Below are 278,727 nucleotides of genomic sequence, written 5' to 3'. Positions count from 1 at the left end.
CTCGAGCTAGCCCAGCTTTCGGGCACCCTGTCTCCCTGAGGACTGGGCTCCTGGGCTATCTTGCACTGCTTGATAATAAGGCCAGAATAGAGGCTTTATTATAGGTGAGTGTCAGCCTCCTCTCTCAGGTAACAAGAATCAGGGTGAGAGGAAACAGCTTTAAGTTGTGCCATGGAAGGTTTAGGGTGGATATTAGCAAAAATTTCTTCATGGAAAGTGTTGTCAAGAATTGACACATGTTACCCAGGGAAGTGATGGAGTCACCATCCCTAGGGGTATTTAAAAGATGTGTGGATTTGGGACATGGCTTAGTGGCTGACATAGCAGTGCCAAGCTGATGTTTGGACTTGATGTTGTCTTGACTTGACTTTTCCAACCTAAAAGACTCCAGGATTCCAGTAAGAGTTGAGTCTCTGAAGGGAGGCATTGTTGTGGTGGGCAGCCCCCTTCTGAAGCTTTAGACTGTAGGGAGTTACTGCTCTCTGATGGATCTGTGTAGGCCTGCCAGAGGCCATACACCATATCTGCTTATTTTTTTAACTCCTTCTCACCTTCTAAATCCCCTTAGGTACATACAGATGGTCTATAACATTATTCTTTCTGCATCAAGACCTCAGCTGGTTATTCACACAGCAAAGGGGTCTCATCTATGTAAATAAACCTTTTTCTTTCTGTGATATTCACTGAAATAGCGTCAGAGATGTTCACTTCCCATGTTTCACCTTACTCCTAAAGGTATAGCCCTACGGAGAGAGACCGTTGTAGCTACATGAACACAAAGGTACCATTTACTTCTTAGCCCTAACAGTGGATGTCAAGCTGTCTCATCAGTTACAATGAATACAGCTGGACCACTTGTTCGTCCAAGGGAGACTGGTGACAATGAGGAGAAAAGCTGGAAGAAACTGAAGTTTGTGTCTGCACTAAGTATTTATTCCTGATTTTGAAAAATTTTAGTTTTACCTAAATCAACAATATGAAATGCTACAGGGTACCTTCAGGTCAGTATAATGCTCTTCAAACCCACTTGTAATCTTTGATTGCTAAATCTTTTCAGTTGAAGCCCAAAGTATTCCATAGGTATCTTGACTAAAATCAAGAGTTAGAATTCAGGCCTCACTGTTTAAATCAACAATCCATGTTCCCCTTCATATAGGTACATGAAATTTACAGATACAGACAAGCTTAAGTTTTAGCATTTGAGTCATGCTGCTCATCTTCTTAAAATTAGGCATGTATGGAGGTGTTTTCAGGATCGGGGCTACATCATCAAGTGATTAGAAAACAGTCCCCTCTGGGTCTCAATTAAACATGGCTCCAGCAGCACAAATCAATGCACTGGGATAGTGATTTGAAGCTGAGATCATGTCTACAGCACAAGGCATGGCTGACATCAGCGTGCTAATCTGGGGTGTGAGCATTCTGTGCTCTCTGAATCCCTCTGCTTACCTGCAGTTACAACAGTGCAACTGTTCTCTTGCCAGTACAACATATTTCTGCTGGGAGGGGGGCAGGGCAGACAGGCAGAGAGGAGTGAGTGCACCAAGGCTTGATGCCGTTATGATATGGATGGTGATCATAGATGTGGAGCTGCTGTCAGGACTTATACCCAGGAGGATGCACTGCTCTGGATGGCTTTGATAAGGGATAAACACTGCAGCTCTTCAGCATTGCCTGAGATAAGCCTTAACAGTACAATCTAGGCTGCTGTAGGCTGCCACAGATGACAAACTTTTCTTTCTAGAGCAGTGTGTATTTATAAGCTGCATTCTAGTTTAGACATGGCTATAGTTAATTCATGTTTATGAAGCACTGAAATTGAAAGGTGTATGCAAATGCAAAATATTCTTCAGATGCAAAGCCTCTTTTTATTTTTTAGAAAGGGTGCTTTCTTTATTTGTCAGTGATGTTTTTGCTTATGTTGTAAATGATTGGTTGCCTGTGTTTGCTGTTGTAACATGTATTCTTATTACCACTTTGTTTGTCTTTATTGGGATGTCTGCTTCTCAATCTCCAAGGAATTTCTTAAATACTATGCATGCAAATTTCAGTTCACAGATGTGCAAATCACATAAACGCTTTCCATCCCTCTTAGGTAAAAAAGCTGGAAGTTGCAGAAGTGGTATATACTTGGTATGTGCGTGCTGGCACAGTCCTGAAACCACAGTTCTTTGAATCCATATTTTGTTTCTGACTATCACTCCTAAATCCAGAACAATTAGGTTTAACGATTTCTAAATTATTTACTCATAAATGGTCAAGCAAAAAACTTTGTATATTAAGAATTAATTTAAAACTGGTGCTTTGGCCCTGCTTAATGAAATTTTCTGAAGAAGAAAATTACCTAACAAACTGAAAAAGGAAAAAACACTTCTAAGTGATTCTTTGTAGTTTCTTATGTTGCAGTGGAAGAACTGTGGAAGGATGTCCATGACTCTTTGAGGCTACCTTTATTAAAAAAAAAAAAGAAGAAAAAGAATAAAAAAGAGAATAAAAAGGAAAAGCTACTGGTTGTTAGGAAATCTCTTAAGGACTCCTGGGGAAGAGCTCTTATCTGATCAAGTTGAAGGTCTCCCCATATTCTCAGTGATTTACAGTACTAATCATATATTGCCTCTTTACTGTGCACAGAGGAAATATTCCTCAGTATTTTTAATTCAAAATCTCTTAATGGCTGTGTGATTTTAAATAAACACTTAAAGTAAATTCTCTTTTGGGTACAAGGGAAAAGCACAATTCCTCGAGAAATTTGTATAGGAGGCAGGAGAGATGATTTCAAAAGTTTCAGAGTGTGGAGTCCAATTCCTATTTATATGGCATAATTGAACCAGTGTAATATAACAGTGCATATTTATGTCTTTGGTTACATGTTCCACAGAATGCTGAAGAATAATTGCTGACAAAAACTGAATATCATGGGACAAAGAGAGTCAACCCTCTGAAATCAATTTAATTTTACTCCTTCAGGAATTGTCAGTAGTCATTGTTATCAGAACAACAGTAACGGTATTAAGACAATAATTTTGCAACTTTTAACTATTTCATCAATTTAACACAAAATTTCAAAGCATGTTTAGTCTGATGAACAGTGGATTACATGAATATTCAATACTCAACAAAGTTATATCAGGCTTTTCACCCATGTCTCTGTATATATTATACCCTGGAACCTAAATTAAAATATTCATAGCTCACTGGAGAGAAATTAAAAATTTATTAACTTAGGTATTTGGGGAAAATGTGTAATCAGAGAAATGAGAAAGATTCAGCCTAACCTGGGAATGAATTGCTGAGAAGTGAGAGTAAGGAGGAGGTGCCCGAAGCATAACTCCCATGACACACTGTGGTGGCACTACTAACTGCACTGTTTGCTTTCTCATATAAAAGGATTTTAGTAAAAGGGGAAACAAATAAAAGGAAATGGAAATTTGGAGTAGGAGTTAAGATTGTTTTCTCATGGCCTATTTTCTATTAAACAATTTCCAAATAGTTATAGATATGTGTGTTTGTGTCCTAAAATTTTGTATTTTCAGTTGTTTTAACTGTTGGTGTGTTGATGCATACATGTTGTGTTTACTTTATAGTAATGTAAATATAGAATCTATTTTTTTCATGAGAAGAGTTAAGAGAATTCCGAAGTTCTGGAAATATAACGGTGGTTCTTTAATGGGAAAAAAAAAATAAAAAAGAGAAATGATACTTCAGATTATTCTGTTAAAATGCTACTTTTAAGCTTCCTGTGATTTGAGGATCATGATTCCCCAGGGTACTGAGATGGTGTTGCTGTTTTGAACTCCAAAGCATCAAAAAATAAATCTCTGCCATACATGTATACCTCATATGGAGAAGATGCACAGAATGACACTTTCACAGTTTTAGACCCCAGAACTTTAAAGCACAAAGGGTGAGCTCATTGGACATCCAGGAAGTTTCAACAGATTTCTGGCTCCTTAAAATGTGTCAGAAATTTGTTGCATATCAAGAAATTCTTCTGATTCAGCCAATAATGTAGTTGCTGCTGTGTTTGGGTTTCTTTCTGTATCAGTAAGCTCTTTGGTACTACTCGGTCAACTTCTCAAGGATTCCTTAAAGTGCACAACCTCACAAATCTAAAAAATTGAGTCCTTGAATGACTAAAGGAGATTAGCTTTGAAGTAGAGAGGATGCTCAAAATGATCTAATGGGTAAAGCACCATCTGCCTTTTATTTTTGAATTCTTTTCTGATATCCTTTGCAGCAGAGGTGGTCTCCAGGACTTTCAACAGTTGAATACACCATCAAGTTTTGAGCATCACTGTGCTGACCAAACACAATAAACCCCCTTGACTTATTTTTAATCTCAGGAAAAGAGATGCTGAGAATTCACAATGCCTGGGAAATTCTGCTGCAGTGTCTGACTACATTCTTGATTTAAATGTGCTTTGAATTCCCTTGCCTGTCTGTCCTTCTGCTTTGCTTGAGCTTGTCCCTTTATCTGACATGATAGAAATTGAGTTATCAGTTTTCTGCCCAGCATGTTAACCTAAACTGCTGATGGCCAAACTGTTGTAGGGGTAAAGCAGGTTAACCACCATATCTAAAATCAAATTTAAGATTTTGAGTATCTTTAGCCAGTTTGCTATATGAAACATTTTCTGGATGACCACCTCCAGAATTATTCCTCTTGGAGTTTTCATCCTTGTATAACTACTGCTAGGTTTAGCTAAAAAAAAAATTAAAAAAACATAAAAAAATTCTGAGACATAAATATATTTAATGGCAAGATTGAGCATCTTGAATTTTCTTAAATTCATTTTGTGTTTATTTCTATTCCAAAGACATAAGACTGATAACTGTAATACTGAGAGTTCCTTATTGTACTCCCCAGTACCTTGTACTGCAGGAACATTAGCAGAATTGTTCTCTCCTTCTGTTTGGTGATTACAGCTTTTGTGTTCGGTGTTATCCATATGCTATGATGGTAGTTTTATGACAAAGTAAATAGAGGTTTATGTATCTGTTCTTCCATGAATCTGCCATTTACCTGATTGTTTTGTTATCTCCAGTGCCTCACAGTTGTGAATGACCTGATTTATAGGCCCGGACAGGCCATCTAAATCACATGCTGAGAGCAAGTAAAGATAAACTGAGCTTCTGAAATTGACTTGCACTAATGAATAGTTATAAATATTTTCTTTAGCTAAGAATGTTTAAAAATAAAAGGGAGAGAGACAGATCTGCAAAGAGGTTGGCTTTTCTCCTTATAGCAGCTTCTCTTCTGCATTGGGGGAAATGTGATATGAAGATGACTTGAAGTTGAGGTGATTTAGGAAATTAACTGTTGAAAGGGTTAAAATTCCTATTATACAATTCTTTGTGAAGAAGTACAAGGTACAGATGTAGGAAAGAGGTAGAAAAAGTAAGTAAAGGAGTATCTGAGAAACAGATGACAGCTGAGTTCTACTGAAAAAAAATATAATTATCCAAGCTCAGTTGAGCCTGATCCAGGGAACTTGAAGATAATACATCAGGAACATAAAACATGGTAAGAAAGCAAAGAAGATTTTCAACACTGAAGTTTCTGCCTTGTCAGTTCCCAAGAAAAAGAAAATGGAAACAGACAAATGGCAAAAAAATATGGTTCAAAACATACCATATATTTGTCCCTTTCATATTACCTCTGGGAAAAAAAAAAAAAAAAAGAAAACAAAAAAGGCAGCAATTAGGTGATCGCAGATTTTAATGGCAGGAAAAATGGCAATTAGTCTCTTCCTGAGGAAAAAAATATCAGTCCTTTAAATTCCAGTTACATAAGAATATGGGTAATTAGACTACTGAAGAACTCTGTGACAGAAAGTGGGCACTAGAAAATATCTATGAAATATGATTCTCATTCATAGAGCTTTCTGAACTATTGAACACCCACAGAGCAAAATTAGCTGCAGACTGGGTTTTCTATATCATGGAAATAATAGAAAATAGGACTAGAGGGAAGTGCAAGTGTCTACCTCATGTAACCTGGGTTCTCAGGCATATGAATGAGAGCTGAAACTTTCTGGTAGACTAGCACAGCCCATAAAAGTTGATAAACATGTTTGGGGGATTTGGGGGTTTTGTTTATTTTTATTTTCTCTCTCAGTAGTACAGAAGGATGTGTTCCCAACTATATGCAAAAACCCGTGTTCTTAAAACATCTAATACCACCACAGTGCACTCTGTTTCATTTTTGTGGGTATTTATTTCAGCATAAACCAATGCAGCATTTGAATTTAAATTCTGTTGCACAGCAAAAGTTGTTTCAGGGAGGAAAGAATTCAGTTAATTAAACTTTTCTCACCAGGTGTTCGTTATGGCAGGATTTCGAAAATTTTGTTTGTTTCTGCGACACCTATTCAATCACAGAGGGTATGGGAGGAAAACAGCATCCATCTCTGCTCTTTGCATTTTAGAGGAACATTTCCGCGGTGAGGGGAACATCCACGACAGAAGAATCTGCTCGCAGCGTGTGTTCCTGTTAAGTGTGACACGTGGATCTGTCCTTAAATGTATTCAGAGAGACAGAAATGTTCTGCATTGTATCTCTATCTGTATTCAACATATGGAGCATTTGTCTGTATCTGAGTAGAGAAAAACAACAACAAAAAAAAGCCCCTCACAACAAAAGCAGTAGCGCGATGGGGGCTGACGCCAGTCTTCAGCTTTGCGTTTTTATACTCACACGTTGGAGGTTACCCTGCCCTCACCTTCGGGTCATTTTTCTGGGCTTTACGGCTCAGGAGCTGTGAGAGGTGGGAGGCAGAGAGCCCGGAGCAGATGCGGGCTCCCGGGCAGGGCATGCGGGGCAGAGACGGGGACGGGGACCCCGCGCCCCGCCGGGGGCAGAGCGCGCCCGCCCCGCCGCCGCCCGGGGTCCCGGCGTGTCCTGCTCCCTTCCGACCTTGCGGCGCTGGCACGGAGCCTGGTCCGTGCTCGTCGTTGAGGAAGGATACCTAGTGGAAAAATCAACAGGGAAAAGTACATCCCGAGAGATATGTCTCTGAGGAGCGCTCGCTCTCTTGAAACCGCAGCGGGTGGCTGTGGCAAGCGCTCTTCAGAAGTAATAGGGAGTCTCGCCCGGTCGGGTCTCAATTTTTTGCGCATCTATGAAGCACTCTGTCAAGAGGCTTTTCCTGTTATCTTGCTCCATCTCTCACACATTCTGACTTCCCTTTTTGTTTCTTCCCGACTCTTTCTTCTGCTACCCGTGCCCGATGCAACGCTCCTACCCACGGCCAGGGTTATATCCCTGCCGTGCCTCATGTCAGGCATTCCTGCCCATCCCCGGTTTAACATCCCTGCCGTCACCGGTGCGCGGTTCTTTCCCTTGCTGTAGGGAAAGGTTTATACAGATGAAAGAAAAAGGGCGTCAACCGCACGAGGACGGCGGCGCGGTCGCTCCCCACCCCTGGCCCCGCGCCGGGGGACGGAGCACCTGCGGAAACTTTTTTTAGAAATAATAATGGCAATAATAATAAAATGCCAGGATAGTCCCCTTTCGGGAAAAGCCGTGCCGGGCGCGCCCCGCGGCCGTGGGTGCGGGGGTTCGCTGCGCGCCCCGCGGGGCTCCGAGTGCGTCAGGCGGCGAGTGGCGTCAGCGGGCGCGGAGCGGCGGGGAGGGGGCAGCGGGACGGGGGGGGGAAGAGAGAGGGAGGGAGGGAGGGAGGGAGCTTCGTCAGGAGGCGATGGCGGTACCGCCGTGACATCACCCCGCGGCTTATATAGCTGGGGAAGGGTCTGGGTCCCCCGTCTGGTGCCTGCAGCCGCCCGTCAGCACGCGTGCGGAGGGCGAGGAGCGGCGGGGCTCTGTCTGTCTCTGTCTCTCTGTCTCTGTCTCTCTCTCTCTCTCTCTCCGTCTCTCCCTAGGATTTATGGACTTTACTTTCTAGAGGGCGGCGCGGCAAGGATGAGAGTCCAGCTGGTGTGCGTGGTGCTGCTGGCCCTGGCCTCCTGCAGCCTCTGCTCAGGTAAGTGCCCGCTCCGCCCGGCCCCGCGGCCCCTCTGAGCGCTGGGCGCGGAGCCGCTCCCGCAGCCGTGAGCGGGACCTACAGCCGCGGAGTGAAGTCGCTTCGCCTCCTCCTGCTGTCCCCTTTAGGCGCCCGGGAGCCGCCTCTGATAACGGGCTCTGGCCAGCATCACTATTTTTTTATACCGCTCCTCTAACTTTCTCCATTCCTCCTCACAGCATCTATACCACGGCAATTAGTGTAGACTAGTCATTGGAAATACGAATCAGTGCAGACCATCTGCTTGGTTGTCATGTATTTTCATTGTCGTGTATTGTCATTGAATGTCATGTATTTCCAAATTAAGATACAAATTGTAATTTCTGCAACTCATGAATAGCTGCTGTAATCCAAATCAACATGAATATGTATGCCCTTCAGTTGCTTTTTAGAAAGAGAAATACAATTTTATTATCTAGAGAAAAAGTTGAACAACAAATCTGAAATTATTACAAAAAAAACCGCTGAAGCACAGGCAGATCACACAGTAAGAGGCTGATGTAAATGCATCTCTTCTCCAAAGCAACTGCTTTAAAAAGATCAAAAGGAGGACAATATATTAAAATGCATTTCTTGCTTCTTTGAAAAATGACACATCTTAAGCATCTGCCATTTATGTCTAAAGTTTATGACCAAATAGTGAGTTAAAAAGGTGTATGCACATAGATATGCAGCAGAATAGCCTGCAAAATCCAATCTTAATTAACTTGAAAATTGATTTTTAACTCCACTAAATTGCAGGGTAAATTTACAGGTAACTTTATTTTTCAACTTTAGTGTTCGGAGGGACTCAGAATTCCTAATTCTCACTCTAGATGGAAGTTTACAGTTTGTATTCCCCTGCAGAAGAAAAATGTAAACCATCTGATATCTGCATTTTATTACAGTTTAAATATAACTGTTCTGTATATTATAGAGAATGCATGATTCAGTGACAAAGCTTAACATTTTTTTTCTCCCCATATATTTCTAAGCTTTTTAAACAAGTTCCTTACTAGTATTTTCAGTGAAGCAGTTTCAAATTCAACTCGTTATAGAGCCTTAATGAAAGACTACTAAAGTAAAAATAAATTAAGTGGGAACTAAAACAGGTTCATAAAAAATGCCCCAGAAGCCAAAGTGTGTGGGGAACTGACACAATGGTTTATTTGCTTGAAAATTTGAAATTATTTGTAAATGAGAAACGACACAGAAAAGCTTGTGTGATGGGGTTCAAATAATCTGTAACTAATATGGACAGTTATACTATTTAAAAAAATGAATTTTTTTGAAAATTTTTGCCTGCAGATGTAAGTATGTACCTGTAGAATATAATTATTCCTTTAAAATGTGAATATATGAGTAGAAACTTTTTTTCTTGTCAGTGGAGTCAAGAATACATCAAACCGTGTGAATTTCTCTCTGATTTTAACAATAATGTGTAACCAGCCTTTTTATACATTGCTCTCTGAGAGTCTGTTCTTTTTATGCTTTTGCTCCTCATCCATCTCTTTTGACTCTGGAATTACGTGAACATGCTTCCTTCTCTCCCTCCAAGCCTTGCTTTATTCTTCACTCAAGAAATCTTGACTCCTAAATAATGTCCTCTAGATTTCTTTTTTTCCAATCCAAATGCTTCTTAATACCTTCCTTCCCATCTTTTATGCCTGCAGCTATCTTCCAGACTTGATATGTGGAAGCTACCTTCCATCCTTTAGAGAAACAAAGGTGCTAACCAGGCACGAGTGCTTTTATTGTTCTCAGCTGGTGTGATCCAGGAGCCCACAAATCATGATGCTGTCATTGTGTGTGCTCACCTGCTCACAGGAGATGCTATCATTGACAGAAATTCAACTGAGGTGATCTTGTGCTGCTAGCAGAACTTTGGCTAATGGTAAAGCTGGCAAAACTGACTGCTATTCCTGCTCAAGGGGCTAAAAGGCATTAGGTTGGAAATCACTGGTTAGAGACTTGCTGACTGGTCTACAACTAGTCCTATTTAATATGAAAATTTTAAACATTGAATAAGACTGGTCGTAGATCAGCATTACAGCAAGTCACTTAAATGCCATTGCTTTGATGCTAAAAATAATGAATGAATCTATTGTGTTGGTAATGCAAAGGTGAACAGGAGCATCCCTACAGAGGAAGGGGATATTTGTGACACATGGAAGTTTTTGATGACCTAAATAATAGGAATAAGAAGCAGTGCAACAATACAAAATGCAGTGGCTTAGGAAATAATAGAAATTCCTCTTAGAAGATCCTTTTTAAGAAAAGCACAACTGTTGGAAATCTGAGGAATAAAAGACTATCTTGTTATCTAACCTGGTTTTTGGGGTTTTTCAGCCACAAAAGACAAACAAAACCAAAAGACATGTAAGACAGCTGCCCTCTGAAGCTAATGCTAAGCATTAAGGTGATTAAGTATTGAGCTTGCTGGACCAAACTGTGCTATGCTGTTCTCCCTTGAGAACACATCAGGGACAGAAGAGAGCTGCTCTGATGAGTTGGGGAATACAAGGCTTTTGCAAGGAAGGAGAATAGGTGAGAGTCCAATAAATCTGGGAATAGCCTTTCAATGAAGCATTTGTGGGATTTCCAGAGTGATGGTTTTTGACCAAAAGGACTCAGTGATCTTGCACTTGTTTCCTAATCTTGTAAGGACACACAAAAGCACTAAGCTTGGAAGAGCAATGATTCCTCTCAATAAATACATGATGGGTAAATATTGCAAATAGAAAGGTATTATTTATAGTGTAGGAATTTATTGCAAACCATGGATACATTTGTAATTAGAAATAAATTAGACTTGAAATCAGAAGCAAGTGAATAAGCAGTGATATTTAGGAGAGCTTCCTAAAGAAGAAACAAAGTGATAGTAATTGTGATATTCATTGAGATTGAATATGACCGATTTTTAAGAACATTGTAATGAGTGGCTTCTGTGCTGATAGAAACCTGTGGCACATTAGCACATTCTTGTGGTCTCTTACATGTTCTGTGAAAGGTAGTGACACAACATGGTGATGATCCCTGAAATGAAGGCATGGGCCGAATCTATCCCCATATTCAGTGGTAGGGTCTTACATGCCAACAGCATTGATTATTGAAAGTGAGATATTACCTATATAAATATGGAATATATTTTGGTTTATTATGGTTTGAAATGTTAGTGCATTGTTTGGTTTTGGACTGTTGGTATTCCAGGAAAGGTAAAAGCTATGTGGAACTGTATTTCACCTAAAGGCTTTACTGATTCCTTACATTTTTTCTCTTTGAGCTGTGATTGCTGCAACCAAGGCACCAGATCTTCATTGCGATTCTCATCTTCATCTTGTGATGCTGTGTGTAGAAATGTGTCTGTGTTTTTTCTCTTTCCACAGCAATTTTTACCCTATATATCAAATCATAAGTCTTGCAAGTCTACTGAGCTATCAAAGGTCAACTAAATCAGTAAAGAAAATCCATAGGCTTCCAGTCAGAATACTTTCTTTTTGTATATACATTGCCAAGAGCTTGTATCCTAAACTGGTCAAGCTCAGTTCCCTCATATCAGTAAAAATACCATTAATTTAATTAAGTATTCCTAATTAATAATAAAGAATATTGATTATTAGTCAAGTAATCATAACTGCAATTTACATAAATAATTACTGCTTAAATAAATATTATTTGAAAAAATATTCAATTTTTTTTCAAAGTAAGTAAAGGTTACAAATATTTATTATGGAAATAATGAAGAATATTGCAGGTTTTTAATACTGAAGGAATTGTAGGTTAATGAGCCTTTCTGCTATGTAGCTGAGATTAATGAACAGTTCCATTCAGTTCAATAAGCTTGATATGCTTTAAAAATGTGTTGAGTATTTATTTTTATATAATGTTGCTGTTAACTGAAGACTCGCAACAGTCCCTCTAGGTCACTGGTGTTTGTGTTTGTTGTTTATTTTTAAAAACCATTTAAATATCTAAGTTCTGTATACTGAATTGAAATGTCCATGATTTATGATCAAATAATAAACATATGTTTCTGGTTTATTCCCAGATTCAGAAGAGGAAATGAAAGCATTAGAAGCAGATTTATTGACCAATATGTACACATCAAAGGTAATTATTTTTCTTCCTTTACCTGACAGGGAGGGAGCAAATGAATTCTCATTACAAACCCAAAAGTCTTTGCACAAAGTAATAACCTATGGTCTAGACATAAAAGTTCAGTGTTAGGTTTTACTTTGGTGCAAGATTTTCTCCAGTTCAAAGGGAATATAAAGGTGTTGATGTGACACACTAAACATGTTCCTCAGCTGTAACACTGGTACTTTCATTAAACTGTCAAAACTGTGTTATGTACAGAGATGTAAATTTATGTGAGGAAATGTGTTTCCAATAAGATTATGCCCGATGAAAGCTAAATTAACCTTGAGTCAAATCTGTAAGTGCTATTTTTATGCAGAACCCTTCCTATATGCATATAAAATTAAGACAATCATAAAGCAAAACCAGTCAATACATATGCCAATTTTGGTTTAGGATTTTGATCATAGTGCCAGTACAGGAACATGGGGGCATGACTGTGAAAATACTAACTTTGTAAATGGCATTTCCGTGACAGGTTTCCAGACTGTGAATAATGTTTATGTTATTTAATATGAATATATAAAAATTCAGTGAAAACCTCATATCGACAGGGTGAAGCAGATAGTGTTGCACGTATGTATTGGACAGGCTGATAGACACTTTCTCAACACAATTAATTTCCATAAATGATCTAAGAAACATATGTGTCTGATATATCTTCAACAACATACAAAGAACTAACTCTGAAACAAATGCTATGGGTTTAAGGTGAATATTTTAATTTGTTAGTCCAATAAAGTTTAAGTTGTTATTTAATAAAATGGGAAATGAAAAATTTCTCCCCCCAAAAATAAATTTACATAAGCCAATGACTAGTTGAAGGTTAAAGACAAAACCTGCCAGGATGACTTCTGCATATATTGCATTTAAATATATGTGGCCTTTTTCACAGGATTATTTGATAGACTAGAAGAAGTATGAAGCCAGAAAATGCATTTTCTTTAACTGGTCTGGCAGTTCTTAGATCTCATTCTTTACTGGCATGATAAGTTAACCTCAGATTACAAATAAACCCATTGGCCACTCACTTTTCTAAGGTTCAGAAAGATTTAATAACTTCTCCTTTTCTGAAACGTATTCAATGTAAGAGGCTGACAAAAATAGATTTTTTGCTCTGTGGCAAGGTATATGATGCCCTGGAATAAAACCCTGCAGCTATTGGTATTTCTGCTACTGAGTTTAGTGGATCTGTGAACATAATTTCCATCTTTTCCTCCCTCTCACCACAGAACACAAGCTCAGGTAACTCCAAAAGCACAAATATATTGCACCAGTTAATAGTGTCACAATGTTTGCCATAATACGTTTTTTGATGTTATGTAGCTTGCTGTTTAGCTCCCTTAGGGTATTTACCACAGTCAACTGACACTTGAAGTTGACAGAAGCAGTAGATTCATGTTGGAGACATTGCTTTCATTGCTTTAATTCTGCATTATACTGCCTTAAATCACCATCTAAAGTTCATTAGTTGAATTTATGTTGTCTCGACATCAAAGCAAGACATGGTAGAAACACTAAAAATTGTGTATCAAGTCTTCTACAAGAGTAATATCACAATCCCATTAATTACTGAAATTACTTTTTGTCTGTTGTCCACTACCAGATTTTAACCCTCATTACAACAAATTATGGTTCTGGTGTGTTAGACAAATTTGAAGACAGTATGTGTAATACCTGTCTTGTGTTGTGCCTGAGATCTGGTTCCATTTGAGGGCAATTACTGCTAAATTGCACAGACTGTATTTGACACTTACTTGGTAATCAGCAAAGGAAATCCTAACAATTTAAACAGCATTAAGATGGGAAAATAATTACTGTTTATGAAAGCTGAGATCTGAAAGTGCAGCAAAATGGATTATCACTTGTGGGTTTAGTATTTGATAGAACAAAAATCTGCCTAAGTAGGCACTTGTGGACTATAGTATAAAGACTACAACCAGGGCCTAAACACACCTTTTGCAATATTCAGTAGTCTATCCAGTATTATGGGAAGAATTGCCTTATGCCTTTAACTTCACAGACTGCTGTCCAGTGCCTGCTGCCCCTTTTCAAGTTGCTCTTAAAGTCACCTATATGCTAAATCACTCTCAATCCTTAAAGAATTAGTTCATGCTTATTGCAATCTGTCTTCAACACTTAATACAGTTTGTCACCCTTCCCTGCTGTTACATCTGAACCAAGATACAAGGCTCAAACAAGTCCTTAAAATGCTCTGTCTTTTTCCTAAGATAAAATCCAAAAAGCCATTTTGAAGGTCAGGTAAAAGAACAAAACCTCACTTGTCAAAATATGTGGACAGTTATCTCCCATCTCCCTTGTTTTAAATAAAAAAACTCTATTTATAGCAAAGAGATAACTGTTTCTAGCTTCCTAAATGCTTGCCTGAAACCACTAGTTGCACAAAGAATATTTTTTGAACTCAAAAAGATTGACACTATGTTATTTAGAGGGGGAAAAAAAGTAAAATGAAAGTATTCCTTGGAGAATATATCAACCCTAGAATATACTCCACCTTTGGGATCCCACCCAACATCAATTTTCTGAAGCCATGGACCCATGGAGTTTTCATTGTTGTGGGATGCCTATTTATGAGTGCATTTTCCCAGAGAGTTTAGCCTCCTTGTCTGAGGAGCTGTCTAGAAGTAGGAGGAACATCCAGCTATCTAGGAGCTAGTGACTTCCTGACTCAGTCATTGCATAAAAATTAATTAGGTTTACAGGCATTAATATGCACCATGGAAGAAATTCTTCTTTGACAGAATTCACTGGTATGTCTGATTAACTATATTATTTCTATGGTTACAATCTGAACAAAATTCAACTGCTATCACGGAAAAGAACCATAGAGATCCTACACTAACTAGGGATTTTTACTTTGTGATGAATTTGCTTTTTATCTGCTTTTACTAGATAAAGACAAGAATGTAAAAAGCAGATATAATTTTCCCTAATGAAAAATAGCATTTGGGATGTATGGATGGATTGTAACAAAAGAAGTATCTTAGGCAAACTATCAGGGATATCATTCAACCAGATATGGAAATAAAATACCATATAAATTGTAACTTGGAAATCTCTTTTGTCTTGCATAGGACAAGCCTCTTGTCAAAGAAGGAAATACACTTATTTCAGTTTCTTAGATGATCTTAGATTCTCTTTCAAGATCCATGAAGTGGGAGAAATTATATATCTGATTCTTATTTATAAGCATGTTCAATGGTGGAAATACATACATTATATTCACTTCAGTATTCATATACCTTTTTAATTCTAGTTCATACTTCAATCTCCTTTTTCTCTTCAGATTATTCCCAGATATTTTTCAAGTTACTCTTAAAACAATTTGTTCTACCTTGGCAGATAAGGGTTACTTGTTTTATTGTGTAGGTGTTTTCTAAACCATGCGTTGAGCTACTGTACTTGATATTGATTAGATCTGTGCGGAAAATACATATAAATATATCCCACATTATAAATTAATCTGAAAATTAGGATTATCATCATCTTAGACTGTTTTTTTACATATACCTTTAGGATAACTGCCTCAGATATTTTCCATAACCCAGAAAAGCAAAGTGGTTTGATTTTAATGCTTGATGTGATAGCGGAGCAGAAAAATAACATGACTGCCTTGTTTAGTGACTGGACATGACCTGGAAAACTCCACATTCAATTAAAATAACCCAAAATTCACTCTGACTGAATTGTTAATGGTAGCAGTAAGTCAGAAGCAGTATCCAAGTAAAAATACTGTGAGGTGATAGATTCATGGCATTAATAGGAATGAGACTCCCTTAACAAATGAAATATTAATTAGAAGCTTGCAGTCAGCAGTGCAAATTTGTTTTCTCCTCATCTCATAAGTAGGAGCTAAGACAATTTTCACCTAAACAAATCTGCTACTTAAGTACTTTACTAATACACAGAGGAAAGTTCCTTTATACATAGATGTGCAGAATGACGTGAAGCAGTAACTTTAGATCAAAAAGTTTCTATAAATTATGCAAGAAGGCATGAAAAATTACCCTATCCTTTACTCTTCTGTTTCTATCCACTGGAATATTTTTGGTTCTCAACTCAGAAATCTCACTTGCTCACATAGCACTACCTCTAGATTCTATGCTCCATTGCAATTTAGCTGTTGCAGTGCCAGCTCACATTTCTTTTGCATACCCAGGAGAGAGCAGTGCACTGGAGAAGCCTCCTCATTTTTCATGGAAAGCTACATATTTTTATATTTCAAAAATATATTAAAACAGACCAAAGAACATTTTGAAATTGCCTTGGGTATTTGATCTTTTCCCTAGTTTAACTTCTGTTGATAAAATTAGATATTCTGCAAAGAGAATAATTTTATCTTGAAACTGTCACATCTTTTTAAGTAATTTGATAGACTAACTAGGGTACTTCAATGAGAAAACAGATGAGCTCAAAGTAAAGAGTGCAGAACCAATTACAAGCTTCCAAATACGATTTCAGATTTGATTTCTTAGCCTCAAAACAAAATAATCTTTTTTTTTTTTGTTTAACATTGTCAGGAATCTGAGAATGCACAGCAGTTTTATTAAAAGGCTAAATCATTCTTATTTTGAAGGGCACATATTTATCAGATCTATGTTGGAGTAATGATCATGGACAAAAGAAAACTTTTTGTAACTAATGCTAAAAGTGATGCCAAATTTTCTTGTTTCTTCCTCATTTCTCTGAACTTTTTTTTCCCTCAAAAATTAGTCAAGTGTGATGAATATACATAAATCTTGCACGAAAAGCCCCTTTGTTAGGAAGGAGCCCTAAAGAATCAGGTTATGTGATTACCTGGTGTTCAGCCAAGTAAACACTACATCCACACTCAATCAGTGCTTCCAAGTATGTGTGAAAGGCAATGTCTGTGTTAGTGTCATACCTGTATTTAACTTCATGCATACAGGAAAAGAAGCAACTACATTTCAGTTCATAGGTAAGGTCTAATCCTAATGTGCATAGCAAGGAAATTCTTGCAAGGAATACCTAGGAATTTGCTATTTGGCTTTTGGTTGGAGATTGCTATGTCACCAGTTCTAGTTGAAGGAAACTCAATTCTATACTCAGCACTGAAAGGAAAACAGTGCAGAAGAAATAATTAGTAGTGGGAGAATGAAGAAAATGGCAAAAATAATGAAAAGCAGTAGATGAGATAGGAATTAAGTTTTAAACTTACATTTTTGCTATTGATAATCAAAATGGAAGACTGCTGCTGCAACTGCTTGGAAAAAACAATACCAGTAGAAAAGTAAAAATCATGCTTACCAGCATTTCTTTAAAATGGTTTAAGAACTCATTCATAATGCAATATATTGGAAAAAGCAAAATTTGAGACAAACCATGGTGAAATTTCCTTTTTTCTATCTTTCTATAACAGGTTCATGATGGGCCACATAAATACAGTTGGTCTCAGTTTTTCAGTCCAGTTACCAAATCAGGAGTACTTTGTTTTCACAGCTATGTTTTGTCTTTGCTCCATCTCCCTAAGCCTATAGATCTTCAATTAACATCTCCCAGGCTCTTCACTTTCCAGCATCCAAAACTCCTGGGGCTTACAGATTCTGTAACTTCAGACCCAGACTCATCAGATGGCTTGCTCTGAAAAAGGGATTCCTTTTCTCAGAGAATTTTGGGATGACTGGTATTTGTGCTGAACTAGGGAGGAGTGTCTAGTCAACCAAGGCATCCAGCTTGGATTCCTGAGCTGGGAATTTATCCAGTGGGTTTGATTCATTGTCCTTATTTACACCTGTGAATTTATATTATATTAATTTCCATCTGTGTTTTTGTTTGCACCTGTGCAGAATGACTATGAAATGCTGCCATTCTGGTTTGGTAGCAGCTGAGCTTTTTCATCATTTATATCTACCTGGGGGGCAAGGCTGCAAGGAAGCCGACTTGGCGTGTGTAATAAATGAGTTGTCCTAAGTTCTGAGCTCTAATTATTGTCTAAAAGTTGACCAGATGAAAAGCACTTCAGAAACATAAACTTGTTTCTAACAAAACGTTTGAATGTAGCACGTGGATACAAAAAACCCAAAATACATTAAATGGTGGGTGTCTTTATTTTCAGATTAACAGAGCAAAACTTCCTTACTGGAAAGTGACCCTGCTAAATGTCTGCAATCTTGTCAACAACATAAACAACCAAATGGGGGAAACAGTAGAGGTAGATGAGGAGGATCTGGTTCCAGGAAGACAGTTCCCTGCTGCTCTGGATGGCTTCAGCTTGGAAGCAATGCTGACAGTATATCAACTCCAAAAAGTTTGCCACAGCAGAGCTTTTCAGCATTGGGAGGTAACACAAATGATCACAAATGCATATTTCTACTGCTATTAAACTCTCAGACTCTGTTTTTAGTGATGTTGTAAAATCCATATCCGTGTGACCTCTATCACATTGTCTGAGCTTTCCTTCCCTTTTTTATATTCTCTAGTACCTCTAATATGCCTCTTTCAGTATGAGCAGTGAATTAGTGCAGTTTCTGATGACCTGAGTGTATGTTTCTTACAAAAACCCATGGATAAATGAGAACTTTTCTTAACTGCATACTTTCTTCACTCTTTGTAGCCATTTCAGGTAACCAAGCAAACATATGAAAGTCATCACTACGCCACAAAATATAATTAATATCTGCCTAACAGACATGAGGTTATTATAGATCTATTGAAGCATAAATAAATGTACCCAGTGTTTCTGTTTGAAGACCCTAAGGCAAACGGGATTCAAAATGCAGGCATACATGCCCAGGTGTACATACCATTTTACTGGGTATTCTGGTTTTCTTATCATTGCTAGGAAACTGGCAACAAGGTAACTCCTGCTTTGGTTTCCCTATACCTAAAGAGGGCCCTGGAAGTTGACATTGTGATTGTATGAAGATTGCTGCTCTTCAACAGTGATTGTTTATAGTCCATTTCTGATATTTAGTTTAGTACAATGATTACAGTGACTACACAGAAGCACACTAGCCACAATCCACTTGCATTGTTAGATATTACACTTATAGCTGCTTTGTGTAGTGAAAAAGATAACTCAGTGTCACTACCCACTTTCCAGTAAAGCAAATTTCTTCACCTATCTCAGGTTCATGTACAGTCTAGATGAATCCAGATATTTTTGGTAGTTTTTTGGTTTTGTTTGTTTGTTTGTTTTGGGTTTTGTTTGTTTTGTTTTGCTTTGCTGTCATAACTCTTTATATTCCCAATCCTCATGTTAGCTGGGGTGGTCCATGCAAAGGACTGCAACCTCTTTGAGAACCAGAGTTTTCTGAAGATGCTCTTCTTCAGTGCATTTATTGCTGGAAAGGAACTACCCTAGAACCAAATATGCAATAACCCATATGTCTTAATCACAGTTCCCTGCTTTGCAGGAAATTATAGAATAAAATATTTCTCAACAACTGAAACCAGCAAGCAGTGCATGTAGGTGTTTAACCTAAACGTGTGATAACAGAGTGATAGTCATTAGAAAACTTTCAGTCTATTTGAGTTTTGGTCTAAGGAGGATAAACCAGCTTTCATCTCTAGTCAAAACCAGTTATCTAATCTGTTGAAGTGGAATTTAAAAATCACTTCTGTAAGGCTCAGCTCATCTTTAGCCTGATTTTAGTTTTGTGTCTTGAGTTTTATAATTTTTTTTAATTAATGCTGCAGCTACAGATTTTATTGGTGGCAAAAAAAATGTTAATATTTTATTAAAATTTGGAGGAGATTATAATCTTCATTACCAAAAAAAAGTAGATAACAATGTGTCTCTTCTTGCATCCTACAGTTACTACAGCAAGATGGTTTTGATCTGGAGAACTCAAGCCAAGAAAAAGAAATCATGAAGAGAAAAAATCCCTATATTCTGAAACGGCAGCTACATGTGAACAAAGCTAGAAGACCATACATACTCAAGAGAAGTTCATATTACTGATGCAGCAGAAGAAAACAATGTATATTTAGTTCATAGGTAACTGTGCATTATGGTTATCTTATCTAAATCTAAAATCATACTTGTGTGAAAATATACTCTGGAAAATCAAGATGATAACATAGCTGTGTCTTTTTTGCAATTGCTGTTTCTTGATTGTGGATTTTTCCTACTTGAGATAATTGGACTAATACATTTGTGAATAAAATTAGTTTTTAAGCATGATGTATTGTACAAAACTGAGATTTCAACATGCTTTCAAACGATCTTGTAGTCTTTTGCAGTTTTATAAAGCACACCAACAAAACACCAAGTAAATTGATATTGTCCGTAAATCCTACTGAGAATCATACAGCTTCTTAATGCAACACCTCAAACATGTAAATGTTTACAAATTTCTTGAATAATATAGTAGTAAGAAGTGCCACAGTATTTTATGTTTTGACTAGTTTAATTTATTAGGAATAGGTCTAAGGAAGAAAAGGATTAACTATTAAATGGCAATTTCAAAATGAATATTTTAAATAGCTTGCTTGTAAGTGAATTCTGAATTTTTGATTTCTAATCTATGAATGCTCAGGAAAAACAAAAAACAACAAGAAACTTGGTGAAGTGTTTGAAAGATTAATTGAAAGTAGAACATCTTAAAATTACTATTAAAAGGCATTTCCTTTCCCTCCTTCCACAAATTTGTATAAAACAGGAAGTTTCAGAGGTGAAAACAGTCTTGGAAGCTAACAGAGAGGGAGGGTCACAGCATGGGAAAAAATGTTTTCAAGCCATGAGGAATCAACCGTTGCCTGAAAGTTACACATTTTCCAGTTCTGTGTTTTGTGGTCTGTGCATGAGATTTGGGATCTCAATGATTCTGGGTTCCAGTTTGGAGGAAAAGTCTGAATGGGCTGGGGCCCACAACAACCATAAATGTTGAGGGGTAGTCCAAGACCTGTGAAGCCTGGATGCTCAGACCAGAAGGCAAAAGTGGGACAGACATTGTTTTTGAAAACTTACCTGTTTCCTGTTTGATGTATTTCCTCAAAGCAATTCTCCTCCAACAAGTAGCCACACCATCACCCCCCCCAAAAAAAACTGCCCCCAAACAACCAAGAACCCAACAGAAAACCCAAACACTTGGAGAATTTTCAAATCCTCTCACAAGTTTGTTACACTTTGTTTCATGGGGAGGGATGGAGTTTTTAAAGCAAAATGTATTTTAACTACATTAAAGCTAATTATATTTCCTTTTCTCACTGCAAATATTATTAATCAGTTTATTCATTCAATAACCCTTAAATGCATGCACTGACAAGAAATAACTGAGCACAAACTAATTATTACAATAATCATGACTCAAATACAGCAAAGCAATTAAGTACATTCAGTCTCAATGTTTTAAATGCTTAATGTGCTTAAGGGCTTTGCTTAAATAAGTAAACTCACACCCCTTGCTTTTTTTACAAAACACATTGAATTAGACTGTAGACCCAGCATGCTCTCAAGTGATTAAGAAATACCTTCTTTCCAACAAACCTGTAAGATCCCTAGTCCTGTTATGGATATTTGCATTTTAAAATGTCTTTTGCTCTTAAATAACAAAGCAGAGCAGTTTGTTCCAAAATTCGCTGCTTGCAGAACCTGAGGAGAAAAAAAAAGAAACTTCTTCAATTTTTCATGGGAAAACCAGAAAAATAAGAAAAAAAAGTCATTATATTTCTCTTATGTTAAGTTTAACAATACAAAAGCTAAAAAAAAAAGGGTAAGGTAATGTGGTTGTCATCTGATAGAGAACGTAATTTTTCAGAAACCAACACCATTCCATGTCTCATTTTTGAGGTAATTTAGACAGTCATGGTAATGGCATATGACCTCAAATGATGATACTCCCTGTTCCATCCCCATCTAGTGTTCCACACTACCTTGTGACCATGTACTTGTTCTTTGCAGTGCAGAGCTAACAGATTAGTCAGACTGGCTGGAAATGGCATTAAATAACCCATTTCCTTTCAGCAGACGGTGAATCCACACACAGACAGCTACTTTGTGTCACTGGTGGAGACAGTTTAAAGTATGGCTGGAAAGTACTGCTTGTCAGTTGTCCCTAGCCTCTGATGGAGGGGTCAGAGGAATGTCATTCAGTGTGATAGTCTGAACTCGATGAGGAAACAAAAACTGTAATTGCAATATGGTCAGTTAAGTTAAAAAAGCCAGTGCTGGCTTTTCATTTTATTAGTCATTCATGAAAAGCAAGCATAGCAGTATTAAAATACTAGAAAACACAAACCATAGAATTAAGCCAGGTGCTCAGAGCTTTTAAAGGAAATATTGAAGTCTGGGAGACTTCCTTGCTTGAAATCTCTTCTCTCTTCTAACTGTTGGTACCTCCTGATGGCCTCACTGCTGTGGAATGGCAGCCTCTCTTTAGCCTTCATTTTTGGATGACGGCAGAAATCTTATAGGCTTAGGTGTATTTGTCTCTATTTTGCACATTCTTTCAGTGAGAGCCGCAGGGTACCTGCCTCACCCGTAACTGTGCATTGCCTTCAATATCCATGCTGCTATATTTGCAGCAGGAATGAGTGCTGGATGAAGTTCAGGTCAGAGAAAGCTATCACAATATGTGAGCTTACTAATTCAGAAACTTAGACAGTTCCCTTCCCTTCCCTTCCCTTCCCTTCCCTTCCCTTCCCTTCCCTTCCCTTCCCTTCCCTTCCCTTCCCTTCCCTTCCCTTCCCTTCCCTTCCCTTCCCTTCCCTTCCCTTCCCTTCCCTTCCCTTTAAAAATACTATTTTGAAGACCATTAATTTAGACTGCTACCTTTTCCTAAAGAACTCCCTTTCATAGGGGCAATTTTGTTTTATAAAAGCAAATATTGGGAGATGCTCTGTCTCTTTCTATGTCTTCAAAAGGACCACATTTTTCTTATAAATTACATTACTGACTTTCAAATTAAGTTCATAGATTAATAATTACACCAATTATTCAGAAACTTCATACTTAACTATTTCTTAGAATCCTAAAATATTGGATATAGTCATACAGTTATTGCAGAAACCTGTCAGTACTTTCTAATGAAGAATTAAATGGAACTAGATTTACTTTGATTTTATATATTTTTAAGTTATCATCCATAATATTTCAAATGGCCTATACAGAAAAAGTAAAACAAAGATATATGAATAATTTTATCATCTCTGAAGCATATATTTGTTACTTTGTCTTTAAAAGAAACATTATAATATAATAGTTGCTGTTATCAATTAACAGGTTAAAGGCAGTGCTGATAAAATAAGTCTTTAGATCTTAAATCTTGCTTGTGGTATAAGTTTTAATATTTTCTGTATTTTCTATTAGAAATTAAAATTTTGTTTTATGTTTTAGGTAGGAGTTTAATGGATGTGCTGTAAACCACAGGATGAAATGTGAATGAAATGTTGACTTTTCAGATTAAGAGAGATTTAATTTTGAAATGTATGATATTGGCTATGTCTCATACCCAACTATTAGTGAACACAAAACGTAGAAAAAAATGGTCTTGAACTTTATTCTTTTCCCCCAAGATTAGTTATCAATTTGCACTGTAGAGTTTCAAATTGAAGATACAAGCTACCACTACAATAATTTCATGTTGGAGGGCAGAAAGAAGAGCAGGTTTTTATTAAATTGCCTAAGATTCTAGATTGATCATTGATGTCCTCCACATCCAAAATCCTGGTCTGACTGCAAGCAGTGAGAAAACAAGAGTTTCAGATAATCTGCAAAATAAACTGTGCTGACTTCTGTGGTATGACAAGTCAGCACCTGGATCTCACTCCCCATGAAGCAAAAAAAAGTGGAAGAGAGGGGCTGACCTCTGCAAGGAACCTGGAGAATGAGATTTTAATTGCTGCCAAATGCAAGCATTCAGAATTCAAGAGTGAGGCTGCAAAACCCTGAAAATAGATAGATAGATAGATAGATAGATAGATAGATAGATAGATGGATAGATAGAGTAAATATCCCTGGCCTAAATTAAGTAATAAATATATGTCAAATGATTTCAATTTCTTTCCGCTTACCAGATTTCCAGAGAGCATTAGAATCATATATCTAAGCTTTGTAAAAAAGAGGAGCTTAAACATATTTGCTTGTTAATATTAATTTTTACTGACATTCTCATCCAGCCTCTTGAATCCAGCGGGTGTCATATTACAGCACACACGAAAGCACAATACTCATGACCAGATTTCAAAATCATCCAAATCCAGGATACTTGGATGGGTCTGCCAGACCAGTCAATCAGACAGTGGAATAAAAGAACCCTGTGGTACCTCATTAGCAGGCAAGCTTTGTCTGACTGAATGATTCCTCTGAGGTAGCAATATGGGGAAATGACATGGGAGCCACCCAGTAATTTTTGGAGGCTGTCAGCTATTAAGAAGCAAAGCCTTCAGGAACTCTTGGTTGCCCAATGGTCACTTGCTTTTTCCAAGCAGACGAGAGTGTACAGCTCATATCTCAGGAATTGCATCACATTCCATTGTACAGAAGGAAAAGAGGGACTATACAAAACTGGACTTGAATTACCAAGGACTAGCATTTTTCTGTTTGAGCTCCTAATGGGTTAAGTACCAGTCTGTTTTGTCACAGAAGTTACAGTGCACTGTTAGTCTGGAAACATTTTCTATTTTGCTTTTGCAAATCAGTTGTAGGAAGCTTTTGCAGGATATATTTCTCTTATGGATAGATTAAGGGCTACTCAGGTGGCCTATACCTTAATTTTTAAATGACTGGCAGCAACACGAAGACCTCATCCAGGTGAAGTGTCCCAGCTGCTTAATAAAGTGTTAATATTATTAAGAGTGGATTTGTGCACCAGTGAAACTAATAGACTGGAAACATCCTAAATGACAATCTTGAAATCATTATTGTAGCTTTTTTGGATTTAAAAATCCAAGCTGTATAACAGATTTTGTAATGCAGTATTCTAGAATTTAAGATTATTTTATCTCGTATAGGCATTTATCTCAAGGTCTAGAAAATGTGGGAAAGAAAGAAAGAAAGAAAGAAAGAAAGAAAGAAAGAAAGAAAGAAAGAACGAACCTAATATGCGCTATATTGTGCATTATTTTCTTAAAGTTTTTACAAAGCAATATGACCTGGGAATAATTTTATCTGGAATGAATGGCATTGTTCCTCCAATTTTCTTTTTCAAATCTATTGTTTATATGTATTTAAAAACAACTGTTCCTCTAATATAATATTTTTAAAACTTTTATTGGGATGCAAAAAGACAAATTTTTTGAAGGAATAAACTCTATGCTTAAAACACAATCATTCTTGTCCTGGGAAAAAAAAATCCTACTTTTTAACAGATATAGAGATCTTAGAAATAGTTTACTCAATTGCTCTTTCATGAATGAAATCTCTTGATTATTTTTGTGTACTACCAAATCCTTAAAGTAGTTGTATAATCATATACTGTACAAGTTGTTGTGTTTTGGTATCTTATTTAATGATCTTTACAATAAAGAGCTGTTTGGAAAAGACAACTTGCCTTTTGTTCTGCTTAAAAGAAGGGATCAAAAAAATAACACCACATAGAGCAGAGTTACATGAGTATATACCCACAAATGAAGGGTTTATTCAAATAATTCTGAATTTTGCTGCATTTAAAGTATAACTTTGAGGGATATGTAACTGCAGAATATTATAGTACCACGTTATTATAGTATTCTACATCTGCCTCTTCCAAAAATAGACAACAATAACACAAATTTCTAAAGTATTGTTTTTAATATGGAAAGGCACTGAAGTGCTGAAACTGCAGCTGTTTTGAAGATGAAATCCTTGGCAAATACTTCTGTTCTCCTCAAAAGTTCATTTGCTGATGGTAGATTTTTCAAATTTTTTTTTTTGATAGTGAAGTTAAGAGTTACTATTAGAGCGAGGGAGTTGTGAAAGTTAAAATTTGGGGTTTTTTATAAATATCCCATGCCCCTTGGCTTTACCTCTGTGGTTTTAGGTTCCTGTGTTAGTGCTGAACTGAAAGGAGCTGTAAGGGAACAGACAAATGGGAAGCAAAATGAGGATAGGTAAGGGACTTAATGAAAAAAGGTGTAAAGATGTTAACTGGATATTCCTTCTGTCTGGCTCCAACCAAAGATTGCCAGAGCTGGCTGAGGCATGGGTTTATGTATATGTAGGGAGGAAAAAAGTGAGGGAAAAGTCAGGGAGAAAGAGCAAAGGGAATATAATACTGAGTTGTGTTTTGCTTTTGTAGTGTTGGTTAAGAACTAAAGTGTAGGTAGCTTAGTATAAACTAAGATGCAGAATATTCTGAAAAAAGGAGGTGAGTTCCCATCAGTGTATGGGAAGGGCAATCATCTGGCTGGCATTCCCAGCACTTCCCTTGAATCAAGAAAAACAGATTTGAGCTGAGATATTTCAAATTGAAAGTTTTTAGGGAGAAACTGAAACAACTAAAGAAAGCTTATCAGGAAAAGGAGGGAGTGCGTGGCAAGGGTCAAGACATACACAAATCAGAGTCAGTTGGATCATTCAGTAAACCTGGACTGTCAGTACAAGACAGAAATACAGATTGCTGTTCATAGCTTGGGATAATCAACACCAATCTGTACAGGTTTGAGAAACCTTGCTGTTTGAACCCATGTCTCAAGCAAGTTAACACTATTTCATCACACTGGTCTCAGAGTTAGGAGACATCCCATTGTGCACCACCTTTTTAGGGGAGATGAAAAAAGAACCAAGGAAAGCTTAGAGCCAAAGTGAATGCCTTATCATAAAGCAGGAGTTCATTTCAGTCTTGAAAGGTAATAAGAAACCTACATTTGTAGGTAGCTTTTTTAGATTGTTTTCTCAGATAAAAGTTCAGAGATAAACTCCAGAAATTCATATTGTCAGAAAGAAAGTAATCTGGAACTGGTCTTAAAAAAATTAGATTTCCTTCATGTGTCTAGCATAGTTGTGGCAAATCAAACATTCTACTTCTACCTCCACCTGAAATCCAGGTTTCTGTGAAATGGATGGATGTAGATTATAAGTAAGATCTCTTCTGAACATTCAGCAAGGCAGAAGGCATAAGAAGTAATGCTGTGCTAAAAGATTTTTGATGCCTTATTAGCAGCTTTCAGTAGTGTGTGAAGAAACATAATGTACTATTTGCAACACTTTCCAAGGCATATCTTGATGTGAAAGGAACTGACGTGTACTGTGATAAGTCTTTATTTAGATAGAGAGAGTGTTAAAATATCTGTAGCACGGTGCTTAAAAACTTGATTTCTGTTCACTTAAACACTTCAGTGCTTTTCTGCTAGGAGTGCATCTGCCTCTTTGGCAACAGGTGTGTATAAGAAAGGATTGCTCAAATTCACCATTATAGATAGTCCTAGAGATTAATAATATATAAAGCTAAATGCTAGTTAAACAGTCTAGCTTTGTGCAACCAGTTGAAATAGTTTGGGAAAACAGGGAAAAAGTCAAATAAATGGACAGTATTTCTGCTGCTTATATATAGGTACACATGCACACAGGAATAAATTCCTTACTGGGAGGATGGGGAGACACTGGAACAGATGACCCAGAGAAGCCATGTGTGCCCCATCCTTGTAAGGGCTCAAGGCCAGGCTGGTTGGGGCTCTGAGCATTGAGGTCTAATGGAAGGTGTCCCTGTCCATGGCAGGAGTAGTTGCAACTAGATGCTCTTTGCAACTAGGGCCCTTCTAACACAAACCATTTTAAGAATTCATTCTTTTGATACACACAAGCACACATTTGTATATGGAGACACTGCTCTCTTGCTTTATCTCTCTTAGGATGCATCTTATTAAAAGAAGAGTTTTGCAGGGGTGTTACTTGATTTTCATGGCCAGAAAAATGAATTTTTTTGCTTGTTTTGAGTAAACAAATAACTTTAAAAAGTTACTATTTCATAATTCTTGCTTGTGTTATCAGATCTGGCCAAAACAATGATCCATTGCTTATCTTGTCTGGTTTGGGGTGAGCTGCACAACTGTATGCCTGATGGTCACCTTCCAAAATTCAGAAAATTAATTCTGTGTCCTGTACAGTTACACTGGTCCTGAGCTGAACACACACAATTTGAAGTGAGAGAAGAGGAAATGATTTGGTGATGGAGAAGCTTCAGTCTTCTAAGGGAGCAGAAGACATATTATAACCCTCAGATATTGCAAAATGTGATAGGAGGGAACCCTTCTGTAAGCTGGAAATGATGGTTGGGAAAAATAGCATAAGAAACAAATAAATGGTCACTGTTTGGTCACTACTACATGAAGAAAACCAGAACAGAGAGAAAGATGCCATGTTTTCCCCCACATAACATTTGGGCGGGCAGTCACAATATTCCTTCTAATAAGGTTTGTGACTACTACTGATTTTTTGGATCAGATTTTATACAACATCAATAGAAAATTTAGGATTTGATTTAATTCTGGAACTGGGGACTGAAATTTTATAATGTACTGTTTATGAGATGTGTAGTCCTCCTTTAAATCTTTAACATAAAAAAGGGGCCAATGGTGAGGCAGAGAACAGCCTGGAGAGAAGGAGAAGACAAGAAAGAAAGAAAGAAAGTGAAGAGACAGACTGTCAGAGTAGTGCCCTTTTTCTTCTTTTACAGCAACTTTGTAAGCAGCTCTAAGTAAGTCTTAGACCTTATTGTTGCAAGACACAGCTTGACCTGTTGTAAAGTAGGGAATCCATTTTTCTCTAGTTACTGATAGGGCTGCATGTCTGGTTTGTACTTTGTCAATTAAGACTGCCTTTTAGAACATTGTACTTTCTGCATGCTGCTATTTACTCAAACAATTTCAAGTGTTCCAGTTACAAATCAAGGCAGTGCATAAACTGTAAATTCCCACTTGAAAAAATTTCATTTTTTTAAATTAAATTCCCTGCTTTGATAAGGTTTTAGGCCCCATTTCAGATGTAAATAAAGCTATGAGTTAATTAAAAAAAAAATTCTGTGACCCAAGCTGTGAGGAACACTTGATTTTAAAAGAAAAAACTCATGTATTTTCCCTTCATCTTCTTTTTAGGTGGGGTAGATTAGTTTCTACAGTAGACTTGAGGAGAGGAGCGGCAATAGAAGAAGTGTTGTAGGGAATGCTACGAGTTCAGCCATACCACGGCACATTGCAGACAATTTGTAATCCAAAGTAAGGAGACCAAATGAATAGCTGTTGCTCATAATCAGTACTCTTATGGGTTTCTGCATTATTGGTGAGCACATAGATGAGGAGGCAGCAGCCAACACAGCAAAGAATAATTTGGCAGAGTACGGATGACAGACCTGGGAATTTGGGCTGCTTCATGTTTGGTACCACGGGGTAGAATAACTGTTTTAATTACATTTAGCTTCTGAGACTTTGACTTTCACATGAAGAGATGATAATTAGAAAACAGTCCTGCTTCAGGCTTGAAGCCTGTTTTTCAAATCCACACAGCTTAGGGTGGAGTGTCAGGACTTGTGTTGAACATCATATTCCCAGGGGCCCCAAGCTCAGCCTCTGGAACTTAAGGATTAGCAAATTGAACCCTTTTGCTCATGAGTGAATATCAAGGCACTGCCTCGAGAGACACAGTGAATAAAGCACAGACAACAGCATTATATTTTGCCTTTTAAGTTTTCTCTTTGCTAAAACCAGTAACACAGAGCCTCCATTCAGTTCAGATGCTGAAATAACAGTTTCTCAGTGGAAGAAAACATTTCTCTATTCTCAGAAGCAAATAAAAAAATTTTAATGAGGAGACCTTTAGCAATTTTTTTTTTTGCTTGTAAGTGCCTATATGTCTACATATACAGATTTTAATACAATACCACAATACTTGGAGAAGAAGTGTAAGAGTATTAATTACCTAGAATAAATCTTGAAACATCACAGCTCACATCGTTCCCTGCCACAAATATCCATGGCATGTGCATGGCAAAAGCATTCATACCCTGTAAGGACTTCAAAATCCAGTGTTTCTACAGAGTTACTCAGTTGGAGGAGGCAGCAGGAACACTGATGTGGCTTTATGCACACACCTGTCTGTTAGCTGAAGCAGTGGTTTCAGAATCAGTGGGAGTCTTTTGTTGAAGCCAAAGACAATCCTTAAGCCAAAGTTAAGTCTTCCTTGACCTGACGTCAAAGTGTGTGGAGCATTCAAGAGTTGCATCACGATACCTTACTAAGGTTTAAATATTTGCCTTGGAGTGCCCAGGGCCTTGCACTTTACCCTCCAGAAAGGTGCACGGGTATTGCAGGTGAGACAGAGAGCAAAATACAATTAGCAAATTCTTCTAAGAAAAAAATTGATGAAAAGAGTGTGGTGAGGAATCACTGCTGAGGTGGAATGGAAAAACATTACAAGACTTGATTAAAACATAATCACTGTGAATAACTATCTCTCCTACTCCATCTATTGAAAATAAAGCAGTCTAGCAGCTTAAATAATAAACAAGAGACTAGAAGAAAAGTCATATTCCCCCTACCTACAGAAATCTGGATGGGGTCAGGTATAACTTTAAAAAAATTAGAACTTTGTTTCTGTAAAATCTGTATTGTCTCATAGGGATTCGATGTGTTCTTTTTACTTGATGATGACTTTTTCTTTTTAGGCTTTGAAAGGAAAAAGTCTTCAGGAGTTGGGGTTTTTTTGCAATACACCACCATCTGGTGGAAGTAAAGAGAAAGACAAAGATTAGGAAAGGTAACCTGTCTTCATAATTGAGAGGCTTTAGTTTCCTAGTACTAATTGTCTTCAATGGGCTCTTGAGGATTTAGAGCACCAAATCACTTTAAACCATGTAATTTTCACATTTCTCTATTCAATTTATTTGCTTCAATTATTTATTTTTAAGGGCCCCGAGGATATTCTTAAAACTAAATGCACACTTCATTATTTCTTAATATATCTGATCTGTAATTCAAGACAGAATTTTCCATATGGTGACATAAAATGCTTAAAAATATTTTTCTAAATATCAAGCTAGATTTATCATATAAACTATACACTACTGCTGTATATTTTAGGTATTGGTAAAATATAATTTGTTCGCTTTCAAAAAAATTGTTAGCATGATTACCTTCTTTGTTCTATTAGGGCTTTTTTTCCCCACAAATTTTTGATTAAAATCTTAGGGGAAAAGTTCTAATCTTACTGTCTATGTACTTTGGAAGCTAAATTTCATTTTATACTGCAATGAAAATTCACAGGTTAGCAGAGTTTGCAATATATGCTGATAATATCTGTGCTCCCTGTGGTCACCATGTTCTTTCTGTGATGTCACTAATAAATGTTGTTAAATATTGTGGGCACAACAAGATTGGAAGTAAAATACATATCTAGAAAAATATAGACATAAAAAAGCACCAATCAACTATGTTGATAGTTGTTTTACACTACATTAGAATTAAATATTCTGCTCTAGAAATGTTTGCCAGGATCTTTAGTGTCTCCCCTATTTATTTTTTTTTTTTTTGCCACCTTCTAGGCTCACAACCTAAATACTCAGGCATCCCAAATATCCACTGGCCAGTTATTTGGGGAATTGAGGTATGTTACCTGCCACCAGATGTTGGGGAATTTGCAGCAGAAGGACCTAAGCAGACTTAAAGACAGGCATCTTACACAGTCTTGGCCACCAGCAATCAGCAAAAGCTTTCCAGGGAATTAAATCTTGCTGAGCTCAGTGACACGATCACAGCCAAGGGTCAGCCTGTCTGCCAGTTTCTGCTGGAGTTTTGGTAAGATCAGCCAGGAGTGTGCCAGGCCAGACAACTGCCATTTTTTTTAAAATGGGAAAATGTTTTCCTATCACATTTTAACCAGCCCTAATAGCACACTGCGGACGCAGCTGTGTCATTGGCATTGTAACAGCTGCCTTTCATGTACTTGATAGAAGGATTCTCTCTGATCTCTAGAAAGCTAGAGGGAATGCAGCTGGCAGGGGAAGATCTCTGATGGTGCAGAGCTGATGAACCCTTCCAGCATGCCAGGGAGAAGGAGATCTCAACAGTTGTATCAGGAAAATGTTGAGTGTGGCATATGCTGTCAGTGATGGCCACATGGTGGGAGAGGATCTCTTTGTCTTGCCTGCTGTTTCCAGTGAGGTCGTGTCCAGGATGACCCAGTGCTCGCAGGTACCTGGCTGCTGCCCTTTGCATGAGTAGGGGCTACCTGCTAAACATGGTTCAATATCCACAGCTCTTCTCCTACCTGAGACATTCTAGATGGAGTCAGATATAACTTTTAAAAAGTTGGGACTGTGTTTTTGTAAAACCATTATTTTGGATAGATTATAAGTGGGAATTTTTAAGAATTTATTTTTTGTAATTTCAATTTAATTTTGAAGGACACAACTAGAATAATTTAATTGTACTATATCAAACAGATATCCCTTTTGTATTGCAATTAACCATGTGGGACAAGGACTCCAATTTTCTGGGAACAGAAGTTCATGTTTAAGCCATATTGCTGAAGAAAAAATGGGAAATCTAGGTCCAGAGGAAAGTGAAGTTAAAATGACTCAGAAGAACGTACAATTTTAATGCCACAGTTATTTATGAACACAAGATGAGATCGATCATACTTATAGCAATTTTGAATGGCTTTTTTTATGATTGGTATTGCCAGTTTTGTAAGGAGCTGTTCATTCTTTTTCAATCACTAGATGATGAGAGTCACAAATTAATTGTGTCTTGAAACACAAATCCATTCTTGATATTTTTCAGCAGGGTAGATTTAATTTTTGTTTTTAACTTATGTTAGCTTCTAGGGAGTGAGAAACAGCATCATTGTTTAAGTGAGTGTCCTTTTTTACAAATATTCTACATTTTAACAAGTCCTCTTTTCTTTCTAAAACTATCATAACATGGCTGTATTATATTGCTCCACTACCTTACGCTCTGTTATGCCAGAGAAATGCTTTGTTTCTCTAAGAGATTCCTGCGGCCCACAATACTTCTAAAATTATCACCTGGCTTTTTCAGTTCTCTCCAGGTAAGCACCAAACAGCCCTCATTAAGTCCACAGTGAAGTGGGATGGGGGAACAAAAAAAGAACATTAAAACAAAAAAAAACCCCAAAAAAACCAAAAAAACGCCTGGGTGTTTAAACATTAATTAAAAAAAATAATAAACCAAGGACAAATGGAAGAAGAGAGAAAGCAAACAAAACAAGTGATGCAAAGGCAGTCACTCACTGCTTCCCTCAGATAGACCAATGTCAAACCAATTCCTCTTTTCCCTTTTTTTATGGCTGACCATGGTGCTATATGGCATGGACTATCTCTTTGGTTAGTTTGGGTTGTCTTCCTTTCCTTCTTTAACTATTTCACACCTCCAACCTAATCTGACTTGGGGTAGAGTGAGAAGTAGAGGTGGTCTTGGTGCTGTGCAGACACTGTTCATCAATGCCTGTGACATCAGTGTGTCATCAGTATTGTTTTGATCACAAATATAAACTGGAGCACTGATTGGGCTGTTATGAGGAAAGTTAAGTCTATCCTATCAGGCCATTAGTGTTGGATATGACTGATACTCCCCAAAAGTTCTGTACTATGTACAGCATCAAAAGCAGCTTTATACACAGCCTTCACCACAATAAAAATTTATTTGAGAAAAGACATGACACCTTCCATTCTGTTCTTCACCTGAAGGGAGTGCACAATTAGTCTGCAAACTCCTTTGTCACTGCTACAAAGCTGATTTCATTTGTCTTATTTTAAAGCAAAGGTTTAGTTTTCCCCTGCTTAAGGTCACAAAATTAGTAAACATACCTAGCAGTCCATGAGTTTTATTGAAAATACCTAGCAGTCCATGAGTTTTATTGAAAATAAAACCCTACAAACACCAGCACAATGCCCCAGATTCTGGGTGGCTCAGACTAAGGCATGTAAAAGGGAACTTTCAGCAGTTTGGCCTTAGATGTGAGACTGGAAAAGATCAGTGGTTTCTCATCAGTAGTGTGAATGTGCTGAATGAGAAGAGTGACTGCAGAGTTTCTCCTGACCCAGCCTAGATCACCCTGCTCTTGACATGCTCAGGATTTCACCATCTATCTGTGGACCCTTGCTGCTCCTAAATGGAGCTCCACCTCTTTCTCCTCTCTTTTCTGCTTCACACGCTGGCAGGGAATGAAGTCTTCAGAGGCAGAAAATGTGCCTAGTGGGGTCAGACCCCCAGGCTGAAAATCATGAGTAAGAAGATTTTATTACCTCCTTTATCCTTAAAAGAGACAGAGAGATAAGAACATATTTTTTTTACATTTCTTTGTAGGAAAGCATGTGATTCTGGAGACTGTTATGCCTCATACTAAAGAAATGCAGCTGTTCCTTTATATATAACTGTTTGCCTGCATTAATAAAACTATACACTAAAGCAAGAACAGTTGGCCTCCTGCATAAAAATTTTTTGATATTTATTGATATATGTATATAAAACAAAAAGACAATTTGTTTAAATCCACATGGCCAGAATGGTACAAAATGATGGGAAATTAGGTTGTTTTAATCAACAGGGTAGGAATAAGTGCCACTGAGCAGAAGACAAAGATATGTTCAGGTAACTTCACAAAAACCTGATGGCCAGTAGGTGGTACCCTTATTCCAGATAACAAACAGAGCAGGGGGGTGGGGGGGAGAGGATAAAACCAAATAGCTGATATTTTGCTCAGTGCTGTGAATATTTTCCTCCCCTATTAGCCACTTCAGATGCCATCATACACTCTGTAAAGATCACTGGGCAAGCCTAATGAGAGTTTGGGCAAGGTGCCTGTATGTGAACTGTGAAAGGGTCAGATTCTGTCATCAATGGTCTTGTATTGCTGGAATTAGACACTGTAGTTTTCCACACAGAATACTTTAACCACATTGTAATCAAGCTCTTATGCATTTATGAACTTGATAGTCACAATTAGTACATAAACCTCTGACCTGCAGGTTATACCACTGATTAATATAATTAACTCAATAATGCTAAAATATGTCTTAAACTTTTTGTTTAGTTTGTGAGAACATTGCAACTTTTTTTTTTCCTGAAGCAAGTTTGTTTACCAGTTTAAGCAATTCTTAGACCATGGAAGGATGTTATGAACAAACTTATCTTACTAAATAACATAGGAAATATTTCTTTATTTAAAGGTCTGTCAAGCTGGAAGAAGTTTCCCAGGGAAGTACTCAAGTCACCACCTGTGCAGGTATTTAAGATGTGTAGGTGCAGCATTTAGGAACATGCTCTTTTTTTTTTTAAAGTACAGACACAACCATCTTCAGTTTGAAATATCAGGCTGAATACCCTTTGAGGAGGAGGTGTAGGAGGAAATTGAGTGAACAGACAAAGCTGTAGGATACATGTCTCTCCATCAGTGCACTTAGCACTGAAAGTCTTGTCTGAGCATTTTGATCATCCTCTTTCCATTACATCCTCTTGTGACAGGAGTACCCTGAGAGGTACCACCTACCTTTGGCACTTAACCTAGAATGCAATGAGCTGCCCTCTGGAGACCCCCTGTCTCTGCCCTGGCTATAGGTGCACCTACACTGACTACCTTAAACCAGATACCTCTGCCTTTGGTTGCTCCAACACTGATTTCTATTATTGATTTTTATTTTGAGAAATATTTGGCCACCAGTTGTCACTTTGGAAGGCTTTATTACATAAGATCCCTTACTCTATTGATTAATTCTGGATTTCAGATATCTCCAATACCAAATAATGCCTGAAATGGTACTGAACATCAATACACCTGAAGATAGCAATTGCAAACAATTACAACATTTACTGTCTCTTATTCCCAGTTATACAACTACAACCAAGTTGAATTCATTTGAAAATGATGAAATGTTACCTTTTCATTTCTTTTTTCCACTACCTTCTCTTAATTTTCTTAACTTTTAATTTAAACCAGAAGCATTGCAATTATTAGATATTGGGAGTCCAAAAACCTCTGAAATGTTTACACTAATATGAAACAGATATATAAGAAATCTTTATTTAAAAAAGGGACAGTAGGCTCATAACACCCAAAGAGACCAGTTTCAATAGAAAATATCTTCTGGCCCAAACTTAACTTTAGGCCTTTGATGATGCACAAAACTCAGAATTCAGCCTTCACACTGAAAATCTGCAATTAATACTAGTAGAGATTTGGCATCTCCAAATCTAACTTCATTATTTTCTATTATAGCACTAAACCAAACCAAACACCAAAACAGAAAAAAAAAAAAAAAACAAAACAGGAAATATATTTTTTTTCTGAATTGTTGGCTTTTTAAAGTGACAGCTCTGGGAAAATTATTCATATGAGCACAAATTTTATTGGTCCTCATTCTTCATCTCTATTTTCTGTATTTTCACCTGCCCTCCTGTATCTCCCTCCAATATCCATCCAATATTGGTCTATGCTATGATACTCTGACATCTCTGTCTCTTCTCACCTCCCAATGGGCTTGGCTGCACTAGAAGCCTTTTTTCCCACCCTTGTAATTTCTTTTTTAAATGCTTTACTAAAGGTCATAAGTTATGTGTCCAACCCTGTATAAAATGGAAAGGAATTGATATAGTTTTATCCTTTCCAGCCTTAGAATTCCTCTTTCATACTATAACAAAATTTTTCCAATATCATTATTTCAAAAGCTGAAAGCTCCTTCTCATCTTGCAAACAAAAAATAACAAATGGTTTTGTTATTTTACAAAACCATGCAGCTCCAAATGTCCTTTGCAATCTTAAAAAAAAAAAAAACCTAAAAATCAGTGATTGTGGAAATTACATTAGAAAATTATACAATTCAAATAGAATTCTGTTTTCTATCCCTTGGTTTAAAACTATTCTAAAAAAACACTCCTCTTTTTTTATTCCCACAACATTCCTTCCACAGTGCCCTGAATTTGCATGCTCTTGCTGTGAAACTTGTTTACTGGCAATGAAGTCTGCCTCCACAGTTGTCTCCTGATTGAACCCTCTGGTGCCTTGGGTGAAGCAGGAGCCTTCACACAGCAGTGGGAACGGTGAGATATGCTGAAGGTAGACATCTAAACACTGGGATAACTCTGAGGTCCTGCAGTATGGCAGTGCTTGTTCCCCACAACCTCATGCATTTTATTGACATTTATCAATGACATGCCATGCACATTTAATTACATTTATGCTGTTATCATGTATTGAAAATATGCATAAGCTTTGGAATTTTGGAAAAGAATTGACGGACATATCAGCTCTAATTTGGAGACTTTTTTAATACAACCAGAAGATTATTCCTAGGTTTTCTGGTTTTAGCTTTCTTTTAATTTCTTTATTATTCATTATGCTCCTGGCTTATATTCAGTTGCCTTTACCAGTCTGCTAGCAAGAGCATTCACCTCTTTGGCTACGAAGACTCAAAATACATATCTGTTAAACAAATAAGTCTTATTTATGGATTTTAAGCAGAAGTTAAATCAGTATGACTTTACAGTGTTGAAAATCTTTATATATTTTACAATACTTAGCAAAAATGTAAAAGGAATTATTAATTACATTTCAGAGAATTTATTTACAGGAATTGATTTTTAAGTTAGATAATCTAATAGGCAATGATTATATTTAGAGGGCTTGTCTTATGGCCATGAGATTATATTTTACATAAAATTAAGCCAAAGAACTAAAATCAGAACAACAGATTTGCAGCCAAACAATGAGAACACATTGAGGTCTGGGCCCAGCTTGTGGCTCTGAAATAATTTTAATTTATGGTCTTGGTTACTCAGTATTTTTCTCCTTTATTTCATCTTCTTGGATTAATTAATTTTTATTTCTCTCCCTTAATTTGTCCTTTCAAAGTCTTTAGATCTGAGACAATAAGAAGATTATTGTATGTGCTAATACAGACACTAAAGAAAAGGGTTTAGAAATATCTCTGTGTCTGCAAACAGCTGCTCAGTCATTAACTACACAGTGTCTTCTTTCCATCTAACTGAATTGTGTTAGCTCCAGTCCCTCAACTATGCCAGTACAAATGCAAATATGGCCCAATGGTGACTGAACTAACATCACAGTTTTTGTTTCCTTCTTGATTATAATCCGTATTATATTTCTCTATTTGATTCACTATATGATTCACTGGGTACTTGTAACAGCATAGTTCATGGAGTGGGTGGAAAGGCAGGACAGAAGAGGAGCAGCACCACTAAACCCCTATTTTCAGTGCAGGGGATATAATGGTGAATAAATTTTAATTAAATTCTGCAGAACTCTGAACACAATTTCTTTAAAAACTTCAATACCAATAGTGCTTGGTTTTCATGGCAATTGACTCAAAATGCCTTTACTAAGACTAGTTGAATGGTCAGAAATAATTTCTAAATTAGGATGTGATCAAACTTGTTAAAATGAAGATGTGAAATCCTTTTGATTTCAGTGGTCTTTGGATTTTTTGGAATATTTTTGGTTACAGAATATTTTGGGATGGGAACACTAGAAACATCCGAGTCATCCTTTGCTTTGGTACCAGCTTGTCCACTTCTGACATCTGATTCCTTTTCAGTTACTATGGAATTTCTATCTTCAGCCTCAAGAAGTACTTTTAGCTAAGACAATTTCCCTGCTTTTTCTGATTAGATGGTATGCAGGGTGCCACCCTGGACTCTCACTGCCAAAGCATGGTAGGGCATTCCAAAAGAAAGTGTTGCAGAGCTCAGAAATTTAGTCCCACTTCTTGTTGTATCCTTTCTTTTGTAGTAGTAACAAAGAGAGAGAAAAAAAAAAAGCAGCTAAATTTACCTGATGAATTGTTTCTTAAAAATAGTACCCATCCTGTCTAAAAATAAAATTAAAATTAAAAAAAGAAGCTATTAGGATGTCCTCATTTGAATTCCAGTACAGTTGAAAAAGGAAAAAAAAAACCAAACACAAAATATCACCTTGGGTTCATAACGGAAAATGATTGCTTAGACACTAGAGAAAACTAAAAAAAGCAGCTGAATTAGCATTTAGGAATACATATTAGCTCTGTTCTGAGGTGCTATATGGGGAAAAATATCTGTTTTCCAACAAAAGAGATTGAAAAGAAACAATTTTTCTGAAGGCTATAAACATTTTTCTGTTTCTTTGTGTCTCACATTTTTGTCTGAAAACTGCAGTGAACTGAAGAAAACAGTAAGAGCAGCAATAATTCCTGATTTTCAAATTTTATGTCATTAAAGACTGAAACCTGCAAACTGAGTCTGCTAATGCAATTGCATGAAACACTTAAGCTACTGTGAATGCAGTATTTTAGAACAGTGTGGGAACCCACAAGAGTTCTAGTACATGCACACCCCATTTATGAAATTATTAATTTTATCCTTTGGGATTTACACTGTTTTGGAAGAAAGGTACTTTTCTATATCTCATGCTGAGGTAAGGAAAGAGGAAAGAGGCCCTCTGTTCCGAGTTCCTGAGATTCAAAAGTTCAAATTCTTGGGGAATCTGCTGTAGCACTCCCTTTTGTGAGAGAGAAGGAACCTTAAACTGCTGACTTCTTACTCAAAGTTTAATTAAAGATCCTTTTACCCTTAAAAGACTTTTGAGGCTATTTTAATAATCTTGGTCTATTTAATTACTGTATTAAATTGAAGGAGAGAAAATAAAGAAGGAAAAAACCCAACCAAACTTTTGCTTTTTCATTAGTATTGAAAGTGCTTATTCACAGCAGTGTAATTCAGATAAGCATCTGGCTCACAAACTATGCTGGCACAGACAAAGATTTGTTTTCTTTTTTCAGAACTAGGAATTTTTCCAAGATGTCCTGACTACTGGGAGCAGAACGTCTGACCAAAGTATGCTCACCAGATGGTAGATGTTTCCATGTGGGTAAATATTAAAAAAGTTCTAAATCTATGCAAACTGTGAAGCAAGGGTGGGAAAAGTTTGGTCTTGTTTTTCAGTTTTAGCTGCCTCTGCAACTCATAAACACAAGAGGAAAAAAAAAACTTCAAACTGCAAAGCAAAGCTAATTTGAGTGGAAAAAAATGATCGGTATCTTCTAATTTTTACTGTATATGAGCTATCTTTAATGAATAATTTCAGAAACTTTAGGGTTGACATCTTTCTTTTAATTTTTTTTCTTTTATTTCCTTAACTTCTTTATTACTTTGCTATTAGAAAAACCAAAAAACCAACAACCAAAAAAAACCCTTGCTGCTCCAAAATGTAGTAGCTCCACTAAAAATGTAAAGCAAAATAGCTTTTATAGGGAAGGATATGTGGGAGAAATAAACCCCAAAAAGTCTGTTTTTAAGGGCCAGCTGAAGGTTTAATTCAATCAGCTCCTTGGCTACTGGGCAGGAGCAGAGGGCAGCGTGGGGCACTGCCTCTGGCATGCCAGGTCCTCATCCTCTTGGAATGGTTAAAATACTGATAGCAAAGACACTGCATTGAGCATTTCTTCTGGCTGCACTGTGGGTGTGGAACTTGAAGCAAAGCAAGGAGAGGGGAATACCACAAGAGCTGGCTGGTGGTAGGGTTTAAACCACTCCAGCTGTCGGCTGGCTGGATGCAAGGCCCATGGTGCAATAATGCATGCCCAAGCAGTCCTCTAGGTGATGTAGCATGCCAGGTTTGGCTCCAGCACCCAGTCTCAGCAGGAACACAGACCTCTCTAACTGAAACAGCTGCAAAAATGTTTGCTGGGTTAATAATTTGTCCCAGATTTAAAACCACATAGACAGCTAGAGGGTACATTTGACACCACACGGTGTAGCTCAAGGAGAAAGCAAGCTGGCTTACATGGAAAAAGATTTATAGCTGAAGTGGAATAGCAAAGAAGTGCAAAGTTATTAGAAAATTTCCAACTAAGTGCAGTGAGCTTCAGATTCCATATCCACAGAGACACATGAAACAGAAGAAATGTCGCAGTCAAAAGGCAGGGCAGCAGAGGCAAATGCTCTTTACCTTTCCTTGTAGTGAACTTTAAATGGCTCAGTCAGCTTCTAACTCTCTCTGATGCTCCCCTCTCTACCAGAAACCTACTGCTTACAATGCCTTTCCATTTATTTGTGTTTTCACTGCATGAGCATGTGCCTTCAATGAGCAAGTGAGTAGTGAAATGGGGATGTGAAGGTGATGCAGAAATGCAATCATTTTCACTCTTGAAGAAAGGTATGTCTATGAAGATAAATAAATAAAAGCAAATATTATCCAAAAATTATCAAAACAAAGAGAAACATTAACCAGAATTTTACAATATTTTTGCTTTAGGAAAGCAAGATAAATGCTCAATCTTTAATAAGTATAAATAGATAAATGTTGATTAACTAATTGCATACAGTCCTAGTGGGGATCTGACCATAAAGCAAAACTAAAGAAATGCAATGCCTTGCTGCTGGCAGAAGAAAGGAATATCTGGAATAGGGAATTTTTCCAATCATATGGTCTTAAATGGGAAATTTTTTATCACAGGGTCCTGAAAAAATGATATTCTATGTTTCTTTGGAACAGATAAATGCTTAAATATACTTTTATGGCTTAGATACCTTTTATCAAATATGATATTAAGAAAACAGTTTATTTCAGTTTCATACCAGATTAAACATATGACTCCTATTCCCTTGATCTATAATTTTTATGCTAAAGCCATTGAAAAAAAACAAATATATTTCTTCAGTTGAAAACAGAAAAAAATGAACTTTCAAATAAACCAAAACAATAAATGTAATCAATAGTTTGTGGCCAGGGTAAATATATTAATTATAATCAATACTCAAGAAAAGAAGCATCTGTTTACAAAACAACTTGGCAAGTGATATAACCCAAGAGATTATATGCTATGAAATTGGCTTCAGATCAGAAGAAAGAGTGATTAACAATATAAAAGTTAATATCCAAATTATATCTGAAACAGTGGTTTCTCTCCTAAGCGAGAATGTTTAAAGTCTTTGGTACAGAAGACAGTAGATGTGGGGGATTGCAATATTTTTATTAATGAATTTATGTATGCAAATGACACACTTACCTAAAACTCCTTTCCTGACTTCTTTATTTGTTTGTTTTTCTGTGAGGAGCAGTTATCACAAATATGCTTGAGTAAACATATTTTCTACTTTGAATAAATATATTGCATATCAAACTATGAATGCAATATGGTGAACAGAACAAAATCTTGCGCAACAGAAAAGAAAGGCTTACAAACACTCCAATCAAATATGATCGAATGAAATGCAATTGAAAAAATTCCAAAAAAACCCAGAAAAAAAGGAGATTTAGTGACTACAAGAAAATGGTCTGGGAGGAAATCAGGTGCAGAGCAAAGGACCAAAACATGCCAAAAGTACCCTCACAACTGTTGCAAAAGCAGGGGAAAAAGTCAAGGAGGAAGACACAACTTGGAGGGGAAGATATCAGGGACATGGCATGTATACTTTAAAAAAAAAAAAAAAAAAAAAACAACAAAAAATGAGAAAAAAATCCTTCCCAAATTCAAAGCCATCAAAAGGCATGTGATATGCCATCAAGTGCAGGGACATGGACCAAAGCTTGCCAAAACTGATCCCCATTAAAATACTGTGCATCAGAAAAGAAGGACTTACAAACACTCTGGAAAGTAGATACCATCAAAGGAAAAGCAATTCAAGGAAAAAAAATTGGAAAATTTTGTGACTACAAGAAAATGGACAGGGATTACATCAGGTGCAGTGTAAAAAATCAAAACTTGCCAAAAGTAACCTCACAACTGTTGCAAAAACAGCAGAAAGCACCAAAAATATCTTCACCAAAGTGAAACCCATCATGGACATGGACCTTTGAAAAAATTTGTTGGCCATGTTGTGTCATTTTTTCCCCAAATTTTAAGAATTTCTTTATAAACTAAAACTACAACTACCCCTTTCCAAAAGAATACTATGAGTGTACAGATGGGAGTGAGTTGAGTAGGACCTCTTGATGATTTTAATATGCAATTTTGAGTGAGAGAAGAGAGGAAACATAGGGAAGAAATTGTATCTTTGAAAGGTAGCAGACAACCACTAGAGAGAAGACCTGTTTGGGATTTTTTTTTCTTTTTTCCTGCCTTGAAAGTTGCTATTCAGCTATTTGGAAGAGAGAAACCTGGCTCATTTTGCAAATGCAAAGCCAGGTTTCTGCCAGGAACCATTTGCAGGAGTGATTAACAAAAACTGTTTGCTTTATGGGATTTCCATGGAGGTAAAATGGTATGCATATAATTTTGACACAATCAGATAATGCACTCTTAGAGTTAGATGGCAAAAAAAAGAAAAAGAATTAGTAGATCTCTTTTAAAAGGGTGTCCCATTAGAGCATGCTAATTGTCTTCTCAGCAGATGTGGCATTTAAATGTAGTGAGCAATGGCCAAAAGCAGGAAGTAATTCTGAGAAATAAATGGCAGTAACCATCCCAGTTTCCTGAATGGAGGTGAAAGTGGTTTGGCAATATTCACACAAGATGATGTTCATTTATGCAGTATTGAAATTAAAGAGAGAAGAAAGGAGTGGCTGTGTGTGCTGGTGAAAATGTAACATGAAAATAGAACAGATTCTAAAGTTGCAAATGAACTGAACCCAGGTGGCACAAGCGCACTGCAAGAGACATTCAGCAGCAGCAAAGGCTGGTGTAAGGGTTTAACTTACACCTTTAGATCTCTGCTCTTAGTGGCGCATGATATACTAAAGAAAAAAAAGCCAAAATACTTTAAATTTTTGCTCCAGAATTCAGTCTGGCAACAGTAAAACCAACATTAACGGGTAAATAGCAATAAAGAAGAAAGGCAGCTATTTCATAGTCTGAACAGAGGAAATGAACATCAGCTTTTGATGTTCAGCTTTACTTGTTAAATGTGAAATTCTTACCTAAGCCCAGCCAAGGGTTGACAAAGGGTTTAATCAGCAATATAATCCTACTTAAAGTACTTTCAAGTTCTACATGGAATTTTAAGAACCTTTTTACAACTATCAGAGCAAAGTGGAATTTTATTTGAGAACCGTATTAGGTAGCATGACAGTTGAAAAACATCTATAAATATGGCTGAAAAATAGTTGAATATCTGCCCAGCTGCCAATTCAATTTCATGGCAATTTAACAGCAGACTACTATTATGGATATGGTATTGAAATTATTCTTTCTATGTATTTAATTTCATTGTTAAACTTACATGCAATAAATAATTCTTTGGATTGAGGTGGAGGTATATATTCCATTTTTTGAAGCTCAAAAAATTATTCTCATTGCAAGACAGTATTTATGAGGAAGACACTGAACATCCCTTCTGGGAAGAATGGTGTTGCTGATAGGAAATTACCCGTAAAAGTTACTATAAATCATGTAGTTTTATATAGATTTATATGTATTTTATGTATTCATACAAAAATAGATCTGTATCTCTAATTATCTAGGAGATGAATGTGCAGGACAAACCTCTTGCATGGCCTCCCATCATCATGAAGGACTCGAGCAGAAGGAATCAGATCTTAGACAAGTGTTGTGCAGACTCTGGACATGGTCCCATTTCTCTTCTTTTACAGCAAAAACAGCAATGTAGCCTTCCTTTACATGCCTGACTGTTCTGCCAAAGGGCAAGCATCCCTAAGTGACACAGTATGTATTTGCTGTGGCAAAACTAGTAAAAAAGGCAAGATGTTGGAAAATGCCATCTGAAGATACCAAAATACACCTATATGGAGAATATCTTCATTTCACTCTTCCAGGGTGGCTAAAACTAACATAAAGACGATAAGACAAATATTTCTGTATGTGTATATATATAATTATTTTGCAAAACCACCCTTTCAGTTTTCTATGATATATAGGTCAACGCAGTTTTGATTAAAGGGAGTATAAATTTAATAATTTTTGTCTTCAAGGACTAAGGATTGAAAAACAAAAATTAAGCCCCTTATTTTGCTTTATCTGAAAAGCTTATGGAGTGGTGGAGATGGTCTAATTAATTTGTCTTTGTATATAGCATATGACATAAAAATCATCTGTTTTCATTATGATACATGTGTATTTTCCACTTGTTTTTACAAAATGTTATACTTTACCATTTGAGGGTATGACACTGCTAGAGCTCATGACACATGATCTGCATTACAACTCATAATTTAATACTTATTTAAATGTAGTCTAACAGAATTGCAAATTTAACTAGAGAGCACTAAGAACTATCATTTCCATCAGATTCTCTGAAATGCTTCACAATGAAAACTGATGTCATCTGCAGTTTTTAAGATAGTTAGATATTGGGTTTGTTGCTTTAATAAGTTTCCAGAATGAAATCTTCTCTAAGGTGTCATAGTTTCCTCTTTATTTAACTTGTAGAAATTCAATAATGAACAAGTTTCCAATGTCCTTTTATAAAAGTGAAAACATTAGTGTCTTACATAGGAGAATACTGACCAGACAGTAAAACAGAGCACCATATCAGATTGATCTAAAAAATATTACATTTGTATAGAATCTTAGTGAATTACCCATATCATAGTAGTTATCTTAAATATTCTAAAATTGGTGGTCCTGAAAATTGCCATGTCCTGGATTTGTTTATTCTCCAGTAAGGGCTCATTTCTTCTTTTAATTTGAAGTGAAAAATATTTTACTTCCCAAGAATTCCCTATGTTATACAATCAGCAATCCCAAAAGGTGTTAGTAGGAACAATACATGTAGGTAAGTTCAGAACAGATGCATCACTGTCCGGACCACAGTGCAATATTTTCAGTATTTGTGGAAGGTGTCAGTCTCACTTCAGTGCCTGGTAATGTTATGATGATTATTCAGGTGAAAAACACCCAAAAGGTGACTCAGTCATTGGACACAGCCACTACAGCTTCATGAGAGGGAAGTCCAGGTTAACAAACCTGATTTCCCTTTATAACAAGGTAACCCATCTAGTTCATCAAGGGAAGGTGGTTGATGTGATCTTGGATTTCAGCTAAGTTTTTGATAGTGTCTCTCACAGGATTCTTCTGGAAAATAATCCAACACACAGCTGGATAAACACATCATGTGATGGGATAGCAACTGGCTCACAAAGAGTTATAGTGAAAGGGGTGACATTGGACTCGGGTCCTGTCGTTTAGTGGGGTTCCACAGGGCTCCATTCTCGACCTTGTGTTCTTCAACATCTTCAGAAACGACTCAAGATGCAGGACTGGAAGGGATACCAAGTGAGCTTGCAGATGATACAGAACTGGGAGGATGTGTCAACTCCCAGAACAGCAGCCCTGCAGAGAGATCTCAAAAAGTTAGAGAGGTGGGCAGTGACCACCTGGGGTCAACAAATGGGGTTCAACAAAGGGCAAGTGCAGGATTCTGCTCCTGGGATGGGGCAGCCCTGGATATATGGACAGACTGGAGAATGAGATGCTGCAAAGAAGAGCTGTGGAAAGGGACCTGGGGTTTACAGCTGACAGCAAGTTGAACACGAGTCAGCAGTGCCCTGGCAGCCAGGAGGACCAGCCCTGCCCTGGGGGGTATCAGGGACAGCATCACCAGCTGGGCAAGGGAGGGGATTGTCCCACTCTGCTCTGCACTGGGGCAGCCTCACCTTGAGTGTTGGGGACAGTTTTGGGTGCCACAAAAAGATATTTTATGGCTTCTTTTTTTTTTTTTCCTTCCAGAATCTGGTAACCATTTTTTTGTGAATATGATGGATAAGATATGTGTTCAGTGAAGGAGAAGCTGGATGCCCTACAGTGAGTGCTCAAAACATTAGCTTTTATAACTGAATTCTAGGATTTCCTGGAATAAATGTATTAATTATTTCTTCAAAGCCAGGTCAAATTCAACAGTAAGAATGGTGTATGCCTCTCATTCCTAGCACTTACTAGTATTCAAAGCCAAGGAAAACTTTCTCTGAGGGCATTTTTGGGTGTGATCTCCTAAAAGGGGTAAAAACCAGATGAGAGATCTTGCTGCTAAGCCATTGTGCCAAAGATGAGATCCATTACAAGTGTTATTTTGAAAAGGAGAGCAGTTTTGTTCAGCTTGTAATTAAAAAATACCATTTAGATTGCTTAGGCTTATGTTGAGAACATTTAATTTGTACTAGCCATTCACATTGTCTATGGTTTTGATTGCAAGAGTATTTGAAATCTTGGGATTGAGTGTATTTTCTAATTTAGAAAACTGCTTCAGACATATTGCATTTCTGAATAAAAGTAAAGGTTCCTGCTTAACCTAGTAATGTTTGTTTTGGCCCTAATAGTTAGGGATCAAGGAAAATTAATGAATTACATGTTTATGATCAAGTGGATACAGAGGAGAGCTACGAAAATGATTGTAGGGCCGGAGCACTTCTGCTATGAGTAAAGGCTCAGAGTTGGGGTTGTTCAGCTGCAGAACAGAAGGCTCTGTGGAGATCTTATAGCACCTAAAGAGACCCTACAAGAGAGCTGGAAAAGGACTTTTTACCAGGGCATGTAGTGGCAGAACAAGGGGGAATGGCTTGAAGCTGAAAGTAGGTTTAGAATAGATATTGGGAAGAAATTCTTTATTGTGGTAACAGCAAGGCACTGGAACAGGTTTTCCAGAGGAGTTGTGAATGCCCCATCCCTGGAGGTGTTCAACACTGGTCTGGATGTGGCTCTGTGTGACCTGATCCAGTGGAAGAAATCTCTGTCCATAGCAGGGGGGTTGGAACTAGATGATCTTTAAGGTCCTTTTAAACCCAAACCATTCTGTGATTCTATAGAAGACGGACAGCTTATTTTTAAAAAAAATGGAGATTGACTAATAACTAATTACCAGCTAATTATTTTTGAAATGTGGAATATCAATATTAAAAAGTCCTTCATAAGTATTTATAATAATTTAAAATTAGTATGTATTTCCCTTTTTTTTAAAGAGAGCTTTAATTTTCCTTTTCAAGTTGAACACGTATGACACTTTAAATTTATTTTATTGAAGATATGTATGTAAAAAACCAGAGATTTAGGTATACATTAAGGAACAAAGAAGCAAAGACTTTCTTTGAGAAAAAGATCTTTTTCTGAATTAGATAGAAGCATATATCAGAAGATTTATTTGACAATATACCTTACCTCTGTATTGGACGATTTGCCAAAGCTAGACTCCAGATTTATGAACCAGGAAAATCAATTGCATTGATGTTTTGTGTAGATTTTAAAAATAATTTATCCTTCTGAAATAGACATCTTAGGTTTGTATGTACTCATCCAGTAGCTAGTTCAGTCTTTGTCAGTGCAAGCATTCTTGAAATTTAATTCTTGCCTTCCAGGTTTAACTAAACCCCCTAAATGCAATCAGATGATAAGCACAGCTTTCCTGAGATTGACAATAGAACGTTCATCTCTGTCACACTTGCAACTCATGTATTTCTTAGTGTGTCTACTGAGACAATCTAGGGAATTTCTTAGAGGAATAAAACCCCATCAATTCTCTAAATCTAAATCTATGCATATAGTGTAAATCATATGCTATATAGATTCCCTGTATGATGCACTGGAAGCCCAGAGCTAACACTGAAGTCATATGGACTGGAGGAACATTTCTGCTTATTGTCTAAAGCCAGGCAAAATATATTTATAGGAAATAACCAGAGTCAGTGGGAAGATGTCTACAATACTAATACAATCAGAATTAAAAAAAACTTAAACCCCAAACACCCAAAACCCTCCTAATTAAGAAGCATATTCATTTCTCATTGTATTAGAATTCTTAATTTTGTTTCTCTTCTGTTGACTACAGATCATCCAGGACAGACTGGAGATTACATTCACCCCCAACTGATTAACCCAGCACATTTTGCATTTGTACCGTGCATGGGCAGGTAGATATGGAAGGTATGACAACCCTTGGAAACCATGCTGTAGTATTCAGCTGTCTGCAAATTTCTCAGAGGGAGTTCTCCATATCGTGAAGGAACAAAACATGTTGAAGCTGAGATCTGTTGAGATGCCTCTCTAAGAGACATATGCTGCTCTTGAGGTACCTGGGTTTGATACTGACATTGGTAGTCAAGCAGAAGGCTTGCTTGGTGTGAGGCAATTTGGACAAGTAAGGAGAATAAATTGGTCCCTTAAGTAATATAGAATCCAAGTAGTGCTCATTTCAGTGAAAGGAGCCAGGAAAAAGAACAAAGGATATTTGTTGAGACAGAAAAACAGATGCAATTATCTATTTTTTACATAATTGTCATGTCAGATTTATAATTTTATACATTCCCTTTTGACAAGAAGTTGCAATGACTAGCCACATTATTTTCTTACAGTGCTCAGAAGTAAACTGCCAGTTTCAGGACAGATCTTGTCACAACTGCCTGGAAAAGAAACACATTACCAACTACAGTACAAATGCATACTACCATAGGATTTAAAATTTTTATGTGCATAAGGTGCAACCCAATTTCTTTTCACAACATAATGGTCATAGATTTAAACCTTTTGGCAGTTATAAGACAGATTTTTTTTGTTCTGTATAGTCCACAAGATCTCTCTTACAGAGAAATAATAATAAAAAAAGGGTTTAAAGATCTCAAGAGAGGTTTGAGAACCTTTTGTTTTCTATAAAATTCGAAATTTTCAACAAATAAATGTTTGTATATTGCCTGACCAAACTGGTAAAAAATAAATTGCTTTACTTGTTTTGTGATTTCCCCAGATATTCTGTGTCTCTAGTGCAGAGCTGAAGTGTTTGTTTTTCTGGGGAGTGGCACCAGTTGTGACCCAGTTGATTGTATGCACCCTGTACCTTCTCAGGTCGCTCACTCTATTGGTTTGGTGTTTGAGAAGTCCAGACGCTAATGCTCCTAATGATCAGCCATTCTTTTTGACTTTTAGTAACAAGTATTCTCATGCAGTTAATATCAAACAGAACTTTGTGCTCTACATCTGTTATTTCAAAATTCCCATTTTTGAACTCCCCTAGTCTCAAGTAAGTCGTACATTGTCTTCCTTTTTTACTGCCTACAATCTTTTCACCTACTTCCAGGGCCCCGTGATGTAAAATGTCATTTTGCCGATCTTCAGTTCCAGTGACAACTTTAATTTTACTGATTTTAATGGGCTTTTCAAATACAATCCCATAGAAGTCTCCAGTAGAAGGAGCTTTGCCCCAGAAGTACTCATCAATGCTGCTGTAAGCCTTGCTTGCCTCATAGTTTTCAAATACATTCATATTGGTGTGCAAGTTTGCAGGTGGGTTGTCCGGGATATCAAAGGATTCCTCTTCAAAATCATCATCCTTTAACTTATTTTCAGCTCCTTTGTAAGATGAGTAGTATCCCATGTGCTGGAAGAGAGATGGCTTAAAACGTATCACTTCCTTTTGAGCTAACAGCCCACGAAAGTGGATGAGCAACCAATCGCAAGGCATTTCTTGGTAAAACATCAATAGAAAATGGGCCAGGCGTGGTAGGTCATGGGAATGGTAAAGCTTTCCAATGTACCCCAGCTTGGAGAATTCCAATGTCACCCAGTAGGATCCTTCTCGTGAGGTAATTACTTTCTTAACAGCAGTCAAAAAATTCTTTGAGCAGCGAACATCATCCTCCAGCATCACATAATAGTCAGAAAGATTAGCACAAAAGTTTAGAAGGAAAGCATAATCTACATTTTGTTTTGATCGGAACTTCACGCGGTCCTCGGGGTCATTGTAATTTCTCTTAAGGCCATCCAGTACAGGATAGTAATCCTCAGGGACGTGAATAACTATTAATCTGCCCGCAATTATGTGATGTGCAAATTTCTGTGAAATATCCTGGACCATGCCTTCACACCAGGCTGAGTCAAAATCTGCCAGCTGTACTACCACTGCAATTTCTTTGAGTTCCTCATAGCTTGACTGCTCAAATATGGACTTGATGGTCTCAAGCAAGTAGTTTCCCTTTCTCCGTTTTACAGAGGATAGTCCAATTGTAAGATACCCTGTACAAAAGACAGTTCAAACAGAAACTGAGAATCTGATATTGGAAGCAATTTTATCACAAAGATATTCTCCAGAGCTGTGTTTATATTAAATAAACCTTGTGAATGGCGAAGACTGGGAAATTTGGTATGTGAGTTTATGGAGCTGCATGCGACAAAGGACATTTATTGCCTTTTCATTAGGAGGTGTGATATTGCGAGCATAATGGACATGTGGAGACTATTGTGTTAAACATTCACTTGTTTACAGCCAGGAGTAGCACTCTGGGGACAAATGCCAAAGCAGTGTGTATGTTTATGTCTTGTAGACAAAACCACATATACAATGATAAGGCTGTAAATCTGCCAAAAGAAAGGGGATTGTGAGGGGATTATTCACACCATATTTGGAAAGCAAGGAACTACCAAATGCAGCATTTCTATCATTTTAAGCCCTCTAAAAGTCTAGTTCCATCTCTGCATAACTTTACAGTTTTATGAATTTTGCATGGATAGTGATTTCTCAGTGTGTTCATTTTTAGGTGAATTTGTCTAGTTTTTCCTTGCTGGTAGTTTTTCTTCTAACCCTTTTTCAGGAGTCATCAAGCATTTTAAAGGGAACACCGTTCAATTTAGACATTATTTTAAAGTAGAACTTCTCTCCTTGCTTGTACAAATATTTTTTTAATGCTGTTATGTTCTTTCTAGACAGAGATATATCTTATAAAACATGAAATTTCATTTCTGCTGTTTTGTTGTCACTGTCATTGTATTCTTACCAGCATTCCAAATCAGAATTTTTTTCAGATGTTTGCTAATATATCTCTATTTTTGTCGCTTCTGATGAAGAAATGTTAAGACTGTGTAATTGACAATGTGTACCTAAGTTGAACCTACCCCAGCTTTCTTAAAATGTAGTCATTTGTAAAAGACTGCTCTGATAGTGATTCAGGGTTTCTCTTGAGGCTTAAGTCTGCTCAAAATGAAGTGGTACAGTGAAGCACAACCCCCAGAAGTAATTTACACTGCATACAGAGCCATTAGATTTTTCAAATCTAATTTGAACAGACTTTATAGCTTTCTGCAACTCACGTACTATTTTATTTTACCTTCTGGGCTTGGACTTCAGGGTTTTGTTTATGTATGTGAAATGGTTGATTTGGAACCCAAAGGACACCTAGGTATGGCCATATTTCACTTTTAGAGGAAAGTCTTGAACCATGTGTGAAGAATAACTAAATAGTCCATCTGCAGATGGCTGTGAGAGGAATCCTCCTTTACTGTCCCGATAAGAGCACAATTCTCCTTTTTAGCCCAGCTAAAGGAGCAAAGAGGTCCATTTGCAGCTACTGGGCTGGCAGGGTAGTGGACCTGAGGGGTGCATCTGTGTTATGCCAAGCACACTTAAGATTGGATTTACCAGTTATACAGAGATTGACAGTATGGTCTCAGAGGGTGGTTGCAGAACACCACCAGCATGTGCCTTGCTTCTGCTTCCTAAATCATCTTCCTCTTGCCTAGGAGAAGATCCATGGAATTATGCTCCCACAGACCATCCGGAGGCTGCCTGCAGGGCATCTACAAGTCAGGCAGAAGGTAATCAGGCTGCTAGGTCTGGACTAGAGGCCACACAAGAATGGCCACTAACTCTCTTGAGACTGTCACTGCTTAACTCAGCCTCTCTTGCATAGAAATACCACAGGGACTATTTTTAGATTGCCTCATTTTGCAATATTCAAATTGCAGTTACTTACTTTTCCTTGGCAAAGGTGTTCCAGCTAGGTAGCGATAGGAAATGTTTATAGATCCTGAGAAATTAGACAAATCTTTAAAACTGTGAACATAACGCTCTGGGTTGAGCTGGTGTGTGGCTGTCTCTCTGATTAATTGCTTGTCCCCTTCCTATTAGCAGGAAAACAAAAATAACAAAAAAGGGAGAGAGAGAGAAACACATTTGTAAATGTCAGTTAGAGAGGAAACATGGACAGGAAGGTTTCCAAGAATAACATTTTTCAGTTTCAGTTTTCATGAAAGCATGTAGATGTCACCTCATTTAAAACAAAAACAAAAAAGCAAACAAAAACTCCACAAACGAACAGGCATTGCTGAATATCATACATTTTGACTACAGAAAATCTACCATAAACCTTCAGATTACAATAAAAGAAAAAGAAAAAAAAATACTTTGCATAAAACTCTGGAAAGGTAGAAAATATTAAATTATTGGCCAAAAAAATGCTGTGGTATTCAAAAGAGGGATAAGAAAATATCACTCAGCAACAGATAGGATAACTTTCACAGATGTAAAAACACAGAAGATTTTTAAAAAATGTTTCTGTGATTAAAAAATATACCAAAACTGCTGCAAAGGAAAGACAAATCTAGATTCTGGCATCTGGCTCATTTTGAGAATTTTTCTCATTTTTCTGAGAAGCTTTGACTCAGATTTGCAATAAGAAGAAATGCATGTGATCATGCAGACAGTAAAAGTTTCTCTGAATTTGGAGAACATTTTTGATGGCATAGTCAAAATGTACATTTATCACCACACCTCCTCTTCATTCCTCCTTCTTCAGTCCTCTTCCAAGAGGCTTCCCTAGTGATAGTAAAGGCACAGAAGGGAAAGAGTGGCTTCATCAGTAGTGCCCTACCCATAATGTCACTTGGGCCTCAGGGAAAGTCTGCTCCTCAGTCCTTAAGAGAAGAGAAAATATCTAACAGCTCATGAAGACTGTATTTAAATGTAGGAATGCTTATTTAATTTATGTGGTTTGATTTTAGTCTGATGACAGGCACATGAGTGAATGAGTTTGTTTCTTCTGATGTATGCAATATGTTAATGCACTAAAACTTTGGGATCTGTCATTAAATGAGAGCATTGTGCAGTCATAGTACTGCTGCTAACTGAAACAACCACAGAAACAGTAAACAGTGCTCATATTTAATGGCATAAATATTAAAAATGTGTCAAAGCTATATTTTATAGCACAAATAAATCTTTCTGTAAACTGATCTTACATTCATTTATAGTTCATTGTTTTTCTTGCACAGAAGTAGTAAAAAAATCCACTTCTGAGCTTAGTAAAGATCTTTGGCAGACATCCAGGGGCATCTACCTGCACTGTTATGCTCTCTTGATCTTCAGTGTCTCTTAAGTAATTTCTCTCAAGTGCTTATGTACCACTTTGCATTTGCTCATAAATTATGAGAGGAAATTTGATGATCAAGTTCAAGATTAAAATGTAACTTGATGATCTTGAAAGAAAATACACCAAAACTTGAGGAGATTTTCCATTAAAAATGTCAGGTGGAAAAGAAAAAAGGCTGGTCCAAAAACTTTCTTTTTTCAAAACCTTTCTTTAATATCTGAGAAGCAAACAAAACATTGTGTCATGGGTTCCAGAATGGAGCACCAAAATTCCTTGTTTCATAAGGTCTTGGAATGGAAGCTTATTCTGCTGGCTGAGGTTTTGCTACATAAAATTTTTAGAAATAGACAATGTCAGAAGAAAATGTTTTGATTTTAACAAGCAAAATATCTAAACTGACCACAAAAATTTTCCTTTTTTGCCCCCTCTTTAATAAATGGCTTTTGTGGCTAACATTTCTTTTTAATAGCTGCTCTTTCATTCTTTTGTTGAATGACGGGCAAAACAGATATCTGGATTTTTTTCAAAAGATTAAAATCTGTTTCTTTTATCTCTGACTATGTAGAGGTCAGTGAAGCTGAGTAGCTTGATTAACTCTTCTTGGTTTTCTTCTCTAGCTTTTCCTAGAATGGTTTTGGCTTTCTTCTGTTAACTAAACTCTTACTTGCATTCCAGTGTTTGCTGGGAGATTCATGTGGGTGCCATAGGATGAAGTGCCACAGTTCTCCACCCTTTATGAAGATGCCCTGCTCTGCTTAGGATGCTGTGTCAATTACAATAGTGTAATTCTTTGCATATTGCCCAAAACAGTGATTAGTATTCATAGAAGAGCACAGAACACATGCTTCACTTACAATCCACTTACAACTCTGAGTAGGTAGAAGACTCCCTTGTGAATATGGTGATATCTGGTATATTTTAGCTTAATATGTCTTCAAAATGCTTGATCAAATGCAGTTCATACATTGCAGATGAACCACCTTAAACTGCTTTTCTAATACACATGTATCAGCACTGCATAACTGCATGTCCTCCACCCAATATACTTCAGTTATTTTGCCACATGGGCCCTTACTTTCCATTTCTGCAGCAAATGCCCTGCAGAAAACAGTGAAGGGATTCTCTGGATAATTTGAGGAAAACCAGAAAGTTTCTCTTCTCCCTTCTTAGGGTTTACCAAAATGAATGTCATTTTAATACTCTAACTCTTTGAAAAAGACACTTGCGTTACATCTGGTGCCAGAGACACCAGCACCACAAGCCCTTGCACAGCCTGAGACTGTGAGGAGGAACTCTGGCTCAGTTGTCTTCCCTCTAACAGTTACCTTAGTCCAGCAGGAGATGGGCTGCAAATTAGGGCTCTGAGGAATTTCAGATTTTCATTCCCTGAGGGAAACTGGTTAGCCTGCTGTGCTCAAAAGCTTTTCCCAAGTGTATTTCTCTTCACCACAAACAGTGAAATTGCTCATCTTTTACCTCAGCAGAGAAAACACTCCAGACAGGGTGTGTTTGGAGCTGTCAGACAGGGTCAGGAAGCTTGAGAATAAAACTAAATAAATAAGTTGAAAAGTCAACATCCTAACGCACTTGAAAAACACTTGATGGACCATAAAGGTATCAAGAGACCTGGAAGAACTCTCAGGAGACTTGGCAAGAGACTTGGCTGAGAGCTGCATGAATGCAAACATGCCAGAACTGTGATGAGAGAAGCAATGAAAGAGAGTGAATTTATAAAAGGTGGCAGGGAGGGGGAAAGAGAAATTAAGAAAAAGACATGGAGCCATCTGGGGAGCTGGCAAATAGGCAGGAAGATTTCAAAAACAAGCCAAGAGGAACACCATTAGCAATGATAATAAAAACACTTTCAGAAACATCTGGGAGACTTTGAAGCAATTATTGAACAGAGAAGAAACATTAGGGAAAATGCCACTAGGAAAAAAAAGTGATAAGTCAGATCAAATTTTATCATAACCAAGAAAAGTTAAATAAAAAAGTGAAAAACCTTTGTGGTACACAAAGAAATACATCTGTAATGGAGTAACATGCTACAAGAATGGGTTATCTTTTCAATGGCCTAAAAAAGTACTAGCATAATATTCATATTGTAAATATTTACAGTACTGTTATAACTAATTTTATAATTATAATATTTTAAATTAAAATAATGATGACTGTATATATGGTTCTGATAATAACATAAGGATTTTACTGCTTGTGTATTACACTTTTTGACATACTATTATGTTTCTTTTCAGATGCAAATGAGATCAGAATTCACACTTCAAAATATTGGAAAATCCATACTGTCCCCATTCAATTCAAGATAAAGACAGCACTATCTAGTCATATCACAATATAACAAAGTCTGTTTAGCCATTTTACTACTTGCAAGATTCAGTTTTCCACCGCTATGATTTTTTACTGGGCCCAGTCCAATCTCCAAAGAACTGGAAATTCAATCCATTAATTGAGTCTCCAGGGCTCACTTGGCATTCAGCACTGAAACACCCCTAGGTTACACATAAACCATAGAGTTGTGCTATGTTGCCAGTAGCTTATTTGTTGAAATTCCTAACATAAATATTTCCAGAATTTTTTCCAAAATCATAAACTTACATTAGGTTTCATTTGTCTAATTTTTAATGTTGTAGTACTGAACACATCAGACTAAAATCTGAGTTACAAAAAGTAGGAAACACAAAAAATAAACTCACTAAAATGAAATTATTTATGCAAAGAGCTTGAAGTAGATAAAATGGGTGTAAATTTTCTTTTATAATTTTATTTCTATAATAGCATTTAATGCAGTGTTCAGAGGTGAGATTTTCAGCATATACAAAACATGTTGAAAAACAGCTCACACAAATAGTTCAGATGTAGTTTATCCTCAACAATTTATCATTTTACTAGGGGTGTTTTACTGTTTTGTTTTTTCAGGATCAATTCTTTGCAACTTACCAAAACATAACTATCCTCAATGTACAAGTTCATGAAGAGCAAGCAAACAACAAGGATTCCTAAGAACGACACTGCTGATCGTTTCCGCAAGCATCTCATTTTATCAAAATATTTCAAGTTGTGTCTCGTGAAGAACTGCATACGGTAGTGTCACCTATAAATAAAACCACAGTATTACAAGAATGGTCCACCTGATAAGCAACCTGATAAGCATGACAACAACTAAACTTACCTTCAGATAAATCAAATCCCTTCAAACTTACATAGACCGCACTTTCAGGCAGAATCAACTTCATTTAAGCATTGTCATCCTAAGGTTGACAATGCTTAAATGAACTAAGCTTCCCCTTTTTTTTTTTTAATTGGTGTCAGTAAAGAAAGAACACATACCCACTGTCATACCCATTTTAAAGTGGTCTTATGATGGATGTCACTGTGGCAGGAGTGCATCAACAGTTTAGTTTGCTATGCTTAACTGTCAGATCCCAGCTTGGTGGCTAGAGATGATGCTGCACATTGTTCCCCCATGTACTTGTGTCTCCTCCCAACAACAGACCAGGTCAGCCAGCAAGGAGGAAATTATTGCACGACTCAGTGTTGTTACCAGTAGAAGAATTCTGTATGCCAGAGCTTCCAGGCACAAAAAAGGTAATTTCTCTGAAGTGAAAAAGTACTAGTAAGACTGTACAATATCTCTTAGAATTTTTCCATCAAAGTACAGAGGCCCAAGGTTAAGTGGAGGTATTATTTCCATCTTCAGAAGAAAAGTGGGTCTCCACCTCCATGAGACACATCTAAGCAGAGTATTGAGAAATCCTTTCCAACCCAATTAGATAAATCAAATAAGGGTGGCACAGAGATCATGAAGCCCCTCAATATTTCTGGTAAAGATCAAGAAAGAGGACTGTCTAGTCATATTCTAATGTTGCATATTCCTTTTAGTTATTTTACTCTGGAAAACAAGATAAATGCTGTTCTTGTCCACCAAATTGTAGCACTAACCTGTGTAGGACTGTATGTGTTTGAACAAGATTTGGCCCTAAATAAAAGATCTCACTGCCCAAACTCTGAAGGACTATTAAAAAAACAGCAGACTACAAACTTATTATTTATCTATTATGTTCTTACTCATAATTTGATTATTTTCCACAGCAATTCATGATTTTTCAATTGAATTTAATGTATAGAAATTATAAACAAATGAAGACTTTAAAGCTAGGCTATGTGAAGTCGTAAAAAACACGACACGTGCAATGGTTAAAATCTGCACTTAAATACCTTCATTTTTGAAAGTGTTGAACATCTACACTGATACAAAATAGGAGATATTAGGAGTTCCATAAATGATTTGTCATGTCATATAGAAAATTTTCTGTCCTAATAACAAAAAATCTAGCAAGCACAAAATCCAATGTATATTTGTTTTGCCAAACTGAATAAACACATTTAACAGTATAAAATATGAGTCCATTATACTCCAGAGAACCAGGAGGTAAATATATAAAATATTTGTAATGCAATTGGTAATTGCAAGGAATCTATAGATTTGAAATGAACTGCAGTAAATGGAGGCTGGTTGTACACCGAATGCTTTTATATTCACTATGTTGAGAGTAAAACCAGTTTACAGGCTGCATGAAGAAAAAAAAGAATTCAGTAACAATATATATTTTTGGGTCTTTATTTAGAGTGAGATGAACTAAAAAACCCTGATTATTCTGAAGCTGAAAACCCCAGTGCAGATATTTTTTAAAGCTACAGCAAAGATTTCATTTTTCTTAATATCTAAGGACATTGAAAATAAACCTCAGGAAGGAGGTGCTAAAGACATAAATTTCTAAATACTTAGCCTCCCTGTACCCCTGCAACTCCCTGTGACAGCACAGTTGTTGCTAGTTGTCTGTGGATCCAGCAGGCTGTTGTGGAAATCAAAGGTTGCCCCCATTTTAGAAAAGACTGTGTTACACATATGATTTGGTTTTCATTTTTATTTCATTAGTTTTGTTGGTTTTTTTTTGTTTCCTTCTCCCTTGCCCCCTCCCTTCTTCTCACACTACAATGACTGATTTTCAAACCACTACACTCTTTTAAAAACCAGTCAGAGGATCACTGGATGGTTTAAATACTGACAATTCTCATATTAGTGGCATTAACTGTTCTGACTATTGAAAATGCAGTTAGTCTGGGTTAGAGTGCTTGCAGTTGCTGTCAGCATATTACATTTCCCTTGGGTTAAAAAAACCAAACCAAACCAAACCAAAAAAAACCAACAAAACTTGGAAATAAATAAATAAATAAATGTATTTTTTTCAGTCACAGGATGAATATATGTGACATATTTGCTCTCTGGATTGTGGTGTTACACAGGCACCCCCTCAGGTGCCCTGAGCCACCTGTCTGAAGTCCCCAAGGGCGTGGAAGGGGCTTAGAACTGTATTTCCTGGTCATACTGTATGAGATCATTCCTATGTTGGGTTAGGAATAAATACAGAGGGAATTACATAGGGGAGGCCAGAGGAAGTGTCATGACCAGAAGGGATGTGCAGAGAGAGGAGGGCACAGTACAGTCAGCGCTCAGAGCACACCCCCATTGCTAGTGCAGGTGGCACACGAAGCCTTCACATCTCTGTTTGCATGCAGAAACTTCTGGAAGCACAACATCGTGCCAGGGGGGATCTTTGTTCATCCGATCTCTCGGTAGGCCCATGCCAGGTAAGGGCAGGGAAGGCGGGAGGCCCCAGGGAGGGCGGGTGCCGTCAGGGGCAGGCTGTGGCACCGCTGGTGACAACACCAGGTGGCAGCGCAGGCCCGCCCGTGCCAGCCCAGCCTGCTGCTCGCCGGAGCCGGAGGCCGGAGCTGGGCTGCAGGGGCTGCTTCACCTCCATGCACCGTAAGCCCTTGGTGCAGGATTCCTTACATCTTCCTCTAGCATCTCTGTATCCAGTCTGTGCGTTGCATTTTTTCTTTCTTTCTTTTTTTTTTTTTTTAGGTAATGTCATTCACCTTTTCAAAAATAGTCTCAGAATTTCCTGCAGCGAGACCCCTGATTTTGTTTAAGACCATTTGAGCAGAACGTTCACCATTACTAAAAATCTTTGATATTGGAAAAAAGGTTCCAATTCATAATTCAATTCTGAAGGCACAGCTTTGCTTGAAGATTTTATGCCTTCATTATTCATGCATAATTAAGTAGCTATCAGAATGGTATAAATGCAATTTGTTTCATAAAGCTGGCATGAAGCAGTTAAACAAAATAATTAATAAACATGTATAAATTATAAATCTTTTCCTTTCTAGATGAAATGTGTGGCTTTTCTCAGTCTCTAGAGAGGGAACTTGTAAGATCACAGATCTCTATGTACATGTATGAGCTGCTATCAGACACACATATGCAGTTTTACATGGTAATGTGAAATTATAATTCCTTTGACTTTCTAAAACAACACACAGTGAAGAGGTGGTGAGCCAAACAATGCAATGACATACTTTTACAGTGGGTAGATGCTGTTCTTTATAGGATCTACAAAGGTGTGAAATCTGTGTAAAAGGTCAAGAATTGATTTTCACATGACACCGTGAGGTTTTCTCTTGCAGAATTTGTGACACTCAGAAGAATTTTAACTTTTTTTTAAAAAAAAGTAAATCCCAAATGACCATCCAGAAGGACTGTTTTTAATAAGGCAAGTCATTGAAACCAAAAATTGAAATGAAAATATTTAAATTTATGTCTATTAAAATTTTATGACAAATTTTAAGTTGGATTTTAATATGGCTATTCCCAAGAGGAAAAAATTAGAGTAAGTTTTTTTTTCCTTATTTTCCTTTCTTCGGAGAAAAAGACTTTTTGCCATTCATAGAATAATTTCTCTAATTCATGTACACTCACTCTAGTAAAAAATTTTATATTTGATCCACTCTAATTCTTCATCACTTTCTGATAATGCTAAGGATTTGTGCTTTGTCCTGCTTTTAGAGATTATCACTTACTTTCCTTATATATTTCCTCCATAGACAGATACAAAAAAAGGCTCTGTGGTGTTACTTTACCCTTAAGGATACCTACACAAGTTAAGGACTTAGCCATACCCCTAACCAGTACAGTTAATCTGCTTGTATCTACAGCTGTACAGGCTGTAGAGCAACAAGGTCATCTTTGTATTATATTCTGGTCTGCTTGAGTGCTGTGCCCCAGCAGCTCAAAACAAGTTGCTTATTTAGAGAGGCACTGGTGGCTGTGAGAAATGGCAACTGAATTATTTTAATATTTTAACATTTTAAAATGAGACATGTAGATTTACCTGTCACTGTAGAGTTCATTTTCCAGGAGGTGGAGCTGATCTACTGCCACATGTATTATATGAGATAATAGAAAAATATCTTTGGATTATTAAAACCCTTGTGAACTTTATTGCAATCTCTGATTTGACAGAGACACGCAGAAGCCGGAACTTTATTCCTCAGTTTTGTGATATAACATTCTATCACTTACTGAACTGCTTTACTTGCAGTTCTTAATGCTTATCCAATGTGTTTTTCATTTTTCCTTTTTGGAAGGCTGCACACAATACCTCAAGAATTACATTCAGTTATCTTTATAAAGTCACAAAGGAAACACTTCTAAAAAAAAGAAAGGGAAAAGCCCCAAAACAAATCAGATTTTTTACATGGTTATTATTAAATTTTTCATGTACCATGATTTTCTTATGCAAGAATAACAAAATTGAACCCTAAATTGTGATGTAGAATTGAGCTACAGAGGATAGTGTAGAGCATTGTAATGGATAGGTTATTCCATAGGGCTTAGATAGACTCCCAGGCAGATTCACTGCCTTACTGAAAGCTTGAATGTACACATAAAAATGTTTAAGGCTGACAGGCAGGATGTTCGCTGCCACTGGCAGCAGGGCAATAAAAACTAGTTTGAAGGAAAGGAAAGTTTAACTCAGAATGAGGCTAACAAATCCAGAGGAGTTCAGGTTCTCAACTAATCATAAGTAGATTGTGTGGGTACACATGCTTAAATAAATGGTTTAAAGATGATTATATTGTCTGAAATCTGGGTTCTTGATACAGGAGGTTAAAAAGTGGAGATATATTAGTAGGCAGATTACTCAAAAGTGGCACTGAAGAAAGGATGGGCTAAAGAAGTAGGTTTTAGAAGAGAATTTGAAAGGCATAATTATCCTTGATCCACAGAAAGGGAAACGTAATTTCAAACACTAATGTAGCATACAGATATATACAGACCCCAACAGTTTTGGAAAAGGGATCAGAGTTTAGGAGGAGACAGATGATTCAGCTGAGTCAAGGTACTGAACAATGAAGAAAAGCAAAAAGCTTAAATTCAAAGCAGGTGTTGGTGGATGAAGTGTCTTTCCTGTCTGACAGCTTCAGAATGATATAAAATGGAGTAAAATACTCTGGCTGTAACATTCTGAGCAAAATGTAATTCATTTCTTCTGGCATGGAATAGTCAAGTCTAATCAAGGGGAAGAGATGACTAAGAAGTATGAAGTTGCATTGACTTACGTGGTAAAGCACTATCTAATCTATCATTGGATGGATGGCTGTATACCACTGGATTTATTTTATCAAGTACTTGTAGTGTAAAATATGAGTTTTAGAAAAACTATATAGACAGTGAGTTAATGGCATGTGGAAAAAGCTGGAAGATAAGAAAAACATAACAAAGAAATCTGAAATAACCCTGAATTTCTGCTCCACAGAGACAAAGCAAAGAGTCAAATAAAACAGCATTGGTATGAAGAGAGAAGGAGCAGGTAACTGTGACATCCAGGGAGAGTGAGATTAGAAGCTTTTAGAGATACAGGAGTGGGGTATAAGTCTGCATCAGAAATACAGGGAGAAATGCTGTGCATTAAAAATAGCACTGGGCATAATTCAGAGGAGAGAATTTTTAGAAAGGTGAGGATAGAAATTGTTACAAATATAGCCAATAGATTTTATCCATTGCCTCATCAATTAATGAAAGGAGTACATGGATGCAAGTATTGATAGACTCAACAGAAGATAAAACTTTAATGAATAGCTCTCACACAGTACATTTGTACAGTATGAGAGTACCGGGGTTATGAGAAGCTACAGGCTATCAGATAAACTAAATTCCTTGAGTCTATTAGGGACCAGCAAGAATAAACTAGAGGGATAGTATCTTCACACCCTCCTCCTGGTGGGAAGATACTTCAGCTCTAGGTCCTTCACCAAAGCACAGACTCTATGAGCTAATGTGTCAGCAACACTTCCTCCATGTGTTAACTTATGCCTCAGTGTCCCACAGCCTTCAAAGTTTGGAGTTGAGAGCTTGTAAAGTGCCATGGACAACCCTGTTTTAACAGAATTGCACTGAGACAGAGACAAACATCTTTTGGGGACAAAAAAAGAACAGAAATGTTTGACCAAAGCTGACTAATCTTGATGGAAAGAGTTTCACCTGATGAAAAGAGATTCTGATGAAATCAGTTCATGGTTTCCTCATCAGCACACTTTGTAGCCTCACATAATAGAGACGTGAGTGCTTTTTCAGAGAACTGCGAAATCACAGAAAGGTTGAGGCTGAAAGGACTTTTAGAAGTCATGTGTTCCACTTTCCTTGTCTGTGAAGTGCCACCTGGAACCAGGTGCCCTCGGCGGTGTCAAGGGCAGCTTCTGAATATTGGCAAGGAGTGAGATCCACACATTCTCTTGGCAGCATGTGCCAATGCTCATGATGTTCAGAGGGAACTTCCTGTGTTTCAATTTGTGTCCATTAACTCTGTCCTGTCACTGCTGGCTCTTTTTTCTATTATCTATTCAGGTATTCACATACAGTGTAAGGTTCCCTCTGAGCCTCATCTTCTCCAGACTTAACTGTCCCAGCTGTCTCAGTCTTTTCCTACAGCAAAGATGTTCCAGTCCCTTAAACATCCTTGGGGGCCTTCCTTGGACTCTGTTTGGCATGTCCATGTCTCTACTTTAGTGAGGAGCCTGGAACTGGGTACCAGAGCCAAGTGCAGCACAACCCTTGACCTGCTGGCAGTGCTTTGTGTGAGGAGCCCAGGATACCTTTTAACTTTGTGTGAGTCAGCACAGGCAGGATGCAGGAACAAACATAAAACTCTTAACAAAAAGCACAGAGTACATTTATTTTTGTTATTCCACCATCTGGGGATCCTCAAAACAGGACCCAGGCAAACAAACAGAGCTGCAGGCACTGTAGAGCTAGAGGGTCACTGATCCTGCTGGTTTTGCCTGTGTATCAGGGGTTTGCACAGGCATAGTTTACTACTGTGCTTGATCTTTCTTGCAGCAGAGAATAAATCTCCAGAATGTTTGATAGGGTGTCTCTAAGCCTATCACAGGCCTATATTATCTAAACACAGATGTTCTGCTTGTCAAACACACAAGGCTAAGCAACAATTAATATGATATATGTGTTTTTTGACACCCCAGCTGTAAGTCACTTGAGTGTGTGTTTACAATACTCCTTGCCAATTTTCTGTTATTTCCCCACAGTCTTTGCTGCAAGGGCATATTACTGGCTCTTCTTCAAATTCATGTCAGCTGTGGCTGCCAGGTCCTCTTCTGCTAAGCTGCTTTCCAGCTGGGTGGTGCCCAGCATATATTGGTGTAAGGGGTTGTTATTGGTGCAGGAGTTTGAACTTTTCCTTGTTGATGCTCAAGGTTTCTGTCAGCCCAATTCTCCAGCATTTCAATTGTAGTACAACTCTGTGGCATATCAGCCACTCCTCCCAGTTTTGTGTCACCTACAATCATTTAGTTACTTGTAAACATGATGTGGAGCAAAACCCCTCAATTAAAAAAACCCAAAGAGCCTCCATGCATTTGCATATATGTGTGACTAATTTCAACCTATCATTTAATGTAACCTTAACCCTAAAGGGGGACCTAGGCACTGAATTGTGGCAATAATTCTCCATCCTTTTCTTGTTTCACAGTGTTTGTGGCTTGTAAGAATGAGCATCAACTTCCTGGTCAATAAAATAACTCATTTTATATAAAACTTAGAAAACTATGGATAGGTGTGTGACCAACAGTTCTTCAGAAAATTTTGATGAATAACCATATATAAGATGAAACAAATTCTTTACATAATGCTATCATTGTCTTTTCTTTTAATGTTTTGTGTCTTCGTCTATTGTCACATCCAAAACCATATTTTTTTATAGTTTATTTTCAACAGAAGCAATCCAGTGTGTGGACAAAATACATCCAAAATTTTTCATCTTCTGCTTTAATTCTGCAGCCAGAGTAACTAGCAGAAACCCAACTTAGATCTCTGAAACTGTTCATGAGTTCAAAACCCAGTAGTCTTGATTGCATTAGTTTGGTTTTTAACAAGAAAGAACTAAAATTATTTTTGCTGTTGAGTGCTGTTATTTATGGAATAGTCTGGCCTTGATCAATTACATTAATTGATGTTGACTGTGTAAGGAAGGAAGATTGTGGTATTTTCAGGGTCCCCCATGGCAGGAAGGAAATGATGAATCTGACTCATGTTCTTAGAAGGCTAATTTATTATTTTATGATATCATATTATATTAAAGAATGCTATACTAAAACTATACTAAAGAATAAAGAAAAGATACTTACAGAATGCTTAACAAGATACTAATGAAAAACTTGTGACTCACCAGAGTCCCAACACAGCTGGACTGTGATTGGTCATTAAGTAAAAACAATTCACATGAAACCAATCAAACAACCACCTGTTGGATAAACAATCTCCAAACCACATTCCAAAGCAGCAAACACTGGAGAAGCAAATGAGATAATATTGTTTTTCCTTTTTCTCTGAGGCTTTTCTGCTTCCCAGGAGAAGAAATCCTGGCAAAGGGATTTTTCCAGAAAATATGACAGTGACAGAAGATGGTTTTAGAGGTACCTAAAATCTGTGATGTTATCTTGTAGTCTAAGGCAATTTGATCATGGAAGCTAAGCAGGATCTCTAGTGGGAGGGGTAAATATCTCTGTTACCATTATCAGCACTGCTTTTGCCTTCTAAGTTAATATTAGTTTAGAGACCTTGTGAATAAATCCTTCAAAGAAAAGGGGCAGACCAGGTGCACTAGCAGCTTCCAATTGCGATGATGATGAATTCAACTTTAATCATCAGATTTCCCACAGACTTCATAAAAGTGGCTCCAGGCAGAGTGAAAAGAGCCCTTGGATGAATAGCTTCATGCCAAGCTAACAGGCATTTCAGATCCATGGAGCTGAGTAGCACGGGATCTCTGCAAGCACACCAACTTATCTAAAGCTGCTTTCAGTGAGCACGGCCATGCTACCCTTTATCTCTGTGACCTGTCAAGTAAAACTAGTTCTGTTTGAGAAGGAACATCTCTCCAAATCCTGTGCCTGTGGAAATCTCTGCTATTCAGTGAGCAGCTGAAGCCTGATTTCATTGAACTGATGCACCATTATTCAAAGGAGTGGCAGAGAGGGAGAGGGTGTTACTACCTCTCTCTTGCAGCAGATTAGTTTCCCATTTTTCTAGAAGATGTTTAATTCATTTTACTTCTAGCTTCAATTTATGTTTTAGTAGCAGTATGTTTGGTGGTGTCTATTAGGTTGTGCCAGGGATAATTTTGTAACCTAATTAAAAAAACTTTCTCTCTTTCCTTTCTTGAAAACAAAACAAAGCAAAACTGAAGAAAAAAAAAAAAATCAGCAAAATAGCTGGATGATAAAGCCAACCTGTCAGGTGAGCCAAATAGGTTTTTTATCCTTACCACATGTCAAACCTGATGATCAATAAAGGTTTAAATTACTTTTCCTACTATTCTATATTTCAGTTATTATAAATAAACTCAAGCCATGGCAATAAAATACTGTTAGTTACTGAGGTTTCTATTAAAAAAATATATTTTTAATTCCTTATTTTTCCAAATAATTTGTTAAATAATTAAAGCCTAGTAGCAGAGGATGAATAAATCTTTAACAAAACTATTTAAAGTTTTTTTCTTGAGTGTTTTAAGGTAAACTTCCAATCCACTTTTCCTCTGAAGAAGCTATTAAATATTTTCCCACATTAGTGACTGAAGACCCTTTCATGTGTCTTAAACCATATCAATATATAAAAATAAGATTAATAAATAAACTAGTTATTTCAATTAAATTCAATAAATGGACAGGAAGGGATTTCTCACTATATGGTCAAAAATAACATCAATAAATCTAAATGTGCACTTTCAACATCTGTTTTATTTCATTTTTCCAATGCCAGCAGCTACAGTGTCATTTGGAAAGAAAAGAGAATTTTAGTTTGAAGAAACGAAAGTACTATAAAAGAGTTTCTCACTAAAAGAAATTACATTTCTTTGCAAGTGAAGTTCAAACAAGACCAACTGGTAAGTTAAACTTTTATTTGGACCTGTGTACTAGGAGCAAAGTGTAGCATTTTTAGAGAACAAAAGCAACAAGAATATCCACAGTATCTTAAAAAAAGTAAAATAAAAAAGAACAGAAATAAAATCTCCATGGCCAGTTAAAAAATAATTTCTTTTTATTCTATATTTTACATCACTTCTTAGATTTGCCCCTTGTAGGTACACTAGCTCTCTTGTTTTTGAATAGCTCCTGAAATGCAGAAATTAGTTTAATGGCGAGTCTTATGTAATGACCTGTTCCACTTTGCTAAAACTGGTTCCTTTAGAACAAGAACCTTGCAATATCCTTCTGAATCACCTTTTGTAGAGGCTTCTCACCACCAGTGAGAGCTCAGGGAAAATGGAGAGCTCAGGGAAAACAAAAGTCTAACTCAGCATTGGCAAGAAGCACTGTTGTAAACGCTCGTAAAATCTCAGTACCCTATGTTTTTCTAATGAATTACAATGTAAATAGATTTAGTGAGCCTCAAGGAAAAGAGACATGGCATCTTTTCAAATAAGGCTTTCAGGAATGACAACAGAACATATAATAACCTTATTGACAGATGCACAATGATCCTGAGGTGATACTTTTAGGCCACTGCTCCACTACTGATTGTTGGGTGATATGTCTATTGGATGTATGCCCCATTGTTTGAGAGCTCATTGGAGTTGTGCTTCATTGTTTTTTTAAAATGACATTTGCTTGGTCAAACACATACACCTAAGCTAGTCACATTTTGTTTGTAGCCAACGAAGAAAAGTATTTCTAAACCATGATGCATCTCACTAAAAGATTATTTTCTAAAATACATCAGATGAGTTGTGCCCCCAAAATGCCCATTTCTATTCACTGACAACAAAAACAGTCTGAGATGTCATACTCAGTTATAGATGCACAAAGGGAGGAATACCTTTCATGTTCCCTTAGAAATTTCTTTTGCTTCCTTTTTAAGCAGAGCACATAATCAATAAGCCACTGTCTCTATCTCCAAAACATGAAACTACAGCACAGACTTACATCTATCCTCAGAAATGTCTGAATTCTGCAATAACACAAGGCCACATTCTCCATCATCCCCATCTGTGGCACTATAGCTGGCACAGCTTGTCTGCAGCAGACTGCTACAAGTTTCCCTCCAGTAAAAATCTCAAGTGTAGTTGTCTATCCCAAGATAGTTCCCTTTGTGTATTTCACAAACCAGTTCTCTGACTTCAGGTATCAGACTCTGCAGCTTCCCCCCATGGCTTTACCCAGAACATGTTTTTGCTGCTTCTAGAGTTTCCATTGACTAGATTAATCACAGTACAGCACACAGTACACAGACTATTAGCTGTATGACTATCAGCTGTATGCTATTAGGTATTAGGTACCTAATAGCTTTACTGCAGGTATATGGAAGTCAAAAGAGATATCCATTGAAGGGTTTAACAGCAACAGTGGACCCATGCCCTTAATTTGTGTTAATGGGGTAACTTATTTGAGGTGGAATAAGTTTTCTGAATGGCAGGACAGTAAGTCAGAGAGCTGTTTCATTTCAGTGCATTATGGGGTATTCAACCCACGTACTGGCTCTGGCTGAGATGGAGTTCATCTTCCCACAGCAGCCCTCACAGTGCTGTTCTTTGCATTGCTAGCTAGAAAGGTGCTGATAACACACCAGTGTTTTTTGGCTACTGCTGAGCAGCACTGGCACAGCACCAAGGCTGTCTCTCAACATTCAGTAGGATGGGGGGGGCAAAATCCTGGGAAAGGACACAACTAGGCCAACTGACCCAAACTGATCAAAGGGATATTCTGTACCATGTGATGTCAGCTCAGATATAAAAGGTAAGGGAAGGAGGAAGAAGAGGAACATTCATTATTTACAATGTTTGCCTTCTGGAACAAGTGATATGTTCCTGCATGCTGAAGCCCTGCTTTCTGGCTTCAAGCTGTGTGAGAATATGCTTTTTGATGGAAGCTCTAGAGACCATGGATGCATCTTCATCAACTGCAGACACAATGTCCTTGGGAAAGAAATTATTCTCAGTATTGCTGATGATCAATATTTTTCAACTGTAAATATTTAGCAACTAAGTTTTATGACAGGATCTTCTGTGTGTGAATTAGGGAAGTGGGACTAAGCTATCTGCAAATGAAGCCAAGCAAGCACAGAGTGACTTGCTGATTTGTATATTGGAAATATGTGACTCAGACATATAACTATAGTAAATTAAAGGAAAATGACTGAATTGACTGCAAGTGGAAAATCAGGCAGATATTTTGCTTCTTTTGTTTTAAGTTTACAATTGTTAATTTTATATGAATCCTTAATGCAGATAATAAGCACAGGAAGAAAAATGAAGGGGAAAAACCAAAAATTCTGGCTTAGTTGCCAATCTTTGATTAAAATAAATATGGTAGTAAGAGAGGTTCATGTACTAGAAAGGTTTTAGAATTCTTTTCTGGCAAAATTTCTGCATGTTTGTGCTTGGGGTATTTTTAATGCTTCACCATGAGTTTTGGAAGTAGACACTTCAAGAAGAGCTGTGAAGTTACAAGGAAAATTATGTGATTGCTTCCCACTCTTCCTGGTGACTTCCAGAGCATGAAGTCAAAAGCCAGAATGCAGCTATGTTTTCAGGGGCCATCAGCTCTCAGTTTGATATAGTATCTAATAGCTACTCAGGATGCATGCAGTGTATTTTTTAAACTTGGGCTTAGGAGGAGAAGTAGAAGAATTTCAATATTATTAAAATTTTTATACCAGTGAATGCTTAAGCTCTAATGACCATTGAGACTGTACTATAAAACTAACATTTTCTGCATCACTTTCTAATACATCTGGACTGTAGATATCAGCCTAGGCTTTTAATGTTCTTTTGACCTCTGACCGTACAAATCCCATAACATCAACGTGATATAACCTTGTAGCATCATTAGGTGAAATAACATCTTTCTGTGATTCCACTGAGCTATGTCAATACATTACTTTAACATGATACTTGAAAAGTTGGTTTGTTGCCTAAAAGAAGGATATTCCAGCAAGTTTGTGTGCAGTAAAGAGCCTAGTTATTTTTTTAGTCTATCTACAGAAAAGAAGATGATCAGAAATAAATTGCATATTATACATTACCTGAATTTTTCTGCTTATTTTGCACGAATATTTCATGTTCTGTGTCTTGGTAAGTACACAGTGATTTTCTATTGCTTGTTTCTGTTAAACTACATGACAATGCAGTTTGTGTTTTTATACTGGCTTAGAGTGCGCAATGACTTGTAAAGAAGTGCAAAAATATAAAATATTTTAATAATTAGATGAAATTACTGCCATGGGAAGGCACACCTTTCACTAGACCAGGCTACTCAGAGTTCTATCCAACCTGGCCTTGAATATTTCCAGGAATGAGGCATTCAAAGCTTCTCTGGCAACTTGTTTCAGTGCCTCACCAACCTCACAGTAAATAATTTCTTCCTAATATCTAACCTAAACCTGCCCTATTTCAGTTTGAGTCCATTTCCCCTAGTTCTGTCACTGCATGTTCTCTCTTTAGAAGATTATTTGTAGGCTTTTCTAAGTTTATGTAAGTTAAAAATATGGAAACACACATGCATGAGGTAATAATTAATTAATTCAGCAAAAATATTGATAAAACATCAGCTAGCAGATCACTTAGGCTGACTATTTGGCAATTACTCTCTTCCATGTAGTCAAGTTGAAATACATTATTCTACTTCCTTAAGTGGATACAAGAGAGAAAAAAAATTGCTCTTTGCTGGAGAAAACTATATTTTTCAAAGAATTTGCACTTTTTAAAATTACTTTATTAAACAGACAATTCTTTCAGAGATTTTTACCTGATCTCTTTTTGCTTTGAAATCTGTATATGTTGGCTTGTAAGCCTCCTGTTTGAACAGCACTTTCTTTATAAATGACTCCCTATTTTTATAGGAGACAATGACAAATATTACAACCTAAGAAATGCTTAAGAATTTGAAACATTGTGGAAAATGAAGAGAAAATCTGCAGGTGATATGTGAACTCAGTTTTCAGTTTGATGAAGTTCTATTGTATACTTAAGCAGCAATTATGTCTCCCTTTACAAAAAGACATTCCTACAATGAATAACTGTTGATTCTGAATGAAAAGCAGAACATCTTTATTAGTGCATATGATTTCAACCAAGAAAAATGTCTCATGGGAGTTATTTTTCTATCATACTAGAACTGCTATTTTAATTCAGAGATATTAGAATTAAAATAGGCTTTACCCTTCTCTGCTATCTTACAGTGCAGCTTAAAATTTTGATAGCTGTGAATCAGGGATTTGATCATAGCATTTCAAAGGCAAGATCTAGACCACAAAGTAAATGATAAGAAGTAAAGGGAAAAAAAAACATGAAATAGATTTAAGATGGAGGGAAGCAGAAAATGTTCTTTGATTAACTGAAAGGTTAATTACTGAAAGACTTCCTCCACATAACATACTGTTAATTAGAAAGTCTGAGCAATGTGTGATTTAATTTAACACTATGCAAAAGGCCAACATGGCATAGTAAACTTCTTGATTCTTCTTGTGTTTGTGAAACATATAACTTGGTGTTTCATTCTACTCTAGACTAAAAGAAAGCTGCTTTTCCTTTTTTCTTTATTTTAATAGATGAAAGACAAGGTTAAAAAAATGAGACTTTGGTAGAGCCAACACCAATTATACACCATGGATTAGTGTTCTTACCCACCACTGCCACCTTAGCTCTGATCTGTTAAGCACATTGGACACGGAACAGAACTGTTTTGTACAACAGGGTTTCTGGGCATCTCAAGAAGAATATTAGGGTGTCTTCCAGAAAGCAGCAAGTCTTGAAACTCACATTCCTTTTCTAACATTTTGAGAAAAGTCTTCTCATAAGAATGGAAAGTATACTGCTAAAAGTGTTCCACAACAATGGAACTCCCAGTAGAGTGCCAGACTGTCCTTATGTCACCAGAAGCTCCTGACTCCTTATGACTTTTAGAAATAGTCTAAGCAAACCATCAGCAGCACACATGTGAAGGTACTGACAATAAGCAAAATGTATGGGGAACTCAGAAATGTAATCAAATTTGGCATCTCCTGGGTGTGCCTCAGGGACTGAAGGACTGTCGAATTCCTGATTTACAAGGAACTATAGAAATGGATAGATTGGACACAATATTGGATAGTAAATTTGAGAGAGTCTGGGACAGAGATCACGAGATTTGAGTCCCTGTTGTTGGTGGATATATACATTTAACAAGGAAATTTGTGGGAAAATATTTTATAGGATAATCAAAAAGACAGACTGGGGTTACTAATGTAGTACCAGGCCTAGACAAGGCATAAACCCAAGAATTAATTATTGTGTCACTGTCTCCCACACTTTGTGCTGTGAAGGCAGTACCTTGAAGCTGGTTGATAGTACTGTGAGCAGAAACAGCAACACTTTCAACCACTAGAAAAGAATTCATCCTCTGGTTTTAGTCACCTACGCATTAGTCATATAATCCATGCTGCTTACACAGGTACTCATTATAAAGTAATCAAATGTATGCTGAGATAGCTGTTTCAGAAAGGTGCTCTGAATAGGTAAACTCTTTCCATTTACTCCACATTTTCAAGAGTAAAATTAGGTAAGATGACTCCTGTCTTAAGATATTGCTGTAGATTTTGAGAAGTCTAGAAATGTAGAGGCATTTTCTCCAAATTTTATTTGAAGCAGAGTGGTAGAATGCCATCACAGTAGTAAGTAAAGGAGAAATAACAAATTCATGACAAGCAGCATGAGTCAAGTAGGAGGAAAAATGCAAATTCTTCCTAGTGCTATACAATTAATTTTCAAGGATGTAAAAATCCACATTGTCACAGACTAATAATTAGAGACAGCTTATTGTCATTCAAGGACTTTTAACATGACCTGTTCTTGTGTAATGACTTTATTGTTCATTGCAGAGTCAGGATACCCATTTCCATTTATGTTGCTTTATGGATAATTCATTAAAATCTACCCAGCACAGGCTAATATTAATTTGAAAAAAAATGGTCGCCTCTTCAGACTTAGAGTTATTTCTATTTAACTAACCCATGTTAATAGGAGTTAAATGAAGAAGAAATAAACCAAGAAATACAAGCAGTGTAACAAGGAAGATAAAACGTGTCTCAACCAAAGAAAAGGTCCACTCAATCCTCCATGTTTGGGACAGAAGTTTTGATAGCTTTTAGTTTAATGTAAGCAAGCCCCAAACACATAGGTTAAAAAGAGTATTGGAAAGGAAGAGGGAGTGATCACTTCCTATCAATCCCCAAATAACAGGGCCTAGTCAAAAACTAGAGGTTTCTCAACAGCTTCTGTAACACACATTGTACCCACCATGGCAACTACCTGGTTAAGTACCTTTTCCCTATAGTTGCACAAGTTTACAAAGGAAGCTATAATTTTCTTTCTCCATACTTCTGTCCTTTTTTCTAGCTCCATGTGATCTGCAAGATAGTGTCATATTTGGAAAAATCAAAGCAAATGGCATACTGGCAATCAGGTCTGCTTTTGACAACAAAACTCTAAAGCACGTGTAAAATTCTTAAACTTGGAGCATTGAATAAAAAAATCAACCCTTTTTCTGGTCTGAAAAACCACATGTATTTTAATCTGAACTGACATAATACCTTTTACAGTGCATCATTTCTGTTGGAGTTAAAAAAGAGAAATAGTTTAGACTGAGAAAGATTTGCCAACAAGACAAACCTACAGTCACAGACATCTAATTCTCTAAGCTTTCATGATTAATATTTTATGGCCCTCACTGATCTGCCCAATCTTGAGGAAAAATGTGGCACAGCTAAAGAATTTATCTATATCAAACAGGAGGTAAAATGCAAAGTACAATAGAGATGTCATAGTAAAGTATTGAGTTTGCTCACTGTTAGCTGAAACACTGCATGGAGTGCTTTATTTGAGCAGCAGAAACAACATTAGCATACACAAGCATGATGGCATACCCACTAAGAGAAAAATATCACAAATGCTATTTTAAGGGGCTTTTTTAACTCTACCTAAGCATTTCATTTTATACAGTCATTCTATAAAGTCACAATTGTTCCCTTTGCTGCAGATTTCTGTAAGAAGTATTTAAAATTTAGCCTATCAACATTTTTGATTTATCAGCATTAGGAAAAATATAAAAAGGAAGTTATTCTTTTTCTGCATTCACTTATGAACCTCAATAAGACATCATGGACCACCGACTGTGGTAAAGACATTTGAGGAGACCACACAATTCAAATAATTTTGTTAGTGAGTCAGTTTGCCTTAGTGAAATGTGAAATAGTGAAATGTGAGAACAGAAGGACTGTACTGTTCTCTGTAATAACTTTATCAGTTATGCTGAGGTGTAGCAGGAATAACACATTTGTCTATAGCAAAGAGGAAACAATTTACATAGTTTAATACATAATTTACATAGATAAAGATACTGGTTATAATTCAATTAATACCTGCCAGTTACAAAAGGCTGTCCATGAATCACCATTTGATGATAATGTAGTTATGTATGAGGTTTAAAGACTGGCTGAAAAATTCCTAGGTTAAGTTCCTTGTTTGTCCTGCCTAGACTGTGCTGTGTGACTCAGGTCAGGAGGACACAGCTATGTAATTTGCAAACAATCCAGAGTAAGTGTTGGTGCAACTCCTTGTCAGACTAAAATACACTATGAAAATGAGGCTCTGGTTTGTGATACACTTCTCTGTACTGTGTCAACTACATAAGAGTAGTGAGCAGCTTCATCATCATCCCTTCTAATCATAGGATGTTGGTGTGATATTGAGCAATTCCTGAAAATTGACAAGTCCAAGGACACTAATTCTCCAGGAAGGTTATCCTTATATACAACCCTTGCGACAGTGGCTGTTTTAAGGAGTCACAGCATTTCCACTTCCAAGACAGAAGTGCTGGTTGAGGGGGTGGTCAATGGAGTTCATACAGGTCAATTCCTACGTGGAGTTGGGCTATAACCAACACTAGAAAAGGCCAGCTCTGGCTTTGTCTAGCCAAAACTTGAAAATCTCCAAGGACATTTAACAACCTTCTTGGTACCCTGTTGCAGTGCTGCCCTGCCTTTCCACTAGATTTTTCTTGCCCAGTGTCTAATATGAAACTCTCAGGATGTAACCTCTGACATTGGTAGGGAACTAAAGCTACAGTTCCACTACCTAGTATTAAATGCGAAAATTAAAGATGAAAAAAAAAGTCATAAAAGCACTTACAACATTTCATTTGTGCCACCAGATGCAGGAACTGAAAACTTCAGTGCAAAGTCATCTCACAACAGCTCATAAGAAAGACATGAAAACTCTCCTAGTAGAATGCCTTACCATTTGGAGATCCAAGTGAGAAACTGAAAGACAAGAAATGAAAATACATTTTTCAAATCTCATCAACTTTATTAGGAACAGCTATGGTAATTACTACCAGTGTAGATCAATGGGAAAGTTATTCTATTATCTATACAACAATTAAAATGCAGATGATATTCAGTCATCTGTACTTCAGAATCTGACAGTTAATATTACCAATTTTCAAGTAAACCCACATCCTCATAGCACACCCTCAACAGTAGTTCAAAATTCATATCTAGGAAGAAATAAGAAGTGCAAAGGGGAAGATAGAAGGAAGGCAAATCACAGCTTGAAGTGTGTTATCTCTTGAAATGCCTTATCTGAATGAATATAGCCAGCTGAAAATCTTCCTGTGAATCTCCAATGAACCAGTAATGTTTTCATCAAAAGTAAATCAGATTGCCCTAATTCCTAAAGCATTATTGAACGACTGTAAGAAGGAGAGAGTGCTACAATAAGTGGCATATTAGGAATATGAGAACATATTTCTGATTGTCCCAGAAGTTGTTCTACAATCTGCAGAAGAAAACGCTTTTAAAGGGATGTCTAGGGAAGGGAAGGGAAGGGAAGGGAAGGACATTGGTTCAGGAGACTACAGATCTAGCTACAGGTGACTAAAGAACACAGTACATTTGACAAACTGTTAATCCCTTAACCTTGGACAATGTTACAACATACAGTTTCCTACTCATTAAGACCACTATAATTCTGCTGCTAAAATGAAATGAAACAAGAAGTTTTTATCCTGTGCTGAAATGAGAAATTACAGTCTCACTTATAATTTTAGTTTTATAACTTCCCTGTGTTAGAATGAAAACAGCATAGGGATGCAGTACCAAGATAAATGATTCAGCTTGTCCTTTGCCATTAAATCCTTAGTGATGTTACCTGTTAAATACAAAATTTGAGTAGACAGATCGATTGTTTCTGTGATTCCTACACATACTAAAGCACACCATGGTCTTCAGAAGAAAATGAAACCTGAGTAGATAGAATAAAACTCCCTTTACAAATAGCCAAGAAAATTGCTGAAATGATAAATTCTTTTATTACTGTAGACATAAATGATGGTCAATGGTGTATTTGCTTAGACTGTGGGGAATTTAACACAGCTATAAAACGAGAGCTGTTAAAATATAGATGATGATGATGATAATAATAATAACAATAATAATAATAATGCTACAACAAAGAGAGCATGTCAAACTGCCAAAAGAAAAAAAATATCAGAGCATAACTTGGAAAAGCAGAACTCATGTCTAAATGGTATGCATCCTCAGGCTTCCAACAATGAAAATCATCTCAGCACTAAGCATTGTTGGGAGTAAAGATTCTTACAGTGTCAGCTAGTAATAACCTCATGTCTGGCCGTTTATCATGAGGCTGTGCGTGTGCACACTGGAAAAAAAGGGAAAAAAAGCTCAAAAAAGTCCAAATCTAGAGAAGCCTCACCTAATCACTGAAATATAATTAATCTATAATTTTGTTTTAATGTTTGACATTTTTATATTGTATTGCTTCTATTATATTACAGTAATAGTCTCCTCAGATAATAAAAATTCTAGCTCCTGCTCATGTCTTAGAAGTGATTTCTTACTGAAGAGTTTCTGCTTGGGATAGAGGAGTAGGAGCAACACAAACGAAACTGATCAAAAAGTGAATCGATAAAAATTATTCTGCCTCCTCTTTTTTTTTTTTTTAATTCTTTTATTGAGAAGGCTGAAAGAATGATCCCTGGTTTATGCAAATTGCCACAGGTCTACTGAAATTGAAATCACCTTTTTCTGCCCTCTCAGAAATTTTTCTTCAGTTTAAGTTTCTCTCCCCTAGAGTTATTTTTCATATCAATAGACAAAGAAAAGGAAGGTAAACCATGAATGCTGTTTCTTAATTTCTCTCCAGTTAGAGATCAAAAGCTGTTGCTGATTCTTTTTTTGATGTGTATAAGCTACTGAAAATAGTTACTCAGAATCATGCCTGGAAATTACTCTTAAATAATTTTTCAAATGGCTTCAATTTTAATATGTTGCATATCCAAAATATATTGTCCCTATATTTCTTTGTGCTAAGGGCAGGATTTTATAATTGACATATTATGGCACTCTAGAACAGTACTGGAAGGGAAGTCACACCAATGTTCTTTCTAACCTATTAAATAACCATAAAGGAGATTTTTCTCTTTCTAGTAGTCCTCATGGATGATAGGCAAGCCTGTCCCTGTGCCACATTCTTCCAGTCCTTATTCTTTAATCCCTTGAAACTATCAAAAGGCTGTTTTCATGGCACACATCTCCTTTTGTTGTGTGCCAGGAACGACTCCTGGCAGCTGCTCTGAAGGCCATTGATTGAACCTGCACCATTCCCAGAGCAAAGCTGTGCTAGACTGAGGGACACTGTGCCACGTCAGCCTGTCTTTGTACAGGCATCACTGCTCTTGTGCCCAGTGGGAACCTCGAGGGCTGCCTAAGGATTTAAGGAAGAAAAGCAGGGGATGGAAAAGGGCTGTTTTTACATAGACTCATCTCTTCTAGCAAAGGCAGTTTCTGATGTGTAAAGAAGGGGATATTTTCCAGAGGGATCAACTACAACTGTTACAGGAATTTATATAAGCTTTCTCCATTTCAGCAGAAATACAAACAAGATTATCTATCTGTCTATCTATCTATCTATCTATCTATCTATCTATCTATCTATCTATCTATCCATCTATCTATCTATCATCTTTCTATCTAATCATTCAGTAGCTATGTTTATAGAACGAGCTGCTCTTTCTTATTTACTGGGGTGGGAGAAATGATTGCTTCCTGAAGACTGGTAATGTTATTTCAGTGTTAGTCTTGTGTAAATGTCAGAAGTACCTTCCTGGGAAGTGGGGTGTCTGAGAAAATCAGAAACCACTACAAACCCAATTGTTTTTTTTCAAAGTCAATAGATAGAGCCAAGTGAAGAGCCAAGTGTTCTGCAGTGCCATGCATCTACACATGTTTAAGCAACTCTCATCTTGACATATTGTGCTGGGAAAAGTGTCAGAAACACCATGTAAAAATAGGTTGGTCCTACATGAGATTTTTAATTCTCACTCACCTCATGAATGCATTGCTTTCCCCTAATTTTAAAATGATTTAAAATGGAACTGTATAAAAACTACAAATGTAACAATACTACACAATTGCAGTTAGCAATTATTAAACAGCCAATGAGATATAACAATTTTTTTCATGCATCCTGTAAAAAGGGAAATCTTCATAAACATAGTCCACAGTAATGGAAGGCTACCATCGAATGGATAAATATAACATCTAACTCTTTTGATTTTTGTTTGTTTCCTAAACATCTGTACATACAGAAAAGAATGGCAGAGGGAAGGAAGAGGGAAAGAACATTTAAAGTTCATAGAATGATAGAAATGTACTCAGGTTTTACTTAATTCCACTTATGCTGGGATCCATTTACACTGGGACAACTAATAATGCTCCACTAAGGCTGAGAGTAGAACAGAAACAAAACCAAGAATTTATAATTCACAGTTTTGAATTCATGGTAAGCAAAGTGCAAAAATAAGCCTTTGGGTACTTGCTTACCACTATAAAATATAAAAGCAAATTTACATCAAGCATGGAAGAAGTATATGCTCTGCATATAATTATGAGGTTTTAAAATGTTTAATGGCAGAGTGGAATAGCTTCATATTCTTCCCTTACAAAGTTGCATACTATAGTATTACAGTATCTATTCAGATATGGTAGTAATTAATTTTAAAAACAATTAAATATGAAAGCACATATTACAAGACAATTCAGACACTTCTCAGTACTTATTATATCTGGAGAGAAATTAATTTAGTGTTACTGAATATCTGAAATGGTTTTTCACAATTTCACATTTTACAGTGTAACTTTAAAGTTGTAATATTTTCCATTTGGTTCTTAAAAGCTCTCAGTCACATCAATTAAAGTAGTAAACATATTTACATTGACAAAATGTCACTGAAAATTCTTTTACTGAATGATAGCACTTAAAGTTCAGCTTCCTTTGTTTATAAATTATTTTTATGTTTTATTTTCATAGTCCTTATAAAAATAAAAGTGAAAATAATTTTGTGAGAATAAAGACAGGCAGATTAAATTTAGAAGTACTATTGACAGAATAGGAGAGTTTTCATGTGTGTTAGAATTTTAGAGCTATTGATATAGCTAAATTGTAGCATTATAAAAATAATTTAATTTGATGATTTACTTAGTGATATATTTGTGGTATAATTATGATATACAGTTTAAATAGGCAAAAAGCTTTTCAGTACTAGTGCATAAAGACTTTTGAACTGAACTTCTAGAAATTGAAAATGTTCTTTCAATTTATTGACTTTAGTAGATGGAAAGAAACCTATAACCATGGGAGGACATGCTAAGAATAAAGTACAACTCATATAAAAGATTGATGACTTGCTTTTTAATATTTTATCAATCTCTAGAAAATGTGTTGAAAGCTTACAGGTTGTAATTTTCATTTAAAGAGAGCCAAAAAAAGTTTATAATAGTTTTAAAGCAATCTTGGTTTTCAGAATCTCATAAAAGAAAGTGTTTCTTATAATCTTTTGACATTTTTGACTAAAATTCTTTCACATATAAACACTAGGTGCTCAAAAAAATGACCAGTGCATCATTTTTACATTATCACTTCAGAAGAAAAGTGAAGCAGCTTGGTAAGGAATATTTTCTTTGTATTCTCTTATGTGGCTTTCTGTTAAACTCTTGCAGAAGGAATATATTCAAAACTAAGTATTTTTTTGTTGCCTGAACCAGTTGGACATTTAATGCATTCCTTGACAAAAGAGTATATTGAGCAAAATATAAATTTTTACTGTCTACTGATGAGCCACCTTTGAATTAGGTGGTTAGGCTTCAGATAAAAGTTCTTGTCATTTTTCTATTTGTAGGCAGTTCATTTCACTTTTAAAGACTTCTCCCCACTGTGCAGTCCCCAGATAGTAGCACAAAGATTTTAGCTCAAAGGTAGCTATGATTGGATCTCTTGTACAGGACACCATCTTTGAGACATTTGCACCAAAAACTTTCTTTAATTTTTTTTTTTTCAAAGTCAATACTTAGAGCCAAGTGAACAGCTATAGTGTTCTGCAGTGCCATACGTCTACAAGCATTTAAGCAACTGACACCTGACATGCTTTTTTCCACCAGGCTCCCTTCCTCACAACCTTGACTATTCCCTCTCCAGGAAAGCTTTGGAAAAGTGGTCTTTGCTCATTTTCTATATCCCCATGGAATATCAGACACTTAGAACAGCACTGACATTCTCACAGTGAATTTTCCCTCTCAGGCTCTTCATATAAGAGAGAAGATGGAGGGGCATCCCTGTCCCCAGCAAGGAGACCTGCTGAACGATACTGCTCTGCAAAATCCTACTCCATTGAGAGGACTGGTTCTTTGGGAGGCTTAGCACCAGGCACATCCCACACTGCCAGCTTGCTCTGTGAGATGGGCTTGCAGCCCATGTTTCTTGGTGAGTTGTTCATTCCTGTCCTCATGCTGCAAAGCTGCTCTCCTAGCACAGCAAAGGTGGAAGGGCTTGGAGGGCAAAGCACAGTATATACTGTGCAGAATAGGAAAGAAGGAGAAATGCAGGGAAGATGAGGAGCTGGCAAACACCACACATGCTGAATGCCCTGTGGGGTTTGCACAACATGTGTCCACAGAGGGCAGTCACTTAGATTTGTCAGTCTCTACGGGCACAGATTGGGGTTCTTCTTTCACCTCCAGTTTGGGCTTCTCACTACAACAAAGGCATTGAGGTGGAAGAGCCTGTCCATCAAAGGATAATGATGCTGGCAAAGGGTCTGTAGCACAAGTCTGATGAGGAGGTGCTGATGGAGCTGAGGTTGTTTAGCCTGAAGAAAATAGGCTCAGGAGAGACATTATCTCTCTCTACAACTGCCTGAAAGGAGGGTGTAACCAGGTGGGTGCCAGTCTCTTCTTCCAAGTAATAAGAAATAGAAAAAGAGGAAAGAGTATCAGGTTGCTCCAGGGGAGATTTTGATTGAGTATTAAGAAACATTGAGTATAAGAAACTTTAGTGTTATCTTTTCTCTGGGAAAAATACTTGGCAGCCCTGTATCTCTTACCTTTCTCTTTTCCAAAAGGTATGTTAATGAAAGAAACTATACCTGTGGACACTAATTACCATTAGCAGGCCAGGAGCACAAATTCCACATTTCCTTTATGGAAAGTTCAGTATGGTCTTTTCTTGCCTTCAGAACCCTGCACATCCAACACCTCACACTGCCCTGCACCAGCACACAGCAAGAAGAAAGCACACTGGGGAGTCTACCTTCAAGCATTAGCAAAATTAAAATGTTCACCAACTTCATGAACTTTCTGTCTTTCTCTCAGCCCAGGAAAAGTCTCTCTCCAATCTAAACTTAGGGTAGAGAACCCTGGCATATCAGGCATCATCCTGAGTCACCTTTACTCCTTTGTGAACCCAGCAGCTCGGAGAGGAAACAGAGTTCACTCAGTAGCAGATCACAGTCTGCTGATGCACAGTCTTTTTAGTGGGCCTAGCAACTGAACCAAGAAAGAGAGTCCAGGAGTTTGCATTTCTCTCTCATGTCCAAAAAGACACAACAAATAGGTGTCTGGTATCTACAGATGCTAGAGATGTAATGGATGATAAATCTCCAGATGTTAGGCAGCATGGCCCTTCCTTGTCTCTGGGTGCTGTCCTCTTTAGTGCTCAGTGGATAGATGGTAGGATCTGGAGCTACAGCACTGGAACCTCAGAGCTGAATCTGTGTCCAGTGGAGATATTGTGTAAACACTCTCTTGAGTTGGGGCACTGTACCCTGTAGCTGCATGCTGGAACCTAGGGGACAGAAGACTCCTCTGTAAAATGAGAGAGATTATTAACTTGATCTTTATACCTTCAGGCACATCATGCACTGCAATGAATAGAAAAGATCTATTCTTAATGTGCTCAGACACATAAATGAGAATGATAGGATGCCACTTGGGACTGGCAGGTTATCTCTGTCCCTCAGGAAGAGTGCCTGAGCATCAGGCAGGACAAGAGCTGGTGGGATGTGAAGGAACAGGCAAACACCAGCCAGGTCCTGCTGTGCAGAGCCATGAACCTGGAGATTAGAGAGCTACATGCAGCCAAACAGGCATAGGACAGAGAAGAAAACAGACAAGAAGGCCCAGGGCAGAGAAGAAAACAGTTTCTGAGCTCTTTCTACATAATGGGCACCAAATCCTCACCTTCTCATAAAAAAACCTCTTTTACTGTCTCAGGCAGGACAGTAGTAGAGAAGTTTTTATTCCTGAGACTCCTGTGACTGCCTAGTGGACATGATTACTGAGGTCATTGCTGCAGAGACCAACACAAAGGCTCTCAATCCAGTGCCACTGCTGTCTCAGTGTCAAAAAAAGCAGGACCACAATTAAAGCTGAAAAGGACTTCAAGCCTGCAGGCTCATTAGAAATAGTGTTGCTAGGACAAACAGCAGAGCTAACTGCTGCTCCAGAAACGCCTTCAGATTAGTCCTTCTGACATCACTGATACATAAGTGCATCATGAATGTCATTAAACTCAGACAGACTCCTGAATAAGGGCTATTAACATGCACAAGAGGTGGCAAGCGTTGCTCTGTGTTTCATATTCTGATTCATCCTGCAGTTCACAGAGTATTTGTGCTAAACTGTCTTTTCAATGTAAATATGTGCTTCATACTGGAGTTAGAAAAAATAATTATTGTGGTATCCAAAATCAAGTATATCAATATAAAACTTTTTGTAGGTGTTTCAAATTTCTGAATGCACCTTTAACAATGGAATCAATAGTTTAGTTAGTGATCCAATAGCTAGCATAGATATTTCTAAATAGCAAATATGTTGATACTCCAGATACAATTATTTTTCCTACCTTTATTACTTTTATTTTCTTTCTTACTTTAAGACACAAATAGGACTGAAGTGATTTCTCAAGGTTGGGAACATGTCTGGTCCCAACAGTCAGTAATTTGCTCCATTTATTTAGACAACAGGCAAGTAAGCCACTGCCATTTCTTGACCCACTGCCATATTGCCTTTCTTGTCCAGATGTGGGGAGCCAGTAGACGTGGTATGCTTTTATTTCTGGCCTACAAATATGTAGGGAAGTCCCCTATAAGTCTCAGAGGCCCAGAGGGATGGTATCCCTGTGTGTCAACATCCAGCTGGATCCTGTGGCTAGGACTGGATACCACAATGCAGACCTGTGTTATGAAGAGTTTTGACTAAAATATTATTTCGGACTACTTTCAAACCTAATTTCACACAAAACCAGAAAATCCATTAATCCTGATATACATGATTTGCACATAGTTTATATTGTACTGATTAATATTAGGTCAGATATTATAGTGCTAATTTATACCAATTTCTTAAGCAGATGACACAATAATATATTATCATTGCAGATATTTCACTTAATGAGGATCATGTAGAGTCTTGCAGTTCCCAAATGACTCTCAGTGAACAGCATAATGATCTAACAACTTTCCACTAATTTCTAAGTATGAATAATTATATATTTAGAAAGTCAAAATGCTAAATGCTTACTGCTTGAAGATAGATCTCACTACCATTGTGAGATAGCTTTACAATTGCATTAAATTCAGAAAAAATAATGAAAGCAATGCTATGATTGATGGAAATTGTAAGTGAAAAGTTATTTAATTGTTAGGTAAAGATCACTGAAATATATATTTTTTTTGTATAAGTCCTTTTATGTGCATCACAGAGTTTCATGTTAGGAGTCTACAGTGGACTATTATCCTTTTTAGTCAAATATTTAAAGCCAAGAGCTAAATAATTGATGGGAAATGATGTTAATATAATCAAAAATTTGGTAGTATTTACAGTAAAAATTGAAGGCTTCTTGATGAGTTTCTCTAAGGAAAAAGAGATGTTATTTCTATATATAAACTGAAAATCTCTCATGTGCTTACATTAAATAAAATATATATGAGTCTTAAACCCGAGTATTTTTATTAGATAGGCATTCTTTTAATAACAAGACAGCAAACTATCAGAGCTGATACCCATCTTGGGAAAACTGGTTTCAACAGTTATTGCCTACAAATAATCAGTGTCAGCTGGGTCAAGACACTTTACTCTGCTTCCCAGTTCCAGGGTAAGCAAGGTTTTAAAGGAATCCTCTGGGTTGTTGACCTAATGCTTTACAACCATACAGCAGGCATGAGATCCAAAAGAATCCGCAAACAGCTTCACATTCTCTGTGCGTCAGAAAGCACTTCTCCTATCTTAGAAAACTCAGATTTATAGGGCAGAATGGGAATATAAACTTCACAGAACGACAATATAGACTTCCTTAAGAGGAAGTGGGGGGAGATCAAAGGCACTGGTCAGCATGCTGCAACTCTGGATGGATTGATTTATTCTCAGATACTACCAGCTGCACCTCAAATTACAGACGCAACTAACTTAAACAAATAAAGCTGCCAGATATAACTGTAAGGAGAAAAATCCTTCTTCACCTATTTCCACCTTTAAAACTTGAGCTTTTTGTCTCTGTTAAATCCTTTTGTTGGAAACTTATGTTGATCAGGGGTCAGAGCTCTGCAAGCAATCAGAAGCTCTAAGCCTCACAGGGGAAATATTTGTGGAATTTGAAGGGTCATGGCAGTTAGAAGGCATGCAGGCTCTTATTGTAACCTTTAGACCTTCAACACCATTTCTGAGCATAACATCACCCTCAAAAGTAGTAAGGTGCCAACATTTTGTGAAATGAAACCCTTAAGACCCCTTATGAAGCAGAACAAAATATTGAATTTTCAAGTTTATAGAAATTTCTATTTCTACAGAAAAAGAAAGAATCACTATTCCTTAGAGTTGCTGGGGGACTTACTAGGTCATGGTCAAACTAACATACAATAGAATGACTAGGTGGGTTTTTTAAAGCAAACCCAAGAGTTTTTCTTTTTAACTTTCACTTTGTTTAAAGAGAGTTTTCATTTTTAGTTTATTTTAAAATTTATTCTGGTGCAGTTAAATATGTGCATATGCATTAAATTATGCATATACATATGCATCATATGTGAGTTATGTATATGAATATACACTTATTAGAAAATAGGAGACAGAACTCAAGATAAAAAGCCCTTGTTTTTCAGTTCTTTCAAAGCTAATCTTTAATTAGAAATATTCTGTGTTGGATTTTTCACAAATTTTTAGTGAAAGCGTTTCAGAATGCAGTCTATTATAACTGCCATGTCAGAAAATTTGAGTAAATTATCCATAATTCAAAGCCATAGTACATAATTGTCCAAATTTCTTACAAAGAATGCTGAAATAGACTGTGATTTTTTTCAGTTATTTTAGAGAATATCAGACTTCTCTGTACACTTTATCTTTCTTATGGAATACTAATGTAATTCAACAAAAAGCATCCAAATAAAAAGTTTTGTGAAATCTCAGAGAGAAATTACCAATACAGCAGAAGAATCTTACATAATTCAAAACTGCCACCATCCGTGATTAAGATACCGGAGCATTTCACTGAATAATCTAGTTGTAAAAAATATCAATATGGCTCACAGAAACATTTACTGTATTTATGACAAGAGAATACAAAAACAAATTCTGCTAAGATGTGCACAGGGACTGTCTTTTAATCTGTTTGTACTGGTACTGTTTCCCTGGGATATTCTAGCTAGCCTATTGAATCCAGGCATAGAATTGGAAACTAAGTTTTCTCATTGTGAAAGATTTTTCTTTTTTCCCTCTAGGTAATGCCATTGTTGTGTTTATCTAAACATAGGCTGTGTTGCCTATCTAATTTCTACATGACAAGAAGTTTTGGAGTCATGTATTGATCTAGCATTTCCTGATGAATCTGTCCTTTTCCCCTTCATTCTCACCACTAAATTCTGATAGCCTCTTGCCTGTATGAAAGTTGTTTTGAAAGAAAGAAATCAAGAATGCCTGTCTCTGTCAGTGTCTTATGGGCTGGGAGGAATTCAGCGCCATGGAGCTGTCTAGTGGAAGAAAGGTTTGTTTCTACCTCCTCTGCACACAGAGGCCTTGTGACAACAAACTTTTCTGCTCAGTGAACCCACACTATGTCTCCATGGTCTGTCAAGAGTCTAGCTCCACTGGGAACATTCAGCGATTTTGGCAGGAATTCTTGAAGGAATATTGGTGAGAAAGGGTAAAAAAACATATTTAATGTTATATACACTTCACTAAATCTGAGCAGACTCTCACAAGAGACACTAAAATCACTGCTTCTAGAAGAAAAGTCACTTGATAAATCATAACATTTTTCCAGTTTTACAGAGGAAAGTTTGTAATAATAATCTGTAACAGAAAACACTTGACATGTTAAATATAAGTGTATGTTTTTTTAAATGTGATGAAATTTAGATGTGATTTACAGTTATGAAAACAAGGTTTAGCTAGCTTTGAATCACAAGATTATTATATTCCATGTAGCAGTGGGCCCTAAATATATATGTATGTGTGTATGTATGTATGTATATGTATATGTAGCAATTCCCTTTTAGAAACATATTTTTCTTTTGTCCACAGAAACGTGTATTAAATATATATGTTGTAGCACTTCCATCTTTTTCAGTATTATTCATTCTACATAGCAATAGCTGTAAAAGAAGGGAGATTTATCCTTAGAAAACTTTAAAAAGTGACAAAAATACATTTCACTAAAACACTTGTTGTAAATGAAAAGAATACTTAATTAAAACTGGAATACAACCTTGGCATGTGCAACAATTCTGGTATGATCAATGACTTCAACTCAACACTCCCTACTCAGGTAAAGAAATGAAAGCTCATATACAGTGTAATAGTTAGCTACACTTGAGGCTGAGAACTACTTAGCAAATGATGATAAGAAAAAAGGCTCTGAAATTTTAAGCCATCAGAATTCAAATGCCAGAAGCAAGTTAAAAAAGTTCCTTCCTTACTGAAGGAAATAGCTGACATATAAAAGAAATAGGAATGCTACAGAACTCTAGAGATAAAAGAGGAAAAACAAATAAAAGGAGTTTGGTTCTGATTTGATTCTCAGCCTCTAAAGGATAGCTAATAGTCCCATAGGCAAGTTAAATAGTCCAATTTCTAAATATTATGAACAAAATTGCATTAAAGGTCAGTACTAGTGCTGAAAGCCAAGCAGTCAAATATTAGGAAATACCTCAACTGTCTCTTCACTCTCTTTACAACTTTGTGTTCACCCTCAGCCTGGCCCCTGGGATAGAACTCATACAATAGCAATAAAGGCACAAGTTATTTTGTTTCCATTTATCCTGAAGAAACAGCAAGTCACTCTTTAATTCCATAATTGTTGAACAAGATGCCAGCATGTTCCTCTGCAGATAGGAAGACTAAGTATTTCCCATGAGGAAAAATGAACATGATCACCTAAAGTATACTGCACATTAGTTTCAGTCATGAAACAGGAGCACACTACAGGATTAGTGAAGTAGTGTGATTGCTCCATCTGCTCAGTCCTTGCTTCTGTTTTGATAGTGCCACATTTGAGTACTTACCAAGTCCTACTAAGAGTTTGGGTAGGACCAGAATTTAATTTAATTTCGTTAAAAAAAAAACATTTATTGGTTAGAAATGCTGTTTAACCATATAACTTTAAGTAGAACTAGCAACAGAAAAACCTCAAAAGAGTCTCTAGGACTTTAGCCCAGACCACTCACTTCCTGAATCAATAAACATAGTATGGTTTAGTTTTAACTCTACACTTATTCAAAACAAACTACATGAAGATAATCAACACCCTTCATTTAATTCTTGATGCTGAGCACATACAATTGCTGATAGATGCAAATTATTGAGTTACCTTCATATTTTTGCTTAGTTTTGAAATAACATTAGATGAACACTGAAATGAAAAAAGAAAATCAGGCAATTTTTCAAGTGACATAGTTAGTGGTCTAGAGATATCTCAGTCTTGAAAATTGTGTTCAACTTATTTTTATCATTCTAAAGGTACTTGGAACATACTATAAATTCAACTGAAATAATAACCACGTTTTTCATCCCCACAATCCCATGTAATTGACCATTAAAATCCCATCACATCGGAAGAGACACGGAGATGGGTGTTTCAATGTTACTTCAAAAAGTATTGAGCACCCAGAGTGAAGAAAGAAAAATATTAGGTTTTACATCTGTAGTCACATCTCAGCATCTGCAAACCTACCAATGCTAGCATTACTGTCACAAGCTGATATTAATGCCATATGAGAGCTAATGAGCAGCACCATGGCTTCTCATGGAAGCAGGACACAAAAAGTATTCATCACCACTGCTGTGTGTGTGTGTGTGGTTTAGTATGACACTTCATGCTGTGCTTTCCCCAAATGCTACTGTAAAACGCAATTCTTCTAAAATTTACCATTTTGTCTTTGATAGCCACTCATGAAAACAAGCACCAGTGAATATAAGCATGACTACTAATCAATGGTTAACAATGGTTGTCTCTGATTACTTATGTGGCACAGCTTTAGAACACTACACCTCCAATTACACTGCCAGAGGATGGTACAGTCAGGCTCAAGCATGCCAAGTCTCATGATCATACTTTTGTCTATTCACCTTTTTGATTTGGCCTAAACATAGTGTGAACTCACAGTTTTACTGCTGGTAAGAAAGGTCTTGGGAAATTTTCCTTAATTTATTTTGTAACCAGCTTTTAATTACTGACTCATGTATTGAGAAACAAAGGCACAAGTTGTCTTAAGTCCCCTTCTTCTTGCCCCACATTGTGCTCAGTCCCTTCAAACTCCTCTGACCCTGCCATTTGTGCCCACTACAAGACTTTTTAAAAGTCTCTGCTGTGTACTGGGCTGCAGCTGCCTTTACTTAGGCCTGTTCCATGCAGTGCTCCTGAAAGAATACTGGAGCTGGCATTAAGGTCCTGACAGTTTTTCCTCACTCTGAAGTGGTCTGAAGCTCAGAACACAAGGCAGTGCGGACCAACACTGAACTGATAAAGAGAAGATATTCTTGTGTAGTTATTTGGTCTCAGCAAGGAAATTTGAAGTCCCGTGGGCTGAAAAAAACAGTCTAAATTTTCTTCCCAATTTTTCCCCTGGATTTCCCAGGAATACTATCTTGTGAGCAAACCATATACATTTTAGACAACCCACCATTTTCTAGAAATCGCTCAGGGAAAGACAATAATTATGAAGCATTATTAAAGGTGAAAGTTTTGTCTGGAAAACATATGTTTGATTCTGACTCCACTAAAGGCAGTTTTCCAAAATGCAAAATAGTAAATGCTATTTAGAAGTCCAAAACTGAGGATGCATGTTAAGTGCTTATTCTTGAGCAGTGTAGAGTCATTTTCAGATTCTAGGAGATAAAATATTGTCCAATATTTATGTATTTGTTTGTTTTGTGCTAGGCTGCTTGGCAGAAAAAATAACTTGGTTGTTGAGGATTTTTTCAGCTGGTGTGAAAGAGATGCTAATGTAATCTTCTCACAGGTGCAACTTTAGTGAAAACTTAGACAGTTGAATTAAAATGTAAGTAAAAACATTGCTATTTGTATTTTTTAATTTAATGCTAAATACTTTCCTTTTTTCATTTAGTACCTAATGTCATACAGGGATTTTTTTCCCTGTAGTTACTGCAGTTATGTAAACTAATAAATCAAATTTTATTCTCTAGTCACCCCAGTCATATATATTAAATGCAAGAAATTAATGTACTAGCATTTTCCATCATGATTGTTGGAGAATTGGAAAATCTTTATCTGAAATGACCCTAAAAGTCCCTCCACTCATTAGTGGATAAATTCTATGAGACATTTGATCACAGAAACACCCATGCAAATGTGGAACAGATGCAAGGGGACTAATGAATTTAATGACAAGAAGATGACCCTGACTGCAGCAAAAGATTCAAGTACTACCAAACCCCTGATCTTAAACTCCTTTAAAAATGGGAATGTAACTTCAGACTTGAATTCCATCTTCTTGTTGATTCAAGCCTACTCCTAGAGATACAAGATGATACAAATACAAATCTTGGGAGTCTAGCTGGAACCAATATTTAAATGTTCTTTTTGAAAAATGCAGTAGAATAAACATCTCAGTATATTCTTAAAATGTGTTGATGATAATTTTTTAAGGGAATAAGGAAGCAACATGAAGGACAAAAACAAATAGAAAGAAGAATGAAACTGGCACAAGAATTTAATGCATACAGTAAGCACAGCTGGGTTACAAATTACAAAAAGGTAAGGTTTAAAACAAATTTCTCATATGAAGCTGTTTAAGATTGAGATGGACCAGTTTAGATCAGTAGTTGTAAGGCTTGTCAAGTGCAATATACTGAATTCACTGACATGGGAAATTCTTTGTAATTTAACATTTCAGTTCAGTGAGTAAAGCCAATTATAACAAGATAATATCAGCTAAATTGGTTTTCTTCTGATTTAAAAATGGGTGAATATAAGAACCTGAAGACTGAAAGTTATTTTTATGAAAGGACTTAGTAAGAAAAAGGGTTGAAAAGGAAAATAATGCACTTTGAAAAGCTGGCCTCAGTAAGTCAAATATTTAATTTCTCTTAGGAAAAAATTATGCAGCAAGAAGGGAATACAGTAAGCTGACACTCACTAAAAAGTTTTATGACTACAAAAGCTAATGAATTCAGCCCACAGAAAAGAGTAAACCATAAGATTAAGTATATTTGACTGTTTCAGTAGTAATTTGATGGCACTGAAATCAAAAAGGTCATTCACAAAATAGAAGCAATCATATATTACTGAAGAGAAGTATGAAGATATAGGGCAAGTAGTCATGTAAGGATAAAGTCAGAAAGGTTAAGGAGAGAAAAGAGCTACAGTTCTCTGAAAACATTAAAACCATAGAGGTTAGACATGATAATAGAGTACATGCTAAGAAGAAGAGAAAAATGAAGTCTAGCTCTATTGCCTATCAGGGAGGAACAGCATTCAAGCAGACTACTCTGAAGAGCAAAAAAATTACAGGAACACTTTTCCCATAATTTTCTACAGAAAATGATACTCATCAAATTCACAAATTAAAAAAAAAAAAAAAGAGAAACATAATTGAAAGAATAGAAATAATTAAAAAAATAGATTTAATCCAATTCCAATCAATTATTTTAAGATAAGGGTCCTATTTTGCCCATAAATCCTGAAGAAAAAAAAGACCCAAATTATCTTTGAATTTTTATTCTAAGGCTTTTTGGAGATTAGAAAGATCCTTGAAAGAAAGAAAACACTGAGATAAGGTAAAGAAAAGACAGTATCTCTCAATAAAGGCAGGAAAAGCAGCACCTGGACAGTGATAGCTAAAACAATCTAGTTCTGATTTTTGAGAATATACTAGGAAAAGTGTTTAGACATTATTTATATATTTACTTATGGGATAATAAAACTCTAAATATGGAATATATATTTCTTTATAAATGGAGATTTTGGGAAAATCTAATTCCCAACTTTGTGAGGATAGTTATCTTTATAGGTAGAAAAGGAATAACAAGTGCTGCAATCCATTGACTTTACATAATCTTGTAATATTGTCTTTTTCTAAGCAAACAGTTAAGAAATAATGGCTTGATAATAACCCCCCAAAAAAATATTTTTTTGAAGAGCACCTGTCACTGTTTTGAGCTTAATTATAAATATGGCATTATTGGAGTCTTGTCTGGCTACCTGGATTCCCTAGTAGATTTTTTTGTGTCCTTTAATTTCTGATAATTGAGGAAATCTAGTAGACTTTTTGTGTCAGCAAGTTAAGCACATATTCTATTTGTAAAAAAAAATAAATTCTTTTTTCCCATCTGAAAAAACCATTCAGAAGGAATCCATACCTTAATTTTTCCTATGATTCATAGAGAAAAAAAGAGCAATAATTGTGTTGCATAAAAAAATTCTTGACACTTTTAATACTATATTGTGTAGGACTCAACAAACACTTTGTTTGAAGATCAAATAATCATTTGGTCTTGGTTAGTTCTTACTACTAACATTCAGAATGATCTGTATTCTTATTTATATAATTTCTAATTGCTCTAGAATGAGAATTTCTTTTGAATGGTTGTAGGAATAGAGTTGATAAATGTACTAATCTGAAGAGTCCAAAATTTTTTTCTTCCCTTGTTGCTCAGTCTTCAGCCTCTTTAGATTTGCCACTAAAATTGCCAGTTATGCTCTGTATATCTGTCCATGGGGGAGGCAACTGTGACTGACAAGAACTGAATATTGGACTGCATGGGGCTATTTATAAACTGCTGATATTCTATACTTCTGAACATTGACAGGCAGCCTTGGACAAATGACATCAGACATAATTGTCATGGTCCTGAGCAATGCAATGCCAAATGATTCCTTAAAGTTGTGTGTGTCACAATATTAAATAATGTTTTCTATTCCTGAATACTGACATATCTAACCCTGCTGTTATGTGCTGTGATTTAATCTCATAGAGAAATCAATGGTTTTGTTATGTATCAAAACATAGTCTCTATGGAGGGACTTCCTGCTACCCCAGAAAATTATGTGAGGTGGTATGGAATAACCTCCAGGTCCTAGCCATGCCCCCTCTGGGTTACTGAAAATAATGTAAAGACAAGTTCTGCACAGAACCAGGACACCCAGTAACAGAAATGAGACAATAAAATCACTTCAGACAGAATCCATATCCAAACACTTGACTCCTTTGTAACAGCTGACATTCCTGACTGTCTGTCCGGAGATGAGGCTCCTTGTGTGTTTGTTTCCTTTGTTCTTTTATTTATTATTTCTTCTAGCCTATATATGTTGCATTGTTTATTACAGCTTTCCAGATCGATTAGGAAAGATGGAAAATTATTCAATACACTTTAAACTATAATCTAACAATAAGAAATTTGAGGAAATATTTCTGGATTAAAAAATAATACTTTTAATACTTGCTGTAGCAAGTAATAAAAAATATTACTTGCAACAGCTCTGTTACATCTCTTGTTTTGTCAATATGTTCTAAATTCTCCTAAAGAAATACCTCTGTCAAGGTTTTGGATCTCGCACACTGCTGACTAGTTTAGCTTCCAGCATGCTTGGGTTTGGTTTGCTCCAGACTTACATGCAGATGGAATTGCACTTCCATGGAGCTTGTAGGTCAAATCAGACCCGCTACTGAGTTTAGACACTTACATGATCAGGTCATCAATAAGCTAAAAGAGATCAGTGCTTTGTATTTAGGCAACTGTTATCTGCCTGCATTCTGTTTTAGCAGTTTAAATCCTTTCCTCAGTTTTGAATATTAATCCTTATCTGTGCAATCCTTATCTGTCTAACTGGGTTATTTTTCTCTGAATTAATGGAAAAACTAAATTGTCGTGCTGCAAATGTACCCTGTTGCATATTGTGAGACCACTGGGAGGATTTTTTAATCTTTTGCTATAGAAGAATTATCACAGATAATTCTGAATTATTCTATGCATGGGAGAAAGTCTTGTGAGTTCATCTAATTAACTGTAACATGGGTAAGAAGATGAGAATGTGTTACAGAAAGCCTAAACGTTTTCAACCTCTCTTTTGAAAGATTAGCAATCACATCTCCATGTGAGAAAAACAATTCAGGGGGAGACAAACCCTGAAGAGCTCTTGAATACCTAAAAAGACAGGAAATCAATAAGGCCCGTAATTATCGGCATGTAGATTTAATGAAGTGTAAAACTTTGGTGTTACAACAAATTAAAACTCCATTAATGTCCACGGATAATGAAGAACAGAAAATTATTAAGAAAAAAAATACAATCTTTTATTTTCTCATACACTTAATTCAGATTTATTTTACTGTAAGAAATAGCTCAAGGAGACTTAAAACAGCAATTTAATGTGAATGTAGGACTTATTATGAAGCAAACCTAAGCACTTTTTAATACTTCCCAAATGAATACAGAATTTTAAACTAGCAACAGGCTTCACTGAAAAATCTTGTAATTTAATATGAAATGTATTACAAGCAGGTTAATTGGGTTCATTTCATGAAAGTGTATTCTAAATTAGCTAAACATATCTTATTTTTTTCTTGACAAAATAAAAGGTGTGAAGTTACTGCCATTGAGCTTGATTCTGAGATGTAGAAGAATCTGACTAATAGCAATGGGAAGTGGGAAGCTGGTAGTTTACACATGGATCACAGAGAATTCTCAAAAGCATTTGTTGTCCATGGAGAATGGATCAGACAGCTTTGACAAATATTTGCAGTAGAATGAATGTCATTCTTGTCTTACTCTATGATTACTGCTGGATAAATCTTAAATTTATTAAAGATCTTTTCTCTTTTCATATAAACCCAGCTTCAGAGAGAGATAATATTATTTCTTGTGATACTGCAACATGTTTCCCTTTTATTGCACTAAAATTTTGCTAATTAATTTAGTTGGATGGATGTTAACACATTGTAGAGTGAAAGCTACTAATTTTGAATAGAATATTAGTCACAAATTTATTTATCCATGCATCTCCTCTATACATACAATCAGTCTGCATGCACAATGATACCTAAATATTGTAGAATTTAATTAGATAAAGCCCACCTGGTACATTGAATTAGTTACAGACCTTAAATTATCTAAATACTATCTAAAAAGCAGAATGGCACAATCAAAAGATATGCACATTTAGCTATCAATTTAAGCATATTGCAATGCTAAGGAAATATTAGAATTTGTGTCTAGGTAGAATATAAAATATAAGCTCTTAGAATAAAGAATATGAAAAGCCTCAGCATTTAAGTAATAGGTTCTAGAGGGTCTGTATAGCCTTCACATAGGAATGTCACCTCTAAATAGTTAATCTATGTCCTCAATTTTGATTCAGGACACTTTCCTCAATTATCATTCCCCCATGTGCTGAGAAATGCCCTCCTGGTGATGGCTGCTGTCCATGTCTTTCTCAGTAACTGCTTCCTAAGCCCTTGGCAAAAGAAGCTTATTTGCCCATTGGAGGCTTGATTTTCTGTCAGGCTTTAAAACAAAGCAAAAGAAAGCATCACTTGGACAGCTATTTTCCTTTACACAAGGGAAAAAGGCAGAGAGAGAGATAAAAATGACGATGAGCTGAAGCTGATCTAAAGCCAGGCTGGAACATGTGTTTGATGGTCTTCCAAGTATATTGAGAAGATGGCAACTAAACACTGTAATTATAAAGATCAATGTTCTTAGAATATCTTTTTAGTTATATGCCATATTTTTTGACATTTTAAATACCTAAAATAATTTAAATGCAAAACCAGAAATCACAATAAAATGTTTGAGGATATATATAGAGAAACCATTCTTCTTCTACCACCTCTTAATCAATATCTTCTGTGGGGTTAAAACTACTTGATTCTGACAGAATCCTGAGGGATATAAGAGATGGGAGAGAAGCCATTCCACAGGAATGAACCACTGCTGATCAGAACAAAAATCTATTCCTGTGACCAACTTAACTTTTTTTCCCCAGAAACATAGCCTTTATGGATGGAAATTGCCTAACCAAAGGGATGTAAACTCTAAAGTTATACATTGTGCAATTCCTATCAGATTTAAAATAGGAATAGTCTTTTTCTTGTTTACTTGGAATATTCACAATAAACATAAGTCTGTTACTTTTCTGAAGCTTTTTCCTCCAGAGATAGCATTGGATATCTCTATATTCTATACTATGGTAGGCCTCATAATAAAATTTATATTGATTTCATAGTGTAGAAATGCCAAAAGATTTTTTTGGTTGCAGTTGTTATTGTTGTTATATTTCATCATTCTCAATATACAATTTATGGCAAACTACAGCTCAAGAAAAATTTGAAATGGCAGACTCAGACAGCAGCTGCCTATTATCTAGAAACAATAAAAAAATAGACTTTATATTTAGCTATTTGAAAAACTTATTAAATGAAACAATTTATTCCCAGAATTTTTCTGGAGAAAGGGTGCACTTGTCACATGTTAGATAATCTGTCACTATGCATTTCATTCAGAAATTATAGGTAATTTTATGGAATGTAATTTGATTAAAAAAATTAAGGATTCAGAACAATCAATAATATTGCTATTTAGATAAACATATAAAATAAGAATAGAGCTGTGTCTGATTAACAACAAAGGGATTGGATGAATATAAACAAATTATGTAGCATAAAACATAAGAAGGTATCTGTCAAAAAGTGTCTGACTCTGAACACATCCTGACCAGTCTTTTCTCTCTGACAGACAGGGAAAGTTCTGACAAGTCCATCAATAGTTATTTTTCTGCAGGAAAAATGAAACCATTTAAAATCTTAGCTTATTTTTTCACATTCATATTATTTATCCTAATATTCCTGGCTTTAATTTTTTTTCCCAACAAGCATGAAAACTAAATATTCCTATTCGTTTTCCAAAAAAAAGGGGCTTTCCTTCTATTTCTCTCATCCTCATGGGTATTATAATTACAAAATATACCAGGGAAGATGTGCTAGCTATTTATCTGCCATTAATAAAATACAATTCTATTAAAGAACACAAAAGTATAGAACAAGTCAGTTTGGAAGCCAAGAGAGTTTTGGAAGAACAAACACTAAGGTTCATAGATCTTCTTTGCCAGAAGTTTTGTATGTTTTCTTTCTCCTTTATTTTGTCTTCATTGTGTTTGAGACATTTGCTTCCATGTGGGGTCATGAAGAAGCACATTCATTTCCTAGCACACACAGATGCATTTTTAATTGATTTAAAAGCAACCACCACTTATTTGCCTTCAGTTATTTTGGTTGATTCCTATGTAAATATTTTATTGCTGTTTTCCTTTTTAATATACTAATCCTAAAAAGAGAACTTGTTTTTTGTTCCTAGGCTGCCTGTGAGCTTCATCACTACATCTTTCTCAGTCCCACCATTTTTATAGCTGTTCAAGTTTTGCTATGTATTGTCCTGGGTGCATGGCACTGGCACTGGAAGCTGTGGGGGCCTTTGTGAGGAGAAAACTGAAGTGGAAGCTCCTCAGTGAAATATATTTAAGTTTTTCTGTAGAAATAACAGTAAACCATTGTAGGATCTGTTTGGAGACAGCCTCTAAATATATAGTTATTTTCCCATTGATATTCACAAGTCCATAGGATAGTTTTATAGTCCATAGTCTATTATTTTTTGAAATAACTATCTGCTAATATATTTGCACCAAATTGTTCTATGATTCTAATGGGGAGAAAGATGTGAAGTCCAGTTCAATAGCATGCTTTGCTAGCATACAGCAACATAAATAGGTCAGACAGTGGAAATTTTAATTTAATATATTCCCAGACATTGAGGTCAAGGGAAGTTTTATCTGAAAAAGGTGAATGGGATTATGTTCTTAAAATAATTTTTTTTTTATATGGGTTTTCAAATGATGAAGCTTAATAGGTGATCCATAATAAATTTTCATTGTAAAGCATACAATTCTAAATAGGATTTTCTTTTCTTTCAGAGTTTAGTCTATAGTTTACTACCTGTCAATTTCTGACTGCTTCTGAAATGCCATGCTGTTAACTTGCCTTTCCCTAGATACAAAATATGCTAATCTTGACCTATTCCTAGTTAACTTTAATAGTTTCTCCCATTACTCAGTTTTACCTTTTCTTCATAATTCCTGTACAATTGCACACTACCCTATTGCAACATTAAAAATGAAGTAATCAAATAGATTTCTACATCTGCATTAAGAAAAAATTCTCATTGCTTTTTTTCTTGATGATAACATATCCTCCTCTTCCTTTTTTTTTCTTCATATAAAAGTAAAATCAGTGGAAAAAAAAAAAGAGGCTTCTTCCCTGTCAGATTATCATTACCATCAGTGACATAACTGGAAGTCAACTACACAACCAGTGGCAACATTTCATGGCATTCCTGGAAGTGGATGACAGCTATTTCTCCACAGTCTTTTGGATACAACTCATGATCAACCAGACTTCCCATTTTTTATTAGGAAACCCCCAGGGCACAGACAGAAACATAAAAAAAACAAAAAGTATTCTGAATACTTTCAAATAGCAAGTAAAGAAATAAACTAATTAAGTCAATGTGCTCATTTCAGACACACTTTTTAATATTATTATCCTAAGATTATACAAGTGAATTTTTAATAGGGTTCTTTCTGCCATTGTGAATATTGTACTTCAGTAAACGTTACCTTTATTTTTACAGACTACCATAAAACAGTTGAACAGAAAATTGCAACAGTCACAGAAGAATCTGATTGATACTTATTTGGAAACACACCAGTAAGGCACATTCTTTCTTTTATAACCCTTCCTAGACTGCTAATGCTACCACCAGTACATTGCTAATGTACTACCACCAGAAAAAAAATCTGCAGAGTTGTAGCAGGTTATGACTATTCACACATTTTTACCTTTGCATTGTATAGCAGATCCAGGATGACTTTAGGAATAAATAAGCAAATTTATTCCTGCACATACAGACTTAGTGTCAAGACAGCCTAGGCGGGACTAAAAATGAAATCAAGCATATAAATTGAAGTCAGAGATTTAACTCATTACGACTGAACTGGAAACCATAAGCAAGTTAGTAAAGGTAGAGGTCTTCATTTAACACAAATTTTCACATGAAGGCAGCTGATACTGCTTTTAGTCCAACCATTTGGTAACATGAAAAAATTATTTTCTATAAATGCCAATAAAATAGGGTATAGTTATTATTTTCAAATGGTAAACTTCAAGACAGCAAGAATGAAAACATGACATTCTTTACACTGTATTAAAGCAATATTTTACCAAAGAATACACAAGATATGTTTCAGGCAACGGATCAGCTTGGTGTGAGAGTAGGAAAAGGGCTCTCCTGTTCAATAACTTTGAATACTCTCCTCTCAATTTAAACATTCTCTGACAACATTCAGTAAAACCTTTATTCAATTTTATTTGCAAAATATCATCATATATGTATATATTTAATAAATGATTATTAAATGATTTATTAATATGTTATTTTTTATAATCAGAGTAGTATATAATTGTATAATTCTTCTAAAGGACTGAGCTTCTTAAAGCTTGTATTAAAAATACACAAAATTCTTCCTGTTTTTAATCTATTTACCAATGTTACTTTATCAATCTGTATCAGAATTGATTCAGAATTCTTTAGGTAGTAAATTTTCCAAGGAGCAGACAAACAATGACCAGCTTGATTTATTTTTTAAAAAGTCATCATAAAAGATCCATTCCCTCTTTTGTGCATATACTGCACTGCCAGAATGGCTAATGGGAATCATTCATGTTCATACCAAGAAGAATATTCCCTAAAGCATTTTAGCCTTCTTTTATGGAAGTACATAAAAAAGACTTGACTCTTGCAACCTTTTTTTAAAAGACGACTCTTTGAACCTTCCCAGAGCTACCATGCTCACACTAATAACCTACTAGCATGCAAAAAAAAAAAAAAGCACAAATAAATGAAAAAAATATATCTATTGAATAGTTACATAATTGCCACTGAATGGCAATGCTAGGTACCTGGAGCTAACTGTAGATTTTGCCATTCATTTTGTGTGCTGTTATTAAATTTTTAAAATAATCATTGCTATAAAAATTTCAAACACAGAGGAGCTGTAACTTCCTATTGAGATTTTTAGTCATGTCTCAGAATACACATTACTCTTTGAATAAAAGACCATTTTAATATAAAGAAAAAAGTATATTTTAGGCATTGTACTTTTTTTTTCAACTTTTACAGGTAGTTGCATTTCCCTTCATTTTATGGCAGTGCCCCATGGCTTCAGGTGTAGTGAAGGAAAAAAGGATTTTCTGGAAAGTATGTAGGTAGACATTTTGATCATGATAAAGTGTCTTGTTCAAAAACTGTTGCTTTTTAGTTTGAATGGTAACCATCCCCAATTTCAGACAAAATTTATATACAGATATTTGAGACCACTTAAAAAATTATTGTACCGTTGTTTTAATTCATTAATATATTGCAAATTTGTTATAAAAATTTACTAAAATCAAGTCATGCTTAATTCTAAAACATTGTTCAGCACTAATTTTTGTTCTTTTTATTCAAATCCTGGCTAACTAAATCATTCCTAAAATACCTCAGCTGGACAAACTTAGTAGAATTAATCAGCAGTTAATAGATTTTATCAAGATTGTGTAAAATTCATTAAAATATTGGTTACATATATTACATACTTTCATAAACATTTTGTGATCCCAGACTATATTTTTCTTTTCCCAGCAGTCTTCAGGTGTCAGCCTCTTTTCACTATTCCACTAACAATGGAAGTCCAGTATAGGAAAACCAGAGTACTTTTGGATCTTCTCTGACCACATAAAGGAAAGAGAATTTTTATTCCACTTAAAATAGAATGTAAAATTAACTGTCTCATGACACATCATTTCCTGTGGCAGCCAGGTTTCCAATTACGATATAGATAGGTGTCATAAAAATAAGTTATATCTCATCTAACAGAAAAAAAAAGATGGCTAATCATAGGCAAAAATTGTATTTGGAGGCCTAAAATATTTATTACAGTATTGATCAAACTTCTTCATAACTTGAAGTTTTTCTGGTGTAAGAAAAATATACTGGGTTTAGCTCCTAGTCCACTTGCTTAAATTAAGTGCAGGAAAATGCCCTTAGGGAGTGCTTGGGCATCCTAGAATGCAGAGGGATCTCTCTGGGGCTGTAAAGATGATATTGAAAATTTTTCATGACATGTCAGTTCTAGTTGTTTCTGGAACAAATGCCAGAGGTGAAGAAAGGCAAGGTCTCAGTAGCCCTTCAGCTGGTATAAATTAGAAACCATCTCAGCACTGGATCAAGCTGAAGAGTTGGAAAAGTCAGAAAAGTTGAAAGTTGTCTTTACTGCTATCTCTGACTTTGTGTTTATTTAAGTGGCACCAAGAAAGTCTTTAGCATCGAGAAAAAGTTGGGGCATGTCTTCAGAGGTTACTTAATACTTTTATTAATTAGTAAGTTTAATCATTTCTATCCTGGCCATAGCACTTTGGGTTAGAAATCATTAATGCTATCAAGTACTGACCTTTTCTGTGAGAGTTAAACTGCAGTCTAATTGTTTGGTGTTTTCTGATCCCAGAGACTGGACAAAAAGGGTCAGATTTTGCTACATGTACTATCCAGCTTCTACATAAAAATAATGAAATTCTAGTCCACAATAAGTATATATATATATAATTATTAAAGTAAGATTCGTGTTTATGCTGTACCATGTAATCCCTTTGTCCACTCAAAAATTCTGCTCATCATTTCATGTACAATAATAAAACATCCCATAGCTGCCTGCTATGGTTTCCAAAGTCCTTTAGGAATAATGTCAGAGGGCATTACCATTTGATTGATGTTGCTAGAAAAACATTGCTCCTTTTTGACAGCGTTTAATGATTCAGGTCACTAGTCTGTGCCATACTCAGTAGCTTTATCAAGTACACAAAACCTTGCTTCAAAGAGAGTATAAAAATGTAGGCTATTTCTTTTGAAGGAAAATAGGAATCCATCTCATGCACTTATTTTTCATACCTGCACAGGCCTATATCAAAACAAAATAAACCAACAATAATCAATTCAAAACTGCTTTTTTTTATTTGTACTCATAAATGTTCTATAAAAGAAACAAGCAAATAATGCACTCAGGGGCATATGAAGAAGACATCATAAAAAAGAAGAATTCACTACAAATCTTTTATGAATTAATTTTTACTGAGGTTCTACAGCTGAACACATAAAGCTATATTATTAAGAGTAAATGCCATTATTATGAGTGGAGAGTTATCAAGGTATTTCTTACAATTATTAGAAAATCAACAACACCTAATTGCAAAATTAGCTATTTCTTTCTCTCTTAAATAGTAAAACATAAATATCTTGCTTTCTAAAAAATATTATTTCATAATTGAAATTACTATCTTTTGCTTTCTTACATTTTGTAGAATTGACTAGTTTAAAACAGTTCTGAGGCAGGTCTTTCCAAGAAAGATTTTGCACTTCTGAAAGATTAAAGAACTATGTTTTTGTATGTAAATGGTGTTAAAAGAGTTAAGTGAAAGACAATTCAATTTTTTTCTCTTGAATTTTAAGGATAATTGATTCTGCCATATGACAGATTACATTTTTTAGTGTCACAGAATACAGACTCAGACAACACTGAGTGCTTTTGTCACAGCTCAGTCAGCTCCCATATGATCTAAATCAGTATCAAAAACACTAAAGCTACATGTATTTACATCTGCTAAAGATCACATCTTTTTACTCACCAGGATGTCTGTCCTGTTTCCTAAGCACAGCTGCCTTCACCTCAGGTAAAAGAATTCCATACAAATTCACATATTAAAAAAAAGTCTACTCCAAAAAGCTCATGACACTGAGATTTTTCTTACAGGTGAAGATGTCTGTGTGGATATATTCACCTGGGAATGAGAGATCAGCTCCTTTGTACATTAGCTAAATACTGTCAACTGATAATCACTCAAGAATCTTTCCATCTGCCATGCTATTGGGATTTTGCTCTTCTACAGGTTCTGCACTGTGTTTGCACACAGGAAGACATCTCAGATAACTTAGAGCACCTAAAATGACACAAGGTGCCTTCTTGAAGGGAAGATGTCCACATGATATTCAACATAATCAGTGATGGTTAAGGAGCAGTTCAGCCAGCAACAGTTCAGCAGTTCAGTTCAGTAAAAATCAATTTATGATATTCCAGGTATTACAATTTGGTGCCATCTTTGACCCTTTGAGAAATGTGAATCATGCTTATGTGGCTAAAAGATTCAATGTTAAACCTACAGACTCTCATCTTTTTGAAATGAAGAGTTAATTGGAGCCCAAGAGCATGCCTCATAGTGCTTACAATGACAGCAGATGCCTCTGGGAAATTCAGTCCTGTGTTTGAGTGGCTGATCAGCTAAACAGCTTTTGAGATTCTGCTTGCAACATTGACAATATTGACTAGATAAGTAGATATCCATTTGTGTCCCAATCTGTGTGCAAATCCTACCCTGAGTGATGATAGTAATTTAGCCATCATTTTTTCAAAACACTTTTGACTGCTTTAAAATATTTTTATTCTGGATAATAGGCAAACTCCATAGCCATTCACAGTTCTCTGACTATTGCACTTTTTATTTGTGAGGGACATGATCTCTAAACATGTATGGGACCTCAGCTAATCTGCACTGGCAGTACTCTGCTTATTTTCAACCTCAGGTCTTAACTGAAGGCCAGGGATACCTGAGTAGGCAGTTCATGTGATCTTTTTCATGTGACAATAAGAAAATATTTTGAATACCCAGAAAATCAGCTATTTCCATGGTTCAAAACAGAAACATCTGTGCAAAAAGGGGTGTGAGGCATAAAGATTTCTTAGAAATATGTTTTTGAAAGTGTGCCATTGAGGTGTGGCAAGCTACCATCCCTCTGTTCTGCAGAATCACTGCATTCAGTATTTCTCCTAAAGAGGTGTTCATCTTTCTACAGCTGAGCTATGGCTTGGTAGCTGCAAATAACTGAGTCAACTGCAAACACAAAGTCAAGTATTGTTAACATGTTTCATTTAAGTAAGTGAGCTGTGGTTTGGTTATGTGGAAGACCAACACAAAACTGTATTCAGAATAACCCATCTGTTTGCAAATGCAGGTAATCCATTTATCTGTTGTTAAAAAGCATGAGTGTGGGGAATCACAGGGCAGTCTTTCATCTTCATAGTTATGATCTTTATAACTATTGAAGAAATATTGCAAGAGGCAACTCAAAGGTCAGATAACACGAAATGAAAATTTTTCTCACAGGAATTCTTCTGACAAAGCCAAGTTTCACTAAAAAATAGTGTTTCATTAAACTCCAGAACATTTTGTCTAAACCTTCTGCTGAATTTAAGGCAGCATTTTGAGATTTTGTGTAGGCTATGTATGGAACTGTCTCAGAGTAGGGGATTCTGGAGGATGTCTGTTAATAGCACAGGGTTTTTTGTTTTTTGTATCCAGCACAAAAGTGAGCACCTTCAACACACCACAGCAGGTATGTGGAAATAACATTCTTACAGTCAATTGGCTAACAGCAGCTAGCCAGTTTCTGGGGTGAAATGAAATCAGTCAAAATGGTCTAAGAAAATTCCAACTTTGGAAATCTGGAAGAAAAAAAATTGTATGTAGCTTTAACCCACTTTGGACCCTCTGCATCCCCAAGTATTTCTTATATATCAAACCCCCTGTTTTTCAGCTGAAATAAATGCAATTAAGAATAATGTGAAATTTAACCAGAAATACATGTTTGTCTTTAAATAAAGAAGAAAATACCAAATGTCCTTTTTTTATATCATTACAAGTATCCCCCTTTCTTTTAACCAACAATGTACCTGACAACAACATAGTGCATAGATATAAAGGCCCAGTTGTCAAAAGCAAAATAAATTTTATATTGGCAACCTTGTATGCATTAACAATTGTTGACACAAATTACAGCATTTAAATATGTAGCTGGATGACTGAACCTGAAAATTAACTATCTCAACAGTTGCAATGAATACAATCTTATGCTTTGCAATTATGTGGCTATCCTGTTGATTCTGGAAATGACTGCAGGTGCAAAATTGAAGCCTGGGTTATGTCTCCTTTTAAAGCATGGTTCTTAATGTGATTTGCCTTTTAATATGCATTTGCAGCATATATTGTAATTGTTTCTCTAGAGCTCATATCTATGATTTGAATATATAATATCCATAGCAAAAATTGTGTATTACAGCTCCAGAATATCAATCGTAGCTTAAAATGCCTATTGATTGGAAAGTAGTAATTTGTGTGCGACACACAGAATCTACTGAAATGTTTTGGCATTATTTTTGCATTATAAAGTTTAGTCATTTGTATTATACATCATGCTTACTAAAGTTAACTTTAATGAATATCACAGAAAAACAGGAAAGTGCATCCTAAAATTCTTTTGCAGATATAGCATTTTTTAAAAAATAGTTTCCCTTCTTCCTAAGTGTTTTCAATTTTCCATCCATAATCTATAACGTTTCTATAAACTTCATCTTTACCAAGCTGCATCTAAACCATGTGATGTTACAGTACAGTAAATTTCTTACCAGTTTCCTGACTACCAGAGCCTAAGTTTTTTGTTAATAAACAGAATACCTGACAGTACTATTATTAATAGGACAGGTAAAAATAAATCAGTTCCAGTGGAAAGGATATGTGTCTATTTGGGCAAAGTGTGCTGCAAGTGTAATGACTGAGGTTTTATTGCAGATGAATAAAGGAAGGAGAATATTTCTTAGGTTTTCACTGAGGATTGGCCTTTTATTTGTAAGAAACAGTTGCTTTTGACATCTGTAATGTGCCTTTTCACGAGCTATCATGGCACTATCAGGTCTACTCACAATTTAACTATCAAAGAATTAATTTCCTAGACATAAAGTTTAGTTCCAGTGCATAAATATTAGAGTCTGCTTGAAAAATCAAACTGCAGTTACAATGAAAGAAAAATCAATGAAGAATATTATGGGGAAAAAAACCCCAAACACTATGATAAACCAAATGGGAACACAGTTCTTTAATGAATGGCAAATTAAAATTTTTATTTTAGCTTCACAGCTATATTGATGGAAAAATCTTAATCCAATATAAAGCAGCATGGATTAGGTATGCAAATGTGTATTTCCATTACATTTATGGCCATGTCTGCAACACCACTGCAGAGCAAAAGTAACTTTATAATCTATTAGTATATTTATAAGACTTAAAAAATACTGCTACTGAGTGTCTCTGGCTACTTAATAACATAAGAGCCTTGAGGTTAACTTTTGAAAAACAGTTTTGTAGACAGAAGCTCATTAAAATTTTTCAATTGCCAGTCTGGATAATTTCTGAAGTATATATTTTTGCCATTATTGTCTAAATAATTTGAAAATATCTATGCTTCTTCAGCAATCTAAATTATGTAGAATTTAAAGTACTGTTTGCCAAATACAACCAAAACATAACCCAAACTTATAATTTCTTATTTAGACAAATATCAGTAAAGAGTTCAGAGTGTAAACTCAGTATATAAATTGTGAATTAACAGTAGAAAAGTAGGAAAAATATCAAGGGAGGGAGGGAAGTTGTTTGAGATAAAATGGAAAAATGGTGGCTTTTCAAACACTCTTAATAATTATCAGCATATGCAGACTATAAATAGATGTACCATGTGAAAACAGGGAGCCCTTCAATATCATATGTCACAGCATGAATTCTGGGTGTCTGGTCCCTGAATTCTGATATTCAGTATTTTCATTCAAATATCTCTAAGGCTGATGTGACCTTTTTCTGCCAACACTACATGCAGCTATAACTAGTGAAGATAGGTGAAGACCTTGAGACACACCAAGCACCCTGCAGAACAAGTACTGAGTTTTATTAGAGTTTGGTTCACTTTTTGTCACTCGTTGTTGCTGTCAGGGATCATTGAGACCACAAACACCAGACAAACAAAGAAATCTATTTCTTGCACAGCCTCCAGGATGTGGTTGAAGTTCAGTGCAGCACTGGTCACTAAGGACCAGCCTGTGTCTTACAAATGTACATCCAGTGCCCTGTGTTTCACAGCTGAGAGTCGGAACAGGCTGGAGTCAAAGCTCAACTCTGTGTTGCATTTCTCTCTGAAGACAGGCTCACAAGGGAAGTCAGAAAGGGACAATACCATTACAAAACCTCTCATGTGTTCATTTTGTTTTTCAGTTTTCAGTTCAGTGAGAGTTGAAAATTTCTCCTGGTTGCCCAGAAATACATTTTCAACTGATGTGTTAGAACCCAGATCATTTTATTGGAGAGAAAAAAGAGCAAGTGAATGTTGACTCAATTGTCTTTTACAATGAAAGAGTTGATGAGACCAAATGAGCTTTTTTCATTGCTGCACTTTGTAATATTTAGTGACATAGTGACATTTATTTATAGCTACCTGTTTAATCATTACTTTCTGGGGTTTTTAGTACTGATAAAACTGTACATGATTATATAAGGCATGTATGATAATTACTTAAACAAAAGCCAAAAGAAAGATTAAGGCATTGATATGGTCATTTTATTTTTATATATGCATACATATACAAAACTTGCTCCTGAAAAAACATGAAAATAAAATAGGTTTTACACCCCATCTCCCCTCAACCCCATGAACTTTTGTGTTCAGTGACTCCTTTTAGGAACCAAGTTTCAGTAAGGTCTCAGTAATGATTATTTTCTTTTCTTGCTTAGTTTTGAAAATCAAAAATCAGGTAAAAATGGACAGAATAGTTTAAAGTGGGTCAACAAGTGTGTTGCTATGGGAAACAGAAATACAAAAAAAATCTCTATTTTTACTGCTTGAGAAAAATATAAGTTGGTTTTTTGTGTGCCTCCCATGAGGCTTCTCCTGAAGTGACATACCTTAAATTACATTTTATTTTTCAAGACAAGATGCCTGACAGGGGATATAAATATATATAATTTATTAGTATAGAAAAAAAGTGTTTACAAAATGAGGGACTGCTGTTTGAAAAATAGTAATTTTTAAACCCAGTTCAGTTACTACTAGCTGTAAATGAAAAGTATACTGGTTATTTGGCTCCTCTATTAAAAATATTCATCTATCTTTTACATAATGGCTTCTAGAAATATGGGTTTTACAAGGTGAATTACCTTAAATGAGGACAACCATCTTTATGGGCAGTGGAAGTCGAATACAAAAGCCCTTTTTATTTACTTCCTTTTTCTTTCCACACACCCTGCCCAGAGCATGGTGGAGAAAGGGAGAAAGGATAATTGCAAGAATAATGATATCAATAATCTTGATAGTTTAGAACACTGTTTTTAAAGAATTGGTTTGTAGAGCTTATACCGTACGTGTGAACACTATAAAAGTGAAAGTGTCGGGTTTTGTTATTGATCTACTTTGCCATTTTTCCAATTTTTGAGGCTTAAAAAGGAATTTAAATTTAGTTTTAAATTACTAACCATTTTGTGGATGTATGTGTTTGATGTCCTTATACACATTATAAATGACAGTAGAAAACTGTCAATTGATCTATTAAGCCTCAGAGAAGTTATATGCTTATAAATTTGCTTTAGATATATTCTCGGTCTTGATGCTTTCTGAAGTAGTTTCTTGCTAGAACATGAATACTTTGAGTTTAGACTTTTATAGACAGATGTCTGTCTGCATTGACCTGCCTTCAGGCATGTTAGTACAATCTTTTGCCTCGAAGGCAGTCATATTGACTACTGCTGCTGGGAACAGCAAAGTAGGAACTTTCATATCGTTCATGGACAAGCTGTTCTGGTTATGTGCCTGAAGGCTTAAGCTGTCTGCAAAGTACCTCTGTATTAACTTCTCTGGGAGGCTTTTTCAGAGTCAAATTACATTTCCTTGTATGTAGCTTCAGAGTTCTCCCCAGCAGGTCTGAATTGATCCTTCATGGTAGAAAGTTTGACTGACTGCTTCCCAAGAATAGTAAAACTTTAAGATTCCCTTAAAATTTAATGAGAAAACACTAAATACAAGTTTTCAGGGAATTAATCAGAGTGCAGTCAATGAGTACATGTAGTACATAAAGTGTACCAAGGTGTTTGTTAAGACAGTACATTCGGGTCACCACCTTCTCTTCCTACTTGTGCTATGTGTCCTTAGAGAAAAATCAGCAAGTCACTTTGGGAATATGCATTTGTATTTTGAATGATCCATTGGATTGCAATTGCAAATACTAACCTTGCTTTCCTTGCCTTCCTCCTCTCCTCCTTTGCTGCCTCCCACCATGAGTTTCAGCATTTATGGACCATACTTTACAGGCATAACCCCAGAGGGTTACAACCTTATGAAGAAGAACTAGGGTCATAACTCCTTTTTTTCTTTTTTTAATAGTTTTTTTATTATTATTATGGGAAAAAAATAATTATGATGATATTTCCCATGAAGAAGGAAATTATTTGATGTATATGCAGCCTTGCTGTTTTTCAGGCACATGGATCAGGAAAAATGATGTGAACCATCATGCTGGACTGTTGCTTTAATTAGGGTTTATGAACTCAATGAAAGCAGATAAGAGGTGTTGAAAACCTAGAAATTTCCTGTCAGACACAGAAGAAATGTATTATTCTGCTTCTTTGCATTTCAGCTGCATTAATGAAAGCAGTAATAGTTGCCGACCCCATGCCATTTTGCCATGTAGTCATGATTCATCCTTTCACAAAAGAAAATCAGAAAACTGCTGAGTATTAGAAATATTAATGGTTGTTAGAAAAGTGTAATAAAGGTCTCTTCTTCTAAAGCACTGCCAGGCTTTTATGTCATTATTCATGAGTGCTTAGTGCATTCAGAGGATAGTAGCTCTGATATCCAAGGAAGCAATGATGAGCAGCAGGAAAAAAAGGGTGAAAGAAAAGGAATTTTTCATATGACTCAAATAACAGGGCTGCTATATATGAGTTGTACAATAGTGAAAATTAATTATTTTTCATGAATATTAGGAGTAGCACATCATTTGGAAAGAGAGATAGGTCAAACCTGTATAGTAGTTTAAATATCTGAGGGTGAGGAATTGGAACAGGAGAGAAAAGTAGAAATAGACCAGAAAATAACAGACCAGACTAGCATTTGGAAAAAGCAAAGTAACATAAAAGCATTCTTATATTTTGAGCTATCTTGATGGTACTTACTATTTAAGCTCATAATCATTTCACACCATATTTAACAGTGTTTTAGAAGGATATTACAACAGAAGACATGAGCATCAATAATTCAAGCATAAGAGAAAAAGTTAAAAAGGGGTGTTTCATGATTTATTAGCTAGACAATTGTTGAACTGTGTTTGTTTAATTACTTCATAAATCACCAAATATGTTCCAAAAATCACAGTCCCCATTCACTACTGTGAAATAGCTGGGAAATTATGTTGAAATGGGCACCTAATTGTGTGCCAGTGATTGCTTCTCTTCCTTATGCTATCAGATGAGATGAGACATAGTTTCTATTATAAATAATTTTAGATTATAAAGTAAAAAACAAAATCAATCAAACAAGCCCTAAAAATTAAATAAAAGAAAAAATAACACATTTTCTTTCAACCTTCATTTCCTAAAAATATATAGGATTAAAAGTCACACTTAGTAACATTAAATAACCATTCTTGCATTTTTTCATTTAGTTCTTAATCTAAACTTGTTTAAAGTAATCCGTGTATTTAGGTATTTGGAATCTATTTATTTGTATCATTATGATTTTTATAAGGTCAAACTGATAATATGAAGAATATGTAAAGACCATAGTCTAGAGTGAACTTATTTTTGTGATTAATAAGAATTATCTTTGTTATATTTTATTTAAAATAATAAAAAACATTGATTATAAAAAACAATAAAATATTCCCTTAGCATACTGTCAAAGGACAAGAAAGGCTATTACAAGTATACATAATGCTAAAGTTGGAACATTTTGTCAAATTCATATTTATACAAGGAAGAAATATTCTTTCAAATGTCTTTCAAAAGGACACTTTCCAGCTAGATAATACTGAATGTGAAAAAAATGTATATGAAAGACATGAGAATATTTTAATAAACATTATGTAAAACCATCTAATGTTATTAGTGAATGTTTAGATGCATTTTCTTCATTCATCTTTCATTCTTTTTTTAAGCCTGTTTTTTCCAACACACCTAACTGATAGTTTAGCAGAAAGTAAAGTTTAGAGGTGGAGGCACAAATTTGTAAACAAGTAATCTGTTAGGCAGTCTCTGGGGGTAAAATTAGATATGGAACTTTTCTGGCTATCAGAAAACTTTATTGTCAGTACAGAGTGCATTGTATAATATGCATTGTATAATGTGTTACTTAATGAAATCACCAGTTTATTGGTCAAGGAAGGAATTACAATCCAGAACATTCTGTAATGGGTTCATATATACAACTAAATGGCTCCCTGTCCTGTCTAGTTCAAGAATGCCCAAATGTAAGGGACAAATGCTGAAGCCATCTTCACTAGTAAACATTTTCAATAGGAAGCAGGAAATTTAGATTTAATGCTGAAAAACCTTGATTTAAAAAATTAAAGCTCCAATCAAGAAATACACGTCTTTAGAGAATGACACAAATCTACTAAAAGCACTTTGGTTCCTTTTTTGGAGGTTTCTCCTTGGAGGCACCAGCCCAGGCTGTTTTTGTGTTACTGTAGTCTGAATAAATGACACATCTCAGACTTTGATATGGAAAACCTGGGGTTAAACTGCTCAGGAGACCTGGTGTGACTGTGAGTGGGGTGTGTGGGGCACCTGTGGGCTCACTGGAGCTGTGGAGGGGCTTTGGTCCCAGCAGTGAAAGTCTCTGGTGCTGGGAGTGCGACTGACAGAGAATCTCATGAATGCTCTGACTGGGAAGTTTCCTTAACACTTTAAATATATGTTGGAATCTCCTGTTTTCATGACTTTATGTTTAAATGATGAAGGTGTATCAGCTAAGTTGTACATCTATTTCCACAACCATCAAGAGGTTTTTTTTATTTTTCAGGACTCTTCATTTTGCTCTCACTGATCCTTTTTACTCACAGAATAATTCATAGCGTGTACCAAACTGTTTTGCTGATGGAATGGCTGACCAGTTCTATCTGTATTTGCTTTCATTTTATAATATTTTGTCTTATTTGCTTTTGACCTTTTTTTTTCCTTTTGTTAATGGTGGGTTTTTTTACCCATATAGCAGTGTAAGTGGTGGTAATCTGTATACATAGACTCTAGGCTGAGAATAATTTCTTATCACAAAGGTCACTGCATGGTAGAAGCTGCTGTGGCATTGTTTACAGGAATTTCACTGCTGTTTAGAATCAGAATTATGTCTATTTGCTGTTTGAAACTAAAACCACTGCATTATTAATACCAGTAAATGCCACATATTGATGTCCAAATGGGACTTTTCTGGTTATATATTACATGTCCTCTCAAAGTTGTCACATTGATGATGTACTACATAACACTAATAGCTGCTACTCCAATGATGTATACCAAGTGCCATCACTCCAGCTAAATATTTCATCATAGCAACAGAATTTGTGCTAAAATACTTCAACAGCATGGCTGTAAATACAAAATACATGAACAGACCAATCATTCTGAAATGTTCTAGAGAATTATTTATCCTATATATGCAAGAGTGTGTGTGTGCATAAGCATGTGCTACTGTAATCAGAGAGTTTTCTGTTTTTAGGATATGCACATTGTTCTTATTTATTAAAAGCCTGATGCCAAATTTAATACCTTTAACATAGCCAAAATCTCTAACCATATTCTTGCTTTGAATTTTATTGATCATATGTTTCTATGACTTTGGAAAAACAGTTTTCCATACCTGGAGTCTCACTCCAGTACCCTGGGTTATCAAGTATCAGTGTTGCACTTAATTAGTTGTCCTTTCTTAATTATGCCCTTTCTTAATTATTTCACTTATCTTCCCTTTTATATTTCCAATTGCTCTTTTTCTTTAGGTCTTTTCAACTCCACCAACTTTCAAAATTAAGTTTCACTATTCAGACCTGTCCCTAGTATTTAACGACCTGCCAAGTAAATAGTGGTTTCAACCCAAAAGAAAATGAGCAAGTGCCAAAAATCATTAAAAAACCCCACCCCCAAACTAAGACAATGTAGAAAGTGCCCCCATAACTAAACAACCAAAACCAGAAGAAATTAGCTAAAACACTATCACAATCCACACTTTTATTTCCCTAGCTCGAGTCATGGCCTGACAACAAGAAATGCAGCAATTAAACTCAAATCACTCCTCTGTTGTTGCCTGGAATAAAACACAGACCTTTCCAAACATTGTTAAAATGATAATATAGAAACAAGTCTTTAAATGAAAGCTTTCAGGTGCACAATATGGCAATATGCAGTGATATTTCAAGACTTTTATAAGGTTAGGTAATTAATATATCTAGCAAATATTGTCCAAGCAGAAGAGCAGCTGGTTAGGAAATTTCCCCCAAGGTTCTTCTCCACTGGAGGTCCCTCCCACCCTGATCTTTTTGCTGCACACTTTATTGTGTGAATGATGTGTGGTGCAAAACAAATTGCCTTGCTAGACTCAAGGCAAGACTAAACAGGATTTAAGTATGTATTGGTAAGAGTTTGGTAAACTATGGAGAAGGCAGGAAAAATACTATAAGTTATAACTATATATGAGCAGTCTGCAAAGTTAAAAGCATGTGAAAAATGTATAAAACCAAAAAATCTCTAGGCATCACCTTCACAATTACACTAAGGGATTTTTTGGAAATGCTACTACTTTCTTCCTAGGATTCTTCCTTAAAAATATGGGAAGCAAAACAGAAGCAGAATAAAGTTTATATGTAGAGACTATTCCCAGGATAATTCAGGCATGAGGGCGTCACAAAGTCCCTAATCCAATCTACTGCTCAAAGAAGGGTCAGCTCTGAGGTCAGATAGGCTGCTTAGGGCTGTATCCAGCTGGGTGTTGACTGCTCACCTCTCTGTGGAATCTGTTTCCTTGTTTGACAGGAAGACTTTCTCTTCACTTCTGGTAAGAGGACCCCTCAATTCTTTTATACCCATTGTCTCTTGTCCTCCCACCATGCACTGTGGAAGCTCTTTTTCCTCATACACCTCATGGAAAACCACCGATAAATTCTTTCAAAACCTTTTGTTCTCCAGAAAAAACCAACCTCAGTCCCTCAGCTTAGGGTGCCCCAACTCTCAGGTCAGGTGCCCCAACTGCTTGGTAGTTTTGGTGGCTTCACAGAACTCATTCAGTCTGTCAATACCTTTTTTGTAATGAGGAGACCTGAAATCTGGACATTATTATTATTATTATTATTATTATTATATCAAATAATACCTATTAAAAGAGGATAATTAAGGCAGTCTAGGATGCCATTGGTCTTTTCTGCTATCAGGACACACATCTGGCTCATATACAGCTTTCTGTCTGCCACAAGCCCCAGGGACTTTTCAGCAGAGTTTCTCGCCATCCAGTCCTTTTGTCTGCCACTGGAAGCTGTTATTCCTTCCTCCAGGCAGAGGATTTGCCATTTTTCTCTTCTTTTACTCTACCACACAAGCTCTCAAGCAGTTGTCATCTGTCCTACAAAGGTGCTCCACACATCCAACCTGCTCCTTCTTTCTGAAAACTTCTTTATATTAGATGGTATCAAGCTCAAGAGGAACTCGGGTTCTGTCGCAGTGGTGCCCTCCCTTCTGCTAATCCAGAGCAAGAGTTTTCTACTCCTGTTCAATGTTCTGGCCTCCCTTCCCCTGAGGGAAAAACTGGAGGAATGCTCTTCAATTAAATAATTAGCTAGTCTAGCTTTTGTCACTCTTAACTACACACACTGCCAAATCATATTGAATGCATTTCATTATTTTGCACTGTTTATTTTTTAACAGAACTCTGAAGTCTTCCTTAGATCTTTTTAATTTGTCATTTTTCTCTGTTTCAAAAAACTTGCTTCAGTATTCTTAATATTTTTAAATATAGTTGTCTGTCTTTCTATTTATTAAGTGATGAGTTCTCATTTCTTACAGATACTGACATTGTAGCATTTAAAGTGTCAGTAGAGTTATAGTGTATAGTCTTTTTTAATCTAAAAATTGTCTGCAGGACAATAAAGTAAATTTCCACTATAATCATGCTTTCTTATTAGGTTGTTAGTAATAAATAGTACTCAAAGATATTTAAATTTTCCAAATTGTTGCCATCTACTGTAGATAATTACTGTAGACAGAATAGAACAGATTACTGAGAGTTGCAAATCATATTCTGTCCTATAGTAATTTTTTATGATATAGATATCTATAAATATAATTCTATTGATTGCACTGAGGTAAGATGCTTTGCAGTGCTTTTTGCATCATTTTTTTATCTTTTAGTTTTTTATGGTTTTTTTTCAGTATTTCAAAATACTAAACTAAAATGCAAAGCATTTTTTGGTTTATCCTTTCTTGCCTTGAATAATTTATCAAGAATGCTATAAAATATTAAGCTTTCTGTTCTCATTACTTTTAAAATTCTTCAATTTTTTTAATCCTGTTCACAAATCAGATCAGCATCTGAAAGCATTATTTCAAAGCTTATATTTGTATAATTCCTGTTTCTGGAATTGCAGTTTCTGTGACTTAAAGATTTGTAATTTTTTTCTTTGGGAAATTCATTCATATTTGATAGTCACTCTTATTTATATTGAGACTCCTACAAATCCCTCCCAAATAATTAGTATTTCATTCTGTATTCTTTTTCTTCACCAAACCATAAAATATTTCCTTTTGAGATATCTTACTAGTCTCTCATTTTTGATCTCTTTTTTATTTTCACATTCCTCAAGACATGACTGATTCTATAAACATGTAGCTTGCAATTCATTTTACAGACAGGAAGCTGTAGAATTGTATCCTCAAATAATCCAACTCTTCATTTTCATGGTCTCTGGTGTCTCTTTTCAGTATACGCCTGAACATGCCACATAAGGTATCAGCAACATCTGAAATCTCCACTGTAGCCTTCTAAACCCTTACTTTCAGCTTAATATTCCTTTCTGTATTTTAGCTTTCACAAAGGTTCTGAGTTTTACCTGTAGCTCATCTGTTTCCCTTAGCTCTCTGTCACAGAGAGTTTTTTAACACCCTTCTAAGGCAGTGGTCTAAGCATAAACTTCCCCTGAGGTTCATCTTGTTCCTGATATTACTCTAATGTCAGAAACCAGTAAATGCATGATTAAACTGCTTGATAGCAACAAGTTTATGAAACACATTCACCTTTACAGCCATAACTTTATATATGCTTAATTATTCTCCTTATTCTTCCTTTCATTATGTTATAACAACACTCGTTAATTATAATTTGCTTTATATGGAACCACTTTTTCAGTCACCAGCAGTCATTTCAATGTTTCAGTGAGGCATATTACCTCACTGAATTTGTTATTTGTTACTGCTCTTCATAAAATACTTTGTATTTCAACTTCTTTTCACAAAATATCCTACACTTCATTTTCTGTTCTTCCAGAAGGAGCCTTTAAGATCTCTATGTTACCATTTTCTTTTTATCCTTTGATAAAGAATTTCTTCCCTGATATTGTCAAAACCAATAACTGCTGGTATATAGGGTATCATTTATCATGAAGCCTAGTCCTATTTCATGCCTGACAGTCCTTTCTCTCCTATAAAACAATGTGCATTCACTAACTCAAAAGATTCACATCCCAGGTATCTTGTGAGGGTGTGACGTGTATGCAATGCTTCAAAAGCAAATGGCAGGGTCAAAGTTCTATTTATGCTCTAAATATTCCATGTTCCAGTTCCCTGTCCTTTTTCTATGTCTTCTAATTCTATCCACCTGTCTACTTTTGAGTTCAAAGTTGAGCTTTTTAGAAGGCTTGCTTGGGATATTTAAGGAAAGGAATAAACTTCTTGCTATGAAGTGATTGTGATTCACACCAGAACAGATACTTGGTATCTGACCATTGTTCTGCCAGAGATATTCGGCTTTCTTACATTGGAATGATTATTGCTGGATGTAAGGAATTTGTATCTCTTAAAATAATGTTTAAGAAAATGCTCAGCACAGAGCTAATTCACAGTCACAGGCCAGAAGACAGGCTGTTGATGCAGGTCAGCAAACAAATGAAATATTCTGCCAACAGTAGCTGAATCTCAAGCCACTTGGGCACTGCAGAACCGCAGCCACTTTAGGCTGTGTGCACGTTTCTTGAAGACTATAAACTGTAAGATTTCAGTTAGCTTTCAGTCAGATTCCTGACTGAAATGACAGGAAAAGATACGTTTTAGTAACGGTACTGAAATACCTGAGAATGATAAATGAGGCAATCTTTGATGATATTTCCTAATTTTGAAGGCAAAACATCTCTAAGCTGAATATACATTGGCCTCAAAAAGCTAGAACATTACCTTTAAATGATAGGTAAATTTATTCCTGATAATAAGAAATATCATAAACTCAAAAATATGCATCATTTAGGTTAGCAGGGAAAAAATGCCTGAATGCATAACCAGAGTAATAGGATAAAAATAAGTATAATGGGTACACTCAAACATCCAAACCAAATAAAAGAAAAACACAGGCTTTTGTTTTGTGGCTATGAAATAATATTTTGACAAAATACATAACAGCTGGATCCCCACAAATTTATGGGGCTTCCTGGGATTCATCCAAGAATCCTCAAAAATCTAGCTGTTGTCATCACAAAGCTGCTTTAATCAGCTCTTTTTGAGTGGTCTTGGGAACCTGAAGAGGTCCCAGCTGACTGGAAGCTGGTGAACGTTGTCTTAATTTTAAAGAAGGGCAAGAAGGAGGACCTCAGAAACGACAGGTTTGTGAGTCTCACTTCAGTGCCCAGTAAAATTATGCTTAAGATCATTCTGGGAGGTATTAAAAACACTTGGAGGACAATGCATTCATTGGTCACAGCCAGCAGAGCTCCATGAGGGGGAAGTCCTGTGTGTCAAACCTGGTTTCTTCCTGTGACAGGGTATCCTAGGCTGCTGGTCTAGGAAAGTCAATAGATGTAATCCTTTTGGAACTTCAGCAAAGATTTTGATAGTGCCTCTCACAGTATCCTTCTGGACAAAATATCCAATGCCCAGCTGGATAACCAGGTTATGTGATGGGTGAGCAGCTGGCTCGCAGGTCAGACACAATTATAGTGTAAGGGATTGTGACTGTGGTCACAAGGGTTTTCAGGATGAAGAAGAGACGAGAATATTGACTCCACGATCAGAAGGCCTGATCTACCATTCCATGACATATGTTACATTAAGACTATACCAAAGAGAAATAGAAAAGGAAAAGGTTTCTTCAGAAGCTAGCTAAGCTAAGAATAGAAAAGAATGAATAACAAAGATCTCTGTCTCAAACAGAGCAAGAGCCAGCTCTGCCATGAGTGGTCAGGAAATCCAAACACCCACAGGAGACCAATCACGGGTCTACCTGTTGCATTCCACAGCAGCAGATAACCATTGTTTGCTTTTGGTTGCTGAAACTGCAGCTTCTCACAAGGAAAAATCCTAAGAAAGGATTTTTCATGAAAGATGTCTGCGACAAGGGATGACACCAGGTTCCCACCTGGGCACTAGTGGGGTTCCAGAGGTGTCCATCCTCAGCTCTGTGCACTTTAACATCTTCATTAACACCCTGAATGTGGGACTCAAAGGAATATGAACTAAGTTTGATAACAACACTGAACTGGGAGGAGCTGTCAACTCCCTCAAGGGCAGAGAGGCCCTGCAGAGAGACTTCAATGGCTTAGAGAGGCAGGCAGTCACCCATCATGCGTAGTTTAATGAAAGCAAGTGCCCGATACTGCACCTGGAACGGGGCAATTCTTGTTGTATGCATAAACTGGGGAATGGAGAGCAGCACTGTTGAAAGAGACCTGGGGGTCCTGGTATATGTCAAGTTGAACACGTTCCAGCAGTGCCCTGGCAGCCTGGAAGGCCAGCCCTGCCCCGGAGTGCATCAGGCCCAGCATCACCAGCTGGGAAAGGGAGGGGATTGTCCCACTCTGCTCTGCACTGGGGTGACCTCATCTCGAGGGCTGCGGGCAGTTCTGGGGGCCACAACGTAACCAAGACTATTAGAGAGTGTCCAAAGGAGGGCCATGAGGATGAATGAAGGGTCTGGAGGGGAAGCCACAAGAGGAGCAATGAAAACACTTGGTTTGTTCAGCCTGGAGGATACTGAGGGGAGAACTTATTGTGGTCTTCAACATCCTCACAAAGCAGGCACAGATCTCTTCACTCGTGTGACCGGTGACAGGACTCAAGGGAGAGCCATGACATTGTGTCAGGGGAGGTTTAGATTGGATACTAGAAAAAGATTTCTCACCCAGACGGTGGTTGGACACTGCAACAGGCTCCACAGAGAAGTGGTCACAGCACCAAGCCTGACAGAGCTCAGGAAATATTTGGGCAATGCTCTCAGGCACATGGTGTGACTCTTGGGGTGTCCTGTGCAGGGCCAGGAGTTGGACTTGATGATCCTGATGCGTCCCCTCCGACTCAGAGTATTTTTCTGTGCCTCTATCAAGGCCTTATCTCTCACCTCTTACAAATTTATATTTTGAATTAGTAAATTTTAAATCATGATTTTACACAAAAAGTATTAAAGGATGTGCAGGAACACTTAACAGAATCTGGGAAAGGGAGCGAATGAAGAAAACATTGTCACTCATACAACAGAAATAATTGTGAATGTATAATTCTGCAATAAGTGAAAGAAATATTTCTTTTCTGAAATGTTGGGAAGAGATACCAGCATTACTCCATGGCAGGAGTTCCACACAGATATGGCCTGAAAAATAAATGCAACCTATTCAATAAGAGACAGAAAAAAGCATTCATCAGGAATTAAAAAATCAGATTCAGAAATTCAAGAAATTTTTAAAAATAGTAATAGTATCACTTCATAATCACTGTGGAAAGTAGGTGATTTCAAGTTAATGGAGTATTTTTAATTTAATAAGCCTAAGGGAACATTTTTCTTTATGCAGGGAAAGTTGAAGGAAGTCTTTGAATTTGGCATTCAGGGGGAATTCAGAAGCAGTATCTAACAGAACAAAGAAGAAAGCAGCTAAAAAACTGATTATATTTTTAGTAAAAATATTCATTAGGAGCTGATACAGAGTGCCATTTGATGATATAATCACAGCTAATTATAAGCTTCGGGGGATAATCCTAAAACTGTTATGTTAGATTATTACATTTTCTGGTTTTAGTGGTTTTTAGCATTTCAGGTATACATTACATTGAAATTTATCATGGTGCATCCACTTAGAAATTATTTGCATGAAAAAATAATTTTCATTTATATTTTTTGTCTGACTTAATGTGAATTTAACTCATTAAGATAAAAAATTGGCATTACATACTAGTCTTTAGAAATGGATTCTCTTATGTTATTAACAAGTATGTTAAAGCAGGTCATAATGAATAAAAATCTAACAGAAGAATGTATTTAAGTTAATAATAACATCATTCCACTCATCACCTTATTAAGATGTGACTTCATTAGCAAAATTGACAATTTATTTGAAACCATTCCTCTTGTAAACTGCAAAGCAGAAGAGAATCTTCATAAGAAAATCAGAAATGGCTATTAGCTGTTCTTCTTTGCAATCATGTTGTAAATCTCCACAGACAAGAAGTTAATTATGGACAATCAGATGACAAACATATGCTTTTTAGTACATGTTTTTTCATATATTTAGTATTTTATATAAATAAGGTGTTATATTCACAGTGAAAAATATTAATAAATAGTCAATATATAAATACATCTATTTATAAATAATTACACAATAACAATATTTATGCAAATACTAATATGACTATATTGTGTATGTGCATGCAAATAAAAATTTATTCTTATTTTGTTTATATGAATACTTGAATATTTATTTATGTAAATATAAATATATTTCTTATTACTAGCTTCAGAGTACTCTTAAAAGTCTAAATATTTCTTTTCAAAAATGAGTTGATGCACATGGAAGCTATACAAATTCACATCAAAAAATTGTAAGAAAATGGACTGATGAAGGCATATAGGCCAAGTCCTAGAAAATAACTCACATCATGGAAGGATCCTTCTTTTCTTACTAACTCAGAACATAGACAGGATGCTCTCCCAGGGAAAACTCTGAGCAGAAAATATTTCAATGATAACAAAAAAATACTGAACAGCAAATCCTCTAGGGATAAATTGTTATATGTTGTTCTATCTATACGTGTGAATCAGAAATTCTGTCCTTGGATCTATTTTTCTGTATCTGGTTCAAATTAATCTGCTTCCTTGGATGAATGGTGACTGTGACATCTGTTATTGCTTTGCTTTCCTTATAATCATTCATATTTTGATTGCTGTAGAAGTAAGTTTAAAAAATTAGCTTGGCCTACTTTTGGTCTCTAAAAATTTTAAAATATTTTCAATGGCAGGATATAAAACATTAATAGGTACGACCTAACAGCTAAGTGCTTCTCCTATATTCAATAATCTATCTCAGACATCTCCTAGGAATGCCAAAAAAATTACCCACTTTTCTTCAATGTTCCTTGGAATTGTTGTCTTATTCTATCTGAAAGATTAAATGCCTCTAGTGATTTAAGCATTGTTGCCCTCAGCATGGAGGGCAGATTCAATAAACAATTACCTTGCACTGTAGCAGCTCTGACAAAGAACCCTTCCAGTCATCAAAAGAAAGTTAACACAAAGAGGCACCTGCCACTATAAACAGAGAGACAGGGGAAGATGTGTCCTTTTCTTCCCCATTCATCCAGAGCTCTGAGTAAATAATTTCCACAACTGAAATGCTCTGTACCCATTTTCTTCCATTTTACTCCTCATCAACTGCCAGCAATCAAACAAAACTCAGCATTTCCTAGGGCTTGGGGGACACATGCTGAAGGCATGTGAACACTCTTCCCACTCTGTTTTTACTGACACACACTCTGCCTTAACAGCTGCGTACCATTCCACAGGGAAATTTCTATACTAGTGACAGACTGAAGAAATCACAGTCTCACAGACTTTCAAGATGTTTTCACTTTTTTGTTGATGACCTAATATCTGCTGCCTTCACCCTCTCCCTTCTGCTCTATGGCAGACTGGACAAGGCTTGGGAGAGTTCTGAGAGGCTGAAAAACTTGCATATCAGGACTGTTTGTCTCCCCTCTCCCTAGATTCTATTTTCTTTCACTATCTGTGACATGACTGCATGACAAAATTGTTGGGGCTCAGATTTCCTCTTAGGGTCCAGTTTTTCTGTTAGCTTGCAGCCACCACAAAGTCTCTGTTCCAGCATATCTTGGCTTCTGAGTGATTCCACAGTCTAAAGTTTAGGGGTCACCTGGAAGGTATTTACATCCAGTAATCACACTAGAAATTTGTGCAAGACCTGATGGCTTTGATATGGGGAAGTGGAAAAAAATTCTGCATCTGATATATTGAAGAGGAGATTATGGACTATAAAAAATCCATATAATCCATCTGAATGAAAGAATATATGTGTTTAAAATATTTAAGTCAATTGAATATTGCAGAAAAAAGGACTACTGATCACTAAGAAAGCATCCAGTTTGACAAAAAAGCCCTGACAAGGAATGGAGGAAAATATTCACAAGGAATTGGAAAAAAATCCTGGTATGGGACTTGTTGCCACATATCCTATTTCAAGCAGGACAAATAAAAAGGACTGTGTTAGAGCACAACAAGACAAATAGTTATTAACAATTCAATATCATACACAAACTATGTACTGGTCACACATTTCAAATACAATGAAGGGAGTTACCTTGGTAAATGTAATGGCACCTGTAAAAGGGAGAGATGTCACAGGCTTGAGACAGTAATGAGAGAAAATGTTTGCATGCAAATTACTTAATCTGAATGAAATTGTTTGTGTTTCAATGCTATTCTGACAGTAATGCTGTTCCTATTGTTCTATCCTTGCTTTCTTTAATTTTCTTAGAAATAAGAAAAAAATTGATAATTGGAAGGGTAAAGTGCATCTTGTACTCTGCCAACACATCAGCTTATAAATGCTTGTTTCTAAGTGAAAACTTCTACTAAAGTCCATCAAAGACATATGAAATTATTTATCTTATTAGCAATTTTAATACAGTTTAAAATATTTAAATGCATATTTGATTTGAAATATTGACATGTCAAAAGGATAGGGAGTTGACAGACTTCACATTCAGAGGGACTAGACACCAGTAACTATAATTTTTTTCCATATTAAGAGAATCTCTTTGCATTTTACTTAGCTTTTTGTATTCCATTATAAAGAAATAAAGAAGCTGAAGTTGTGCCTGTCTTCATCTACATTTGGTTTCTAAACATTGAGCTTAATATTTCTGCAAATGGTACTTCACCTCTTCAGAAGAGATGAAGAGTATTTAATGTATTTGCTTTCTGTGCAGTTGTTTCTTAAATCTAATATAAGAACACAGGAAAAGCATTTTCTTTATTCCATCAGATATGAGATGTCATTCTCCCATATTTAAAGGAATAAGTGCCAGGTGTTTTACAGGCTCTAAACACTAGAGAAAACAAGGGCTATCCATTAAGTCTCTTGTTTGTGTGGTGCCATAGCAGCAGGGTTTTCTCTTTGCAGAAGATAACAACAGTATCTGTGAAATGCAAGTAGTAAGGCCAAGAAGATATTAAATTGACATTCTAGTACCTCCAGATTTTCTCCCCAAGCTCAGTATGGAAATCCTGTGAATTAGCTTAATAAAAAGGTGGAAAAAAGGAAATGACCTTGCTGGAACTATTGTAGGGAATGAAAATCATTTTAAGAGACCAACAAGTTATAAGGAGGAAAGGAAATTAGGAAGTCTATAATTTAGAAAATGTGAGATAGCATTCATTTAACCTTTGAGAAGAAAACAAAAACAAAAACAAACAAACAAACAAACAAAAACAAAAAAACCAACATAAAACTGTGCATTAATTGCAATTCTTAAAGGACTGTGTTCTAAAAGAAAAAAGTGAACAAGATGCTGATGATTTAACTCTTCTACTATCTTAAGATGATTGAAGGCGAAGTTAAATATGTGAATTAAATGATTCTACAAAATAGGAAATATTAATAAAAAACCCACCATCTTCACTTGTTACTAGCCAGCTATGAGAAGGAGTTCTATTACATAGGACAACTTGTAATTACAAGGCAGAATCGTCTCAACTCTAAATATCCAAAATGTCAAAGCAGAAATCTAAACTCTAATCAATGGTTAAAGATGCTACTTCACCATCTTGCCCTGAAAATTGAGAAGATTATCTCCTTGCCTTCCTGTTTGCATAGGTGTGATGAAGGATTTCTGATGCTTTCTGCAGAAGTTATGTTTTAGCATTTTTTGGCCTGTAGTAAGAATCAATGAATGCGCTTTTGATTTCCAGAGCTAATTATCGTTGTCTTACACAAAACATCAACAAAATGATGTTTGTATTCTTGTGTCATCCAATTACTAAGACATGAGAAAAAAAAAATCTACTAAATTATTTATAAGATCAGGGCCAAACACCTTCTGTAGTAGCATATAGGTGGAACAAAGCAAAGTTTTACATCTTTATCTTTTTAGCCTGTTGAAGCAGTATGGAAATGCAATATGTAGGAAACATGTCATAGAAAGAAAAAGTTAGAGCTGACTAGTGGAACACTTCAAGGAAGTTGCCTATTTTGTTTTTTAGTTGCATGTACAATTAGTTGTATATTTTCATTTCAGCTTTTATGTTCACTTTTCTGCTTTTGCACAGTTTGGAATTCTATTGGTAGATACAGAAAAAGACAGATGAAGGAGTTATTTCAGGATTTATGGAGTAGGGCTTAAGCAGAAATCCTCTCCAGGACGGTGGTAGAAATCTACTTTGAGATTCATCAAGTTGCACAGTGCTGAAAGACATCAGACAACTGGAAAAAAATTGGTCTTAATGGGACATTATAAGGCAAAATAAAGAAGCAAAAATGTACCTGCAAAAACATTGTCATTCTGGCTAACTGAAAAAGTTTAAGGCAAATTTTTGAGAAGTGACCTGATTTTGAGTTACTGAGTTTTGTAGAAGACAAACTTAAATTCCTGTTTCTTGATTATTGTTTGGATAATGGTGTGGGCAACTCTTAAAGACCTAAGGGGCCATTTCTCTTCTTAGCACCCTGGAAAATGTAGACTTGTGCTAGGTCTTGTGATACAGCCATGAGGACTGAATGAATCAAGGTACAAGTATGAAAAGTTATTCTACAATAATGTTTAGATTTTGTTATTTCACTGCCCAGGTGTTTACAAGTACTTTTCTTCTGATGTACCACTAGAAAAAAATAAAGAAGAAAACCAAAGTGAATATAAACCCAAACCAAAAATTCACTCACCCAACAACAACAACAAAAAAGATCACAATAAATACTCAGCATGAGTTAGGAGGATTATATCACATTATTTCTCTCATAAGAATTTGTGAGAGAAAAATTCATGAAAAGCTGGCATGTTCCAATGATCTTTGTTACCTTATGATTTCTTTCTACTACAACTTTTGGTCTTAGTAAATTAATTTAACAGAGAATAAAGAAGAAATTTTATAAAGATCACTAGATTTTAATTTTTGTGGAAGAAAAAAAAAAAAGCTATTTTAGGTTTATTGTAGTACCTGAAAATAAAAAAAATACATGGAGAATCCATGCTGTTCACAGAAATCTACTGCAACACAGAAAATGACATTTACACAATTGATCAACAGGGCTACCAGGTATGCTTCAATGCAGGAGCTGCTGATCATGGGGGTAGTGTCTAACAGTGTTCATGTGGAAGAGATGCTGTTATATCAGGCCACTGAGGCTCATTCCTCTCCATGTTGCTAAACCAGTGCCTTTTTTCTCTACATAAACTCAGTTCTGTGACTCTTCCTTAAGAAACTCTAGGTCTACCTGTCCTTTCAGCACAGATTTCCCTTGATGTCTCTGATGGGCTTTCACCACAGAGCCCTGGAAAATCCTTCCCTGTGAATTAGATTAAAGGAAACATAAACCAACTGAATAACTTCACATTTAGCAACAAAAATGCATAAATCAAGAAAGAATTTCGAAATTTTTGTGATATCGGGATTTTTGCCCTGCATCATATAATTTGCCCTGCAAATGTGAACACTACAAAGTAATAAAGTGCTATAGAATTGCCAACATAGGAGCTCTTTCTAGGAATTACCTAAAATCTAAGGTGTAGACTAAATCTAGGAACATTTGTGCTGACAGTATGATGTAACCCTTGGTCCAAAATTTTTTATAGCATGCAGTCAGATACCCTTCCAGTTAAGAGACTACCATTTTTTTTAATGATAGAGTTTCCAACAGCATCTATTTTTCATCAAATTGGAATCAAATGACCCATGTCTTCTGGAGATAGAACAAAGGTCACAAAACCTTGTTTCTTCCATACATAACACAATTCTATTTCCCCTTATTGAAATTAATATACTTAAACCCTTTATATATATGTTGTTTAGAAAGTTATTGGTATTCTAACACTTAGAGTTGACACCATACAAATTTTCTGTATTACAATATATACTACGAATTTTCTATATTCTAATTATTTTATTATAACTAAAATAAATGATTATAAAATACAATGCCTACTTCCAAAACTATTTCTATTGCCAATATAACTACAAGGATTTTCTTATAAAAACAATGTTCTTCATTTATTTTTAGAGATAAAAGCGGTAATATCTTAATATTGTTTTATTCTACAAACAAGGACACACAATAAGATTTGCATAAAGTAAAGTAATTGAGCACATTCTTCAAATACTCATTGAATCTGGGGAGAACAGATGCTGCTTACTCTCAGAGGTGTGCAGAAAAAAGGGGAAGAATACATTATAAGCTCAAATATGACCCTCTTATTATTACAATTTATTATGTCAGACTGCAATTGCTTCTTTTCATTTTTAGAGGAAAAAACCTTGCAGTTTTTTCTTACAGTAAAAATTATTGTAAATTACAGTAAAAATTACTAGGAATTAGAATTTCACTCTGATTTAATATTTACATGACTTTGGATGTGGTTTTTTGTGAGGGTTTTAGGTGTTGGGTGTTTTGTTTGGTTGTTTTTTTCAGTTATTCAAACTATTTCCTATGCCAATAAAAGCAGCTACAGTAAATCACCTTTCTCACTAATTGGTTGAGAGGGTTCCATGTGAATTTAAGCCCCATGGGTAAATGGATGAATGAGATTTAACTGCATTTATCTTTAGATGTCTATCCAGTGAGCCTTTTTAAAAGGTTGTTCTTTTTTTTCAGGCTTTCACATGTATATAGCGATATAATTTTAAAGTCTATGGATATCTTCAGACTGCGTATTTCTTATTCCAGGCACGCATGGCACTTGATCGACTGCCTACTTTCAAAAAAATAACAAAACTGCAGTGGAAAAGGTTTCAATCTTGCCTTGTCACAGAAAAGACAGGTATTAGAGGACAATGTTGTCATTCTGATGAAATTTCATCATAAATGAAAGTCCACAGTACATAAATCTTTGTAGTATGGACAATCAGAGATCATTACTCTATTAATTCGCATAGACATTAAATATTTTGTATGCATAGTTTCTGTAATTACATTAATATGGAAGATGACCAAATCCTGAATATTAGCACTGCAAGAATGGGTTGCTATGGTATAAATTAGCCACAGTTTCACAATAAACTTCCAACATTATGTCAAATGAATTTGATTATCCAAACAGCAGAGCAAGTAGATGCAAACAAGCTCAACATAAGACTAAGTGGTGTGAAATCAGTGATCCAGGTAATGGATATGTATTTTACGTGTGCCCAGTTATTTACAGCCCATGGTAAGCAAGTCCATATGCATATTCATGGCATCTCATTATTTAAATTTCTAACTTATTTTGTTTAAAGTCACTTCCCCCTTTTAGAAATGTATTCCCAGAAAATTCTTATTGAACTGCTCAAAACATCAAGGGTAGTTCTCAAAGAGAAAAGCCTAAAACAAGGTAATAATTTTACCTGTGGTTTGAAATCCCAGGGTCAGAAATCAGACAACTACAAAATAATGTATTATAATAAAACATCTCTCCCCTGGGAAAGTGTAACACATTCTTGCTTTCAATATTCTACTCATAATTCAAAAGCTTCGATTTTTAAGTCAAAAGATGTCATTGTCATCTTGCTCCAGAAAAGAAAATTAGCAGCAGTTAAAACGTACAATGTTAGACCTTGATTCCATACACACATCAGAAGAATTCTTCTGCCTAGTTAAAACCTATAATGTTTGAGCTTTATGTTCCACTATATGTCTGAAAATCTCACTTAATGCTCTCCATAAAAATAATACAAATAACCCTAGCAGAAGAATTCTACTCCTTTGTGAACTTAAGTGCAGTTGGCAACTAGCAAAAAGTGTTTAAAATTGGGGAAAAACACAACTTAGATATATCTTGATTAGTATATTAACCCACAACCTTGGCAGGTCCATAGATCTTCAGCTGATGGATCACTAAGCCTCTCTTCCAGTTTAGTTCTAATTACGCTCTCTTCTGGCAATCCATTTCAAGGGATTACATTATAACAATAACATTAAAAATAGCTCACTTGTACCACATACCACATGTCTCTTATGATATTTGCAGCATATGCTATTCAGAAGGTAGAGCAATACATGACAGTATGAAGCCATGACTTTGGTACTGAATTTACTGAAACTTTCCATACACTTCAGACTAAAAAGCATCTCTAGACCATATTAAAACAAACAACGCCCCCAAAAAACCACAAAAAACAAAACAAAAACCCCAAACAAACAAACAAGAACCTAAAACAAACAAACAAACACTAGCAGAAAAATAAATTTTAAAGAAATCCTGATTTTTCTGACATTTAAAGTCATCAAAACTCCTTTTTTTACTGCACCCTTCCAGAAAAGAAATGCTAACCCTGAAGTGAGGAATAAACTCCAAAATGAGAAACTAAAAATTAACCTGTTGCAGAGGAGAATTAAAAAAAAAAAACTAATACATTTGATTGTAGAAGGAAAGAAAGGTGGAGAGAACCACAATGTTAAAAGTTTACATGGCAGTTATTCCACACTCTGAGTTATTTTACTGCGTATACAAGATTTATGTAATTAAATTCTCTGCATGAAAAAGAGATGTAACTTCCCCATGGACTACTGAACTCCAGACTGAATATTCATGAAATATAAGGGGTTTTTTTCTCAAGAGTAGTTCTACTTTTTACCACAGAATGACACAAATATTACTGAGAAATATAGTCAAATGAGGTATTGGCAATATACATTTCTCCACAGTATCTAATGTACCTATTTCTCCTACACCTTTTCTCAAAATCTTGTTCTGTAAGTGTAGTCCTGCTGTGCCATATTTCTTTGTGGCAAATTCAGACTACTGATATAATATATATATATAAGGGCAAGAAAATAGTTGATGTTGTAAAGACAGAAACTGAGGAAGAGGAAAACACATTTCAATTTGCTCACCCTCTGGTTCAGCATGGCAATCAGAATTTGACTCCTGACACCCAGTACAAGGCAGATCAGTAATATGGTTGAAAACCTTAATACTTAGTTGACTAAATAGTACTCCCCTTAATGTTTGTAATTCTCATCATCATCTTACAACTTTGAGATTTCAGTATTTGATCAGTAATATAATTATTTTCTACTCCTGGAATTACTACATCTCTGCCAAAATAAATTAAGCTTAATCAGGTTTGGACTGCAACCTGAAACAACAAAATCTGGAATATAAAGCACCATAAATAAAGACATGTAATAGATAAGGTAGTGTGCAGTATTCAACATGATTTTTTTAAAAGGGTGTTTTTCTAACTATTGTTCCTTTGTATTTATCTTGATATCTAGTAGTCATGATTATGTCAGAATTGAAACAACTTGCTTTGGACTGCTTAAGTTTTGCCCTTTGGGGAAGCTATTAGTATATGACATCAGATTACATGAAGGATGGCAGTCAGAGAAGAACTTAGGAATCTAAAACATATGTAGTTAACTAAAACCTGCAGATGAAGAGGTATAATAGGTTCAAACAAACTTAATCTGTTCATTAATTTATTTCCTGAAATTCAGAGACGTGTCAAAAACAGGAAAGAAGAAACTGTGTCACTTAGAGGAGACCAGTCGTGTAAAAAAGCCAAAGTCAAAATGCCATAACTATGGTTTTATTTTGAGATGCCTCGTTCGTGAAAGTGCTGTGGAGACTGTTGCAGACATCTTTTATGAAAAATCCTTTCCTTGGGATTTTTCCTCCTGAGAAGCTGAGAGGCCTCAGGAATAGAATGTAGACATTGATTATCTGCTGCTGTGGAATGCAACAGGTGGTTCTTTGATTGGCCCATCTTGGATGTTTGTGATTAATGACCAATCACAGCCCAGCTGGCTTGGACAGAGAGCCCGAGCCACAAACCTTTGTTATCACTTGTTCCTATTCTATTCTTAGCTAGCTTCCTGATGAAACCTTTTCTGCTATTCTTTTAGTATAGTTTTAATGTAATATATATTATAAAATAATAAATCAAGCCTTCTGAAACATGGAGTCAGATCCTTGTCTCTTCCCCCATCCAAGAACCCCTGTGAACACCGTCACAGGAGACATGGGACGTATTGTCTGCTTTTGCACATGTTTATTGTACGATATTTTTCTTTACTAGGATTTATTATTGCAGAGGGAAAGATGATTTATTTGCCTTTTCCTGCCACTTGATCTGTGGGTCTTCCTGGGCCACAGAGGCAGAGTGAAAGCAGATATGACTGAGTGGCATGGTGGTGACCTGGGAAACTATACCACTGAGGGGCTGAGGGGCTCCTGAGAAGCTTAAGGAGAGATCTACGTGTCCTGCAAGTTTGAAAAACTGTTTGCAGGCATCTGGAAAGGTTCATGCCAAACTTTTCACAATTTACACAACCATCGAAAAGATTCTGGTCCAAGGAAGAAATCTGGGTTAAAGGATGCTCATTTCAAGAGCACAGTAGGGAGATGACAACAGAGTACAGAAGGCTGGCTTTCAACTCAATGTCTCCTCTCCTTTAACAAAAAATATCTTGACATAACTTGTAGCCTGATAGAACCTAATTTCAAAGGTGCACCACACTTCTGGGGTGTGTAGGGTGCTCACTGCACATGAACCTCCCCCTCTGCTTTCTCCCTCTCTCATGTCCCTTCTAAAGGTTAAATATTTATTGTAAAATTGGTCTACTGCAGAAAGAGTACCTGGGAAGCAGTAGGCCTAGATTTAAGCCCTCCTCTATCAAACGATTTTCACATCCAAATCTATGTTTTGTTTTTACAAAGGAAAGTCTGAAAAGCATGCAAAACACATAATTTGATTTTTCATGCAATAGCTGTGCCACTGGTAATTTCCAGGAAATTGAGAAAATGATGCAACTAATTTCAAAAGCTCACCCCAGAGCTATACTAAAATACTGTCACAAACATGTCCATTATGCAGCAGAGAACAAAGTATATTATAGACTGAACTTGGAGAGAAGTTCCTGAATTCCAGTACCTGCTTATGCATTTTATTAATTAATTACTTGATATAAAGAAAGTAAAAAACTTCTATATTGCACATGTAACACCATAATCAGACAATGCTCCCATACTTCTTCCCTAATTTCTAGAGGTCCCTGAGAAGAAAAAATTATATGTCTTGGATACTTGGTAAATTTTCATAGTAGTCCATTATTCAAAGGTTTCATGTGACTTAACAGAACATGTATACCTTTTCTTCCAAGAAAGCTTGCTTTTGAGTTTTACAGCTGCCTCTCGACACTAGTGGAAATTGCTGTCTTCAAGAAAGGAATACTGTACTGTCCTCAGGAGTCATAATTACTTACATGTCAACAAATTTTGATGGGTGAAGTCTCAATAAGAACTATAGCATGATATCTTCTAACAGCTCAGAGAGGAAAATGATTCCTGCTTGCAGGAACACCCATAAACATTTCTTTATGAGCTTAGGAAGATTTGGATACATCAACAGAAGTTCTGCCGCGTCACTGCTCCCCTGCTTCTTAAAATTTCTATATGAAAAAAGTTCCTCAGTCTCTTTGTCAGATATATTTCCTGCTATAATTGTACCAGTGTAATTTGTGTTATTAGTGAAATAGCTGAAGAGTGTTTTCAATAATCAACTGGTAAGCTGTGTTATGTATAATTGCAAAAGAGCTCAAACAGTGGAGACACAAAAGATAATATACTTCTTTAAAAAATATGAGGATGAACGAACCTCAGAGAATCAAACTCTAAGGCAAATTTAATACAAGCTATAATTATTTTGGAAAATAGTTTTACTTACTAAGGCTTCACCTACAAAATGTGGTTTATGTATTACTTATTTCCAGAAGCATAATAAAATACCATCTCTATCCTGAGAGGTTCCAAACTCTGCTATTTAGGATAATAAAAGACCATACATTAAACAAACTATTATTTTGATGATCAGGAAAGTGTATTTTGCAGTGTAATTAATAATCTGTAAAAAGGATTTCTTTTTAAACCCTGTGATTAGAGCCTCTTTAGAAATACCTCTTTCCTCCACAGTTTTCTACATTCTGTTAATTGTATCTATTTGAATCGCTCTCTGCAATTTTCCTGCTTATCAGAAAATATGCGTAATGCATTGTGATTAGCCCATTGGATTGATATTCATGATTTACATTTTATGAAAGAGATTCACACTGTTCTAAACAGTTCTTCCTTTATTATATTTTCAGAGTATGCTAATAACAAAAGAGACACTGTGTATTTATTCTTGTCCCTGAATAAATGCACCACATTGCTACGTGAAATGTGATAGAGCGGGTAGCCTTAAGCAGAGGTATATAAACCAGCCAAAACTGGATCAAAAATACACAAGCAAAGGCCTAACAAAAATCTGCAAGATGGATAGGTTCATATAGGTTGCTGAAGATCACCCAGAGTAAAAGGACACTTTCTATTCAGCCTTGTATGTAGAACTTTACCATTAAATGTACATAAGAAGCTTTCTTTCACTTTCTAAAAAAAAAATATTCCCTTGCTTCTTTCAATCAACAGAGATAAGCAATGTGTTTTTTACCCATATGACTTACCTGTTTTTTTAACTACATAAGTATTAAATACATTAATTTTATTTTCACCCCAAATTTCCAAAATGTTTTGTTTTCCCCACGCAGCTTTCTCTTCAGACTTAAAAAAAGGAGTGGCTCAGCAGAAACGTTTCAGGAAAACTCACCTGGAGAGAATATATACTACATTTGTACTGCACAAAAAATAAGATGTGCTGCACGGCATTTCCAAAAAATTATTTAATTATTACATATTCATTGTGTATTTCATCATATATCAACCATATTAAAGTATATGATACCAATATTTTATGGCAGGACTGGTAGCTACCTGTGAATTGCACTTCCCCCTTTTCCTTCAGATATTTAATTTTTACTTTAAGTTTATAGAATGTTGTGAAGAAATAATGACTATTATGGGGGAGAGGGGTGAATCAGTTATCATATACTCCAGAAGTGAGATATGTTTGCCTTCAGTCACCTTGTGCTGCCACATGCAGATTTCGATTTATCATCTGAGCACTGGAATAATTTTAACTAATTCTGAATTGTTCCAATATTGCAAGGTCTGTATTTTTTTCTTTTTTTCCTCAATTTACTAGATTTTGATATACCTGTGCAACAGAACAAAACCAAAATGCAAATGTTCACTGACACTCATAGCCCAAGCATCAGAATTAGGTAAGCACTAGAAATGCTTTGTGGTCAGGAATAAGATATTTTGTTTAGGTGCTATTTGTTTTGTTTTGCATTTAAGTTGAATACAAGAGTTTTCATTATTATTTTAATAATTCAAAGTAAAAGTAAATGGAAAATCCTCCCACAGGAACATTCTGAAAACACTTAGGAAACTGGGTTCATGCAGAGTCAGGAACATGGGGTCATCAAGAAAAGTTTAGATGTTAGACATCTGCTTCTGTGCTGTAGCAGCCATGAGTTTTATTGGCAATTTCCTTGTTTGTTTTATAACTTAAAGATGAAAAATAGAAACATTGATAGGAGTTAAACTGAATAAGTTCCATATTTTGTGGGTTTTTTCCCCATGACTTTTTATCCTTTTTTTTTTTAATTTTTATCAGGGTATTCCCAAAACCCATTTTCCTTGTCAACCTGAAAGTTATCTTCCCAAAAGGAACCAGAGGGAAAAATGCCGTTGTAAAGTATTTCATTTCCAAGTTGAGGAGCAAGTAAAATGCCAGCAGCCAAAGTGCAGATGACACTTGGCTGCTAACAATGAATTTGTTTTCCAATTTATTTCTCAAATTTTCCTCCAGAGATTCTCACCTGAATTTCCTTACTCCTCTCTAGCTCGGGAATAAATGCAATGTCAGGAAATCTATTTCACAAATCTTAATCCCAGTAGATATATATATATATATATATATTTGAAGGCTCCTTTTCAATCACATTGCTAGGGCAAAAAAAGTAAACATGCTGCTGGATTGCTGTGTGAATAGCTTGATGTCCTCTTACAACAAATCAAGAATTAAAGCTACAGAATTATTACAAGGTGACATTTATAACTTTTGGTCCCTAAATTTCACTACCAGAACAGTACTCTTTGGCATAGGAGGTGTATGATTTTGATACAAGGTAAGTTGAACTCTGAAAAAAAGGTGAAATGTTTGATTTTTTTTCCCAACTGGTGATAAAGAATACTGGAAATACAGAGTATTACTGTTCATCTACAATTTTTTGGGATCCTGTGAGCAGCTGTGTTGCTTAGGGTACTTTAAATATTTGTGCGTTGCAAAACCCTGGAATTATGTGGTCTCCTTGGTTTTGAGTATTGATGCAGTAAAAGTTAATGCTCAGTTCTCTCAATTTCAATGTGTTTAAGATAAAAAATACAGAGGAGTTTCAGAAAAAACAGTATGAAGAGTGGAAGACTCTGGAATAATCTTGCTATAGAAGTCATATGACTTTGGAGCATTATAAACATACCAAAGTTTGCTTATTATATAATACAGTGGAAATCTAGCTGGTGGAAATTTGATCAAAAGTGAGGCTCTGTGATTTAGAAATAATTTCCTGGCACACCGTGATAACAGAATAAGAGGCAACTGTCACACCTGACAACACATTTCTGGTTTTTTTTATCTGAAGCATCTCTACAAACACACACTTCTAAAACATTTATAGTTTTCTTAATACACCAGATACATGGTTTTGGTTTTCTGTTGCATCAAAAAATGTAGAAGAAGAGGACTTCCTGAAGAGAAATACACATCATCTAGACTAAATCCATTTAGCAAAATGATGATGGGCAGTGACTGGAGTATATGCTATTTATTAGAGCATAGCAATAACTCTCTGGAGGGAGAAAAACAGGAGTAAAAATTGGATATGTTGTGATATATTTGATATGTAAGGGCAAAATACAAAAAAAATGTTTACCACAGATTTTAAATCTCCTAATGTTGGAAAACACTACTTCTTCACTGCCTTTGTAGTGAAAGGCAAAACACATGGGAAATCCTTACTATGTAAATAATTTGGAGATCACTCTAAACATGCAGCAGCATAGGTGACCTTTCAAAGCATGAGTTAATTCAAAAACATATGAAATAAGATCACTGATTAAGTGAAAATAAGCTACCTGAATAATATTTAAATTGTATATGTGGATTTATAAACAAAAAGGGCCCATACACATATATTCCAGGTTCAGTTCTGTGTAGATTAATTTTGTCTATGTAAAAAAGTCCACAGTATGATGCCAACATTTTAGGAATAAATAGTTATTTGTGGAGGGATAGAATGTAAGAGAATAGTGCAGAAGGCAATCCCACCACTGAGGAGTTGCAGCTGTACTAATCACCAAAGATTGGAACAGACCTGCCCTTAATAGGCCATAGCTGTGTCCAATAAGAGGACAAGTGCTACAAAAGAGTGGGTTAGGTGGGTGGGAACAGAGCTGGAGTTTGTTGGCTGTGCTGTGAAGAAGGAGTCAGTGTTGCGAGGAGCTGCACATGAGAAGGTATGGGACTTTTGCAATAAGATGACAACAGTTATTGTGGCAGTCGTGGAAAGAAGAAGCAAAGGGAGAGAAGTAGAAAGAGCAAGGGCAGAAATGAGGGCAGATAAAAATATTTCATTGTCTTAGTAAGTCTTGAATTCTCTCTCAAAAAAAAAAAATCAGTAGCATCACTGCAATTTTCGAGGAATGAAATTTTTTCTAGGAACAGAGAAGCTCAGCCACACAATAGCAATAATGCTTTTCCAGTGGCTACACACCTGGAAAAGATTTTTCAGAATGAGTAAAAAAAAATAACTTATGGGGAAGGCAGTTTCAGGACAAAGAATGTACAAAGATAGCAAAGAAAGATTAAAAAGTGAAACTAAGAAGGAAGCACTAAGACAAAACCCAATGACAATGATTCAGTATTTTTTTCTGTAAACTTCCTTGCTTGAGTTATTACACTTCAGATGATTGAAGCCACTGTTTTCAGATCTATGTAAAAACTACGTGTTTCATAAACAAAAAGGCATAAACCTGATGCTATAAATACAAATTCACTATTACATAAATTCTATCAGATGGACTCAACTTACTTAAGCCACAGAATATCTATAAATGAAGAGAAACAATTGTCTTCCTCCATAGGAAATATTTAAAAATATTTTCTTGAAACATATGTATGCAAAATTAAACAGTTTCATAGATGAAATAATCAGAACATTAAGATGATTTAGTCTTTAAGAATTAGAAGGTCTCATATTCCCTCTAGAGAGAATCTAGTTAAAGTAATGGCTGAAGATCTGTTCTTGAATGACAAACTAATGTGGCCGTACAGGCAGAGTTATCCATTGCCTCTTCTGCTGATTCTATCATGATCATGCAGTAAGTGGCCAAAGAATAACCTTTGTTAATTTACCAGCTAGGGCACCCACTCCTTCCTAAATGTAGCTGTTAATTACATCCTGTTATGAAGAGTGGGATTTTATATCACCACTTTTAGGTTATTGCAACAAACAATTAAGTCAGACCTTTGATCTCTTATATGAGCCTGAAATCAGTGATAGAAACACTGAAGTACACTGTAAAACAGGGCAGAAAAATCAGATTAGTTCTAATGAAAATTGGTAATCAGTTGTCATTTTGTTCCCTTCAAATAATAAGGCTCAAGCATTTAATATATAAAAGCTATATAGTTTGGGATAATTTGGGGATAGCCACACATGGAAGAATTCAGAGCTGATTCAAGTGGCATTAGTCATGGGCTACAGATCAAACAGAGGTTTAAAGAATTGTAAATGTAGCTGGGTTTGATTTAATTGAAAAGAAGCAGGATCAAGACAGTAAACTGTTATCAGCATCTCAGATAAAGTCATGGAGGAGCTTGACTTTGCCAGCTTAAATATTTAGCCTCTGCTCAACAAAAAAAATATGTGCCAAGAGGATAGTGAACATTAGTTTATTGCCTGAAACAGCAGCAGTTTTAATTGATTGACAAATGAACAGAAAAAAAAAAGTAAATGAAAACACTGCAAGAATGGGCAGTTTTGTAATTGGAAATTCAGTAAAGGTCACTGAACATGGCTTATTGCTATCTGTTTGAATGGAATAATTGCTTTGTGGAAATCTTGATGTGGAGCCTGGATATGGGCAATATTGACTTTCATAAAATAAGGGTGCTTTTTATTAATACTTTGAGCATGAGTGGACATAGCAAATATGGAGTCATGATGATTCTGTAAAAGTGTCAAAACATTTATACACCAGTACTAATGTGCGCTTTTGATTCAGTCTGAGATTACGCAAAATATTTCTGGGGGATATTGTTAATCTGGGTAACAAGAAATGAAAAAGAAAAAATAGGAGATTAGGAATGAATCTATTAATTTAATTGAAAAAGTACCTTTTTACAAATAAAATAGGCATTTATTGGTCCTGCCTGACCAATTTATATGCATTCTAATATGGAGTCTAACAAGGGAAGGGCTACAGATGTCGTTTATCTGGACTTTTGTAAACTCTTTGACACAGTCATCCATATCATCCTCCACTTTAAATTGAAGAAAGATGGATTCAAATGGCAGACTGTTATGTGAATCAGGAACTGGTGGGATGGTCGCATCCAGAGAGTAGTGGTAAACAGCTGAGAGTCCCCATGGGTGGCAGTAACAAGTGGTGTCCCTCCAGGGTCTGTCCATATTGGGATATTAATCTTTATTAATGACATAGGCAAAGGGATTGGGAGCACCAAACTGAGTGGTGCTGTTGACACACCTGAAGGATGGGATGCCATCCAGAGGAACCCGAACAAAGACAAGAAGGGAGTCAATGGGAACTTCATGCAGTCTAACAAGACCAAGTAGAAGGTCCTCTACCTGAGTCAGGGCAACCCTCATTACCAGTACAGGTTGGGGGATGGACAGATGGACAGCAGCCCTGCTGAGAAGGACTTGGGGGTGCAGGTGGATGAGAGGCTGGACATGACCCAGCAATGGCACTCACAGCCCAGAAAGCCAAAGGTGTCCTGGGCTGCACCCAAAGCAGCGTGGGCAGCAGAGGAGGGAGGGGATTCTGCCCCTCTGCTCCTGTGAGACCCCAGCTGCAGGGCTGCATCCAGCTCTGGGGTCCCAGCACAGGAAGGACATGGATCTGTTGGAGTGGATCCAGAGGAGGACATCAAGATGATTAGAGGGATGGAGCACCTCTCCAACCAGGAGAGGCTGAGAGAATTAGGATTGCTCAGTTTGAAAAAGAGAAGGCATTGATGTGACCTAACTAGACCCTTCCAGAACCTGAAGGGACCCTATAGGAATATGGAGAGAAACAATTTACAAGAGCATAGCAAGGATAAGGGGGAATGGTTTCAAACTGAAAGAGTAAGTTTAGACAAGATATTAGGAGAAATTCTTTAATCTGAGGCTGGTGAGGCATTGGAATTTGCTGCCTAGAGGAGTTGTGTATGTCCCATCTGTGGAAGTATTCAAGTCCGTGTTGGATGAGGCTTTAAACAACCTGAAATATTGGAAAGTGTCCCTGGCCATGGCAGAGAGGTTGGAACTGGATCATCTTTAAGGACCCTTTCCAACCCAAACTACTCTATGATTATATGATTTATTATATAAAAATGAAAAAAAATAGGTGACTTGCATAAATTTGTAACCTAAAATCCCCCTTTCAGTGCTTCTGATATTAGCAATATACTATAAATATCCAAAACACCACTGTTTAGATCATTATTGCCCCAAACCTGACATCAATACATGAAATTATTTTCATTGGGAAAGCATTCAAGTTCTCCAATCTCCTTCTGAAGTAGAGATATGATTCTCCACTATATTTTGGTATGAGTGTATATACAGACATATATGTAAGCATAAAAAAAACTCTTCAGGAGTTAGGAAAAACCCCTTCTTTTTGGGGTTAATCTTCAGCTAAAGACATACCTTTTTTTTAGATCTTTCTTTTTTTCCTGATTTCTAGAACATTTGTTTCAATCCATAGCCTAAGAGCAGATGATAGATAAGATAGCAGATGGTAGGTATTCTTTATGCTTACATGTTTCTCAAGAAAGAAATCTATCCTTTTCCCCCAAACACCATACTTTTGATAATTAATATGTGATGTAGTAGTTTGAATTTAACCTAGTTTTTTATTTGTTTGAAAACTTTCAATGAAGCTTCTTTCCACTGATTCAAATTTTGTTATTCTGTTCTGACTCTGTCATCTTATATGACAGTGAAATCACCACATCCTATTAGAGTAGTTTGAAAAATGATTCAATATGCAATTTAAAATGCTGACTATTCATTGCAAATTGAGAAACCATGTCAGAGAAAACCACTGTTTGAATGAGAACAGTGTATGAAAACTAAATAAAATCTTTTCAGTCACAATTTTGGAGTTCTGTCACTTTATCTTTTGTAACTTTAACAGAAGCTAAACTAAGCTTTCACAACAGAAAGTTGCCATGAATTATCTTTAGCTTGCTTCTTGAGGGATAATTATTTTATATCACTTGTGTGTCAAAGATGGAAGGTTTCAAATCAATCCTGAAATTGGTTGTTCTTCCTAATGAAGTAACATTTGCAGGGTTCATTACCCTGTTATGTGTTTCTGCTAAACCATACTGAAGGTTTAAAAGAACAGCCCAACAAGTAATTTGTTTTTGCACTATATGAAATGCTTTCTGTCATTTTAATACATTGCAATGTTTTTCTTTTTTTCTGCTGTCCTACAGCTAGTTTTGACTTCACAGGAGTGGAAGAGAAATAAGCTTTCTGAAAATAAGTTTTCTATGAAAAAAATTGAGAATCATTTCACCAAACACTTCACAGAGTAGATATTTACATTGGCCCTGGTGCTCCAAATTTTTTTAGTGTTATTGGGGAAGATGGCACATAAATCACTTTTAAAGGACTGCCTATTTTTTCCACTTTAGATTTAAAGGGAGTTCAGATGTTCAGTACACTGTTCAGCACACAGATAACTAATGCCATGGAGGTACTCTCAAGTACCCCACTTTGCCCCCCTCCAGAAGACCCCAGGTTCAGCATCCAATATTTCAGGCCTGTCCCAGATAACTTAGGGTAACTCACGTGCTTTTGTGCTGTCACAATTTCACAATTTGTGCTGTGATCCAATAAAGCAGGAGCTCAAAGTAGCTCCATGTATGGCTACCTGGAGTGGGATGCAGTTCAAGATTATCAGCTCTTAATGTAGATTCACTGCGTGCATGTGAGCTCTTTTGTGGGCATTGTCATAGTCAGAGGTGATCTGTGGCATCATATGATTCCCACAGAGGAAGCTAGTGCCTTTTGAGGTTACCCTGAGGTATTCTAAGGTATCTGAGAAGTCTGCAAAGGGCTACAAACTAGGATAAATTCTTCTTTTATGGTCCTCTGGATTGGCAGGTAAAGGCCAGCTCCTCAGAGATGGCTCAGGATATCTCAGGTATCCTTGGGTGCCCAACTGATTTGTACTTAGGAAAAGCAATGCATCTTTCTGAACAGAGAATCTGCTCAGACTGTTGTAGACACCTGGTGTCTTCTCACCTGAATAACTTCCTAAGCTTAATTGAATGAAGGCTTATAATTTTGTCTAAACATAACTCTATAGTGACATTTGAAATTACCTAGTAGTTCTTGTCCAAGGGTACACATAATATTATAATTCACTACCACCCTCTAAAAAACCTCAACATAAAGATTTTATTTTTGTGAGATATTCAAACTTTTTTTCTGAATTATGAAGGTGAAAGTCATTGTAAGTGTTCCTTACTAATTCTATGCTGTTAATTTAATCTATTTTATTATTTTTTCTCTAATACTAATTTTACCATTGAACAGTCATAAGAAACTTTTATGTTTATTTTTAAGTCATACTCTTACTTGTCTGGAAAATAATTGATGCATATGCTTGTCAATAGCCTACTTTTCAATCCCTGTAATATTCCCTTTCCTCTCTCCTTCAGTCTCTCAGAGGTCCTTTTAGTTTTCACATTTTTCCAATGTTCTTCCCCACTGTGAAATATTGCAGAATTTGGACTGTTTTAATGAGCTACCTACCATATTAAACAGCTGTAACTGTTTAATACCTCACTATACTGTGGGGACATTACTTAAATTTAAGTATGTGAAAGTATAACAGGGACCTCAAATAGCTATTTCTATTTTTATTTCTTAACTTCAAATTTTATGGGTCTTTGATATATTTTCAGCCGTGTACTGTTTCACTCAATTGAACATGCTCCTTAGACACTGAGTTTACTCTCATCACCCTCCTTTTACACTTAATTAACTTGATTAAATATTTATACTGCTGTCACAGCCTATGTCCCTATCAAGATTGAGGTCCTGTTCTGTTAACTGCTAGGTACAGTACAAACACAGAAGTCCATCATATTAGTTACTTACCAAAAATATTGTTAGCTTTCCATGAAGAATTACTTGCTATAGGAAATATTATTCATTTTTTATTAGAAAATAACCTTCCTTAATATAAAGTACTTTTAATTTGAAGGAAAAATTATATCTTTTTTTACACTTAAGAATTAAGATGGCTGTCTGATTATATAGCAGCAATAATATCTTGCCTAAATTATAATTATGAATATTATCGTTGTGTTCAATCAACATGACCATCAGTACTTACTGCAAGGTATGCATAAATGACAAATACAAATAGCTTTATAGCAAGTAGCAATTCATATGCATTGTTAGTGGCAAAATAGACCATAAAGCAGACGTTTGCATTCACAGGAAGGAAGAGTAAATATGGAGCTCATACATTAGTTTCTAAAGGAGCTCATACATTATGTATCTCACATCTCTCAGAAGCAAAGCAGCAAAAAAACAAGTTATCTAAGAATGCACACAAGAGAAAATTCTAATCCTTATGCATATTCCACTACGTATACTAAGCCTGTATTATTTATGACTAAGTTACTGAGATGGCAAACCAAATGAATAAGTTCATAGCAGGGACTGGTAGGGCAGGATAATAGTCTAAGCATGGCAAAATTCCCAGTTTTACCAAATTAACAGAAACAGCAATAATCTTGATACAATCCAAATTTAAGGTTGCACAGTTTTTATTTAGACTTGCAAGAAAATGAGAGAGAATACCTGACAGTTATTTAAGTAGTAATTACAGATCCTATAATATTTCAGAAAATAAATATGCTAGTGTGTTCAGAGAACTCAATTCTCAGTTTATATGAGATGCCAAAGAATTATGACTACTCTGACCATCACCTTGTAAGAAGCACACGCTCATAAAACCTCTTGGTATCACAAATTTTGGTCGCAAATCTCCTCAGATATTTATACTCTGAGTTGCCTCAGATTCAGGAACCTATTGCCATTTGCAAATGTGTTTGTAAATTCTGCCTGTACACCTAGGTGCACTCAATCCATAAGGTATACTCTTCCTATTTAAAAATAACACCAGTGCACGTCCTAAGCCCATCTGAGACAGAATGGGTATAGGAACTGTAATGGAATATGTTTAAGCCTCAAACATGACTAATATATCTTGAGCAGAATTAACAGATTGGGATCCTATAAAGGTTATGTGAGTGTGACCAATTTAACAATCATTGATAGACTGAGATTACATGTGATTACTGAGATTACATGATACGTCTACTACAAGGTTTCTAAAGATAGGATAATAATTATTTCAAGGATCTCCTCAAATGGAAAAAGAGCAATAAATAGGGCTATGGGATAGAACTTAAAAGGGAGGGATAAGTTTTTGTGTATGTGAATATACCATCAAACAGTATGCAACCAGTGTAAAACAGCAGCACACAGTATTTTTGGCATCAGTCACAAATTAGTAATTTTCAGCATTTACCTCTGTTTAGTAAGTAAATAGCTACTATATCTGTTGGAAAGTAGCATGGGGACCAGAGCTATTAAGACTTCCAAGCTGAGATACATTTATAAAAAGCATGTATCCCCAGTGTAGTGACAAGGTTAAATAAATATGTGCTCCCTTAGCTATTCTGAGATCTGGATAAAACTAAATACCTCATCCATGATGATAAGTAAATAGATTACTTTTGAAATTGTCTGTATTTAATGAATTCCCTGTTTAAGTAAGGTAAAACAAAACACAATTAATATAAATCAATCTTCAAGTGAAGAGCTTAAATATCATGTTACTTTTGGGAGAAACAAAAAGCATTGCTAGCTACAAAATCTGCTTTGCAAATATTTCTTGATGTCCTGATTTTTATGTTTTTTAAAAGTAAAATATTCACCATACAAAACTGAAATAAAACTATAACAATAGTCAATTTGTAGAATATTCAGAAGGGCTTCGAGGCATCAGAGACAAAATGTCTTCCACTGTCAGTGTTGTACAGATTTGAAAGACCAACCCTTCATCTTCAGATATTAGGAAAAATTTTTTTCTTTTAATATTGCTGAAGCTTGTCACTTAGAAAAGGGAGAATTGCCCATTCAGCCTCCTATCTGAAGATGCAAAACAGGGAAAGACTGTTTAATTTCTGAATGGGTTAGAAATGCTCTCTACAGACAGGGATGTCTATCAGGATGATGTGGCACCTGTTTCTTTCTCAACTGCTAGGCCTTCAGTCTATCTGTTCTTTGCACTAGATCAAAAGAGAAATTTGCAGCTGAAGGACATCTTTGGCATTTGCTTGAGATTTTCTGATAGCCTTGCTCCTCTAGTATCCAACTTTACCAGTCCAAACTGACAGATCAATCAGGTTACAGAAGTGTGTGGTCACATTGCTCTGGCCCACAGTGAGCTGAGGCCATGCAGCACCTCTGTGTACCCTGCCTGCTGCCCCCCTCACTGAGGTGGGATACCTTGCTGGGCCTGAAGATGAGGCTTAGCAGTTCCTGCCTTTTGGGTAGACACCATCTACCTAAATTTCTCCAAGGTTTTCAATTCTGTTTCCCACAGACTCCTCCCAAAAAAACCAGATGCATTATGGTCCAGGTAGGTGGGGATCTGTCTGTCCTGGGGCATCCAGAAGGGTAGTTGTAAACAGTTCCTTTTTAAATGGTATTCTGCCACTAGTGGAGACCACCAGTATAGGGCCCAGTGCTGTTCCATATCTTAAGAAGTGATCAGGAATGGGATTTAATGGATCCTGATGAAGTTCGCTAATGTCAATAAACTGTGCAGGGTAGCGGCCACTCGGAAAGAAAGAGTCACTCAGCACTAAGACATGAATAGTCTGGAAGAGCAGGCTAACAAGAACAACCTTATGAAGCTAAACAAGGAGAAATGAAAGGTCCTGCAACTGAAAAACATAATCCAGGAATAGAGCATCTACCCACCTGGGAAACAGCTTCATGGAAGGGGAGCTGGGAGTGCTGGTGGACAAGCTCAGTGGGAGAGATGCAGTACAGAAAGCCAGCAAGGTGCTGGGCTGCATCAACAAAGGCATCACCAGCAGAGATCATCAAATCCCCATCAGATCAGATGATCCCACTCTATTCAGTGCTTGTCAGGTGACATCTGCAACAATGTGTTCAGGTTTTGGTCCCTGCTATTCAAAATAATTGTGGTCCTGCCAGAAGGGATCCAGATAAAGGCCACAAAGATGATCTGGGAAGCCTGCCGTGGGAGGAAAGGCTGAGAGAACAGCATTAGCTCAGCCTTGAGAAAAGAAGGCTGATCACTATGTTCCAGTATTTAAAGGGTCTCTACAAAAAAGATGGAGACTCCCTTTTTAGATGGAATCACATAGGAAAGATGATGGAAAATGGGTACAAGTTACTCCTGAGGAGATTATTTCAATATCTGATCATCCTCATTGTCAAAAATCAATGTCCCCAGGAAAGTAGTGGATTTCTCAACATTGGACACTTTTAACCTGGAGAAGGTGCAGGGTCATCTTGTCTAGACCATGCTTTTTTCCAAGAAAGTGAGCCACATGATCCTCAAGTAACTTCCAACCTGTTATTCAATGAGTCTATGATTCTATTAACAATTATTTGGATAGTCCCAGTAAAGAAGAAGCTGGAATTGTATGGCGGTGCATGATACCAGGTATGTGTGTGTATATATATATGTATGTGTATATATATATATATATATATATATATATAGATATAGATATATATATATATATATATATATATATATATATATAGTATGTGTCTATATATAAATATGTGAATATGTATGGCATATATGGTATATATGCTCTCTTTCATCCAAAGATATTAAAGGTGAAATAACAAATGGAATGGCTGGTGTTATCAGACTATTTATAAAATTTTTTTGCTAAATTTTACTTAATTTTCTGAATTACAAATAAATAATCTAAATAGTTTCCTCAAATATTCTGAAGTACTTTCTGGTCTAGGTTATGTATTAATAGTGCATTTCAGTTTAATTTTCAATATTTGTGCACAATCCAGAGCACATTGCTCCCAGCTTTTCTTTCATTGTAATTCGACTCTAGCTGACTTTAGAACTCTGTGCACATTAATATTTTAGGTTTATATTAAAGATGTTTTGAGATTCACTGCAGTAAATTGACACTTCTTAATTCCTAATGTGATTTTCAATTTGCAGAGAGCCCCTCTGGAATGAGGAGAGGGGATAGAGCAAATCATCTAATTTTAGAAGTTTCTCCATCAAAAGTAGAGAAAAAAGAATAAGTGAGACTCTACATATAATAAAAACATTATAATATGGTTTATACATTATATAATACACAAGAAACTAACATGGTTAAATAAAAAGATTTTTATTTCACATTATTTCCTCTTTATCTAAGGTGGAATCTCTTGTCTATCTATTTTGTTGGCCAATCAACAGTAGTAGTGAATTTTCACCATTGATTTGATTCAGCTAACTCCAGTTCTAAGAAGACACTACAATAATATCTAAAATGAGAATATCTTTCCATTGGGCAGTGATGTTTACTGTTCTTGCTTCTGTCTCAGAAAATGGCAGTACATCTCATTATCCAAGTACATTAATTATATTTATTTCAGAATCAGCGTATTTCTTGTCCTGACTACACAAAATATTTATGACAAAAAAAAAGTAAGTATTGATATATATGTAGCTGTCAAATGTAAACCCTTCAAGCCATTCAATTTCAGTGACAACCCTAATAGCTCTTTTTCTCTAATGTGTTATCAGCCCATACTCAGATAAGAATCTGCAGTACATGAAGATCTGCAGCATTCAAGAAAGAGTCACCATCCCTGGAAGAGGTCGAAAGGTGTGCAGATTTGGCACTTGAGGATATGGGTTTGTGGTGAGAACAGTCATTCTGGGTTAATGGCTGGACTTGCTGATCTTAGACATCTTTTACAACTTAACTATTCTTTGCTTCTGTGAGTCAATGATTTGTAACTATGACTCACAATCACTTAGCAAAAGAAAACAAATACCTTAAATTTTTTGCTGAACCTTTTACTGTTCTAGCAGACCACTGAAACTTACATTCCTAAAAAATTCAACTGCAGATTTTATCAGACACAACTGAGTAACAAGATACAATTTTACCTTGTTTAGACTGCTGTGATGAGAAGACTGGAGAATTTACTCATGAGACTTCACTGAAAGAATTATGTAACAGAATATAATTTCTTTTTAAGACACATAATTGTTCTGTACAAAAATTGTCCTACTTCATGTTTGCATACAAGATCAGATTAGACATGCCTCAGTATTTATAAATTCACTGGTGTTAAGGGAATTCATTCTTGTTAGGATCAGCAAAGTCAAGCTAGACAAACAGATTCTGTGGACTGAGTCCCCAAGGAGCTGTCTCCAGCCAGCATGAGAACGCTCTCAGCAATTATCAAAGATGTTGTCAAGGAAATATGAACTGTGCCTTCTTATGGCTGGAGTGATCATGAGATGCATTTGGACATGCTAGATAAATAAATGACTATGCACTTTTTAAATCACGGTTTTATGCATTTTAAAATAATATTCAAAGTATTAGTATTTTACATTTATGGAGATAATTGGGCAGAAGATGTCAATTGTGCTACATTGCTACAGAACTACTTGGAAAAATTTGCATAAAAATTTAATATCCACTATTTTTACATTTAAGAAGTATAATTTCACAATAAAATGTAAAATAAAACACTCTTATGTCTTTAAAAAAAAGGAACTTTAGAAAATTAATATATTTTGAGGTAAGAAAATCCTAATTTTCATTTTTTGCAATCAAAAATTTTCCTTTCTCAAAAACATAAATAAGAATGTGTAGTATAAGTTTACATGCTTTCTTTCAACGTTAGTGTGACAAGTGTTTGTCTGATCATCAATTTTAAAAAATGTAAAATTAAGTCATTTATAGAAAAACATTGACATAGAAGAATAAATATCTCTATGACCTTCCTGGTCTTTTAGCAATGGAATACTGATGTGCATTATTTAAAATCATATAATTTGGGAAGTATTCCAAAGGCTTCCTGTAGAATATGCTTCAGAAGAATCATATATTCCAGTATTGACTGAATATATAATTATGGACAAAAAAGGAATTTAAATCAATTGTTTTCATATAATGTAATATTTGAAGGGACCTTTTGGCTCATTGAACCCTGCTCCATACTAAAAAATCTACACTGTTCAACTGCTGCTGGACATTTTTCAAGGTTTTTTGTTTTGCTGAGGGGTTTGTTCAGCCTTTTCCCTTAACACCGAGAAGTTCTTTCTACATTTGCTTTCTGTGCTGCTTATGAAAACAAACATTGCTTACAACTGTGCTTGTAAATCCTTGTACTGTTCTGTTAATTCACGTTTTTGCCAACTTGCCCTTTACTTCAATCCAAGCACTGATGCCTTAATATCTTTACAGAGAGGGACTACCAAACTTCTTATCCTTTGGTTTTGGGCAATATAATGTCCTGTTTTGAGGGCACACAAATGATTAGGACTCATGTTTGCAGAGCTGTGAGGTTGGGGAAAATGGAGAAGGGCAGATTCTTTTAGCACAGGCTGAATCCATACCTCAGTTACACTTCAGGTTTAGTTTGAGATAAAAACAAACCAAAACTCTATATAGAACTCTAAATTTTTGAACTATTTGGAGGAGTCAAAATTGTTCCCACAGTATGTGTACCTTAAAACCTGTGTTTGACAAAAGACTATGGAATTCCAACGTTATCACTGTAGAGGACTCCATCAAGTACACCATGATTGTTCTCAGTTCTTCCTATAAGGACCAAATAAAAGTACATTGTAACACCAAAGGCAGATTGTTGCTGAAATAGTTTTTGATAATATGCACATGCAGAGTGGTAGAACACAGGTTTGAAGTTTATATTTCATGGTCCTATATACACTGACCAAAGTCAAGGTTTACTACTGTTTGTTCAGAACCAAACAATATATTTTTGATAAAGAATTAAAGTACAATTGAATTCTCTGATTTTTAGGTATCATAAAAACAAACAATGGTCCTCTCCTTTGTCATTTGACAAGTAAAATCCAGAAACACGGGCAGCACAAGGTAATTGTAAACTTCGTACAGTAACATTTGAGGAGCATGCTGGAAAAAGAATACAGCCCTGTTTTCAACAATTGCATTTTACACAAGCTTTTAAAAAACATTCTCAGAGATCTTTGTTTCTTTTTTCTACAAGCAATGTTGATAAACTAAAATAATTTTTTCTTCTTAAGATTGAATTGATTTCTTGTCTATTAAATAGGGTATGAATAAACTTTTTTATAATAAAATTTTATTTATAAAGTATGATCTATCAAACTAAAATATTCCAGTAAAGCAAAACCATTTTTATTATATAATATTGTGTTATATTTTTTTTATTCATATACTAAACAGGAAAGTTAAAAATCATTAGTTTCAGTATTGTCAAGATACAGCTGGATTCTAATACTTCTTAGAGTTGGATTATAAGATTTCAAACATTGACATGATTTAGGTTTGAAGTTGATGTGAATTTCAGAATCTCAGAGAAGTTATCCTACCAAACAGAGATATGTATTAAAGAAAAAGTTATAGGAAGCACTACTGCATGAATATTTTTACCTTAAGATTTGGGAGAGAACTCTTCCATTTTGGAAATGGCAGGTCAGAAAGATACATCAATCCCATTTCAAGTGACAGATATGTACAGCTGTCTTAGAATGCTCTTGAAAGCAGATCTTAAACTCTTTAAAGTAAAATCAATAAATTCCTGATTGCATCAGAGAAATGCTTCTTATCAAAATAATCTTGCCTTCCTGATCGGATTTTTTTACCCATAATAAAAGCATTAAGCGTAAATCAACCTACTATGTTATCTCTCTCTCTTTGACACCTTAGAGCCTTAGAATCTCCACTAGCAGAAATTGGACCAAGCAGACACACTCTGTGCAGCTTGCGAGATGAAGCAAAAAGGAGTAGGGCCATCACTCCTGCTACATTTGTACTACTTTTGTAGTAAAGGACATCACTGGAAAGTATACCTGTATCAAATAATTGCCTTTCTACTCTGATTTTCCTTCCTTAATTAGTGTGTGAAGTGAGGAGAATGTATTAGACTATGGGGGAGATTATTTTCTCTCTTGAATGTGTTTGCACAGTAAGCAGTGTCATTATGGGTAAAGAGCACCAGCATCTCTGTTACACTGAATACCTCTGAAGAAACAAAAGAATATCTAATGATGTAACTTAAAGTTTTTAGTGCTTCAGATAGCCATATTAATTAGGTCTAATACATTAGGTATCTGGGTTGCTTATAAAGCAGATCATTCCCCCAGAAGCATTTTAATTTATTCTCTTTGTGAATAATTTGTTCAGGAACCAGGAAGGAATTATGCTTCTGACATAATGGATTAATAAGACAGTATTCAAACAACAGAGGAAATTAAGTACAAAGGATAGTAACCAAGGATGAAACAAATTTTTAAAAATACATAACCCATTTCTCTGAATTTCTACTGTACTTAATAAAATTTCCCTGAATCCCTGTGATAAACTAGTGTTTTCTTGAATACTGCAGGAGACTTTTTGTTGAACAAAGATAAACTTTACATATAATTTATGCATAAATATATGTATACATGCATAATTACTGACGTGTAAGAGTTGCTTTAGGAATAGGTGATTCTTCTGTATAAGGTTATGTTTGGCTGTTTGTTGGTAGGTGTGTACAAGTGCACACACTAAAGGAATAATTTGTAGAGAAAAAAAAGATTAATTCAATTTTGATGAATATCCAGGAGATTAAAACTTTGTTCAAGTTTAATGCATATATTTTCAGCCTGGAACTGATTGGTCCCTACTAAGTGTCTTTTACACAGGTTAATTTCTTCATTTACTGGAAGAAAAAATAGAGCATGGGAAAACTATTAGGAAAAAAATCGAAATACCACAGCTTTTGATTAGAGGTTGTTTTGAGGGCTGTTTATGAATAACATACTGTTTACATCCAACATGAATGATGGAAAGACCTCAAGGTACTTGGAGACATTAGACTTTTTCTGTAGCTGGGAAGGAGCTCACCTATTTTAGTTCTGTGGAAAAAAAAAATGTATGTTAAACAAAAGTGTTAGATGTAGTTTGCAACATTCTCTGCAGCTCTGCCTAGTTTTTGTTTTGTTTTTTCCAGATGCTGGAGTATAGGAGGAGCAGTCATGCAATAATGAGAGAACTGACAAATACCTCTTTTTGGTTCTGTTCTGAATGAGCTACTGACAAAATATCTGTGGTTCACTCTACAATTGGAAAGGAAGATAGATTGATTTCTATTCAGTATTGAAAAAAATCTGCTGGTTTCTGGTTCCCATGAGGTTTGCAATACCATGACAGTTAATTTTCATTAATTCTAACAAAATATTTCACCCCTAGCTTATCATCATACTTTAATAATCAGAAATAATTAAAATTACTTTTACATTAAAACTTTCATAAATACATAGAAACCTGTTAATCGATTCATGGTGAGATAAATGAGGACAGAAAGTCTCTTTTTGTTCTGCATAGCAGAGAACGAAACTCATTTGGAGTCTATCATGGGACTCCTGGGCTCTATCAAAACACAACAAATAAATTATAACAGTAGAGGAATGCAAATTCTACAGCTACAAGTCTGTGCTGTAATTTTTAATGATGTGTGTGAGCCTGCTGCACTGCTCATAACAAATATTCTCACACAGTCTTATGCCCATGTACTCATCCTGTTTACAATGTTTCTTTCCCACTTGTGATTAAAAAAAAAAATCATTATCAGTTTGTTTCAATCCTATTTCATTTTCTGAAGTTTGTAAAATCAGTTTAAAACCATTGATACAAATCAATGAGTCAAGTGTATTTGGTTAGGGGTGGAGTGGAAGAGTGTTGCAGTATTTCAGTAACTCCCAATGGGTTTCTCAGTCATCTGAATGACTGAGGTTTTCTGGTAATAATAACACAGCAACATGGTCTGCTAGTTAAGACAGCAATCACACTGAAGTGGAGCTCTGCTTCTTGGTATTATCAGAATGCAAGTTGTTCTTCACTCTGTGGTCCCTGGAAGACTCAGGCAAGAACTCAGAGGACATAGATGATCCTCGGAGTCACAAAATACAAAGAAATGGCAATGAAAACAAGGACTAAGAGTTTGCATTTCTACTTTTCCCTGGCAATAAGTGGTCCCTCTGTATCCGATTGATCTTTTTAGAGTAAAGGGAAAGTCTCTGCACCACCACCACATCAGTTGCATAAGGCTTTCACCAAAACTCTGGTGATACATGCATTGGTGCATTCCCCTCACACAAGTTCAAGCAACAAATCAGATCAGTTAAAAAATATATATATAATCTCTCCAGTGTTTAACCATTTGGAAGTACAATTTAAAACATTTCCCATTAAGTTGGTAATTCAAATCTTTTTTTCCCACCATTGATTTTTGTTGGGGGTTTTAATTTGTGTTTTATAAAGAAAATTACTTCATAATCTATTTGCTAACAAATATTAGATAATTCTTAAATTCACAAATGTCACACAACTGAAGTAAAAGTTTGAAAACCTGGGCTTGGTGTGTCCTTCAGAAAATTGCCAACCTTCTGGACATTCAGCAAAGCAAGTAACCAAAAGTAATTTAGCTAGAATTTCAGAGACAGACTTTAATCCTTACTTCTCTATTTTGTGATGTAATATGGCCAAAGAGAAACACCATCTTTTACTCCAGAGAACCTTCTTTTTGTGTTTCTCAGAACATTTCTCAGACATTTTTTAGTCCTTAAAATATCCACATAAATCAAGAGTATTATCTCCACTTTATTCAAAAAACATCAGTAGGGCACACACCAAGTTTAGTCAACTACCAAGTGATATAATTGATTTTTGGACTGATAAGGACTAGAATGAAAACCCATGCTCTCCTGAATAAGGCCTAGTGGAAGTTGGTGTTGGCACCCATGAAAGACGTAATTGATTTAATTAATAAAGAACAGTGTATTTCTATATCATTGTAGTACAAAATGGGTCTGTAAATATGGCACTCAGAAAAGCAGTTTACAAAATTCTCAGGACAAATAACTATGCTATTTTTCTGTTTCAAAAGACAGAATGAAGATTCCTTCTTCCTCTATTACCCCCACCAAAGTTTTCATTAATGTGAATACTACACAGAATAGTGAGGTAAGAAAACTATGGTCTCTTTTGATCCATTCAATTAACTCTTTTCTTTGATTATGTGAAAAGATTTAGAAACACATCAGCAGAAAATTTTAAGGCAAAACCCAATCATATTCTCATCCAAGCTATCATTTATTCCAGCAATATCAGTTGTGCTTTTACTACAGCAGGTCACATGTTCATGCCTTGAATGTTTGTTTGGGTTTCACTTTTCCATGTTCATTTTAGACTTAATCAATTCATTAAGGCATATCTTTTGGATTTCAAAGTATTAAAAAAAATTTGTTGTACTGTAAAGTTCTTTTAAGTAATAATTATTGTGCTGGTTTTATTTGTCAGCTATATATTTATGTTTTAAAAGGAAAACAATGTGATGTTACAGAAGCCATTACAATTTGAAATGTCAGTTCTGCATGGGATTAAGCCTCCATGGCAGAAATTCACTCTCTGCTTTTTGTCAGGTATTAGATGAATATATCCATGTTTGCAAAATAGCTAATGTCTATTTTTTGTTACCTAGTAGCAGAACAAAACATTATTTTAAAGTGTTTGTATTGAGTTAGACAGAAAGAAACTGTTCCTCTACATGTATTTGTAGATAGTGAAAGAGCATAAAGGACCATTAGGCATTTCTGAGGTATTCTTTTTTCTTGTATGATGTTTTTGACAATAAAAATTATGGAAACCAAAACAGATAATGAAGTGATCCACACTCAGCAGAGGAGAAGAATAGAAAGAATTCCTACATTCAAACTCAATTCCTGTTTAAATAGCTTCATTAGTAATGTGAAATTGAATAACCCAACTCCTAAATTGAGGTTAAATCAATGGAAATGTGTTAGCTAATGAGATACTGACTACATAAGCATTATAGGTTCATTTCTAGATCTCTCTTTCAAAGACAACTTCTAACTGATATATCCGAAATTAATTTTCTTGCAAAATCACAATCTAAACTAAAAGTTCCTTAGAAGCATGTCCTTATTATCCACATAATCTGTAATATTTGTGCTAGAATATCCTACAGCCCCTAAACATTTAATTATTAGACTAAAAATAATGTTTGCAGGACTCAGAGTCAGAAATATAACAAAAATACACAACTTACAACTCTAGTAAGAAAGCAAACTATCCTACTAAATGGAAAATTCATTGATGCAAGAACTTCAACTTGCAGTCAATACCCTGTATACCACAATTTATTTCACTGCATTTAATCTGTGAAGAAGGTCAGAGAAATATGTTCTTGAACTTCTCTGCTATATAGAAAAATGCCTTCTACAGAAAAAAAACCCAAAAAACCAACAATCCTGTGCTGAAGTTCATTTCCAATGGAAACAGAATTCAATTTTATTTTCATCTTGTGCTGATAAGGAGATGAAATCTTCCCATTCAAATAGAGTTTATGGCCTCTAATTCATATTTCAACATTAATGGAATACATATTCTGCTTTCATTTGGCTGGCATAATGAATCTAATATTCAGGAGTCAGAAAAGAACTCAGTTCAATATTATGTTCAAAAAATGGAAATGCATTAATTTATTTTTTAGCGCATGGTTTAGTAATATCTCAGTTCTTGAACCTTCAAAATAAAAAATGTTCATATTCATTGGGACACTTTGAAAAATTATACTCTTACAAAATTTTCAGCTTCATATAATTTTAAGAGTCACTCTGGATGGCAGAAGATCAGATTTCCCTTCACGATTTGCAATGTGTTACAAATGTCTAAAAGTTCAGTCTGGTTGTGAAATGTGATAGAAGTGAATTTTGAAAAGTTTGAGTTTTCCTGAAACAGGTTTTTCAATCACTAGTGAATTAGAGATGAGTTTAAAGTTCTGTTAGCAAATCAGTGCAGCTGAATACTACTAGTTATGGTACAAAGGTTAGGGCTTAAGAAAGCAAGGATTTTCATCTTACCTGATGAATGGAAAAAAAAGTCCCTTAGGTACATAATGTGAATCTAGTATAAATTGTATAAAATGCACAAAATTTATAAAATTAGTATAAAACACTTTATTTCATTTCTGTCTCAAGATATGCTAATCTAATATTAAATTTTGCCACTATCCTGTGAAATTATTTGTGGTTATTTAATCTAGACAAAATTTGACACTTGTTTTAAAAATATTTTGCTTTATCACTGCTTAGGATAGGACACTGTGTAGGACTAGGAGACTAAACTGGTCAGAATAGCAGTAATATAAATAGGATATTAAATGAAAAATATTATAGCTATATCATATTACAATAACCTTATGTATATTCTAGATTTAAAAAAATTAGTTTTACCTTTTCTGATTATAAAAATTTGCTGCTAGTAACTGATTACCACTAAATGTTAGAATAAAAATATATATTGAGGTAGGGGGATGATTTTTTTCCTTGAATCTAGTTGGCACTCCCCATTTTTCAAAATAGCCTTTTCTCACACATACAGCTACGCAACTAATCTTCTCACCCTGAACTCAGGTACAATAGCTGCTAACTTAACTCCCAAGGTCTACCATATGCTTAAAATATCCACAAATTCTATGTTAAACTTTCTATTTTTCAGTTTGTAGCTGCATTTTCAATCTGTGATATTACTATAATTAAAACTGGCAAAAAGTTTTGAACTGCTGTTCTAGACTTCAAGGTTTGCAATCACTACAGGAAAAAACCCAAATCCTGTGGACCTGGACATTCACTCTTTATTGACTCTTTGTAGTTATTGGACTAAAACTTCAGTATATAGCAAATAATAATACTGTATAAAGTATTTATAGTGCATAAATGCAGCCTAAAGTATTTCTGTGGGTTCAAAACCATGCCATAGAAATTTCCTGATCCCTTGAGCAGCAGCTATACAAATATGTCTTTCTTTTAGAAGATTAAAAAAAGTAAACCTGCCCTTAGCTGAACATGTTCTTGTCTTTGAGCAGTGCACTGCCATGTCACATGCTAAGCATTGAGTTCACTGTTTTGATCAGGATCTTAGGTGTGCTGCCGGGAATCTGGTTTCCTGCACTGATTTTATGCTGCTGCATTTCCACTATTCCTTATCACCTTTTTAATCTACTACAAAACCAAATTTATTCATTAAAAATTAATTTTAAATTTAATAATTTCTCAATTTGTAAGTATTATTCTATCCACCTGGCCTTGTATCAAGTAAAAATCTGTAATCCATTTTGCAATGGCTCAGCTGTATGAGATCCAAGGATTAGTTTAGTGCAGTGCAGCTGAATAAACTTTAATTTTTCAGAGAAAATTTTTACTAAACTGAGATATAGCATATGGAGCACCAGCAGCCTCATGTCTGTCAAGCTGTTGGAAACTACACCAAGAGCAATGGGTGGTGGCACCTTCAAACTCCAGAATACATTTTTAGCAGAGGCCACCTGGGTAGTCAACACCAGAGGATCTGCCAGTCAGGCTGATCCTGCCTAATCAAAATACTACGTACCATAGAAACAGGTAAAGTTCCCATAGGGCACATTAAAATTATGCTGGGCAAAAAGGTTTGGTAAAAAGGATTATTCCTGCCTCAGGCAAAAGTAAACCCATCCATAGGATTACTTTTGCTCAAGCACTTGGGTGCACTTCGTGGGAAATGTAGGAAAAAGGGAAAGTCCAAGGTGTGCCTCAATGGGTTTTGATTTTGGGGGAAAATAGCCAATGAATTAAACTGTAATTAATAGCTATAGTTAATAACTACTCCATACTGTGTATTACTGCTTCTGTGATGGCTGTATGTCCATCATCTCACAGCATTGATCTTAACCTCAAGGGTTCTGGGGGTCTGAGCCCGACTTTCATTTGACAATCACACTCTCACTAACAAAGAATGAACTGTGGTAAAACTGAAGAAGTGCAGCAGTACTGAAGTTGGAACTAACTCAAATGTGCAGCATGCAACAATCCAACACCTCACACCACCTCTCCTCCTTGAAAGACCATATTATCATCCACAACTATTACTGTATTTTACTTTCAGTTATTAAAGTTTGATTATCTTAACATAGAAGTTTTACTTTGATTCTCCTCCCCATTTCACTGGGGTGGGGAGCAGAGAGAAAGGGGCTTGAGTGAGAGGCTGTGTGGTGTTTAATTTCCAGAGGGACTTAAACCACAACAACAAAACAGATTAATTGAGAATAAAATTAAAGAGTATATAATCTGAAAACCACATAAGCTTGAAGCTATTACTCTTATCTACTGTTTTTTACTTTCAACACTGGTAAGTCGCACTGCAGGAAGATGCAAGTTCAGTCTTCTTGCAACATTGCAGGAAAGCAGGATGAGAACCAGCTGAATGCCAAAACCAAATCACCACGTTGGGATGGCTATATCTTGCCTGTTGTAATAGAAATCTTGTGATAGAAATTATTACCCAGCACCAAGAAAGCCACATGGCTTTTGCTTAGTTTATAGCATAATATAATGAGTCCTGCAGGGACATGTCAAATTTCTCTTAGCCTGCAAAACCATAATGTAACTGAGGCATTAAATAATAAAAAATAATAATGAAAAATCAGATGGAGCAGATCTCATTTAAAATTTTCAATCAAAATATCAAAACCTGAGCCTTAGTAGTTTAAAACACAGGAAGAGGATCCACATGTGATTCTGTCTTATATTACATATTCTTTGATAGATGGAACATAGAGGGGATATTAGAAATTCATCCAGAACACTGTAACTTATAACAGGATGAGTGCAAACTATTTATCTAGTGCCCTGGAAGACTCATGCTAACATATGAGATTAAAAAATGGTATCTGTAATTGCAGGTCAGACAGAATCCTCAATAAAAATTGTACAAGGATAAAAAAAACCCCAGGAAATTACATACAAAGCACACTGACAGCCATGTTTATGACAGTCTCTGCTTTGCTTCTTTGTGTAAATGTGTCTGACTAAAGAAAACAACTCAGCACCTCATTTACCATTTTCCCCTATCTTGAAACACCTGTGGTCCACACGCTGCAAGATGACAAACACTGGAATAATTTGAAGACCTGATCATGAGACAGAACAGAAGGAATAGAGACAAGTAAGACTAAGTTAATAGAAAAAAAGTTAATAGAGTTAAAAGTTAATAGAGAAGGAGTAAAGAGAAGTGCATTTGAAAATGAGAAAAAGAGAAGGGAAGTGCATTTGAAAAAGAAGTGCAAATGAAAAGAAATAAGCTTAAAATAACCACAGATTAGTAGGAATACTTAGCAGGAAAAACTTGTTTTCGGAACAGATTAAAAACTTTCTTATAGATGTGTATCGTTTTTTTTTTCCTAAGCCCTCTCCACATGAAGTGGACACTTGTGACATCGTTGCTAGCCATGAGGCAGATGGAAGCTTTAGGAACCCCACCTCACCAGCCAATCTGCACGTGCCAATTGTGCATCTGGCTTCTGCCAGTCCACGTACAATGAGATTCTTCTGCCTTTCAGAACTTCTGCATTCTGTAATTTCTCTTAACAGAACTTGAAATGTTCTTATCTAAACTTTGGCTTTCTCTATCATGCTAGGTAAAAAGTTCAAAATTATGAGGAGGTGGGGAAGAGAGTGAGCATTTGTCATAAAAAGAAGCCAAGTAATACTTGTTCTCTTTGAGGAAGGAGATGAATTACAAATAGCTTACTTGGAGTACCTTAGACATCAATTAAATGTTTTTCAGTGTTTGTAGCTGAATACTGAATTTTGAAAGTTAAGACAATGTAAGGTTGAAATTAAAAGTATGTAGATATGACTGAGGGAAGTGAGATTCATGAATGAATAACTGATTAATTTCAGAAAGGAGTATGCAAGTCTTTGCCTCTGGGCATGTTAAATTGAATTTACCCACACTTCTACTTTACACAGTTGGAAATTCACATTTGCACAAAAGTTGGCATTACATAGGCAATATTTTCAGGTGACCAAATTATTTTTGTAAACCTGAAGCTATATTGCAATGATACATGTGATGAGATTGGAATATCTTATACCTTATAAATTCTATCAAAACTTGCTGCTGCAAAAGTCGACAGTGCAGTGCTCCAGAGATACATAACCATATTACAGAAGTTGGTCCTTACTGGGCCACCAGAGTGCTTTCACATCTGCAATCTGGCACTGAACTGGAAAGCAACATCAACAAAACTCTTTCAAGACTGCCTGAATTACCTCACTAATCTTTACCAAAACCACTACACAAGTTTTCATAGCCATAACAATCTCTATATTATAAAACATACAATAGTCTATATGATGTTATAGTCTCATTAATGCTTAAATCAAATTGCTTTAAAGAAACTAAATTATATTTACCAGTCATTGTCCTTCCCTTTTTTATTGTATTCTGCATGTTAACGGATTTTTTTAATCACAAAGAAAACCACAAAGTTTTAGCAAATGTGAACAAAATGAGAAAAAGGTAGGCGAACCGTGAATTTAAGAAGAATTTGTATATTTGTAGTCAGTCAGTGTACAAGACAAAAGTTTGGCTCACACAGTACTGCTGAGAGCACAAGTACTAAATGAAGCAAATGTCTGTCGAGTTCTTGGCTCTGAGTGACAGTTCTGTATCAGTGAATCTAAAATTATATTGACTCTAAGTAATGAGTAGCACTTCCAGGCTGCGTATGGATGCATCCCTGATGAAACCTAGACACAGGGAAAGCCATGCCATGAAAGAAACACCAGGTGTGTTTGTCATTCCCCTGTTCTAAATGGTCAGGGAAAGGGGATCACCTATTGCATGTTGACACTGATCCATCTAGCCAATATTAATTCCTAATCTCTAAGCCTACAGAATCAATGTGCTTTATACAGCTGCCGGAGGCAAACCATAGAGCTTGAAGCAGTGTAGCTTTGATAGACGCTGGCCTGAAATTCTACCAGTCTAAGGTATTACAGAATGACAGAACGGGTAAGGTAACCCACCACACTGGGTTGTCTGGTCCCATCTCAATTTTTCGTGCTCAATAATTTTTATTATATTTCTAGTTTGTTTGGCCTGAGCAAAAAGTAACACTGGTACCGATGGGTCCTCAAAAGATTAAGGACCACAAAATGACATAAGAATTCGGGTTGGAAGAGACACCTGGATGTTCAACTACCCTGTTTACGCAGAGCCATTTGAAACTGATTTCTCAGGATCATGTCTTAATGGCATTTGAATATCTCCAAAAAGGGAGATTCACAAATGCTCTGGGAAGTATCACCGCTCAGTCACTTTCACAGTAAAAAGGGTCTCCTGATGTTCAAAGGGAACCTCCCACATTTTGATTTGTGCCTGTTGCCTCTGGTCCTGTCACTGGACACCACTGAATAAAAGACCTTTTCTCTGTTCTCTTTATACCTTTCCTTCTGGTACTTATATATACTGATGAGATCACCCCAAGCTTCCCTTTCCCAGGCTGAACAGTCCCAGCTCTTCAGTCTTTCCTCACATGAGAGATATTCCATTACATTAATCACCCTTGAGGCCCCTCATCAGACTCTGTCCAGTATGTTCATGTCTCTCATATCTGATAGCCCAGAACTGGACACAGTATGTCAGGCATGGCCGTACCGGTGCCTGAGAATCCCCTCACAGCACCTCCTGCTGTGGCTATGCCAGTAGGTAAACATTCTAATCATGATTTTGTAATCAATGTAATATCTTGCAGAAATACTTGCAACATTTTGTTAATATTGTGGAATGAGTGGAACACACAATTATTTTTAAAAATCCTGAAAAGCCCAAAAAACACTTACACACGTGTTGGTGGTGGCGCACTAAAATATGTGATTTTAAAGCTGTTCATTTCGGTTTATGCCCTTAATCCACTGGACTTTCATTGAGGAAGGCAGAAACATTCAGTAGACTTACGAAAACATGCAATGGTTTGGGCTGAAAGGACCCTTTGAAGATCACTTAGTCCAAACCTCCTGTCACAGGAAGAGGCATTGTTCAATAGATCAGATTGCCCAGAGAAGTTCCAGAGAACTTCTGGATGCTCCACAGTCCTAAAAGCATTCAGAGCCAAGCTGGATTGTGCTTTGATCAATCTCTTCCAGTGTTTTACCAGTTAATGTAAAGAACTTCCTTATGTTCAGTCTAAATCTATTCTCTCTCCATTTACAAATGTTGCCCCATGTTTCATCACTACAGACCTTGCTAAAAATTCTTGCTATCCTTCTCATAAGCTCTCTTTATGTACTGGAAGGCTGCAATGAGTTCTCCCCAGAGTCTTATTTTCTCCAGGCTCAATAACCCCAGCGCTCCCAGCCTCTCTTCATACAGAAAGTGCTCTAGCCCTTCAGTCATCTTCTGTACCCATTCAAATAGGTCCATATCTTTCCATGTTCTGGCACCCCAGAGCTGGATGCAGCACTCCAGGCAGGATTCTCATTAGAGCAGAGTAGAGGGAGGAAAAACCAAAGTAACATCCCTTGACCTACCTGCCATACTTCTTTTTATGCAGGATGCAATTGGTTTTCTAGGCTGGAAATAAACTTTTAGTCAATACAAAATCTATACAGAAATCAACAGGGAATTTAATAAGTCAATTTGAGCTCTATAATTCTCAAGAATCTGAGTTTCTATACTGACCAATTTTGCCCACGGCAGCTCAAAGATATAGATATTAAGGAAATACATACATTGACTTTTGTCAGAGAAGCATTGGTCAGAGGGCAAAAGTGGTTTCATATTGCAGAAAGAGGATGTTGCTTTTTGTAGTCTATAACTTCAAAAAAGGTGAAATCAGGTGAAGCAAAAAGAAAGCAAAAAGAATTTTTTTTTCCCTCATAACCCAGCACCAATTTGTTTGTACCTAAAAACCTGACTATAGAGAAATATGACCACTTTAGAAAGCATTCCCATTAGTATATCCCCAGCCAATTTCTCTCTGAAGAGACCAATATATTTTAGGACATCTTTACACTTAGCTAGAACTTACAGGTTTTTCTCTGACAATAGTCGCTTAAGAAAATGTATGAGAACTAAAGGTCCTTCCTAATGTGTGCCAAAGGCTCTTCCCTGTTCCAGTCTGAATAGTGTAACCACAAATCCTTACTGAGGGAAAGACACCAAATCAGATGTCTTCAAACTGTCTTAGTTTATTCTGTCCTTCATAGAATAATTTTACTAATTTATTTTAAGATTTAAAGAGTATTGAAGTAGACCTATAGGCAAGGAAAGCAGACCACCATAGGAGAACTTACACCAAATAAACTACTAAAAGTATCTTTTTGTGATTTAAGCAAAGACTTTAAAAGTGACATCAAAACACTGAAAAATGAGGATGAGTAGTATGTTCTCTGAGTAACATTTCTTATAGTTCATAAGGTCAAAATCAGGCAGTCTATTTTAGTCAGAAAAATTAAGTATTAGACCACATAAAACATAGGTGGTTGGTGAGCAGTAATGCTTACCTATCTTAGATGCCCTGTCTGTATCAGTTAAGTGTCTTTGAGTGATTGTTAAGGAAGGCTGTGTGCTGAACACAGGTCCACATCAGGCTTTCTACAAACACTACCCATGGGGCAGTCTGTGTTTTGCATCACTCTCCTAGTTCCCAGTTACCCAGATCCAAATAACTATTGTAGCACACAGTGGAACACAGTCTTCCCTCCAGTGGGGAATGAAGGATGCAGAGGTCTCTCATCCCAGTGTGGACAGAGGACATAGCCATGATGTGCACACAAAACCTATGCTGTGCACCAGGCAATGCATCTGTAATGCAGTGTGTTCTTTGGAACATAATTGCCCTGGTTCTGCAGCCAACTCTGAATTGTCTGTATGTTTTGTACTAAGCAGCCCCTGAATAAAACTCAAAAATAATCCAGAATTTGTCATTAATCACAGTACTACAGCTGTAAAGCTACTTGACTTCCTACATAACCAGCATACCTAATTTCATGGATTGCTGTGGTTGCACAGTATCCCAGATTCAACTGGCTGGATGAGAAGAGGTTTGTGTCTGCTGGTGAGTGCTTGTGATATGATCCCACAAATGCAACTACATGGATTTCAGCTCCTTCAGACTGAAATTTGCCTAGAACTCAGGTGTTTAACATGTGATTTAACTTCAGGATTCCTGCCATCATGTTTGAGTAAAAGAACACAACTGCTTAAAAAGCTTTAACTTCAAATGCATACTGTCCCTGGGATGTACTATAGAGCACATTATACATGACAAAGAAAAAAGAAATATTTATTCATTTATGGAATGCTTAATTAAAAAAAAATCCAAGACATTAAAAGTAATGCACTTTCTAGTGCAACCAAATAACTGAAAATAAGTAAGGCTGTGCCAAGAAGAGGATTGATTCCAGTACAAATGCATGGAGTTTTAGTATCTGAATCCCTCTGGAGAAATGAAGCATGTGGAACCTAGTCAATTAGCTCCTCTTATCAGTGTGATTAGAGTATGGTTGTTCATATAAATGATGATACAGTTGTCTGTCACAATTTTTTGTGACTCTTGAATTTCTGAAACTCTTAGCAAAGTCACTGTAGCTGTTTCTTTTAGTGTAGCTCTCCTGGAGCTCTGAGAATCTACTGCAGTGCCAGGGTGAAACACTGGAAGGCTCAGAAAAAAATTCACTGCAGGTGTGCAAGAAACAGATCCCTCCTTTCTGTGTCTGTCACAGGAAAGAAGTTAACAAGTCTTATGAGGATTTTGGTCTGTTTATTCTGTTCTCTACTTCTAGCAGAATCAACTTAGAGGTCTCTATCAGATATTAGGGAGAAATAATTATGCAGCTGGGAACGACAGACTTAAGTTTTAGAATTTTTTGGGCTAAATCAAACATAGAAATTCACCTTTTTAGAGAACCACAACCTTCAGAAGTTTAATTGCTCTGGAATGATTTCAATGAATTACTAGTACTTCTGAGAACCTGTAGAAGAGGATTTGATAGATAGCCTACTTCAATGTCTTACTAAATCATACTCCCACAAGCTAAATTAGTACATAGGAAAGAGTAACTGTAAAAATTCAAAAGATATACTACAGCGCAGATGAAATGTTTAGCATGCATCTGGACATGCTTTACAGGCTGTGTCCCCATAACACAATGTCAATGAAATGTCATGCTTCTATGGTTCATCCTACATGGCTTTTCTAAAACCTACAAATTTCCAGTTGCTTCCCAGCACCCCTGTGGAAGAGGGCAGGTCCATTTTCCCATGACATCCTCAACTGATAAAAGTGGTCAGAGTTTTAGTAACACAGTGTTAATGTCAATACATTTAAGAAGCCTGGTGTTTTCTTGAGAAAATAGGCCTACTCTTCCCCACAGAAGAACTTTGAATGTGGTAGCAGACACCAAAAGTAGACATCTGGGGGGCAATTCTGTAGTGCCAATTAAAGCAGTTCAGATTAAGCCATCTCTTAGTCCCCGTGCTCTGTGTTGAGGAAAACCAAAAGACAGTGAGAAAACAGCTCTCCTGGCATGCTAGAGACAGTGTTTGATTCTGTCAAGTTGGCACGAGTCAGTACTTGCTTGTCCTGCAGGGAGAAGAATGGCTTAATTTTTACAAGCATACGGAGAGATAAAAAGAAATCTTAGTATAAATCACTTAAGTAGTTAATTAATTAAGGGACACAAACCCATAGGAAATCAAGCACTCTTTCCAGGGATCATTAATGTACTTAGCTGTTGCTGTTGTTTTTTTCCTCCCCATGGTTCTATGAGAATTAAAAGATGAAATAATGAAGCAAAATGCTTTAATTCCTACTGTTCTTTACACATTGGTTACAGCAACCATGAGAACTGTGGCATTAAATAGATTTCTTGACACTTTTGGAGCTATACTAATATTCAGATATACTTTCAGAGATGAATAAAATTTAGGCAATTTCCTAAATAGTCTAATGTTATTATCTTGAGAAGGAATTTTCTAAGATATTTTATATTTTTAATAGTACATAATGGGTTTTTTTAGGTTCAAAATTAAAACGAACTAGATACTACACATTTTAGAAACTGGATTTGTAAACAAAATGAGGACTTGGAAGTAAACCAGTCTTTTCAGAAGTGATGCAGCATTTCTAAAGCATTTAGATAAAAATTGAAAACTGCATTTTGCTAATACAGTAATTCATGGCAAGTTTTAATCCCATGTACAGCTGGTTTTGTTAAGTTAAACTTTGCTTTCTTGAGATGTTGCTAAGCCTGCTTTCACTTTACCATGTGATTCAAATTGACCTTCTAGAAACTAGATCAAAATAAAATGCTACTTTTTCCTAGATCAAAAAACATCCACAGATATTAAAAAAAACCCACAACAAAACCCCCAATCCTATTAAAATCTTCCACCACTGAAACTCATGACCTCTTTGTGCTATTATTTTCTGTCTAGTTACTGAAAGATAAGATCGAGATGTCTGTTCTGCCTTATAACAGAAAACAAGAGTAACTGAGAGAATGACTTCCACACACCTCTTGTCAGTGCTACAGACCATTAGCAATACTATAAATAGCATGATCAAATCCCAAATTGCAGATTCAGTCATAAAAGTGTCTGCATTTCATGCTGATTCAGAGGGGCAGCAGCACTAACTGCAATCATCAAGGAATGTGACATCTCCACAGTATTTTCTACAGCTCACTGGACTGGTGACAGGACAATTGTTACAAATTAATGGGGACCATCAGATGTGGTTAACTACAGCTTGGCAACTATGAAAGCTGCACTTCTCATTTGAAAGTGATAATGTAATATTAGTCTATGAGGATAGATTGTAATAGATTATGTTTCATTCAGGTAACACTCTTCTGAATCTTTGAAATTTTGACCAAATTATTTTGTTAAATTGTTAAATTTATAGGGAATAGGAAGAGAGAAGATGTTCTACATAGTTTTCTTTCTTGAAAGTACTCTTCACCTTCTGTTTTTGCATTATAATCCTTTGCTTCTCAATTAGTTAACATTCTAAGAAATTCAAGATCCTAAAATACAAGGTTTATTAAAAGATTGATTGTGGTAGTTAAGAAAAGATTTAAAGCTGTATCCAGTAATTCCCAGATACATGTCTGAATGTAAAAGCCACGGCACAAGTTTGTTTGAAATCTTATTATTTTGCATGCCTGTATTTTTAAATTGCAACAAGGTATTTCAACCAAAATCATGGGCCCAACGAAGGATTATTAAATACATTGTGTTGGTTTTTTTGCAGAGCAGAGTAAATTGTTACACTGTTCAGAAGATTCTTAAGAACCCCTGCTTAGAGGCTGAACCAAAAAGGATGGACTGACAACTGAAAGGATAAACTCGTGACCATTTGTTCTGAAATTATTAGATTCTAGACACCTGATGGTGTTGTCAAAAATAAGGCTAGACAAGTGACATTTTTTTTGTCTATGCTCAATACTGTGAATGTCTGAGGAGTCCTAATGTTAGTTTTGAATTATTCAATTAGGGAATTGAAGATTTTCAGCAGAAAAAACTTGTGTGCTCCTTCTTTTAGAAAGAGGGAAAAAAATTATCAAGTTGTAATACTTCAAAAATGTGCAGTGCATGTGAGAAATAGCTAGAGTCTCCAATTATTTTGACAGAAAGTAAGGAAATGATCAGGGAGGGGAATTATAAATTCTAAGCATGGGAGACAATGCTTGAATGAATGTAAGAAGTGGAGCATGCTCCCCCTGTTGCTAGCCATAGATGTGCATTTCCCAAACCTTTACATTTCTTGCAAATACCAGTGGACAAGACCACCAGCAAATACCTGTAGAACCTCAAAGTCCTGCACCAAGTGCTCTGGTCAGCACCCTGCCATTCCAGAGATTAAGTCCAGAGTCCATCTATTGGAGAAATCAGTAACTGTGACTCCTATGTGCCACAAATAACAAGTATAGTTATTTGTTCATTTATTATTTATGTTATTTGTGGAATTGAATGTTACTCAAATCTAGGAGACCTTAATTAGTCAATATTTAAAAATCAGAAAGTTCAACAAATAATTGAAAGTATTTGAGTAAGTTGTCTATATGGAGTGAATTTTCCCCTCCAGAGAGTGATTCAGCTCATATATCTGAAATAAATATCTTAATGATGAGATAGATTTGTTTTTGGAGATGCCTCTTTCTCTCCACAGATTAGAAGAGGAAAATTCCTGGATAAAATTAGCCAAAACTGTTATCACTAAACCATGTAGGATTGACTCAATGCATTCACAATGTCATACTTGTGTGGAAATACACAAATTATGGGGAAAAAAAACCACCATGCTATACGAAAGCAAAAGATCAAGACTAAAGTTGCACAACTACTTTAAAATCTGAGGTTTAAGTCCTTGATCCTAATCATATTTTAGCACAATCTTTATTAGGTATCAGGGCATCCACTGGTCTTAATTTAAGATTCAAAACAAAAGTGAAAAGGAAAAAGTTGTGTCTGTACTGTGTGACAAGCGTGTGATGTACATTACTGCTCCTTTCATCATGCAGACAGGTGTCCTGTTGGAGGATATCCAAGGTGTGTTCTCCACATCTGTCCATCTGGATTTCTTTCCAAAGGAAAACAATGACTTGGAGGAAGAGATACAAATCTGCATCTCACTTTTTCCTCTTCAGAAATACTCTGTGTAATCTCTGTTGCTTTTGAATTTAGTAAGAGAAAAATCTAAAAGAAAAAAAAAATCTCCTCATCACTACCTAGATGAAAAGGATTTTTTTTTTCTTTTTTTATCTTGGGTAGTGGAATATAAGGATAAAAATCTAAGTGAACAAAATAGACTTTCAGGTCTCTTTTGGCACACTTACACATAAAGGACCTCACTGATGAACAAGGAGGATGGCTGCAGCACAAGGTTTTAAGACAGTTTTTATAATTTGGAAGATCCTAGAGAAGTGTCCTTGTACTCTGTCTTAGACCAAAATTCTAACCCATGTACCAAAGTTTGGAGTATGAAAGAACTCCTCTGTCTCCTGTACTTATTGAAAATGGATAGAAAAAGAATGTGCTATTTCAATACTACGTTAAATTGCTTTCCCAGTTATAGAGGGAGAAGGATTCTTCTCAATTTGTATTTTTACTACTAGAGGTGTGGATACTTTTTGAGAAATTGATGTTATTATCATATTTCTGCTTAGCCGGCACCTTTATTATCTCTAAGAAATACTAAATGCATTGAATTTTTGCAAAAAAAAACCAAAAAATCCTTTTGTCAATTTTTCTCAAAATTACCTGACAAGAGTAGAGAGTATCTTGTGTAGGAGCAATGACTCAAATCTTCATTGTGAGGGCTGTTACCTGATTTCATTGCCAAAATGTTCGAGTTGACTCATTCACAGAGAATCAAGCAAAAAAAATGGCCTATGCATACAATCAAGCAACCTCATGCTAATTCTTCTTTTAATACAGCAGGCCATTGATATAATATGGACTTTAGGGAGTAAAACCAAGGAGAAGACTAGAGGGGCTCTTTTCCAAAGAGTCATGGTCAATCTGCCAGGCAGTGCTTGGGCTAGCATTACCACTGTTATCTTTATTATTTTAAGGGGAAAAAAAATCACAACACTATTTTACCCCCAAAAAAAAGTTTTTCTACAATTTTTTTCTAATAAATTTAGATTCTGATTAAAAAGAAGAAAAAAACTTTATATTTTTTTCCATAAAATGGTGTACCAGAAATTATTTCTCTTCCTTTTGAAAGGTTAAGCTAAAGAAGAAAGTCTCATTTCCTAAAAGAAGCTGATTGCTATCTGTTTGGATTATCATATCATTAAGTTTCCTTGGCTTGCTTAGTTCCATGATTACTATCTAATAAAACAATGTGCATTGATACATAAAAGAACACACTTATTAAAAACAGTCTTTGAATGCTTTGGATCAGAACATTGTGAGTGTGTAACAAATCAGCCTTACATCTATGTTATATGCATCACACTTTATTTTAGCAGGAATAACTGATAATTTGTTTATATTTCATACTAAACTGAGTAGGAACAGAAATATTGGGAGATCTGATATTAAGCCTGGTAATGATGCATTGATAAATTACATGGACCTGTGCAATGGGTAGGTATGTAACTGAGGGACAGGTGAAAACACTTTTTCTTTAAATTAAAAAGTATTAAAAGCATAGCTGCAAGATTAGCATAAGATAAATTCAAGTTTAATAATCATCTAAGCAATAAGGGCAGAGTGGTAAAATGCTAAATACTGCTCTCCCTTATAGGCCATGGTCATCTCACCTAGGAAAACTTGCTAGTAAAAAGACAAGAAAGAATAATAAAGGCTTCATCTTAACAAAAATATGTTCTTCTAACAGCACCCATATTATAGACATGTCATTTAATAAAAGCCTGGGATTGTTTGTCACATTATTATCCAGAGCTGAATTAACAATGGTAAGTACCAGGAACAGCACAGACAGGACTGAACTAGTAAAGAGCACAAAAGTGTAATACAGCTGAGAAGCCCTACTGTCCTAAGTGGTGTTTGAGATGAAAATAACTATTCTGACAGTGACTAGAGCAGAGATAGTCATAGCTAAATTGAATGACAATATATCTCAATTTTGCAAGCACTTGTAATACTCACTACATATGTCATTATTTTAAACTTTGTATTGTAGAATCATGGATTGTATAATCATGGATTACTGAAAAGATAGAGTTCTTAAGTGACCTAGTGAATTCTAACGACTATAAAGTAATTATCATCAAGCTTTTAAATTAACTGGAACCTGCTATTTATTATTTCCTATTAGGTACACTATTTGACTAGTTAAACTGGTTATTGGATTCTTCATACAGTAGCCCCTGAACTCCTTCAGTCAATTAAATTCTTTATTGAATCTGATTTGTCAATGTCAGTGTCACTTCTAATCTCTTAAATCCACATTGGTTCAGAAGCTTTAAAATGTACTTATTCAGTTGCAAAACTAGAAAGTTACACAGACAGAATCCTTCCCCTCTCCCTCCTCTCTCTGTGCAAGCCATGAACCTGCCAACAGTACAAAAGATATAAACACTTGTACATACACACTTATGTAGCTACAGAATGAGCTGCTTTTTAAGATGAGCTACAGAGCATAAACAGGAAAAACAGATAAAAAACTCTATTGGGTGTTTTGATACCAGCATGTTGTATATTGAACACTTTTATCTTTGACTCAATTTCTTATCACTTTAGATTACGGAAATTAGCAGAACAAAGTAACTATAGCTAATTCCAAAACTGGGAACTTTAAAACCTTGGTAATACTCTTCATAGGTTTTGATTGATATCTGCAAAAGTATTCGAGAGCATTTTTAAACCTGTTAAAAAATTAAATTCCCTCTTCTTAAATCTCCCCGATTCTCTGTTCATCAACAAAAGCTAGATTTCAAAGGAAAAACACAGGTGGTGAAGGAAAAGAAAGGAAAAATACAAGTATTAAATAACTGATCTGCCCGATGTTCTTGTCAGCCTAGTAACTCTTTAGTTCACCTGAAGAGCAGCACAAACATGCAGGCTATTTATTTCCATATTGCAAAGTAGAGTTTGCCTGACACAGACTTCTTTTTCCTTTAAAACCATTCCCTTTCTAAAGGATCTCCTTTTTGCCACTGAAAAAAATCTGCTTTTTACATATTATAGGCATATACGCCTCTGAACTACGAAAGCAATTCCCCTCCCAGGTTAGGCGCATCACCTTTATTCTGAAAGAGAAGGCAAAGCCCACCAGGCTCTTACCAGACACAGGGAAAACAATTGCTTCAGCTGGCTCCAGCGGCGCCGTGTGCGAGCAGGCAGCCTGAGCGATCCCTGGGCCTCACACAAAAGCGAGATAATTGGCTTTGGCGGAGGAGCTGTAAACATCCATCACTGCGGGCTGGCGCTGGCGCTGGGCGGCGGCGGGCGCTGCCCCGGCCGGCCGGGCTGGGCGCTCCCCGGCGGGATGATGATGTCAGGCACAGCCCCGGGCGGGCGCTCATTGGCTTCCCTCACCTGGACCGGCCCTTAACCCTAAACTGCCGGCCGCCCACTGAAAGCTGTCTCTAATCCTTGCAGGCATACGCACAGGTGGGGGCTTTCTGGTTTTCCTCTTTTTTTTTTTCTCTCCCATTTTTTTTCACCTTTCATTTATTCTCTTTCTTCTTTTTTTTTTACCTTTCCCCCCCGCCCCCTCCTGTCTTCCCCCTTTTTTTTTTTTTTTTTTTTCCCTTGGAGGAAATGAGATTGCACAAGAAGCTCCTGCTTTGGGGACCAGGTGCTTGTTGTGGTTTAGCTATTGAATGTAGCAATTAAATGAATTCTAAAAACTAATTTGCCTAAATTATTAAACAAGACCCTCAGGTAACTGCATTTTCATCATCTGTTTGCTAAATGACAGTAATCATCAAAATATTGTACAGAAAAGGTATTAAAGGAAAGGTTAATGCATGCAGCACCTGGAGAACTCATATTTTTAATGATTTTGCATTGCATCCTCTTCAGGCATGAGATTAATAAAGGCACATGCTGGAAAAAGGGTGTAAACTCAAGAATATTTCACTATTGCAATGTTAGGTTGATTCTTGTGTCTTTTTAGGTATTTAAAACTAACAGAAAAAAGTATAGGGATGCACAAATGTACATGCAGAGTTATTCCTTGAATGCTAAGTAGCAGTCCAGATATTCTGTAGTAAATGAGGCATGAAACACATTGCCCAATGTATGATGTCCTAAATATAGTGGCACTAAGTATTTAGCTATGTTAATGGCAATATCATAAATCATGAGAACTCTAAAATGAGTCCAAATCAGTGCTTAAATAATTGCTTTTTCCATAAATGAGTATTTTGATCTCTCATCTTTAAGTGGCAAAAAATCCTTTACTCCATAGAAAAATGAAAAAAAAACTGATCTACCACATATTGTATTTGTATTTTTTGTTCTATGTCAACTTTTTTTAATCTTGGGAAACTCATACTTTCTTGAAATGGATAGGAACCCGATCCCAAATGTATTTACAGTAAATGATATAACACACCAGTCTATTTTTGGTCTGCTATCCCTCAAAAAAAAGAAAATATTGTTGCTCAGTTTTTTTCTCTGGGGGGAAAAACAAGACCAAAGAACCAACTACACCAAGCCAAAAAACCCAGGAAAAATGAAATATAATCAAACACAATCTAACTTAATCTAAAAGATATGTAAGGTAAGATTTCAAGAATAAACTTGATAAAGAGCTCTGTCATTTTCTTGTGGTTCTTTCACGAGTTTTAGAGACTCAGGAGATTAAATTCTGGGGACTTAATAACACCAGTTTTGTGTGGGGATCTGGAGGTTAACCTATTAGTCAAAACACTCTTTAGTCCAAAATGAAAGCCTTTGTTCACTTATTTCTGCTCAGAAAACATGGTAGTTCAGATGGAAATGACTATAAAAAAGATTCATTGCTATGCAAAGTGACAAAACTGAATTTCAGGTCAGAAAAGACTAATTTGGACAATGGGAATGACAGCTTTGCTTTTGTATGATTAATGATAAAGGTAAGACGTAGTATCATGAGTTATAAGGAAAAGAACTATTGATGAGATAAATTATGCTTAAATGTATCATATGCAAAAGTTATATTCTCCTGAATATTTAATGGTACATATAGTCTAGACCAAACTGACACATTGTTGCCAAAACGTTACTACACTGGTTGATTCAGCATGAAAAACACCTGCATTTCCCATATCTAGTTAATCCTAAAATGATGAATTAAAGTTCTATGCATTTTTTATTCTTGTGTAGAGTACACTTTATACCTTTAAAGAGTGTATCACTCACAGACTACCTGCTAGAGCATCTTTAATGGGAGAGTGCCATACTTTTACAAAGTTCTCAGTGTTCACAAAGTTTGTTATTCTCCAGTGATGATGGAGAACCTATGCTTTATGAACTAAGCAGTAACTTAGAAAATTTACTTAGAGAAGTATCAATGCCAATTTGAAATATTAGTGTAGAATACTTTTTTAGTAAATGACCTGCAAAATTTGACATTTTCTTTACAAAAATCTTTTTTTCTACAGTAATATATAATTAATGAATGTCTTGAAATTGAACTATTTATGAATTTATTGATAAATTACCAATTTTTCCATGCTCCTTGTTTCAAAAATTGTCTATTACCCATATATTTAAAACTGTGGAAGAATTTGGAGATCCAGGCTAAACAAAGTTAAGAGTTGTAGATAACAGAGCAGTTCCATGATCCTAATCAAGTCACACAGCATTTTAAACCCTTTGATATGCTGTCACACAAGGGTTATAACCAGTTTGAAATACAAATAATGAAAATATATGATAGTATTTAAATTACACCCTTTAAATATGCAATAGTAGCAAGTCACTTCAGGAAAAAAAAGAATAAGCTGTAAGGCCATTTCTTTAAAAGAAAAATCTCTTCAATGAAATAAACATAGGTTACAAGAGCTCAAAGCAGACTGTGTATGAAACCCAGGAACACAGAATTCATACACTTCTATCACTGTGCCATGAGTTCCATATCTGAAAATATTGGCTTGTCCCACCTGGCACAGACAATAAAGGTGCTGTTGGCAGTGTTATTTCTTGGCATTTTTTAGTTGCAAGTTCAAATCACACAGAAAAAGAAAGAAAAGAACAAGAAAATAAAGGAGAAGTGACTAATGATTTTCAATATCAATCTGTTTTTCTTTCTATAACCTACTATTAATTGATGTATGAATAATGTTGAAAAATCTAACTAGAGGGGATATTTTAGTCCTTGTGCAAAGTGAAACTCAGGTTTATTAGTATATATTTCCCATGAGCTGAAATCATTATTGCATTTAATTGCTTGACAATTATTTCTGTCACATCAATTTAATGGTTAAACCAATTATTTATATTACAAAACATAGTTCTGCACCAAATTCTAATTGAAAAACACAAACGGTTTTTCAGTGTTGCTTAACCTATACATTACAAATATTGGAAGGGCTAGGTTTAAAGATTTTTGGGGAAATTAGAATCAGTCAGATGATGAGTTTTTAGAGATTGATTGTGTAAACTCAAAATTACAGCTCTCATAATCCTGTACATGAGATGAATATCAAGTCAGGTAGACCTGATGACTATTATAAACATTTTTTTTCCTCCGCATTCAGACAACAAGAGCTACCAGCTCTTAGGAGATTTTTATCCACAAGATGGCAGCTCTGTTTGTGTGGTCACTCCTTTTAGCAATGTTCAACTTGAAAATCGTGGTATTTTTTTTTAATTTTATAGCAGAGATGATTTTCTCTCCCCATAGGAATTTTAAAAATATCCCACAATAGATATACATTGATTAACCCAAATATTGAGGTAAAATTTGTTAAAAGTTAAGAATAAGAAGAACATTCAACAGTGCAATCTTTAGTTTTAGAGTTTTTTAAGAATCTCCATTAAGACCCATGTTTTTCATGCTTTAATTTCCAGGCCATCAAACTCAGCATTACCTTTAACAGATTAAATTTAAAGAGTATGAAAGTTTTTACTGATAGAAAAGGAAATTCTTGTTTGCCTAAAGGAAACATAGGTTAATAGGTTTCCTCTCTGGGTAATTGTTGTGGTGTGAAGTATATACCAATAGGTAATGATCTATTTTAGTTTGCTTTATACCTAAACTCATCAAGAATACTTATTTATGTTACTAAAATCAAATAGATATCTTTATTTCTATGTTAAGAAATGCTGAGATATTTATGTATGGATCAACCACAGACATTTAATAATCATGTGTGCCTTGTGAAATGGATAAAGTACAGAAAAACATAAATAACAGGGTCTAGCTCTTTCCAGGGGGTTCACTCACAGCTGAAATTATTAGCAAGAATAGATGTGAAAGCATTTTCTCCATCAATGAAACCCAGTAAATTAAAATGAAGCTTTACTGAAACAATGCATAATTTAACATGGAAACAGTTTGCCCATGGGATAGCCATTTCAAAGGAAATTATTTGGCCTAGCTTCCTGTCTGCATGCAGTCTTTGATGGCATTTCTGGAGTGGAATCACTGATCCCTCAGACAGGAGTAAGGAATTTTGAGTTTCCTAAAATTTATCATTGCCCAAGACCCTTTACACATACAATTATAAATCAGTGCGCAGGAGCTTACAGGCTTGTAGAAAATGCAGAATTGATTGATGTAGCTTCCATCTTAATGAAAAAGAGATGAACTCTTTTTCAGTAGAGTGGGGCAGCAGTACATGCATGAATGGTTTCGATGGATCAGCTAATGGGCACTAACTTGTTAACAAGGCAGCAAGGCCAAGATCCATGGCTTAAAGGCACATACCTGCTCTCTCAGTGTTTTACACAATGGAGAAAACACAACTCTGAGATGTGAAATTCCAGAGGACACGATCATGTTTGGCAACCTAGCTCACATCAGCATTGCCTGGGTTGAGGTGAGCAGCAGAAGAGAAGCAGATTAAAAGAGTCTAAAGAGAAAAGGTGATCTGATAGAAGGAAAAAGGCCATTGGAGATCGTTTAGACTGCTGTGAAGGTAAGGCAAGCTGCCCAATGCACAACATGAGCCTGAACTCAGTTATGTCAGAGCAGATGATTCAGTACAAATTACAACCCCAGAGTGAGTGGTTCATATAGCCAACTGTAACAGCACACTACTTGTCAGGGTATTGTCACAACAGAAGTGCCAGTCTTTCATCAGAGAATGTCAAGATACATTTATGTCACAAAGTTACCTGTTCATTCCATAAACTCAACTGCAAAAAGTGTCAGGAGAAAAGACTTTCAAATTTTCTGTGCATGCATATCTGGAGGTGATGTTCTATGTCAGCATAAGTCGGCTGTTATTTTGGGTCTACAGTGTGAGGGTCTATTTTAATACACTTTAAAAAAAACCCAAAACCAAATAATTTTATATGGATTAGATTGATGTAATAAAGCTACCTGGGCTGAATACTGGCAGCATTCTCAATAAGAAAACATGAATGTGAAGTTTGAATTTTTACACTGAATAGATAAATTTTCAGAAAAAAAGCTACTGAAATGTGGAAATATTTTCTACTTCTCTGATGATCACATCACTGCAATACTTCAGCTGGTCACAAGGTGGTCACAAGCATCTCCTTGTTAAATGGCTACAATTTTTCTCCAACTGGAACTTTCAGAGAAACATTTTACAAATCTGATTCTAGAGCTGAATGGTATTTATACAAAAACTCTGATGAATTTTCAGATCTCAGAACTATTGGATCTCTGAGAAAAAATTCTAAGACAAAACTGATGAGAACACAGTTGCACAAATTTTCTACATAAAATAGGATAATTTTGTAAACCACCCGCTTAGCACCTAGTTTCCATAATTGCTTTGGAAATGTTTTGAATATTAGTCTATTATATTTTGATAATTAATTACTTCATTATTGATGCCTAAATAAGGCATTTAAATTTTCAAAGTTGAAATATTATTTGTTAAGGGCAAACAGTAGAGAAGAAACTCATAATTACTTCATACACAAGAATATAACCTGAGTTATAAAATACAAACTTCACAGATTTTTTTTTAAATTTAAATTTCCCTTTTGATAACATTATCTGTGAGTGTAACCCCAAATAGAAAGATCAAAAGCACTGCTGGAAGCTGTGATTGCTTTGTACTATAGTTTACCCAAATTAAGGGTCACAGGGGTAAAATAATGAGAAGAACTTCCTGAAAATTGTGGTTTGAATACTAATGTTCATTTCAACATCTTGACCTGTAAGATAGTTGACCATTTTGGAGCAGAATTTTCTGACACTACTGTAGCGGAGGAAGCTCTGTTAACATTTAAATCATCAGACAAAGGCAATTTTTGTAGACCCAAGCCTGAAATGCTGGTCTTTGAGAGCACCTCTCATGATCACTACAAAATATGATACAGGCATCCACTTCTTGAAGTTTTCCAGCATTGGGCATGCCAAATTCCAATTTGCAAGGGATACTAAAGGTACTCAATATTAATGACAGTCTACAAAAGACATAAATTATGTCATAAATTCATCACATGAGATAATAATTTACTAGCTGTACAACCCTTTCTCCTTCACACTGGGATTCAACTTGTTCCTGAGTTTCATTCTCACATGACAACTTTTTCAGCTGTTCAGTTGAAAGCTTATCAAAGAGGAAATTATTCAGAATAAATATGTCAGTGTTTGGTGTTTTACCAGGAGATTTTGAACCAGTATGAAATGAAGAGCTTGTTTCTGCAGCTAGCATGACAGTGTACAAAACCATGTCACACTAAAAAGGCAGAGGTGAATGATTGAGGTACAGTGTTCTGCTGACTGACCAAACAACCTTTCTGATGTGCTAAATGTTGAGATAAATTTGAACTGACAAATAACTACATTTTTGTTATTTATACACAAAAAAGGTTATTTTCAAAAGCATTTATAGCAATATCTAATACAGTGATTACATTATTAAAATAAGCATTAAAAATACATAAAAATACAGAGAAAAAAATTTAAAGAGGATACTAAACAAGGTATTCATCTTCAGTGTTGATTGTTAAGGGAATACTAAATACAAGATGAAGATCTTGAGGACATTGACATATGAAGTGATTTAGTCTTGAAGACATTATCTTCATCCTGACATTGGTTTGAGAAACAGAAGTGAAAAAGACAGCTTGCTGTCAGAGGTCTCTGCTGGTGACTGGTGAGATGCATTTAAAAATTGTTGTTATATTCATATTAATATACAAAGTTATATATGGTGTACGTGGCATGTCATGAAATGCATTTAGGCATATTTTAAAGTAGAGTTTCTGAAGGTAGTAAAAGAAAATAAGAAAAAAATATTAATAATACAAGTTTTCAATACTGCTTAATAAAACTAATTCCAGGGGACAGTAGTAGTGATAGGAGAAGAAAAATATTTTTGAACTAAAATATGGTAGACTTGGATTGTGTGTAAGGAAGAAATGATTGTGGTGAGACACTGAAGCGCATTGCCCTGAGATGCTGTGAATGCCCAATCATTGGAAGTATTCAAAGTCAGCTTGGATAGTTTGATTAATGTGACCTGTTGAAAGTTGTCCCTACCCATGGCTAGGTGATCTCTGAAGTCCCTTCCAAACCGAAACATTCTATGATTCCATGACTTTTTGACAAAATCATAATTATCTGCCATCACAGATAGTGTTTTGAATGTTACAACACTGAGATGCAATTTGAATTATTATTCAGTAAAGCACATATGCAGTTTCCTGTAGATTGAAAAGCACATACAAGATACAATACTAACCACTACTTTATTAAGCACAATCTATTAAAATGATAACATCTTAGGTTTTAGAACAGCTTTAGTAATTAAAGCTGGTCAAACCATTCTGCACGAAATAGCTGAATTTTGGGGGGAATGTTCAATTAGCCTGCTAGATTGAATCTTTCTTGGTTTAAATCTGTCTGCATGATTTAAAATAGGAAATCTCTGCTATATATGGAGTTCAGTTTTAAATTAACACTCAAAAGTTCAGGTACCTACATGTGGGTTAGGTATCTTATCTCACTTTATAACCATGCAGAGCTAATCAATGCAAGCATTGGAGCCTAGAAATAATTTCATTTTGCTTTAAACTAGGTATCTTTGGACAGATACAGTTGCCTAAACACAACAGTTGTCCTAAATAATGTTTAATATTTTTTGAGATGGCCAAGGGTATCTGAATCATCAACATGCTGCAGTACTTCAGCTGGTCACAAGGCAATCACAAGCACCTAGCTCACATCAGCTAATTCAGCCACTACATGCCAGTGTAGCTGAATTCTCCGTTCTGAAAAGTGAAGGGTTGACACAGGAGTTACAGGAAACCTGCACCCTCCTCATCCAAGGTCTCCAGGCCAGGCAACTAAACAGCAATTTGCAAAAAACCAAAAACCAGTTTTGCAAAGTAAGTACGTTTTACTTGTTTTCCCTTTTGATGTGTACTTGAAAAAACTAAACTGTGAGGTGAAATAAACCCATTTATTGTAATTCTGTGGAGTGTGAGCATAAATTGCATATACATCTTGCACTTTTAGATGAAGCACAGGAAGAATGGTGATCAATATTATGTTTTATTGTCTCAATATTACCTAAAATACACCAAGGAAGGAAAACCAAAAGTATATGGCTATTTTCATCAGCAGGATTGTGAGAGTACATGTGCTCTCTGAGGTAGGACTTCTCCATAATGTGTTTGCTTTTCAGTTGTGAGGCTGAGATTTTAATAGATTTATTTTTGTGATTTTTTTTTCTGAAGTAGACATTAGGATATCTAGAGCAGAGTGTTTGTTGAATCATTCTGCATAAAACTGACATTCAATGTTCTCAAAAGAAAAATCTGAGCAATACGAACATGAAAATGTAGGAGTTGCATCCTATGCTAGACCTTTGCTGTAAGTTTTTTCTCTTGTTGCTTAGTTCTGAAAGTTACATCAAGGAATTATATGTGTACACTAGCACCTGTTAGCACAATATCTCACTGCATTTGCAAATTTGTAACACTTTCTTTGGTTAAATGAAATTATATAATCCACTGCTTCTATATTAATTCTATTGTGTTTCTCTTGCTTGTAATTAATTTCAGGAAGTAGATTTTTTCGTTTGTTTGTGTCTAATGAATTGACCCTATCTGTATGCCAGGCACCCAAATTCTATTACTCCCCTCCAGAAACTGACAGGGGAGAAAAAATATAACAAATGGCTCATTGGTCAAGGTAAGGACAGGGAGAGATCACCCACCAATTGCTTTCCTTCACAAAACAGACTCAGCTTGGGGATATTAAATGAATTTATCACTAACAAAATCAGAGCAGGGTAATGAGAAGTAAAATAAATCTTAAAAACACCTTCCCCCAGCCTGTTCCTCCTTCTTGGGCTCTACCTCCTCTCCCAGCAGCACAGGGAGACAGAAAATGGGAATTATGGTCAGTTCATCACAGGTTGTTGTTTCCACTGCTCAGGCAGAGGAGACTTTCCCCTGCCTCAGCGTGGGATCCCTCCTGTGGGAGACATGACCAGTGTAAGTCCATCCCAAGGGAAACAGTTCTTCACAAACTGCTGCAATGTGTTCATTACCCATGGGGGCACAAGTCCTACCAGGAAATCTGCTCCAGCGTGGGCTCCTCTCTCCAGAGGTTGCAGGTCCTTGACAGAGGCCTGTTCCAGCATGGGTTTCAGAGCCTCCCTTCATGCATTCAGCTGCTCTGGCGTGGGTGCTCCCTATGGGCTGCAGGTGGGTCTCTGCCCCGCCGTGGACATCCAGGGGCTGCAGGGGCACAGCTGCTTCACCATGGCAGCATGGACCACGGTGCAATATCAGCTCTGCCACCTGGAGCACCTCCTCCTTCTCCACTGACCTTGGTGTCTGTGGAGCTGGTATGTGGGAACTCAGCACATCGCTCCCGATGTCCAGAGATGCCAGCAGAACCCTTGGGGGTCTCGGAAATCCTGGAATGTTGCCAAGAGTGCTTGGTGGCTTGATTTTGATCCATCCACAGAAGTGACAGCAGTTTGAGGACATGAGAATCACTTTAGAGTGAAGGGTGTAAAAGCGACACATTTATAGGGTGAAATATAAACTTTAAGGTTTTTGGTACAGGGGGGTTATGGAGACAAGATGGAGGGATCAGGGCGTGTCTCGTCCTTCTTCTTTCTTCTTCTTGTCTTCCATCTCCTGTGGTGATTTTGGCACTTGGGGATTGGTTTATGGTGAAGGTGTACTTGCCAACATGGGTGAAAAGTATTGGAAAATAAAAGTAAATATCATGTATGTAGATTTTAGTATAAAAAGACATGACCGCCCCGTGGGTGGTCACGAGTGCCCGTGGCTGCCTTGCAGATCAGACCTCTGTTGGGCAGACAGAAAATTTTGTAGATAAGAAACAATAAACAATCTGAAGACCGAAAAGCTGAAGAGTCCAGACTCGTCCTTTGAAACGCGTGCCACCCAAGAACCACTCTACCCGTGTCGGGGCAGAGACAGACAGCCAAACCCGACACTGGTCCTCTCATGTATTCTCACCTGCTCTTCTCTGGCCACAATTATATCTGAGTATTAGCTTTTTTTTTTGCCTTCCTAAATGTGTCATCACATTGCCATCATTGTTGATTGTCCCAGCCTTGGCCAGCAGCAGGTCCATCTTGGAGCCACTGAGGCTCAGCATGACATGGAGGAAGGTTCTGGCAGCTTCTCGGAGAAGCCATCCCTGCAGGTCCCTTCCGCCACTACCCAAACCTGGCCACACAAAGCCAATAAACTCTGTAAAGCATATCTTTCTTAGATATAAACATTTTTTATAGAGTCCTCTCTATATACTGCTGGGTCAGTGAATCTTCCGCTTTTAGAGGATATGATAACTATGTCACAATGACAAGTTTTCTTCCTATTTAAAGTGCATGACAGAGGAGTTGCTTCAAATGATACCAAAACAGACCACTATTTGACTGTGCTGACTTCATGGGTAGAGGCTTTCCCCCACCACCCCTGCTAAACCAAAAAAAAGACTCACGTTTTCCACAGTAACCTTATTTTAATCTAAAAAATTCCCAAAATTTATTCGAAAGTATACCTTGTGACATAAGCTTGCTTTGGATTCAATTAATAATTAGTCCCTTTTTTGATTATTTTCTGCTTTACTTTGAGTTACAAAATTATATAAATATTATCTGTTCTGAGTTTTCTTACTGAAGTTAATGACTCATATATTTCACTTCATCTGCTTAATAAAGTTTGAATCCTATTTTATCTTTTCTTTTCTGAAATTAATAATCTGTATGACCTTTGCAACCTTTCTTTAAATTAATATTAAATCTTCACATCTATTTTTGCTTTCTGTGTCTTGAATTGATGAATCCAGTTTTGTTTCATTCAATAAAATTTTTTCCTTTAATCAGTTGATCTTAATTTTTATTTAGATGAAAGGATCCTTTATTACAATTTCCTTGCCATAATTTCTTCATTTCCATGAAAGGTATAAAAAAATAACATATCAAGAAATATTATTTTAAACAATTAATCTATTGCTTTAGTACAGAGTTTCTTTCACCTCTGTATCCTCTTCCCATCCCCTATGTGTTTTTTTAGTTTTTACCAATTTTATGTTTTATTTGTATTTCTTAAATTTTGTTTCTGTTTTGTCTCAGTAAGGTGCACTCTGAGGCTCTTGCAGCACAGCTTTCCTCCCACATGCTCTCTCTGCACAATCAAATTTGCAGTCTGGCTGTAATTCATCCCTGTGGCAAAAGGTAGCAACAAAGTCCGTGAATTGTCTAAGTCCAATGGCAGCCTTTAAATAGACTGTATATTATCACTGTGCATACAAATGAGACTTGTGATTAGAGTTTCCTCTCAATTTGTTTGCTACTATTAGATATGTACAGCCCAAAAGAAGCCCCCTGGGAAAAAAAAAAAACCAAAACAATGAAAACCAGCAATCCGAACATAAACCAATCAAAACCATGACTTTTATGAACTTTCAAAGTTGATATAAATGATATCTCTTATAAAAAAATTAATTTTCACATTATCAGCATTCTTATTGACAAGATGGATGTTTGAGGGTTTTTTCCCTTTATGTATTCAATTGGCTTGAAATTATTAACATGAACAGAACTTGACAGCTGAAATAAATGTCCTTTGTGGACTCACCAAAAACTGAAGGTGAGTTCTAAGTCTGTTTTGTAGGCTGGTTGAAATGTTTACTTACTTCATATTCAAAACTCCAAGATGTCATTTCAGACCTTTGATTAACCTCCATGCTTAGGATCTTTTCATCAGTCATTATTTCTGTTGCCATGTGATCCCTAAGCTGTGATTGAAGTTTACATTTTTAAAATCACATTTTACATAAAAATAATTTTAAAACTACATTACCTAGATGTTTCCTAAATAGTTAAGAATCAGAGAATCACAGACTAATAGGATCACAAATGAGTAAAGTTGGAAAGGACCACAGTGGGTCATCTAGTCCAACCTCAAAACCAGCAAGTACTACATGAGAATCATGGAATCATATAATATCCTAATCATCCATGTCCAACTCCTGACCCTGTACAGAGTGACCACAAGAATCACACCATGCACTTGAGAGGATTCTCCAGATCTTCAAATTCTGTCAGGGCAGGTGCTGTGACCACTTCCCTGGGGAGCCTGTTCCCATGCCCAACCACCCTCTGGGTGAAGAACCTTTTTCTGTTATCCAACCTAAACACCAACTTCACGCCATTCTCTCAGTCCCTGTCACTGTCACCACAGAGAAGAGATCAGTGCCTGCCCCTCTTCCCCTCACAAGGAAGTTTAGACTGTGATGAAGTCTCCCCTCAGATTCCTCCAGGCTGAACGGACCAAGTGACCTCAGACACTCCTCATGTGGCTTTCCTTCTAGACCCTTCACCATCGTCACAGCTCTTTAGAAGTTCTCTAATGCCTTAACATCATTTTTGCACTGTGGTACCCAAAACTGCACGCAGGACTCAAGGTGAAGCTGCACCAGTGCACAGCAGAGTGGGATGCTGGTGAAAAAAAAGTTAGAAAGAAGGTCTGCCAAATGAAGGCCTGCTTCTAAATCTATAAAACTAGTATAAAATACACTAGTATACTAATATAGAAATTCTCAACCTTTTTATTTAGCTTTACCTCAATGTGCTAGGGAACACATAATCAATAACAAAATGTTAGTTATTGCCTTCAAGTTAGGTGAGGCTGAATATCCAGCAGATTTATTTAAACTAGTGCAACTTTTAATTGTTGAAATTCAGTTGTGTCTGTAGATTAAATGAGGCTGTGCCAAAATTTCATTTGAAACTTTCACTGTGTACCAAAACATCTCTTATGAGTGAAATGTCTCTGTAGGTTAATTTGGGGTCATTTAGAAGAAATTTAAAGGAAGATATTTCTAAATTTTTAATCACAAAAATATGTTAATGAAATGATCCTGTTCATTAAGAAAAGTTCTTTGGGATGTTATCAGGGAGGAATGATAACTACTTTTAATTATAACACCCTGTCTAGTCTGAATAATTTAACCACAGAGCATTTTGTGTTACAATGAGTCATTGCTGCAGCCTATGATCCTTCATTCTCTCAAGCAGCTCTTTTAGACCCCTCACTCTCATTCTCCTTCTGTTTGCATTATTCAACACCTTGAAGCACTAGTTAGAAACACTCATAAAGAGGCAATGATTGTGCTTCAAAAGCTTAAAAAGAAGGGAGTTCTTCTTGGTATTTCTTATTTTCCATTGTGAAACACTGTTTTGTACTTGGAAGTAGCCTTGCTTTGTATTTAAAGAACTGTTCATCAAGATTATTGTGTTCAAGGATGATATTTTTTGTGCACAGTAACTTTCAATGATAAATAATTTATTTCAGCTGCGTTCAAGAACCCCACTCACAGACATGCAGGAAAACAGCAATTCACTGCGATGGCCAGGAGTGAGCACTGCTGATACCAAGAGAGGAAACATGTTCTAGTATCCTTTAAAATGAAAAATATCTTCCTTGCAGTCCCCTGCTGGTTAAGCAGAATGACTGTTTACTCAAAGATGACTGCATGCAGGTGAGGAGAGATATCATGGTTTAGATAGGATCTCTCAGTAAAGAGATGAAAATGCCATCATTTTTTAATAAGTAATTTGAAATATTTAAAGTCAGATTGTTTGTTTTGTTTTGTTTTGTTTTTTTTTAATTCCTTTAGCAAAATTTCAACAGCTTCTCATTCAGAATGAAAATAATTTGCATGATAGAAAACAGAAATCAGAACATTCATTTCCTTCAAAAAGTCTCTTAGAATATATATATTATTTTCCACTAAATGTAATTTCCTACAGTGTGTCTTTCAGATTGACAGTACTGAGGGACAGCTACTGAGAGGAAACATGCATTTTTCCATTGTAAAACTGGATTTTAGACCTAGTTAGAACATATTTCTTACAGATGTGTTAAGTCCTCCTTGACTTGTTATCCTCCTTGTAGCTTCAGGGATTGCAAATGTTGAAAATTCATGATGTTCTTTCTTTACACAAACAAAACCCAAGAAAATAGTTTTTTAAAAAAAAGACGTAATTTCTACTTACACAGTTAAAATAAAAATAAAAATTTCCATCTGGGTCTTTTGTTCTCAGATGGAAAAGAGCAAAATGCATCTACAGAAGTCATTGTAAGAGACTACCTAAAAATAATTAATAAGAAGATGTGTAGAAACTGTCATATGTACATATGATTTAAAATAAATTAATAGAGGTTTACATTGCTTTCATTGTTTTCCACAATGAGTGCTATTCAATTCTATTTGACCTTAATTAGTGTAATTGATAGTAGTTTTAGAGCTGCATGCCATTTTAATAATGTAGTTACAGCTTTCATGACAGAAGAAAAATGAAATAGCAGCTGGGAGTTATCTATTATTAGTGAGAGAGCAGAAAGGTAAAAGGAAAGACTCTTCTCTTGTAGGACTGCAGGGCTTTTATGATGTTAGTAATGAATGACTAATGTATTCTAAGAGGAGCACACTGACCCCCAAGGATGTAATGAAGGGCATTAGGAGGTAGGATCAATATGAGTTAGAAATTTTATATCATTAGGAAATCACATGGCTACAAGAGTACACAGATAGAGCAGTAAAAATGCCAAAGCTTGTGAATACAAACCATGTGTATACATGCATGTATGAATGGAATTACCCGGGCCTGTGCATTTGGGGCTCAGACTGTGTCAGAGAGAGTGCTTAAAAGTTTTTTTGGGAAAACATGCAGTGTTACATCTGGTCACAAGGTTAGAGAGAACAACAGGACAACCAAAAATTACTTTGGGATGGATTTGAAATAAGACCAGGGTATAATGAAAAAAAAAGACAATGAATGAGAGCTTCTAAGTTGTGAGCAAAGCATTCTAAATGAGTAGGTGCATTCATTAGCTTCAAGTGGCAATTTTTTTCTTGAAGGTTTCTCCTATCACTGTTAATGACACTCAGTTTCTGAAGCTTGGAGGCTTTACAAGGAAAGAAAACTTGTTCTACTCTCTCTTTCTCACAGATATGGTTAAAAAAAGCAGCATAAAACAAAATAAACCTCTACCAGTGGTACTTAGTGCATATTATACTGCAAGAAGAAGCAAGCATGTCGAGCTAACTGCCAATTGTATCTAAATCTGTATTCCACTAAATTTCTCTCTGGCACTACAGTTTGGCACAGTACTTATACAAAAAGTTACAGTATATGATGACTTCATTCACAGAGGCTTACTATATTTTTTTATTCTAACAATTATTTTTATTTCTTTAAAATAAAAAGAAAAACATGAGCACAGAGTTAATCAAAAAATATGGCAAAAGATGTCTGAATGGAAAATAAAAGAATCTGGGGACATATACTAGTTTGTAACTGTACATGTAACTAGCAAAGAACTTAGTTCACTTTAGGAAGACCAGCTTGCTCATGAAAATAAATAACAAAACATAGCTCTTATAACGTCAGCAGAATCATACCGATTTCAAAGACCAAGCAAAAACATCTGAAGTGAGGTGATGACTATGTTATTCGTAAAATATTTTTGAAGTTTCTGTCTTGATGGCATTTATATACAAACATACTTAAGAGTATGCAACTGTCTTACAGACATGTGAACACCCAGAAGTAAGAAAGAAAAATATTTCTAAAGATTTGTAAAATAAATTCTCATCCAGCTTTTTTTCTAGTCTTGCAGAATGATTGTCTTATTTTCTTTTTCCCTTGTGTTTTTGCTGTCCTGTATTCTTAAACAACAAAATGAACTTTGATAATAGGGATTTTAAAACTTTCATTATCTAGGAAAAGTGAAAAACATTCACCCTGTTGTTAACTCTGTTGTTGTTCCAGCTAAGGGTATATTGTGGCTACATGATGGACAAAGTTCTTTTTTTAGATCAATCAGTGCAAAGAAGGAGACACTTTCTTTTTCTGTCTATATTGTTATGACATATTTTAATATTGGTATTAATACTTAAGGGTCAATTAGATCCAGAAAACAATGAACTCAAGGTTAGACACAGGATTCTACCTTTGATATGAAAAATATGCACAACAATTGCTTTTTTTATATAGTTTTATGAAATGGGTGCAATATTAGATGACTTTTCCAAAAATTTTAACTGTGCATATTTAGTCTTGCACTACTTAATTACTAAACATGCAAACATTATTTGCTTTCTATATCTTCTTCTCCTGTTTTAACTCAAGTGTCCTTTAGCTGTAGCCACCATGCACTTCAGAAAGTTAAAGCTTTCAATAAAAGGAGAATGTTCAAGAGAATCAGAGGTGATCTTTGAAATCAGGTCACAGCTCTGATGAGGCACAGCACCTTGATTTCATTATGGTTTTCCCTTCACAATTATATAAATCATGAAAAATAATTAGCATTTTTGATTCTTCCTTTGTCTTATACACTGCTCACAGTCCAAGTACAAATTAAAACTTCAGAGATTTACCTAAAATTTGTTTTCTAAATTTCTTCTAGGTATTCAACTCTACTTATTAATCAGTGAAAAGCATAGCATTCACTCTCTGAAAAAATGGAAACCTCTTTTTTTGATTCAAAGCCTCATTTTGGTCTAGGTGATTTAATTTACTGGGGGAATTGTAGCAACATCAGTATCATCCTCCAATCAATAAAACCAGAACCATCACAAATCCCCAAGCATTTTTATCCAAATAATACTTAACCATCATCTGTAAATGTTTCTCTGAATGAGACAGTGTGAGTATCCTCATGGATAGTTATGCTGTTATGTTCTTCACTACTCTGTGTATTGAATCATAAATTGAACTGTGCAACAAAATCTGCTTAGCATGAACAGGTTTGTAAACTCACCCACAAACTCCCTAATTTACTCTACTTTCTCCTTCTGGTTAAGGATGGAATTACCTTGTAGGGACTTGAAAAAACGATTGTGGCAGGGTATTTGCTATTTTATCCTGAAATAATCATGAGCCACTTTAGACATGTAAATCCTGGACTTAAGCTCCTTTGGGTTTTCAGAACATCTTAGTGACTGAATTAACTAAAGCTTAGAAACACAAGATTTTTAGCTTGTGAGTATAAAATAGGTCAATTCATATTTCATGTTTCATATATGAGGACATTTATTACAACAGTGGTATTCTTTTTACAGCACCTCATACTGTGGCAAGCTGGGGTTGTCTGAGACTGACTTATCATCTTACAGGGCAACAGGATTTTAGCTTGTCATTGAGAAAGTGAAAGTTATGTAAAGAATTTGAATTTTTTGTTGGTTTTTTTTGTTTGTTTGTTTATTTGTTTTAATTGGATGTCTATAGTAATCACGAAATATTTTTTCTCTGAAAGGTCACATGAAGTATTTGTTTGCACAGTACATCAAGTGGCTGTTGCTGAAAATGTATTTCAGCCTTTCCTGAGCGTAATATATGAGGATAAATACTCTCAAATATATAATACTATGTTCTTAACTTAGCCTTCTTAAGCAGTAATTACATCAGAAGATTGGGGTGAACAAGAAGCAGAGTAAGCAAACAATCCATTTCTAAGATAAATATTTCATAAAACTTGTCTTAAAAAAAAAAGCTAAAATACGCCCTTTGACATAGAATAAAATCAAAGTTTTCCATTTTCAATCTTCAATTTCAGTTTACTGAACAAACAGTTTGGACATCTTTCTTTCTTTTTTACTTTCTGGCCTGACTCCATTTTTATCAAACGTTAAGTGATTTGTAAAAACCCCTCATATTTACATAGTAATAAAGAAATGACATTTTTTTCCATCTTACATGTAAAAAACTTCTAACTTTATGTCTGAGGTTGTAAATGCAAGATGTGGCCGGGGGTATGTATGTATCTGTTAGAGGTGGGGCAGTTATCTTCTGTTAATGGGCCGCCTGTTAAAATCAGGTGGGGCAGTTTTCTTTATCTCTTCCACAACCCATCCTCCCTCTGGGAAATATCTCCTGTTCATGGGCCCTTGAGTCCCACTGCATGACTGATAAAATTACATCATCCCATTGTGGGATGCTCTGCCCAGGGGGAGGAGCAAAGCATTACCCTGACTATAATCTGAGATTTGGAACACCACAGGCAGCCTTTTCCCACTGGATTCCCAGAGGAAGATAAGGCCCATCTGCACCACCACTGGACCTTCAGAGTAAAATTACACCCTTCTACAGATCACTGGTTCAACAGAACCACATTTGCCACGCCAGGAGGACTGCAGCCACCATTCAATTGGACTCCTACCAGCACTCTGACCCACAGGGTGTCAGGTTGCATTCTGACTCTGTCAGTGTTGTTTTGTATTACTGCATTTTTTTTATTTTTCCTAATAAAGAACTGCTAATCCTACTCCCATATCTTTGCCTGAGAGACCTTTATTTCAAAATTATAATAATTCAGAGGGAAGGGTTTACATTTTCAAGAGAGACTTTTGCCTTACTTAGTGGACACCTATCTTTTCAAACCAAGACACTTTACTATACTATATATCTATATATCTGTATAGATATACATCACTGACTTTGTTATTGAGAATAAGAAATTCACAACTGCTTCACACCAGGAATCTAAATATAATGATCATATTTGGCCAAAGAAAAACCCATTTTTTTCTAATAAAAGACAAAGGGAAGCAAAAAAATTGCAGTCTGTAAGTGATATTTTATGATACAAGTTATAACACCAGTAAACCAGAAATTAAGAGTTTCCGGTGCTTGGCCAAGTGTAAAAGTATTGCCTTCAAGAATAAAAAAATCCACTCCAAATTATTTTGTCTGGTACACACAATATTAGCCATCTGAATAACACATTTTCCCAGAAACAGAGATTTGGATCCACCCAATGATTCAACATGTTTAAAAATTCTCTCATTATCTCTTTTAACTGAACAATCAATAGAAGGAGTTATAGAAACTCACTGCTGTTGAAAACCCCTTCACCCTGATTGTTAGATAAAGATGCGACATTTGGAACTGGGCATGTTAAGAGATGTAGTTAGCAGCATAGACCAAAAAAAGTATTTTTACATACTTTTATATGTATTTTATATATAGAGAGAGTTATATCTATATCTTCCTTGCCTCTCTTTCCATCAGTATTTTACTTTCTTTACAGGCTCTTACTTTTACTTTTCTTTACAAGTCTGAATACAGCATGTTCCTAAATTTCTTTTATTCATTACATTTTTGACATCTACAATTTAAATAAAGAACTGAGTGAAAGATGTTTAGTTTTGGTTTTTTTTTGTAGACAACATATGTTGTCTATGTTGGGTATGTTTCATTATTTCATGATATTCTAAGTCCCATGTTTAATTATTTTTTGAACAGCAAGTTGTCCCATATTGATGTAAAGACTTGACTGGTTTAAAATGTCCCAGAGAACATTTATAACATTTAAGGATAAAATATGTAGCTAAACTCATAATTAAAAGAGAACAAGAGGCAAATGGACATAAACACAGGAGAATCCACTCCATCTTAACATGGATGGAATCAGATGGAAAACCCACTTGTTTTACTGTGTAGTGATTCTACACTGGCACACACTGCTCAGAGCACTTGTGGAGTCTTCATCCTTGGAGATCTTCACAAACCATCTGGACATGGTCCTGAGCAACTGACCTTATGTGGCCCTGCTTGAGCAGCAGGGTGGGATCAGGTGGCCTGCAGAGGTCCCTTCCAAACTCGACAATTCTGCATGATTCAGTGAAATCAGTGCACAGCTACAATTTTAGCTTAGCAAACACTTGAGCCATTTGGCTGCTTAGAGTAAGGGACTGTATCTTCCTATTGTCAGTTCAGTCACTGCACAGTTAGGCTTTTTTACACTTCTGTGTACATACCATCTGGAGTGGTGACTTTCTGCTTTTGAAGTTGTTGGTTTACTCCAAAAATGCTGTGTCTGTCAAGTCAGTCTCTGAGGATTCTTCATGTGAAATATTAAACAAGCCAGGTCCAAACTGCTGCATTGTGATGTTAAGAAGCAATCAAGTTCTCAGCATTGTCTGCATTTTGTGTAGCTGGTTTTTTTAACCCTTTCATATCGCAAACCAGTCTTCCCCTTCTTAAAGAACAGGTTTTTTGCAAAGCAACAAGATTCCATTTTGGTATTTCTGATTTTAATCATAAATCACTAAACATTCCTCTTCTTATTCTCCAGTGAGCATATTTCTAGAGGAAATGTGATAGGGCACGTGTCATGAAAAAGACATGGCATGTGTGTGTACATTGGCAAGAGCAGAGCATTTTTCCTGGGGACTGGTGTATAACAATATTAGACCTTGTGTTTGTAACAGCTTTGTTTTGAAGTACCTCATAGGCATGAACATCAGACAAAGTACCTCCTTGATTTCAGAGACTTACAGTGACTACTGCTGAAAACTATTGTGGGGAGCAATACATCACCTAGTAGGTATCATAATCAGAGTTCTTTGAAAGACAAAAAGTACCTTTACCCCTCTTTCTATGAAAAAAGTCCAGCTGGTGATTTTACAAGAGGAATGTGTTTTGGGCATGTTTTTTTCAGAGTTTGGCAGGGGGGTGGAGGGGTGGGGAGTTTCTCCTTTAATTTCCTTTTTGTTTTTCTCTCTCCTATACACTTGTAGTTTCTCTCAGGAAATGGAGTCTGCTCAATCCAGATTATCAGAGTTTAAACTAAATTGCTACATAAATCTTCTAAAACACTCTTCTGCTTCTTTTCACATCACTATGATGACAGCTAGTCATCCTTCTAAGGAACTTACATATTCTTCATGCTCTAGATCTCCCTGTCTAAATATGTTAGGGATAGATGGATGATTTTCCCTAACTTTTCTTCCGTTTGAACCTGCTTGGTCCTCCCTTGTGGAATTGAAAAACTGGTATCATTTGTTAGATCCTCCATGCTTTCTTTAGTCTGGATGTTAGTAGAGAGTTAATTAAGTGCTCTACTGAATTCGTGAAACAGGTTTTACTTTTGATTCCAAGCAGGCAGAAAAACAATCCAAAGTCATTGCATTTCCTAGTAAATTGAAGAAAGAAGATAGGCAAATGGTATCTTCTAAGCAAAAAGACTTGGAAAAACTATACATTTCTAGATTTTATTAAAAAAAGAAAAAAAATTTAAAAATAGAGTTTAGTCTTATAAAGTATGCTGTTTACTACATAAATAAACCATCATAGAAACAACATTTCACTTGTTTGAAGTTCAGACAATTCAAAGACCCTTGCACAGTATTATTTCAGTAGTCTTTGGTAGATGCTTTGTAATGTGACCCTTAGCTACATGACTGCAGTCTTATTATAGCTTTAGCATCTTCAGATCAAATGTCTTAGTTGTTGCCTTCTCAGATTAAGTTTTTCAATCAGTTTAGTTTCCAAACTTGCCTCTCTCCTAGTTACTGCTGCATACTTGCCCATGCCCCATCATATAGGCTGACTCAATAAATCAGCCTCATTCTCCCTGCTGAGAATAGAAAACTCTCCTAAATTTCAGAAACTTATGTTCACATTCAAAATACTAATTTCTTCTCTTAATTTAGAGACATAGCAAAAGCGGGCTTCTCTTAAAAAAAAACCAAAACCCCAAAAACTTGACAAAGGAGGACAAATATTTCCATACACACCGTTGAAGCAAGAAGAGATACCACAACTGATAGATTACCTAGAAATTCTATATTAAATGCAAAAACCGATGTTAATTCTATATTAAGCATGCACCATTAAATCTCAAAGTCAGCCAGTTCAAAGGTTAAGAGTTTCACACATCAATAGCATTAACAGAATATATTTAATAGAAAATTGAATTAAAAAAATGAAGCACGCAGAATAGAATCTCCAACAGAGAATATATGGAACACGTGGCATAATAAGGTAGAGAAATCAAATAAAAAAGTAACTATATGAAAGAGCAATTATATTGCTTTTAAACAATAAAATAAATTTTTTAAAATGTACTAAACTGTTGAAGTTAAAGAAGAAACATCAACTAAAATAAAATTAGTATTATCAACAAATTCTGCAAGAAATTTCTTTTCATTCTCTAGCAATGGGAATATGTGACCACATACATCATTCTTATGGACTCCTCAGATTCTTCAGAAACATTTTACTTAAAAGAATGGCTTCAGGATACAAAGGTAATTATCCTAACAGCTGAAAACTTTAGTTTTCAGTGTTGATCATAAAGTTTGGAAAATGTAGCAAACTCAAAGCTGAAACCTTCTTTGTATTTTCTGCTTTATATTTAAAAAAATCCTACCATTTAAATGCACTTGTAGTTTGCATATAACTATGTTTATATATTAGTTTCAATATTGTGACACTGTGACTGCTTTTATAATAGAGAACATATGTCTGATATTTCTCCAGTAGGCAGTAGAATTGCAATATGTGATGCCCCAATTTGTTTAAGTCTCAAAGTATATTTAGATTAAGTAATTAAAGCTAACACTTGACTATTGATAAGGTTTTCATGAATTCAGGCCATTTTGGTAAGAAATGTTTGACGTATGCTGTATGTTAAAGTAGTAACATTAATGGGACTATAATGCAAACAGAAATCAAATAGCACTGAATAGATACAATAAAGATTTTGTGACCCCCAAATTTGTTTGTTGTATCACAGATGCCATAAATAGATTCTTAATCTATATGTAAATTAGTTTATTTCATACTAGGAAACTGCATTAAACAACTGCTGGAGTGTCTTTAAAACAGCATTTGGGTGCCTGTAAAAATAGATGGCTTTCGTACATGAGCTATGAACCACAAGACAAAACTTTCTCTTTAGTTTGATTTAAACTTTCTCATGGTATTCATATTGGGATATAACTATAGATTTTAGGTCCTCTGAATGTTCTTAATGAAATAATGCTTGCCTCTGTGTTTCAAGACTCACAGATCTGAAATATCTGCTGTCATGCCTAAGCATCTACCTTTAGAAACACATGAACGCTTTTGCATTATCAGTGAAACCACTACTGTACTTCACTGGTATTTCAGAAATTGTTTTTATAGTGATAAACAGACTTTTACAACTGTAGAAGCACACAACAAGCAACAAATTGTAATCCATTCTTTTTACTGTGAAGCAAACTGTCCCTCGCTACTGCCTGCATTTCCTTCAGCTTGCTTTTCAAGCTAGACTCATCAGTAATGACCAGGCCAATCTCTCTAACTTTCCTCATGTATAATAAAAATATCACCTTCTAGCCTCCTGCCACAAAGGTGCTAAAAGGAAGTAAAATCTTTAACTGCTCACCAGTCCTCCTGTGGTTTTCCACTGCATATCTGAATCTAGCCGTGGGGAGCTGCTGAAAAATATAGACTGCATTGCATTAGTTGTACTACAAAGTTCAACTCTTGATTCTTTGTTTTTCAGCACATAAAAGAGGATAAATTTTGTCAGTTACAACTGAGCAGATGTAATCTAACCCTCCCCTGTCCGAGTGGTGATTTCAGGGAACTTCTCCCCTAGACAGGCATTTCTGCTACTTACAGATATATCTGGTGCACTGAGCTTCTGAAAATTGAGTACTTTCCTCCTGCTATGGGAGCCCTTTGAGCCTGCTGAACACTTATGGGTCACATTCAAACGAATGTGTTTACTCTTAAACTATTTGAACCATGCCCCCATACAGGCCATCCTGTCAGTGTTAGGCTGGAGATTCAGGGTAATATTTTTAAAGGACAAAATATTTATATATCAGTTGCATTCAGTCATTCACGGAGCAACATTAACAGTAAAGAACTGTGTTAGAACTGTAAACCAAACAGGATAGATTGCAAAAAAAAAAAGGTACAGCAGTGTTTTTTCAAATTTCCGAAGGTAAACAGGGCTGAATTTTTTAAGCACAGTTGGTTAAACATTGTGCACGGACAGACAATCTACTTCTATTACAGAGTGTGTTAATGACTGAGTACTTAAAAACAGAGAGACAAACCACAAATGAATACCCCTGCAGCAAACTCTTCTATGTCTAAAAGAGGACTGAAAAAAAACCAAACAAAAAAAATCCAAAGAATCAACAGCCAAAAAATGACTCTTAAGATCTGGCATGACAGCAACATGAATTCTAATTTGAGATCTAATTTTGCTATTTGCATGTATGCATTTGCAAGAAAGCATCAGAGGAAACAGGCATAACTGTCTGAGTTATAGTTTAATTTGCCAGTTATTTCTAATCACATCTTTCTTGGTAGGTACAAATTGTCATTGAGAACCTGCACATGTACCAACCTTAACTGATTGTTAGTCAGCACTGACAGTTTGCCTGCACAAATTCAGCCTGAAGTTGACCTGTATTACTTCTGCAATACCATCAACATGCCACATACCAGAAACTCTTCTAGAGCTATATATTTTAGACAGTAATATTTCAAAAGACAATGAAACAGCAAAACAACAAAAGATGAAATTAGAACTGATTACTTAACTTCACATGTAAATATTTTAACAAGATTTCTATTCAAACAATATGAACTTTTCCATATATAGATTAAGGCTTTATTTTAACTTCTGACAGAGAAAGTAATCAAGGTATCATCATGCACCTATACAGAAAACCACTAGCCTTGGATTACACCTGTGGCCAAGGAAAGAAACAAAACTGATAGATGAGTCTGCCAAAGCTAGCCTAGCTTATTGAAAATAACCCATCTGAACATAAATTTAGAAATATACAGAAATAGGGTGATATAAAACTTTTACAATAGATGTTTTCAGTAAATGGTGCATTTTTGGAGCCATACATTTCCATTCTACAGTTAATTTTAGTTTTTTTCTCCAATACATCTAAGGGCTGTCTGCCTGGGTTGTATATTTTATTCTACTATTTCTTCCTCCAATCACAAAGATATGTAGAATATAAAGTATATTGAATATTAGGGATATAAAGCTTTCAAGATTTCAGCTTCCGTTATAAATTACAAAGGTAAAAAAACATAAATGTAAGTTTAAGTCCTATAGAGTTGAGAGAAATATATTCTCTTTTGAATAATCCTTGCCCTATGAGGGCATAGACTACCTAGATATTATTTTAGTTTTATGGTATAGATAAAAGAAATAAACAAACTTCCTTATATACATGTTCAATTACAAATTACATGATCTCATTTAAAATATTATATGCAATTATTTAAATTACTTTTATTGTAAATGGAAATAATCCTACGTGTCTTGAATGTATCTTTTATACACATGTATTGAATAGAATATATAAAGAAATAAGTAGCTACACATACCTAGTGGTATACCAGAAGAGCAGGGCAGTAGAAAAGATGCAAAATGTTGTTACCCTTACATCAACAGTAGCATGGTATGTGTGAATTTTGAATCAAGAGTAACCAGAGAGAGTTAATTGGTTAATTCACCAATCAATTGGTGAATTTATGAATCAAGAGTATCCAGAGAGCTGCATTATAAAACCTCAAATCTAACAATGGTCTTGGAATGATCACTGTTTTTTTTAATAGTAATTTTGTGAAGCATAAATAACTAGAAGGCTTCAAAGAGCCCAGATGAACTCTCTCTACCTTTTCCAACCCTTTCCTATCATATCTTAGTCTAAAAATCATTCCAGTCTACGCTGTTATGTTGACAACTCTTTCTAGTCACTGCAAAAACTAGATAACCATGCAGCTTAATAATATATTCCATATTTGGGGACCAGCAATGTAAACAACATATATCCACATTTATGATCTAAAGTCCTTCCACTGCATTGTTCTTCTCTCCATAGTATTTTCTTCAATTAATATAAAATACCACAATTAAATTTATTGAATTTTTCTACCAATACACATTTGTGAAAATGGATACAAGGAGCAAAAGATGGTCTTACACCTGAATGACAGCTTCAAGTACTATTAGATCTATTAGATTTTTGAGTAAAAATCGTTGGTAGACATTGTAGGCATATTCCAGGTAAAATTTGCTTTCATTATATAGAAGTACCAGAAAAGTGGTCAAACAGGATAAAAGGCAGGACTTCAATTACATTTCAAGGCAAACTATGTTCATGAATATCAGTATCTGCCTTTCATGAAAATATTATGTCATTAAAAATTGCTGGAGAAGAAACCCCCAACAGAAAAAAACAGATGAGAGATGTCCAGCACTCTGACAACTCCCTCAAGGGAACAGATATTAAAATGAAGCCTAAGTCATATTATTAATTACTTTGTAATTTCAGTAAGTGATTCATGGTATGATTTGATCTTCACAAATTCCTTGGAGCAAAAATTATGACTTTGTTCAGTTCCAGGAAGTAAATGATTTTGCTATTGAAAAGGAAATTGTTTCAATTAAGAACAATTTCCCAGGCTGAGCTACTCAGCACAGACTTTCAATTGTTCTTATTTAGCTCCTTTTTCTTTTATACCTGATTTAATAGAATGACCTAAAAATTCAGATTTATTTTTTCATTTGAATGCAATTTCTTCTGCTTTTTAATGACAGAAGATTGTCTCCTGTTCTGTACAACAACTTTTTAAGTAACTTTACTAAACTACTTAGTTTAGTAAAATGTCAGGAATGTAAAAAAAATATTTATAAATACACATGTAATAGAATAGAATTAAAATAGAATTCAGATTAAGATTGATTCCACAGCATTAATCCTCCATTTATGATCAATCATAAAGGTCATTTATAAAAAATATTTCATTCTTTAATGCTTTGATTTTGTGAACATTACTGGGAATATTTTCATTTTAATATCCAAACACCCTGAAAATATTAAATATGGTTTCCATTACCAGCATGTGTGTAAAACCCTCTTGTATTTATAATGCTATTGGAGATATTTGTAGATATCTTGCCTTTAAAGGTAGCTACTTTGTAATGTAGTTATTGATAAACACAGAAATTTCTCAGAGCTTGTTTGTCATAGGTAAAATGAAGAATATCTTGTAGGATGGAAATACTTATATATACTTACACCCTTTTCTCTTTGGCTTTCATTTGTTAAAAAAGTGATATTTTGTTGGATTTTTTTCTTCTTCTGTTATGCACAATTATTTATACAATTAGTAAGCAAAACCAAAGATGTATATGTCATGCAACATAGAAACATGGTCATATTCACAAATATATTTTCATCTTCCTTAAATGTTTTGGGTTTTTTTCACAAATATCTGATTTCCATTGTTTGCAGCACTTATTCCTAAGAGCAAAAATCAAAACATTTTGTGTTTATAGTACCACCCATTATTCACAATTTGTATGCAATGGAATAATTAGCTGCAAATTCAGAAATTGACACCAGCTACAGGAGAACTCAACAAAACATGTCATGTGTAGAAGACAGCTGCTTTAGAGTATGTGAGTCAGAAATGTGTCACTGGATCCTTAGTTCTGCACCTTTCCCTCTGACTTGTTTCTTTACTTATGCATTTAAGATGCTCAATGTTTTTGAAACAATTTTATACAATGAAGCATTTATTTTTGTTTCATCAGCTTCCTTGCTAAAAATAAATAAACATTGCCTCTTCATATTCTCCAAATAAATTTGGCTTTTTAATGAAACCAAAACATTGTGAGCGTCAAGAGGTGATTTCATGATAAGGAGCGTTTGGTGGAAATACCAACTGAAACTATTCCATGTCCTTTTTGTAATGAGGACAGAAGGTGGGATTACTCATTTTAAAACCTGAATCAGTTTGCTGTTCCCACTCACCAAATGACTCCACCAGTAGCTGCTGCCAACAAATTGTGGCTGGTTAAGGAGCCACAAGCAGTATGGATGGAACAGCAAACAGTGGTGTGGAATGGAAAGAAAAAGTGAGAGCATCTTAAACCAGGATTACTGGATACTTCGTAATTACAAGCAGACAACATTTGATATTGTGAACAGTACAACAAATACTTGGGGTGCAAGAGAGGAAAAAAAGCTACTAAGGTTTTCCATGAGTACTTTGATATAAACACAGAGTTTGGAAATGTCTGACTCAGCCTTGTTTTCTGTGTATGATGAAGCCAGATAAGTAACTGCGCTTTTCCACTGGAGTTCATGGTTTGTAAAGCTGTCACCGCTGACACTTGCCTGATAGCACTGGGGAAATGACCGCTCACAGCACAACAAGAATGCAGATTGAATTGCTTTGACTATGGGTGTCTTGGGACTTTGCTAAACATTTTATCCAGGAACCAAGTCCTGTCAGTTCTTAAAACAACAGGAAAAACTGCCCCATGATACAGATCCTGCTCTCCACATCTTTTAGACTACTAATCTCAATTCCATTTAACAAAAACAATGGCATCCAAACTGACAGCTCTACTTGCTGAAAGTATTCTTAAATTAATTTGCGTTATGCATAATTCAGTGTTGGAAAAGACAAAACTAGATTCTAGAATTAGTTGAATTAATGTGTAGAAAATAATTAAGAAATAATGAACTTCATATCTAATTTTAGCTTTAGTTTGAATGACCTTTTGCACATAAAGACTTCTTTGGAAATTTTAGAACAAGTTAAACCAAGTTAGAAAAACTCACACTGTTCCCTAAAATATAAGTATTTAGTGTTTGCATGTTGTTAGCCCAAAATTGGAGGAAGGTTTCTGAAAATTTAAGTATGCACTGGAAATTAAATCTTCTGGTTCTCCATAATGTTAAAAATTCACAGTCAGAATATTTTTATAGTGATTGCCTTTAGAGAATATCCACAGAGTAGATGTCTGAGAGACTGAAATGTTATGGTTCATGGCTTAAACATTGGTGTGAAGAACTTTTGAAATCTTTATAAAGAAGCTGTGACCACTGAAGCCCACCCGCACCTAAAGATGCCTCCTGAGTGAAACTTTGGACTGTGAGTTAAGACATCTAAGGGAACTTAAGGTAAAGGTGACACTATTCAATCATTTCAGGTCCAAGAAAAAGCAAACAAGGCTGAGGGAGAAAAATGTATCCACAAGAAAGCCAAACCTGCAGCTGCTCTGAAAATCAGGTCTAGCAGAGTTCAGAGTGGGGGAGGCCATAGCCTACAGACTCATCTGCTGAGGCCAGGTTTGCACACACTCCCACCAACCAAGGCGGGGAGAGGAGAAATTTGGATGTGTGTCGTAACCACTGATCAGAGTCAGTGAACACTCATGGTCCCTCACACAAACTGTCTGAGCTGTATACCTCACTCCACCCCAGGAAGGCCACATCCATGGGACATTCACATGAGAGGCAGCATAGGAGGTGTCATAACCCATCAGAGACCCCCCAAAGTGCTTCCAGATTCCAGAGACCTTGCAGCACAGGACTGTGCATGATACAAAGTGAAAAAACAGATCTGCTTCAGAAGTCTGCTGCAGGAGACTGTGTCAAAATTACTCCCCCTCAGGAAAGGTATCTGGGCATTCCCACCTGGCTTATTAATATGTATATTAATCCATTGGCCTCTGTGGGGTTTTTTTTTTGGGGTACCCTCACTGCCAAGAAGACCAGATGGAGAGGATCAACAGGACATCACTGGGATGCACAGAATGGTGATATTTTCCTTAGTCTGTCCTGTCACTATTTTTCTTTCCCCTCATCTCTTTTCTATTTCTTTCTCTTCCTCGACCCCCCCCCCCCCCCGCCCCCCCCAAGCCCATCTCTCATTTATTAAAGTTTTAGTTTTCTTTTTTAACTTTCAAAGAAATGCATGGGAAAATCGTCACTTCTAAATCTCACTGCAAATGACTATACTATATAGTTGAAGCTGCAAATAATAATTTTAAAATATTCTTTTTGGATAGAGGATCAAAGCAAAATATCTACCAGAATTAGAACTAAAATGGGTTTGAATTCTGTAGTCCCTCCACAAAACTACTTATTTGACTTTGATTATATTAAAATAAAAAGTATGCAACTCACTTTTATATGATCTAATTGAATAAATTATAAATAAAGGAAAGAAAAAAGGAAAAAAACTAACAGTATCTCAGGTATATATGCACGTCTGTGGTGATGGTGTATTCCTTTGATCCATCCCCCGGTTTGGATTTATAATGGCAGTTGCCCTGACCCAGGTGTAGCTCATTGCACTTGGTCTTATTAAATCTCAAAAGATTCCCATGGACATATTTTTCAAGCATGTCCAGGTCTTTGAATGGTATCCAGTCCTTCAGGTGTGTCAACATCACTCAGCTTGGTGTCATCTACAAACTTGCTGACAATGCACTCAGTCCCTCCATCTATGTAATCAATAAACATATTAAATAATACTGGTGTGTAGGTATATATATACACACACACAAAATAAAAGAAGAAAACAAAACCAAAACCAAACCCTCAATAAAATAATTATACAGTTCATTGAGAAGACACTGACATATAGGTATCACTAGTGCTTTCCAAAAGGGAGAAATTGCTCAATATTATGCTCAAAAAGTTAGATGTCATTTCAATGAGCGGCTTAGAAAAACAATTCTTACAATTTTTCTCGAACAATCCACTACCCAGTCAAACGTAGCAATGTGCAGAATGGTGTAATACACAAAACTAAATGTCATATTTTTTTTAGATTTTCATATACCAGCTTTATTCTGATTAAATAATACAACTTCTTAAAGTAGAAGCTTCCATTTTTATTATTTTTAATGAGTTCATGCAGAAAGATGAAAAAAAATAGATTTTACTCCTTGGTGATTATACTCACAGAATGTTATTTATATCATAACAATTTTTTTCTAATGTAGAAAAATGAAAGGGGGAATAATTGGTCATCTAATCGGACTTTGCATTTATATTTCACATAATATAATGTGTGCAATATTACCAGAGTACCTGAAAGGTAGATAAGCAGACAAGTGCAGAAAAGTGCAAATTCAGGTCTATAGTTGAAAGATTTTTTGATATCTCAATGGTATAAAATGCAGTAAAAATGTGAAAAAGAAATCAAGCATTTTTAGTGTTACAGATTATGAATAGATATATTTGACTGTGGGAACCTGAATGAAAGTTATGGGCCATTTGAAACCCACTTGATTTTGAATCAAAGTCAGATCAGTGGTGCCGTGATATGCTATTTAAGAATGGGGTAAATAACGTGAAGAGTAAAAGTTTTAAAGTGTTTTCATGTAGCTTTGAAGAAAGATGAATGTTTGCTTCAGGTTTGGATCAATTACTAAAAATAAGATACTTCTAGCACCTGCTGTTATGATAGAGCTAGGATTGTCATACCTGCCATACTCTGCCATTTATCAAACACTACATTATGTATGAGAACAGCTGATTGCTTCGGGGTTACAGAGAATACATGGAAACATGGAAAAATGCATGGAGAAGCCTTTGAATAGTGATCTAATTCAATGTTTTACTATGGGTAGTATAAACAGAGTTAAAATACAAACAACATAAAAGCACATGATTTTTCATGTTTTTAATTCAGTACTACATAAACCTGTATATCTATAATATGTAAAAGAAGTTGGAAAACAGGATCTGGTTCCTTGCATATGAAGAGTTTATTCTGAGTATAAGAGTAGAGTTTGAGAATTTAGGGAGATAAAAGATTAATCATTTTGATTCTGTATATACAAAATGGGAACACAAAATCCGGGCAAGACAAAGCTATAATGACACAAAAGAAAGAAAAAAAACCTTCAGCTTTTCCTCACAGATGATGTTATATGACCAAATATGTAAAGTAGGAGGTTCTCATAGAATAAAAATCATTGTGAGTGAGAAAAAAAAAATATTGTGAAAGTTAGGGTTTCTGATAAAGAATTTCAACAAATTCTTCCAGGACTGGGGCAGTAGCATCACAGGGAGAGCTGGTAATGAGACCTGAAAGGACATGGGAACTTGGGCCTTCAGTCATATCTGTAAGGAATTATGAATGTCTTTTCAGAATGTGGTATCAGAATGCCAAACTGACTGTCCAGGGCTACTTAACATTTTGGAAAGGAATAAGTAATCTAAAAGAACATATGGATTATCTGGCACAGTATAATGTACTCAGGTGGTTGTGTCATGGAGGTCAAGCACAGGCACTGATAGTGAGATTTTTAAATAACATTAAGAGAAGCCTCCTTTATTACTTGCTAATATATTGTTAAATGTTAATTTCATATTTGAAACTACATTATATACAGTATAGCCACAGAATTTAAGTGTATTATTTTGATAAAGTATGGCTAAAATAAAGATTATTCTATTCTATTAAGTCAAGTTGGTAAGAACTTTTATATGGTATCTATGATTATATCTAGCAACTCACTTAAAAGTTACAGTTGCCAAAAAGAAAAGTTATTAATTTCTTGTGAGCTAGGTCTAAAGAACATTAATCCTACTTGGAAGTTATCACCAGGGAAAATTTAAGACATTTATGTTCAGGTCATGATCAATATCCTTGATTTAACTAACAGAGACAAACTCTGGCTCCCCAGGGTTGTCTTCTTTGCCAAGGAACTTAACCTAGAGAAAAAGACAAACCTTACTCTCTCAGTTTTTACAATTATAACATGGTTAAAAAAAACTTTCAAATGAGAGGCTAATAACCAAGGGAAAAAGTAATTTTACCTAATGATTTATAAATCCCAAGGTAAAGGTAATAAGAGTCACAGCTCTTAATTGTCGACTGAATATACATGTAAATGTTGACATGCATAAAGAAATGATTTGGAAGACGTGAGAAGTAACTGAGAAATTATCATAAAAGTCAGGTTCAGTAGCTCTTCCTCTCTGAGGATTTGTTTATTGAGACAGTTTTCTTTAATGAAATTAGGGTTGATTTGCCCTGAATTTTTGTTACAGTTAAATTTAATCATCAGCTGAGGAGGAACTTTTAATGTTTAGCAGTCCATTTTCATTTGTGCTTCCTAATGCCCATCTATAAAATATTTCTTCACCTTTTTTTTTCCTGTACTATATTATTCTCTTGCTGTATATTTTTGTAAAGAGGATAGGAGGTGAAGGCTACTTTTAATAAGTAGAGAGAGGCATGATCAGACTTAGAATACTACAAAAATATACTCCTTTATGCAAAGCTAAAATACTGTGGACTTAAGTGAGGTTAGAATTATCCCTGTTTGAAAAAATTCACGTGTCATGAGAAAATAAATACTAAGAGGGGTGGCACAAATTGCATTGCTAAATGTAACTTCAGACATGAACACATCTCAATAATGAATAATAGATGCACATAGAATCCCATTTATTTCTACAACTTCAAAACAACTATGGAATAGTATGAATTCATACAAAAGAGGTTGGAAAAAATCAAAAACACACATGCACACATCCTCTTTAATTCATGTTCCTTCCAACGATGTCACATTTGCCACATATTATATAGCTATAATAAACAGGTAATTTTCCTTCACTCCATTGGACAACATGTGCAACATACCCTTACCCTCCTGTCAGGATGTATAAACTTAAATATCTCCATTAATCAAAATTATTGTCAAATTTAATAGTGTTGATCAGGTTCACTCTGCAGTACTGTCAGCTGTAAGTTACATGCACACTGTAAGTTTCAGTGCAAGAGATTTCACAGCAAATAATGAGACAATTTTTTGTTTCTCACGCGTAAATTAGACCTTGAGTCTTCTAGTATTTATGATCATCTTGTTTATGATAATTCAAAAACTTCAGTACTTCAAGAGCAAAAGCATTTTACAGAAGTGGATAGTATTTGTACAAAGTCTTTGTGATAGTACTAATGTCCATCAGGTCATTTCTGTTCACCTTTTTCATGAACAGGTATCCAAAAAATTGTGAAGAATCTTTTAGGTATGCTAAATGTTACATCAGATGTTTTAAGTAGACACTGTTAAGGAAGAAGCTAAAAGTACTCACAACAGCATCTTGTCTTCTACTCACTGAATGTCAGCTATGATCTCTGAGTTGAACCAAAATCTATCAAGTGCCATTAAAATATAGTACACGTGGCTCTATACTGAAACATACTGCACTCTAGTAAAGCATAGCTCCTGCCAAGCAAATAGCAACTGGGAATTTCTTCAAGACACTATCATTATCATTACTTGTCTTACCAACCTTCTTCATTGTCTTAAGAAAATTGGAATGTAACTGATGGGAATACCAGTGAGTCCAAACATTTTTGTTCAATCCCTTTCAGCTGATGACCAGTCTACTTATGGAACTTAGAGCAATAGCCCTGTCACAGACATCTTTTCACTGAAAATCCTTTCTTTAGCATTTTTCCTTCTGAGAAGCTAAGAGGCCTCAGAGACAGAATGTAAACAATGGTTATCTGCTGCTGTGGAATGCAACAGGTCCACCTGTGATTGGCCCATCTTGGATGTTTATAATTAATGGCCAATCAAGGACCGAGCTATCTCGGACAGAGTCCGAGAGAGCTGCCTTTGTTATCATTCTCTGCTTTTCTATTCTTAGCTTCTGAGAAAACCTGTCCTTCTTTTTCTTTTTAGTATAGTTGTAATGTAATATATCTATATCATAAAATAATAAATCAAGCCTTCTGAACATGGAGTCAACATTCTCGTCTCTTCCCTCATCCAAGAACCCCTGTGAACACGGTCACATAGCACTGATTGTAGGGCTACATAAACAGACTGCTTTGGGTCTCCTTCTCACTAAACTGCCTATGGGTTGGGTAGCAATGCTTGGCTCTTAAATTGTTCCATGTTCCTGTTTCCAATAGATTAGAGTGTAGATTCAGGCAATTGCTTATCTACCACCAGACACCTTTGCTCTGTGATTCTCCTTTGAATTCGTCTTCAATATGTATGTGGTGCAACAAGAAGAGAGAGAGGAAAAATAAATGGAAAGTTGTGTCAGCAGAGATGTGAACTAGGCTGAGTTATGCCATTTTTTAGACTAAAGTGTCTTGATTTATGGATGCATTGCTGAGAGTGAGGGTTTGGCTGAGGGCAATGGTTTCTATAACTATAATAGAAAAGAGAATTTTATTATAAGAACATTGAATTAAACCTTTGGATGGATAGAAAGGATTGAGAGGGTCTTTATTATTTTCTTATACCCTCTTACATATCCATTACTTTTACTGGCTTCAGCTAAAAATTTTCCTTTTCTATCTCATGTTAGCCTTGTAAAATTTCTGCAAGTCTCATGATAAGCAAAAGATCTAGAAAATAAATTTCTTGAATGGGCATTAATCACATACATTTATATTTTTTCTAAATTCTTTAGCAGTTTGACATATAACTTAACTAGATGAGGCCATGCAACTCAAAAATTGTTGTGTCACCTAGTCATTTCAAAAAGGAATAAACTCTTAATATGACATCAATGCTGTGTGAGTAGTTCTCTGAATTATTTTAGGCAGAAGAAACAGACACTTTCATTGCAATCTAGGACTTCTTCAAGTCCTGCCAGCATTACCGTAATTTGTTTTATAGTAAGAAGCCAACCTCTTGAAAAAAATTTCCAGGAATGCATTAATTTAAAGAATTATAGCCAGTAGTACTGTGTGTTAGAGGCATATCTAATAGCCTAGAGATGGATGAGAATTTGATTGGCATCAGTAATGAAAATTAGGAAATTGGGAAGTATACAATAGATGATAAGTGGGGAGAAACAACTACTTAGGGAATCTACCTATTAGCTTAGAAGAGCTTTGACACAAAATCAAAACAATCACAGCAAACTTGCATGTTTCCTGTTATAATGTTCATGTAGTCACTCAGTCCACAGCCAGTGAGACTTCAGGCACACTGGGCTCAGTGCTGAAGTGTGAGTGCTTTGCTCACACATAGTGGCCAAACACAGTGACTTCTGGAAGATGCCTGCAGCAGCCTGGGAAGAAGTTGCACAGAAATCTCTGTCTGCATCCATAATCATACCAGCACGACAATGGATTATTGGCTTTTACTGACCAGAAATATGGAGTTAAGCACATCAGTTAAGTTATTCTATATAGCAGAATGATACAGAACTCTACCAAGTGTTATCCAAATCACTAGAAATTCTCCAAATCACTTTCTTCAGTATATTTGCTTATTAACCTATATTAACAGGCAGCTGTTATACAGGATGGATTGGCAAAATAACGCAGAATTAGCACTTTATAAAAAATGTTCATCACAAAGAGAATTAATACTCACATTAAAATGTATTAGTAGTTCACATCTTTGCACATTAATGTAATGCTTCCTCCCTGTATTATTTGGACTATTCCTTCTGGCATTTTGCATTGTCAAGCAGTATGTTCTATGCCCAAAACACTGTTGTTAATTTTAGTAATCTACATGGATATCTGAAGAGCCTGTATTGAAAATTACTCCCTGGAGAAGATAGTGTTTATCAGTGATGATGAAAGATGTGACAACACTATATATTTCAATAGTTTGGCAATAAGCATAGTATAGAATTTGCATATCAATGATTTTCAATATTTGCTTATCATTCATGCAGGGCTTGTGTTATCAAATTAATACATGCATTGGAATTGGTTTTTTCCCTAAGTTTTCTTCTATGGTTTCAACAATTTTAAATGAATGTTTTTATATATCATCCTTGTTATTACCTCTCTGAACTGTACATATTTATATATATGCAACTTAGTGACCTGTAAGTATGAGTCACTAAGCCAATGCATCCACATGATACAAATCAATGAGGTTTCCCCCATGTGTAAAAATCATATTTATATTAATATATCTATCTCTCTAAATATAATTGTTTTAATAAATAAAATAATCACAATTCTCCCCGAAGTACATTGAAAAATATTACAACCTACATTTAAATTGAAAAAACCTTCTAGCTTGAATCTATAATTATTGGTTTTATATGAGGGTGTCTACTGACTGTAAATTTACTGAATCACATAGGTAGAAAGCAAAATACTTCATTTTGGTAATTTAAAATGTAATTACAAGAAAAAAGATTAATTTCTATTGGATATTGATTTCTAGGCACTTGCAAACTTAAAATCTTAAAACATATTTTGGGATTAGAGAACTATATAATCAATACATATCAGGATATATTCATCCTTACAAGAAGCCTTTTTTGAATGACCATGAAATTTGAAGTCAACAGCACATTCATTAACTCGCTGTTTGCCCATCAGGACAGCTAAAATTTATCTCATTGTAGCTTCCAAAAAATATTGAAATGCCTAAATATAAAAATGTATTAATTTTGATAAGCAAAAGTGTTAATATCTCTTTAAGTTAAGGTGTGTTTTTGGAAGTACATTCTGACCTAATTTATGAGGCGTTGTTCTAATAAGATGTACACTTGCCCAGTTGAAATAGAGATCTTCTAAATCAGGCAATAAGTATGTGCTACCACCTTGAACAGTTAACACCTGGCTGAAGAAGAATAAACCAAGAACTGGAATAAATAGTTGTTTTAACATTCCTTGGTGACCTTTCAGGGAATCTGTGCTTTTTAATATAATCCTAGGTGTATGATCTAGAAAAGGTATTAAACAATGATGTATACATGATTATATTAAAATTATTTAGAAAGGTTAAAGCTGACAGCAAAGAATTGAAGAATTGGTTTATGATACTAAGTAACTGAACTATAAAATGGCAGAAGAAATTCAGTGTAATCAGTGTAAAGAAAAAATATGGGGAAAGTTTTTTGTGCATATATTTGAAAATGGGTCCTGAACTCATGTCTTAGAAAAAGCATTAAGGTTATTAAGGTTAATGTTATGAAAACAGTTCCTAGCAGCGATCAAAATTGTGACAAGAAAAAAATATACAAGAAAATTATGAAGCATTACTGCAATGTTTCACAATTGTGTAATTCCTGTGTATTTTAAATGCTGAAGATCTTTCAGGTCTCCCTAACTAAAAGAAAAAAGTATAAGTAAAAAAGAAGTATGAAAAGACTTGTGTATGAAGAGATACGAAATCAACTGGGATTCTGGAAAAAAAAATTATTGGAGAAGAATATAAGATTGCAGCCGAGAGAGATAAGTGTTATTCATCATTTCCCACAATATTAAACTAAAAAATAATCAAAAGAAGTATTCAAGAACTAGTCTTGAACTAACTGAAATTTGTTTTGGTTTTTTTTTTACTCAATGTGTAAATGACTTGTGAAACTTTATTGGCAACATGCTGTGCCAATATAACTGCTGTTGCAGTTATTAAGTGATATCAAACAGAAGGATGTAGAGACAAATTCCAGTTTAGAAGGTATTAAACTACAGGATGTCAGTAGCTGTGAGGTTAAATGGAGTGAAGCATTAATTTATTCTTGCATCCACAATTGACCACTGTCTAACACAAGATCTTGAAGTAGAAGTCTTTCATCTTGCCCATTATCGTTGCTTTTATGACCATTTCACAGTCTGATCAGTTTCTTGAAGTAAGAAAGTTAAGTATTTGACTTGTGCATTTTTGATATGGTCCTGTGCATGAGTAAAATTAATGAACTGAAACCCAGTAAATTTGGATGGCTCTATCTGCAGACATGCAAAGAACTTATATCTTGTTTTGGCTATTGTTAATTGGATGAGAATCCTAAATAGTCATAGTGCTGTAGACAGTGATAAATAGAGATAAGAATGAAAGACAAGGCCACATAAATGATTAGCAAAATCCTTCCCTTTAGTAACAATCTGAGTGCAAAAACTTGATTTTCTTAATATATGCCATTCAAAAATTGCATATATTGTTGTGGTAAGTACTGTACTCTGGTTTACATTTTAAGAACATCACAAAGCTGAACACATAGAGCTAGGAGAAATTCAAATTTCTAGAAGTGGTAGATTTTTTTTTCTTCCCAAAACTTGCAGAAGAATGACAAAGTACAGCTTCAGAGTTTCCTGTGACTCTATTCAAAGAATTCCTGCATGTTTGAAAGGTTTCAGCCTGTGTAGCTGAGAAAGATAAACTAGTATAGACTCAGGTATTCTGTAAGAAAAGGGAGAAGTAAAAGACCTATAAGATTGCTATGGCATTTATTCCAGCAGTGCAGAATTGTTGCCTGATGCGTATTTCAGGCATTGGACTAGTTTGCCTTGAAAGACTGAGCAATAAGTTGATGTGCTGCTTATTACAGCAAATACTATTTTATGGTTTAAAACCATTACCCTAATTTACAGTACCATTTCAGTCACATTTCTCTTGGAAATCCCTCCTTGCATGTTCATCAAAACCATACAGATTGCTATTCTGGAGGAAAAGAACAGCAACAGATATTTTAAAAAATATTAAATGTTTCCTGTATCTTTATATACTTCTCAACTCTTAACCTTTTAGGAGGAGTTTTAACACATTATCTTCCTTTTCACTCCTTGTGCATAAGGGATTATGAAATTGAATTTTAAGTTAAGTTCTCTAAGTATTTATCTTACACTTATTAAATCTGGTTGAAGAGGTACAGGAGTATAATGTTTTGCTTTTTTGTTTTTAAGCTAAAGAACAAAAAATGATGCTTATGTTATTAAATTTATATGTGACAATCTGATTGCTATATCTTCCCCAGATTGATGAACACCAACTGGTTCTAGCCTATTGCACCTTGCTCTTCTTCACATGCTGATCTGATAAGAGAAAGTAGGCTTCATGTATAATAAAGTCAATCTTTTGTGGGTCTCTTTTCCTATAAACAGCCCAAGACAGAATTTAATTTAAAAAAATCAATCATCCAGAATAATAGAACTCCTGATTCCCAAGGACCTGATCTAGATGAGACAAATCAATAAACCAGTATTTCCTCCAGCAGCATGGAAGACAATGATAGTCATGGTCTTTTCATAAGCAATGGTGTGTTCAGTGAACAGATCTTTCATATGATTTCTGGGTTTGACATCAGATCTGTAAAGTTAAATTTTATCAAAGGTTGTAGTTTAAAGAATTTTGTGGATTTTCAAATTATTATTATTTTCACATCTTCCTTTGTAACACAAATATGAAAATTTCTCTCAATAGAAATATGTTAAACTTCATTTTGGTTTAATACATTTTCTGCAGATTTCCTTTGGTACATGTGGATTTTGAGATGCAGCCAGTGCCTCAGACAAGAAAAGTACTTTCCAAAAACCTTTAAGTCTTCTATAGGAAGATATCTGTGTTTCAGTTTGCATAGAGCAGCAATAGAGCAAAGTACTTTTTACAGTGGCATATAGTTATAGATCAATTGTTTTCCAATATATTATAGAATAGTTATACATACAACAATTCAGAATTGTTACACATACAACAATTTGGAATAGTTTTATAATGGAACTTCAAATAAAAAAATGCTCTTAACTACTGTCCTTGAAAGATCAAAGAGGGTCACAGAATAATATAATTTGAAGACAACTTCATGGTTGTAAGCCATGCAAAAGATAGCACTGAATTGAGATATATGTACATAATGGTTGGATTCCATGATCTTGGAGGTTTTTTCCAATCTTAATGATTATAAGATTACTTCCAATCCTTATGATTATTGAACATTAATTCTGGCATTCCCAATAGCCCATGAGATCTGGATAAATTTTTTTCTGGATCTAAATTCCTTGTTAAGAGACAGTGTAAGTATTGTGCTTTTTATTAATGATCTCTCTTCAACACATCCATAGGCTGTCACCTAGAGATGTGCATTGCACTGTGCTGCTTGCATTAAGAGTGTCTTCAAGAGTTAATAATTAATGGGTTCAGGCACAAACATTTTCTGCAGTTTTCACCTTATGCCCAGACTGTTCAGCTTTCTGCCAATTTTAAAAAAGTTCATACACCAAAAAAAAAAAAAAAAATCAATATGGTGTAAGATGCTGAATACATTAATGCATATTTAGAGAGATATATGGAATAAATAAATATGTTCATCAATGGTCTGTGAAAAATCCAGATTTTATTTACTTATTGGAGTCTTATTTATTCCACACCTAAAAATTCAACATACAAATTCTGGGCGTGCAGAATTCTTCAGAGAATTCTTAAAATGCTATATAGTTTGCACAGCATATCTTTGTCTATACAAATACTGATTTTCAGATCAAACAGAAGGGAGAAAATTTTTTAAGCTGCCTTTATTGCCATGCCAAAACCCTCATCTCCAAGGCCTTGTATAAAGCTGAACTAGTCAATTTGTAATTAAATCTTATAGGATACAGCAGTGATACTCATTAAAGAAAAGGCCTTTTATAGTCTGCATTCTTATTTTCAACTAACAGGATGACACAAAAGTCACATTTCACAGAAGTTTTATGTCTGTTATTTCATGCTGGAATAATGCTGCACAAACTAATTAGCCAGTATAATAGTGTCAGGGTATACTCAGAGAAAAAAATGGATCTGGCAAAATACCTCTGACTTTCTAATATTTATAATGACCTGTGTATTACTGAGACAATATTCTTACACTTGAAGCGTTAGTCTTTTGCAGTGCTAAGAAATAAATCTTATTTAGTCTAAGGCACTCAAAATCTCTCAGTCTAAGGCACTTAGATAATACATAATTAATGTAGGATGGTGTAGCTATCATTTCACAAATCACTTTTTTTTTACTGTTAGAAACAATGGCCACAGTTCTGGAAAAACCAAAGCTGGAAAAAAGCTAGTAAAATTAAAGACAAATATCATTACAACATAAGTCCTTCAGTTAATTTATCCATTGAGGTAAATAGAATGCAAGAAATGAGATAACACAATAAGTTTTTCAAGCAATTGAATTAAAACAGCAATGCACTGAGAGTAGCAAGAAGGTTTTTCATATCTGTGAATGCTTTTAAGCATGGCATGTATTTTTTGGTGGGTTTTTTTTTGCTGTTGTTGTTTGGGGTTTTGTTTTTTGATTTTTGGTTTTTTGGGGGTTTTTTTTGTGAGTTCTTTTGTTTTGATTTGATTTGGTTTAGTTGGTTTTTGGGGGGGTTTAGGGGTTTTTTGGGGTTATATTTATTGGTTTCTTGTCTTTTTGTTTGAAAGACAACTCATTGAGGAACATCACAGAAAAAGGCAGGAAAATGGAAAAGAAAGAAGATTGAAAGAGTAATGAAGGATTTGAAGGCAGGTGAATTTACTGCTTTAAATTTATCACAGAGTTCTAACTCCCAGAAAACTTTTTTCTTCAGATTCTTGTAGATTTGCAGGTAGCTAAGATATGTATAAACTTTTAGAGGCATGATGGATGTTTGTAAAGCACATCTATCATTCAAATAAATGAATAATGATGCTACTGGATTCTCAGAAAACCACCAATTCTTTCAAGATCTACTAAAATGAAGTCATAATATTGGTACATTTTTACAATAGCAAGTGAGTTTCAAAAATTAGAAAACTAAATAAAATGTCTAGGAAACTGTCACATGTAAATATTTGTCCTGTGACTACATGACTTTTCTAGGGAGTTGCAAAGCTCTTCATGTTGCTGCATCCCTGTAAGCAATCTCAATATCTGTAAGTATGAATGGAAAAAAAATTCACACAGATCCTGACTACTAGCTCCTCTTTCATAGTCAGTGTGGAGAACATTTTCAGTCCAAATCTGTATATCATTTGGATATTTATATTGTTGCTGTCTTATCGTGACGAGGAACTTTAGACTTTTATCAAAATATCAACATATTTATATGACAATTTCTGCTACTAGAGAGCAGTGGCAACTTTTTCCTTTTTAGATATCTGATACTGTTTTAACTGGATGACTATTCCAGATTCACATTTAAAAAAGCTGTATTTTTTATGTGTTCAGAAAGGACAGCCAGGTATATTAATTAATATTAAAGAAGATTTACAGCAGGATATAAATTTTCTTTTCAACAGAGACCAACAAAAGAAGATGTAAAAATGAAAAAAAATTATAGCTGTTTTTAACTATAGAATTATGAATTATGGAGTAGGCATTTTACTTTATTCAGCAGGAGGTTAATATCTTCGTGTCTTTCCTTTCTTTAAAAAAAAAAATCAGGCTTAAAGAAATTAGAAAATTGAAATATTGCTGTGAAATTACCAGACAGCCCATCTTTCTGATAGCTTATGGAGCACAAGAAGAAAATTGAAATTAGTCAGTGAAACATTAATTTCTACAACTAGGACTGAATTTGTAATTTCCAAATCTACTGCTGATGTTCTAAAGTGCTCAGAAAATCATGTACATGTTTTAGCTTAAGTAGTAATGTAGTTAGAACAGATTAACTCCCTTTGCCTTGTGCCCAGTTTGCTTTACTTTTGATGTATTATATGAAAATTAACACAGCTGGAATAAAAAACACCCAAACCATCAATGAAAGAGAGAAGCATTGAAATAATATCTGAGATATTTAGGTGACATGTCCCAGATTGAAAATGGAAGTAAAAATGTTAGCCAAAAATGTTGTCATCTTAGAAGGAAAAACATTATGAATTACTGTGTATAGATTTTTTAGTATTCAGGAAGTTTATAATCTTTACCAATACATGCTCAAAAGTCAACTAAGACAGAATGTATAATATCTCTAAAGGAGAAAAAATGTTGGCTTTTCATGTGATGCAATTTCCTGTTCATGTTTGACTTGCAAATCTCTAACTAACTGGACACGTTTCAGTTTTGTGTTCTTGAAAAAGAATTATGAATTTAACAATTTAAAAATAATTATGTCTCTATAAATGCTTTTAAATTTGTCACCAGTACTTATTAGATAGAAACAGAAGGTTGAAGTTCTAGTTTAACTTACAGATTTTTCATTTAAATACTGTGAATTCTAAATTATTGATTTAATAATCTATCTTTCATAAGGCTTTGATAAGTACTGATATATAAAAAAATTATAATTTAACTGTGGAAGTGATGGGGAAGGAATAAATCTTAATCCACACAGTGTAAGGTTTTTCATTTGGTCTACAATATACTGTTATTTTAAAGTGGAAAGAAACTACTTCCATTTGGTTTGTGCTTCATCCCTGTATAGAGCATGAATTTCTCGACTGAAAAAAACAATTAATTTCTGGACATATTTTGCAGCTATAAAGACTGTAATAAAAAATCATAATAAAAAACCCCCAAAAAACCCCAGAAATATTGATCTTATAATATATTTTACTTGTCCTTTATTGCATTAATTTCATATCATAAATTGGGAAATGGAAGCAAAATAAAGCATTTTCTAATACCCCCACTAGGAGAAAAAAAGTAATTTGCAACAAAAAATATATTTTGAGTCAATGTAACCTTTATCCATTGAAAGCATGCTGATTGACTTTTAGGAAAAAAATGAATTATTTTCAAATTAAAATGTTATTCACTTCCAGGGATCAGGACTTCAGGAAGTTTTTAGAACAGATTTCAGCTTGAATAAGTCTACACCAAAAGGAGTAGATTTATCTCTGCGGCTCTGTAGCACATCCCCCTGACCCCAAAAAGAGGGCCTAGTGACAAAGCAAGAAATTGAGTCTATCTTTAATATATAGTAATTGCTACAAAAAGATTTGCTAGCGGATACAAAAAAATTCATTAGGACTCTTGAGGGAATAATTACTGGGTATTCAGTGGCTGCATCAGAGGTAGAATTAAACTATCCATTGAATGGCTTTTATCTATCTACATGATATTAAATAAAAATCATCTTTTCTAGAATAATATTAGAAAAGATAATCTGGTATAAAATCTCCTGAATAGCTGGAGCTTTCAGATACCAAGTTCTTGATAGAAACAGCCTGTCTGAATCAAGCATGTTCCACGCAGGAACATGGTTCTGATGACCCCTGAATATGACCTACTCCCAGTGGAAAGCAATTTAATGCTCTACTGCACACAGAACAGTATATATGAATACTGGGGGGTTGGGGGAAAGCCCAAACAGATTAATTACTGACAGGTACATTTGAATGTGACTGCTTCTTAGCCACTTGTCTGTAGCCAGGCAAGATTGTTTCACCTCAGTTAGAGAAACATGGCAGGCTGCCTCTGCAAGCTCTCATTAGGCAAACGGCCTCCATTGTCCATTAGAGGAAAAATCCCCCTATTATTTAAGGAAATGTGACAACAGTGGAGCTGAAGGTTTGGCAGGAAATTCATCCGTGCATTACAAAGCTTTTTGCCTTCTACAACTTTCACCAGCCTCTTTCCACCCTTTTATCTGACAGCTCAAATGCCTCAGGGTTGTGGTCATGGCAAAGGTCAAGAACATAACAGCAGGACTGTAAAAAGAGATTCTTTCAGGGGGAGCAGCTGCCATACGCAAACAAGGTTATTGAGCACAAGACAATGAGATGAAAGCTCACATCTCAAAAAATAATCTAATTAGTTGCCATTACTTCTGAAAACCCATTAGGAATATTAAAAAAAATTATTTAGAATTCTTACATACTCTCTGAAACCTAATACAAGTAAGGAATATGAAATTATCCATTATAACATGAATATTGGAAAGCCTCATGTGTTGGGAACAATTGTAAACATGCATAAATAATAAGTAGTCTGAGTTTAGAAAAAAACCCATGACACTTGCAAACTATTAATTTAAAATATTAATAAAATAATGTGTTGCTTATACCATGATCACTTAATTCATATACAAATGTGTGTTTTACTGAAGACTAATTTACTTCAGCATGCTGCTTAATTAAATAAGAACCTGAAAATGTGTATTAAAGTAATTTTCAATGTTATAGTGGTTGAGTTTAAAGCTAAGAAGTTTGCTATGTCTTTAATTATTTATCATCAGGGGTAGCAATGAGGTGAATTTGAATTACATGTCACAATGTCCAGTTGTATTCTTATCAGGTCAAGGAGCAGGTTGACTATCTGTTTAAAAAAGCCACAAAGACAAAAGAGAATCTTAACTTCCTATTCCATCAAACATTAATTTTTAAACATACACATATTCAGTGTGTGCAAGGAATAAAGGAATTTAACAAGTATGAAATAGTTTTTGTATTACATTCATTCAGATATGAATTTGACAATGGACCAAAGTGTCTTTCATCAGTACCTGGGAATTAAAATGCACACATCACATAAAAACATACTTGAAAGCAACTCGCCCAGTAAAAATTGTTAGGCACAAACACCAATGGTTTTAGGTAGAGGTGTAGTTATACCAACATATTTCATTCTCCAGATTGTATAATAAAATGTATGATTCAAACAAGAATGGACTGACCTCAGAGAGATAAATAGTCTTTATTTTTAAACTGGTTTTATATGATTCATTTTTCCAATTAATCCCCACACCTATAGATACCTACCAAATATACTGCTGGATGAGATAAATAACATCATATTTAGAGACCTGGGATTCTTCTGATCTTCATTTTTAGATTTCATACAGGTATTCTAGTCCAGGTGAAATGTTTAAATTGGGAAGCTTGGAGGAAAAATGATGTATGTTTTTTTAAACATACATCTGTATTGTTCTGTATTGTTATGACTGATAGGAAGTATATCCCATTATTCCATCTTTCTAGTCTACGTTCAGAGCACAGTAAAAAAAAAAAAAAAAAAAAATTAACTATTAACAATGATTTTAAAGTTTGAAATATTGTCATAAGATATTTCAGGCAAAATAGCTGATTTTGCAGAAAGAAACTGAATTATTTATCTTGAAATTTATTAGCAAGAATTGATTTCTACTGCATTGTCTGCAAAATTTGTTACCTTAATTTGATATGTAATGTTTTAATATCTGTACAATCTAAATGAAACTCTTGGAGAACAGCAGAAATACCATTACTGTTAGAATTTGCTGAAAAAATGCTTATCAAAAATTTAGTTACCTTAGACTTTACCATCACTGATGGCACTGTGCAGATTGATTAGGCCTATCTAGTTGTAAAACTTACAAATGCATGTTGCTTTCAGTGCATTTATCTCATCTGAAATATCTTACAAAAATTTTTTCACCACTTTAATTTTTTTGTGGAGCTGATCCTTTCTATGAAATACTTGAATAAAACACAACTGTAATACATGTTCAGAAATTCCTGGAAATGTATTTCAGATATTTCAATATTCTAAAATTAAAAAATTCATGATGTATCTTGCTTGCCCTTGATTTTCATTAATCTATTTTCACAGTACACATTTTATGCTGAATAGACTAAAATGTGTTTAAAGAAGGACAAAGTATAAATGTTTATATTTGTTAGCATTTGTACATATAATACAGATATTTATATATCCCTTAAACAGATTTTAGTTTGCCATATGTGTCACATAACACACCTTCTTACATTATATAAGTGAGATCCTTAGTTTTATGCCAAGAAATATTTTGGGAATATTCCACACTAATAAATGCAGGATATTTCCCAGCAGATATTGTATATTACGTGCATTTCTGTATCTGTGAATTGTTCTACCTCTGTTTTTCTATCTATCTTTATATTTGTGTATGTAGAAACATAGGTATGTATGCAACTAATTTCAACAGGATGCGCAAAAAGCAAGGGAGTATATTCCTCTCCTTTTCCTGTCATCATTAACATGGCTCAGAATGGCACACAGTTTCCTGATGTGCACTCTATGCACACTCACTCCACTCACTGAAGGTACTATTACCAGCTTTGGAGATGCCTGAAGCTGATTTCTTTGGGCATCACTACATACTTATGTGGGTTAAGCTAACATGCCCTAAATCACTCTTTTATGTGGCCAACGGAGAGCAGATAGCCTACACTGTCACTGACTCAAGAATTTGAATATTTCCCCTTAAATCTTGGGTTACCAGAAGACAAGAAAACAATAGACAAGACAGTTTTTTTCAACAAAATGGAAAAAATGGCAAGCAAAAAACTGAGAATCAAGAAGGGTTCTCCTGGAAAGAGAACATGAAGGAAAAGGCAGCAGAGAGGAGAGCTGGCAGGGAACCTGATTCTCTGACTACCTCCAGCGTGAATGCAAGGAGAACTGGTCTTCACATCTCGAAGATAACAATTTCTGATATCTTATATTAGTGATGCAATGAACTATCCTTCTAACATATCCAGCAAAAGAAAAAGTAAAATTACAAAAATAACAAAATAAATGCCTGCAAACCTCCTCAGTCCCAGTGAAGGGAAAATACACCTAAACCTCTAAAACTTAACTTCTATTTGAGCAATCCTACACCAGAGAGAAGCATTTACAGTTTGTAGAGCAGTGTCATTTCAAGGACAGAAAGTGTTTATTTTATTAAAATAAAACAAACATAGTCTAAGTATTTACAATATTATGCTTTCATGACTAATGCTGAAAGCATGGCTAACTGTAATACGTACTCTAAAAAAGGATTAATTCAAACTTAAAATTCATTTAGGAAATATTATTTAGATCAAAATTAAGACTTAAAGAATAAATCATCATTAAAGTGACAACAAATTGTATGATATAGTGAGGTAATTCTCCAGTGATTTTAACATGTCCAATAATACACTGCAACTAAAAATAAGACTCAATTATGAGAAGAACTGCTATTTGTAGGGAAACTTTGAGCCTATTTGAAGATGCTTTAGTACAATTTTTAGAAAAAATTAAAGATGACAGAGTCATAAAATACATAAGCTCTGGCAATTTGTTGGAAGAGCCACAATTTTTTATAATTGTCAAATCTTTATTTATATTTGTGGCAATACCATCAATCATAAAGATCCAGTTTGGTATATTTACACATGAATAACTGTTATCACAGTTATTTTCCATTTTCTGCTAGCTGTTTAAAATTAATTTTGGATAAAGGTTGTAAGAAACATGTATAACAATATAAAACCAAGATGAAATCTAATTTTGATGCATTTCAGGTGTTGTGGGAAGTCACATAAGTCTCTGCCTAACAGGACTTCATTCCTTAACTAGGAATAGGATTTTACCTATTTCTCACAAATAAAAACCTAATTTTATATTTGAAAAACATAGATAAAAACTAAAGCTGGAACCAACATATCCCTGAAAATATAATTCTAGGGTAAAAAGGAGCTGAACTAGATTCTGTGTTGTTGGAAAAATGTGGTAGTAGAAGTACTTTATTTGGGGAAAAAAAGCCAATGTGCTGGATTAAATTTTTTTCATGGATAAATATGGGAGATGCCAAGGGCATCATGTTAATTAAACTTCACAGACTAATAATGCATGGCTTCATGTTGGTGAACACTCTTGTTATGATACATGCGGTATCCATCTGCAAGAGGATGTGAAACTTTTCTTAATATCAACTAAAGAGCTGCTGATATTTTGGTTTCAAAGGTCTGAATCTTATCAAAAAGCATACTAGAAGGTTGTGATAACAGATGAAATTTAAGCTTTATGATGATGTGTCTCAGGGAACAAGAACAACAGCACAAATATGTGCACATTAAGAAATATTACTGTTCTCTATCTTTCATACCCTTGTATCTTGCAAATTCTTGATAGTGCTAAAAGAGTTCAGAAAGAGGTCTTGAGGGTATGAAGAAGCATAACTAGATTTCTCACTTACATGAATTCTAATATAAATTTAAACCATCTCAATTTCAAAGTTCAAAAAATAAATGAGGCTATTTCAAGAAATCTAAACAAAAAGCAGCAAAGAGGTAAAATGCATATCTTTTACTCTCTCCCAGGCATTGTATTCTGCTGATATATTATGAGAAATATATTTTGTCTTCAGATAAATTGTAAAGTCAACTTATTGTCACATCACTTTTTTATTCTTACACATCTGAATAAAAGTTTGAGAAGAATGAGTAAAGAGTAGCATTTCTCATGCAGGAAAGTAGAAGAAATATAGGCCTTCGTCCCCTGATTTCATTGTTAAAATTTGAAAGACATAAAGCAGAACAATGGACTGTCATTTTTACAAAAATCATCGTTCAAAGATAGATTGGTCGAGTCAGTCTAAGCAAATTACAAGAAACCTGACAGTCTTAAAATGACAAGAGAAATTACTTCTGAACATCTCAAAATGGGTGATCAGGCTAACTATCCTTATCACAGTTCTTTCTTGAACTATCTGACTGACAAATTAGTTTTGGCTTCATATAGAGCATTTCAAATATGATGATGTTTCTCAGTGGTTTGAAAGCTTTATTTTTGTATGAGTGCTTTGTAAACACTGATGTAAGCCGCACAATCCCAGTATTTCAGGTGCTCCTGTCTGCACTACATGAAAAGCAGTGTTATGCTGGAGTGGGTTTTCCAGTTAATTTTACTCTGAAAGTAATCTTGCTTTGACTTGGCAGTCACAACCAAACACAATAAATGAGGAAGTTCAGAGGGGTTGTTTCAGAATTGCATTACTGCACCAAACCAAAATGCTAATGAAGATTGATCTTGTGTCAAATATAAATGTGGGGAAAACTAGAACAAGTGCTAGACAAACATCCTCATCAACATGACTTTTCCCTGCATTTCTGTAGTAGGGCTGTCCCTAGAGAAACTGTGGACTCTGATCATCTTCTAAGAGCATGGAACTTCCGTGCTGTATTCAAGTAGTAGCAACAGATACTGGCTCAAACTCATGAAACTTGGAGAGCACAAACAAAGAATATTCAAAATCAGGAGACCTTAATGTCTTATCAGATACCATAGAACTAGATCATTTAAGTTCAGAATGAGATGAATGCAAAGGGACATAAATGATCTCAAATATATTAAAGAAGAAATAAGTGATTACCCAGATAGGAAAGTTGCAAAATTGAGACCAAAAAAACTATCTATCTTAAAAAAAACTATCTTATCCACACAATGAGATGTATTTCCTATTCTTCCTATTCTTTTGCTACTATTCAGTTTTATGTCAGCACATATTTATTTATGAATTTGCATTATGAGTAGCATACATCTGAAGAAAAATTACTGTTTCTCTTTCCCTACCTTTTTTCTTTCCACTTTCTGTTAACAGAGCAAGACATCTACCAGGATAGTAATTTTAAAAAATAGCAGGTCTTTTTTTTAAAAAAAAACCAGAACCACAGATCTATAAACCTAGCACTTATAGAACTACAGACAGGGGTTTTTTTAGTGATTCAGTATGAAAAAGGCCCACTTCTGTATGCTTTATATCATTTCTGAAAAATATGTATTTAGCTGAATATGAGACACTTTCCTTTCCCTGAAAAACATTAGGTAGTTATCTAAGGAAGTACAGACATACCACTCCTTGACAGTAAATTAAATTTTCTGACCTCAAGAAAACAGGACCACAAACAGATATATATATTCTTATTAAAAATTAGGAGAAATCTCATAAATAATAAAGACAGTGTGGCTTTTTGAATGTCATTCCCATAGTTCTATCAGAGAAATTGTATCTTGAAAATTCATACATTGGCTATTTAAATGTTTGAGGTTACTTCAGTTTCTCACTGAAAACTTTCTCTTCTGCTCCTCTGCCCAATAGTTAAGTATATGTGGGGAGACAGTGGTTGGAATGCAAAATTGGTGAGAAGAAAGAAAATTAAGCTGGTTTTAGAATTTTTTGTGCTGAAATAGATACCCTGCATCTGGGAGAAGCTAAAAATACTCAGTGTGGAAAATTTCATATATGTGTGTTTGTTTTGGGTTGTTTTCTGTCTGCTGAAAATAAATGGAAGTCTCTCAAATCAGATAGCAGGATGTTGTAAGAGACTTATAAGCATTTTTCCCATAGACTTGGCCCTCCTTTTAAGGAAGGAAAAGAGATGAGAAGTTTGGAGATTGTAAAACAGCCTCGTGAAGGATTGTGCTTGTGTCAGACCTTTTTTTTAACGTGAGATTGGGCAGAGTGCTTGCACTTTTGGCCCCTGCTAAGTTTGAGTTAACTTAGCAGTGCATGTGTCCCCATTCTGCCAGTGTAGTGATGGAATAAACCTACTTTTCACACTTCAGGTGTGGATTTTGCCTTTCTTTGTTACCTGCAGATATTTGGATCAGACAGTATATTTTATATTTTGTTACAAAGATTGTGGCTTGTTAGAATTGGATTACACAATAATCAGCATTCCGCTTTATGTACATTTAACATTTGAAAAATATTTTGCAATGAAAAATGTTTTCAACATGTGAAATAATACACAGGTGATTGCCTAATGAGTTTTAGAAGACAACAGTATCAGGCACGGTGTTATGTAAACAGAAACAGAAAGAAGAACATGGCTTTTTATCACTGTCTCCATTGTTCCTTATTATTTCTAATGATCCCCTCTTTTAATAGTTATGAAGTCTAACAGAAAATGTAATTTAAAAATGTAACATTGATCAAAGATGGATCCACAGGTGTCTTACTTCACCACCAATAGGTGTAAAAATCTATTTTTATATGGAACACAATGTTTGCAAAATCTTGGTGTTCTGAAGGGAACAATAGTAGTGCTCTGTGCTTTCTGATGCATCTCTGAGAATCTTTAAAAATCTTATAATTGTAATTTCAGTTAATGGCTTATTGAAAAACTCTTTTTGTATTACTTAAATTAAGTAATAACAATATTCCTAGTTTAAATGTTAGAAAATGAGTTGTCCATACTGTGGTAAAATTTGAATCAAAATATTATTTTTCTGAATCTAAAAAAAAATTTCTTTATTGCCTAGCTGAAAAATGCAGGGAATTTTTATAATAGAGGGATCATATGCAGGTATTTGTTTTACCTGTCTATTTGCAGTACTATCTTTTCTGTTCAGATTTCCAATGGACAAAGAAAGATGTAATTTTAAAAATTCTACTGAGCAAATAATTTTAGCCAGTTGCATGAGGGAGGGGGAGTGAAAAATGTCAATAACAATAATACTTGTGTAGATACCAAGAAAGATTGTAAATTAAGTAAAAAATGTTCATCTTTAAATATATCTATTTAGAGACAGTACAAACATTCTGATTCTAAGTATTTTACTTTTTCCATTAATAAACTAGACATCTGTCCTTATATTTAGAATCATTTTTCATTTAAAAATTATTTTAATATTTAAAGCATATTAGTTATATTTAGATCAAAAATAAATAAACAAAAATATAATATTTTTTCTGTTCTTCTCCAAAACTGCCAGCAAATTGATAGATGAAAGCAGAACTAGCCACAGAAATTCAAGAAAAACTACTACAGAACAGGTGCTTTGAAATAATTTTATGAGATACTCACTTTTTTGAGAATGACTTTTGCCTAAGGAAATGTCTGCTTTTCAGCCTGGGGTTAACTACCACTTTAGACAGACTCTTGTGCTTAATGTTGCTCATTAATTAACTCCAGGCATACCCTGTGGGAATATTAGGTACCTAGACTCTCATTAGTCAACAGAGCGAGGGTAGAGTATTTGGTCTTCAAACTGTTTTGCAAAGGAGGCTACTTCTCTTCCCAGAGCAAGATTATTGCCTGCCTACAAAGAACATCTGCTTTCTAACAGAGTAAACAGTTCCCTAATGTCAAACTTTTGAAACCTAAAATAGAATATAGCTTCCTTTATACTGCTGAAAATTGAGAAAATTTAACATTTTCGTATTGAATTGCATGTACTTTTCAGAAACATCAAAAATCTTTTCCCACTCCTCAAATTTATTCTGCAATATTAGTGTATACAGAAAAGCTTTATGAACATCCAATCCCAGTCAAATATACTTGTAGGGTTTCAGCCAAGCTGATGGAATATACAGATTTGTCTATATTGCAGACAATTTTTCAAAATCCTCAAAAATTATCTAAACAAGAATTACAGGTATTAACAAAAAATATGTGCAGATAATTCAGAGATGACGGCTGTATTTCTGTACATCACTAGCACATTTTCTTATAAACTGTTAATGTTCTAAATTAATTAAAGACTCATTTTGTTAGTTTTATTTCTGTATAAGAAGCTTTCTGTATTCTGTATTCAAATCCCAGATGGAATGGAAGAAATTCTTAAATCTCAAAGCTTACTGGACATGAAGAGAAAATAGCACATCTCACACAACCAACTAGAATGATGTGGATGTATTTAGGCAAGTAGACGCAGATGATTAAATATATTTATCTATCTAGACATCAGCTTCATCTCACATAGTTCCAACATTTTAATTGGAATCAAGACACATGAGACTGTGCCTTATTGATTCATTAACAATTGCATCAAGAGTACTGTCAAGCATAAGGCTAAAGTTTGCATACTTCTAGCCTTCTGAGAGATTTATTATTCAATCACTTCTAAAAAACTCAGTGTAGGTCATTATTACAATAGGGTATAGAATTATTGCATACATCCTAGAGAAATAACACATAGCAACAACTTTGGAAAGTCTTCCAATCATTGAAAAAAATCCTCAGGGTGGAAGATAGCAAATGATAGAAAAAATCAGGTGACCAGACACTCAGAGAGACAGAGCTGGCAGTCCCCAGGTTTTAACAGGCTTAGATTGTGAGGGTTAAAAACCACATGGCCTTCTCTAAAGCTCTGCCTGGGATTTTGTAAAGATCTATCACTAACTAACTGTGGACTTTTGGACTCTGCCATTGTTTCTGTTATCCCCTGCTGTCTAATATGTTTATGTCTCCCTGTGTTCTCATTTAACACTCCCCTATTTACTTATTACTCCCTTTTGCATTAAAAAAGCTCATCAGTATCAGACAACCTCAATGAAGCAGATGCTTTCACTTATAACATTATTTAACAGCCTTTTTTACTGAATTCCAGATTAACCATCTGCCCTTTTGACTTCCACCTATTAAAAAAAAGCTCAACACAAAGCCACAAAAGGAAAATAATTTTTTGTTCAGCAGAGGAGACAATTGCTTCTGTCTCTTCATGAAAAACTAATGACCCCATGACCATCCACCCAGTTATTGTTCCCGTTTTACTACCTCTCCACAGTTCATTATTGCTTTCTCAATACTCATACCCAACAGACATATAGTCTGTTAGGCTTTCAATCTGTTATGCAAACACTGACATTTATCATTGGCTAACTTACTTGAAAAACAAAGAAAGCACCATTTTTCTCTATTTCTATAGATACTTCCTTATATCCCAATAACAAGCTAATTCCTTCTGGATGCCTAAGGATCAGACTTAACAATTTCAGTTTTCTGCCTAGAGTTCCTTTGTGCCTTTTTCCCTTCACATGTGTCAACCATCGGCTCACTTAACGAACCACTTCTTTACCTTATGTCATCCAGACTTTGTATCACCTTTCTGAATCCAAGACTTGTGCTTGAAATTTCCTTCATTTTTTGAAATATTTTTATCTAATACTTTCTCAAATTACCTTACCCTTAATTTTTTCTTTCCAACAGGAAGGATGTTTAGAGAATACATGAATATAATCCATGAATTAATGCAACAAAATACACTTTGCAGAAGAGGTATTTTGATTTAGTTATCTTTCAGTAGACTATTGTCTGTTTTATTAATGCTGTCTTTTTTACTCTACTGATTTTACAGGAAAGCCATTTCCCTCATTGATTTGACAAATCAGTCTTGAAACAATGCTTTTAATTACTCTGTTTGAAAGAAAAAAAACCTAAAGTGTCTTTATGCAATAACACAGTAGAAGCAACAAGATGAACGATAGTAAAAAAAAAAGCAAAATCACTGAAACACTGTTTGTATAAGGAGGTAACTGTATAGCTAACATGAAAGTAATTTTGTATTAGGAATTGCAAAATTAGGAATGCCCTGAGTAAGGCATTCTGAAATTCATATCTTAAGTTATTGTAGAATGATTTCTCTTGTTGACATGCCCCAGTTTCACATCTTTGCTTGGGAAGAGCTCCAGGGCTTGCTTTGTTTTACTTTTTAACATCAACAGCTACCATAAGAATGATAGTTCAGCTAACCATGTTCACTCATTTCTAGGTCTGGGAGAAGGAAAGGATATTTATACATCTGGATCCTTTCTGTTATTTCTTCCAATCTTGGTTTTATTCAGCCGATCAGACCTCTGTTAATCAAACACAACATCCATCTGGGTAGCATACTGAAATTCTCTTTCTATGGCACCCCACATATAAGAAAGTAGGATACCATGGGTACAGCTTACTTGTTGCAGAGTAAGAATGGCAGCCAACCTATAGTCACTTAGCTCATGTGAAGTGAAAGTCAGAAATAATCCTAAATCCTGCAGCTAACTGTAGTTTTAGAGTTTTTCTTCTCAAATTCCTTAGCTGAAAAAACATAATAAATAATATTTTCCTCCTTAACATTAAAATTTTATGAACACGAAAAGATTATAAAACATTTGTTAACAAAAAATTGACGGAGTCAAATGTAATATTTTCGATACTGTTTTGAGGACCTTAAATTATTACAGATATTCATGTTGGGCTGGACATATGACATCCAGAGAAGTTTTTATTTTATCAGTAATAACATATGGATTTCAGACCAGGCGAGCATTTAAGACGTTGTTAGATATGTCCATACAGTCAAGGATATTGCACCCAGTGTCTCATGGATCAGATGTCATAGCCACACATGGTTGAGAACACAAGTGTTCCTATAAAATTGGAGCTTAAGAAAAAAAAAAAAACAAACATGGAGTTTAAGAAAAAAATTGGTTTTCATTTATTATTTTTTGAGGCAGAGTAAAACTAAGGAAACACTCTGATCACTCTTATACGCACAAATATTCCTGAGCATGCACAATTAAATATTCTTATCAATAAAACATGTTACTCAAGTCACTGAATATACTACATTCAGCAGTACTGCAGTCAATAATCATAGATATGATTCACAGTTATTGCCTAAAATTTTGACAAAATTGTGAACTAGAGACATCAAGACAAAATTAATGTGCTGTTTTGTTAATATTACTTATTTCTCTACTAAAATTATGCCAACCATTACTTGATCAACTACTCTAGCTTTCTAAATTGTGTTGCACACTTTATTATAAATAGTATAGACTTTTTATATACCTCTTTAAATTTTCTATAATCCCATTTCCAAATGAAAACTGCAAATCTCTCTCTGCTTTGAAACTTGAATATGCTTTCAAATCAAAGTCAGAAGTCATAGTAATGCAAAACTCAGATTTGACATTTTCACACTACAAAATGTGTATTTGTTAAAGCTTTCCTTGCCCTGTCACAGGTCAATACCAAGGAACTTCCAAAGACTATCAGTTTTAATGTCAAGAAATGGTCTCTTAATATTCAGGAAAATATAAAGTTATAGAACCAAAATTCCATATTCTATATGCATATTCAATCAGGAATTTGAGTCATAATCTTTTTAAGAACAACAGTTACTGTGTAATCTGATTAGCTTCTGTTTGTTTGTTGGGTTGTTGGGGTTTTTTTAAGTTTTCATTTTTAGGATTTGGAAGAATACTCTGATCTTTGTTTCCAAATAATCCATGAAAAAACAATCACAGCAATGAAAGATGCAGTAAAAATCCATTTGGCTAATCCTTCCACAATCCTGGCATTGTTAATAAAATCCATCAGTTGCTTGTCTAAGATACCAACTGGGTAATAATAATAAAAGTTCAGCATTTGGTCTGAGTGCTGTATTACCACATCAGCATAATGATTCTTGCTAGTCATGACAGAAAATATGAATCACTAGAATAAAGGAAATCCTATCATTAAATTTCCATTTACTTAAATATGAGATTAATTTAAATATATCTCTGTGTGTGTGTATGTATGTATATATAGCACACAGCCATGTTGTTCAATAAGTTCAATAAGCACAGTATTTATAAGTAAGATGAGGTTACTTCAAAGAATGGAACTTACAGTTTCCATTTCACCTGTTGTGACACTTCAAATAACATTTTGAAGAGATAAGGAAAAATAACTCATTTTCACACATATGCCAGTAGAATTTAAATGGTTAGCATTGAAATTTTTCTTCAGATTTTCTCTTTTGTCAGAATTATATTCAATAGGGATAAAAGGGTCAGGTTAAATTAGAATAAACTGTTTTTTCCCTCCCCATCCAAGAAGGTCTAAGTCTTAATATTTCTCTATATCCTTTGATATATGTCCTATTTAGAAGCACTGCTTCTTAAGAATCTGATGCACTAAGGTTTTGTAAGGTAGATATAAGTGGTGAAAGCAGAAGAAACACCTAAATATATAAGCATTTATGTAAGGATTTTATTTAATCTTATAAATGTGAGAGTTACTGTACTCTACATCACCTCAGAAACCTTATCAATGGTTTGGAGTTTTTTCTGGAGAGGAATAAATTGTTTTAAGATGACTGTGACATAGTTGCTAATATCTGTACTGAGGTTGCAGCACAGTTTTGAGGCAGAAATGTCAATGGGCTTTATGCAGACATGCAGATATGTATGTGCATGTATACATACCCATAGATATCTTGGTATATGTACACATGTTTCAATATAGACATATAGAGACATGTATAGGGTTTTGTTTTTGTTTTATGGATTTTGAAGTCTTCACGTGTTTTCATGTGTGGCTGTTCAGTTTGGGTTTTTTTTGGGGGATGGGGGGGAAGTTGTGGGGTTTTAATATTGTTAATTGGCTTCTTTTTCAAATAAGTAAAATTGTGTACATAGTGATCCAGAGCTGCATTTAGTGGCTTTAATGAGTTTGTCAGACTTACTGGGTGATACAATGAAAAAAAGGACCTTAAGAATTTTTTCTGAAATGCAAGAGAGGCTGCTATGATAAGACAGTCACAGTCAGGACAATGTGACCGTTATAAAAAAAATTGATAAAGGGTTGGTCTTCACTTTCTGTTCTCACAGCTTACTAAATGGATACCAATAAGAATAGGGACCAATGAAGTGGGAGGCAATACTCCAATGTTAATGATGCCATAATTTGCAAATACAGGATAGAGGATTTATGCTGGTTCTATTTTGCTTGTAAGTGCATCTGATTGACCCCAAAATATATGGTTATCAGATACCTAATGGTCACCAGAGACTTGACAACCTAAATTGCTTAGTTCTAATGAAGATAAATAGCATTTTAGATACAAATACATACTACATACTGAAGGGAAAATGACACAGATGTTGTTGCTAGGCAACACATCAACTTATCTCCCCATGTAAAACATACATTTCCTATGATTTTACTGTATATGTAGCCAGAAAAAGATGGGGATGGAGGGCAGGGGATACACTAGTATCCTCTTTCATTGAATTACTACTGCACAGTAAAATATCAGAAGAAAAAATATATTCACTAGTTTTACTGTGTTCTTAAATATAAGACATTAATTCCTTTTTATGGCTTTTGTATATAAAACAGGATAAGAAAGCACAGTCACTGCTTATTAGTTTTAAAATGTTATATTGTACACTTTTAATTGAATAATGATGCTCTCTTTAACAATTTTTGTTGGTAGCAATTTACTTGATACAGCGCCAATGATTTTCTGTAGTTGGATGAAATTGCATTTTGTCTCAGTTCAAACAGTAAGAATAAAGGATTCAGCTTTATCACCATTTATTCTGTATGCAGCCAATTTATGACAGATTTTTGTATTCTGTTTTACCTTCTTTCTCCTCTTATAGAAGAGGTCTTTGATTGTTCTTGTTACACAGAGGTTTTCTAAGTGCTATACAAGTACTGCATAAGCTTCATAATTGAGATTTGTTTCCAAAAAAGCAAAATTGAATTACCATTAGGAGAAGTGTCTAGAGCTAAATGATATTCTAGTAAAGCTCAGAAACCCATCCCATGACAATCATTTCTCTAAGAACCTGCTCTCTAAGATTTTCTATGTCGTCGATTAATGCAGAAGTAGAATGAAGATTGTTTACAGTAAAAGAAAATGTCATTTTGCAATTCATTCCACTTTGATTCTTTGTTTTAGAAACCACTTTAATGTACTTTGCTCCTGCATTCTCACATAGCTACTTGGTGACAAGAATAAAGCTATAGAAAGATATCAGCACACTTACTATAGTGTGACAAATACAGTGAATTTAAAATTAGTTCAGCAGTGTACTTGATACAAAGCTGCATGTTCTTTGATACTGGCCCTGACTGTCTTCTAGAGAGTCTTCAATGGCAGCTATAATAAATATTCAACATTTTTAAGATGCAGGAGGAATGTTTCTTATTTTTACATAAACCAGACTCAGACTAGGTTTTCCTCACAGCTAATGCTGGGATAGGTAATTGGGAAAATCCTAATTTAGTAGCCTCCAGATCAAGCAATGATACCACCCACATGCAGTTATATTTTCAAGAATCTTAAACCTAAAACTGAGATCAAGCATTCAAAGAATTATTATTTTTTGATTCATTTTTACATTCATTGTTTGTCATCATTTAGGTGACTGAACAATTAAAATTTTATAATCACTTTAAAAATAAAATACTGATCAAAGTTTGATTTAATGCTGTATCCAACACTGAACAGGAGAATATGTAGAACTTGCTGTAACTTAAGTCTCAAGGCTATACATTGTGATATGGCTCTCTAAGATAACTAATTTTTTTCCACTTTTAATATGAAAAATATAACATTCTCTATGTATTTTTCTGTGATTTTTTTCGCCTCTTTTGCATCTGGCTTGGAACTGTGTTTAATAATGTAACTATAACTTCTTATGCTACATTTTGCTGCAATGTGATGCTGCACAATGCCCTTTATAGCATGCTTTATAGCAGTGCTGTAGTGATCAGAGAAGTAGAATAAATTATCCTTGTAGGTCCCTCCCATCTGGAACTATTCAAATAACACACATATTGCATTGAAACGCCATAAAAAAGTTTATCCACTAAAGCCATAGGTTCTGCATCAGAACTAAAGGAAAATATGGGGAAAACATGGTGTATTGCATTGACTCTTCCAAGCTGCAAGCTGTACGTATTCCTTTCCTTTCTCTGCTGCTTTCAAATGGAATTCTTACTGCCCTGCTTAGGAGTTACCCAGGGCTCAAAATGGAAATGATATTTTTATCAGTTGTCTGATTCCATTTTTCTGTAAAATATATTTCGGCTTTGGACACTAAACTCAGATTGAGTCAGGTATACAATATCTGTCACAAAGAAGATTCAGAGGGTCAATTTTTTTCTTAGTAAGTGCATTTCAGAGAGTTAAGGCAATGGATGTGGAGTTGGCTCCCCCTATGCCAGTGAAGGCAGGAAATCTATGCCCCTTTACTTTGGTGGAACAGGGCCTTTTTGAAGGCATGAGTTCTTTTGTTTTACTCAGTTTTACACAATGGAAAGAAATGCATTTTGACAGGATTCTCTGCTGCCTTTTGCTGAGGACAACATGAGGAATACTTAGTGCTTTTCCAATATCTCAGTTTTCATACCAGAGAATATGTCTCAATGTAGCAGAAAGGCAAGATGGGCAAAGCTGAAGAGCAAAGAGGTTCACACACTTTAATCCAGCAAAGATTACTTTCAACTGTAAAAAAAGGTCCCATCAACCTGGACTTAGTCCTAGTATGAAGTAGTCACTGGATACAATACAAACAGAGTATCCTACAAGTAATGCCTTTTCCTCAAAATATTCAGTGCTATTAATTTCTTTAAAAATTCCTTAGCCTTTTGATTTTATCCTTATAACATATGCTGATGAAATTTGTTGAAAATTTTGCACAGTGGGGTGCAGGCTTCATCATATGATAATCTTTTATTTCTAATATGCATTTATAATCAATGAGATTATTTAAAGTTAAAATTCACAATTATTACTGGAACCACTAGGTTCCAGTACTGGGTACCACTAAGATTAAAGATAGGGGGTTTTGAGTTATGCTGTATTACAAGTAATTCAAGAATTTACCAATAGCTCTACCTACTTTCTTTTGCTGGCTAACTTAACAATAAAACAGGAATTAAGAAGAGATACTTAGAAGTGAAGTGATTAGAGTATCTTTTAAATATTTTCATGCTTAATTAAATATATCAAGAATGTTCAGATATTGAAGGAATAGTCACATATATTTCTGCTTTATAATATTGACATGAACTATAGCACATCAATACAATGGAATTTATACACTGAAGAATGGCACAGAAGAAAGAATGCAGAAAACCTGAAACTTCTGTATCTTTGAATTTAGAGCTAGGCTTTGTGGTTTTAGGTGGATTTCAGCTGTACCTTCAGAAAAAGCTTATTCTTTCTGTAGTAGGAAGTAGCAAGAGTAATTATACGGGAGTAAGATATTTTTAACATTTTTATTGCTGAGGCAAGTAGGTGACATAGTTATGTTAAACAATGTAACAGTACTGTGGATAAAAGACTTTGTGAAAAACTGCTTCATTTCTGTGCCCACGTATGATAATGGCCCTCTGGAGGCTACAGCCTTACAGGCAACAAAAGATTTGGCACATATAAATTCATAACAAGGTAGATATATAGTCAAAAGTAGAACTTTAATAAAATATTTCCCATATGAAAGATTTTCATAAAACCTAGGTTTAATTTATTGTATTGGTATTGTGGTGAAGCAATGTAATTCATAACTAAATATTTTTTAAAATATTTTTTTCTTTTGTCTTCTGCCTAACATGTAATTTGCTAAAAGTTATCTTATAAAGTAGCTATAAATATTCCAAAATAAAAAAATAGATCATCAGCATGTTAATTATATTATTACCATTGCACTATTATTTAATTCTTTAATTTTTAAAAATTTAAAATATCAGGTATTTTTCAGAAATGTTAAAGAAAATAATATGGTGGTATCATAAAGAGGCTTGGACTGTTAGGCATATAAATATTTTTATAATAATTTTTAATAAAACAGTCTTTAGAACATCTGTAAGGTCTTAACAGATATTTAGCCACTGAATGTTTTAACAATTTTCTTGTAGAAAGTTGAAATTTAAAGTTTATATTATACCCTATACTCATTCCCTTTTCTGTAAACATATCCTCTCACCCCCATGCATTGAAATCACACATTTTTCTCTTTAAGTCTTCCAAGAACTATTTCTAGGAGGAAAAAATTAAAGTGAAAAAATCTCTTGAACTGTATTTTAAGAGGGATCAGTGTTTCTGACACGGGAAAACATGTTTTCTAAATATGCTGCTTTAATGCTCCAAAACCAGTCCAACTGGAACTACAAGAAAATAAAATGCCTTGTAGCACAGTTTCACATTGGCAATTGAAATTGCCTAATTATTGACAAAAAAATTATTTTTAGAGGCAGGCACATGAACCAATTAGGACACAAAAGAAGATAAGCCATTCCATGAATTTTACTGAAAAGAGAATTCAGATCAACAAGTAAGACAATAATTTGCTATTCAGTTACAACCAAAGTTATGTAGATGCTGATGTCATTAACACTGCAGTGTGCAATGTATCCTAAATTATTCAGCAACTTTTGAAGAATGATTTTGAGTCTGGGGAGAAAGCCTTGGTCTCACACTCTATATCCTAAGTTCAAATATTTGAAACTACCTTCCTTTTATTAGACTTTGCTTGCTTGTATGTTTGTTTGTTTTAATTGGAAGAGAAGGCTTAATCTCAAGTTATTCATAAAACTTCTACTTGAAAAAAATGTGATGCTCCTTCTCTACTGGTTTGCTGTTTCTTAATGGGGGCTACGTAGCCTTAAATATTATATGAACTGTCTCATTGGAGGATTCAAAAACATCACTTTGAGCACAAGACCCAGTCTTCAACAATTACAAGGGAATAAAACATATGGAGGGTCTTCAGCTGGATTCTTTGTGGGAAAATCTATATTGCCAAGGGGATGCTTGTAACTTGATGGTCATAGACTAAAATAAGCAAGCTAAATATCCTTTTAATTTACTCAATATTTCTTCTGCCTGTATTAATAGAATTTGTTTTCCCTTCATGAAATCTTATGTGTCAGAAATCCTTCACTGAGGCATGCTTTACAGATAAATTCTACAGTTTATATCTGTATAATGTTTAAACAATCTATTTGGAGTCTGTTGTTGAATCCCATCATGTAATTGTCCACATTTTCCTTAAAATTGCTCCAGGGTTAAGGTTTCCTGCTTTGTTGAGGGTGTAGAAATCTGTGTTGTCAGAGAGATTTCCAGTAAGCAAACTTAGACGTATTAGAACTCTTCCAGCTGCCCAGTAATCACAGATCCTTGAGCATAGAAAAACCCAAGAATTTTCTTTTCCTCCATTGTGACCACTGAACATAACGTCTTCCTGATGCAATTGGCTGGACTAGGCATGATTTCTGCTACTGAAACTCCAACCTTTTTCACTGCAGGTTCATTCCTAGTTAAAGAATGATGAGAATGAATTTTGTCGGTCACTAAGAGATCCTAAATATACAATTAATGAACAGGTCAGTAATTAATATTTAAACTTTCAGCCATAGGAGATATTGCAGAGTCAAGAATAATCTGAAATATATAGCTTATGTGTTTGCAATAACTATGTAAAACTAATTACAATATTTCAGATATTCTTACAGAATCTATTCCAGCTTTAATAAACCTTAAATTTGTTTTGCTCCATGTTTTTAATGCTTGAATTTAAAGTATTGCTTGATGGCAAAACATGCAAACACTGTTGTGCAATATACTTTACAACTTTGTTTGTCTAAAGTTGGCATCACTACATCTTTCAAATGACAATTCATCATACTGACATTTCATAAGACATTAACAATTCAAAAACTACTGTATGGCTCACAAGTGAAATGCATGCTCAGCTGATGGCTTTGTAAGAGATGCAAAGGCCTATTCTTCACTGTGATGATAACGAGAAATAGAAAAAAGTTGTGTCATCAGTAACTAATTGAATTAGCCACAAAAATTATTCTTACAGCTATTGTAAAAAATATCACCTTAAGAATTCTGTAAAATTCTGCTTGGTTTATAAATAATATTTTTTCTATTATATTATGTCTGTTTGTATACAGCATTCCAAATATCATTTGTTTGTACTGCTTCTCTGATATTTCATTCATTTTAACCTGTATGTATTTAATTCTGTCATATTTTGTAAATACAGTATACCAAAACAAGTTAAAAGTTAACAGTTAAAACCAAACCATTTAAAAGAAAATTAAATGCTTGCACTAGAGGCAAAATTTTTAGTTGTCTTTAAATCAATATTTATGGACTTGCCTAGTGTGATACCAGTTTAGACCACATAGAGACTTTTGAGAAATAAATAAATCACATGATGATGGCTATATAAAGCTTGATTTTCAACTTATTTCTGGAGAATCTGGTTTCATTCCCTTCCCCTTTCAAACCTAGTTAAAAACATTCTCAATCAGCTCTGCAACACACAGGCTAGAATACTTTTGTCCTTCCTAGACAGATGAAGCCCATCCAACCCTAGCAGGCCTAGTGCTGTAAAAAATTGCCCCATGATGAAAGAAACCAAAATTTCACTGGTGGCACCAGCCCTTAAGTCACTTACTGATAATGTGGGTTTGTTTTCCTGGTCCTTTCATGATTCATCCCTGCTGCCAAAGAAGCTGAGCAGAATAGCACCTGTGCTCCTGTGCCAGTCAACACAGGGCCTTGAAGTCCTTTTAATTACTCTGGTACCCTTCTTGTCAATCTCATCACGGCCAACCTGGACAACCAGCAGTGGGTAATAATCAGAGGGATGAATTAGTTCAGGGAGGGTCCTGGTAAGATCTCATACCCCAAGAGGGCAAGCGCTGCTCGATCAGCTCCTTTAAATCACCTCTAAATGACCCTCTGACCATCCCCATATTACCTGAATGGCTGGCAAGAGGGTGGATATGAAATAATTTTCACAAATATATAAAAACTCTGTTTCCATGGAATCAAGCCATCTTCAATGATGAAAGAAAACATTCTGAAAAATTTCTGCATTCAAGTATTGGGAAATGGCATGAAAGCTAAAGGTGATTTTTAAGAAGGAGCAACTTAACCTATTGCAAACGTTTTAATAATGAAGACCCATGACCACAACAATAGCAACAGCTGGTATACATGGCATAAAAAGACTGCAGAAGTGTGGGTCTGATAACTTAGAGCAAATGAGTACTAACAAAATTTGTTAGGTAGCTTTCTTTTAAATTGTCACATGTTCTTAAAAAAATTATGATTTGGATTTCCATGGTTATTGCCTATCATTGACAAGTATAAAGGGACAGTATAAAATATATTGCATATGTAAAATCAGAGTTGATCCTATCAACATAAAGAACATTTAATTTAATTAATGTGTTCAAAGAACATCCTTATTGACAGGCCAAAAATACACAATTGCATATATTGCTCTTTCCATTGTTTTTCTAGTTATTCAATGGGAAGGAAGATATTAATAGTGCATGATTGTGAATTGTTCAATGCAATAATGACATCTGCTAAGAATCCAGTTGCAGTATCTCAGTACTTGAGGATTCCTGAACAATCTCTTTACGAGTTTTGTTACTAACTAAAACTCATTCTGTGCTAAAGAAATTATTTATGGACCTAATTGCTAATGCATAAAGACACATCTTTTTTCATTTACTTCAATGAGTAATAGATGTTTGCATTTTGGGCTTTGACATTGTATGGAAAGATTAGCAGAAGTGTTGACTTTCACAAATCATATCTATTAAGCTTTAACTTAAAGAACCAACTGTATTATGTCTACTGCAACAAGTCCATCCTCACCTCTTTTTATGGAAAGTAATCTAGAAACTAACTTCAAAAGAAATACAATCGCATATCACGTATCCATCTGAATTTCTAATTGTTTTCCAATGTCTTTTTTGCAAGTTTTTATTGCTTGTGCTAACTTAAGTCCAATCTGTTCTAAAGATATTATCTGTGGACCTAACTAACAATACATTTAAGCAGTTTAAAAATTTATATTTTAAACATTGATCATTTATAACAGGGCAATTTTGAAATATTTAAAAAAGGCTTCTCCCACAAGCCCCACAAAAGCAACTACAGAGATAGACAATCCCATTGTTTGTGCTTTCCCAGCATACAAAATTAATTAGGTAACTGAACACTGGTTTTCTGTGCTTTCAAAGGGTTTATGTGGTGTAGAGTCTAGGAATTGCCTTTCACAGAATTATAGAAACAGTTTTCAACTGAATTTGAATCTGTTTTTTAATTCATTACTTTGAAATTTAATCAGTAAAGAAAGCAAATTTTTCCAATTTAAAGTTCCTACTTTTATTCTGAATTAGGAGTTTCCAATTGAATTTTGTATAAATTTTAAACACAATCACAGCCATGACAATTCCATTATCTGGAAATGTATCCAGAAATGTAACATTTACTTGGATAGCTGTAGCACAGCAGAGAATTCAAGAGAATCTCAGGATATGCTGAGTTGGATGGGATGCACAAGGATCAGTAAATCCACCTTCAGGAGTCCAAGAGCAAGTTCCAGTGCCTAACAAGTCTCTGGGTGAAAAGCCTTTTTCTAATATCCAACATAAATCTCCCATGACATAACTTCAGGCAGATTGATCAAGACTACTTTCAGTAAACCTGTTCTTGGAAATTACAAAATATCATCCAAGTTAGATTGAAAATAGAAACAAAAACACTGCCTCAATTACTTTAGTAGAATTAAGTGCTTCTCTAATCTGATATTCTTCTCTAGTCTGACGTTCTTATCAACTCATATTCTAGCCTATATTAATTTTCTTCTGCATTGTTAATGCTTCATCTAGGTTTATTATATTTTAAATAAATCTTCAGACAAAGACAGAAAAAAAAATATGAAACCACAGCCAAAACTGGATATTTAGTGTAGTTTTTCCCCTGTTCTTATATCAGTTACCAAACCTGAATTCAGGGCATAGAGAGAATTCTGAGGAAGAATATCATGTTGACAGCAGAATCTGGAAAATCCATCACTTCTAAGTTTCCTGAACTTTGTTGCATTGCTAGGATTTTTTAAAACTTGATTTTTTTCTCAAACGCTCCAGCATAGCAGCCTGAAATAAGTTTTGAAGAAAATTTAGCTCTGTAACATTGCAGCTTAAGTATCATCAAAATCACTGACAGTTTCAAATAATTTTCTCCAGATAGTTTTCTTGGAATCAATTTCATTTTTCCAAGGGGCTACAAGTGCAATAATTATTGAACTGAAAAATGAGGAGGAAAATGTGAGATCAGTCAGGAGAATGTATGTTAAAGATATGAAACACTCATATTTCCTATGGTGGAAGAGAAAACTTAAGCCAGGTTTTTCCCCATGCTAGATGCCTAAGTTTTAAGGAAGATGACAAAGGCAATGATTGCAGTTCTAGTCATTCTTCTATTTTTCATTTCCTGTACTCTTTTACTTTGGATATTCCACTAAACCTACAGGAAAACAGGGGAAAAAATGAACATAGATATATTTATTTGACTCTCTTTTAATCAAAAGCAAAATTTTCCACTCTTTTTTTGTATGTAAACTCAAGGGAGGATAAATATAAAAACTCAAAGAGAGAAGAAATATAAAAAATGTAAAAGTTCAACTAAAAAGAAATGCTGAAACCCACATCTTGTACTCTTTAAAAAAAAAATTATTCCACTATTACACACATAAAAATACAAACTTATAATCTGAGTGCATGTAGATATTTTCACACTGTTTTAAACTCAGATTCTGTAAAGTATCATATATCTTTTGCATGACACCTCTGTTTGTAAACCCTATAAAAATGTTAACTTTTGTTTCCCATCATTTACCTTGAATGAATAATTTACTACGAAAAATGTTCTTTGGATAGATAAAATCTGTTGCTAGTGCACTTAAAGCATTATATGTCCCATATCATATGCCTTTCATAAAAAAAAAAGAAAAAAAGAAAGAAAAAAAGAACCCTTATAAAATTCCTTTTGCAAAAGCAGGGGTGTATATTATGTATTGTGACCATGAAACATCTTTACAGAAGTTATCAACAGAGGCAGCACCTTTCATGGATGTATGGCAATACAGAGGTTTTTTTCCAAAAAATTATAACTTGAAGTGAAAGTAAATAAATTACTGGTGTTTCCTAGAAATACAATATGTGTTGAGAGACCAATTAGTTTACTGTGGCAAAGAATCTTCCATTACTTTGTTTAGTATGATAACCACAGTGGTTTTGAAGATGTGTTCCTATAAAATATTTCAGATTTTTCCTCTAACCTATTTTAGGTTCATCTTGGCCAATATACTAGTAAGACTAGAAAACAGCAGACCAAAAATACCATAACTTGAGTAAACTGTCTGGATCTGACATATTTAGGACATACTGAATAAAAGTATTTGAAAATTGAATCTATACTCTGACAAGAACCATCAAAAGTCACTTTTAATATTCTTCATTTGGTTCAGATATTTTGTATTTCCTGCCCTGTAATATGCTCTTCATTTTCAGAAGAAGTTTTAAAGAAAACATATAGGAGAATAGAAAAAAATCAAATTAATATAAACTAGTACTTTTTCTTATTATGGCTAATAAGAGATACTTTTTGTGCTTAATGAATAGAATCACCTTTCATCTCATAAATGCACTCACTGACCACCAATGCATCACTGATAATTTATTTATGGCACAATAACTGTGACAATCCAGTTTGCTAACTGGAAACATGAGAATTCCATGGCCTTTTCTTCTTCATCATCAAAACAGGTCTTTTTAGGTTCTCCCCCACTAAAGCAGATCCATTCCAAATTTCTTTTTGCCTCTAAGTGAAGGCCCTTTATTGAAGCATTACAGTCTTCTAATACTCTAAAATGGAAGACTGACATATTTTTATTTACTTTGTAGCCTTGTTAAAGATTTTGTAAGTCTTATGGCAAGACTCCCCCTCTAAGCTTCTGAGTTTTTAATCAAGTTTGATTAAAAGTTGACCCCTCACACAAAGTTGACAAGACACTCACAGACCATATTTAAAAAGAATCAGAACACTCACTTTCAAAAAAGAGAAAATCAATAAAATATGTAAAAGAATCTATATGCAAATAAAAAATGTGTTACTCATTATCCTAATATAACATGAATGATTAAATTCTAAAAGGCATAAATATGTAAAAAGACATAAAAATAGAAATAAATGTGGATATTTTTCCAAACCCAGTGAAACATTAGTATTCATCTTAATTTAAAGCTGTGCTACCAGAAAGTTATTTAAAACTAAGCTGAATTTCAGCAGCAGTCTGAGAAATGGAAGGAATTAGAATGAGCTGTTAAAAATTGAAAATCCAGTATTAGATGCCAGTTTCCTCACTGACATGCAGAAGACAATGCAATAGGAACTAGAAGGCAGAATAAAAATTTCAATTAAATATAAAAAAAAAGACTGGATGTGGCACTGAGTGTCATGGTTTAGTTGATGAGGAGACCTGAGATTGTAGGTTGGACTTTATGATCTCAAAAGTCTTTTCCAACCTTTCATGCTGTGATTCTGTAAAGAAAAACCTCTTTACACCATGAGTCATTAAATATGGACCGGCCTCTCCAGAGATGGCGTGAAATCTTGCCCTTAAAAAACTCGAAGTTCAGCCCAAAAAGACAAAGGGAAATCTGTCTCTAGCTCTGAATTCAGCCCTTCTTTGGGCAAAAAGTTGGCCTAGATGATCCCCCAAATACAACAGCAAGATGTATCTGCCTGCCATAGTATTTTTATGGTTCTAGACCTAAAATGGTGAGGTTAATCCTATCTCAGTAATATTTTTTATTCAAAATGTAAAGCTATTGTCTGTTTCAGAAAACCTGATTTTAATCAAATTGCACCTAACCTAAAAGAGATCCAAACAAAGCTGTAACTCATGCATTTGTCAGACAGATTGGAAAAAAAATAACTTGTTGCAATGATTTATTGATGTTGTTTTTGGGAATAACAAAACTGGAATCAAAAAGATGGGTTCAGAAGAACAAATAAACACTATGAAAACACCAAATTCTCAGAAGGAGAAAAAAAGTTTAAGATTTTATGAACTCCAAAAGAGATTATATGATGTTCAGAAACTGTAAGCCCATGTGCATTTGACTTTGATCATATACTACATTCTGCTCAAATGTATTTGCTTGTATCTACATAAAATCATAACAAAGTGCAGTGCACATCAAGCAGATTTCGACCTTCAGTTCACCTGCACCTGCTATGCAACAAAGTGCTTTTTCAGCAGCTTGCAAATCCAGATTTTTTCCAAAGATTTCAACAATGCTTCATGTGCTGAAGAAAGAGACAGACAGTCATGTGTGTATAGGATGCAAAAGGCCTACAATCTTAAAAATTTGATGTAAAAATTAGAGCCCTAAAGACTGCATTAATTATTCATTCATTTCCCCATCCAGAACCAGGCATGATCTCAGGGATGAAAAGTGTAGCACAAAATTTAGAAACATCTTTCAAGTAGGAAAAATCTGTGCACATGTAAGAATTTAAGGCAACTTTAAAATCACAAAATCTAGTGTGACTCAAGGTTTTAAATGCAGTGCTGAAATAGAGATGCTAATTTCAGCTCATAAGTGACCTCTTGCTAACATACATCAAAGTTTGATTATGGCCCTGGATCACAGCACGTTGTACCTGGACACCTTATATAATCACATCACTCTTGAATTTATCTGCTCTTCCTCCCTGTCAAGTTCTAAGCAGTTCACTTTATTTTTTTTTTTTCAGTATTTTCTCAAAAGCATTTAGGAGAGTGGAAAGTTAAAAAATAGCTTTGATTTGTCACTTCTTTTTTAGTGAACAATGAAGCAAATTGAACTATTTTCCCAGGGATTTGTGTTTCTACCTACGACACATCTGCTTTGTGGCGTCTTCAGTTTACCACTTTGCTTCTTGCCTACCTTGTGTGTATTTCTGGTTCTTTCTATGCCCTTTTCCCACCTATCACCTTGGCAGGAGTGAACAGGAATTGCCAGGGTTCAAGTCAACCGAAGTCATCCTAGAATTCAGAAAGAATAAGTAATTCCTGAGCTTCTGAAGAAGCTTTTCTTTCAATATGGTATATATTTTTCTTTCTACTTACTTGTGAATTTTAAAAACTCAGAACCATATATTTGTTTTGAGCTCTGTAGTTCTGTGTCAAATTTAATTTAAACTGATCAGCAGGTAAAGGGTTATTAGAGAAAAGGGAAAGACGGATGGATAAGTGGTTGCACAAACTCTTCTTAATGAAATTGGACTAAAAAGAAGAAAAGATAAAAAACCTCTACATTTTGTGGACATTCAAAATTATATCTTCAGCACTCAAACTCCTAGATACTTTGTAAAATATCTTTTAAAATTATCTTTGAATAAGAAATACCCCCTTTCAAGCCATATAAAACAGTCCCAGGGGACAGAATTCAGTTTTATGAATTTCTGTTGTCTGAGAAATTCAAGCATGGTTTGCCTGTAATTGCTCTGAGAGTAGGGTCCTTTTAAATCTTTTCAAAGTAAAAAAGGAGAAGATGTGGGAAATTAATATTATCTTTAAAATATTTTTTATAAATGTGGAATTGGTTCTGACTTACAGTTTTGGGTTTTAAGGGTAAAAAATTCAGTGGTATTCAGGAAATAGGTAAAAGTAGGTAATGAATTCAATTCAAATCCAATACTAAAGATACTAAACCTGATAAATGTCAAATTTGGATGCAAAGTAAGCAATTTTCTTATGCAAAAATTCCCAGTAAAAGTTTCAAATTAACATAAATTTAAGTCATCACTTTTCTTCTTGGAATCAGGCAATTTTCACTCCTAACACTGCCTTTCTCCATTTTTTGGAAGTTGATATTTGAATTAGAGTGCTTCTATAAATTCATGGAGTTTGGAGTTGTACGTACTAATCAAGGATGGATTGTCTGAAGCTCTGAAGATGAGAACATACAGAGGACCTTCAGGCAATAATTTAATGCAACTACTATTCCCATTCCAAAATGTGATTCTGCTGAACTGAGATATTTCTCTGAAAAAAGAGAATTCTACACATCTTTGTCCAATACAGAGGAAATTCTTCAATTACTACAGATCTCCAGTTTAAGATTCATAAATGTCATGGATATACCCAGAAGCTTATTAGCAGCTGTATAGGACTAACATGAAACTAAATTCTACCAGAGATAAAGCACATTGTTGAATACATTTATTAATCTTCCATGAAGATAACTGCACTACCCAAAAGCAATAAAAAAGTCATTGAATGCTATAATTAGTTTGACTAAAATCCTATTTAAGAAAAAGTTTTATCTTACTTGTCTGCTGTTTTTATAAATTGAATTTGAAAATGTCCTAGACAGAAGTAGAAAAATCTTCCAGACTAATTGCTGCACCTCCACTTTAAGGTCAAGCTCTGGAGAATATAGGCATCTTATTTTGTCACAGTTTCTTTTCAATCATATCTAGCCAAATACTGCCATAACTTCAAAGAGAAAGAAAATGATATGTTAATTTATTCCATCACAGACATACTGGACAGAGGTTTCAGACTCTAGAGGTTCTTCCTGGTGATGAAGCTGTCAAAACCTTGCTAGAGTTTCTTCACTCCTAAAGGAATGAAGATGTCTGATAAAATCAAAACATATTTGTACTGTATAAACTTTGTTAAGGAAGAAGAAATGCTTGGTGTTTTTTCAAATTTCCATCTCATCATTCTTTGTGAAGAGGTATGCAATTATTTGTTTGAATATTTATTAGGTCCCAAAATAATTGAAAGAAAGTCCAAATTGGGTATGAAAAAGAAATCCAGCTTTGAAAACTTGGAAATAGCAAAGTAGGTCTGTCAATCACTGTCTTCAAGTTCGTTAAAAATACAGTACAAAAGTCAACAGTGGTTGCTTTTCATCTAAGAAAATTTTTTTTCCAGCACTTACCTGACTCTGAACATCTAACCAAAGAATTAACTCAGTACCAGAACTATTTCTTAGCTTTTATTTGACTTATAAAATCTGGGAAGCAGCACAATTCTGTGATAACTCCGGCTGAAGAGAAAAAAAAGAAATAAACCCCCCAAAATCCTGAATAACTACAAGACATAAAAAACCCAGATGAAAAGAACAATAACAAAACCAAAACCTGATTCATTGGTCATGCCTCTGACAATAAGAAGGCATGAACTCTCTGTTTTGCACAACAAGCTATGGTTTTGTACGTGCACACATCACACAACTACTCTTATTCTGTTTAGAAATTAGAATGAACCAATATTTAGATAAATATCATAGGTTTGCTGGCATCTTTCTCAGGCTGTAAAAGGTTATTAACATTAGTGATAGTACAACATATGCATGTAAAAAGTGTATGTAACAATGCAAAAACCTTTTTCTACTCTTTTGTTTTCCAATGCTGATTCTAATTTGCTTCCTTTTTTACTGTGCTGCCCCTAAACCATTGCTTAATATTCCCTATAATTACAAATACTGTGTCCTTCACTTTTTTGAATACACCAGAGGAAAACCAAAACTCTATAATCAAACATAAATATATAAGTGTATGAAGAAAATTTCCAAAGCTTAAGCAGCCTTGTTAGGCACATGTCATTAAAATGCTAATCTAAAAGAAATGGTGAAGTTAGGATTAAATGAAGTTGCTTAAAGCATGAATTATGCAGTTTGTCAAAGTCACTGTAAAGTTAAGAATTTCACAGGAGTCGGTTTGAATTATTAATAGTATATACTTGACTTCAGCAGTTGTCCAGGGAAATAGTGGTTTTGGTCTGAATGATTCTGACTGTAATTTATGGGTTTCAGAAGCAGACTGTCCTCAGCATATTCTGAAGTTACTGACTTATATAATACATCTAGGAGGGTGTTCAAAAATCCTAAAGGCAGTGTATATGTTCTATGGCTGTTGTTGATCTACTGGAAATAGCAGGGATATTAAAAAAATATCTTCAGTAATGGCAGTCAAAGTCTGTCTATTCTTTTCATTAAAAATCCATATATGTAAATCAGAGGTTTTAGAAAGACTGATAAAAGTAAAATGTCAGGTTTGCACATTTTTTCACTGACAGTCCTTTGGAAGAATGAGGATTTCAAAGATGATAAATGATGAATATTATGAATATGGGGTTGTATGGTGAGTTTCCTGATGAAAATTAATTTCCCGGATGATAGTTACTGTAAATGAGTAGCATAAACTGTGCATCTTCAGAAATATGACTTCAAGGTGTGCATGAAATTAGGAAGGAGTTTTATGCACATTTGGAGTAATAGGACAGTGCATGCTATTTATGCCTTTCTCAAGAGGCAAAGACACAATTTTAACTTACAGGAAAGTATCACCACAATAGCAGATGAAAAAAAAAAACATTGAGGACTTGAGGTTAGCCAAATTATAGTCTCACATGTAAGTTATGTCACAGACAGTACCTTTCCTGGTTGAAAACTTTTATTACTTTATCATCTACACTTTCTCAATAATGTTACTATCTCAAATTAAATGCTTTGTGAAAAATGCTACATTAGTAAACTTTGTGATTAACACCCATCTACTCAGAAAAAAAACAAACTCTGCAATATTAACTTAATTTCAGAAATGATAATGTCATTGAAGTGAACTGTCAGGGGTTTACACTTTTAAGTTTTGTCACCAGCCCACTGTTGGAAAACTGTTGACTAGAAGTCTCAGACTGAAGATGGGATATAGGTGATTCATGAAGGAATCAGAAATACAGCTGTATGGTAATCAGTCAGCCAAAGAAACAAGCAAACAGATAGTAAAACAGCAAAAAATACTGCAGTTAAGCTTTTAAAATGAATTTAAAATATTTCCCTGTTAAAATGAAAATTATTGAGATGGAGAGGTATTTTTATTTTTAATCAAAAGAGCAGGGAACTGAATCTTTTGTGATCACACTGAGCTGTCTTTCAATCACTTCTTTCTTTGGGTGTAAGCATATTTTCCTGTTACTAACTCATGTAACTCGAGATTCTTAGTTGCATTCCAAAGTTGTCTAATATACAGCAGTATTTATGTATTTATACCTTATTCCTTAAGGCTACTGGGTGATGGGGCTCCTTTTCATTCAGACTGAATAGAACAGATGGTGAAACATTTAGATTTATTTTATTTTGGCTTTTAAATGACCTCAGTATAATAGCAGTTTAGTTCACTAGGAAGTGAATTTATGATGCATTCAAATTAATTGCTAAATATACATATTTCTGTTCTCAATAGATAAAATTTTCAGTAGGTTTTTTTTCCTTTAAGTAAAAATTTTGAGGATTTCAGCTATTTAAATTAATGGGAGTGATTCAGAAAAAGGCACTAATGTATTCTGTTGCCTGAAGCATGGCTTCACATTATGAAATGATTGACCAAAGTTCCAGCTTAATGCATTCTTGCTCCTCTCAGTCTCTATTATGAGACTTCTGTCTGAGAAGCTCTTGCCTCCATAGGTTTTTTTTCAGTCTGCCTTTTAGTTGTGTACTTGCTTGAAAAACCCTGGAAACGTGACATTCCACAGATAGTACTAGCATATTTCTCTAGGGAAAAAGAAAAGCCCCAAACCAGACATACTGAAGCCCAAGTACTCTTAATTCACTGTTTTCCCAAACAAGGATGCTTGCTATTCACCTCTCAACAATGCTATCTAGCCAGGAAAGCAAATAAGGAGGCTGAAAGGAAGAAAAACAATACTGTGCAAAAATACTAGACATATTTATGATTGCAATGTGGAGACAGGATCAAGTGGAGGTGAAGGAGATAGAAGGTTTTGTGCTCCTTCTTAAGGTCAGTTCCAAGATTATTTCGGCATTTTTTGTTAGACACCACAAGAAAAAGAACAGAAACAAAAAATTGGTTTCTAAGTGAATGAATATTGCATCAGTAATCTCAGAGTCACCTTATTTTAACAAAATGATACTCTCAGGGAGTGGTGGCTTTTAATTTGAGAATAGTAGGGTCCCTACCCACTAGATCTTTAAGAATAAATCTTATTTTGTACCTCTATTAAGAATAGCTAAAGCAGATATTGGCACCAAGGCTGTCACCACAACACTGAAACACAAAGCTTTAACTGAAATATAAAATCTGCTGCACCTGTCTGTTGAGATTCTCATCAGATTAAAGTGACTAGTAGTTTCTGGCTTGATCATTGGGATGTTAACTATTTAACTGACTTAATTTTAATATATATTAATATATTAAATATATATAATTATCTAATTCAAACATATAAAAATAAATGTAAATATACTATAAATATATTAATATATTTCATATATTTAAATAATATAAATATAAACATATAAAATAAACATATTATATAAATATATAAGGATATAAATACAAAATAAATATAAAATAAAGAAATATATAAATATATTTAATATATATTAATATCCCATCAAATGAATGAAAGTTACAGAATAGCTCATGTTACCTTATAGAAGCAGCAGAATTAAACTGTCTTATCTTACTGGTTTTTCAGGTAGACAGTGAATTGAAAAAAGTCATCTTAATTAAAGACAGATCTGAAATAGACAAGAAGAAAAGAAACAAAATGCTAATACTTTCAATTTCAATTGGTGAGTATTTCTGAGATAGGAAACTATTAAAAAAAATTAACTTGTGGAAGATTGACAGAATCACAATGGGAAGAACACATTTTTTCCTTAATGCTGTAAATAATATCATTATTTCCTCCTTTTTTAAATTGTGTTTTTGACTGAAGAAGTGGAAAAGCCCCTCCCAGCTACTAACACATATTACTTCACTTTAGGGCAGACTGAAATTAGATATGTTTCTTTGGTAAACAGGACAGGACACAGAGAGAAAGGCATTTCCCTTTTGGATAGAATTAATTAAGTATCCAAGTTATAGATATGCAGACATTTCTCTGGGGAGATTTATGTTGATCTCCAAGTCACATGAAAGACAAAAGTTCTCTATCTTAGTTCAGAGAATGCAGTTGCTCACATTTGCTCATGTCTGAAAGCTCAAGTTAAGAACTCCTAGGAAAAATGCAAATGCTTAAACTGTTACCATAACAGTAAAGTTACTTCATAGGACCATGTTCCTGTGTTAAAGAGAGTCTTCTGATTAAGCAGCATGCAGGATGCCCTACTTCTTAATTCTTAGTAAAAATGTGTGTGTACAGTGTGTCCCTCTCTCTGTCACAAACAGGAAGGTAGACATGCATCATTTGAGAATTTATATCATTCATGGAGAAAGAACAGTGAAGAAAATCATTATGTACTGTAATATCTCTTGCTGGTTTGTGTTAGGGAAATGCTGAGAGACAAATAGAACACAATATTTATAAATAATTCCTCAGTACTTATTTTTATTTTATTTTATGGTAGATGTTCTTAGACATTCCAGGCAGAATTGGACTATATGCTTCTAGGTATTCGATAGATTTATGACAAAGAGCCTTCCCTGTTGAAATTTACAATCTAATTATGAGAGAAAATAGATGGGTACACTGTCCTGAAACAAGTAAATTGTGGTTACACAACTATGGATCTTGTTTTATTATGCCTCCTGTCATAATAGGTTTCATATTTTTTCTCAACTACATGTCTTAAAAGAAATAAAGTTGTAATTACCCTGGCACAAAGCTACTATTTAAGAGAAAGGACAGAATATTAATATGCAACTTCTTGTTTTGATTTGTTCTGCTTTAGTATCAAATTTAATAAAAAAGATATAAAGAATTGAGAAAGGTAAAGGAAAACATAGGAAAAGGAGGGATTCCTTGAATGAATATGTGATTCAAAATCAAAGGGTATGCTAAGAAAAATAAATGTTCCAGGAATTTCTACTGGGAGAAGAAAGGACACATAAAAGTTCATTTTGGATCAAAAATAGATCTAATTTTGCTTTCCTTTATGACATTATCAAAATTCAACAACTTTCTTCATATACCATTTCAGCATGGATTGTTTACCAGTCACTGTGTTAAAAATTATAAACCCGAATCCAAAATAATCCCTTATTTTTAATAAAAGACACAAAAATTTATTCTTAATAAAAGAAAATCATGGACTAGCTAAAATATTATCATGTTAGCTATTCTTGTTTGCGACCTGCGTAATCAATTGAAAATTTCAGGCAAACTCACATAAAGTAAAGGTTTTTTGATGCAGGATAGCATTCCTATATAGAATATAGAGCTTTGGAACTGGAAGAACACCTTTTAAAATGGACTGTTTTATGGTTTCATATGATAGTTATTGACCTTGGGAATAAAAAAGGCAGCAAAAATATAAGTCTAACACCAGAAAATAAGGGGTTGACTGTGTAAAAAAACCCCTTATTATTAAAGGATTTCTGTAATAATTCCTTTACTTCCTTTTCTCTCATATTTGATCTGGAGTAATATTTTTGTTGGTGCTGTATTTTTGGGGTTTTTTTCAACATGTAGGCTACCTTCTAGTTTACAATGTACAATGGAATTTATGTTTGCAGTCCACATATGTTTTGCAAGAGAGCAATTATTATTTCTGTATCCTTAACAATATATTCAGTACAAACATGGAAAGGGAAATGGAATATAACACATCAAACACCACTTCTGTGAAATGGAGAAAAGAAGACAAGTACTGAATTAAAATGGACTTACAGATCAATCAAAACTTTATGCGTATAATTTTATACAACAATGCATATTGACAACTTGTAAAAATATTCAAGATATCCAAAATGGAAGTAGAATAAGAAAAGGGTTTGTTACAAAGAAAGAATGAAGATTCTTAGTAGAATAATATGTATTAAAAAAATTAATATGATTTAGAAAACTATATGTAAATTATCTAGGTAAAAGGAAAAAAGTAAGACACTTTATTCTTATAGGAAAATATCATAGATATATTTCGTCTTTTATGAAATTCTCAATTCTCACCAGCCTCTTTCATATGATTTGTTCTTTCTATGGTATTTTAGTTGTCCTCTAAAAGTTTTAATCTAAATATATAATTTGCATTCAATTTCATTGAATTGAAGAGTGATTGCAATTGAAAACAGTACAAATGGTCTTCTTCCTTTTCAATGTTATTAGGTTTTGTGATGATAATAATAAAGATATAGAACTGTCAGTTTCAATGAGATTTTTACTTAGATTTCAGGATACAATGATCCAGTGATGATGTTTAACTGAAGAACTAACCATATAGACTGTTCTGTAGTAGTATTATTTCTACATTACAAAGTTTTCAAAACATTTCCAGAGAATTTTTCATTTAAAAAATGTATTCTATTATGATTCTTCTAATTAAAAAATATTCACAGCCCTCCTTCTGCGACATAAGAATTTTCTTCTGTGACAGAAAATTTTTCTTTCTAGTTATTTTAGGAGGTACTAAAGACACAGCTCAGTCTGCTTTCTACAGCATTATGGGTAACATTCAGAGAATGTCAGATGAGACATCTAAATTTGCCCACAGGAAAAAAAATATGAGAAAGAAAGGTACTAATGAGCTTTACAAAAATGACCAATATGCAACCAATGTACAAGATAGATCCTACAATAAAAGAAGAATATGAAGAGTACCATTTTTCTTTTTTTCAAACAGTAACAAAATAACCAATGTTTTTTGTGCTGGATAAAGCACTGAATAACCATTTTATTTTTACTGAATAAGCAATTATTTAACCTGGACCAGCACTTGATTCTCTGCAAATGAAAATGCAAAATTACTTATTACATTCTTTGAACAACTGTGTGACATGCATTTTTATAAACCAGATCATTAGAGGGAATATAGTTTTAGACATGTAGATTAATCTTATATTAACAGTGTTTTTTAAATGTTTATAAAAGTACTTGAGAATTTGGAAAGGCTAGCAATGGAGAATATTAAATTTAAAATGGATTAGCTTTTAGTAATTACAAATGAGACTGTTTGCAGACAATTAGGTACTCTGAACTTCAGGGAAAAGTGTATGAACCAAAGATGGTTGACTTGCAGTCCTCTCTATGATGAAAACTTTTAAAACTCACTGCTTAATCTAAAACATCCGTGTTAGTGTATACAAAACAATAATTGGATCTTCTAATGCAGAGACAATGAAAACAGCAACATAAACAAAGGTAATCTGTCTTCCAAACTGTGTAATTACCAAGAATGTCAGTGCTTGAGGTTTGAATTTATCAGTGATTGCACTTTGTCTCTCATTCATGTCCAAATGATGCAGAGAACCTGTTTACTGAGAAAATTATTGAAGTAAGTGAAATGAAAACTTTATTCCAGCTATTTTGCAATAGGAAGCACATACCACTGTAGTTTTTCTAAACTTAAAAAGCACTCAGGTTTATAATTCAATCATTCTCCTAGATGAATGGAAAATGAGACATGCAATATTCTGGTTTATAAATTTAGTTTTTCCCCATATGCTAAGAAATCCCCTGCTCTATGAATTCAGAGATTCATAATTCTTTTATTATTCATAACTATTCAGAGGTCTAGATCTATAAATCACAGCATGTTGATCCATCACCATATGGCTCCATCTAGACTTGCATTGCCTCTCTTGTTGGCAGCACTGCACCATTGCCTTTCTGGTGTTCCATTGAGAGCTTTCATAAGGTGCAGGGGAAATTGTCTCCTTAATATAAAACTGATTGCAGAATAAAGATGATATAAAACCAGCTGAAAAATTTTTGACAAGAGTTTCAGAAAGAGATTAAATGGTCCATAGAACTATAGCAGAATTGCAGTGCTCCTTGCATCACAGAAATTTCTGAGCCAGTTTTCTCTTCTGTCATCCTTCATCTTGCCTTTCTGACTTCTATTTTCCACTAGGATAATGAGTGCTGTGTGCATTCTAAGGTGTTTGGGATGTACTCATTAGAGTAAGACCTTTCAAAATATTAAAACCTTTTGAAACCTTTCTATCTGAAATCTCTGTACTCTGTCAGCCTTCCCAAACAGTCAGAAATAAAGCTAGACAGGAGATCATCATGATTGCTTTGCCTGCCATGCAAAATGTAGATTAGTGTTTTAGTTCATACCAGGAGTGAGGTATTGCAGTAGTCATACCCACTTAGTGTATATTGGTTCAAATTTCAGATGTGGAGATAAAGCCTGGATTTTGAGTTTGGTTTTGATAATGCAGAACCAGATTATGTTTTCTAAGAGCACAGCTAATGATGTCAAAACTCTCATTTAGTCAAGAGGAGTAAACAAAATACAATACAAACTAAAACTGCGCAACATGTATGTAATAGTGACCTCACCTCCATCTCCCAAAAAAGCCATTTTATTGGGCTGAAGTAGAGCACCTTGCAAGTACTTTGATGAGAAAGAATAATTTCAGACTGAATTTTAATTAAAAAGCTGTCCTGGTCGAAGTGATATTGTGGAATGATTTATAGCAAAAGCAGTATTTCCCTTCAGTTAAAGATATATTTTCATAACATATGTAACATAGTGGAATATAAAGAAAAGCATTATTTTACAACTTATTATTTTAAGATGATCAGAGACACAATTCTCAGTTCACATATTGGATGGTTTCAAGTTGTGGAATAAATTATCAAATTATGTCAAACAGCATAGATATAACTCTCAGTTTTACTTTATCTAAAATCCACTTACAAACTTTAAAATAAGGATGATCACTTGAGCATGATTGGTTTTTTAACCAATCAGGGTTTAATTTCTTCAGTAATCTATATTTTGCACAGGCAGCTAGTCAGCAAAGGGAAAGGAAGTTAATTAACAAGAATTGTTCCCAGAGCTCCACAGATATAATTAATAATGTAGGTATTCACAGACACAAATGATGAAGAGGAGTACTGAATTGTCTTATATGAAAAATGAGGGGTAAAACCCTTCAGTAACAGTAGTTTTGGCAGAGAGCATCCTCCTTTGTAAAAGAAGCTCTTAATACTTTTTCACCCAGGAGAAAACATGCAATGCTCTATTTAGGTTTTGGAAAGTTATTCTCACACCCACACAATTCAAAGAATGGCACTTAGAATAAGGTAATGGTTTTGAACATTAGCTTGTAAGTCTTTGCATCGGGTAAACTACAGGATAGTAATTTAACCTTCAATAGCTATTGATCTGTGTCTAGCGCTTGTCCACACACAGAATTCTACTCTCCCTCATCATTTAAGTGTTGTATTAGGTAAAGATGGATGAGGCAGTTCATCGAGATCTGGACACTGCTTACTCTTTGAATCACTTCCTATTCCTGGTAAGAAATCTGAAACTCAATATATGCCTTATGGGGTACTTGGGTTTTTTTCACTTCTGTAATAATTATGCCAGAAGTATTCTTTACTTTAAATAGCACAAAGTGTTTTAAATGAACAGTCTTAGGTAAGTGGGTTTGCTAGTCTCACTAGGCTAGTGAGCTAAGGCGTAAGCAGTGCTGATTCCAAATCAACCTTTCAAACAGCAGCAGGAAAGCATTAGCAGGTATGTGTATGTGAACACATTGCAGCCAAGACACAGTAGATCATGTGGTGCTATTGCTCCTGAAATGATAAAGCACTGGAGTGATGCTCCATTACAAGCATCAGACTAAGATATAACCTCAATCATCTGAGCAGCTACTCAATCCAAAAGATATAAAACATACCTTGTACAAAATGCAAGCTATTCCAGAAAATGTGGGGGTGCTGTTGTTATTGAGCATCAAAATTGGCAGCATATTAAGTAGTACTAGTATTTCAAATTCTTTCTTATTCTGAATTGCAAGGAGAGCAATTTAAAATGTGTGATACTTACAGGTAACTGCTCATGAAGGTTAAATTAGAGAATTGGAATGGAATGTGTCCCCAGAAAGGGGCCAACCACTGATATATCTGCTGACATCATACAAAAGATCTGTAGCTTGAAATCTGGAGGTAAAAGAAAAGCCATTTATACAGGAAATGAATATATAAGTGACATGACAGCAATCTCTCCAGGAGAGCCATGTCATTAAGGTAACAGAAGTGACCTTGGCTGTAGGTATAATAGAAGGAAGACATGGAACTGCTAAGGCTCCAGCCTGTTCAGTTTTGATGTCTATACTTTGGACAAAAGGGGAGAAATTTCAGGAGAAAGAAAACTAGAGGAAGATTTCAAGGAAGTAAAAATTGTCCCTTGTCAATAGGAAACTGCAACCAAATAAAATCAGAGCTAGATATGAGGAATCTGTAGGTCTGAAATTTTGGAAAAAACAAAACTTTATCCTTTCTATGCATATTATAAAGAAACTGGCTCTATTGAGATATTGCCAAAATTATTTAACTTTGCCTGAACAACTGAGATGACATATGAAAATTAAAAGTAAGCATTTTTAATTGAGATCATGAAATTTTCAAAAGTGAAGGAATTTTAAAAGTATGAAATACAATCTAAATTTTTAATGTTCAAACTTTTAAAATTGATTTCTGATATTACAGAAAGAAAATTTGCTAGACAAAGAAAAAAAACTGTAGGAAATATATAACAAGAGCAATGTGTGAAGCATAAGACAATTTTATCTTCAGCCTGTGATAAGTAACTTCATATTCATGGACCAAAGCTAAAAAATTATATATTGTTGAAGTAACTCAGTACTCAAGCCACACCAGAGGTGTTCAAGGTTTATTGGAAGATATCAGAGAGGAAGGTTTAACTAATTTACAGGATATTATGGATGCTTTGTATCAAATAAAGGGTGAAATATAAGTATATTTCCATCAAGAGTCAGGAGAGAAAATGTCTTGCCTATAAATAATAATAATAATAATAATAATAAAAAAATCAGACACAATTAAGCTACACAAATAAGTTATATTGCTACCACATCTATTGAAAAACAAGAATCACCTAGATCTAGCTTTTCCACATAGGTGATGTACACTCTAAGAGTTTACAAGTCCTGTTAACTTATCATTCCTTTTACACTAAATAAGTACCTCCTTTTAGGTTATCCGATTTATCCCTTAAGCACAGCAACAGCATCCTTATGACAGGTTTGACACATCTCCAGTGATAGGACCTGAGGGAATGGCAAGAATCTGTGCCAGGAGAGGTTTAGGTTAGATATCAACATAAATCAAATCAGAAAATGGTTCTTCACCCACAGGGTGGCTGGACACTGGCACAGGGTCCACAGAGAAATTGTTACTGCCCCATCCTGACAGAGTTCAAGAAGTGTTTGGACAATGCTCTCAGGCACAGGGTGTGACCCTTGGGGCGTCCTGTGCAGGGCCAGGAACTGGACTCAATTATCCTTGTGGGTCCCTTCTAACACAGGATATTCTATAAGTTATTCAGTGTAACAAATATGCCAGGGTCTAAAAGAGAGGCCTTGCTGAACAGGTTTAGAAATACCATATTGTAGGGAAGATGTCAAGGTTGTCAAAAAACAGCTCAGGATCAGGAAGAACTTATTCCTTGTATTGAGTCTTTTTTATTTGCAGAAATGAAAATACATTGACATAAAACAATTCCTCAAATGTACCCAGGCAGAATGAGGACTTAGGTTTCAAATATTGTAGAAAATAGTACATGTGGTAGCATTATATTTATGGTCATGTACAATATACACAAAAAACATGGGTACAATTTGGTTGGTTACACCCAAAGAGGAAGAGGACTCAGACCTTGGTGGTATGTAAATCATGGCATATCATACCATATAAACATACTGCATTAGAGTTAGATGGAATAATCTATCCATAATAAAGACATTATATATTGCCTTATATGGTTGCTGGATCAGAGCACAGGAATAAGAATTTCTTGAATGCTGCAAACAATTTCTAAATTTCACTAACTTCTTGAAGCACGCGTATTGATCTGAGTTAGATAATGCTTCGGCCTTCCACAGTAATAGTATTGTAGGCTGCTGTGCTATTATTCTATTTTATTTTTAGAAACTTAACCCCACAGGAATAAAGGAAGCTTCATTAGGATAAAATTGCAGTGAAAACATAGATTTTATTGATCAAAATATCTCAAGATACTTCTTTTTCTTTAATAATGAGGAGTAGAAGAATATTATATCCTTTCTATTATGTTGGTTTTGAATAAGACAGCACAGGAAATTTTTCTTTCAATTGGAGTGGTGAGAAAAATTCTAAAGAAGAGAAACCAGAACACAATTCTAGACATATTTGGAGGAGAAAAAGAGAGAGATATGTAGTGAGATCACAAATCATTGTCATTGACTGGCATAGCCGGTTATTGATGCAACACTAGTTCAATGGAATGAAAGCATTTGAAAAACAGAGGAAAATGAACAATTTTACCAATAGAAATTGTGAAGTACTAGAAGATAACAGTGAAGGAAAGGTCAGAATTAGAAAAAAAAAGAAAGTCAGAAACTATGTCAAAGAAGTGGATCTATAGGAAAGATGGGTGAACAACAATGCTAAAAGAGGTAGAAATAAACAATAGCAAGTATGAAATAGAGCTGAAAGAAAAGTAGGCATTTATTTTGTTTCAGCACTTCAGTTCACCTTAAAACGTTTAGCATTCTACTGCAATGTAATGCCTGACAACAACAATAAAATAAAATGTCATTGACCCACATTAATGGACATAATCCAGTACAGCTGTTCTGTTAGCAATGCAACCACTATGATTTGTACCTGTGTAGGGTGACTAAAAAATGAAAGGAGAAAGCTTCAGCCTGCCTGTCACAATATTAAAAATATGCATTTCTACCCTGCCTTCCTTACTTTCCCCACCCTCTCTCTCAGAGAAATTATGTTCCAAGATTTTATTAGGTCTCTTCAGGTAATCCAAATGTAACTAAATAAACAGAAAAAAGATGTACAATATGTGTTTTAATCATGTATCAATCGAGATAGTAGATATTTTTGTCGGGTATTTATAAATCTGCTTTTTCTATTAATCCTTTTCTGATCATAAAGCTTATTCAAATACATTTATAGAAGCACCGTGGCTATACTTAATGCAAAAGATTACTTCATCAAAATGTAATGTGCACTCTGCTGCCCACTGCAACCTAGATTATTGAAAAGAACAAAAACTTTAATGGACTAGAACTAAGAAGGATTTTGTACCACAGGCATGTTCTTAAGAACATGTTATCCTTATTTCTCTTGATCAAGCTGCAAATAGATCACATATATTTCTAAAATTTTGTAGACTGTCCTTTCATCTGTTTACATCTTGAGGGTTAGATCTTGCTTAAAGATATCTGGTCACATATGCCCCTATATCAGTAAATTGTTGGTATTCTCAGGGGTTTTTTTTATTCTTCTATTTTTATTTTTATTGTATAGCATTCTAAAGCTATTGTGATATAAGAATTTCTCAACACAAAAATGAACTCACATCAGAAGAAACAAACTGGGAAAAAAAGCCAAAGAGCAACAGGAAGAGCAGTAGGCAATCCAACCACACATACACACACAAAATGTCCAAATTATTTTTGCAAATAAAATCATGTTCTTGGCCATACAGTGAAGTCTGGTATCCCTTAAAACTTAATTTTCAAAATTTAAGAGCAGTTGTTTGGTTTTTTGTTTGTTTTTTTTTTTTCTTCATTTCTATTGAAAAAAAAAAATACAAAATTCACAGCTATAGTCTCATTTCTTTAAGCTGACTTCTTTTTGAAAAGCAAAATAAAATTCCTTCATACATAAATGGAAGGACTGTGCAATATAATTTTTTAACCTTCCAATAAAAGTGCCACAAGCTGAAGTTAAGGGATTTTCTTATTTGCAAACTTTTCATATTTAAGTGCAAAATACATCAGTAATAAAAAGGTATCATAAGAACATCAAATTCTTTCTTTTCAAATATCCTTGACTATAAGACATTAGTGTAAGGGAGATTAATTTACTGCACTTAAATTATTCACATTATTTTCGCTGAATGGACTGGATTTAATCTAAGAGAAAAGAAAACTTTCAGTATGATAATGAAATAAAAGAGCAATACATATTGGAAGCACAGTGTTTAAACTGAAGACGTATAATAATAATACTACTTGATAAACTGCAGTCATGATGGATTTTCTGAAGTATTAAATAATTTCCTTTTGAGTCAATCAGATCAAGATATGGATGCACAGAAATTTAAAATATGATGGTTAAGACCCAAGGTGGAGCTCAAACACTATGTCCAATCTTGAAGAAATTAAAAATAAAGTAAAATTAAGTTAAAACAACAACAACAAAAATCAGAAACTGTGAGAAGTTAAGCTACTGTTGATTTAATCAAACCTTATTTATTCCCAGTGGGGAGTAAGGCAGAAGATGAACTGATGCAAACTTCAAGTATTTTCATGTAAATTATTATGCAAATTACCTGTAACCCTCTAGTCCCTGAAAAATTGCCAGTGTGGCTTTTTGTATGATGGAGATTGTCATCCATTGATCTAGGCAACAGGAGAAGACCACAGTTTAAGTAAAAGCCAGAAAGAGCATTTAAGCAATTAAAACCAAACAAATTAGAGAAACAACAGCATCAGAAATGTCCTCTAGATAGGCATATTTTTTCTTTCATTTCCTCATTATGCTCCTCAGTTTTTTCTGAAGCACTCAAGTGACACTAGAGTTAGGCATTAGCTCCTCATTCTGTTTAGGTCTTTGTATACTGACAGAAGTTTCTTATGAAAAAATTAGTCAGATTTTATCATTACATTGAAGTATTTCGGCAAGACTAACAGCATACACTTGGCTCTTTCTCCACCATAGTTGTTGTACCTTTTCTTAACCCTGAATAGAAAATTGTTCCCATGCTATTGTCAGTTAAGTCAATTGCATTCCTGCCCTTTAATTACCTTTATTAAAAAAAAAGAAAGAAAAATGTGTATATATTTTTGCTTCCTTCTTTCTGTTGTGCTTATAAAACACATTATAAATCAGTGAAAAGGATTTCTTGCCGCAGTTTATCTCACCTCAACCTACTTCCTCCCTTATCCATGTGCATGAAGGCACATGCTCCTTCACACACCCATTTCCCAGCCAGTTAGTCATGAGGAAGAAGATGAAACTGAACTAGAGTAGAAGAGCAGGCAAGGATGGAAATGTGAAGCCAGAATGTGTAACTGGAAAGGCAGCAACCACCAGAACATGCACACATGCACACTGATCCTGCTACCTGAAGATACCCCTGCCTCCGAGACTCACCACTGACAAAGCAAACGGTCATAAAAGGTTCATTTTCTGTTCATGAATTTCTGTGTGCTTGGCATGAAACAGAGACTTTGCTTTTGTGGTTATGACAGTTACTACATGTGGTCCCCCTGGATGATTTGGCCTGAACTTGCTGATTGTACTTTTATGTCAATAGAAGGATACAGATAGTAATTTTCTGAGTCTTTGCCTCATTAGATTTGGACTTTCTATGACCAGAGTATGATCCCTGGAAACAACTTCATCAACAGATTGGTTTAATTTCCTTATCTTTGGAAAGAGACAGCCTCTACCTGCTCTTGAACCTTCAAATGCAGAAGGGCGTGGTTGAAGCCTTCTTATATAATTGTTTTATACAATTTTGCGCAGCTTTATTTTAAATAGGAGTCTTTAAGGATCTTTTAAATGTAGAGAAAGAAAATGACTAGGTGGAGCTTTTAATCCCTCACTAGCTATCAATTAATGAATGATCAGTTAGAAAGGACACCTTACAGATTTCCTCCTTGATAAAGTATTTGAGAGATATTGATGACACCATCCAAATATGGAAAACAGATCTCCTCTCACTGCTCATCTCTTTTCTTCTCTGTGCTTTCCTGGTGTGGGGGTGGTGTTGACAAGCTCCAAATTTCAGTGATGAGCCCACTCCAGGATACCAATGATTGCATAAAGCACAGTTTTTGAAAGGCTTCCCAGAAAGAATGCAAAACAGCTGAGTTCTGTTACTTTGCCCCAGAATCAAAGGAGATGATGACACCTTTCTCACAAACATTTTCATCCCCAATATCAACTTGTTTAGGGGAGATACTATACTCCAGCAGCACTGATGATAGAACAGATGATGATAGAACATATTGTGACATTTATTTGCATGTCACATGGCTGTAAAACATGATTTTGATTGCCCGAGTGCAAGTGACTTCACATAACAGATCAGACACCAGCATTTTCAGTATTTTCTAATTATGGGTGCCAGATGTTTCTTGCACAGTCTCTGGTGAAATTTTCTATTCAGACCAGAAGTGTAAGGACCCGGTTTTCTCAGGAGCTATATGGTCAGATATTCACATAATCTGCAAGGAGTCAGGGTGCCTAGAATAGCACTCCATTAAGTGTGCTTTCAAAACAAGAAATAATCTGCGTGTTAAGGAGATTAAATAGGATGAAAGTAATGTAGCTGTACATCAATGCCGTTGGATTTTTTTTCCTTTCGATAAAGATTGATGAGCAACATGTTCTATTTCCTTGGAGTCCTGTGACATCACAGTAGAATGTCTTTTTGAAAACATCAAAAGGGGAGATCAGGGACAAATAATCCTTTCAAGAAGGGGCAACTGAACATAGGGCATGTAAAGACAAAAAAGAATACTGAGACAAGAGGAAGATGGGATCGATGAGGAAAGAACAAGAGGAGTTACTAAGGAAATTGAGTGCAACAGCAAATATAAAAATGTATGAGACATGTTTTATATCACATAAGATGAACTCCAAAGTGTGGGCTGAGATCCTAATTTGTTCAAAACTTTCTGTCAGCACATATGAGCTAGCACATTCTGGAAAATTGTGCCCAATCGTTGATCCATTTTTTTCCCCCATTAAAGAAACTCCTGATTAGCTCTCACCCTCTGTTTTCAGTCAGGGGAATCTGGTCACCTGCACAAAGCCCACCCACAACCCAGAAAGTGGACATGAAAATAGATCCACTACAAAAGCACACTACTCTGGAAATGCATTGACACCAAGCACAATAACTGCTAGAAATTTTACATATCAGGAAAATATTTACATAGAAGTAAATGACATATAGCAAAATATAGAAAAAGTCAAATGGCACATTTTTTAACCATGAAATTCATTGAAGTAACTGGTCTTTTAAAATCTAAATGGAGAAATAAGTTTATGAAATATTGGCAACTTTACTTTCTAACACAAATAATTAAGATGCCCTAAAATTGGTCTGACTTACACACTTGTGGCAACTGATGCTTATTCACTTTTGAGACCAAGGATGCTTATCTTAAGTCTGAGCTAAAATGCTAGATGAGGAATATATTCAAGCAATGCTTAGAAATTATTTGAGTTAGTAACACTAGCTGAGATAGAACTCATATAGCATACAATTAGTAAATGCAATTTTCAACAGCTTGATTTGTTATGAACACTAAATTTGCATAACTTCAAAAAAAGTCTTGCCTTGAAAGAAAGTACTTTAAAAAAATTATATTGTAGTCTTTCCTTTTAGTGACACAAGCAGATGAACTAAAATTTATTTAAAGTGCACAAGGCAGTCGAAATATCATGTTTAAAGTACAGAAAAACCCCACCTTGCAGTGAGTAATAGTAATTACCCTTTAGGTATGAATCACATTAAGAAAGTAATTGATTATTTTTGTTTTATGTCAAGTGTTGTTTTCTGGTTTGTTTTGTTTTGTTGTTTTTTGGGGTTTTTTTCTGCTGGAGTCTATTATTTATTCACAGTGGAGAAACTAAAATTTGTGCATGACTTGAAAAGATCTGTGGTCTTTCTAGATGAAAAATAAATTATTGTTTACTTCTACATAAGCAAAATTTCACTTTTTTTTCTGCATTACTTCATATGTTAATACTTCATACTTTAAAAAATATTCTTTAACTGAAACAATAGTTTTCCCATTACTTATCTATCTTATATAATGAAATTGGGCAGAGATCCTATAAATTCCAGTTGCAATAGTGGTGGAAAAAAGGTTGGGGAATGAACTTTAAAGGTATTTTTATGAAATCTGGTTCAAATGCAAACATTCTAAGGCATAGAGATATCCAATGAAAGAACAGCAGTTTTTCCCTACATCATAGGAGCAGTGAATAATTTGGGGTGTTAGGGAACATAAAGATCATCTACTTCGAATCCTTCCTCTGTGGACAGGGATGCCACCCACCAGACCAGGTTGCTCAGAGCCCCATCCAACCTGGTCTTGAACACTTCCAGCTATGGGGCACCCACACCTTCTCTGGGCAACTTGTTTGACCTCCTCATCAACCTCACAGTAAAGAATTTCTTCCTAATATATAATCTAAGCCTACTTTCTTGCAAGTTGAAGCCATTTCCCCTTGTCCTGTCACTACATACCCTTGAAAAAGTCTCTCTCTACTTTTCTTGTAGGTTTCCTTTAGGTAGTTGAAGACTGCCAAGTAGGTGACCTTGAAGCCTTTTTTCTTTTCCAGGCTGAACAACCCAAATTCTCACAGCCTGTTGTCATAGGAAAGGTGCTCCATCCCTCTGAACACCTTCACAACCTTCTCCTTGACCTGCTTTAACAGATTCATGTCTTTCTCCTGCTGAGGATGCAGTACCCCAAACAGGGTCTCACAAGGGCAGAGCAGAGGGGCAGAATCCCCTCTCAACCTGCTGGCCACTCTTTGGCTACAGCCCAGGATGTGCCTGGCTTCCTGGGCTGTGAGTGCACACTGTTGGCTTTTGTTCAGCTGTTCATCTACCAGAACACCCAAGTCCTTCTTTACAGAGCTGCTCCCAGTGAATTTTCCCATTCTGTGTGCATGTCTGGTATTGCCCAGAAGCAGGTGAAGCACCTTGTAATTGGACTTGTTAAACTTCACGAGACTCTTATGAAGTAGCTGCCTTTGTTTCCCTGTTCATCTAACCTAGCTAGCTGTTGTCGTTTGTGATTGGTCTGTAAATTAGGGTTAGAGCATGTCCATTTCTGATTATACAATAGTGGTAAAAACCCCTGTTTGGATTTTATTTTAAAGGAGAAAAAGAAAGGTTAAATGTATCAAACTTCAAATACCTCTGGTTTTCTTTTTGAGATTTAATCTGACTATTTTTCAGCTCATCTCATGTTGGTCTCCCACTATGTATTTAGAGAACAGTGCATTAATCTTTCTTTTCAGAATGGTCACAATAAAGCTAAGGAGATTAGATCACAAATGAGGAAAGAGAGGGAAAAATTGACATTGCCTGGCAAAATCTTTTTATTTTCCTGAGAAAAACCTTGCAAATTCATTTTCTTGCCAGCTTGAATGATTTTTTAATGCCCATGTCCAGATCTTGTTTTTGAAGGCCTGGGAAAAACAGATGAGTTCACAAAATACTAAGGTACACAGGAGACAGTGCTGGGTGCTCAAGCCTGTCTGATCTCTACCCATGAGATTTACTATGATGAAACGACCTAAGAAAGAATTTATTGCTGCATACTGTAGCATTCTATGTATTTTAGAAAAAAAGGAGAATAAACCAAAACATTTTGCTATCTGAATATCTGAAAGAAGTCTGATATTTTAAACAGTCTTTGGAATGAAAGTACATGTAAAAATTTAAATAAAATGATACCTTCAGTTTGTTAAATTGCCCTTCACTGGTTCACTAAGTTATCTGTGAGAACACTCAGAGATTTATCTCAGAAACACAATGATATTTTATTTACATTTTTATTAAATGTGTCATTTCTCAAAGATATTTCTCTATAAATTCATAGAGAAACAGACAGCCTATCTTGTAATTTACCCCCCTCAACATGCAAGGTTGACGAGGTTATTTATCTTTCCATGAAAAAAAAATAAAATATTAGTCTGTGTGTAGTGTTGCCACCATTTGTGGTGAATGATTTCAAATATGACCGAAAAAATATCAGAGACAGAAAAATGAAAGATTATGCAAAGTTGGGAGGATATATGATACATTGCAGCTGGTTGTCAGAGGGCTCGGTATGCACAGTCCATCTCACCTGCACTATTCTTTTTGGAATAAGATTATCCCTGCAAAGAATGCACTGCAACGTTATATAAAAGGAGTAGTAGCATTTTAGGGATGCACGTGATTTAAGTGTTTTGGACTGTGATAATACATTTAAAACTGTGCAATATCCAGGCTAGTCTGTGCCATTCTAAAATCCTCAGTGATACAATACTGGTGTCAAATAGGTCTGAGTAACTCACAGAAATTCTAAATATCGTCTATTCCACAGAAGTCTGCAAAACCTAGATAGACAATATCCATTATGTTTCAGCCATTCATTTTTGACAGAGTAGTTCTACAACAGAACATGAATTTATTCATTCCAGAAAGTAGAAATAACAAAGTATAAAAATGGAAAATCAAAGTATTTTTCCATATGTTCAAGTAGAAATATCTTTAAAGGAAACATTGGTATTGACCCAAGGAATATGAATAAGCATTCCCTTTTCCAACAGGAACTTGGAATGAAAGACTTATTTAAAATCCATTTTATATACTTGTGTCTTTAAAATTTTAAAGACGAATCAGGTTTTTTTTAACCAAAAATAATAATTTTTAAAAAGTTTAATACCAAATTTAATGTTTAGAAGAATCTTTTTCCTTAAATTTTGTCTAGGTATATATTTTGACATCCTAAAATATCCAAAGGAAAGATCCCTTAGTTTTAGATTCTCTTTGTGTGTCTTGATTTTGTAAAATCAGACATTAACAGACAACAGTTATACCATGAAAGGGATGGAAAGTAAAAACTATCACCTACAACACTGACAATGACTAGATATCTTCTAAAACACCTATTTTTAACCCCTTTTTTCCAGGAACTTAGTTAGTTTTCTAATTAAACTCTTCTTAAATACAGAGATATGGATAAGTGTTGTAGTGCGTTTTTATATTTCATAATACTCTAAAGTAGTTTTGTTTTGTATTCCCATATTTTTCCCAAATGGTTTATCCCAGACTGTACCCCGCTCCCTTTACCTGTGTTATCCCTCTCCCGGGATGAGATCATCCCCAAACCCCCACCCTGGCTCTCTGTCAATCACTCAGCATCCCATCCCTCCATCCAGAAGTTTCGGTCCAGGTCGTCGAGTGATCAGCCAGAGGCCAGGGGTCAGCCCCCCAAGCCTTGCCCCATACGCTGTCCTAGATGTCTGTCCCCCAGTACCCATCCCTTAGAGCTAGTTATTGGTTGGTAAAATGTTATCTACTTTTGGTTTCCACCTCCCTTTAAATGTGACCTTGGCACATCTCCCGGGGCTCTCTCGGCAGGAGGCCCCTGAGGTGCAGGAGCTCCCTTGGGATCCTAATAAAACCTTGGATTCACCCCTGCTGAGAGTCGGCCCTTTCTCTTCTACCGATGTCTCTGGTGTCTCTTGTGCTGCACAGGCGCCCAGCCCAGGTGCCCTCAGCACCCTCGGGGCACACACAGAGAGTGTCTCCCTGCTGTCAGCCCAGGTGCCCTCAGCACCCTCGGGGCACACACAGACAGTGTCTCCCTGCCAGCCCAGGTGCCCTCAGTACCCTCGGGGCACACACAGACAGTGTCTCCCTGCCAGCCCAGGTGCCCTCAGCACCCTCGGGGCACACACAGACAGTGTCTCCCTGCCAGCCCAGGTGCCCTCAGTACCCTCGGGGCACACACAGACAGTGTCTCCCTGCCAGCCCAGGTGCCCTCAGTACCCTCGGGGCACACACAGACAGTGTCTCCCTGCTGTCAGCCCAGGTGCCCTCAGCACCCTCGGGGCACACACAGACAGTGTCTCCCTGCCGTCAGCCCAGGTGCCCTCAGCACCCTCGGGGCACACACAGACAGTGTCTCCCTGCTGTCAGCCCAGGTGCCCTCAGTACCCTCGGGGCACACACAGACAGTGTCTCCCCGCTGTCGGCCGTGTTGGAGCTGCTCCCCCCAGTGTCTGCCGACTCGGGACTGGCCCAGGGTTCCTGAGAGGCTCGCAGAGAGACTGAGACAGATAAGGATAGCCCATGTCCCAAGTATTGATTTTATTATGTGCTGTGTATTAAGACGTTCTTGTATGAAGCCCATTTAAAAACTTTTTAAAATGTACTTAATGTATGGACTGATATAAAATACTGTCAATGTAGTCAAGTTATACTGAAAAGTACTGCTTGAGTTGCTTATGAAGGACCACTTGTCGAGTCTAGAAATTGTTATGCTAAAGTCAAGATCAGAAGCTGTAATCTGCTCTGACAAAGGAGTATTTTTATATGTATACCTAAAAGCATGAAACAAGACTTAATTTGGTTCTTTCTTTGAAAAAGTATAGATGCAGATGTGCTTGGGGGAGAAAAAATACACTGGATTGGCAGAAAAGTGTGAAATATATTTCTGTGGTTTTTTAGAGGACTCCAAAAAGTATGTAAGCTGTGCAAACAGATTTCCTCCTGTAGAAGAAAAGTGTATCTGATATCATCTGATATGTGGGATATATGTACAGAGAGGATCCATGGTGAGGTGTTTGTCAGAGAATAATTTATCATTAATTAGTTGGTTTTAACAGAATAAGACTTTACAGTTTTAAATCAAATGTAAATAGATGGAGTGCTTTTCCTCCTATGTTTTTATGTATTTTATAAATATATCAGCTTACGCATATTTTGATAAGTGCTCTTACATGTCTGTAATCTTAATTAGCTGAAGTTAAAAGTCAATTACAGCCTAATAAAAAGTGTTGACAATGTCTACAGGGACATGTTTTCTAGTGGAAGGTGTCCCTGCCCATGGGCAGGTGGGTTGGACTTGATAATTTGGAAGCTCCTTTTCAAACCAGATCATTCTGTGCTGCTTTATAAGGACTCTGCATAAGTATCACTACATATCTAGAATGTTTTCTAATCTTCTCACTATACAAAAATGTGAAGAGGAGAGAATGAGATTGTTTTGACCTACTATACCTATGTTTTGATATTATCATACAGTTGCTGACTTGATAACCTCAGGGAAAATGCTGCCTTAAGTGTTGATTTTGGAAAGATTTTTGAGAATTCCATATCTGTAAGGAATTTGCTATTTTCTTCTAAATAAGTAGCCATCTTTCCTATAATAGGATTTCTGCCCTTTAGTTAAAATATCCTTTTTAACTCCTCAAATCATGTTTTCAGATATCAAAACTCCACCCTGCTGTTTTATATAGAGCAGCCATGATTCAAGACAAGACAAGAAAATTAAAAATTCCAATAAACCCACTCAGAAGTAAATTGGACAGATTAATCACAAACACGCTTTTGGAAACAAGTAGGGCCAACAAAAATTGTGCAGACATGATCTGTTGGAACAGAGTGCTTGCAATATTGAGAAGGTGAGCTAATTTGCAATTAGTTTAACTGAAATACTTTTTTTCTGGAGGCTAGAAGTAAAAAAAATAAAATATAGTAAAGAGAAAGCCAGTCTCCTGCCCTTTGTTTAACAAAAACTAACTCTCTTAATTTCCTCACTGCATTCTATGTAAATTTTTATGAAAATAGGTAACCATATATTTTTTTCAGATTAAAGTGGCAGTAATGCAAATTACGCACATTTGTGTATTATTTAAATGCACTGCATTTGTTCATTATTTTAATTTAATTTGGTAATGGCCACACACCAAAAAACTGGTATTTAGAAATAATTACCTCTACAGAAAAGCTCATTAACTGAAAAATTTGCCTTGTTTTTGCTGTAGCAATATTCTCAAAAAAGTTTAAGTGGTTTAAGTGGAGTAGCAACTTAGATAAATTGCAACATAAGAAGTTTATTAAAATGACAGATGCTTAATTAATGTAGGAAGTCAATATTTCCACCATATATAAAGGAAAGTAATAGCATTTATAAGAAAAATTCTGTGTAATGATTGTGTTTTGTATACTAATTATGCATCTAATTATCTTACAGTAACATATTGCTGTTACTACTTACAGGGATATCTTTATGCAAAAGTTGTAAAAATAATCTTAACTCTGTAAAATAATCTGAATATAATTATCTACTTTTGAAAAGTTCAATTGCCTTGAATACCAGTTTTGACTAGAATAGAATTTTTGACATAGTTCTACCATCATTCAAAGCATGGATTCTATGGTATGTTCATTTCTTAAATGATTTCATCCCCCACTCTGGTCAACCTAGAAAATCTCTCCAATAATTTAATTATTTTTGGCACAAGATTTGTCCTAAATACATTCTCCCAACATCTTTATTCTATCTAAGATACAGCTCTGATGGGAAGAGTTGTAAGCTTTGAGCTACAATATTCTACTCCTCTATCTTCCTGTGTCTTGAGACCAACAAATTGGAAATGATTGCTAAAATCAAGCCATGTAATTAGACAGCATAACATCTAATATACTCCTTTTGTCAGCTGGCCAGAAAGAGAATTTCAGTAAATGATACATTACACCGTGAAAAAACTCTTTCAAACAAGCCTGTTAATGATGATAAATAAAGAACTTGTGCAAAACCAAGCAATTAATCCTTTGGAAGCTTTCTATTGAAGTTGCTATTAAGGCATCAAGCAATGCAAACACATTACATAAACAAATCCTGTGGGAATATTCCACTTTAGGTTAGTGCATTTTCTTGCAAACCCATCTGTAGTTAACTTCTTCAATAGAATTCCTTATTCACTAAAATATTGTCTTTATTTTAATAAAGGAACGATCAACTGCCATTCATAGTGGGAAGAATCAGTTAAAAAATGCATCACAAGATGTAAGAATTTTTAATGTTCAGAGACATTGCATTTTATTTTCAGAGAAACAATATTGATTTATTTACTTGTGAAGCAAGGGTATTTTTTAGTTTTCTACAGGGACAGAGAAGATTGCAATATTCTGGCATTAATAATGCATTGGAAATAAAGAGGAATGGTAAGCGAAAATTTATTCTGCAGCTTGTAAAAAATGTGAAGTGTCAAAAGGTTATGGAGAAATCCTCCCAGTAAACACTATTTCAAATTACAATCTTGTAAAGCAGTTTCTCAGGATGCAGGCAACTAAGTAGATCAATGTCTCAGTACATGAGAGGATAGTGTACATTGGTGTTCTCAGTAATTTTTTTTTTCCTAGGTCCTCCAAATTATTCCCTATTCATATTATGAGTTCTGGCTAGAAGCATAAAAGAAAGTAAAGAATGGTTTAGCAATTTTTTACTCTGTAAACACAGAACTGTTCAGATTCCATCTTATTATTAAATATGTGGAAAATCCTTTGTATGTTTGGTTTCAGTATAAATACCATAAAATAAAAAGAAAACAAACAAACGTGAGTATCACAATGAACTATGGAGGATTTTTGCTATGTCTAGCCCAAGAGAGATATGGATATCAGACAGATAGGAGTGGGGCTTTTTTGATTTTGTTTTTTTGTTTGTTTGTTTGTGTTTGTTTGGTGGTTTTGTTTGGTTTTTTTTGTTTGTTTGTTTGTTTACCAAAATAAACTGTAAGCTTATTCTAACAAATGTAATTTTAAGTTAAAATGTAAACACTTTTTCAGGAATGGATTGTATCAGTAGCCTGTCATTGACTGTTTGCAGTTTAAGACTATTTTCTTCATTTACAAGATACCTTTCAAATAAAGAGAAATGCTAAACCTGGTGTTTTTTCCAAATTGAATAAAGAACAGTAAGAACAAAATAGATAAATTGGTCAGTTCTATTATATTGCAGCAGGAGTTGTAGCAAAACCATAATAAAAGTACTTAGAAGATGATATTGGTCATGACCAATTGGAGATTGGAGATGACCTCTTATTTGTAAAGACTGATAATGGAGAATATGGACATTGAATAATTATTTTTCTCCAAAGAATGCAATTGTGTAGCAGAAAAAAATAACAGTGAAAATTCCTGAAAACACTGACTCAAAAAATCATCATATTACAGACTGGTTGAAGTTGGAAGACACCTCTGGAGGTCATTTAATCTAACTCCCCTGGCTCAAGCATGGCCATCCAGAGCCAGTTTCCCAGGACCATGTCCAGGCAGCTTTTGACAAGAAGAATGAGACTCCACTCTGGTCAGCCTTTGCCAGTGTTCAGTTACCTTCGCAGTAAAATTTTCCTGATATTCATGGTGACCCTTAAGTGTTTTTCTTTGTCTTTTGCCTCCTGGCTTCTCACTCTGTCTTCTTTGAATTCTTTTAAATATTCAGTGGAAAGTTGAATATGAATCGACAGAACCATACCATCCAGGAGGGCCACCCAGGTCCTGGGGGCATCAGGCACAGCTTTGCCAGCCGGGCAAGGAAGGGGATTGTCCCACTCTGCTCTACACTGGGCAGCCTCACCTCGAGTGCTGGGGCAGTTTTGGGCACCACAATATGAGAAAGAATATTAAAGTATTCTAGAGCATCCAACAGAGGGCAAAAAAGATGGTGAAGGGACTAGAGGGCAAGAGGCATGAGAAGTGTCTGAGGTCACTTGGTCTGTTCAGCCTGGAGAAAAGGAGACTGAGGGGAGACCTCATTGCAGTCTGCAACTTTCTCAAGAGTGGAAGAGAAGGAGAAGACACTGATCTCTTTTCTCTGGTGACCAGACTGGAAGGAATGGCCTGAAGTTATGTCAGGGGAGGTTTATGTTGGATATTAGAAAAGGTTCTTCACTCAGGGTTGGTTGGAATAGGCTCCCCAGGGAAGTGATCCCATTATTCACAGAGTTCAAAAAATGTTTGGACAATGCTCCCTGGTACATGGTGTGACTCTTGGGGATGGTGCTGTGCAGAGCTGGGAGCAAGACTTAATGATCCTTGTGGGTCCCATCAGCTTATTCTGTGATTCTGGGATTCAGACATTTCAGGCTAAGATCTCTCTTGAGCCTTCTCTTCTCCAGATCAAATATTTCCAGCTTCTTAAGCCTCATCTTACAGGAGAGATGGTCCAGTCCCTTAATCATCTTTGTGACTTTCTTGCTTCACTTTGTCAGTCTCTTTTGTACTGGGGAATTCAATACTGGATACAGTACTCCAGATATCTCTTCAGATCCAGTGCTTAGTACAGTGGATGGATCCCCTCCCTCAACCTGCTGGCAGGACTCCCAAAAATATGATGCAGTCCAAGCTAATGTTAGCCTCCTTTGTGGAAAATAAGTATTACTGGCTTCTGACAAATTTGGTGACACTAAGATTTATGGGTCATTTTCTTCCTCTTTTTAGTTATCAAATGTAAGATATTTATTGCTATTTTAACACTGCTTTCTATTGGTATCTTGTGGTGACTGAGATGCTGCTATATAGTAAGATGTGGGTCAACTAAGTGCCATTGTGAAATACATGACCTCTGTCTGCCAAGATGGAAACCATTATAAGGTAGCTGTTATTTTCTGTAAATATTATTCATTTAGTGTACCTAGACTAGAAGAAGGAAAGTCACTAAGTGGAGAGTATCATAATGTATTCACTCAATGAAATATCTGTTAATACACATTTAATTATCCAAATGATTAATAAAGTCAATATTTATTCTCTTTGTTTTTATTAAGAGACCAATCTTCCTGACACATCTCTTACACAGACTGATACATACAAAATTAAATTCCTAACACACTAAAATTGTAAATAATATTAAACCATTTCTAACCAGGGAGCTGTACTGTTGTGCTTAAATCTGTCTTAATATATTATGCTAGTTTGCATTTAAGAGTAATGGCTTAAATAGAACAAAAGCAAAAAAAAGACATCTCATCATGTTCTGTACTACATAGCCACAAGCATAAAATCTGAGTGCCTGCAGAATCTACTGTGAAAAAAATATACCATGTTGTGTCAAGAGGGGATGAGTGTGTGCAGAATTTACTGGGAAAGATATATACCATGCTGTGTCAAGGTGGGGGGGATCGAAACAGTGGAAATAGAAGTGTTTAAATTTGAAGGGGAGAAATATTTTTGCTCTGACTCTAAATTCAGTAAATTTTATTGGTAAGAGGAGGCTGAGGGAGATTCACATTAAAAAAAAAAAGTGTGGAAGTAAAGCTATGTCATCCTTGTCCTTTTTTTTCTTTTTTGGTGCATGGGGTAATGACTAGCCTTTCTACTCTCTTTCCACAGTAAATGCAGAAAAGTACTTAGCAGCCATCATGCTTATGTACAAGACTATTTTAACCACTCTTTTTTCTGCCAAAAAGTAATATTTTTCTTCACAGTCTATAGGCAGATTTATTGGGAGTATTTTCTTTCTCGAACAACTGTTTTAACACCTGGTCAAATGACAAATGTATTCTCCCAATACAAGTACTTCAGCTGAGAAAGGACTACAGACTGGAAAGTTTTACCCTCAGTGGGGATTGATTTAGACACTCTATCTTTCAAGTTTTTATTATGTCTGTGAGATAACTAGTCATCTTGGGCTATTGTGAGGAATTCCATGTTTGGGGCTCAAAAAAAAAAGCAGCCAGTCAATTGTTTTCATATATCAGAAATAACCTAGAGGGGTTGACTCATTTTGGCAAGGATGATCTGCTGGGGATTGCAACAGAAATTCAATCTGCTTGGCAGAAATAAGAGACATGGTTTACCTTTTGGGCCACATATCACAACATTTATCACTTTGAAAAAAATAGAAAAAGTTTTACTGTGATTGTTGCACATCCTCACTCATTATTATAAACTCGGAAAAACTATGATAAACCTAGGATGCCTGAATGGTGTTTCCAAAAATAAGTTCCCAATTTTTAACATTGTCTCTGGAAGGGGAAAAAGATGCTGATCTTGATGCTGACTTTGTGATAAGTCTTAGAAGACTTGTGTTTCCTGATTATATAGAATAGTAAAGACACGGATTTTTTCTTTAAATAGGAGTCCACTATCCCTCTCTGATCCCAGCTCACCACCATTTTGACTTGTTCTTTTTTTCTTGAAGAATAAACCAAGAAGGGTCATTTGAAAGGTAAACAGAAACTCCTCCTAATCACATAGACGTTTTCTACTTTCCATTTCTACTGGGGAAGTGATTTAACATTTGATTCTCTGGACCTTTGATGTACATTTTCCATAAGACATTAGTGTATATTAATGCTTTTTATCTCTAAATTTGCATTTTCTACAAGCAAACATCCTACATTTGCACGGATAATGGTCTACATACAATACATATCCACACAATGTGGGTGAAAATGTGCATTTTACTTTATAGGGTTCAATCAGTTTAGATAGTTCTAATCTCTCTGGATGAATTTTCTAAGAAGGTCCATGATTCCTTTTCATTGTCATTTTATTGAAGTATTTCTTTGAATGCATGAGGGTATTCATTTAATTTAATTTTTGCAAACTTACACTCAAAATACAATCATTACCTTTTCATTCCAATGTATAACCTTGAGGATAAGTTTACAATAGTACATGCTTCCAGAAATTCTGTCTGGTGGAGGCTGAACTAATTTACATTTTTTGTCTCAGCTGAGTGAAATCAGTGTCAATTTTAATGTTACTTTTATGTCAGGGAGGAGATGCTAGCCCTATCTGAGAATTTTCCTACTAATACAGTTATGGAAATCAAGGATCTTCTAAGAGCGAACTATCATTTAGACTTATAATTTCTTCAGGAATTCAGATAATTATGTGAAGACAAACATACTGGACAGCATGAGAATAAAATACACAGAAAATTACAATTAAATACACTGAGAATCTATAATAAGAAAGATCTTAGATATCCCTCAGTTCTTCACTTCAATGCTTCCTAAATGTGTGATGTCAAAATGCAAGTACGAGGCTGAAAGGATATGTAGAAGTGTCTGTTAGGATAATTTTGAGTGTCATCTGGATTTCCCTGAAAACCAGTCTCTGAAAGTAAAGTGTACTCATTTTGCTTTTCTTTTCTTCATTATTTGATCTACCTAACATTTTTCTTAGGGAGATCCAGAGCTTGCAGATTGCAGTGCAATTAGCACAGAAAACAATGCATAGTGTTAAGTTGCTATCTGGGCAATTCTTCATATGCAGATTAATTTACTTCCGAAGCCACAAATTTTGTCCTAGCTAAAACCCATACAGGAGACAATTTCTTGCAAATAGCAGGTGCTTTTTTTGGTCTTTTGGGTGTTTTTGACATTTCACTAAACACACTCACAGCTTAAAAAGAAATTATACTTTTTTTGATTAATGGATAATAAATTTTTCATTTATTTCATTGACAAAAGGCTTTTCACTAATAAAAAGCTTTTATTAATTACACGTCTGTATATAACCAGATGCATCTTATTTTTCTATCATGTTTTTCCCTTTATCTTCTAGTTATTAATTTCTTCTAGTGAACTATTTATACAGTAATTTTTCAAAGTATTTTGTTTTACAATCAGAAGCATTTTATAGGGTTGTTTTTGTGTGGAGATTCCTTCCCTGTTACATGAAAGGACAAAAAAAACCCCACACTAATGGGTGTTTTGGATTGTTTAGTCATTTTCAGTCTCAATGGCATGTTAAATGAAAGGAGAAAAAGAAAGAAAAAAAAGGTAAAATTTCTAGTTCATGAGAAATTGCACAATTCTCTCTTGACAGAAGATGAGATTAAGGAGTTCCTGCCCTTCTGCAGTGCTTAGAGACACTCATAGGTTTCTACCAGAGATTTCACTTTAAAAATTATGTATTGTCAGTAATTGTATTAGCTATGTGTGAGAGAGAGATTATTTGGATGAAAAAAGAGCAGTAATAGGACTAAAGCATTGTTCCTAACTTGTGCCATGCTTAACTTATTTGAGACAGTCCATCTACTGTGCCAAGTCCATGATACCTCAACTTAAATTCTTTTTCAGTTTTGTTGCTTTTGGAGAATAAAAATTAAATAAAATTAAACCCAAATATCTAGTGGCATACTTGTACTTTCTGTTTTCTGTTTTCAAATGTGCTCACGGCTTACCATGCTCTAATACTGTATATGAAGTTAAGAAATTATAAAATTCCCCATGTATATCAACTAGTCCAAATATTTGTGCATTTAAGTTGTGCCTCATCTTGCAAATAACTCTAGACTTTATGTTCTGACAAACTCTCTAAGTGGGGAAATATTTCAAATACATGCACAGTTTCCAGATTCCAGATGGAAAGGCCTGGGGGCTTTCATTGTCCTTCAGTAACCATTCCTGAAAGCCAAGGGACCTTGACCATGACAGAATTTAAGGGATTTAAGATGGAAAAACAACTGGATGGCAGACTACCTCTATTTTAAGAAATTACACCACCGATTACATTTTCTCTTTCCAGGGCTCATTAAGTTGGAAAAGATAAGTCACAGTGGTGTCACTATGGGTGGAGTTGTATCTACACCCATATCATACAATTACTGCCATTTGATAAGTGAGTAGGAACAATATCAGTACTTTGTGACTAATTCTGGTATCATTTGCAGTTCTTCATTAAACATTTAATTTGTAAACTCTACTGTAGAAGAAGCCTTCCAATTAATCTAGAATGGGGTTTGATGCACATAAAAAAATATATCTTGAATCATATTTTTGTTGCTCTAATTATTCCATTTATATGAGTTAGATAACTAGATTTTATCCCAATTTAAAAGCACATATTATCTTTGTAATATGGGCAGGTATAAAAGAATATAAAATATTACATCTTTGAAAAAATATCTAATTAATCATGTATATATGAATGAAAATTTGCCATGGGTCCATTACAAAAATATGTCTTTGTTACATTCTTTTACTGTCACATGGATAGAAGTTGGTATTTCAATTTTAATTTTATTTTAAAAATAATTCTGAAGTCAATGATAACTCTATTATTCCTTTTTACTAAGCCTGCACAAATATTTTTGTGCTTGTGTTGATATTGCATTTATACTTCAAGATACTCTGAAATAAAGATAGAATATGAATGTATCAAGTAAAGATTTCACATTGTAGCTTTAAGTATAGAGCAAATCCTTGACACATATGGTAATTTTCTAAAGATTATTTAGTACTATAATAATACATTCTTATATCTAAGTATGTTGTCAGTGTGGGTTGAATGGCTTTCATCCAATCTGGCAATTATATGTGATGTTGACGCTCTATACTTTTACAATATTTCTCCCTTCTTTCATGTACTAACATTTACAGAGACTATAAAACGATTTTGTATAAAAAATTTACATTTTTAAAAATAGATTGGTATTGTTTGTGCCTGTGTTAAGCTTATTATAAAGTAACCCTTAGCCTCAGAACAGATAATTGAAAGGGTAATAAATGCACTAAATTGTGACTAAAGCATGTGAGAAGTTCTGAGTGAATTAATTTACAAATGTTGTACACTACCCATCCTGCCATAAACTGCAACCCATGATGTTCATTATATAGTTAGGAGTAAAAGAATATGACAGCAATTATAAACCTCTTGATATAGCATATCTTATTAAACACATGCCTTATGAGAACATAAAAACATACATAATATCTTTTCATAGATATTTAATTAAATTGGAGAAAATTACATACATTTGTGGGAAAAGAGTGGCTTTTAAGAAGGGTTTATCAAGAGAATGATGCTATTATTTAGACTGTTTAACGGAAAGAGAATTCTGAAAACTTCACAGACTTTATTTATGCTGTGCAAATTTTTGGTATTTCTCTTTTGGCAGTCAAATAGAATTTAAAGGAATAGTAGATTAACCCAAAATCTAAAAGACAACAATATTTTACAAGTATTTATTTTATTTTAATATCAAGCAAAAAAAAAAGGTATTTCATTGTTTGGGAAGAGAAATTTTAGTACTTGTTAATATAAAAGTTAAAGTCCTCTCTCTTTTTCTCATTTGAAGGTGATGTGAATCTTCAAGCTGAATTTAAACCTATTACACTGGGGTTTTTTGGTTTAGAAGTATTTTTTCAATTTGATAAAGCATTTTTTAAACAGCCTTATAAAAAAATTGAATTGGCAAAGCTCAAATTAATAATCTTATCTTTTAGATAATTGTATCAAAGTCCTTAGATTTCTCAAACCTCTGATTTTAAGTAGAGTGAGATGATGTGCTAAAGAACAAATACATTTGTCTGTACATCACTTTTTTCTTCAATTAGATGACTTTTGCTGAATTATTTGTGACTGCTCTTCAAACACTAGCCAGTTTTAAGGAGCACAAATTGGGTATTTTTTCTTGTTTATTCCCTGCTGTCAAGCTTGAAAAATTTGTACTTAAGTGCTGAAAGAGTATTTCAGATATTTTCAAGTGCTATATAAATACTTGTGTTCTAAATGGACTATTCTGCACTACTTGATAACATCTGGAAATAAATAAGGTCTTTAGTGAATGAAACATGGAAAAAGAAACTTCAAAGAAATATATATATAAAATAAAAAGATAAGAAAATATTGGCGTATGGATAAGTTTTTATAGATTGATCCTGAATTTGTGCAGCTAATACATCCTTGTTTGCATTGATCAAGTTTAATTTTATATTTTTTACATCAAGTTTTAAAATCTTCTTTGATAACAGATGTTGGTTTAAAATCAATAATCATGGAAGCAATGGAAGTCTTGATGAATATGTTTTCAGTTTACAGCTGGAGCCCCTGTACTAATATCTCCAGAACTCACCAACAGTCTCACTAACAAAGTTCAGTAACCTGCAGATCCTGACCTGGTTTTGATGGCTGTTTTCCATCTTCTCATACAACTCAATATATTGTGATAAAGTCTTTAGAAACTGTTTAATATTTTAAGGTAAGGAGGATTTTAACCTCGTGATGATGGGAGAGGAAGACAGTTGAGAACAGCGCTGTGCGAGAGAGGCAGACAGGATTGCTGAGCAGAGGGTCTGAAATGATGTGAATGGAAGGGAATGAAAAATCAGCCAGAGATCAGGAGGGGTCACCTGCAGCATTTGCATGCAAACAAGTCACCATTGCAGAAAATGTGCCAACCAGATTGCCTCTGGGAAATCAACAGACTGAGTTGTCTCTCTCAAATGCATAAACTTTACCCCCAGCTAAAATCTAATTCAGCCACACCTGGAGCATGTTACACAAAATCTAAACTGGATTAATTTTAAACATTTAACATAAGATAGAAAGAGAAGTTATCAGAGGTATTCTTATATTATTTAGCAGACCACCCGCAGTCATGAGTAAAC

The 278,727-nt window shown here is 35.2% G+C and overlaps 2 protein-coding genes across 2 annotated transcripts; one reads left to right on the top strand and one right to left on the bottom strand.

Moving 5' to 3' along the window:
- The first annotated feature begins 7,714 nt into the window (after positions 1–7,714).
- Positions 7,715–20,304, top strand: NTS (neurotensin). Its single transcript, XM_071423322.1, has 4 exons — positions 7,715–7,982; positions 12,049–12,110; positions 18,235–18,459; positions 19,936–20,304. Exons 1-4 carry the CDS (start codon positions 7,922–7,924, stop codon positions 20,080–20,082), a joined length of 495 nt encoding a protein of 164 aa, XP_071279423.1. The 5' UTR covers positions 7,715–7,921; the 3' UTR covers positions 20,083–20,304.
- Positions 20,305–45,336: 25,032 nt separating this feature from the next.
- On the bottom strand, positions 45,337–248,307 carry MGAT4C (MGAT4 family member C). The gene is given in 7 exon segments (XM_071423321.1): positions 45,337–50,932; positions 52,666–52,813; positions 57,019–57,145; positions 57,147–57,172; positions 75,771–75,793; positions 194,675–194,726; positions 248,290–248,307. Coding segments are annotated over 5 exon segments (1,461 nt in total). The 5' UTR covers positions 75,774–75,793; positions 194,675–194,726; positions 248,290–248,307; the 3' UTR covers positions 45,337–49,775.
- Positions 248,308–278,727: the final 30,420 nt, after the last annotated feature.

This window comes from Agelaius tricolor, unplaced genomic scaffold (assembly GCF_023055355.1).
Source record: "Agelaius tricolor isolate 1412-34295 unplaced genomic scaffold, bAgeTri1.0.p SCAF_3, whole genome shotgun sequence".
NCBI lineage: Eukaryota > Metazoa > Chordata > Aves > Passeriformes > Icteridae > Agelaius > Agelaius tricolor.
Note: the sequence above shows the minus strand (reverse complement) of the source record. Positions and strands in the feature narration are given on the sequence as shown.

Bases quoted from the DNA above. Each gene is read 5' to 3' on its own strand.
- NTS (XM_071423322.1), top strand. From the start codon at position 7,922: ATGAGAGTCCAGCTGGTGTGCGTGGTGCTGCTGGCCCTGGCCTCCTGC. The intron at 7,983-12,048 runs GTAAGTGCCCGC...GTTTATTCCCAG, and splicing joins CTCCTGCAGCCTCTGCTCAG to ATTCAGAAGAGGAAATGAAA. The intron at 12,111-18,234 runs GTAATTATTTTT...CTTTATTTTCAG, and splicing joins CCAATATGTACACATCAAAG to ATTAACAGAGCAAAACTTCC.